The sequence below is a fragment of the Dipodomys merriami genome, unplaced genomic scaffold, assembly GCF_024711535.1.
Source record: "Dipodomys merriami isolate MVZ:Mamm:240054 unplaced genomic scaffold, mDipMer1.0.p SCAF_10, whole genome shotgun sequence".
NCBI lineage: Eukaryota > Metazoa > Chordata > Mammalia > Rodentia > Heteromyidae > Dipodomys > Dipodomys merriami.
The window spans coordinates 36,345,741-36,631,364 of record NW_027202271.1 but is presented as its reverse complement, the minus strand read 5'-3'; the positions used below and the strand labels follow the sequence as shown (position 1 = coordinate 36,631,364).

Sequence of the window (285,624 nt, the reverse complement as noted above, 5' to 3'; positions counted from 1 at the left end):
CATCAATGATTCTGCAAGTTTAGTTCTGTCCCTTGCTCACGCAGGCAGATAGTGGAAGAGGCTTTTCTAAATCTTTTTCCTGCTGTGATATTAAAGGAAAACACAAGGCATAGTTCAGTTAGAGAATTCCAGAACCTTTTCCTTGGTGCATTTACATCTTGATTCTCTTGCCATTTGAAACAGTCCATCTGCTGGGAGGTAATGAGCTGAAATTACAATTGACTTTGGAAAGAATAACAGACATTGCGCCTCCTCAATCATGTAATCAATGGGGAATTCTCTAGTTATGTGAACTACCGCTATCTTTTAAGACAATGCAAAGATCTAAATGCAAAATCTAGCTAGCATCCAGAGGCTTTTTAAGGACTTGAGACTCTGAAGAATCAGGCTAGAGATTTTGATTACTCCAATTTACAAATGCAATTTTCAACGGCGACACCAAACTGAACTTATTTCATTTTACACAGCTGTGCATTGAGGACTCCGAAGATGTGAAATATTTTGTCTACATTACTTTAAAACAAGTTTAGATATTTGTGGATGTGTGCATAATGCCTGAATTTTTCGTCTTTTAGCGTGCTGTAAATAAAACCAGACATCTGAAAGGAGACAGATCAGTGCCCAGAAGTTTCAGGGACACCCATAGAGAGGAAGACCTTACAAAGCACGAGACAGTCCTAGCCATCTTGTCCCCCCAAGATTGCAAACTCCACTAAACAAGGCCCACAGCTACAGCCTTGTTCATTGTCTCTGGCTCCATACAAGCACTTGGTGAATAATTGTTGAGTTGAATGAATTGTTGAAAAGCTGAAAAGACAAATGGACCATCCCTTGCTAATTTCACTTGCACATATCACATTGGTTGGCATTACCATTTCTAAGTGCCATAATTAGAAGCAGAATTGACTGCCACATATATGAATTTGTAATCAAATTGCTTCAAAGGTTTCAAGCATTTAAAGGCCTGAGGCAAGGAACAGTTTTGAGATTACAGTTTATGAAACCTAGCATTTCTAGTTCAGAATGAGAGCTCCTGGAAATATTTGGCATGGGTTGTCCAAATATGGACCTCTATTTCTTAATTTGGTAAAAGAGTAAATGTTTCCAGGTGCTGGTGGCTCAGGCCTGTAATCCTAGCTACTCAGGAGGCTGAGATCTGAGAATCGAGGTTCAAAGCCAGCCCAGGCAAGGAAAGTCGGTGAGACTCTTATCTCCAATAAACCACTCAGAAAACCCCAAGTGTCACTGTGGCTCAAGTGGTAGAGCACTCACTTTGAGTTGAAGAGCTAAGGGACAGCCCAGGGTTCAAGCCCCACAACCACAACAACAACAACAAAAAGTCACATCATCTAGCATTATTACTATCCTCTTCAAGCTTTAGGGCCATTGACAATACCATTGCTAAACCTTCTCCTCATTCAAAAAGTTTCTTCTTTATATTTGCTTCCCAGATGCAGTGGAGCTGAAAATCTCATGCCTACTCAAATTTCTTTGAGTTTATGCATTTAGCAAATACTCATTGTGTACCTAATGCATGTTCTAGACACACAATGAGAAACAAGACAGACATAATAACATTGTGCAACTTACAGCAAAAAAAAGTCTCAATATGTATTCCTTTTGTTACTAGAGTTGGCCAGATCCTGGATCTCCTTCCCACATGCTAGAAGAAATAAATTCACTAATCCCATGGAAACCATGAAATTCTCCTTGCAAAGGACCATGTGAACTTGTTTCTAAACATACCCCTCAAAAAGTATACTCGTAAACCACCATTATAACTTGTTTGAGTTAGGTATGCAATGATTTATTCATAGCATATCTTCATCTCTTGCTATGCTGTAGCTACTGTGCTCAAAACTCCCATGAGCTATCCTGTTGAATCCTTTCAGTAGCCCTATAGAGTAGCTTCTGTATTATATGCAAGAAAATCAAAGCACAGATGATATGATTTGTCCAAGGTCACACAGCTAGCAAGTAGAAAGTGGGATTTGAACCCATGGCAATCTGACACAGAGCTCATGTGCATGGTCATCACCTATGGGGTGAGGGGACATCCGTACATGAAATGAGTGGGTCATTTAATGTGTCATTGTATATAAAAGTATTTGAACATGTGAAGTATTACACAAAAGATTACAGAACAGTATTACTCATTGCTCAGATCATATCAGTGACATAAACTGGGTTAGAACTCCATCATGTTATAAAACTTACTCTCATGAAGAATAGGTTACTTCAAGCCAGGGACTTGGATAAAAGTACAGATCCAGAACATTTCTGATGTGATAAATATTTCAATGTCTTCTCGGAATTATTTATTGTCAACCACTGTGTCTATTTGGTGCTACACAAACTGAAAGAAACAAAACCCGTGATCTAAGGGCTTAAAATAAATACACAGTGTAGAGATAAAGATGTTGCATTTATGGGGATGAACTGGGCAATTGTATATTTTCCCCACCATGGCATGTGCATCTTGTCTTTCCAATTGTTTTCATTACTTTTTTCTGAAAGAGCTGCAAAATTGTGCAGTGGTTCATCCAGACCAAAGTGGTATTATGCTGCTGGGAAGTAAAAATATTAGACACCAGACTGGAAGTGTTGTTTTTATTCTCAATGTATAGAGGAATTTTTTTAAGGAGTTGAAGTCACACTTCTTTGGATCTCCATGGGGAGATCATTCTCTCAAGTTCTGAAGAGGAAAAGGGGGGAAATGGTTTAACCTTTATACTCTGAGCCAACACAAAACACTTCTGTGACTGGATTTGGATGGGTTTGAGTGCAAATAAACTTCCCAAGTGGTGGATTCCAACTAGCTGTTGTATAAATTTTATAACTCAACTCTCTCCCGATGTTCCGCCTCACACCATTGCAATTTTCCCCATAAATGCTGCTAGATAACTTCTCCCAGAATCCTCCAAGGGGTTTCCCATCTGCAGTCAAGTCAATCACAAGCTTCACGTTCTTAGTCAAGACTCAGCCATAACATTAGTAATAACATCACAGTAGGAGAACAGTGGTACCTTCCAAACGTGAGTACAAAATACGATAGGGCATGAAATACAATGAGGTTGAAATTTAAGTGGAAATAGAGAAGTTGTGGAGTTCCATGTCTTTGAAAAACATAATTTTTTGATGAATTTAACCTAAGTTTATACTCCATGATACAGGCATGTACAAGACTGCATCAGATTTTGACTCATCAGTTTCCAAGTATTGTTTGCAATGGTGGTGGGAGTGGCACTCAGCTACGGGCTGAATGAGATCATTTGAACCCTGTTCTTTGTCCTATATTTCATTGCTTTTTTTTTGTCGTCTTGTTTCATAAGTTGACCACTACCTATTTGCAAACATTATTCCAAATATTCCTCTTAGTTTTTAAAATATTATTTCTGATAATTATTCTGATAATCTTCTCCCCCCAAAATATCAATCTGTAAGCTCTACTTCAAATGATATATTCCAAACTTTTTTCTTATTCTCCCAAACTTTATGTTATCCACATCATTAACCCCCCCCCCATCGTGATGTGAGTAACCCTAGTTAATTTTTCTCAAGTTGTAATAGACCCAGTGTGTGTCTATAGGCTTATTTTCTTCTTTAATTAGGTACATCTTATTGGTTAAAATATCTACAATGGAACTGCCTTTCACTTGTGTGTACAAATGGCTTTTGAATTAGTTTGGGCCTAAACTTGGTGCTCTGAATCACATTTACAGAGTTCATCTGAATTTAGAACATTGCTCCAGGCAATTTTAGAAGATAAAAGAGCCTTAGTAGTACTTAAAGATCTTTTTTTTTTAATTGAAAATAAATTTTTGAGAAAAGGAACACAAAAGTGATGACACTACCATTCACTCAGTTTTTCTAACTAAATTTTCATCCCCAGAATGAGTGTAGAGTTTGATGTATTTATAACGACAGCCACCAAGACTTTCCACCGGTATCCCTCTATACACAGGAGCTTAATGCAGTTATCCTTACTCCAAGAAGAGATTCTAAAGGATAAAAGTGGGTTTCAAATCAGCAACTGAATAAGGATAGTTACATCAACAACAGCATACTACTGTGAAACTCATTACTACTATCATAATGTTATAACACAGGAAGATTCAAGTTACTAATTCTAAGTCTTTATTCAGCCTTAATTTATCTGTTATACTTCTATAACTTGAAACTTAGGTACCTCTAGAAAGACTACATGTGAAAGGCTTAGCAGGGTGCTAAAGAGAGATGGTGGAGCCCTAGATGCTAGTGGCATTCTTTAAGTCTAGCTTCTAGAAGTGAGTACTAAGACCCCAGACTCTACCCCTCCTCCCCCTCCTCCTCCTCCATCTCCTCCTCCTCCCCTACCCCTCCTCCTCCTCCTCCTCCTCCTCTTCCTCCTCCTCCTCTCCCTCCTCCTCCTCTTCCTCCTCCTCCTCCTCCTCCTCCTGTTTCTGTTTCTGCTTCTTCTTTCTCCTGCTTCTGCTTCTGCTTCTTCTGCTTCTTCTTTCTTCTTCTTCTTTTCTCTCTCCCTCTAAAGAGGTGAGTGGTTTTGTCCCTTCACATGCTCCTCCCATGATGTCCTGCTTCACTACAACTTCAGTCCAATTCTGGACTGAAAAGCACAAATTGTGAGCTAAAGCTAACCTTGTCTATCCATTGACTTATCTCAGACATTTGTTACACTTGTTATTTGATAGAAAGCTAACCAGTGTACACACCAAGCATTTGACATCTAGCTTATACAGGCATTAATTTGGTTCTTTGGTTCACCTCAAGGATTGACAATATTCTGAAGGAGAATGACCACACATGGACTACCACTGACACTGTTTTTCAATACTTAAAAATGATTGCAAATAGAAATATCTCTACACAAATACAAAATAGTTTAAAGAGGTTTAATTGCTACTTTTTCAATAAGTCTTTATTCCTGTTGGCTTTTGTTTATTAACTTCATTGGTGTATTGAAAAGAATCTATGAGTAAGGCCACCTGGGCACCATAGAGAAGAGGCCTAGAGGGCTGCCCTGTGTGCTTTCTATAACCATGGCCCAGCACCTACTCTTCTTCACAGATTCAGAGCCATTCATTTTCTCTGAGAAACACAGGTAGATAGTCTCATTTAACAGGGTTTTCTTTTTTGTTGTTGTTGATATACAGTGCCCTTTTTAACCCTTCAAAGTAGCACAATTCAGACAATATGATCACAGAAGTTCAGGTATACGATCAACCAGCCAGAAATGATATGGCAGAGGTGAGAAATAATACTTCAGATGAACCTTTCTCAATTCTTAGATGAGCCAAAGTTTTCTTTTTTTTTTCTTCATTTCTGTTTTTCAAGTAACCAAAATTAACCTCCAAAGAAAGCCAGATCCATCTCTAAGGAATTGACAATTATTACTTCTTTTCATTTACTCCTACTGTTTAAGTCATTTTCTCTCACACATCTGACTTCCTCCTCTTCCTCCTCTTCTTCCTCATTGCAGCACCCAATGTATATTTTTGTAGCTCTTAAGAGAAAGAAACCACATGCTCACCTTCCAGTGTCTGAATAATCACCTTGGTGATGATTATCCTGCTTGGGTCTGATGCTCATTTCTTAAGAAAAATCCCTATAGAAACAAATACAGAGAACCAGGCATGATAGCTCACATCTTATTGGGACGGTTGCATTTCAAAGGCGTCCATGCAAAAGTGAGAGATCTATCTGAAAATGTCCTAAGCAAAAAGGGGCTGGAGGCATGGCTCAAGTGGTAGAGTTTTTGCCTAACAAGCAAAGTTCTTAGTTCCAAACTCCGGTACCACTAACCAAAAAGCCCCACAAGCACAGTTGTTGAGTATCCATGTCATAAAAGTAGAGAAACCTAGAGTGAGATGTTAGTAGCATCATTACAGAGCAAGTTAAGAAAACTGCACTGTTTACAAGAAAAAGAAAAAAAAAGAAAACACTGGAAATGAATATCCAACTGGAGGTTCAATTATAGTGAGATAAGGCATATAAGCCTACACATACTTCTGGGTAAGAGAAACTTTGTAAAAAGGATTTGCAGTTTTAAATAGAATTCCAGTAAGCATAAGTAACCAGAAAACTAAAGAATCTGCCCAGTATATTGTCTAAAGAGATTTCAAGGAGATTTTTTTTTTAATCACTACTGTCAGTTATTCCAGCTACTTGGGAGGTGAAGAGTTGGAAGACCAAGGTTCAAGAGTAACCCAGTCAAAAGCTTATATAGAGACCTCATCTCAACCAACAATCTACGTGGTGGCATGTACCTGTGACCTTATTTTCAGGGAAGGAAATGGGACCAATTCAGTCCAGGCCAGCCAAGAACAAAAACCACAAGACTATCAGAAAAATAACTAAAAAAAAAAAAAAAAAATCCAGCTGAAATCCTGGGTCAAATAGAGAACATCTGTCTAACAAGCTCAATGCCCTGAGTTCAAATCACAGTACTACTTTAAAAAGAAAAAAAATACTGAAAATAAAGCAACAAAAGGCTTATGTTGTTTATATCCCAGGGTATAGAGATGCTTTCAGAAATCTATTACTGACATAATTCTAATGCATCCCATTTTATTTTACCTTTTGCAGTTCCATTATTTTTGAACAAAGTCCAATCTCAGCAACAGACCTCTCCCCTTAAACATTTAACCAATTTTAGTAACAAGCTCAATTATGTGCTTTGGCATATGCACAGTAGAATATCAGAAAAACTTTTTCCCTACAAGATATAGCCAGTTTTTCTATTAGCAGATTTACTAACCTTTCTTACATAATATTATTCAAAAGGCTATTTAATAGAATTTAGACCCTGTTAAAAATTTACCTGAGAAAAGCCATAGACAGGAAAAAGGCGATTTGAAAGATCATAATACAATGATCCTTGTAAATAAAAAAGGAAAGCTCTCTGGAACTGGTGTTTTGAGGAATAGGAAAAGCTAGGCTAGGACACAGAAAAAAAAAAAAAAAACAGGGTGGGGTGGGGCGGGTCTCTGAAAGAATACAATGGGGGAAGGGGAGGGAAGAGCAGTTTAAATTCTGAACTTTCTTCTTCCAACCCTTAACTATCCCTAAGGACTGACTCTTAATGCAAATATCTGCCAAACGGCTCAGGCCCCAGGGCAGGTATCCACTGGAGGAAAATTCCAGTTCTGCTGGAGCCCAGCCCAGTTCTCAGCCTAGCCTGAGGCACTTGCATCTCCACTCTTTCCCAACATGCCCCCAGGACTTCTCTATTAGCATGGCCAGTAGCCACTTTCTCCTAATGCTAACTCTCTCTGGAAGTCAAAGGTAAATTCTAGGTGGGAAGACTCCAATGGGAGTAATTATGCTAGTGCCTGGGGCAAGAGCCCCATTTTCCCTCTTCCTAGATACCTTGGGATCTAACTTAAAATACAATGGTCATTGTGAATTTAATGACTTAACCTACTTAAAGCAGAAAAATAATGTATAATGAAGATACCCTGAGACCTTCAGAAAAGCAGAAGCTCCTCTCTACCTTCTGTGGCTCACCTCCATTCTTCCCTGAATTTCTATTTCACTTATACCTTTGCTTGGACTGGCTGTGCTTTGTATCAAGAATCCCCACACTGCAGCTCCTCTAAGGATGATTGAGTAACTAAAACTGCCTTAGCTTCCTTTGTCCAGCCGGTGCCCCGGATGACAGTTCGGTGCTCTACCTTACCGCTGCTGGTGTGGGAAGCGATGGTCAGAGAGATCGGATAGCAGCCTGCAGAGATTTATTGACAGCCTTATGGACACACCCCTCAGCGAAGTCCAATATTTCCTTCAGAGTTTAGCAAACTAGTGAATACTCCAGGACCAATTCAATTGTATGTTTTGCAGATTGTATCCTCTATAAATAACACCTTGAGTGGAGCTAGTTTCTCACCCAAAACTAAGCTGGCCTGGGGCCATTTATCAGTTTAAAAGGGTGGTCTGTGCTGTAGGGGTTTGGGGGGTTTGTTTTTTGCAATTTGTTTATCCAATGAGGGTGTCTTTTGTCATTCACCTGCTCAGGTTTTGTTGTTGATGTTATTGTTCAATTTTCTAATTTAAAAATTTGCAACTTCTCTGTGAATAAATGAATATGTAGTCTTAAAATAGTAAGAGCTCTGAATAGCAGTGATACTCTATGACATATTTGGAAATAGAGAAAGTCTTAATCTCTGAATTTCTCCAGTCTACTTGGAGAATATCACCAACTCTACTATCTCCTTCCACTTAGCTGTATTCACGATGTCATTTGTTGGTACTGAGCCTAATTTATGTGGGCCTACATGCATTCAAGAATGCTGACTACATAGAGAACTCAAGATAATTTTTTTTTGCATTTTACATAGGATTCTTAGTGAATCATTAACAAAGTCTCAATACATAGAGCAATTGTATGATTTAAGACAAATCACTTAAGCTTCCTAGTTAGGAAAATGGGGAAAGACCAAAGATTGAGCCCACATGATGTGTGATAAATCACCAGGGCCTGGGTGCTATAATTAAGGTGGATAAGCATAAGAATCTGAATGCTTCCTCATTTAGACATTGCCACCAGTCTGGAAACTGAAGAAGATGGAGACAAAAGATTGAATAGAAAATCCAGATTTTTTCTAACACATTTATAAGATTATTTCTTTGTTGCTTTGTATGTCCCTCCCCCATGGTATAACCCTTGCTTTCATTGTATTTGATGTTGGTATAATTTGTGGAAGGGAAGGGCAAAAACAAATCGTTTAACTAGGGATACAGGTGGACCCATTGCAACAATGAGATGTACAAGTCGTTATGTCGAAGGTGGGGGGTGGCGAATGGGAAAGCATGGGAAGGGTAAACAAAGGAGGAGGCTATAATGATTGATAAGAAATGTACACAATATCTTGCCCATGTAATTGTAACCCCTCTATAGAGTATTTTCACAAAAAAAAAGTTAAAAAAAATCCAGATCTCAAAGAAGTGCTGGTTCTGAAGCATCTTGCAGGTCCTGAAGTGTCTCAAGCAGTTCTTGTAGCATCCCTCCTCACCACCTTTGTTATAAACCATTCTTTTATATTCTGTAGATAAACATCAGCTCATGCCTTAAAAATCCTATGGAGGACTTGGGGATTTAGCTCAGTGAGATCTGGTAAGTGCAAGCTCCTGAGTCTGTCTGTCTGTCTGTCTGTCTATCTGTCTGTCTGTCTGTCTGTCTGTCTGTCTGTCTCTCTCTCTCTCTCTCTCTCTCTCTCACACACACACACACACACACACACACACACACACACACACACACACACCTCTAAGAGAAATGTTCACTTCTTTCTCTACTAATGAAAACAGCACAGTGGATCAAGGGCACATATCAAGTGAAATTTATTGTCACAAGTTTTGCATTTACTGTTCTTATTTCAGATATACTTTTAGAGCAGGATCACATTTGATTTAGCATTATCAAAATTTTCTCTCCTTGGGTAGAAATAAACTAGAGCACAAAGATATCATGACCATGAATCCTCCAATTATTGAGCAAAGAAATTATTTTTGGAAATTTAATAAAGATTTATTTTAGTAAAATGAAAAGAAATGGGAAGAGAAAGTAAAACACCTCCTGCTCCACACAAAAGAGACGAGAAGAGAGAAGACTGTGAGTAAAAGAATATTATTGAGCAAAGCAAACATGAGACATGTTCCTTTCTGCACAAAACTGCCAACAGTTATACAGAAGTTAGGCATCAGTGGAGATATATCTCTATCTATCTATATGTATGTATGTCCATCTGTCTACCTATCTAACTATTGCTAATGCCCTTAGTTCTGACAACACAACATTTAAAAAAACATAAATACATTTTGAACTCTGTTTCCAGTCACAGGAAACATGGGGACATTTACTTACAGAATACTGAGGAAGGGATCACAAATAAACGTGAAGATCTAGTGTTGTTTTGAATTTTGTTTTGTCACAAGGACGATGATGAGTTCAAAAGTGTAAGCAGCTCTATACTGGAGCATAGCAACGAATTTATCCTAGTGATATGACCTGTTACTCAAGTGCAGGTAAAGCCATTATCTAGGCTTGATTCTCAGTTACCTCTGTGTGTGTGTTTGAGGAAGGGGTGTCCAGAAGAAACCCTTGGTCTTTATCAATTTACCTTCATAGTTCCAGAAATAATTATTAATCTTGCTGCTCCACTTCTTTGTTTCTTACCAATGGCCTTCTCAGGTTATAATTCTACAATCTAAAACTTAAGCAAACAGGAATTCCACTGAATATGTTACAATAGGGAGAACATTTGGAGAATCTAGAAATTAAACAAACAAACCTGTTACTTAATGTAATACCTACCTATTGATCAAACATGAAGGCCTAGACTGCTGAATACAAACATAAAGTATACCGTACAGAGGAGTTACAATTACATGGGCAAGATAACGAGTACATTTCTTATCAAGCATTGTTGCCTCCTCTTTGTTTCCCCTTCCCATCCTTTCCCATACTCCCTCCCTCCCTCCCCCATCCGATCCCCCCCCAAAGTTGTAAAGTTCGTTTTCGACACAACGACTTGTACATCTCATTGGGTCCACCTGTATCCCTAGTATATTTTTTTCAATAGTTGAATGTTTATGGTTCAGATGTAATTTTCTTTCTGACCACCAGGGAGCAGACAAATGCCTTAAAAGAAAGGGTCTTCAATCAGAAAAGATCATGTCAAAACTCCTAATAGGAACGTAATAGTATTGATCACTTAAGTTTTTAAATTAGAAATAAAGAATTCCAGAGGAATATATTACAATTCAACGTCTCAGCCATTTGTCATCTGCATTTATTGTAACATTTGATAATCTTTCCTTGGAGGAGACAATCTCTGAAGGTGAGCAAGTACTAATTAAAGTGAAATGTTCATGCATATGCAGTCTGTTCCCTAGAATTGCAAAATGAGTGCAGGGAATTAAACACTGTGAATGTCACACAGCTGTTCTATGGATACAGACTATCCTAGGTGATAAAAGCAGTTAGCTAGAAAGAACAAGTAGGGGAATCCATTTAACCTAGTATATAAATGACCCAAAACTCAGTTTATTCATTGGAAAATTTGAAATTTTTAAACTCCGTAGCTAAAATTATAAAAATTAAATAAAATGGTAGCAAGTTTGAATAAATTATTTTTAAATATTCGTGATCAACATTTTCCTTTAAAATAAATAATGATATTTAAATTAAAGCATTCTATACATTCCATATCAACCTTACAAATATATAAACTAAATATATTTTCTATTGTACTATATATTAAAATACACATACTTATTTACCTTCAAGTATTCATCAGAGCCTTAGGTAGAGCTATGTTGGAGAATGAGGGCTTCTGAAATCTGCAATTATCTCTCATCCCAGTTCTTTGGCTCTGATAGCCCATCTCCATTTTCCCTCAGAACCAAACCTATTCCCACCTACTTCTCACTCACTTCCTCAGTATTCTCACAATTGTCTTAAAAGATATCATGAAAAGCTTTTGAAGTGATCCACCCAACCATTTATTTCATGTTTGTAGGGCTTTAATGGTTAAGCAAGAAGGAAATGGTTTTGTGTTAAACATTAGGCTCAGACATATACTAGTTATTGCAAATAAGGGAAACCATGGGACCTATGTTTCTTTGGGCCTGGCTTACTTCACTGAATCAAGCAGAAAAGGTCAGATAAGTTGATGTTAGGCTAAATGAAGCCCAAGATATGGACTCAAATGGTTTTTCTTTCTTTCATGCAATTGTTTCTAACATATGTATAAGATGATTTCTATGTTGCTTTGTATGTCCCTCCCCCCGCAGTATAACCCCTGCTTTCACTGTATTTGATATTGGTATAATTTGTGGAGGGGAAGGGCAAAAACAAATTGTTTAACTAGGGATACAGGTGGACCCATTGCAACAATGAGATGTACAAGTCTTTATGTCGAAAACGAAATTTACAACTTTGGTGGGGGGGGGATCGGGTGGGGGTAGGTAGGGGAAGTATGGGAAGGGATGGCAACAATGCTTGATAAGAAATGTACTGTTATCTTGCCCATGTAATTGTATCTCCTCTGTACGGTATTTTCACAATTAAAAAAAAAATTAGGCTCAGAAGCCAGAATGTGAGATTTAAGGCCTAGGTTTCTCATTGACCAGCAATTAATTAGCCTTCTTGGCATCTTTTGTGAATTAAGGAAAATGCTTACAAGGCTGTTGTGAAAACGATTGTCTGGCATGATGAGAACCCAAAATGAATGTGAATTGTATGTACTCATTGCAGGAAAGGTTTTTGAACTGACCGGTAATAATTGTACGTATTTATTTGGTAAAGTGTGATGGTTTTCATTAGGCATCTACACATGTACACATGGTATAACTATCAAATCAGGTTAACTACTTAATTGTTTCAACTTCTTGAACATGTGGCTAATGGGTAATCTTTTTTTTCCTACTTCTTCAAAAAAGTATACAATAAATTGTGAACTAGAGTCACACTACCATACTACAGAATATTACATTTTACTGCTTTTAGGTAACGATATTTTGTTGTTTTTTTTCAAACTTTCCATTCTTTCCTTCATTTCATCTTTTCTATTTTCTATCCATAGCTACTCTATTTGTTATTTTATTAAATCTATTTCATTAACTTTTACTTTGTGTATTTTAATGTGTGTATGTATATATTTGTGGATTTCAGACAGGTGTTAAGCTCCAGTTTGCAAAGTTTATTCAAAATGCAGTTAAGCATATTTATAATTTTAACAACTCCCGAGAAAAACATGTTTTATAAGCAAAGAAACAATTTTCTTATAAAGGAAATTGTTTTAACTACCTTTTAGGCACAGCAAAACAAATATTTATTCATTATTATTAAAACATATAATGTGAATTATAAATTTGGAATATATTCAAATGAATCGTGTATTTGACCACACCAGCATTATTATTATTGTTGTTGGTGGTGGTGGTGGTTGTGGGGCTTGAACTCTGGGCCGGGGAGCTGTCCCTCAGCTCTTCAACTCAAGGCTAGAGCTCTACCACTTAAGCCACAGTGCCCTTCTGGTTTTCTGTTGGTTTATTGAAGATAAGAGTCTCAAGGACTTTCCTGCCTGGGCTGTCTTTGAATCACGATCCTCAGATCTCAGCCTCCAGAGTAGCTAGGATTATAGGCGTGAGCCACCGGTGCCTGGATTACACACAGCAGCATTCTTTGACTTCTTCATGAACATCCAGTTGATTTCAAGATAAAAAGAATCTAAGTACCTAAAGTGGCCCCTTGACCCTCAAAATCTGGGCCTCAGCCCACTTTTCCAGTTCATTGCAGATCAACCCTCCATCCTCTACATTGAGCTCTTTTATTGAACCTTGTGCAGGATTCAGGTTCAGTTCTGCATTCTGGAAATTCCTCCAGGCCTACCCTCCAGCTACTTCTTAAACAATCATCTGCCTTCATTCTCAGATTATTCCTTTCTTTTTTTTTAATTGTGAAAATACCATACAGAGGGGTTACAATTACATGGGCAAGGTAATGAGTGCATTTTTTATCAAGCATTGTTGCTTCCTCCTTTGTTTCCCCTTCCCATCCCTTTCCATCTCCCCCCACCTTTTTCTTAGTGAAACCTTCAGACCACACCAGGGCCATGATTGAATGTTGGTAAAAATTCAAAAACACAAACCAAAAAAAACCACTTGTAACCAGTATAATATTCGTAATTTTATTTCTATTTTGTTATTTTGTTGATACCTTCCTCATTAGAGACTAAATTCCATTGTATCCAGGCAACTTATACAATGCCTTATTACAATGTAGGCTTTCGTTAAGTATTTGCTGAGAGAACTAATAAATAAGAAGTGTTTGTCTTTATTACTGAGACTTAGGGGAACGAGGTAGCTTTCGGAAAGTTCTTATTTGTTTACTTTAGAAGATCCAAGTTAGAAGCAACAAGCCAGATTCAGAGATTCTGAAAATAATGCAGGAATCTTAAATTTACCATGAAACTGTATTGTTTTGTGCTTAGTGATACAGAAGCTAGACTAATGGATATTATAAGTCAGGCTCAGTGATGTTTTAGACAACAAATGTGATTTGTTATTAGTCTGAGTAACTAGAGGCTATGCATTATAACTAGAAGTGCACAGCTTATTAAGTAGTACATATGATTGAACTCGACTCATTAAGCATCCATCATCATAATGAATTTGGAATAAAATTTGGAACTAATAATCATCCACCACAAATTACTCTGTAATATTTTCTCTCCTTGTTAGATACAATGCTAAAAAAACATTCATGTCTAAACATACTATAGTTTAAAACATCCACCATGCTTTATTGAGTACTGGTCATAAAATGCTTGAATTCAATATGCTCATTTTTAACCCAAAAAGAATTTTAACAACTCTCTTGCCAAAATTTAAAATTACAATATTTATTCTAAACTGACTACCATTCAGTCGTTTTATCATTATTTAAAAAGGTCTACAGGAGAACTCGAGGACTGACATTCATGGACAGTGTGACCAAAGATTTATTGTGTGTCTATTTTAAAAGTTCAGTGAAAGCCAGTTGTTCAAGGAGCAAAACAGTTTTGTCTCTCAGCAAACCAAGCACAAATTTATCCTTTTTACTTTAAACCCAAGCAACATATAACATTTTATTTTTATTTATTTGAATAGTCCATTGATCATTTGCCAGGGAGACAAAATAAAAAGATGTTGATTGTTCGTGAAGAGATTTAAAGATTATTTTGGGGTCAGAGCTTAATTTTAGGCCTAAATAAGCCTTGTTAGGTAAAGAGTAAGAAATTCAAGGTAAGGAGAAGAAATAGTGGAAAAACAGGAAGGGAAGAGCAGAGGTAGGTGATAAGAAAGATTCATGTTTTCAGATGGAGTGAATTTGACCAAGGAACATTATATGTATACTATTAATATCACAAAAGTCTCTTTGTATAATTAATTTATAGTAGTAACAGGAACTTACCCAACTAGAGTGAAATATATTTTAAATGATAGCTTCCAATAAGTAGAAGGCTTAAGAGTTGACTTACAGCTATTGATAAAATTATAATTTGGTTATGATAATCCCTGGAAAAGCTTTAGGTATTTTTGCTCTTACATAGTCTTGCATATAATACTATTTTATTTTTATTATAGTACTAATTGCTAGCTAATCATCCTGTATTATAATGTATGTAGGTTGGTATATATTCATTTACACTCTCCCTGGTCCTCATAAACTCTGAGATCAGAGACTTTGATGGAGTGTCCTGGATTGTAGTCCTACTACCTAGAAAAGCCATGATTAGGATGCTCAAGAACTCTTTGCTAAATACATTAAAAATGTTCAAAATTACAGGAAATACTTCTTCCTTCTAAATCTTGTAGAAGAATTAAGTGGTGACCTCCATTCTCCATTCTGGATTATATTTCATGTATTCATCCATTCATCATCCATGCAAATATCTATCCACTCATTGGTCCAGCTACTTGGTCACTCAATTATTCATCCATTCATTTATGCAGTGAGTTTGTGTAGTATGCTAAGCACTGTGAAAGTCATAGAGCCATAAGATTCAATGAATTTTTTTCATATTACAGTTTAGATAAGAAAGCATAAAGTTCAAGACAATTACAGAGATGTACAAAGGATTTCATGAGAATTCATAGAAAGAGCCTTAATCTATTCATTGAAGGTCCAGTGGGACTTCAGAGAGATAGAACCATGTAAGTTGAGATCTGAAGTATGAGTAGGAATGAAATCACATTTTGCAAAAAAAGAAACTGCATCTCCAAAGTTGCAAAGCTTACCAAAGAATGGTATATATCAAGAACCTCTTTATTCATCTGGAAGGTCCTCGGCAGTAGATAATAGTAATTACCTGCACATAGTATGTACTCAATAAGCATTTGACTCAGTCGTTGTCTGGCTTTTCCCTTCATAGATATAAGAACTAACTCTGTGATTTTTATATGACTATAGTTTTTCTTCTCTTTTGTTACATCAATATATAGCTAAAATCGCATTAATTCCTGAACATATGGTATTTAAATTATTGTTGCAATACAACACTTAACACTTTAGTGATTGTAAGAAGTCTTTCTGTGGGTGAGAAAGGCCCAAGTACCAGCCATTTCCCCATGTCTGAAAGGAAATCATCTATCTCTCTCTTAAGAGAAAGAGAGCAGGTGCTTAAAGCCTATCAAAAAACTTTCCCTACTCTTTGAAGTAAACAGTAAACTCCATTATCCTTTCAGTATTTTGGGTCTTTCAGCTTATTCTATGCTAGTTAATGCAGAATAACTTTGGGGATTTCTTGGCAATCGTAATTCATGGCTGATTTCTCTCTGTTCTCTGTGATTTCCAGCCAGCTCCCATCTGTTGTGTAGGCTGCATGCAAGCCTGTCACAAAAGAGATTCACTGCCCATCTAAGGTTCAAAGGAGTAGCACGAAAGCTGCAGAAATGGTTCACATCTCAATCTGTAAAGCAAATGCAAACAGTAATACTCACTGTACACGGGAAACCTATTAAAAGCAGAAAATGTGCCAGTTGTTGAATAGTACAAAGACATACAAAGGAGATAGCTCATCAATTAACTTCATGCTGAAACAAAAGTACTCAGTGTGTCATATCATAAGAGGATTGTTGAGAGAAGACCAATCATAACCCTACACTATGTTCAGTGCCCCAAAACATTTCATCATCATTGTAGCCTACCCATTTTCTTTCTTCTCTTCATTGTGTCACCTTTTCTTCACCACACACATGCAAAATTAAAAAGTTAAAAATATTATTACTTTATGTAAAAGGGAGGAAAAAGAGCCTGATTGCTTAATTGACAGTGCATATATTCTGGAGTCCCTTGGGTGTTCCAACTTTCACTATTGCTGCTTCTTTAGCTGTCCACGTGGACAGTATAGTTTCTATAAAAGATTGTTTTCTTTCTCTGAGTTTCTCCTGTAATGTTATTACTTCCTGTTTATTTTTCTAAGTATCATAGTGCATGAGCTCTAGAAAAGTCCTCTGCTTCTGAAGACCAATGGAATAGAACCTAAGAACCAGAAATGAACCCATCTAATCTTCAATAAGAGAGCCAAAAAAAAAAAAAAAAAAGAATGGAAGAAAGACAGTCTGTTCAGTAAATGATGGTGGAAAAATTGGTTAAACACCTTTAGAAAACTAAAATTAGATCCTTATATATCACCCTGCACCAGAATCAACTCCAAATGGATCAATGACCTCAGAGTTAAAACACACACTCTGAAAACATTACAGGATGGAATAGAAGAAATCTTAGCTCTCCTTAGCACAGGCCGAAATTTTCTTAATAGAGACCCAGAAACACAACAAATCAAAGAAAGGTTGGACAAATGGGATTGCATGAAACTGCAGAGTTTGGGATTGCATGAAACTGCAGAGTTTCTGCATTTCAAAGGACATAGTTAGTAAGATCAATAGAAAGCCCACACATTGAGAGAAGATCTTTACTAGCCATACAACAGGCAAGAGCCTCGTATCTAAAATATATTAGAACTCAAAAAATTAAATCCCCAAAAAACAAATCCTCAAAGAAATAACTGCCTGACTATTAAGTGGGCTAAAGACTTAAAGAGAGACTTCTCTGAAGAGGAAAGAAGGATGGCCAATAGACACATGAAGAAATGCTCAACCTCTCTAGCCATAAAAGAAATGGAAATCAAAACAACATTGAAATTCCACCTCACCCTAGTTAGAATGACTATAATCAAGAACTCTAATAACAACAGATGCTGGAGGGGATGTGGACAGAAGGGAACCTTACTGCATTGTTGGTGGGAGTGTAAACTTGTTCAACCACTCTGGAAATCAGTATGGAAGTTCCTCAAAAGACTATACATAGAGCTCTCCTATGACTCAGCAATCCTACTTTTGGGCATTTACCCAAACTATCACAAACAAGGGTATACTAAAGCTACCAGCACAACTATGTTTATCCTAGCATTATTCACAATAGCTAAGATGTGAAACCAACCAGATGCCCCTCAGTAGATGAGTGGATCAAGAAAATGTAATATGTGTGTGTGTGTGTGTGTGTGTGTGTGTGTGTGTGTGTGTGTGTGTGTGTGTGTGTGTGTGTGTGTGTGTGTATAAGAATGACACTGCCCCATTTGTTAAGAAATGGAAAGACCTGGAAAAAAATCATATTAAGTGAAGTAACCCAGTCCCAAAGAAATTTAGAACCCATGATTTCCCTTATTTGCAATAATTAGTATACAGATAGGATAATTTTGTCAGATTAGCTAAAAAGCTCAAAAGCCATGTACATATAACCATATAAGATGATGCTAAGTGAAATGAGCCCCAAGATATGGACACAAGAGTTCTGTCTTTATTGTTACTGTTTTAAATGTGCCATGTAATTTTGTTTGTTGTTTTTGTTGTTTCCTTTGTATGTTCTTTCCCCCATGGCATATCGCCTGTTGTCACTATACTTGATTTTGGTACCCTGCATCTTGTATATACATATATCCAATCTGGGGAGGGGAAGGGGAATAACAAAATGCTGAAACAAGGACACAGGATGACCCATTGCAACAAGGATACCCACAGGACAGTATATGGCAAATGAACTTTACAACTTCAGGTGGGGGGGGCAGGCAGGAAGGAGTGGGGAGGGAAGGGATAGTGGGACAACAATAAGGGAAGGGGTAATAATAATCGACAAGTAATATACTCATTGGCTTACTCACGCAACTGTAACCCCTCTGTACAGCATCTTTACAATAAAAATTTTTAAATGTCCTCTGCTTCAATTTTTAATTTCTAAAGAGCCTATAAGTGATGATCAATAAAATTGGATGGAAGTCTAGTGCAAGAAATAAAACAAATTGCAGAGAAATGATTTTCTACAAGGAGCAATGAGACTTTGGGTAAACTATTCTTCCATTTGGGGGAAAGGTTTCAATATCTATAATTCTAGTATGCCGAATTATAGACTGTTTTTCTTTTATTCTAGAACTTTATGATTCTAGAGGTCATTGAACTGGATTTTTCTCAATTTCTGTAACTTTGTGATCTGGGTCACAAAACTCTCACCCTCTTCTCCACTGGGTGGGAGTGGGAAGTCATTCTTGTTGTAATTTTGCAGAGAAAGGCAAGAGAATATGTCAAGGAAAATAATACTTGTACAAGGTAAATGAGATTTTAAGCCAAATATTTTTAGATTGTTCTTTCTGTGATGTGCATTCTCTAAATCCAGCTCACAGGGCTCCTCTTGCAGATGCAATTTAAAGTTAATAATATAGTAAAAGTCAAGGGGCTCCATCTTCACCTTATGCTACACAAGGAGGAGAAAAGAGGCACCAGAGACCTCCTGGTGAAGAATTTGCATAGTCTTGCGTTCCTTTATATTCTGCAGAGCAGTGAGAAATCTACTGCCTTGTGAAAGATAAATAATAATAATAGTAATAACTTAATCATTGTAATAAATGCAACTGGGGCTGTCAGAATTTAAAAAGTACATTCCTTTTAATAGTCACATCTGAGAATGCATGCTCCCTGCTGCCCCTGGCAGGCTCAGAATCATCTTGTAAGATACATTTTATTCTTCTTTACTTGGGTGGAAGTCTTAAGTAAAGGAAATCAATTTTCTTCATAAAATGTATTACTATAAGAAACATTTTTTAAGGCTGGGAAGGTGGCTCAGTGGTAGAGTGCTTGCCTTGCATGCATAAGGCCTTTATGTGGTTTGATTCCTCAGCACCATATAAGCAGAAAAAGCTGGAAGTGGCGCTGTGGATCAAGTGGTATAGCGCTTGCCTTGAGCTGAAATGCTTAGGAACAGAGCCCAGACCCAGAGTTCAGGCCCCACAACCAACAAAAAAAAAAAAAAAGAGAAACATTTAAAAAAATATTAACATATAAATAGATACATAAAAAGAAACGTTAGAATTAACGTCCTCTAAAATGTTGCCGATGCATAAGTAGTCTTTTTTGTGTGTGTGTGAAAATTCTGTACAGAGGGGTTAAAATTACATGGGCAAGATAATGAGTACATTTCTTATCAAGCATTGTAGCCTCCTCCTTTGTTTCTCCTTCCCATCCTCCTCCGTCCCCCGCCCAGTCCTCTCCCGCCCCCCCACCAAAGTTGTAAAGTTCGTTTTCAACATAAGGACTTGTATTGTTCCAATGGGTCCACCTGTATCCCTATTTAAACGATTTGTTTTTCCCCTTCCCCTCCACAAATTATACAGACATCAAATACAGCGAAAGCAGGGGTGATGTTAGGGAAATGAACCCTAAGATATGTATTCAAATGTTTTTTTTTTCTTTCATGCGATTGTTTCTAACACATTTATAAGATTATTTCTATGTTGCTTTGTATGCCCCTCCCCCACAGCATAAGTAGTCTTAATTCTGCACAATACAGATAGAGTTTCCAGGAGAGCATTTGACAGGTTGTTGTGTGATATCGTACCCATTTCTCTGAGCACTCTAATATCTGTATGATCTCTCACCTTCCAAAATGACCTGCAATTTTGGTGAGCTGGTCAAGCTAGAGGTAAGGGAGAATGGGATTTTCTTGCACTTCCATTTCTAAGCAGTACCACGTTTCAGGCACAGCACTATTGAACATTGAGCCTGGTGATGCTTTCTTGCAGTAGCTCACTGCCCTGTGCACCGCAGCATTCCTGTCTTTTGCCCACTAGATGCCAGTAACACTCCTTCAATGTTAACAACCCCATTTTTTTCAAGCTGTTACCCAGTATATTATACTGGTATGTATGGGGGGAGGGGTGGGAGAAGGAAACAATGCTACACAAGTATTGCTACAACAAAATTCCAATTGGTATGCTTTACCATCTGACATACCAAAGGAGTCAGGAACTGAGCATGAATGGCTCAGCTATGGGATTCCTTTTGGGATCTGCTTGTCTCCAGAGAATAGTGTGTGTGTGTGTGTGTGTGTGTGTGTGTGTGTGTGTGTGTGTGTGTGTGTGTGTGTGTGTGTGTGTGTGTGTGTGTGTGTGTGCTCACTCATGGGTTTCTGGGGATCTATATACTGGCACTTGAAGGTTTGGTGATGGTTTATTTAGCCAACTGTTCTTTCCTTAAGACTACATAATAACAATTATTATCTGTGACAAAGAATATGTATTTGATTTTAACACAGTATGATTGACATGAATGTCTTTGGGATTTGGAAATTTGTTGAGTGGGAAGCTATTAAATCTGAGGATGCTGGCACATGTCTATTATCCAGGAACTCAGGAGGCTGAGAAAGGAGTCTCAAACGTTCAAGATCAGCATTGGGTACATCATGAGCTACAGGCTAGTCTCTACACAGCAAAGCAGACCCTGTCTCAAAAGAATTACAACAAGACAACAAACAAGCAAAAAAAAAAAAAAAAACCACGTACATGGGATGATTTGGGCATGTCACCATGGTCGAGACTAATTGATTCAATTTCAGCAAAAGCAGCCCATAGTGGTCTTGGCAGATGTCAGATGCGTGGGCTCTAGAATGCAAGCTGCATCTGGCTTGGCACTGCAAATGAAACAAAACAAATAATTTCATTCTTTCAGAACATTGAGAGGCAGAAAAATATTTGGTGCTTGCATTATGTTTATCAGCCAGGCTTTTAGACGAGGCTTTTTGAACTGCACTGTCTGGTGAGTTCCAGGTGGACTTTACTAATAAACTAATTGCAATCTTAAATTATTAGTGCCAGCCCAAAGTAGAAAGTACTAGATAGATGCCTAAAATGCCACCCACATTTTGTTGCCTTGAAGAACTACCTTCCTGGGAAAGTCAGAGCCTGTCCCATGTAAGGGCCTAGTGTGTCCTCACTACCACCATTAGCACCTGGTCTCATATGTTATGGCTTTGTTTACTGCCCAAGTTTTGGCTCGAAATTTAGAGGTAACAACTATGATTTTGTTCAGAAGGTTGTGTTAAATGTGAAACAATTCTGTAGTGCTTTAGTATAAAGAAGTTCCACTTTCTTGGTTCGAACTAGAAAGCAACTCAAAAAGTGTCAGCAAACCTAAAGATCATCTGATTAATTAAAGAGGACTGGTACTGGGATGATATATTTCTTGAAATCATAGTTCCAAAGGAACCACAAAAGGCTTTGAAAAAAAAATACTTTGCAGCCATTGATTCAGAAAGGAGATACAAAAGAATAAAAACAAATAGAAGACAACTAATTATACTAAAACAAGAGAAAGAATTCTTTAACATTAACAACACTGAAGATAATTCTAGGAAGATCTGAAAGGAAAAATAACACCTGATCTTCAGGGCCATAATGAAAGGATTATATGAAAAGCAAAAACAAAATTGCTATCAAGTCTCCTTCACTGTAAAGAGAATACCCAAAAATAGAGGGATCACATCAGTTTTCTCAAAAAATAACTAGGGTTCAATACTTAGAATGGACAGACAGACAAAACCTTAAATGTAGGTTAGAATGATTCTTCCACAAATAGCAGAATTTGGGACATTTTGGACTTTGAACCACACTATTACAACAAGCACAATTTGAACAGAGTGGAACTTCATAGGAAAATCTCTTGAAGAATAGTGCAGCTATGACAAAGCTTTCAATATAGAAATTTGGATCTGATTGAGAAAGGGAAAAACAGGACAATCAGTAAAGAAACTTGAGAATCAGCTGATAAACTTTTAAGCCTTTCAGAGCTCACCTGTGTCTGAAAGACTAGATTCCAGGAAATATTGACAATATTAATCCATGGGAAGACATAGACCAATGGTATGAACTAAGGGAAGTTGGCAGAAAAATCAGAGTCTTGCCCAATCTGAACATTTATTTGGGAGAAGTGTGTGGTTTTGTTGTTGTTGTTGTTTTTATGGGATTAACTACTTGGAGAAATAGAAGTGGAAAAATTTGTTTGATTAGTGCCAGCCTTTCACAGTTCCCCAAACCTCATATTTCTGTTTATAACAGCCACAGAAAGTATAAAATCTAGAAGGATATGCAATAAAAGTAAAGTTGGAGTACATTTAAGCTTGACTTTCAACTTGGCTAGGTTGAGAGACACAGAGAGATCAGTGAACAATACTCCTGGGTGTGTCTGTGAGGGGTTTCCAGAGAGCACTGGCGTGGAGGACAGCAACTGAGGATCAAAGACCCATCCTGAATATGGACAGCACTGTCCAGAAGGCTGGAGGCCCGGATGTCATAAAGTTGAAAGGAAGAAACCAACCACTGTGTGCAAACTCCACTCTTGCTGGCAAGTCCATCTAAGGGTGCTGCCATGGCCCACAGACACAAGACCCTAGTCTCAGCCTTTCAATGTGGACTCATACCAACTACTCCCCAGGGAGCTTCCACACTTCCCCGCTAAGAAAGGAGGTTGCATCATTAGACCTCCTGGCTCTAAGGCCTTCCGCTTCTTTGACTGTTAAGCACAGTCTTTTGGATTTTCAGCATAGAGATGATTGTTGTTGAATTACTCAGCTCAGTCTGTAATCATCAAAGCCAATCTAATACATCCCTTTTATAATTATATAATATATTATACATGCATTTCATAAGCTTAAAAAAGCTTGCAAACACTATGTACACACACACACACACACACACACACACACACACACACACACACACACACACACACACACACACACACACACACAAACAGTTGATTAATACAGCCAGCAAAGAAAAGAAATAAGACACACAAATCACATAAATCTTTCTAGTTCTGTATGAACAAGCAAGGAAATGGAGAAATCTAGACTAAATTTTAGGAAGGGAAAATAAAATGAAGAAGATAACCATTAGAAAGCAAGAATGATCTAGAAGATTTTAAACTTTTTTGAGAAAACAATGCTCCAGGGAGCACTGGGAAGAGGTACTGGTCATCAGGTGGATCCTGAAACACTATCTTCAAATTTTTAATAGCAGCCTCACTTCTGTAGGAGGAGATTGTACTGCAAAGCAGAGGTGGATCCTCACACAATAACCACCAAAAAGCAGTGATGGCAGCCCTGGCACTGCCACCCAGGACAAAAAGAAGACTGTCTGTCAGAGCAAAAACTAGAGCAAGAAGCAAATTTCAGAGGAAGATGGAGTTTTGAATCTGAAGAATTTGAATTTGAAGAGTTTTGAATATACAGAATAATAAATAATACTTCATCACTGGGGAAAGATCCAGCAATATTCCATTGTCTGTAAGTAAGCAAATGAGAGGCAGTTAAAGAAAGAAGATTGCTCCAGAGAGGGGAAATAGTATCTTCAAGACAAAGAGGTGTAACAATGAGACGTACAAGACACTATGTTGAAAATGAACTTTACAACTTGGGGTGGGGAGGGAGGGAGGAGTTGGGGAGAGGGGAGGAAAGGGACCGTAGGAGAAAAACAAAGAAGGAGATAACAATGCTTGATAGGAAATGTACTCATTACCTTACTCATGTAACTGTAACCCCTCTGTACATTATTTTTATAATAAAAATATATTTTAAAAAAGACAGAGGCATGGGAAAACTATCACAATTGGAGGATGGTAATAAAGGAAAATGGGATAATGGTCAGAGATAAAGCTGAAGATCATACCTTATATATAAAGAGCTTAACCCATAATAGAAAGTATATGTTACAAGAGCATATGTTCATGTGTTATGAAAACAAGCAAGCAGGAAAGAAAAAGAAACTTAGGGATGGATATACTTAAAGCCTCTTGAGAAAAGCAGGAGCTAGTAATATTTGTGGCAAAAATGATAAAAGTAGGCAAGGAAGAAGGGGGTACTAATATACTGTATTGATTATTTATCTCTGCATGATCTGTGCCTTCAACTTTGGTAGCGTAATACAACAATTTATCTGTCACAATTTCTGGGATGGCTGGGAAGTTTTCTACTGGACTTTCTACAGGTTTCTTGGCTAATTGCATTCAGCCAGACTGCAGGTTGGTTCAGCTGGGGTGGGTAGGTCCTTCTATGTGTAGTCTCTTATCCTCAAGAGATGAGGTTGAACTTCTTCCTGGCAAGACTTAGTTGTTAAATGTTTCCTAGGGTCAGCAACCTGCACAGTATCTCTTAAACCACATTTTATTTGTTAAAGCAAACTCCAGTAATAACATCACCAGGTGTCTTTCCAGTGTATCGAACAGAGCAAGGATAGATCTCAAATATCTGAACCCAAATTCACCAGCCTTGGTATCGTGCCAGACTTTCTGCCAGTTTGTTCGTAGTAGTTAAGTTTCGATAAATGAGACTTCGAGGCTCATGGAGTGTGTCAATAGTGGCACAACTTCTCCTTCCTGTAGAATTAAAACAACTTCTTCTTCCTGTACCATCAATTCATGTTTTGTTTTGTTTGTGGCATTAATTTTTCGGTTCATTTGTCATTAATGCATCCCCTAAGTCTTCCATGTTTGGTCTTCTCTTCCTATAGTTTGAAACAGAATGTCCTCTACGGTCTTACTTTCCTGAGGTGGTATTTTGTGGGAAATTCTGTCATGCTTTAATTCTGTCCACCAGCTGCCATCTTTTGGAAATCTCCCTTTATCCCTTTCTTGACATTGATTTCCGGTACCATGGATCTTGAGTCTTGTTCTTTGTGGCATTTCATTAGAAATAGGCACATCTTCTACTTCCTTTCTGGAAGAATGTACAGAAGGTAAATTTTCTAAAGCCCGGTGCCTATACAACATACACTCTATGCTACCTTTACAGTTTAATTGGAAAAAGTCTAAATGAAAATAATTTTCACTTACAAGTGTGAACACATTGCTTAGCCATCTTCTGTCTTTCATTATTGCTCTTGAGATGGCCTTTGCCATTCTGAGCTCGATCGCATGGACAAATCTGTGTTCTCTTAGACTGTTTTGGAAATTGCAGAATGATGTTACTTCATTTGCACCAATACTCACTCACTGCATAGTTATTTACACAAGTGATTTGATGTTTAAAATTCTGTTGTTTTTTTAATCTCTTGGATAATTTTGAATTTTTAAATTATCCTATTCCTCTCCTTTCTTGGTGGTCTGTGTCCTATCATTCTGATGCTACACTGCTTTGTCTGGGCCAATACAATTGCTGATATTTCCACTATCTGTTTTCTGTTTTCTATTTTCTCGGAGGTAACTTTAATTTTATATTTCAATTTTTTTTCTACTACTTCAATGAGCATTTTTTAGTGTTTTGTTTTCCAAGCATCCCTTTTCCAAAGATCCTTATCTCACGACAACAAGATCTGAACAGTGCCGGGGCAAAGCTTTTCCTCTGGTCTGCTCATTGCTCAAGCTCCAGTTTCTGGCACATAGTAGGTTCTCAAATATTTCTTGAATGAATGTCTGAGAATATATCAATACATATTTACAGGTTCTCTTTCCTCTGCATGGTCTCTGCTTCCTCCCAAGTTTTATTTTCATTTATTTTGGCTCCTTCCATTGTGCATCTGTTGATTCTTGTCTTTAAAAGCAGATGGAAAGCCCTCAGAGCTTCCCAGCAGAATGTGTTGACAGTGGATTTCTTATTTAGCCTCAGCCAAGTAGAACCGAAAATATTCAGTCTCAGTGTTTAATGAAGATTTAGTTAGATTTAAGTAACAGTGTGTTCTAAATTATGTAGGACATATTCCAAAGTTTAAATTTAACCATTTCTATCACATTTCTTCGTTGTTACTATAATGGTCACCTCATAGCAGAGTTACCTCAAATAATTTATTTCTTAATTTAACCTTCTGAATTGATTCATGTTAAGTATCCATAGGTCTGCACCCAAGGGTATTTATTGATGATTCATTATGAATAACTTCTGTGTTCCTCACTGTGATAGCTGAGAACAAAAGATGTCATCCTAGCATGGGATACCGAACTGACCTTAGGCAGTAAGAAGGAGTTCTACATGAAGCTTAATGTGGAATGAAGTCTGAATTTTGTTCTGAGCTAAGTTCGGAACATAAGGTATGGTGTCTTACTCCTACAAAAATTGAGTAAGCATAAAGGCAATTTCTCCCTTTCCTACAAATAAAGCTTGAGTTGTTAGGAAGGGAAAACTATCTCTGCCTTGTTTGGTTAATTTATTCCAGGCATTAACAAAAATCATGACAGATAAATTATTCTTACGTCTTCCTTTTCTAACTTCAAAACAAAATTTAAGTAAACTGTTTATATATTACTATATTTCAGGTACTCTTTTTATATACAGGCACACTTTAGGTTCAAAATATATACCTTAATTCTCACAGTGAAACCTATAATCAATACTATTATCTTTATTTCTTAGCTCAATGACCTTAGGTAAATTGGTTGTTTGCCAATGTTGGATGAATTAATTAACTCTACAATTGCTATGAAAAGTGCCAATTTATGTCAGAGATTTATGCCTCCATGTTATTTTTATCCTGCCAAGAACCTTGTTCCCCAGCAAACATCACATTAAAGTTATTTCAAACTTAGGCAGTCTCTGAAAAGATGTGACAAAGGCCCTACCAACTAATTCCTGAAATAAATTTCACTTATTATTTCTTTCCTGCCTCATCAATGTGGATCACCTACCATGCTACAAACTTTGCTGTCACTCCACATGATTTCTATATGTTCTGGGCACATTGATGATTCAATAAATGCATTCCTCATAGGTTCTGCACACGTTGATGATTCAATAAGCACGTGACCAGTGGTTATAATTTAAGTCTAGCTAGTCCAAATAGAAGCATAAGCAGATGAATGCTGACTAAATTTAGGCTTCTGAAAAAGGAGCATTTGAACACTGCATTTGCGCAAAAGCCTTCATGACCACTTTTCTCTAAGAAAGAGCACAGGAAAAACCCTGAAGCCAATTGCATATCAGAAATGCAATCCATTAATCTCTTTGCCAAGCAGCATAAAATAAAGAGGACGTTGAAAGGAGCTGCCCTTAAGAATGGAGTCATGGCTTAATGTGTTTTGTTGGGAGCACCTTCCTTTGTGGAACCAGCACCTGCAGAAAATTGACAGCCATTGCTTCTGGGAGCAGAGTGGATAATGATACCGATGACATTTATGGTTCAACGTTTCAAGAATTAATTTACAATGGAGATAGTTCTTTGTGCAGTGAATACATCATTGTAGTGAAAGATGGTCTCCTAGTTTATCAGCCATAAACTATGCAGGCCAGCTTAATTCTTTTAGAAGGCAAGTGCCATAGGCATTACCACAATCATTTGGAGTTCAGTAATTCACTGGGAAGATATTTGAAATATGACAGTAGATGCCACAATATTTTTTTAAAATTAAAAAAAAAAGCAAGAGTAAAAACCTCAAAGAGATTTTGAGGGAGAGAGAAGCAAGTGTCCATGGGTCTCTTTTCCTCCTCTGGTTGGAATTTTTTTTTTAGGAAGCCACAATATCTCATGTCTAACACTCAATATTCTATTTCAGCAGTAGAATTTTATTATTTTCTCACTGAGCTGCACTTCTGTATCACAGTATGGACTTGCTGGCCTTCAACGCTAGTATTTTCCTAGAACTTTTAGAATGTCTTCTAAATGGTTCAAATTTAGGATGAAGATGATTTTGTCTACCAAAACAAAACAAAAAAACCACAACTATTTAGGTATGTACTGGTAATAAATGCAAATATAAATGTTGATTACATATAAATATTTAGGAAATATGTGAGGCTTTTAGTTGCAAAAATTAATGGAAAGGGGATTACAATAAACTACTATACTGCAGAAAGCAAAAACTAGGGATTTCATTAGAAGAATCTTTAGTAAAAAGCAGGGAGGTTGAGGGTTGGTAGTTCATGCCTGCAAACCACACTACTCAGGAGGTTGAGATTTGAAGATTGTAGTTCAAAGCAGACTGGACAGAAAAGTCCATGAAACTCTTACCTCCAGTAAACCACTCAGAAAAATCCAGTAGTGGTGACATGGCTCAAATGGTAGAACACTAGTCTTGAGTAAAAGAAGCTCAGGGACAGCACTCAGGCCCTGAATTCAAGCAACAGGACTGGCACTAATTAGAAAAAAAAAAAAAAAAAGCAGAGAAATATGTGTACTGATTTTGTTTTATGTAAACTGCTTTGATGTGAACTTACCATCTATAAATTAATCAAATTATTTCCATTTCTGTACTTTATCTTACTCAGTTATGACACTAAGTTCTTTTTTTTGGGGGGGGGAGTCCGGTCGTGGGGCCTGAACTCTGGGCCTGGGTGCTGTCCCTCAGCTCTTCAGCTCAAGGCTAGCGCTCTACCACTTGAGCTACAGCGCCACTTCCGGCTTTTTTTTTCCTTTTCCTTATGTGGTGCTGAGGAATCGAACCCAGGGCCTCGAGCAATGCAAGGCAAGCGCTCTACCACTGAGCCACCTTCCCAGCCCATGACACTAAGTTCTTAGTACTTATCTCCATACACTCTTTTTTTGGGGGGGGGAGGGGTCCGGTCCTGGGGCCTGAACTCTGGGCCTGGGCGCTGTCCCTCAGCTCTTCAGCTCAAGGCTAGCGCTCTACCACTTGAGCCACAGCGCCACTTCCGGCTTTTTTCTTTTTGCTTATGGGTGCTGAGGAATCGAACCCAGGGCCTCATGCATGCAAGGCAAGCGCTCCACCACTGAACCACCTTCCCAGCCCCTCCATACACTCTTTTAGGAATATATATACGTATATATATACAGAAATATATGTATATGTACATTGTAGCTTTGAATTCAATTCTTTGTACATACAGGGAAATAAATTAATGGCCAGTAAAACTCATAAAATTCTCAAGGATAGGGTTTATAGAAACACTTTCAAATGTACCTAGTAATTCTATTTGTTTTCTTTTTTTTTTTTTTTTTTTTTGCTTTTTGCTTGTGTGGTGCTGAAGAAATCGAGCCCAAGGCCTCAGGCATACAAGACAAGTACTCTACCACTGAACCACCTTCCCAGCCCTACCTAGTAATTCTTAACCTAGAAATCTGACAACATATTGGCTCAAGAGTAGTCCAGTTTAATTTAAGACTTCTAACAATAAAAAAATGCTATAACTAGAAGTCACATTTAGTGGAACTAGAAAGAATATATGCTTGTTAATTTCTATGGTTTCAAATTGCTTTATAAGCTGTATGCTTTTCAATCACATATCATATTTATAGCAGAAGTTACAGAATAGTCGATTACAAAGTTATTAAAACCAATTATGTAAAAATCATCATTTCCTTTATTTTGGCTAGAAAATGTTTATACAACCAAAACTTAAATATGAAATATTAATAAATATATAAAAGCGTGCAACATAAAGAACTACAGAAACTGTTTTCTAATAGTTCTTATAGAATCCCTGAGTTACAATATGAAATCTTCTACTAGTATTTGTTATAACTATTCTGTAATAATATTACAATCATAGTACTTTTTTTTTTTTGTCTTTTCTTTTTTGGTACTGGGGATCGAACCCAGGATGTTGCACTTGCTAGGCAAGCGCTTTGCCACTGAGCTACATCCCAGCCCTACAATCATAGTACTTTTTAATCTCTCTGGGTTCATATAAGTATTCCAGCAAAGGTGAGAAAAATCCTTTTAAATTTTTACTAGAATGTGGTAAGTGAAGTCATCTTTATTAAAGTCTTTTTATAATAACAGAAGACTGTTCAGAGCTTGCTGAAGCTCAAGTACCTACAATTCCAGTAGTTAATCAATTCTTCTCCAGAAGTTAATTCTTCAAATTGTGGCGAGTGAATTGCAGGTGTCATATTTACTGTGGTACTTGGAAACACTGACAAAGAGTTGATTATCTCTGGTATGTCCATTCCAGCTTTACTCACTGAGTCAAGTTACTTGCTGGTAAGTTACATGAAACACTTTTATATTCATAGGTGGTATTCTTGCACGTACTTCATGAATTTTTCCCAGTACAGATTCAATCAAATGTAATGCCATATATCTAGTATATGCATGAGTCAAGCGGAAAAGGTCAGATAATGTGATGTCAGGAAAATGAACCCTTAGATATGTATTTTAATGTTTTTTTTCTTTCATGCATGTGTTTCTAACGCATTTATAACATTATCTCTTTGTTGCTTTGTATGTCCCCCCCCACAGTATAACCCCTGCTTTCACTATATTTGATGTCAGTATAACTTGAGGAGGAGATGGGGAAAAACCAGTTGTTTAAGGATACAGGTGGACCTGTTGCAACAATGAGAAGTACAAGTTGTCACGTCCAAAACGAGCTTTACAACGTCAGTGTGGGGGGGGGGGATGGGGGGGAAGGAGAAGGATTGGGATTGGGGGGGAGGGGGGATTCTGGGAAGGGACGTGAAGGGTAAACAAAAGGAGGAGGCTGCAATGTTTGGTAAGAAATGTACGCATTATACTGCCCATGTAATTGTAACCCCTCTGTACAGTATGTTCACAAATAAAATAAAATTTAAAAAAATGTAATGCCATTATTCCTACCTATTAACATGATGTATTTGGAAAAGTGTACTTGGACAAGGAAATATAGATGTTGTTGCCCCAATACTTTTTTACATTTTGGGGTTTGTCTCACACCTAAGTTTTCCAGGTGAACATTTAAATAATAACCAAGCCAGGTATGGTAGTTCACACTTGTAATCACTTCACTTAGGAGGCTGAGGGAGGCAGATCATGAGTTTGTGGTTAATCTTGGCTACAATGAGAGATCCTGCTCAAGCTAACCTCAATAATATTAAAACTAATAATAAACAATAATGTGAACAATGTGAACAATGCCATACAAGAACGTTTATCAACATTTGTTATTTAAATATTTTTCAGAGTTTCATTTGTCAATTTTTAAGGAGATCTATCTAATATTTGTTGTACATAGACACATCAAATGTCATCAGATTTACCATAAAGGATGAAGAATGGGTTAGGTACCAGTGCTGTTATCCTAGCAGTTATCCTAGCTACTAAGGAAGTTGAGATTTGGACAACCTGGGAAGGAAAATGCATGAGACTCCATCTTCAATTAATCAGTAACATGACTGGGTGGAAGTGTGGCTCCAGGAGTAGAGTGCCAGGCTCTAAGAGGGCAAGCAATCAGGCTGAGAAACCATCAGGCTCCTGATTTCAAGTGCTGGCCCTTGCAGGGAGACATAAGAATGAATGAGAGTTGAGAGAGAAGGAAGATGTGTATAAGAGTGGTCACTAAGACCTAGTGGTTCAACCAACTTTATTTTCGCTTCAAACATGCTACTAACTTAACATGTCAAGAAAATAACATCTTTATATTATTGCTTCACTTTCTTCATATTGGATCAGAATACTACAAAAGCTCACATTGTGATATTTTAAAAGAATTTTGAGTGGTCAGATCTAATTTGATTGAAAAACTAACATGAACTTTAACTATTATCAAGGCTAGCACATTTAATATTTCAATCCTAGCCAAAAATCTAGTTTGAACAATTTTCCTTTGATGCTCTATTTGTGAATAGTTAAGCCATCCATCCTGTTTGATATTGTTGTGTGGTGTTGCTATGCTTACTCTAACCAGCTGTCACATTCCAGTCCAGAGGTGGGAGAACTTATTCTTGTTTATATAATTCTTAGACAGCATTTTAATGTTTTTAGTTGGCCCCCATGTCACTGAAAAACACATAGCCAGGCTGAGTTTCAAAATTCTTTATGCAACTATAAAAACAACTTTCCACCATTCAAATGCTGGCAGATTATTTTTATTATTTATTATATTCTAGCTCTATAGTAAGTTTGTGATTGTAAAGAGGTATCCCTGTGGAGGATATTCCTCTTTTGTTGTTGAATTGATTCTAAATTTATATAAGACTATTCATATCATATATCCTGTCATTCTGAAAGAGAATTTAACATTTAAACCGGATAGCTTCTTGATCTATAATTAGACAGGAATAAATTTGATTCCTCCAATAGATGGCCTACTCATGTATACACACTGTAAGGAGAAAATAGAAATACATCAAATGAGCAATTATTTTTATAACTTTATGTGCCTGCTGGAAGACTTAGTGATAGAGATTCAGAGAATAGTTCCAAATTTAGGGAATACAACCAATAGTTCAGTAGCATATCAATCTCTTTATCATTCTGCAAACAAGATTACTTAGTTTTCTCAATTTTTCACTTCTCAACAAGTCAGATTAGCATCTGCATATAAGACTAGCTAAATTAAAAATAGTTGTTTTCACTCCAAGTTATATTTATTTTAATCAAGGTATAATTCTAAGGGTATTTATTTTATACTACTACTTATACTACTTAATTATAACACTATGATTTTCTCAAAACTATAATTCTTAAAATATGTTATTATGAGTTGCTTATTTACAATGAGTTGCATATTAAAGTATTTTGTTTTTATGCTACATTTTAACTGAGCCCACACATTGCTCACAGAAGGAAAGTGTTAAAATTAATTGTCTGTGAAATATTTTCAGAGTTCGCTTTGATGTGCAAAGAATAATAGTTACTCAGAGAACTGTAATGCTGTAAGCTTGAGACACCAAATCCAATGAAAATTCTTTGAATTAAAAAGAAGAAAAACCACAATAAATAGTGTTTAAAGCATATTTCCAACAATAGGAAACACTCTCTTTCTCCATGACTTACTGGTTCTCATTTCTTTTTGTATGCACCTGTCCATTATACCACTATATTTTTAAATTTTAATTTACTTTTTAGTGATTCATCAACAACCTGATGAGTTGAACTGTCAAACTGATGAACCATTGCCCAGCAAGGAATTATAAGTGTTATATGCTCAAGCTGAGTTCACTCAATGCTATTCATCTGGATGGAAAGTAAAAAGGGGCGGTGGCGGACAGTTAAAAGTTCCTTTTATTTTGCTTTTATAGTTACATATCATATAACCATAACATCTGGATGTTAGAGTTTTACTTTCCCTATCCAGATGTTGGACATCACAAGGACACATCTCAGAGGCTTAATCCGTCAGCACATTTCATTGAGAAGTGCTAGGCCACTCAGGGAGAGCTGAAAGACGCTACCACCTCAAACACAGGCTTATTAAACAATCTTTGTAATTAGTCTGACTCCAAATTTTTCCTATTCAACTATCAGAATACTAAATATCCATTTTCAAAATCCTAGTTATTTGCTCAAAATATTGGCATTGCCCAAGGTTTTAAAATTTCATTCAACTCTGATTGCTACACAGGACTCTAATAGGAGAGTTTACAAGACCCTGCTTGTAAATTAAAGGTATCACACACATGCTATTTGTAAGTTCTTTCTCAGCAAGGAGCTGGAGATGGTGGTAACAAATTTCTTGTACTGTTTCTAAGCTTAGGTGCATATAATGTATATCAGAATCCATGTAGTTTCTGGTATGTAATAGTCACTAGTAACTGTTACTATGTAATATTACTGAAGTAGTATAATGTTTTTAGTTAGAAATATTTAACAAATCCTTTGAATTTTTCCTAGTATTTCTACCATGTTTCCGTTATTATAAAGTCCCATTGATTATATGGCCAATTTGGAAAACTACTCTCTAGTTGAACAGGAATCCTACTCAATTACATGTAGGAAAACACTACAAATCTCAGACTGATTTCATTAGTGATGCTTACTGATAAAAGGCATTATTCTATTGCTAGAAATAATATTATTAATGTAGTTCTATCTTTCTCATATTCCAACCAAACAATTGTCTTGGAAAGAGAAGAACCAAAACTGACTTTGATAATGCATAAAATTCAACAAAATGGAAATTTTTTAGATGTATTCAACTCTGACCATGTTGGGATGAACATCAGAGGGAAAATATTTTATTGGCCATTAAAAATATCTACAGCTCACAGAAGAAAAACTTCCAGATTTGCAGATGGAAGATGTTTAATTCATTTAGTTGCAGATCTGCTCAAGCTCAGTTCGCATACAGGATTCATGATGAGTTATAAGAGGAGTAATTACTGAAGCCCCTGTGTATTAATGCTGAAGGATGTTTCAGGAATCATTATGATTTCAAAGATACCCACAACAGGAAGCTGTCAGTTGTCATTCTAAAAGTTCTAGTCATTATCTTTTTGAAAAATAAATGATCATTTGATGAAAATGTTTTATATTTAGCATTTAATGGGCCATACCTCATACAATTCTAGCAATTCTGCTGTCTTCATTTATAAGAAACAGCATATGAGAATTTAAGTAATTTACCTACCAGGCTCGTTAATGATTACACAGGCACTGGACCTCAGTTCTTCTTCAGGGCCTTGCTCTACTACAGATAATAGGCACGTGATGGTATGTGCAATCTGCATATAGCTCTACTCTCCAGTGACTTCTTCTATATCTCAAGCTACTAGCCTGTGAATGACCATCACCATCTCTCTCGCCCCATCCAAATAATTACTTTTGAAGTTACTTCCTATTACTAACTAGGGATTTATTGTTCTGTCACAGGTCTGAATTATTGTAAAAGAAAGCTATTTATCTCAATATATATCGCAAATATTTGAACTGAGCTTTACTGTTTGTAAGTATTGGCCAATCAATGGATTGGCTGCCCTCGGGTCAGCTGTCCATCGCTTACTGTTTAGTAGAAATATCAGACAGACCAATCTCAGGCCTATATGAAGAAGCATCGCTTCAAAGATGGTATGAATGTGGCTATCTCTGCTGTAGAAAACAGGTGGAAGTTTAAAAAAAGTCCCCAGTAAATAGAAAAAGAGACTTTAGCACAAGAGTCTTAAAAAATAAATATATAAAGGCTGCCTAGAATAAGACAACATAGTGCAATAAACAAAAAAAAAAACAAATTAAAGAGATCCAATAAATTAGAAAATAATGTTAAGAAATTCGGTGGTAGAGTTTGAAAAACAAGAGTCCATTCCAAAAAAGACAAATTCTTCAGCTATGTTAGTCTATTCATTACATACATACACACACATCATACATACATACATACATACATACATACATACATACATACATAAAGGCTTCATTGTACTGCATCCATATATACAAGAATATGTGCATGTAACCTCTCTGTACATCACCTTTACAATAAAATAAAAATGGGCATATGTAAACAAAATGAGTATATGGACATAGACATGAATGCATACATAATGATATATATATGCAATATATATTGAAGTACAGAAATAACAAGTTCCATTTCTCTAGTATTTTCATAATATAAAACACGTCTGCAAGCTTAGATGTGGCAGTAGAATTGTGGGGGGTAGGAAATCCCCCTCATACACCTTTGTCAGTAGGTACCACCAGAGTGTCCTCTAATTCAATGTGCTTATGACCCTATCTACCTGGAGATTTATTTCTGTCAGATTCCATAGGTTGAGCACTCAGCCACACAGAACTGCTCCCTACTTTTATGACCAATCAAAAGTTTCAGTTTGCTTTACCTGTGCTTCTGCGAGACCACCTAAAAATCAGCCTTCCCATAACGCCATCAATGAATTTGCTAGAGTGATTCACAGAACTCTGGGAAACATGTTACTTACAACAACTAATTCACTATGAAGGACAGTGCAAAGGGAACAAGGACCCCTCCTTGCCTGGGGCCAGACATATGAGAAGGGTGGAGAGCTGCCACTCCCTCTCCAGAAGCACTACCCTCTACTTCCGCATGATCAGCTATGTAGAAACTTTCAAACCCAGTGTTTTGAGGATGGTTTTATGGAAACTTCATTTAATGATAAGTCCTTGGCTGGTGTTGGCCACCTCAATATTTACTCCCTTTCTCTTTCAGGAGTGCAAGGTATGTGCCTGACCTGTCCCAAGGCTTCTAATTATGATCTGGTCTTCTAGTGACCAGTTCTCATCCTGAAGCTATCAGGAGATGACTAGACACCTATCAGCATATCGGCCTATGATATGCTTTAAAGACAGCAATGATTTTGCATGTGCATACTATACAAGCCAGCGATGAAATATATATTTTATGATATCACAATATTTGGCCCCCTGTTGTTCAGGGGTCACACAGCTGCTAAAAATACATCCTTGTGGCTGTCATAGTAGAGACAAAAAAAACTTAATAGTGACAAAAACTGATACATGATTTTAATTATTAGACATGCCACAAAGAAACAGTATACATTGAGTTCATAGAACAAGAAGACTTACAGACTGCTAAGTATTCAGGAAAATAAAGTTTATATTTGATACCTCACAATGATCCTCATTCTCTCTACAGTTCCTGTCCATTCACTGAAAAACCTAGGTTCCATGTATTCAGCAACAGCACCTGCCTTCAGTCCTGGTTATTCTTGTTGCGGCAGGAAAATCATTTGAGTTCAGGACCTCTAGGCCATAAAGAACCTACATTATATTTGTAATCAATAAAGTTTCCTCCAATGAATACCACCAAGTTGTCTGAAGGCTGCAGTAGCATAAATCAGAAATACAGAAGGTCAGACTGAGGCCTGAGCTGAGATCTAAGAGTGGGAATTGATTAGGTGAAGTAGAAGAGAAAAGACCATCAAGGAACAAGAGCATATATAAGGCATCTTTGGCAAGAAGGATTGTGATGACTGACAAAGGCTCTTCTTTATGATAATGTAGTGAAAATAGGGACTTGACCAAAACTCAGTGTACAAAGTCTTTTGAGTCATGTTAGCAAGTCTGTTCTGTTGCTGTCTTCTGGGTTGAAAAATGATTCAACATGATCAGATAAATATTCTTAGACTATTGCTCCATGATATGAAGAATATATCAAAGAATGTTATTGTGCAAGACTATTTCTGTTACAGAGAGATTAGAGTTTTCAATCTCATTGGTTGAAGGATAAAAGTCATTTGTTGGCACCCAAATTATTAGCTATGATAATTCAGACATTTTAGGATCCAGTTGCTCAGTGTTTTAGGAATATATTTTGGCTACATGGCTCTTTTATTTTTAATTTAATTTTATTGTCAAGGTGATGTACAGAGGGGTTACATACATATATATAAGGTAATGAGTACATTTCTTGTCAAACATTGTTACCCCTCCCTCTTTTTTCTCCCCCCTTCCCGACTCCTCCCCTCCAAGATGTGAAGATCATTTCCAACATAGTGTTTTGTAAGTATGCTGTTGCATTGGTTCACCCTTTGTGCTTTGTCTCACCATTTTGTTGTTCCCCTACCCATCCCCAAATCAGAAGAACATATATACAAGACACAGGTACCAAAATAAAAAATGATGGCAATGGAGTATAAACAAGGAAAAAATTAAAAGGAAATAATTTCACATAGTACATTAAAAACAACAACAACAAAGAAAAACCTCTTGTTTCCATATCTTGGATTAGCATCATTTTATTTGGTCACATGTACCTAGCTATTGAGCTATTGTGATCCTCTGCTAGGACTGTCCTAGACAATGAGGGAACTATGGAGCTTATGTTTCTTTGGGTCTGGCTTACTTCACTTAATATGGTTTTTTCCAAGTCTTTCCATTACCTTATGAATGGGGTGATGCTATTCTTTCTGATGGAAGCATAGAATTCCCCTGTGTATATATACACATGGCTTTGCTTTCTAATGTATGGATTTTATTTCTAGGTAGAATATAATCTTCTGGAATGGGTTGTGCATCCATAAGAAGACAGTTATCAACTGAGAGACAAAAATTTCCTATGTTTTCATCCCAGTAGAAAGGGTCTTATTCTCTCCATAGTTCCAGTTGTTCACTTACTGAAAAAGCTGGGTTCCATCTATTCAGTAGTTAGGATGGCCACCAAAGAGGAAGTACTTAGATTAGAGCTCTACAACTTCCTCATTCCCAAAGTCAACTGAGACTTCATTCCCACCTATACGACAGGACTTGACAGAGAGAGAAAAATGGAGAGATTCTGGGTGAAAGGTAATCATTGTTTGGACTAAATGGTAGAGATTTGGAAAATATTAGAATAACTTTGTAGAATTTTGAAATGGATTACACAAGTGTATTAAAGAGAAGGGGAAAGAAATAAGAGAGGAAAATGTTCTTAATTTTATGTTTCCATAACTATGTCATTCACTAAGAGACAATGCAAGATGATGTTTAATTTGGGATATGTTCACTTGGAGATCTCACTGTGACCCACCCCTTCGCCCTCTCCCCCCTATCCCCCTCCCACACAAGGGCGATATCCCTAAGCTTCTTTTGCTCAAGGCTAGCACTCTACCACTGGAGCTACAGGACTACTTCTGGCTTTTTCTGTGATCAGTTGGAAGGAAGAGTCTCACCAACTTTTCTGTTTCATCTGGTTTAGAATCATGATCCTCAGATCTCAGCTTCCTGAGCAGCTAGGACTTTAGGCGTTTACCACTGGCACCCAGCTTCATTGTGACTTTTTTTTTTTTAATTGTACAGGTGATATACATAGGGATTACAGTTATATAGGTCAGGTAATGAGTACATTTCTTTTTGAACAACATCACCTCTTTCCTTGTTTTCTCCCAGTTTTTCCCTCCCAACCTCCTCCCCTACAAGTGCCTAGTAAATATCACTGCTGCATTTGTTCACCCTTTGTCCCACCATTTCTGCCCCTTCCCCTTCCCCAAACAGATAAACTTGCATGAAATACAAAGTACAGAAATAACAGTGACAAAAGGGAAAAGCGAACAAACCAAAAAATCCCACAAAAAGTAAAATTAAAAAAAGCGCTCTTGTTTCCATTTCTTGGAGTTCATTTTGCTCAACAACATTTTACATTTTATGTGATCATGTGCTATTGATTATAGTTATTGATCCTTTTTAAGGAGACTTCTGAATATATAGTACTAAAAATAAGGGAAAACCTCTAGCATAAAGTATAAATTTGCTCAGGAATTAAATCATCCACTGATTGGAATGTCATCGGAGACTAGATAGAATCAGAAGTCAGTAGAATAAGCAAAAGATAAGGAAATGGAGACAATATACGCTATTCATTGTGGTAGATCAAATATGCTACAGATTCACTATTAACTAAGAGTGGTGTTTAATTTGCTTCTTTGGGTTCTAAAGTCGCTTTAGTAACTTTCTGAATCAAAACAATGTGGCAGAGATAATGTCTGGTAATTCCAATGAAGTCATAAAATGCCTCTAAACTTCTTCCAGAGTCTTTTAGAACAGGTGTTGTGAAGAAATTCTGTTCACTAGCTGTGTGTTCTTGGGCATTTATTAAACCCCTTAAGCCTCAAAGTTTTCTACTTTGCATAATGATAAGCATTCAGGAATTGCAAATTGCTCCTTTATTATTCACTGCCTAATCTGTACTGAAGTGAATTAATTGGCATAGGGATAATAATGGTCATGCATTTTTTACCTCTACAAATGATATTTGCATAAAATATTAAGACTATAATAGTGTTAGTGGCCACCATTTATAGTCTTAACATAGAGGAGTCACTAGTTACCTAAAATCCCTACAATCAGAGTGATTAAAGGAAACAAATTTGTTTTGACCTTTATGGGACAACGTGGGTACAATCAGAAGTGGTATTTTCAGGGGAGCTTGGCTATTCAAGCAGGTTTTTCTGAAGTTACAAATAGCTGTACACTAATACCATTCCCAGAAATACCACCTCAACAACTCAGAGAATTAAATTACCACATTAGTAACTCATAAATCCAAAGGGAGAATTTCAGGAAATGCCACTCTCAGATTAAGTGTTAGAATGTAATTTTAAAGAGGGAACCATGGGAAATATATAGCTACTAATTTTGTCTGGCTTGCATCTTTCAAATAAAAGGAAAGTAGAGTCAGTTAGGACACCTAGAATACCTTGTTTTCAAATACCATTTACTGATTTCCATAATCCCCGATGGAGATTTACCAATTTTCATGTGACTCAGGAAGCTTGCATTTCCCAGGCATCCAGAGAAAAGAAATTATCTTGAATTTCCTGGGAACCTCCTTCCCATTAGGAAGAGAATGTTGCCTTCAATTGCTTCAAGAAACTTGATTGTAGGCTGGTTACATATTTTATACTAGGTTGTATTCAAACTCAAAGGCAGCCTCAACTATTCATTCTAGAAAATTTAGAGGGCAAAATCCTTTTCTTATTTGAATATTTTCTTCCCACTTTTTCTTCTCTATTCCCCTACCAGTGAAGAAGGCCTTTCTGCCTCTGAACTACTGGAGAACTAACTTCCAAAGACTTCTTATTCAGAACAGTTGACTGTAAACAATGAGTTGTGCAAAACATTCACTAAGCAAAGCTCAGCTTTCAATGGTAGTGCATTGGAAATGGGATTGTCAACAATTTGACACGTCACATATTGATCATCATTTGTTATGAAATTCAGATCAATGAAAAGTCTAAGTAGTTGTGAATCATTGCAGTATTATTCATGGAGCATATCAAATGTACTTGCAAAATTATAAAAAAAAATTCTGATTTGGTAAGCAAAATATTTTCTTCACTTGGGTAATAGGAGAAGTAATAATGATGAGGGGAACAATATGATTAAAGTACTTTATAAGCATGTATGAAACACCAAAGTGAAACCCCTTTGAACAATTAGCACACACTAAACACTGATGAGAATGTTTGGGGTGTGGAAAGAGGAGAAGAGAAAATGGAGGGGATGAAGAAGGGAAATATGCTTCCTTTATTTTATGTACATATGTAAAAGTAAAACAATGATGCTTGTTAAGTCAAATTGGTTTGAAAAGGAAGAGAGATGGTGAGTTGGATCGAGGTACATTGTATGAATGGATTAAAAAGGACTTCTCCGTGTGCTAAAAATTTCATTCCACAGGATTCCATGTTAATAGCATGAGAGTGACCATGACTATTTTTTTTTGAAATTCAGTCCTTCTCCCCATTTATGGAATGATTTGGATTATTTTCAGCCTGATGAGTGGATAAATAGAAGAAAATCAATCATGATAAGAAACCTTCCTAAAGAGAACAGTATTGCCAGCCCCTGAGAGAAGACTATAAGGTTTGTTTAATTTGTATGTAACCAGAAACACTTAGTAAATTTAAACTAAAGTAAAAAAAAATAAATAAAAGGGTGAAACAATCTTATATATTCTCTGTTAGCAGCTATTTTGTATACGTCCGGATATTTTTCTTTTTATCTCTCTCAACAATAAATTTTGGAAAATTGTTCCAATGATTGTCTCAAGATTTTCTACTTACTGGTTGTATTTCCATCTCATTTATCTTTCAGCAAAAGCTTTAAAGGTGGTAAATAATAAAATACATATGCCCACTTCACAAATTCATAGGGATGGAATGATTAATGAAGTTTTAAAGGCTGTACAAATGAGAAAAACAACTGCAAATACACTTCAGTTTAAGTTTTCTTATGTTGAAATGTTAGCAATACAAAAAGTCAGCCCAATTACTTTAAAATACTTTATTGACAATATTACCATTGATGTATAAAAATATTTTGAGGCATTTAGTAAAGGTAAGACCTTCTAAGATTCCTAAGATATTGCAGCTATTAAAATAATGTGATATTGCACACTTTCTGCTTAAATCTATATTCTTGCTCTGAACAGATTCTACTTTCCTATCCATACACGACTTTACACTATATAAAACAGTTCCAAAATAAAGGAAAAATTTCACTTAGGCACTTCCTTGAATTACACTTAAAATAGAAATATGATATTATTATTATTTGTGGCTCCAACAGGTTATAGTTTAGGCCCATTAGATAGTAAATACTTAAATGTATATACAATATATACAAAGCCAGCTACTGAATTACCTTCAGCCTTGCCTTCAAGCTTCTATGTCAGTGATTGTTAATTCAATTAGAGATGTTCTTTAAAAAGTCAGAAACTAAAATATTTCAGGTAGTAAACAATTTTATTTATGGTGGAACTTCCAAAACTTTCTTTTATCTTGAAATTATCCACAATGTGTTATTTAGTGCTTACATTGAAAAGACGCATTTCTTATAAGAAAAGATCAAAATCTATTTCATCAGGCAATATACTTAATACAATAAAAACCAAAAGATTAAAAGGAAAAGCAAAAGTTAAATAGACTCAAAATTCCCTGTAACTGATTCTCAATTGTTAAAATACTTTGAAGGAAGCACAGAGATAATATTTTGATGAGCCATATTAGATTTATAAAATATATTTATATATAAATTAACTATTGTATCAAACTAGCTTAAATGAATTGCGTCCTATAAGAAATAATATTACTGAAACTATGTATATAAAGCAAGAAGAAGGGGCAGGGGAAGAGCAAAGACAAGGAGAAAAGAAAGAGGAAGAGAGGGAGGAAATATGAATTGCAATATGACTTTCAGTTAAATACACTTTTTTATAAAGTGACAAGGTAATGCTTATAAATTTACAACAGAAAAGAAATCATTATGTACAAGTTGGCTTTGTTCTGGACATGGCTTACTTCCTTCTGGATACTAAGCCCTTCTGTCATAACTGATCTAGAATGCATTTTTTTAGTTCATAGCACATGATAGATGAGCCTGGAACTAGAGGCTCCTGGAGTTGCAGGCTGTGAATCGGTGCTGGCAACAGGGGAGAGCAATGTCGGTTCCTGGAGAGACAACCCAGGTTGTTCTGTGCAAGTGATCCGGTCCACTATGCTGGACAAACAATCCAAGCTGGATAAGGAGCTTTTATCTGTGGCATATACTAACAATAAAAGAGAAAAACAAAACAATGTTTAAGAATTTTCCCCAGATAGACAGATTTGCTTATGTTGCCCCCTAAATGGTAGGTCAGCTCTTTTGACACCAGAGGTCAGATGATCTCCAAAAACCTAATACAGAAATCTGAAGCAAATATCAGGCAATTCCCAAGGGTAGAGGTGTGGAGTGAGATAGTGACTTGGTAATCTTTCAAGAAAAAGTATGTGTGTGTGTGTGTGTGTGTGTGTGTGTGTGTGTGTGTGTGAGAGAGAGAGAGAGAGAGAGAGAGAGACAGACAGACAGACAGACAGACAGACAGACAGACAGACAGACAGAGACAGAGAGACAGAGAGACAGAGAGACAGAGACAGAGAGAGACAGAGACAGGCAGAGACAGAAACACAGACAGACACAGAGAGACAGAGACAGACACAGAGAGATTGGGAACAGAAGATGTGTGTTCATTCTTTCTCACCAAAGCCTCCCCAAAGAATCACTTTCCTTCCCTCTTTCCTTTTCCTATACTGCCGGGAAGATCAGTCTCTGCTTTGAAAAGACTGAATTCTGAGAAGAAATTGGTCTTCACGTCAGTTCTTACCATTTGATACATCAGGGCAGTAGATGCTGTCAAAACTGCTGCTCTTTCTGGACCAGATAGGACTGTTACATTCAGGCTGTAATACACGAAACAAAGAATTTCATTTTCAGGTGTGGGCAAAAAAGGTTCTGACCTAGGATAAGGTCAGGTTACTTCCAACAAATTGGTGAACTGGTCACTCTCAATAACCTCCCTTGCCTTGATTTAGGAGGCGCTGGCCCTCCCCCGCACCCACCACCCCCAGATCACCAGGGCACCAAGGTCAAGCTCTGTGCTTGCAGAAGAGGAGAGCAGAGGCAAAGGGAAGGGAGGGCTGTGTGTGTGGAATTCAGCAGCAATGTGCATTGGGTTAACCATGCAAAATGGATTGGAGTAGAAGGAAGCCACACTAATTCTGGGAGAGAACACTTTCCCAGAGCAAAAACACATTAAAACCTGGCAGCGTTGAAGCAAATGCCCTCTGAAAAGAATGCATCCACATCTCCTTTCAGCCTGATGTCAGCAGAGCAGGGACAGGGGCCATGCTGGTATTCTTTTCTAATTATTCTTGGCGTGGTAAACTATGGGGCAGTGGGGAGCTTCAGCTAATTGCCTTAAGATGTTAATGTATTGCCGGATCCATTAAGTGGTGTATTTGCAAAAGAAACTGAATAATGGAAATAACATTGGATCATTTACAGCCACCTACAGAATGTGCCAACCTTCTACTATAACGTATCTGCGAGGAAGTCAAACCCAAATCCTGTTCAACAGTACTTTTCTTGGCATCCTTCTGAATGAGGACACCTCTTTTCCCTTAAAGCAACCAACCACCTGCATGCATTCTACTCCATTCTATTACACTTGCTTTCAACATGGCATAAGGACTTGGAGAAAATATTGGGGTACCAAGAGTGGGTACCAGAGCCGTGGCTTACCATGCCATCAGAGCAGTTGGAAGTGGGGCTGTTGGGCTCCGAGCAGCTCTGTTCAGGCAAGCTGTAGTAATTCTCCACCTGCTCCCTCAGCAAGTCCTGCAGGTTCTCGATGTAGCGAATGGCATTTCTGAGGATCTCCACCTTGGGTAACCTCTGATTGGGGTTGGTTGTGGTACACCTCTTGAGCGTCTCGAAAGCCTGGTTGACCTTCTTCAGGCGTCTCCGCTCGCGCATGGTGGCGGCCTTCCTCCGATCCATGCTGGTGGACTTCCTCTTGCAAGCTTTGCAGGCCCACATGAGGCAGTGACCAGCCTGGTGGTGGCCGGTGGGCACTCGTACGTGTTCTTCCTCATCTGAGCCCCGCAAGTCTGCTTTGTGGGTCCCAAAGGCGGCCATACGAGCCTCGAACTCATCTCCAAACTCGCCCTCGGGAGACGGGATACAGGAGCCATCGTAAAAGTATTCAGATGGGGAGAACTGGCAGCCATCCATCATGTCCATGCTGCGGAGAGCCAAGCACGCTACCTGGAAGGCAGTAAGAGAGAGAAAGGAGAAAGGCGAGCCTCTGGCCGGTGCAGGCCGCCGAATCCCAGGCAGAGCTCGAGGTGGGTTTCTTTGGTAATTAACAAGGGCTGATGCCTGTCGACCTGAGTCTGCAGACTGGCGTTGGGGATCTTTATATATTCTTGAGGGGTGGGGTAGGGAGGCTGGCCCAAGAGGCTGGCAGGGCCACTATTAGCATATCCCACTGCAAGCCCCGCTGGGCAAACCTCCGTCTGTCCTCTAGAGACAATTTGCTGCTTACTCGCCCCGTTGATGCTGATTGTTTTAGTGCATCTCTGTTGGAGTGGGAAAGGCTCCCCAACCTACTCACTTGCATTCTACACACCTATAGCAGCGGATCACTCAGGGTGTAACAAAAAGGACCCCAGGATGGGCAGCTTTTTGCAATTGATCGTGCAGTGAAATAATGATAATTTTCAGCTGACACCTTTAATCCTGGACATGACCTTGTTCTTAGAGCTCTCTCTCTCTCTCTCTCTCTCTCTCTCTCTCTCTCTCTCTCTCTCTCTCTCTCTCCTCTCCCTCTCCCTCTCCCTCTCTCTATTTTTTCAGGAGATTGTACTAGAGCTCTCTCTCTCTCTCTCTCTCTCTATATATATATATATATATTTTTTTTTTTTTTCAGGAGATTGTACTCAGTGCACTGGATAATAGTTCTCACAGCTTGAAATGGATGCTTTCAATTCTGGAATGGACCTCACTTGAGCTTTGTGAAATCTATTTTGAATTACACATTGGAGGAGGCAAATTCTAATCAGCTAGTCATTTCTTAGGCTCCTCATTACTAGGGATAGACGAGAAGTGTTCTTTTCCTAAGATAGGGCTTACTGGGAATTCTTCCTATGCTTCTGCTCAGCTGAAGGGATGCGGGGTCAGAAAGGCCAGGTGGCTGAACTTTCAACACCTCCTCCTTTACACCCAGCCCTCTGTAGAACCTGAGCAAGCCAGAGATCACACCAAAAGCATCTTAAGAGGGGCAGTAGACGAAGCCCACTTTTAGACCTCAAACTCCTCTTCCAGAAGTAAGTCTCCTTTCTTGCTCTTTTTCTGCTTTTCCCTATCATGTCTACAGACTAAACAGTCAAGCTGGGCTTTGCGTTGCTAATTTTCTGCTTACAGGCAAACTAGCACCGTTACAGATGAGGTACAGCTGCCAGCCTTCCCTGCAACCAGTGTAAGATTTCCAACTCCTCCAACCAGAGTGACTTCACACAGTTCAGTGACAAAAGCTTCCCAGAAAAAAACAGTCGCAGCAGGGACTTTTAAACTTTGGTTGGTAAAAAGGTAAGCAAGGAGAAAGGCCAGGCCATTCGTGTCTAGAAATCAGCTTTACTCATTCTTTTCCCCTTCAACCCATATTCAGATCACTAGTGAAGGAGGTGGTGTTTATATTTAGGAAAGCAGTTCTTTATTTCAGGTCAACACAAGAGGTCTGGAATTTGGGGTCAGGGTTGGTGGTCTCATTGAAGGAAAAGGGAGTATTCCCAATCCCATGTAGGTTCACCCAGTTCATTAAGTGCTGTGGCTCTGGTGGTATTTGGGTAGCAAGTTGTCCTTTATGTTTTTTGTTCCCAATCCTATTTGGCTGATTTAGCATCGGTTGGAACAAGAGTAATTCCAACTCTTTTTTTTGAGGGGGGGCGTGAAATTTCTAGAAAGTGAAGGCTCTGAAAACCAAGGGGTTCACTACCTATGCCTGGAGCTGTTTTCTCTCTTCTGTCCCAGTCTCTTCTCTCCTGTCCTAAGACAAAGTTTTCCTTTGAAAATCAGGCTTTCTCTCTCACACCAATGGGCTACTGAATCATCTGGCCTATTTACAAGTGTATGTTTTTGAAAAGAATATAGTGCCCAGGGCTATACGAAGTAGGAGTCAAATTCTTAAAGAAAGGGGTTTCTTCGATCTGAGTAGAAGCATTTCAATGGACAGCACACTGAACCTGTGAAATACTATGGAATATTCTCACTTAGGGACTCTTAGCCACGTCCCACAGACTCAGGTCCATACTCGTACAACCTACTGTCACTTCACCATCTTCGTCATCATCATCATCACCACCATCCTCTGCCTGATACCTGCTGTAATCATATGTAGAACAGCTGAAGCAGATAGAAATGTGATTTGATCCTCAATGTGGAAGTGATTATTATTCTGCTTACCTTTTAGCTGATTTCTGAAAACATTCGATGTATTTTGTCCTCAGTCCCTTAGTGAAGGATAAACCTAGTTAACAATTATTGAGACTCTCAAATTTTCTAAGTACTGCCCATAACTGTTCCCATAAGCAAGTATATGCCAGCTCATTTTTAAAATGAAGGCAAATCAAATCCGAGAGCAAGGCAATTTGCCTCAGGCCTAGTGGAAACTATAAACGAAATTCCTAAAGACGATTTTGACTGTTTTCTCCCATCACCAGGACTCAGTTCATTGCCTGAATGTGAGAAAGCTGGCTGGACATCTTTGAGCAGCTTTGCCTGGAAGACGCTGCCCTCAGGAGTCTCTGTCAGTAACTGTCATGCTCTGAGATTAGGCCTGCCTTTGGTAAGGTGATCTCAAAACAAATTGACCAGAGTTCAGCAGGCAAGTGGAACGAAAGAAGCCGAAAAACACCACAGTCTGACTAATGAGAACTGGGGAGGGGGGGGCGGGTAAAGCAGGAGGAGAGGGGGGCACAGGGTCTGGGTTGAAGGCCGCTGGGACTCAAGTGCTGAAAATAGGATCTCAGAGTCTCAAAGTAAAAAAATAAAAAACAAAACAAAGCAAAACAAAAACCCAAGATGAAGCCTTGAAACCCGGCAGGGCAAGAGAAGAAAGAAGTAAAACAAAACTAAACAAAACCAGAAGGCGGTATACAAAAAGAAAGGACACTAGAGTATCAAAGATGACAATGGTCTCTCAGTTCAGGAGAGGTTCCACTATTCACAGGAGACAGCAAGAGAGGGAAAAAATACAGGATTTGGTCTAGTCATTTGGAAAATAAATAGACAGAAAATAAGTAAAATTGAGCAGAAAAATTGAATCAGGAAGCAGGGGAAAAGTAAAGATTTGCTTTTATAAAAGATGAACTCATTTTCAACCGGTGCCCTCTTCTACTCAGAATCACATTAGATTGGATTTTGTCTCTCACAGGAAGAATGAAAATGCAATCTGCTTTTCCATTGTTTCTTCAGAGAAGTGACTTTCTTATATGCAGAGAAAACTCCCATTTATTGAACACTGAAGTAGGTGGCAGGGCTAGAAAGGGTGCCTGACTGCTCAGAAAGCCTCTCTAACTGATGACAGAAGGAAAAGTCAGCCACACCCAGAGTTGTAAAGGAATGCTCACCAAACGTCTGATGAGGTAGAAGGATTATTTGTTTATTTACAATTAGAATGTTTACATTCTGAGCAAGAACAAATGCATGTTTGATTTTCTAACAATTCAGACTTATAAACACGTTTTAACTGTACTGACCTTTAAATCATCAACAACTGTTTCTCCCGTCTTTTTTTTTTTTTTTTTTTTAGCAGAACTTGTGTTAGTTTAACCATTATGACAAAAAAAGAAAAAAAAAACAACCTAGTGTTGATGGACAGACCACACCAGACAAATGCTATTCATTTACTTTTCCTAGTAAAAATTAGCTCATCATAGGAATGTACCCTTCTAAGCCTTATGGAAAAGTCTCCATGCTTCTCTTAGAGAGAAAAATAATAATAAAAAATATATAAAAAGACATCCATTCCTATTCACTTCTTCCCCTACCTGAAAAAAAAAAAAATCCTTATCAACTCTGAGACAAAGGTAGTTGTTCTTAAGGTTTTTTAGACTATTACTATAGATGACTTCACAATGTGCTAAACAATTTCAAACTACTATTAGCTCTGGGGACAAAGCACACCTAAGTAAACACATTAGTACCTGCCAGAGCTGCTGGAAGAATTTGTGAAGACAGCTGAGGAAGACATTGGCCTCTGCTTGAATTCGAAGACTTCCAGGAGAGATCAAAGGACTAAGTAAGGACATTGAGAGTGGAGAAAGTAGCCAGTTCTTAAAGCATTATCTTTGTTCCAGCACATGGCATAGCCATTCCCTCTCTCAGCCTGACTCTGAAATAGGTTTGTAAGAAATAAAATACTCTTTGTGGACTGAATTCACCCAGGCCAATGATCTATGTATTTCATGACTTTGAAAGAACAACTGGACAGGTCCAGGAGAAATACCATGCTGTTGCTAATTTGCTAATGCAATAAATTGGGCAATGAGATCATCAAAGTTTAATGTACAACATTAAAAACAAATTTAGGAATGATGAGGTAGAGGTGGTGTTTCAAAATGGAATAAAAAGGAATAAAATATGACTAACAGAAAAATGTACAGGTGGTAAATTCTTCACTTAAGTGAAGACAATCCTAATGAGGATAAAGGTTGCTTTTAATGTCCTGAATTTTGTCAGTCTCAAGTAGTTGAGAATACTGAATTTCTGCATTTTGTGTTCTTTTTAAAAAAATTTAAGGGTGATGTACAGAGGGGTTACAATGATCTAAGTCAGGTATTGCATACATTTCTTTTTGAACAGTGTCAACCCCCTTCCCACATTTTCCTCCTAGTTTTTTTTTTCCCTCCTGACCCCTCTCCACCTCTCAAGTTGTATAGTTCATTTTCAACATAGTGTCTAATGAGTATCACTGCTAATGAATTAGTTCACCCTTTGTCCCACCGTTTCTGTGTTTTCCCATTCCCCTTCTCAAATCAGATAAACTTACATACAAGACAAAAGATACAGAAATCAAAAACAGTGACAAAGGGGGAAGACAGGAGGAAAAAAGAACCACAAAAAGCAAAATAAAAACCCTCTTGTTTCCATTTCTTGGAGTTCATTTTGATAAGTGTTATTGCAGACAAAAATCTATGACCATTTGGAAGATCATTTGACATAAGTAGATTTCCAGTGTCCATACAGAGACTTCAGTAATTTGAGTATGGTGATTTAAGTTATTTTAACAAAGCTGGCCTTTGATGTACAAAGAATTATTTCTATAATAATATAACCAAACCATTCATTATTTTATACATGGGAACTTTTATGAGATCTCTGGAAAGAGGCTCAGATGCAATCTTAAATTGCTTATCTTACTGATTTTCTGCTTCCAGACCTCTGTTTGTTTGGACTTTGGCCTTGGTAAAGAATATCATCGTAAATATCAAACAGAAACATCTTAATTGCAAACACACCAAGGATTTCTTTGGAAAGCCTAACGTGTCAGTTACAGTGTTGGAGGTCACATGAAGCCTTTGGGAAATATGTGCACTATTTAATGAAGAGACTTCTATAGGCAAACTTATTCCAAACAATGTCTCAAGTTACCTAGCTAAGAAAGATAGGATTTGGTCTGCAAAGACGGAATAAAATCCATCAGTAAGTAAAATCCACAAATTGATGTAGGTGTTCTCTGTTTCTGAGTAGTTTTTAACACAAATGAGAATATATGTACAATTACTAAGAATATATGTACAATTATGAAATCAAAGACCTCATCTGCTCACCTGGCATAGTTTATTTCAGTCATGTCATGAAGTTGCTTTTTATTTTATTTGTTTATTTTTTTTTTGTTGGTTGTGGGGCTTGAACTCTGGGCCTGGACGCTGTCCTTCAGCTTTTCAGCTGAAGGCTAGCGCTCTACCACTTGAGCCACAGCACCAATTCTGGCTTTTTCTGTTCATGTGTTGCTGAGGAACCAAACCCAGGGCCTCATGCATGCAAGGCAATCACTCTACCACTGAGCCACCTTCCCAGCCCAAAGTTGCTTTTTAAAATATAGATGTATATAAAATATATCATTGATAGAAATATACACCTCCTCACACATACTAAATTGTGTAATTTCATTGGTAAATGATTTTTATCATATTTTAAAAATGCAATTGCTGCTTCAATTTGGAGTTCACTAGCTATCTACTATTGAGAAGAAGCTTATAAAACAAAACCTGTCAAAGAGAAACATGTCATTCTGAAGGCTATATAAAATGTTGCTGGTTAATTTTCCAAAGCTTTTCTTTCCAGAGTTCATGGTGCTTGAGGACAAAAGTCTGTAGTCATTGATAATGGTTGGCTCTCAATCTTGGCTTTATAATTCAGCAGATGGCAGAACCCATCTATTGCAAGAGGACCTCTTCTCTGACATAGAAGGAACAGTAGTACCTCTCCCACTGGATATCCCAGGATAATATGAACGCAGAAGTTGCTAAGAATGGCTCATTCATGTCGAGCATTGTAATAAATGCCTCACTCAGCAAGAGCCAGAAAAGTCTAAAGGAACTATGGTCTTTGATTGACTAATAACAAATAAAGAGAACTGAGAACTGATATTTACTTCATGCCCTATTTTAGCTTAGCAGTTCACATGTGTTTTTTGTTTTTTGGGGTTGTTTTTGGAGGAGGTTCAGAACCCCAGAAGTCAGGTACCCATCAGAAGTCCCCCCACCCATCATTTATAAATGAAGAAACTGAGAAGGAGCAGGGTCTAGCTCAGAGTCTCACAGTAGCATCCTGGATTCCACCTAGGTAACAGGCCCCACAGACACACACAGGCTCCGCAGTTACCACCACTGAACGCCCAGCTGCTCCTCTCAAATCTTTAAAAGGGATTATATGTCAACAGTTTTCTCTAGGAAGTTTTCTGCATTCAAAAGGTATTTCAGAAACTTAAACTATTCATAGCTAAAAAAAAAAACCCAACAAATATAAACAACAACAACAAAAATGATTGAGTATACTAAATCCCAAATCCCAATTCAGAAATGTTCCAAAATCCAAACTTTTCAATTTCCTCTGTTCTATATTCTGGAGTATTTTCCATCTGGGAGGTTGTCTTGTTTTTTGTTTGGATTAGGGTTAGTCAACCATAAATTCTATGCAAAAACTTCAAAAATATAGCAACCTCCCAAATCGAAAACCTTTCAAATCTAAAACATTTCTAGTTCTGGGCTGGGAAGGTGGCTCAGTGGTGGAGTGCTTGCCTTGCATGCCTGAGGCCCTGGGTTCAATTCCTCAGCACCACATAAACAGAAAAAGCCGGGAGTGGTGTTGTAGCTCAAGCAGTAAAGTGCTAGCCTTGAGCTGAAGAGCTGAGGGACAGTGCCCAGGCCCAGAGTTCAGGCCCCACGTCCTACCAAAACCAAAACCAAAACCCACTTCCACGTCCAAGAACAAGCTATAGCAGGCATAGCTTCGTGCCTGTAGAGGGCGCTGTCTGTGGCGCTCTCTTAAACAGTCCTTGGGGAGTTAGAAACAAAGCTGGACCTAGAAATACTGAATTGGGGTGGACTTTTACATATGCAAGGTAAAGACTAGCTGTGGGAGCAGAGGAGGAGAGAAGAGGTTTAGGGAAGGAGTGATAGTACCGTTTACAGAACTAAGAGAAGTAACAATTCAACAGGAATGAATCACTTCTCTCCTCTTCTTCACTTCCAACTGTGATTCTTGGTGGTCGCTTCTTCCTGAGGTTACAGGATAAACAAACCTGGCACACGTTGTAAAACCCTCATGATGAGGAACTCCTGGGGCTTTCAGCCTCTCTAGGGCTTTGCTGTTTGGCCCAGCTAAGAGGTTTCATGTGTGTTGTTGTTGCTTTTTCCTCTCAACCATTTAACCCTTCAATCTCTTGAAGCAGCCTTCCCTTCAAAGAAACCCACTTCAAGAGACGGATTGCTCCTTCTTTTATCTTTGTATTTGAAAAACATGCACAAGCCAAAGAGGCCTTGAGCATAGTCCAGTGGGCTAGAAATCAGTCTAGTTCAACAAAACTGAGATGACCAGTAAAATGTCTGGGCACTCCAGATTCATGCTGGTAACTGCCTGGAATACCAACTAAGAGTTAAATTAGTTGAATATCTTTTAGGGGTTAAGAAAAAGCAACTTTTTTGTTTTGCTTTTTCTAAAGCAAGGTTTTAGTGTATTGGAAATTCAATGGTAAACCTGGGGGAAGGAAATCTCACCCAGATCACCAAGTCTAGAACTGTAGGAGGAAGAAAGAAATCTTGAAGAAAATTCAGCTTATTCCTAGATACTCTTCCCTTTCAATCACAAATGTGCGATCTCTGTGAAATGTTAAAGTGTTCAGTTTAAGCCAAAAGAAAGTAACTATTTTCCCGCTTTAAATCAACCTGAAAGAAAACACCCCACTATGGGCTTAGATGGTGCTTAAATTAAAATATGGCTTTTCTTTATTTTTTTTGTACATGTCCTCAAAACATTTTTTTCTAGTTGAGTCAAATTAAAGCCAAGTTCATCTATATAGAAACTCATTCTTCATATTACAAAGCCGGGTTCCTCACGCATTTTATATACAATACATCATCCCACATTTAAAATATATTCCTTAGGTTTTACATAAAAAATAAAAGTACTAAGACTATTTACAAAAATATATTAAATACCACTAAAATGAAACGTTCTCACTTGGCTTCAGACAGGAATGGACTTCTTTTGCATAGGGCACAAAAGGATCTGCTTAATAAATTACAAAACCACAACAGACCAAATCTGGCTGCTCTTCCCACAGCACTCAGTTCTAAAAAGAAATAATTAAAAAAAAAAAAAAAAAAGCTCGAAAGCCCGAAGGCCTTGTTCATTGGAGTTTGCACAACAGTTTCTTTGTGAATTATGCTTCCTTTTTCAAAAGCTCCAGGGTCTGGGTTTCCTAAATTTGAATACAATATGACCTAATCAAAATAATTAGGTCGAGAAGAGGTGGGGGTGGGGGCGGGGAGGGAGTCTTCCTGGTGCGTGGAGTTACTTTTCTACCACCTCCTCGGCGCTGGGCAGCTTGCGTTCCTCGGAAGAAATGCTGTCCACGATGGAAGAGAGGCACCGAAGGCTGCTGGAGGCCGACGCATCGAGGCTCGCTGCTCCTGAGCACAGGAGAGAGAGAGAGACAGAGAGACAGGGACAGAGACAGAGCGAGACGAGAGACAGAGGCAGAGAGAGACAGAGAAGAGTCCAAAGACATAAGAAACCCGTAGCTCTCAAGAGAACAAGGGGACAGCGCGCAGGGCCTTGTGTTCTAAAGGCGCCCTTCCTGCAAAGAGCTCCCGCGAGCTCCTCTGCGTCCCACCCTCCCGGGATGCTCTACTTGGGTAGCCTGGGGGCCCTTTGTGTTCATTTACCTTCCTTCGCTGTGATCAGGAGCCCCCTGGAATGATCCGAAACACTTGGCCACTGGGAGCTGCAGGTGCGCAGGAAATCCGCACCCTCAAGCTGGAGTGGGGGGTGGGGGGGGGAGAAACGGAATCCAACAGATTAGGAAAGAAACAAATTGCCCGGGAGAAGGGGTGGGCAGGGGGTTCCTAGGAGTGGCTCCCCTACTTCCTTGGGCCTGGTACGTATTTCCTGCCTATGGCAGGGACTTAAGTTTTTCTTGGGTCACTGGGGGTTCAGGAAAGAGGGAGCCCCAAGGGGCGGGCGAGAAATGGAGGTGGGGGGGAATGGGAAGAGACCCGCAGCTGGCGGTGAAGGCCGCGTCTAATCTCTCTGCCTCTGCATTTCCCTGGCTCGGAGGCCATCTGGGCTTACAATTTCTTGCTTGGGTCTGTAGCTGAAGGGGTCCACCCCTAGCTCCTGCATTTTCTCCTGCTGATCCAGCCGCTGCAGCAGGTCCTGCAGCCTCTCAATGTAGTTGATGGCGCTCCTCAGAATCTCCACCTTGGGCAGCCTCTGGTTGGGGTTGGGCACAGTCCTCCGCTTCAGTGCCTCGAAGGCCTCGTTAATTTTCTTTAACCGCCTCCTCTCGCGCAGAGTGGCAGCTTTCCGCCGGTCGGTGGGGGCAGATTTTCTCTTGCAGGTCTTACAAGCCCAGATCAGACACTGGCCGGGGCAGTGGGGAGCCTGCAGGCCTGGGGGTGCCAGTACGTGTTCCTCTCCGCTGCTGTCGCTCCCCGCTTCAGGGGGCAATTGGTCCTGGCAGGGGGAAAGGGTACCCTCACTCCCTGGGTACAGAGGAGAGCCCTCTGCCACTTCTAAGGGCTGCAGAGTAATGTTTTCTCCATCTAAATAGAAGAAATAGGAACCCGTTTCAAAAAGGTCCATCATCATGTTCTTCTCCTTGGCCTCTGACTCGATCTGAACAGGGTGATGGACGCACGGACCCAGAGGAACCACCCAGATGGCATTTAATTAGTGCGGTGACATAAGTCGACCCGGCTTTATATATAGTAGCTCCTGAAACTCAATCCAACTTTTAGCTGTCATGAGCATCAGTCTCCCAACCCGATTACAACCAGCGCTCTCTAGAACACGGAGCTTGAAAGAGAACTGAGAGCTGTCACCTCCCAGACTGAGGTGACGGTCTCTACGAAGAACAGGTTAAAACAAAATACCTGCAGAGAATCGTGTAATTTAACGCTTCCATTTTGGCCAGTTTAGAGCTAACCTGCTTACAGGACAACTTCAAAACAACCGGGGATTAACATTGCCCCGCTCCCCTCTCCCCCCCCCCCCCCAGGCTCATCTGAGTTCTAAGTATAGAATCATGATGAAAGATGTCAAAGGCCATAGCCCTTGCTCCAAAATAGCCTGCTTCATATTTGCAGACTGGTTCAGCTCTTTTCTCTATCCTGCTTATCCAAAAGATGTTAGTCTTCTGATTAAAACCATTACAGTTCTTCAAAGGTTAGACATGACTTTCAGGCATCAGCCTCAATAGAAGCAGGTAATTCTCTTTCCTCTTTTTTACTATGACTGTAAGATGATTTGGGGATTGGAAGGGGTGGCCCACGGGTGCTCACATCTCATGTGACTGTATGAACCTACTTTCTAGATTCTTCTATAAAAAAAAACCCAACAACAACGGTCTTACCTTCCTTGACTTTCTTCCACAGTGGAGTGCATATGAAGTCAGGAGTGAGATGGATGATGGGACACAATTCATGTACTACTAACTCTTCTTTAAAACTAGTTTAATAAGAACAAGACACAGGACAGCCACACAGGGATGCGCCTTCCGCTCCTGCCAGGCACTTGCTTCCCTTCTGCATTTGGGTGGGCACACTTTCCATTTTCATTCTCACTAGCACTGACTCCAAATAATTTGGTTAATAGGATTCAGGAGAGCAAGGTAGTAACCAAGACACAAACCGGAAGTTGATTCATGTATTTCAGCTCGTCTGTGGCCCACAGTACAGAACCAAGGGCCTAAATTCCGAAGAATGCTCTTCGAGGTTTGTTAGGCTGATTTCTGTTTGTATGTTCCTGAGAAGTACTAAGTCTTGCCTTCAAGATAATAGTGGTTGCTTCACTGAGTGTTGGTAAGGATTTAATCGATATCCATGTGATATAACTCATATAGCGTATATAGCTTTTGTAAGGATTTAATCGATATCCATGTGATATAACTCATATAGCGTATATAGCTTCTTGACGAAGATTAGTTATTTATAGCATGAAACTATGCCAAGTTAAGACCCATAGTCATAAAGGAAATAAAGCACAGCTGTTGGAGAAGCTCATCTCCTCCCTCCACCTGCTTGGTCGTTTCTCTCTTCCTCCATCTCTTCCTCCCCCTTTATTTGATTTTTTCTCCATTGCAACTCTGGAAGAATGCCCTTTCCTGACCACTTGCGGTGACTGTCAGCTTGGTTTTTTTGCCTTTATAGTTCCTACCTACGAAATTAGATAAATGGAAAACATAAAGTTTTATTATTCTACCTCTAATACAGATGATTTTAGGCTATGTTACCTATGTTTTTTTAAAAAAATATAAACATGTATATAAACATATGCAGTGTATGTGTGTGCATATATAGAGGGTGAAGAAAATACAATGATCAATTGTCAGATAATTTAAAAGCTAGTTAAATATTTAACTCAAGTTTACTCCAGAAGGTGATTGTTCAAAATATCCATTGAGCTATAGGCATTAAGTTTGGAAATTATTGACTGGCTGTTAAGTTTTGGATATTGTGTGCCATATAAATCAAGTCTTAGGTTTGGGAATGTCAGGAAGCATAGGAAGGTTTAATGAGGAGCCAACAGTATTTGTGAGTGGGTGCTTGGGTGTATGTTGTGTATGGGTGCATGGGTGTATGTGTGTGTGATTTTCTTCCACTTTCACCACTCTCCTGGTGTTAAAATCAGCAATGAAGACAGCAGACAGAAAGCTCTAGTTGAATATAACAACATTGCTATACAAAATTGAGTTTGTGCTGATAGCCATAGTTTATTTTTCTTTTACAGATATGAGACCATTTGAAAACTTATTTTTTAGCCAATAGAAATATTTAGCCCTATTGATCAAATAGGACAATAATAGCTAACTTTTACTCATTTGATATTTGTTACCTAGTAGGTGTCAGAGAATGTCCTAGGTGCTAAAGATAAAGCAGTACAATACTAATTTTTAATTAGTATTTTAATGGAATTAGAAGCTAGAGGGATGAATGAAATTGATAAAGGGATAAAAAAAAAATCGGAGAAATTGCCCTTGAATTGGGATATGGGAGGGTAAGAAGATAACTGGTTTTTAGTCTGTGATAACTAAGCCAACCCTAGTATCTCAAATCCTATACTTCCATCCATAAAATTGGTATTATGAAAAATCCTGTCCATAATTTCAAGGTTTATCATGAAGATGAACATTGAAAAAATGTGAAATCACTTAAAATATAACACATTTTGGGAAGCAGATAAGTTGTAGCTAGATAGGAGGAAGTTCTGCTATGATATTGCACAGCAGATGACTACAGATAACAGTAATGCAATGTACTTGTCTAAAAGTTACAAGTAAGGAATTTAAGTGTTTAAAGAGTTATGCTGAATTTGATTTAAACATTATACATAGTATAGATGTATCAAAATACCACATGGTGAAGCTAGGAATGTGGCCTAGTGGTAGTATGCTTGGCTAACTAGCATGAAGCCCCGGGTTCACTTCCTTAGTACCACATAAACAGAAAAAGCCAGAATGGCACAGTGGCTCAAGTGGTAGAGAGCTAGCCTTGAGCAAAAGAAGCTCAGGGAGAGTGTGCAGGCCCTGAGTTCAAGCCCCAGGATGTATGTATGTATGTATGTATGTATGTATGTATGTATGTATGTATGTATGTGTGTATGTGTGTATGTGTGTATATGTATATATATCACATGATTATGGACATACTATATAATATGGGCCATGTTTGGTTTGTGTATTAGTTAAAGTAAATTCAAATATTTGAGAACTAAATAGATTCAAAAGATCTGAGAATGTAGCCTAGTGGCTAAGCTCTTCCCTTGCTTATGCAAGGCCCTAAATCAAATCTCTAGCAAACAAAACAAAAAGAAAACAAAGTTTAATATAAAATTTGTAGCACACCGTATAATATGCTTTTATTACTGAAATTATTTGGTACAAATTAAAATTAGGTTAAAATAAAGAATTCTGAAGTTAGTTAAATATTTGAGGCACTAATATTCTTTGATTTCCTGCTGATTTCAGAAGATATGAGCTGAGTTACATTCAGCCAGTTTGCACCTTGAGACCCGGATATATAATGTGAAAGTTCTCCCTTTCCAAGTTATTTCCTTTATTAATATGTCACTATGAGCAAATCAACCAGCATAGAAATATAGAAAAAGAAAATTCTAAAGAAGATTCTAAAATGGAAATAAAAAAGCTTTAGGGACCAGATAAGAGTTGTCACTTAGGTGATGGCAGATTTTTGTGGTATAAAGTCAACTTTCACTTATTATTCCTTATTAAATTACAAATCCTCTTTCTCAGTATGTTCTAGGATTCAAGCCAGAAAAATTGATATTAGCATTCGGCCCTTCCCTTTCTTCCCTTTGTTGTTGTTGTTGTTGTTTTGGAGGTTGAGGGCAGAAAGTTGAAGATAACAAGAAAATGCCAGATTGCCAGATAACCATCCTTTCTTAGATCAGATCAATGGGGAAAAACAAACAAAAAACACAGAAAACAACAACAACAAATACTGTGGTTCCAAACAACAAGCTAGAGAACTCTTGGAACTCAAGCTGCTTACAAAATATGAGATGTCTGTAATTGCAGTTGCGTTATTTCTCAGCAGAACTGGAGAGACACAAATCTTGACAAGTGGTCAAGACAGTCTGATGTAATATTTCAAATTTCCCAAGTTATAGATAGCTAAAACACGCTTTGAAAAGCTACAGGTCAGACTGGGAATGTGGTCTAGTGGTAGAGTGCTTGTCTAGAATGCATGAAACTCTGAGTTCAATTCCTCAGTACCACATAAAGAGAAAAAGCCGGAAGTGGTTCTGTGGCTCAAATGGTAGACTTCTAACCTTGAGCAAAAGAAGCTCAGGGACAGTGCCCAGGCCTTGAGTTTGAGCCCCAAGACTGGCACAAAAAAAAAAAATACAGGAAAGGCAAATAATTGTAGTCTAATCAATAAAACCAATACTAGGACCTAGAAAATCTGAAAGCCAGTTATAGAACTGAATGTTTTTAAATTGTTTATCACCATATTATTCTTAATTGTATTTTTGTATCATTAAGTAGTTGTACAAAGGGCAAGCATGCCAGTTTCTAATTACAATTAAGTTTCAGCCATTCTTCACTATGTGCTCCAAGTCTCAGTTTTATAAGGGATGAAATGGAATAAGCAATACATATACCATAGGCTTCTTGTTAGCATGAAATGAAATAATATTTGAGTCCACAATACGAAATACTCAACAAGTATTGATGCCTTTGTCAACTCAGAAGCCTCATAGTGAACCCGTTGTAAACCTTAATTTTCCACAAGGAGTTTAAAATAAATGTGAATATTTATTTGTGTTGATATCAAAATGAAAATATGGAAGCTAATGACTTTACTAATAGTGTTTCACATCCGATGCCTTTGTTAATGTTTTGGTTTACTGGGGTGGGGGGGGGGGAGGGACATCAGCTAAGGGTCACAAGAGTGCTTACAAGTTAGGGAACTTAAAGGAAATGAGTACCATTTTCTCAAAGATTTTAGCAATTAAAAGTTTCTGCTGAATGGAAATTCTGCAGGAAAGAGGGACAGAAGTTAATGAGATATTGAGTTCTATTTCTGAGGAGCAAAGTTGTAGTTTCTGGAAAAACATGTATGTTGAGATAGTGTTGAAGTAGGAGAAAGCTCAAAGAGTAAATAAATGTAGAAACAAAGATGAAGGTTTCTTAGCAACTGTTGAAGAGATTCGTGGATTATTTCTAGGGGATCTGACTATATTGTTAAATAGTTGGATCCAAAGAAAGTGATTCCATTCATTAGCTGAGATGCAGAACTGAGGGCCAGACTGAAAATGATTGCATTTTTCCCAGATATGAAAAGAGAGAGAAAATAAAGAAAAGGAGGTAGGGAAAGGAGGAAGGAAGGGAAAGGAAGAACAATAGGATGAAAGGAAGAAAGACAGACAGGAAGGAAGGAAGGAAGAAGGAAGGAAAGGAAGGAAAGAAGAGTGAAGAAAGAAAGAAAAAGAAAGAAAGAAGGAAGGAAGGAAAGAAGGAAGGAGAAGAGTGAATGAAGAAAGAAAGAAAAAGAAAGAAAGAAAGAAAGGGGGGTAGAGTTGGAAGAAAGTGATGGTAGGGGAAAAATAAAGGAGGGTGTAACAATGCTACATAGAAAATGTACCCATTACCTTGCTCATGTAACTCTAACCCCTCTGTACAGGATCTTTACAATAAAAATATCTATTATAAATAAATACAGATGTAAAAAAACATGCATTACTGTGCACAATTTTTTGTGGTAAGAATACTTAAAATCTAAAAAAATAAGAAAAGAAAAAGAGAGGGAGGGAGGGATAGAGGGAGAGAAAGAGAGAGGAGGAAGAAAAGGAAGGAGGAAAGGAAAGAAAAAGAAAGGAAAGGAAAGACACTAGAACTCAGACTAGCTTCTGAAGAGCTGCTCAACTAGTAAGGGTGGTAAGTGGCCCTAAAAGTTCTAAGGGGAAGGAACGTCAGCTGAATGAAAAGTAGCATTCAGAAAAGGTCGATTAGTATTTCAAATTTGTGGTTGCTAAGTAAGTAATACAAACCCTGCACCTGTAATTTACCTAATCTACATTGTGCCTGGCGATTTCCAAACACTGTGGTAAAAATCGTTTTTCACTTTGATTGACAGAACATTTGAGTCACTTCAGGGGACAAGGAGAAAAGACCATGAGGAGGAAAAGGAAAGATAGTAAAGTCAAGAGCTCGGCCTGCAGTTTCTAGATGATGGTAGTGAGACTAAATGGGGCTTGGCAGGGACTGGAAAGGTGAAGTCACTTCAATTGAAAAGCTTATGTGTAGTGCAGTCCTAGGAGCCATTTTGTCTTCCCTCTCTCCCTACATTGCCATACAATAGTAACATAAGTTCCACAAAAGCACTTGTGTTCAGTTTATACACTAGCCTCAAAAGGACACATGAAGACTGATGCTGCTAAATTCTTTCGAGACATACGTTCCTGGGAAGGAGTCAGTGAATACTCCTCTAGCTGAGATATCTCATTCCTTGGTGCAAAATAATGTGATGTCTTCTGCATAATTTAGTATCTCCTATATCACTCTCATCCCTATTTCTGCATGATGAGTAAAATCAATGGACGATGAGAAGTTTTCAAGTCACGTGAACAGCTAGCATAGGCATGTTTACGACTGAGTAGGTATCAGGGGTCTGGACCCACCCCCCAGAAAAACATCATAGATACGTGCATGAATTCTCATAAATATGAATAATATGTAGAATACAGAATAAATATGTTTCTTTTCAAGTGGGTAACAAATAGGTTTTATTTTTAAACATACAGCAGACTAAACCCAGCTCTGCCATATGTCAATCATTTGACCTTGAAAATACTTTGTAACCTCATTAAGTTCCATTAACTAGACAAATATAAACCACATCATTTTGTAAGGTTATTTTTAAGGTTAAGATAATTTTATTGAAGCCGTATATGAGGTTGAGAACATGGCAGATATTGAACATAAACCAGTATTGAGTTATTTAACCTGTACTTGAAAGGAAAAAAGCATTCATCTATTTAATCACCCCAATAAATCAAACTCTTCTGATTTATATATGAATAAAATTCAGTTTAGTATTAAAAAATATAAATTTCCTACTATATGCTTTTAATTTAACTCTAACATAAAATGCAGTTCCTTTTTATGTAAAATATTACATAAAATTTATATCATGATATAATGTCGAATACAACTAGTCGAATACAACTAGCATTTAAAAGCTCTAAGATACATGGAATTGTCTCTTGATATTGTTTAAAATCTTTGTAAAATAAAATGAATTAGGATATTAACATGATCCAAGTTATAGAAGTGCCTAGTGTTGTGATCCTGCTAAGCTAAACAGATGTCTCTAGTGTAGAATGGTCAGCCAAATATTTTGTTACTGCCCTCCAACTGGTTGCTTATGACATATTGCCCAAAGTGGTTGGCACTTTAAGACCTTTGTCAGGGTCTACTGTGATAAATAGCCACCACTGTACAAACACATGATTCTACCATGTCTCCACAGCAGCTCAAAAAAGAATAGTTGTCTAACTAGTGATGCATTTATATCTAATTTTTCCCCCAAACCAAGATATCTTAGAATCTGGATAATACATGTTAGTCTTGAGGTAAGTAATAGATTCCAAGGATTATAGTATATTTAAATTGCATATAATCTGGAAGTTTTTAATTACAGGCACCATGTGTTCACATAACAATCACAATTCCACATCTGGGCTAGATGGTGAGATATCAGAAAGGCCTTGTTGTATGATTTCACAATAGAAGTGTCATTTTTATTAAACCACTGAAATTCATTTTTAAAATTTTCATATATTGAACATACAGGTTATCACAGGATGAAAGCATCTTCAATTATAGCAGTAGATGGTATTTAAAAATTGCTACTCTTCAAAGGAGGAGGCTGCAATGCTTGGTAAGAAATGTACGCATTATCCTGCCCATGTAATTGTAACTCCTCTGTACAGTATGTTCACAAATAAAATTAAATTTAAAAAAATTGCTACTCTTAAGTAGACTAGACTAGAAATTAACAATGTATAAATATATTTTTATTTTGAATATTTATACATGTTATTCATCTCTGAAATTAAAACTCAACACAGGCCCAGTAGAGAAATGCTTCCATAAAAGCTCTTCATTGAATCTTCACAGTGTTTTACCAAATAATTTTATTTATTTATTTTTTGCTTGAACTCAGGGCCTGAGTATTGTCCCTGAGCTCTCTTGCTCAAGGCCAGCACTCTACCTCTTTAAGCCACAGCTCCACTTCCAGCTTTCTGGTAGTTTACTGGAAATAGGAGTCTCATGGACTCCTGTGAAAAGCCTGTGTTGGCTTTGCACCACCATCATCAGTTCTCAGCCCTTTGAGTAGCTAGGATTACAGGCATGAGCAGTTGGCACATGGCCAACTTTGTCTATTTTAAAGAAGTAGTAAGTTACATAGATAATTATCATTAGCCAACAATCATGTAATATGAGCTAGCCCCTGGCTTTTATAGCAATGATTTGTATAATCAAAAAAGTTCTTGATTCTTTTGATCATGACAAGAAGAATAATCATCTGGGGTCCACATAGGTTATAAAAGTGTTTATTCAGGAATCTAGTGAGTAAATTAAATTTATTTTCTGTTGGATATCCTAAAGGGTCAGGTTTGATTGTTGAGGGCTAAGATTCAGACTTGTATTCTCTCTTATTAGGGAATAATATTTTGACCTTTGTTTGGCCACTCCTGGGGCTTCAATTCAGGGCCTGGGCACAGTCCCTGAGCTTCTTTTGCTCAAGGCTAGTGCTCTACCACTTGAGCCAGAGCTCCACTTTCAGCTTTTTTTTTTTTTTTTGGTAACTGTGGAGAGAAGAGTCTCACAGATTTTCCTACCCAGATTGGCTTTGAACCATAATCTTCAGATCTCAGCCTCCCGAGTAGCTAGGATTACAGTCCTGAGCCACCAGTGCCTGGCTGTTTTACCTTTCTGTCATTCTTTTATTATTATTTTTTGCTAAGTCTATGTTAATTGTTCTAAGGATTTTCACCATGGTGTTTCACAAATGCATAAACTCACTGATAGCTATTCTATTATTTTAACACATGTAATGAGAAGCAGAAGAGGAAAAGATAGTCTAGTTCAGCACATTTATGGTAGAATAATAGTAGTGTAGAGAGTACATTATCCAAACCCTAAATCACACATTGCTATGTGTCCTATTTTTTGCCCAGTCTGTTCCATATACTGTAGTTACAAGGACAGGATCAAGTTGACAAGGAGCCCATCAAATAGAAGGTATGTGGGATCAAAACGGGATTCTCTGAACCTCTAATGCAATGGTTCAGCCAGGGACCAGTGGCTCATGTCTATAATACTAACTACTCAAGAGGCTCAGATCTGGTGGATCTCAGCTTGAAGTCAGCCTGGGCAGAAAAGAAAAAGTGTGTAAGATTTTATATTTGATAGTTAGCAAAATACAAGTCTGGAGGTATGGTGCTAAAACTAGACCACCAGTTGTGAGTAAGAAAATCAAGTAAGAGCATGAGTTCAACCCTGATATGGATACACAAACATTAATATCTCCTCAGGAGTCTTTTCCAATTAGAATTAGACAGGCATCACACATTTTGAGAATATTATACTCTTGAATTATTGAGATTTCTAAATGTATGTGTGATCAATGATGCTAAAAAGGAAAATAAAACAGAAACAAATACTGATTGAATCTATTTGGATAAAAAAGCGCATGGATAAAAGTATTCTAACTTCTTTTCAAAGACTGATTGTCCTTGAAAAGTTCAAAAGTTGCTTATAACTTAGTGCTGGCTTTGGCAACACATAGACTAAAAATTGAAAAGATCATTGAGAAAATTAGCATGGCCCCTGTGTGAGGATTGCATGCAGGTTTGTGAAGCATTCTGTGTGCTAAAACATTCTCCGTAATTTATATAAGGTGAAATAGGACAAACTTCAGTATAAATGTTTTAATATATTGGCTTATTAATATGACTTAATTCTTAAAGGTTTTACATTAATCATGTTCATTAATGGCTCTTAAAATATGGATGGAATATACTTCAAATTTTTAACCAGTTTTAATTATTCTTTTAGTCAGAGTTAATAATCAGAATAAAAAGAAACAAATTTTACTTTTATTAATATCCATGTAGTAATTGACAGGTTGGAGAGTGTTCATTTCTAATGAGGCTACTACTGAAGAAGTTGAAAAAGTTATTTTATTTCCAATTTTTAAAGTTAATTAGAAACAATTTGGTTTGGACCTAAAAAGAAACACGTTAGCTAAGGGTAGAATTTCTGAATTTGTTCCCAAGAAAAGACAATCATATTCTACTGGAAATTAACAAAGTAAGGGCTTCTCTGCCCATAATAAAGCATTTCTTTCTGCTAAATACTTTAATGGGGACTGTGACAAGCGTGACTCCTAGGGCAGATATTTGTTCAGTATGGTTTTCTTTCCATATAAAGACTGTATTATATTTTCATGGTTCCTAAACTCTACTCCTCACATCCAAAACTTGGGGTTAACACCAACTGTCCATTTTTACACGTGTTCATTAACTTCTTTTCAATAGGAATATTCTCTTTGCTCAGCTGTTATTATGACAATTTAAGATTTTTACAGACTTCTGATATAGCTCTTTCTGTGTTCAGAGGACGACATAACAACTGGGACCTACGATCTCTCGCAGGGTCAGCAGTACAATTTGCCACTTGTTCCTGACACACTCTCAGAAAGTGATACTTTAGCTTGACTTCATAAAAAGTAAAAAAGAAAAAAAAAGCAAAAGGTAAGTAGTTCTCTTCATCAGGCCTTAATGGTCATGGCAGCAGTAAATCCACACTGATGCTTCATTTTCTAACCTGTCTCCTTCCACACACCTGTCCTGGTACATCCAATAGATTCCTGGTTATAGACTGCATATATATTAAAAAGCTCCTTTTTTACAGTTCTCTGGTTGAGAACTGTATGTGTGCAGCTCATCTCATAGCTAACTAACGGATGGCTCGCCAGCAAGAGAGATTAATCATTGTATCTTTTTGTGAAGTATGGTCCACTTCACTAATTTTTATCGCAATCAGGAGAGCCCCTCATTTTAAGGATTAGTAGGCATTAAAATGACTAGCATCAGGAATCTGTACAGAAGTGCGTAATCTTCGTGTTGTAATCATGTGAAGCTGGACCGTGAAGCGGTATAACTTTTCCACAGCACAACAAGTTCTTTTCGCGTGTGTCAGTTTTTGTTTTGGGTTAGGGAGAAACATTACATCACAAAGAAAGAATGTGAGAGTCAAGGACGGATTTGTGCTTTTACCAATCAGTTCTACTGTTCCTGGAAATGTTTGTACTTGAGGGCTACCAAAAGGCAGTAATTATTTTGGGATTCTTATGCTTCAATATTACATATGTATGTTAAATGGTTTGATTGTTTAGGTATTCTTTTAACATTTTTAAGCTCAATTAATGTGACTTAGTCTATTAGAATTTGTATTGTTATAATAGCTCAGAAACTGGTGTTTTGCCTTGTTTTTAAAGAACCACATCCTATTTTTAATCTGACATGTAAGTTTCCAAAACACCTGGACTTTTCTTGTTGCTAAACTTTTTCCTTGATCGATAATTTAGTATTTTAAATAATTTTTTCTAAAGCTCAATAACATTTTTTCTTTACTCTTATCCATTTCAATTAATTAAAAAGCTTGTTTTTTTCTGACTTTGAAGAAAACCCTAAATTCAAAGGAATAAGTTATCTTTTGAAGATTAAAATGATGATTAAAATCAGTTTTGGGGTATACAATAATACCATAACATATTTTCACAGTGGAAGTTACTTAAAGTGTTTTATAAATAAATTTTCTTAACAATACCCTTCACCAGAGGAAGTACAAAGTATGATGTTATAACATTTTGTAAGATTAATGTGAAATTTTGTAAGGTTCAATGATTTAGATCTATCTTCAGAAGTACGCAGCAGGACATTTTTTTGGTGCTCTGGAGCTTTGTCATAGTCTGAGAATAAAGATGAATAATAGTGAAACAGGGTAGGAGGGAGAGAGAAAGAGTGGGAAGAGAGACACAGAGAGAGAAAGAGAGAGACACACACAGAGAAAGAGAGAGAGAGAGAGAGAGAGAGAGAGAGAGAGAGAGAGAGAGAGAGAGAGAGAGAGAGAGAGAGAGAGAGAGAGAGAGAGAGAGACATAGAGAAGAGCCCAGTAAAGTTATAAAATAATTTTGATTTCAAGATTGACCATCAGGCTTCTATCAAATTTGACTCTATAAAAAAATCACAAGATTACGAAAATCAATGCAGAACCAAAAATTATTTAAATGTTTACCGGATTGATGGAAAAGGTTTTAGGGTAAAATACATCTTCCTTTTAATGGCTTACTACTTTGAAAGCAAAATGTGGTAGAGAAGAACACAGGAATGACAGGAACTTTGGGAGCACTTGAAGTTGTCTTCTATCTGCTCACACTTCAAAGTTCATGACTGTAAGGAAATACTCACAGACTATTTGTGGCATACAGACCATCACCTTGGACCAATTTTTCACAACTGCCTTTTTCCACATGCTCAGATTAATTACAGTAGCTGCTTCTGTGATTCTACCTTAGCAGTTATCACATTTCCCTACAATGATTATTTCTTCAAATACCCACTGCATAGCTATGGGGGTGGAATTATAGACCAATGGGTTTCAAGGACAGAAGGCTAAAACAGATGCTATGCAATCTTTAGGCATGAGTGAAGGAACACAATAATTATTAAAACAGTCATTTTCCTTTAAGTATTCATTTTCCCCCATACTATTCCTAGGAAGAGTTCATGTCCCTCCGTTGAGAAATCTACATTCTACATTTAAAGTGAAAGACCAACTGTAAGTATAGTTTATATTGTTACAACAAAATAATGGATGGTGGATAATAAAGAAAAATAATTTCATTTAGCTGACAATTCTGATGGCTGAAAGATCCACACAGTATGATATCAGCATCCTGGCAACCTAGTGGGGTCACAATGTAATACAGTGGGAAGAAACAGACTGTGTACAGAGTGGGCCAACCACATGGGGGCGGAATCACTTCCTAACGTCTCCTCATGACAGCTATTCTACATATGGGGAGACCTAGACACTTCCAGAAGACAGGCATCAGTACCTTTCAAGGGTGGCAGCACATGATCTAATCATTTACAACAAGGCTCTGCTTCTCCCTCCCTCCCTCCCTCCCTCTATCCCTCCCTCCCTCCCTCTCTTCCTTCCTTCCTTCCTTCCTTCCTTCCTTCCTTCCTTCTTTTCTCTCTCTCCTTTCTCTCCTCTTTCTTTCTCTCTCCTCTTTCTTTCTCTCTCCTCTTTCTTTCTTTCTTTCTTTCTTTTTTTCTTTCTTTCATTGCTTTCTTTCTTGCTTGCTTGCTTGCTATTCTTTCTTTCTCTTTCTCCCTTCCTCCCTTCCTCCCTTCTTCCCTTCCTTCCTTCCCTCCTTGCTTGCTTTCTTTTTGGCGCTGGTACTGGAGCTTGAATTCAGGACCTGGGCACTGTCCCAGCAGCTTTACTCAAGGCGACGGCTCTGCCACTTGAGCCACAGTCTCATTTCCAGCATTTTTTGTGGTTAGTTGGAGATAAGAGTCTCATGGACTTTTCCTGCCTGGGGGGGCTTCCAACAATAGACTCACATCGCAGCCTCCTGAATAGACAGGGAGAGGCATGAGCCACCCGTGCCAGGCTATGGCTCTGTCTGTTAAATTTTCTAGTACATCAAAACTTCCACACAAGGACCTTAGCTTCCAGTATAAGAAAGCTCAGAGAGACATATCATCTTCAAACCATTGCTCAAGTATACAGAAAGTGAATCAATTCCCTTAATTTTTGTTATACAAAAATTTCTTATTGGAATTAAAGTTGAATAAAGTTGTCTCCAATTGCATTGTTTCTTTTTGGTTTAGAAGTCTACACAAATGTCATGCTTCTTGGTGGATCATCACTTACATTATTAGATTATGAACACTGAGAGTTAAACTCCAAACTATTTTATATTATCAGTGTCCACCACTAGGTTATGTGGCATATCATTTAAAGGTCAAGTAATGGATTTCTGTTTATCAGAGCTAAATGTATCCAGTATATATAGCCCATTAAAATAGTTATGTAACTTTTTCTTTTAGGATTTGTCTTAGAATATGAGGAAATTGAAAAAAATGTTACATAACTTTTAAAAAATAATGTGACCAACTTCATGGAAAAAATATAAAGTAATGGTCCACCAAGCAGAGCAGGACTTTCCTTTCGACTAATTTAATTCAGCAATTTTGTTAATGAATTCATTTATGAAATACTTTTATAAATTTCACATAATTCTAGTTTAAGTGTGGAAAGCAAAATGATCAGATTTATTTTTGAACAGTGCCAATTATCTTATTAGGTGATTAATTTCTTTCGGTGACAATGGTGAGAAGACTTGTTATAGTTGTCCTTAGGTAATAGAATTTTGAGGAGTGGAACTTAATTTTTCTTGTGGCAGATGCTTGCCATCCATGGATATATATGGTCCCAAGGAGAACAGAATTTACAAACAAAAGAACAAAGGAAAACATGGATGCTCGGGGTACGGATTTTCACATACTCCCGTGGAGTGCTTGACTCATTTTCTCCAAATGCAACCTCATTTCTGCTAAAGACATGATGCCCTTCAACAAGCTAAAAGTTTTGCTTAATCACTTAAGCACCTCTACTTTTACTTTGCTTTGGGGAGGGAGATTTTTTTTAATACAAAATTAAGGGCAAGGAAACAGCAGATCACACAACATTGATAACATGGAATGACTGAGAGTTTCTCCAAGTCAAATCGTGTAATAATACACACAGAATCTTATGTTTGTGTTGTTGATACTTCATTTTTTAACTGTACTTAGTTAAAATTGTGTTTAATAATCTGTGACTCAGCTGGGTTAACTGAACTATTTTTAGTTTTTTTGGTCTGTTACATAAAATTCCTTACATAATATTCTACTTTTATAATAAAAATGAAACATCATTCAAGAATATAAGTGTAAAAAATATAAATATCAGCTTATGTTGAACTAGCATATCTGGTAAATAAAACAGAATCTTAGTTTTAAGGGCCAGGAAGTAAGGTCTGCCCAACTTTTGTAGTAAAGGATCTTAGATACTGACACCAAAAAGTAGAAAAGAAATAGATCTTACATTATAGGCTTAAAAAAATTCTTCCCAGAAATTTGGAGTATGTCTGAACAATAGTTGAATGAGCTTAAATCGCTCCTGGTATACAGAGACAAAGATTATAGGAGCAGGAACTAGGTAGCTTGCTCCAAATAATAAGTATTACTGAATACATTCAGTAATATTAAGAACATCTAGAAAAAGCTAAATCAAGATACAATAAAAATGTTAAATCGGGCTGGGAAGGTGGCTCAGTGGTAGAGCGCTTGCCTTGCATGCCTGAGGCCCTGGGTTCGATTCCTCAGCACCACATAAGCAAAAAAGAAAAAAGCCAGAAGTTGCCCTGTGGCTCAATTGGTAGAGTGCTAGCCTTGAGCTGAAGAGCTGAGGGACAGCGCCCAGGCCCAGAGTTCAGGCCCCACGACCAAAAAAAAAAAAAAAAGAGTTTACCTAAGCAAATGGTAATTATGAATTGGAAAGCATGAAAAAGAAATTGCATTTGAACTCTATTGAAGAAACAGGTTTTATGGAATATATAAGCAAAGACAAAGGAAACTTGATGGGTTACAGTGGCACGGTTGCTATTTAGTCTGCTCCATTGGGAATCTCCTAGTTAGATACGTTTGCTGGAAGAGTGAGATTTGTTGGGCTCAAATTTTGTTGTTTTTTTCAATAGTGGCATTTATAAAACATAGCCAAAGTTTCACCTGTGTTAGCAATGCAAACAAATTTAAGTGTCTTTCAAACCCAACTGATTCTGTCCACTCAGAGATTTTTTTTTACATTTGATGTTCAATTTATTTATTTTATTTCTTTATTCAATTTCTTTATTTATTTTATGTTATTTTAACTTCAAATTGTAATAGACAATATTATAGGCTACTTTTTTTAAATTAAACTTGTAGAGCTGTGGAGTTAAGTTACTAAAAACAATCTAATGTTTTAAACTTCAGGCAGGCTTTGTTTCTGGGACAAGTAATATTTGAACCCTTCTAAATTGTAGAGAAAATACAAATGTCTGGCATTGAGGTCAAATGACCCAATGGACAGTAGAAGCTGTGTAAACTATTGTCCTCAAAAGATAAACGCAGATAGACTAAAGGCATAATACAATCCATTATCTCCAAAATCCATTTTGGTTTCCAGTGAAAATATTAATCTTAAATGATTTTATTTTCTTACTAACAGCCAAATTCCCTACCATCATTCATTTAATTATTTATCCTTTTTTTTTCCCCACTCACTATTAGACTCTAACAACATGGTCTTTTTACTGAGGTATTAGTTGACTTATTTCTATTTTCTTTATTATTGTTTTGATTAGTAGCGATATATTTTGGGTGCCTTATTTTGATGGCTTTTCTGCCTCTAAATCTCCCTAGCATACTAGTTACATAAAAGATTTGTCCATTCACTCATTCCATTGGCATTTAATTAGTGCTCTGGCATTATCTAACATCTAATTATCTGTCATCTACTATCTATTAATTATCTATCTATTTATCATCTATCTATCTCTATGAATCATCTAACTATCCATTGGCTACCACCAACCTGTCTACAGATATACAGATAGAGGAGAGATTTTGACCTTGCTTGTGTCTCTGCCTTTCCTGAGGAAATGAGCCACCACTGGTCTAGCTAGTGAGTAGAAAACTACTTCCCAGTGGTGCACTTCTCTGTGAATTGCTACACTTGGATATACACAGTGTCAGTTCCTGGACTCTCTTTAGCTTTGCTTCACCTGCCTGTTATGTTACCTTTAACCAGCCTGTTCTCAAGTGTCCTGCTAGCCTGGTTTACCACCTGTTTCTTATTACTGTACTCTCTGGACCAGCTAGCAGCTAAGTCCAGACCTCCTTTGCGTCTCTAGCGCCTGCCTCACTCTGAGCAATATCTGGTTCCAGAATATCTTGAAACTTCCTTACCCTATCTTCTGAGTCAAATTACTTTTGATGAGGTATATTTTCCCCAAAAAACACTGAAGACAATCCAATTTCTGTCTCCTTAATAAGTAATCATAATATAGACTAATGTGTTCATTTCTTTATTCACTGTTTAATTTTTAGCATATCTAACAATGTGCTAATATGCTGCAAATTTTAAAATAAAGATTGTAAATGCATTTTAAATCCTGTGTATTCCTCTGATTTCACTGCAACATTTCTCCCTACTTGCCCTGTTCCACTCTTGGAGAAATTATAATTCTTCCTATTCACAATTTTGTATTTTCCCAGTAGAAGATGTATTTGTAATTATTTTTTGCATTAAAAATATTTTATGTACATAGCTTTTGACCTTTTCTATTTGTCTGGTAAGATTATCCTGGACATATACTAGTTATTGCAAATAAGGGAAACCAAGGGACCTATGTTTCTTTGGGTCAAGGTTACTTCAGTTAACATATTTTTTCCCCAAGTCTTTCCATTTCCTATCAAATGGGACAGTGTCATTCTGATGGAGGCATAGAATTCCATTTTCTTGATCCATTCATCTGCTGAGGGGCATCTGGGGTAGTTCCTTATCTTAACTGTGCTGAATAATGCTGCTATAAACATAGTTTTGACCTTATAAAATGGTGCTAAGCAAAATGAACCCCAAGATATGGACACAAGAGGTTTTTTTCTTTGTTGCTGTTGTTTTTAATATTCTATGTGATTTTTTTGTTTCTTTTGTATGTTCTTTCACTATGGTATAACCCCTGTTGTCACTGTATTTGATTCTGGTGCCCTGCATCTTTTATATACATTTTTCTAATTTGGGGAGGGGAAAGGAAATAACAAAATACTGAAAAAAGAATACAGGTTGACCCTTTGTAACAATGAGGCCTACAAGACACTATGTTGAAAACAAACTTTACAACTTTGGGGTTGGGGGGAGGGAGGTGTTGGGGAGGAGAGGAAGGAAGGAATAGTTGGGGAAAACAAAGGATGGGTTAATAATGCTCAATAAGAAGTGTACTCATTACCTTACTCATGTAACTGTAACTCCTCTTTACAGTATCTTTACAATAAAAATATTAAAGAAATAAACAAAACATAAGTAAAGCCATAAATTTTTTTATACATGACATACTATAAATGTTTGGAACTGCTTTTCATCATCCATGGTTTTTAATCATCTTTATTGCATGTTTATACAGTTTATATAAAGTAACATGCACTCATTGTATGCATACAATTTAATTCATTTTACATATTAATATAACTGTGTATGCACATTCTAGCCAAGATAAATAAAATTTTAAGCATTCCCCAAATGTTCCATTATCACCATTTCAACCAGTTCCTCACATACATCCTTCATCCTTTTTATTTAATATCTATCACAATAGATTATAGTGTGGCATATTCCTGAACTTCATGTGGATGAATTCCTGCATTTTCTCTTTCTGGCTGTCATCTTTAACTCTATTTTTGAGAATTTTCCACTACTTGTATCCATAATTCATTTCTATTGCCAAGTTAGATGTCATTGTCCAAATATGCCTCAACTTGTTTACTATTCTTGCAGATGGTCTTCTGGACTCTCTACGCTTTTGGCTGTTATGAACTAAGCTACTAAGCACCTTCATCCAAGTGCTTTTCTGAAAATATGTTTTCATTTCTCTTCAATAAATGTCTAGGAGTGGTAATACAGGAAGTATGTTAATGTAGTCGTATGTTCAACTTTAGAAGAAATTACCAAAATGTTTTCAAAGTACTATTTTATACTCCCATCTCTATTTGCTCTAAATCCTTGTCAGATAATAGAATTCTCAGTGACATTAATTTAAATTATTCTATTGAGTAGTGCTGGTCATAACTTAAATTTGCATTTTCTTCACAATATCATGAAATCAGGCATAGCTCCCTTTTTCTTGATAATAGATAAAAGCCTTGAACATTTCATCACTAAAGTTTGGAAGCCCTCTTTATTTGTTTTGTGTTTGTTTTTGTTTTTTATTTGTGGTTTTTTTTTGGTAATTGCCCTTAGTTTAAGGAAATGAGTTGCCATTTTGATTTCATTTAAGAGGAAATCTTTCCGATTTTAAATTTAGAAGCCCACTGTACTAAAGGTACCAATTAATTTGGAAAGAATTGATAACTTCTATTATAGCCTTGCCCTGGAATATGGTATACTTACCATTTATATAGATGTGTTATATATTTTCTCCAAAACTATTCTTCATGTACATTATCATTTCTGCCTTATTTTCATGGGATTAGCAGGAAGATGATAAATGGCTACTTGGAAATTGGGACATGAAATGATTGTTACTTTTCTTTATAAGGGCCATTTCATAATACTCAAAGAATATCATTTACGAGAATTACAGATTCCCCTTGTTAACAGTGGCGCATGCCTAAAATAAATGAATCATGGTCCAGATGCAAGGTCAGGGAGAAAGTGAGACCTTATTCCAAAACTACCAAAAATAATAAAAGGACTGAAGATATGACTCTGTAGTAGAATGCCTGCCCTGTAGTAAATTCAAGGCCCTGTTCTCAAACCTCACTAATGCCGGGGAAAAAAAGAGAAGTCTGCAATTTGCTAAGGTGATTTCCCATTCCAAGAAGACTTTGTCACTAGAATATAAAAATAATGTTGTCATTAGAAACATATTCATTAACAGAAGACAAGAATGTTTTGTCTTTCATTCTATTAAATTTTCAAAGGATGGTACCATAGACAATGATACAGAATTCAGATTCAAATTCAATAAAATTTTCTTTGTTTTCTCAATCATATTTTCTTTGTACATACTTTTATTGGTATAAATTTCTATATTCAGCTTAATTCAAAAATCCTTTGAGAATGCTCTTCATCATTTATTTAAAAATACATCAGTTGTCTTATTTGGTAGAAGTCAATTATATTCTATATTTATTTCCTTTTTAGTCCTACCATGTGAAAACTACAGACTGATATGGGACAAAGAACCTATACATTTCACAAAGAACCTCTACAAACCTAAAATGAAATATATTATCTTATTGATATATATTGTTCACCGACCAACCTCAGTAAATGACTATTTTAGGTTTGTGAAGTTTACTTTACTTTTTAAAACATTTTTATACACATAATCTAATCTGTTCCTCAGAAGGTCTTCATGACCAGTTGGATATATTAGACCCAATTCTCCATGGAAACCCTATTCAGAAAGTGAAACCATTTACCACAAATGAATACTTGCACTAAGAAGGCAAGTTATTTTGTTAAGATTATGCTTTATCACCTCTTTGCCATCTTTTTAACCTTTTACTATCACTCAGGTAAGAATTTCAGTCCTCATCAAATTTCTACTTTGAGTTTTCTAAAAGCCCGTGAAAATAGATTTTTAGTCATCACAATTGGAACTTAACAGAAGGCACCGCTGATTTTAGTTTTTAAAATCGAGTGTACCAAAGTATGCGCTGCTAATTTTTATGAAGAAGTAAAGTTTAATTCATTTTTAATGAAACATTCATTATACATATAATCAACAAACTAAAAATCCTGCCTGAAAGTGCAGGAGCAAGTCGAGGTGATGTCCACAGCTGCCCGCCTCCCTGGCGCACCATTCTGCCAGGCTCCAGTTTCATCTGGTTTATATGAAACACATGTTGCTCATTTATTGTACATGTGCTTCAGCTAATTTTGACAAATAGGAGCTGAAAAAATGTTACAGGTGTTCCTTGTTATTTTAATTTGCACTTAGTAGCCACCTATTGAGCATGAGTGTACATGGATAGTTTCACAACCTAATAAAGAGAAAATTTAGCTATCATTACTATGTGAGCTTCAGTTACAGTTTCTTGACATAATATAGCTAGTGAGCCAGGCACATGTAACAAGATATGTGTGTGTGTGTGTGTGTGTGTGTGTGTGTGTGTGTACTGAAAATGAAGTCAATATCCAGAATCTCCCCTGGTTGTGGGGATTCAATCTAGGACTGAAAGGCATTTGCATCTTAGGCCAGTGTTATATTACCTATGTGGAGCCAAGTCTTTAAAAAATGTTTCACATAATTTCAGGAAGATGAGTCTGATAAGCATTGTCTTGGAAGAGAAATAATAGTACTATTCTGTTTTATGTAGGCATGTATGCATGCATGTTGGTCAAAAGATAAACACCACTATATATATGTATATATATATATATGTGTGTGTGTGTGTGTGTGTGTGTGTGTGTGTATCTGATTTAGATATCTGTTCTCTTAGTTTTCCCCTCATATATATTGATTTCCATAACTTTATCTAGAGTAAAATTGGTGGGGAGCTCAGTAAATTTTATTTTAACTTCCTTGCTACAAAACACCAGATATGGATTTTACTCTTTCCCAGGGACTGACTTTGAATATTAATAATTTCTTGGATAGTGAATTCTAAGGATAAATCTAGTTTCTCTCTGTGGGTGACTATGTCTTAATTATTTTTTAACATAAAATGTATGTCATTATATTATATTCATATATAAAGCATTACTTTTATATTTATATATGCTCTAACACAATTTTATTTACATATTGATATGTAATACAAAATCAAATTAACACTTAAGTATCTCTAAAATCATGATACAAATAAATCACTAAATTTCAGTTTATTGGCCATGACATTTTCTATATGTGTAACCCAGCAGAAATAAGCATAAGATATAGTTCTTTCATAGTAGAATAATTACTGCTACTTATTTTATGATTTAATAGAAATCTGAGACAAATTTACATAGATGAAGTAGTTTGGTATATTATCATTATTGAATAACATAGAGGCTGCTGAAAATTTTTCTTTCTAAACATCTCTAATGTACTACAACCTGGTTAATTTCTTCCTTTTCAGTTTCAATAAATTCTCCCTCATCATCGTTGGGAAATGAGATAAAGATGATTTCATATAACCTGTTCAGAAGTCTCTGTTGGCACCACAGCAACTATCATTTTATAAACTTACCACACACTACACAGTTTTATTGCTGCTTTTCTCAATTTCTGCTGAGGAAACTTCAAAATAGTTCATATTGGGTTGAACATAAATCTAAAGGGCAAATACTCTAATCATTTACCTACGTCTTTAAATATGCAAAGCACTGTGGCCACCTATGACTGATGATGTATAGATATAAGCAGGTTAGACAGGCTCCATATGTACAATTATACCGTTATTTTTTTAATTCCCCCCAACACTAAAAACCACAGGGCAATTTAAAATTGCCCTACATTTCCCTAAAGAGCTACTGTGTGTTGTCTAGAGGCTGCATAATCCCTGCAGTGTCAGGGGTGACTGTTCAGCTGTTCAGGATCACGAGATATCTCTACACTCATAAAACAGAGCATTCAAAATGCAGGGACACACATAGAAGTACAGATCATGATGACAGCCTTGGAAGTCATCCACAAGAAACGTCATTTCCCTGAAGGCCAAAATGACCCTACTGAATCAACATTTACAGCTTTGGTTCAAAATCCAATTCAACATGTTGAGAAAAAAATCCATATTGAAATAAAATGCCAATGGAATAATTTTATATTTGGCTTATTCTGATAAATGAAATACAGAGGATCTAAAAGAACCCATAGGATGTCTTTTTAAAAACATTTTTACTGGGTAATATTTATTCTGCATAAGATAAGTACCTACCCTAAAATAGTAATTTTCTAGAACTGTCCATACAATGGTAAATCCGTTTAGTAAGGCAACAGCCAGGGAAGCGTGAAGAATTCCACAAGATTGTATGTTTCAATTCAGAAGCATAAAGGGGTAATTTTGGCCCCTGGGATTTGAAAGTATCTTCCGGCTGTAATCTTTGGTCTGATTTACATGGTGGTTTCTTCCCATTCAAGCTCAACATCACCTAAAACATAAAGTGAGATGTTGTCAGAGATTATTAAAGGTAACTGCTCAAAGGACTGAAATAGTCAATGGAAAAACGTATAATCCAGATAAAACTATAATTAATAAAGGAGAAATGAACTTTTTTGACATGTGCACAGACCTATCTACACATTTTAATGTTGTGGTTGTTTTTAAATTTTAATATCCCTATGATAGGTGGGAAGCTAGTTAATCGGGTGCACCTTGTGCCAGCCTACCTTCCATGGCATCCAAAGAGTCCATCTTCTGAAGTGCAGAGTAGTTGACAAAGCAGATGGTCTGGTTACTTCCTTTATTGGATAAGAGATCCAGAATGCACTGGTGCAAGAAAATATATTGTGCCTAGATATCAAAGGAAGAGTAGTTAAACAAATACCACAGTGGAAAACGTTAATGAATTCAACAATGTGAAATAACTAAGTTAGAAACAGAGTTGACCACAGCACATAAAAGGTTTTATGGCATTTCAAACGTAAAGTTCACTGAATTCCTGTGGTTTCCTGTTGCTTTTGTAGAATATCAAGTGTTAATGTATTTTTTCCTGCTGTGATTATTCAAAAGTAGCAACTCTTGCTAAATTTGTTCATAAGTCTCCATTTTCCTAATAAATGTAACTGAGTATTTTCTCTTATAAATACTTTTCTTGCTATCATACAGACAACATGCTTACTTTTGAAATCAGTGAAGGGAGCATCTTTATATACTATTGACAATTTTTAAATATATTATAGCAACTCTTCTAATTATCTGGACATCTAATCCACTTAATGTCAACTGTCTGTATCCAATTTGTCAATACTAGGCAAGGCAGTTAACTAGTGAAAATCCAAGCATCCAGGTGCTAGTCCAGTACTTTTAATTTTTCACCTGAATGTTTGTGTTAAATAGAGTACCATCTGGATTTTTTATGTTTATTCAATATATTTCAATAGCTCATTAGCATTTCTGAATTTGGATTTTCTGAGAAGTAGTGAAGACTAGAAGCAACTGTGTGCTTTAAATCAGGCTTATTTGTACACATTAAACAAACCTGAATGACATATGCAAATCTGACAATTGATTTAAGTCAAACATCCTCAAAAGCAATATTTTTGGCAGGTTATCTTCCTATTTATTGTGACAATAACTGAAAAGCATTTTGTCTATTTGAATGGTGTTTAGAAATCACTGATTATTATTAGTAATATTTATTTCCTCATGGATAACAAATCATCTCCAAGACCATCTCATCATTATAGTGTCCATTCTATGAGAGAGCTGCATTTATAGTCAGTGTTACTTACCTATTACGTGTTAATAGTGCCCAGCACAGAGTAGTTGTATAATAGTGCTCAGCACAGAGTAGTTGTATAATACATATTTGCTGCCTTAGTCTCATTTCATTCTCAGAGCTACCCAAATTTTACCATTTAGGAATAGATTGAATTTGGATGGAAAGCCTGCAGAAGTCACTGGGGGGGGGCCAAGTTTTGCAAGTAAGATGATCAATTTACAAATAAAGGATCAAGTTCCACAATTCAGTTTGGAGAACAAAATGTAATGTTGTCTTAGTACAGTGATAGTAATCATTTTGAAATTGTAAGTTACTTTTTTACAGTAACTCCAAATGAGTATTTTCATCACAACATGAAAGACATTCTTCAAGTTATTTATATTTGTAGATTCCTGTGCTTTTTTAAAAAAAATGTTCAGTTAAATTCGAAGTCACATTTGATATATGAAGCATGTGACTCTTCAGATCTCATCCTCTCCATTGGAAAGAATGATGGGTCTGATCTCTGCCAACAGAGTAAGCTGAGCTCCACAGCCAGTCCTGTGGGTTCCAAGGTCTCCCTGCCCTCTGTCTGTATTACTGCTGCCAAGAAGAGTATCTCGTGTCATGTAAAGCCCAATTTCTACTGTGGATTAGCAATCCAAACGCTACCTTAAACTTTTTAAATATGTTACCTGAAACTTTTCTGATGCTCAATCTCCTCACCTGGGGGTCAAAAGACCTATACTCTGAGATCTAGAGGACAATATAAAATGTGTGACAATAAATTAGACATCCACAAGAGGATAACTAGTATTTTCTTTCACTGCATGAACTGACATCAATAAGTTTCCAGAAGAATCTAGAGCAGCCACAGGAATCACCGAGATCCATCCAGGCACTACTAGCATTTCAAATATTATGTGAGTGCAGAGCTGCAAGTCCTCTCAAACCTCCTTAACAAAGCTCTCTGCTGAGTGGAGGCCACAGCCCTCTGGCGTCTTTGAGTGGCAGTATATTACAGAGACTGGCTGCCTCCCAGCCCTCACTGTGGCTTCTGTTGTATGTGTTGAGACATGATCATTTTTCATGGAAACGGGAATCACTCCCCAATGCAACTGAAGAAAATAAGAAACCATCCTGTGCAAGGCGATGCTAGCTTTATAAAGGCCAGAGCCAAGACACGGTTATTTTCCTGTTTTCCATCATGGGAAAAAGATCGTAAGAGTGTAACTTCAGGAAACCAAAACAAATGGAAGAGAGCTCCCGAATACCCAGCTTTCGTTGGGAAGGAATCCAGGAAACTCTTGTGAGACATTTAACTACACATTGGGGCCTATGCTTTCTCTTGTGGAACACAACAAACTTCTGAAAATAGTAACATATCACAAGAAGAAATAGCTCAAAGAGGTTGAATTCTCACATTGAAAATCAGCAGAACTAGATTCTGAACTCAGTTTTCTGACTGAAACTTTCCCATTCTTCAATCCAACCTGAAATACACTGCTCTGTGACTAGTTAGAAAAGTAGAACATACGAAGTTTGCACCATATACATTGGGTGAAATAATTAATACATATTCTTCCTGAACACACACTTCACAAAGTTCAATTCCTCAGTTTTAAGGAATGTCAAATTTATTTCAAGTTACATTATTTGACTCTAGACTCTAGAAGGAAACAATCTACCCCAGCTTTTGTCCTATACCAGACAGATAACTATTAATTTTGCCAAGAGAAATTTTTAACCAAAAATAAGCAAATGATTTTAAAGATAGTCAATAGTTGGTTTGGTACTGGAGACTAAGACCCTTGAAGGTCCAGCTACATGATTTCCGGCTGCCACAGCAAAAAGAAATTGCAATATCCATCTCCCAAAAATTACTAAGGCGGTGAAACAAACATTAAATCAAATGAGGTAAAAGTAGCTGCAATGTAATCAGATATTGAAGAAAGCCTAGATTGTCTTTTTAAAAGTTACAAATAACTTGAAATGATATGTTTTAAATTATTATCAAAATGGAAGAATCTTTCCCCTTCATATATTTTCCTTTTTGAAAATACAAAGCCTTGGCAATGAGTGTTTTTGCTCTGAGGTACTAGGGTTTGAGCTCACACTTATGCTTTTACTACTGAGCCACATCCTCAGTTCTAGTTTGATATTTCTGGTTACTTTTTGGATAGGGCCTCACTTCTTGACTGTACATGTTCATAGGCCACCTCATCTAGCAATTCCTGAGGAGTCTTGTGGACATTTTATCTGGGCTGTCCTGTGACCATAATCCCAACAAGGTAAGCTTCCCAAGTAGCTAGTATTACAGGCATGAGCCACCAGAACTCAGCTACTTAACAAGGTTTCTTAAGTACTAGATTTCTATCTTATTCTCACAATCTTTCATTCCATATTTTGCTTATATTTCATAATTTACATAATTATACAATCTATGCTTTAAAAATACATATTTCTCATGAGAGCTAAGTACTCAAGCACTGTTCCTGAGAAGTCTGATTGGCCTATGGCAACACCTTTCCAAGAGCACTTATGTCCTATGACATATGGGTACAGGCCTGGAGTTCAAAATGGTAAAAGGTTCCATGAAGAAGGAACTTTGGGAAATGATCTAATGGCACTGTATGTATTATCCATACACATTAGCCCAAGAGCTTTAAGTAACTGTTTTAGAAGCAGTTTGCTTTTATTTATTTTAGACCAGAACCCTGTTTCTTCTCCCTATCAGTAATAAGTTCAATGCCACTTACTCTTTTAGAACATACTGTTGAAAGATGCTGTGACAACAGATCTATGTGTTTGCTACAATACACCCTCTGGATTTGCACAGCATTCAAAATCCACTCAAAAGATACAGATACCATTTTGGCTCTGTCACTTGAATAAAATTACCTTCAATATCACTTACTTTCTTCAAGCATATCTTCCCTACATATAAAGTTCTCGTAAAGTACAAGCAGTAATACCTAGGTTGTTGTTTAGTTTTTATTGGCTCTGCTTTACAAATAACCAATTAAACCAGGATTAAATAAGATGAAACACATAGAGGATCTAATATAGCTCTTAGAGCTGACTAAACAATAGAGGGTTTCTAGATTCACTGCCAATAAACTGTATGCTTTTCTTAATGAAAAATATATCTACTTTATGAATGCTTTTGTCTCCATACCAAAATAATAAAGACTTTCCACTCTGTTAATATGCAGTAATAATCATTACTACTAATACACAATAGAAATAAATATAGACAAATAAAATCCATAGAAACATTGAACAAACATTTTAAAGGTTGGTTTCCCCCAATTATACCTTTTAGACTACTTATAAATGAAATTGTCATGTAATTATTTTCTAGGTTTCCCAATGTAGCTACGTGATAAACAACAATTAGTTTAAGAAATTACTTTCTTCACACATATCAGTAGACATGGTCACTAACAGGACTTCCCAATGACTTCAGTACTGCCGTAATCTCTACCAGGTGCCCTCCCCAACAGGTTTACAATGCAGGAAAAAGCATTCCTGCTATGCAAATCCAGCTTCAAAACCCACTTCCAAGCAAGTGGCTGCTCAAAGATCCTCCCACATGGAAAGTTTAGAGCTACACAGAGCAGAGGAGTGAGCGTAGGCTGGGGAGCTTACCAGGTTCTGCACCATGCACATTCTCTCACTTCTCAGTTCAGCCACTAGTCCATATATATCCACAAAATCATGGTCATTTATATGCTGTGTCAGGTGATCCAGAGCAATAAAAACCCCAGTTCTTCCAACTCCTGCGCTGTAAGAAGGATGAGGTTCCATGACAATGATTCAGTAAAGATTTGTTCATGTTGATGGTGATGAGGAAAATGAGCAAAATTTATTTTGAACCAATTTTTTGTTTATCTGGACTTAGATTTTCTTTGAGTTTGTAAATTTTTTGATGGCACTAAGACTGTGATTTAGACAAAGCAATATGATGCTGAAATGAGTATTAGTAATCTATAAGAAAATACAACTCGGTATCATGGTAACATTAAGACCTTATTGATAACAGTGGGTCAACCTGTATCCTTATTTCAGCATTTTGTTCCCTCCCCGAATTAGAAAAATGTATATACAAGATGCAGGGCACCAGAATCAAATACAGTGAAAACAGGGGTTATACCATGGGGAAAACAAAGGAGGGGGTAACAATGCTTGACAGGAAATGTACTCATTATCTTACTCATGTAACTGTAAGCCCTCTGTACAGTATCTTTACTATATATATATATATATATATATATATATATATATATATATTTAAATTTAAAAGACCTTATTGAGTTTCAGGTTCATTTCTATCCTGTCTTTCTTACCTGCAATGAACGATCATTGGTGTGGTATCATGTGCTCTGCTTGCTCTAACCAGCTTCACAAAGTGAATTAGAGGGGTACTATTTTCAGGAACTCCATGCTCAGGCCAACCAGTGAAGTTACACTGCCGAACAGTCATGAAGTCCCCATGCTAAACAAAGTGAGATTAATTCATAATAAAGTTATTTAAGAACTTCTATGAAGACCAATGCTGTTCTAGCCCTAGATTTGTGATAGGAAAATGACCATTTGCCTAATAGAACAAATTTTGTTTTCTTATTTTTATAAGATTTTTATTATTAGAGTAAAATGAATTTATTTCCCTTATGAGTGATAGCAAAAAAACTTTGCAAATAGATCTTCAAATAGAGTATTAACATTCATATAACATTATATAACAGAATAGTTGATTTTGAAATGATGTGGACCTAAAACTTAAATTAATAAAATATAAAATATTAGGTTTTAAGTGTCTAATATATCAAAAAGATTCTTAGACTGTTTTCTCTGAGACATTTATATAAATGTGTCTCTTCTATTCTATCTCTGAAATAAAAAGAACATCAAAAATTTAAAACTCAGAGATGAGTGACTTGGAAATAAAATAATCCAGTTTCTTCATTAAACAAAACACACCTAAGTCATACAGTTTACTGTTCTTTTTTTTCTTTTCCTGCTTTTTTTTTCAATCTAAGAGTTTGATGCTGATATGTAAGTTATGTGATTTAGAATTAAACAGTGACAAAGACAGTCAATTAAAAATGTTCAGAATACAACTGCTGAATATATGGGTATACTTGCAAGGGATAGTCATAGAAATTAATTTTACTTTGGATACTTAGATCATTCACATTACATATCATTTCCTTTTTCCTATTTCTTTTTTATACCCTTTCAATTTTCAAATCCCTGATGGTCCAGTCTATCTGGATATCTTCCATGAGTTTTGTGATTACTATATCACCAAAGACAGTAACAGGTTTGTTGTCCTCCGGCCAGTACTGATGGCATCTGATCTGTATTTGGAGAAAAATCACATCATGCATTATTGTTGTATTGATTTTCATGACAATTATTGCTACAAACTTAAAACAGCTTTATGGATAGCTATTTTATAGACATTACTGAGGGCTTGTAATATGAGCTGAAATATATATTAGATGTTATATGCATGTATGTTGAAATATATTATATATTAATATAATTATAAAGTCATATTTTGTGAAAGGATTTTCATATCACTTACCCGTCCTTTTTCAAAACACTGTGTTAACATTACTAATGTTTTTGCTCTGGTTTCCCACACCATTCTCCAAAAATCTCCAACTGTTCCTGGCAATGGGCCTTGAGTGGCGATAAATTCATTTGGACATAGGTAGCCCTAGAAGGATATAATTACATGTACAGCATTAGTAGATTATATTGATATACAGTGTGTGTGTGTGTGTGTGTGTGTGTGTGTGTGTGTGTGTGTGTGTGTGTGTGTGTGTGTGTGTGTGTGTGTGTGTGTGTGTGTGTGTGTTAGCTAGTCCTGGGGTTTGAATTCAGGGCTTGGGCAGTGTCCTTGAGATTTTGTGTTCCAGGCTAGTATTCTACTACTTGAGCCTCAGATCCATTTCTGGCTTTTTGCTGGTTAATTGGAGATGAAAGTCTCACAGACATTCTTTCCCAGGATGGCTTCAAACTGCTATATTCAGATCTCTGACTCCTGAGTAACTAGAATTACAGGTATGAGCCACCAATGTTCAATAGAGATAGTATTTTTATGGTTTTGATCAATACCTAAAAATACTCTAGTTGTAAAATGATCTTATATTTTAAAATATATTTTATGTTAAATAATAGATACTCAAATTTCCAAAATGTATCATTAGCCTTAAGTCTAAAGTATGATAAAGACTTTTTTGAGAGTAGGTATCAGAAGATGTATAAACAGATGAACTCAGTCATGATTTCAAAGGAAGATGAGGAAGTCTTTAAGATAATCATATTGTAAGGAAAATCAGGAATTTATATGAAACAAATTTATGCTGAGATTATATCATATTGAAACCACTAATAGAGATGCAAGTGGAAATGCCATGAAGACAATTAGACATGCCTGTTTGGAATGTAGGAAGAAGTTCAAAGTTCAGAAATTGAAAGCAAATCAGCATACTGATCTTACTTAATGTCATTAGAATAGATGAGATCTCCAAGAAATCCAGTGAAGAAAGATACAGTAAGTTCAAGAATTGATCTTCAGATAATTGTAAGCTACGCAGGAAGGTAAAACCCCATTTTAAAAAATAATGAAAGCAAAAAAGGCTGGTGGCATGGCTCCGATTTTAGAGCAATTGTCTAGCAAAACAAGACCCTGAGTTCAAATCCCAGTATGGCCAAGGAAAATAAATAAGTAGAAAACTTAAAAATAGTAACTTACAGAAACATAGCTGGCATTAATGTAATCTGATCCTGGAATACTTGCATCAGCTATAAGCTTCACGCGGTTATTATTGTCTAAGAAAAAAAACAAAGAATCCACACTAACTGGTCTTTTAAACTTCTAAACCTTTATACTATAAAAATAATATGAGTTTGTATTACATTCCAAGTTTATATATGAGTATAAAATTAAAGAAATTATCTTTTCTCATATTTCTGCTACCCAGAGATAAATGTAGATATATATCCAGAATTTTTGTACACTTTCTTTAGAAAACTAACTACAAATATCTTTCTAATCTTCACAAATAGGCATAATTTTCCTAGCTCATTATTTTAAAAAGACGAACATTATTTTCATTAAGTATAGCATGCTTATTTAACTCTTTATCATGATTTAAATTAATCTTGTTTGTTATTATAAAATGCTGAACAAACCTACTTGAACTTTTTCATGTAAGTAGAAGTTCATTTGTGGAATATGTCACTGGGAGTAAACAACAACATATGCACCTTTCAAATCTTGAAAGATACTGCCAAGTTCCTAGTTTTGTCAGCTCCTACTCTGAGTGAGAGTTTAAGCAATTCTGTTTTGCTACTTTCACTAACCTAAGTATAACAGTTGGGTTTATGTTGAGTTAATTAATACAAAATTATATCTCATGACATTTATTTAATTTCCTTCAATGGGGGGAATTGAGCTTCTTTGCCTATGTCTACTGGTCATTTCAGATACCTATTCTATTAAATCATTTTGTATTTGCTCATTTTTCTGTTTTTAAAAATAGAAATATATCCTTATGCTGAACAACTATGCAGCCTTTTGTCATAGGTATCATTTTTATACTTTATAATCTGTCTTTAACGTTATCCTTTCATAAAATTTATGTTGTGCTATAATTAAAATTTTCATTATTTTATTTTATCATGGTTTTTTGGATTGTAAATAATTCATAAAAGTTGTTCATATCAAATATTTCACTTTTAACAAATTCATTCATCACTTCTACTGAAATGGGTTAAGTAATCGAATCTTTCATCTATTATGATTTTTTTTTGGGGGGTGCACGGTCGTGGGGCCTGAACTCTGGGCCTGGGCGCTGTCCCTCAGCTCTTCAGCTCAAGGCTAGCGCTCTACCACTTGAGCCACAGCACCACTTCTGGCTTTTTTTTCTGCTTATGTGGTACTGAGGAATCGAACCCAGGGCCTCATGCATGCAAGGCAAGCACTCTATCACTGAGCCACCCTCCCAGCCCATATTATGATTTATATTTTTAAGGAACAGGGTACAAATATATATTTTATTATTTGAAACAATTATTATTTATTTGAAACAATAGTCTTGATATTTTTAACTTTCCATCCTTCTTCCTCTTATTCAAAATACCACTTTCATCATACCTTAGATTTCTCTGGTATTGTAGTGTATTTTTAGACCAGTTTACTTTCCCATTTACTTATCTGTCTATCACACAACACAGAATTTGTACTAACTATTATTCAGAAAATTCTAGGAAATTAAAAAATTTAATAACCGGTACTTACTAATTTTTATCAAAGAATATATCAGAATTATTTTTTCCTGAGAATTTCTACCAAGTTGATATCATAATTAGAATATTTAATGTCAATTTTAACTAAATATAGAAATGGCATAAAGTATCAACTGCTAAATTATCTTGAAGGTTTTTGCTGTTCTTGTGTTCTTGGAAGAAAAGTAGATAAAGGACAAAGGCTTTAAGTTTCATGTGCTCTATCTATCACACACGTGGCTCTATTAAACCACTAGGCCTTTGATCTTTAGGTAGCTCAACTATTCCAGCAGTTACAATATATATTTTCTATAATCCTCATGAAGAAATCTTACTTGAAAAGTTATAGAATGTCTTCAAATACTATTCTCATGTTCTCAAAGTTTAAGCATATATTATATGTCAACATGATTTAACCATATATATATTTTTAAAACTTACATTTCCCTATCCAATGTGTTTAAATTTAAAGCTGATGTTTCTGCTATTGAATTTTGTCTGATTTAATCACTTTCTGACATTGTAGCTATTTCTGTAACTTAGGAAGGGAAGGCATCAGGATCCTATTTACATGATATTTTCAATTCTACTTTCAATATTACTCAGAGATGACTAAGCACTTCAGATAGCTGTCTCTAGCTAAAATCCAGATTCCATTAAAATATATTCACTCCCCAGAGGGAAATAAATGTTTTGTTTTCAACTTCATGGGTTATAACTTCAGGGATAATGGGGGAAATATGGGTAGTCCAAATAATATTTTAGGGATGTGAATATGTGTATTTGGGTGAGTGTGCACTCTGAGGTGTCTTGCTTATAGTGGTGGCTACGACTTTACCGCTTGGATTTTATCCTAGGCTAGGAAACAAATTTGTTGTCTCATAACTACTGACTCTAAGGAACTAATGCTTAGTCATATGCACCCAGAAAGTTAGCAGCTTTTAAAAGGAAGTGATATATTGATTAATCATCATCTTAAGAACTAATATTTACAGACTTCTTATCTTCCCATACTGGGAAAAGTAACTTATGTGATTACATAATCTAATACTCACAATGACCTTATGAGGGAAAGGTCAATGAGTACTATACTCGTAAATATGGAGATGGGGCTAGGGATGTAGCTCTGTAGCACATGCTTGCTAAGCACACCTACTGGGTTTAATCCCCAGCACTGAGAAAAGAAGAGAAAAGAAAAATATCACTGTGGTAGTAGATAATAGTACCTTTCAAAATCCAGCTTCAGATAGGAAGAATCGGTGAAGTCATACTCCTCGGTCCTTTTTAATGTGTTAAGGCTGCTTATTTAGCTCTATCAACTACATTTTGTCACTTTCTATACTATTAGCAATAAGTTAGAGGTGGCTTAGCAAAAACTAATTGCATGGAGATTGTGATGATAAAAAATGGAAATGTCATACTTAACAAAATATAAGATCTGAAGTTTTACACATTTTAGATCCTCCTTTTAAATGGACATATTTGGTAAAGATACTATATTACATGGCTTGATATAATAAACATAATATCAACCACATTTTGTCACTTTCTATACTATAAGCAATAAGTTAGAATTGGCTTAGTAAAAACGAATTGCATGGAGATTATGATGATAAAAATATTAATGTCATACTTAACAATGGTTTCCTTTATTTGTAATAACTAGTATATGTCTGAGACAAGCAGAAATGGTCAGATAAGTTGATGTTAGGCAAAATTAACCCCAAGATAAGGACTCAAATGGTTTTTCTTTCTTACTATTGTTTCTAACATATTTATAAGATGATTTCTTTGTTGCTTTGTATGTCACTCCCACATGGTATAACCCCTGTATTTGATGTTGGTATAATTTGTGCAGGGGAAGGTAAAAAACAAATTGTTTAAATAGGGATACAGGTGTACCCATTGCAACAATGAGATATACAAGACATTATGTTGAAAAACGAACTTTAAAACTGTGCATGGGGGAGGGAGGGGAAGGCGGGGGCGGGGGGAGAAGGGAAGGGATGGGAAGGGGAAACAAAGGAGGAGGCAACAATGCTTGATAAGAAATGAACTCATTGTCTTGCCCATGTAATTGTAACTCCTCTGTGCGGTATTTTCACAATAAATAAATAAGTGGATTAATATAAAAAAAGAAATGTGCTCATTACCTTGCTCATGTAATTGTAACCCCTTTGTACAGTATTTTCACAATAAAAAAAGAAAGAGAGAAAAAAATCTAAAATCTAAAGTTTTACACATTTTAGATCCCCCATTCCTTCTATATGTTGACATATTAGTAATTAATTCAGGCACAATTAGAAACAATACAATTTAGTCCATGGTAACTGCCCTTCAGTCAGATTGTAGAATGTATTTTCACAGAATGTTGCTGAGTAATGATGATGCAAATAGCCTAGAAGAAATTTTAGTGAGAGAACATAATAAAAATAGGGATTCCTATTTGAACTGATGCATCTAAAACAAGTGCATTTTCTGAAAGGGAGAACAAAAGGGTATGTTGAAAAAGGTTTTGATATATTACTAATAATCTATTTATTATTTCTATATTTCTATGTAGAAATTTCTATAGCAAAATTTTGTCACCATGTTCATTAAGTCATTTGCTTGTGTTTCATTTTGTCATCAAGAAGATATTAGGTACTGAAAGCCATTCCTGTTTTCAGCCCCTTAGCATTCAAAGGCATTCACAGGTTGCATTAGATTGCAACCTCCTAAGTCACATGTCTCTAAATTTGGTTTTTGTAGTAATTTATCCTCTAGTTTTAGAATATCCTTCTACCTAAATCATTAATAATTTTATAAATTGTGATCATATCTTTTTCCATGTCTATGTCTTTCTAGAGAGAAAAGTTCAATTTTCAAGAAGTATAGAAATTACTCAAGTATACTTCTGAAAATGTTTGGAAAAATGTGTATGCTAATTTAAAAATTAAGAATAGTCAAAAACTATGAAGTCTGAAATAGGGTTTCAGAACATCAAAATATCATTTTTATTTCTTAATATTAAATATATTGAGAGCGATAATTGAATGCAATAGAAAAAGCTGTTCAAAAACAAAATATCAAAAATGTTACTGGCAGGAATATCACAATTTCTCCTTCATACCCTCACTAATTCTTAAAGCAATTCATACTCTTTCTTTTTTAAAAAATGAAATTGTACTATGATATGGTCGTGACTGCTTTGTAAAATCAATTCTGGTAAGCACACATTAGCTCTGACCTTCAACTAGCATTTTACACTGCATTTTTTATGTTCCATAAGAGTTCATGGTCTTGAGGGAAACTAATGCATAAAGTTAAATGTCAATTTTCTCTTTTAATTTGAGAGTAGGCTTGTAGGAAGATGTTAAACAGGCTCCTTACATGGGTTAAAATTACAAAGCTAAGAAACCATTAAACCTTGCACTGAATGAGAATCTTGTGTGAACAAGCTAACATGCATGTAAATAAACTTTAATAAATAGCGACAATTCACATGAAATGCAGTTTCAAAGTCATTAATGAAATGTATTGTTATAATTTAATTAACATGCCATGAAACATTTTTTTAATTAAGTTTTTTATTGTGAAAATACTGTACAGAGGGGTTACAGTTACATGAGCAAGGTAATGAGTACATTTCTTATCCAGCATTGTTGCCTCCTCCTTTGTTTTACCCCTACCATCCCTTCCCTCCTGCCTCCTCAGCTACAAAACCCCCCACCCCCACCCCCGCCTAAATTGTAAAGTTCATTTTTCCACATAGCATCTTGTACATCTCATCTCAATCTTTATCCCTATTTATTTCCAACTCAGGCCATGAAACATTTTAAGAAAACAAAAAAAGATAAAATGGTGGATATGTAAAACACTTCATAGTTTAACTATGAATAGCAAGTATACATACATGGTTTTATGTTTGGAAAGCGGTTTTTTGCTCTATTCCAAGGGAGATCAGCATCAGTGGAAGAAAGGTCCTGAAGGAATTTTGGTAATTCCTGGGAAATAAAGTCATCACAGTTTATCAACATTAGAAATAAATTTTAAAATTTTTAAAACATTTGTAAATATTTAAAAAAATCTTTTAAAAATTAAAAAAATTATATTGTAAAGGTGATATACTGAGGGGTAACCGTTACATAACTCAGTTAATGAGTACTCAAATTTTTATGACTTGTCATTTTATGCTTTTGATGCTGGGGATTGAGCACAGGAGCTTGTGCATAGCAGCCAAAGTGCTCGAACTCTGTGTTCTGTTCTCTTACCCACATCCCTTTTGGGTTTTAGCTAAAAGCACTTATCATAACTGTGAGTAAAATATCAAATAAATGGTAATAAATTTGTCTAGATGTCTACCCTTAATATTTCAAATGATGTTGGCCTGTTGTGCTATTGTCTTCTATAGTATAATTTCTTTGTCCTTCAGGAAGTTCTAAGATGTGGTATTCATGCTCATGACCCTGGTCATATTTTTTCCACTCGGTCTCACCAGGTATGCACTGCCTATTATTTAATATTTTATTGTCTACTTAGTGGGAAGAAAGTTCAGTGATTTATTTTTTGTTTTTCCTCCTTGGGCAGTGTGATTTCATGCCTGTTAATTGGTGCAACATTGGTCAGTTCAAGAAGATGCAAAGGTCAATTCCTGTACTCGGTAGGCCTCTTGAAATTGATTGTGGAATGCCAAGGTGCAATTAAGAACAATCAAACATAGAAGGGAAGAGAAGACCTATTATTGACATTGGGAGAAAAAAATCATGACATTATCACTCTACCTTGTTCCTTGTAAGCATCTTTAAGAAAGCTGGTGCCAGAAAACGTGTTTACTATTTTGTTGAGATGATGACTTACTTTCATGAGATTTATAGTTTTCCATTTTAGAAGTCTAAAATTGCCAAATTTCTTTAAAAATGTTAACATGTGCTTATCTAACAGAGTGTGTGTGTGTGTGTGTGTGTGTGTGTGTGTGTGTGTGTGTGTGTGTGTGTGTGTGTACTGAATTCAGAGCCTGGGTGCTGTCCCTGATCTTTTTCGCTTGAAGCTAGAGCTCTGCCACTTGAACAACAGCTCCACTTCCAGCTTTTTGGTGGTTAATTAAAGCTGAGTCTCACTAACTTTCCTGCCCAGGCTGGGTCTGAAGCAGAATTCTCAGATCTCAGCTTCCTGAAAAGCTAGGATTACAGTCATGAGATACTAGCACCAAGACCTTTCTAAACTTTTTTGACATTGTTCTAAGTTATCTCTTTAATTCAATATCCTTCCCATCTCATTTTTCTTCAAAGGGAAAATGTAGACAGTTGTTTGCCTACAAGTATGTGTTAGGAGAAAGGGAGAGCGTAGGCATCTGATTTCTAAGTGTTGCCATCCATCAAAATCATAGAAAATAATTTATTACCCAACTGAGGAGAAGTTTGTGAAACGGCTTTCAGAGTAAAGAATGCAAAAGGAAATGTCTTGGAAATCCACTGAAAAAGTACTAACATTTTGTAATCATTTTTCATAGATTTTTCCATTTATAGATTTTAGTGAGTCTGGTATTGATAGACAATACTCAATCACCAGGCTGGCTGGATAGCAATGTTATACTGGTCTCATTCTCATTAGGGCACATAGCTCTTCTTCATGCTTTAATTTCCTTCACTGGTCTCACAGATGTGGTAACTGCATTGCTTTTATGCTCTTGCATTAATTTCCTCTCTCAATTGTCCTTAATTTTCCTTAATTTCTTCCCAAGCTACAATTCCTCTAAAACTTAATCATGTATATGAAGTCCTGACTGATGTTCAGAGGTGTTCCACACTTTCTTTATGCATACCACGATCATGAACAGTGTATTTGTCATCTTAAAATACATGTCTGCTTCTCTGACTATACTGTGGGTTTCTTTGTAGTAGGAACAATCCATTATACTAGCTAATACTTGTGTTAGTGATTGTTTGTAGTACAGTGAATGTTCAATCATTTTAGTATTCACAGTTCACTGAATATTGCCATATTACAAAAAAGGAAGTAACTGGGTTTAAGTAATTTGTCCAATCCACTTAACTGGTAAGCGCTAAACCAACATACACCAATGTGCCAAACAGAATGCCTATTATATAGTAGGAGTGTATAAATATTTAATGGAAATAAATATGACCTTAGTTAAAATGTTTATCAAAATATGCATCTGATTTCCATTTTCTTATTATACCATAAAAATCTGATTTAAAACAATAAAGCATTAGGATAAACATAATTTTCTAAATAAAACATCTAGTTTCTAAAAGGTTAAGTATGAAACTTTCTCAACATGTGAAAATATTATTGCTAATAAAACTTTTCATCTACTCAGTCATATATAATGTAATTATACTCGCTCTTATTCTGGTGAAGTTACACTTTTTGCTCCTGAAAAATTGAAAGTTCTCTCTGTATAAACCCTAAGAAAAATTTTATGGTTCCATTGATTTTGCTAAGTCCAGACCAATGTTACTTAAGAAGCATATCCAAAAAGCTGCAGGAAATGCCATTAATCTCATACTTTTGTTATTATTCTCTGAGAGACTGAAATATTATAATCCTGAATTATTCAAACCAATTGATTCTTTGTTTCATTCTTTAATTCACATACTAAGAAGTTCATGAAAAAAATAGGAAAAAAGATCCTGGTCCCATTTGGAAATATTTTTATATTATAATTTTTTATACTATAATAATCTAATTTGGGAAAGATACTTAACAAGTCTCAGAATAGCTTGTAAATCTAATATCTATCTACCTAGTGTATTTAAATAGCCTTAATTTTATAGATGTGTAGTGAGCATGTTAAAAAATAAAATTATTCCAGCTTTTTAAATAATTTTGAGGTTACAAATTCTGCTGTATATATTTCTACAATGTAATTAAACCTTTACTTCATAATAAGTTACAAATAGGCCTTATATAAAGAGTTGTTACTCATCTTTAAAAAATCATAGTGCTAGAAATAACATATTTATAATTTGGAGAAACATCTACATTTGTTCTCACAATCTTTTGTGCTATTGGAGTACACAAAGAATTATTCATTATGTTGACTGTATCATTATATAAGTTGTTCTTATAGTGAAATAGAAAATAAAATCACTTCGTGTCTAAGTGTAACATGACCATATAAATATAAAGCTACCTTGGTAGCATGACCTAACACTTGCATACAGATAAAAACAAACACATCAGTCTAGACAGCATTGTTTCAGATGAGAGAGTGGAGCGCACAGGGGCTGGCCTGCCATTGCTGGGAGGTCTGAAGAAGAGCACCTTTCTCTGACACAGTAGGTGAATAATTCTGATCAGGTTGCACTGGAGGCCTCCAAGTGTAACATTACTATCCAAACAATAAACCTGGTAATTGGGTATTGATTATCAAGGCCGGAGTCCTTCATGGCCTTGCCTGCTTAAAATGGACATGAAATGTGACACATGAAAGGACTGGAGGTCTTGCAATGTTGTGACAACTGCTGGCAACATACCGAAAATTCTTCTTGAAACTTTAGGTTGTTGTTTGTGCACAGCTCTTCGACATGTTGCAGGAAGGACTTCTTGCTTATTGGTCTCCAAGTAAAGGAAGGTATAAAATAAAGCCATGTTAGATTCAACTCTTTCGCTTGAGACTGAGCACTGGCTCCACTAACATTTAAAAAACAAGAGACATTTCAAAATCTAACCATATGATTTTTTTAAAAAAAGTTATTGTCTCATGCTGACCAAGTTCACTTTTTCTCTCTAAGTTTCTTTGTGTTCATGGTACCAAATTCCTCGAGTTTTTTTTTAATTGAGTTTAAATTAAGGATCTAGCATTATAATGAAAAAAGCTTTTCAAGTAAACTTAAAGGCATAAAGTTATCACTGAATCCTAAAGCACATAATACCTCTTTGTCATCCAGAAAACATTTTATACAGTACAAGGTTTTAAAGATATAAAATATTGCAGTGACCTCATTCTCATAATGACATGGTTTTTAAACCCCACGGAGTTTAAATATCCCCATATTACTTCCCAAGCTAAAATACAGACATGCAGGCTTCACCCCAGAGAGAGAGAAAGCATTTCTCTAGTTACCATGCAATTAGTCATGCTTTTATGATTTATATCCAGCTTAGAGGTTTTTCCAACAAACACACACACACACACACACACACACACAAAAGGGAACCACACATTAAGAATCACCGAGTCAGTGAAGCTATAGTTGATATTCAAAAAAGAAAAAAAATAGTTCACAAACTTACTTGATGGATTTTCTATAACTAAGCAACCTGCAACAGAGATTGTGTTAAATGCATTGTGAGTTGGAAATACAGCTCATTCTGAAACTAGATTAAAATCAGAAAATTATAATGAATCAGTAATACATAACATATTATATTCCTTTAACTAGCATAATGCTTACTATTTTAGGTTTTATTTTGTATTTTTTGAAATTACATTGTACCTCTTTCTTCAGTTAGAAGAGTCACTAATATGTTGTTAAACACCTGAGACTGAATTTAAGTCAGGTCACTTTTTTAATATAGTCCCAGAAAGGCTGGCTTAAAAGAACTAATGTTGACTTAAAAACATTTTACCTAAAGAACATGGTAAACATGAGAGAATCAGTCTGTGAAAAACAGCATTCTATGACCAAAGTAGTATTTAATTAGTTGGCCCAATCTGTAAACATGACAAATCATAATCACTTCAGTTATTTGTGTGTGTGTGTGTGTGTGTGTGTGTGTGTGTTTATGCCAATACTGGAACTTGAACTCAGGGCCTTGGTGCTATGCCTAAGCTGCTTTGCTCAAAGCTAGCATTCTACCTCTTGAGCCACAGCACCACCTCCAGCTTTTCCTTGTATTTAATTAGAAATGTAAGAGTTTCATGGAATTTCTTGCACTGGTTGGCTTCAAACCATCATCCTCAGATCTCAGCCTTCTAAGTAGCTAGGATTACAGGCATGAGCCATCATCACCTCGCTTAGACATATTTTTGTGACAGTGATTGACCAAATTATTTCTACTGTAAAGAAAGAGATAATTGAACAGTTACAAAGATTGTGCAACACACACAAACTTAGAGATGAACAGCCTGCTAATAAAACATCATGCACAACAAATTAACACGGCAAAAAGTACAAGACATAAAACAATGAAATGTGATAAAGAAAACAGCCTTTTCAAAGTTTTACATTTAAAATATCATTAGGGAATGTTTTCCTATATTTTTAAGTGAAAAGTATTTTCAGGAAGATGTTCTTTTGGATGAATGCAAGAAAATCATTGGATTGAACAATGTGGCATAATGTATATGTGAAAATGACCACACAGAGGCAAGTTCAATGAAGAAAACATGATTTAAAAGTAAGTATACTTCATGATAAAAGAGAAACTCCTGTGTGTGTGTGTGTGTGTGTGTGTGTGTGTGTGTGTGTGTGTGTGTGTGTGGTGATGATTGTAATGATGCTTAAGCAGGCATTACCTTGACAAGTGAATTGAATGATAGGATTTTTAGTGTTCGATGGGTGTGTCCAAGCAAGAGTTGTTTCCTAGTCTCTCAGGGTGCCAGCTCAGAAAGAATACCAACAGAGATGAAGTTGCAGAGACTAAATAGAGTTTGGTGGATGAACTTAAGAGTGTCCCACGATATCCTATGGTGATTCTAAAAGGGCAGCAAAGAATCTGATTCTAGCTGGATAGCTGTAGAAATGGAGGGATGGACAATTCAATAAGAATACTTGAACTAAGGAAAGGAAAATAGTCCCTGTTGTATCTTTCCTCATCAGAGGTTCCACATAAAGGAGTGCTAATCCAAGTTTACTAGTGCTCAGTGCAAAGTCCCAGAGAAACTGCAATGACTATAATCATCCAGTTTTTATATAATCCTATGGAACTTTTCAAGCCAAACCAAGCGTCCAACTCCACCTTGGCTCTCACACCATATTTCTGTTTCACATAGTCTATTGTCTCCTTCCCCCTCACTGTGGTACCAAACCAAATTCTACTTCTTTCTTACTGTCTGATTCAAACGCTAACTCCCCGTGGACTTTATTGTACAACTTAATTTATTTTCTTTCTGTGCAATCAAAAATTTTGAAAGACAAATCACCTAATCCCTTGTGCTATGGCTACTTCGGCACATGTACTAGCGTGCAGACATTCCGGCTCCTATGCACTCGACAGCTGGAGCGGGATTAACACTCTGCTTCTTTCATGTGCCTCCTTTCCCTTATTCAGAGTGGCACACAACCAATCAATTTTACATGTAAGAATGCCCGTCAGTGCAGACCAAGGAACACAGAAACAAATCTATCAGTCCTCTAGTCATTGTGAGATAGTATCAAAATAGAATGAAATTTTTTTTTTCCAATTAAGGGCCATCATTTTCACAAGGTCTAAATTCAAATCATTAAATAGCCACTTTAAGAATCTAAATAAAGCCCTTGTTGTCCCACCTAATATAAGAAGGTAACAAGTGCCAAGCACTTTAGTAAAAAGTTAAAGGTGTGAGCAATTAAATTGTTCTTACCTATTATTAATAAAAAATAATAAGTAAATATCACACCAACCAGAAGGGGTGACACAGCACTGTGTGGTAAATACAGCACTCTGGAGGCCAAGGCAGGAGGCTCCTGTATTTGAGGCCAGCATTGGCTTCAGAGTGAAACCCTATCTCACAAAAGCCAAAACAACAAAGAAGTGGGCTTTGTTTGAGCTTTATGTGCTTTTCTGTGCTTTATGTAATCTGTTCTTCATATTTCTGTGTATGTAACATTAGAAACAATTAGTAATAGCCTAAAATATAATTTTTGTATAATATTCAGTGTCTGCTCATGCTACAGCTATGTATAAATTGAAATCTTGAAATACTTATCTAGGCAACTCATCTGGAGAAGATATTTTGGCATACGTTGATTAAACTGTTTATTTAATTCTTCCCTCTCATTGTCGCGTTTAGTGTCCACTTCATTCTGATTCTTAGCTTCCTGTTGTATTCATATACTTGCCCTTTAAGCATCTTCCATATCTTCAGTTTTGTTTTTCTTTATCATTTTAAACTCATTTTTAATGGAAAACAGTATTAATTTAGAAATTTTGTAGTTAGAAAAGATGGGACATATTATGAGAACAGTATATTGATTTATCACTGATGAGATAATTAAATTTCTTGTTGGAAAGTTTAGTTTGATATGCATATAGTTTCTTAAGCTTCTAATCCTAGCTACTCCAGAGCATAATTGAGGTTGGGAGCATCACAGTTCTAGACCAGCCTAGGGACAAGTAAAAAAGTTCAGATCTGCCATCTGAACAGGATAAAAACTTGTCATAATAGTACCAACTTGTCAATGCAGCTACAAGAGAAACAAAAAAGGGAAGATCATAGTGCAGGCCACCCTAGACAAAAAGTTGAGAAAAATAACAACAGCTAAAACATCTGGGGGTGTGCCTTAAGTGGTAAAGTGGCTGCCTTAGCAAGTGCAAAGTCCTAAGTTCAAAGCCTAGTCGTAGCAAAAGAAAGAGAAAAGTGGGAAAGTTTCATTTGACAAGAAAAAAAACTCACAGAAATATATTCCAGGGAGATTATTATTTTCAAACAAGTGGTCTGAAGAGTCACTCAAACTCAGGACATTTCTTTTCCTTAATATTTTAAAAACTTTTTTAAAAAGTTATTAAATGGAAAACATTTCCAGACTGAGACAGCATTCTTTTCACTTATGGTAGGAGGGTTACTGTTCAATTGCACTCAGTTCTTTAGTGGATAAAGCAATTTGGAACATATCCAGATTTTAGTAAGATTACACACCACTTCCCAATATAAAGGGTAAACGTTTTTATTACATCAATCTTAGCTGTCTTAAATCTTATACTTTTTTGTTGGAAAGGATATTATTTTACATCTCAGCTCATTTCTTTAAAGTCTATCAAAAACTTAAATTTCACTCAGATTACTCTAGATGGATCCGGAGTGAAACAATTTATTTATGTTGGCAGTGCTGATTGAAGACCATATTGTCACAGAGACTCAGCTTTCCCCCAGGTCAATTAGTTGGAATCTATAGGGAATTAAACTATATTCCTAATAGAAACCCATAGATGATAAGCTATAGATGAGCAGCTTAAATCAGCTTTGCCAAGGGCATAGGACACTATATTAAGAACTTTATTTTTTAATTTCATGAGTTGAGTCAAAAATAAAGAACCTAAAATGTATTGTTTTGTTATAAAAATGTTTAACACCATGTATACTGATCAAATATATTATTAATATTAATATAGTAATAGTATTTTTATGTTTTGCAAAATTTTTAATTCATGTTTTTAGTTTATCCCATCCAGTCACTACTCAGGAGGTATACATCTGCTACTAACATGGTATTTTATTTATCAAAAGCATCTACTCTGATATTTTTAGAGAAAATTTTTATTATTAAATAATGTCTTTTCAGGTCCTTCCTCATTCTTTTGCCAATTCACCAGTAATTTTTCTGTAGCCCTTAATATAAATAAAAAATATCCTAAACAATAGATGATCATATACAGCTGACTAAAACATGGTTCATAAGAGAAACATACCAATTGAATCACTGAGTAATTCATTATTTGATGAGAAAGACAATCATTTAGTAAATGATACCAAGTGTTTTTTTTTTTTCTTTTTTTGTCAGTTGTGGGGCTTGAACTCAGGACCGGGGAACTGTCCCTGAGCTCTTTTTGCTCAAGACTAGTGCTCTACCACTTTGAGCCACAGCTCTACTTCTGATATTTTGGTGGTTAATTGGAAGTTAGAGTCCCATAGACTTTCCTGCCCAGTCTGGCTTTGAACCACAATCCTCAGATCTCAGCCTCCTGAGTAACTAGATTACAGCAGGGATCCATCAGCATCTAACTTTAGAGCTTTTTCAATGTTTTCTCATATCTGTATCATCAGGTTTTTAAAGGAGCATCAGCAGTTTCAAAGAGCAGCTCTTTGGAGTCAATGTTCCTTCCTTTTCCCTATCAGTATTTTCAATGTTTAGAAGAGTGTCTGGCATTGATAAATAGCCAGTTGGGATTGCTTTTATTTGAACAGGTAAAATAGCCTTTAGCTGCTGATAGAAATTCAGCATTCTGCTGATGTGAACAGGCTGAGGTGAAGTTCCCAATTGGGTACAGGCTGAGTTTTCCTTATTACAGAACTTCAGCATGGTAGCAGGTATGAGAACATACCTTATTCACCAACCATGTATTCTAAGTTAAAATCAGGGACATAACTATTTTAAGGGCAATGAGGAAAAGCAATGGATAGAGATAAAAGATTGCTAACCTCTAGGAGAAGAGGTGGACAAGGATTTCCATGCAAGACTTAATGAGAAGACAGAAAGTGCCACACATAAATACGTTCCAGCACTAGCCAGGGTAGACCATGGAGTTTCTCTGAAAGATCTCAGAAGGCAACCTCTGAAAATTAAACTAGGAAGATGATCGGAATCATATTAACTAATGGGGATGTGTTTTAAAAGGCTCTGATTAACCTACACTACTAAGTTCAGCTCTGTCAAGGTAGGAGCTCTTAGTGAGAAATAAACTACTTATTTTGACAAATTTTGAGCCCTAGCTCAAACATCTGAAGAAAAGATGTTTTCACATATCTGCATTACTTCTGACGGTAAATCAGAAGTGGTATAATTCCAGAAGGCTAAGTGTGCTTAGAATAGAAATAGGGCTGGATTTCTCTTTTTCTAATCACACTGAGTACTATTCATGGTAAAGTAGAACATTAGCAGTATTGGTCCTGCCTGGTCTTATGGCTTATGGAGACTGACTTTAGTAGATTTGTAATTCTGAAATCAAATGAATTTTTATTCTCTGTCTCCATTCATATCCTTTTCACAAAGAATTTTATTATGTCTGGGGCAATAAATCTGGTATTTCCTGAAGGCATGCATAATTAGCTACTCATCGATCAAGACAGAAACAGAAGTTCTGTAAAATATGCCACTCTATAGCAACCAGAGAGTCAGAGAACAGAAAACATTAAATATCAATGTCTTGGTTTTTGCAGTATATTATCTACAGTAGTTCAGTTTTTATATCATAATAATAAGAAGTCTGGAAGGAAATATAGGCAAACTTAATTTATGTTAAAGCTACCACAACATGAAAACACAGCACATCTCAGAACATGCACATCATGAGTCAATGTGCATTTTTATTAACTTTACCATTTCAACAGCATGCAGCCTTATAGAGTCATATAAGTAGAAAGCATTTATTTTTCAGTAGAAAGCATTTTAGGGGGGCTTGTAAAAATAGCATATTGAGCAATGAAATACTCAATGTCGTGTATTTTAAACTGCAGAGCACACCACCTGATAAGATTAAAATAGTCACAGCAGAAGTCTTCATTACCACATAACTTACTGGATGACAAAAATCTCCTTGCGTCTAAAGAAAAATGAAGAGTATCTGAAAGTAAAGATTCATTATTTGTTGAGTACACAAACACACTGCATTATTTTTGATCATTAAACATCTTAAACTTCATTCTACTCACAAGTATTTCTTCTATTTTAGATCACGTATATTATGTTTACCATTGTTTGTTTAGATAGCTTATGTTTAGGACAGAGTAATGACCAAAATTTGTCGAGTGGTAACAATTTAAAGGCAAACAGTTTTTAAAGGTAATGAACTCTTGCTGAAGCCCAAGCAAGAATGAACTACTGTTTTCCAGTTTATGCAAGTTCATCCTACACTAAAATGCCATCTCTTTTACTCCCCAAACCATGACACACTAAAAATTAATTCGATCTTTTAGAATCTTTCTCAGTATAGAAATGCAGCTTGAGAATTTCCCAGGAATCTTTGTCTATTTAAAACAATTTACAATGATCTCCTTTTCTATTGTGCTGCAGGGTTAAACATAAACATGAAAATACAAGTTCATCTTGATATATCAAATAACACACACATGGGCTAGCAATAATACCTGGGACAGTTATTTAAATTATTTAGACATTTTTGTTTTTTGTTTTCCATTTGTAAAGGGAGGATATGAGAATCCAGCAAAAAAAAGGAAGAATTGAGGTCATTCCATGAAGTGTTTAAAACTCAGTCATTGCTCATAAACAAAAAATTAATATCTGAGCAAGTTCTATATATGTAAGCAGATAGGGGTCTTTTTTACAAATATAAATGACAATAATAGAAATGTCAAATATATTTTTGTTTATAAGAACATTCATATGATTATTTTAAATAATAAGCTTCCTGAAGATATAATGATATATTAAATAAAAAAATACACACTTCCCAAGACATTGAAAAAGGAGCCTTTATTGGAGAAAGAAAGGATCTACTTTAAACTATTAATTGCTACCAATCATTTGTTTTGTTTTGCTGAGAATTGTATTTTATTCATGATTGTTGGCCTGGGACTTGAAAGTTTAATGCATGATCATATCACTCAACTAAGCAGGCCAAATTTTTAGTGTGAAGTGGTGTATAAAATTTTGAGAGAGAAAATTTGACAATCAAATTTGATACAAAATGTGAATTTTGGTTCAATAAACCAATTAATGTTGCCTTACCATTTCTTTTCTGATTTAGTTACTAAAATCTGTTCTAAGTAAAAAAATGAAAATATGCAAAAATAAGCATTTTAGGAAATGAATATTTAATTCGTGGAAATTCTCTTGGTATTTAATTTTCACTATTATAACCAACCATTTTGGGAGGTAGTCTGTGTTAAATGCAGTTTGTTTTAATGTAATCCACAGGGTCGGTCAGTCTTGTGAGCTTATAGGTTTAGGTCTGTGTCTTTCTTGGGTAGCATATCTGCTGATCTAGCCACCAAGTTCTAGAAATCCTTCTTATCTCAGTTTACTAAGAGCCTGTGAGGTGCAGTGGCTATGTTGTGGCTCCTGTTGTATTGTTTATCAGATAATAAATCCCAAGGGTCATGTTTTTAATTTGGTGAGCGTGGGAATTCTCCAAATATTAAATATCCTTTCTAAACAATGCAACTCATGTTGCCTACACTTGTGTATAAACTATGTACAGTTGTTGCAAAAGATAATTATCATTCCAACTAAAACTATAACATTATCTTGGCGTATCCCTGAATGTTCTTATGGAATTAAGAAGTACTAAAGAGGTATTTCATTTCTTTTATACTTTGGAAGAAAAAGAACATGGGAGAGAATGTACTTTTAAACTCTTCATAAAACATGGTAGACTATAGCTAACGCATGAGACTTTACAAATACAAAGTTTCAAGGCAGTCTTAAAAATAAAATATGCAGGTCAAATCAAACAGTAAAATAACTCCTTAAATATAAAGCCTCAATTCTTAAAGGAATTTAGTTCTAAGCAATATGTCTTTATTTATGCCAACTAAATAATTCTTTACATAATTCTTTAATAATTTAATCAGAGGCTAAATATTCTTTCCATAGCATTTCTCTTTTGGATATGTGAACACAATCAAAACTGAGGAAAATCAAATGCTTACTTTAACATGAAAAATCTGCCATGTTGGAAGAAACACTACATGCCTATGATTCAAATAGAAAACATATCCATTAGTTGAGTAGTCTTAAGCCTTAACTAAGGCTTAAAGTTCACTAGGGTTAAGTTAAGGCTTAACTAAGCCATTTCCTGCAGATAATAAATACATATGGTAAATTACCCCAAAATGTAAAGAGTTAATTTGATTTCTTCAATTCTTTACTTGTAGAGTCTACTCTTGATCTCTGGTTTTGAATGGATGTAGATATTCAAGTACAGCATAAACTATAATAAAAGTAGACATCCACTGGACAGATCCCCAAATGTACATGGAGCTGATTATTTTGTTATTTTATTTTTAGTCTTGCCTAATCTATTAGTGACTTTACCCACATGGGAGTTAAGATGCCTGTATTATTATTTTAAGTGCCTTTTTTATTATTAATTCAATGAATTTTTGCATTCAATCCAGTAAAGTATGTAAGTATTGTCATTGGTATTATAAGCAGTATGTTTCACATTCGTGACTTCTAGAATATAGAAAAGAATAAATATTTTGTTTTGTTATTAGAAGTAATATATACTAATTTTTATTTTACAAAAATAAAAGTTTCAAAATGGCATTTTACTTCTATAGCTTGTTTTTTACAATGTGATAACTAAATATAGAAGTAGGAAATAAACAGTGAGTCAAAGTCAAAAAAGGCAGCCTTGGATTACATGCACAATAATATGTCAGCTATATACTCCTTGCCCATGAAACTCAATGTAAAATATAAATACTAAAGGGAAATCTACTCATAAGAGCTATGTTCAATGTTCAAAAATGGTGAGTGGGGCAAGCTATGGAAACACAAGCTTCGCATAGTTTCTACTACCTAACAGTAACTTTGATAATAAACACTTTCCCTCCCATGTTGACTGTTATGTTCATTTTATCATGTTTCATTTATCTTTCTAAAGATCAGCTTACTAAGGATGGACTTGAGGGGCTTAACATAGATTAAAAAAAAACATGAAAATGCTCTAAAATGTAATGGACTGCCTGAAATTCATATCGATGTGTCAGTATGGACAGATTTCAATGAATTGTTCCAACAGCTCAAAATAATTGTACTAAGACACTTGAAGCTATCTATTGTACACTGTCAGGTGAACAAGAAAGGGCCTGGTGTCCTGATCTCTGGAGGGTGTTACAAAAATTGGAAGGAAACCACTGAAATTTGGTTGATATAGGGAAAAAGAAAACATTTCCTTTTATTATCAGAAAGACCCTTGGAATAGCGGGCACATATAATGTTCTGTTACTATGAGATGGTTTAGCTTTGGTTGGTCATGCTAAAAATCCATTAGTCTCTTTTACATTTCTTATGTAGAAAACTATGTCCTAGATAATACACAGTCCTATGTATAAGTTTTCAATACACAATCCATTTGTGTTGGGAACATATGATTACAATATAAATAAATATCAACCTCTAAATGTTAAAAAATTAAGTTTTCATACCCCACAAACCAAATTCTCTTGCAATTTAGTGATACATTGAACCACCATTTTGTAGCATCTAGAAGACTTTGCTTACAAGATATACTTCCATGTACAGTAAAACGTTAGGGATTATTATATGTGAGGAAAATACACTTGCAAACTCTTAAGTAATAACTAACTTTGATAAATGACATCTACAAATGATTGATTCATTTTAATGTTCAAAACTTTTAATGTTATGTTTTTAAAAGTAATAACTTGTAAAATGTCACAAGATACATGGAAGTACTTTATAATAATCATGAACACGTAAGTATCAAATATTTTGGATAGAAGTGTAAAGCTAAGAGAGACAGTTTGATGACAGCTTTCTTAAGAAATTGATAAATTATCTTTTAAAAGGTACCAATACCTTGAATAGTGTGGAATGCTTTAAAAAAGTTGCTAAATTGGTTTTAAAATTAAACGTTACAAAAAAAATAAATTAAACGTTACTAATTCCAATACATACTGATGATATCTATTCAGTGACATATCTATATGTCTGAGGATAAATTTTAGTTTGGATTAGGTTTTTAAATTCTGCACCATATCTAAAATGAAAATGCTATAGACAGGTTAGGTAATTTTTATGTAATTGTAGCTGAAAATAATGAGCTATAGGTAAAGCTCACACAAAATGATATAAATAATAACAATAGTAAGTATAACTAAATGAAGCTTATGGTGAACATGTGAATACACATACAAAACTTGATTTTAAAAATATATCGTACAAAGTGAATGATTAAACAAAATATTAAAGGTTGAGTGTACAAAGTATTTGTCTCAGAAAAAAGTCTTGGGTGGAAACTATAATCCGAGGTTCATATTGAACTCAAAATATGAGGAAGATTAAGTGATTCTTTGTACATCACTGAGAAGTGTGTAGAAGACGGAGGTCACCCTTTGAAAGAAGATCTCTGTGACCTGTGTAAATTGGAGCCCCACAAACACTTCCAACAAGCATAGGTCAGGACAGGGTCATGGTTCCAGGCCCTCTGACCACTGTTCACCCTGAGGAGTGTGCTCACCGCGTTAATCTCTCGTCCTTCAGTTCCAGGTCTGCCACAGTGATGAGCTGGTCCAGCTTGAATTTTGTGTCAATAATTTCTGCATCCCTAGGAGAGTATGTACCACCTTCTTTCTGCTTCTGTCGAATTCTGAAGTGAGTGCAATTAAGTCCCAAAAGAAAACACAAAAGATAGATTAGATTGTTATTTTTTTTTTAAATTAAGGACATTTTGTCAAGTAAATTCTCTATTGGGATCACTTCTCTGAGCGTCGGACAATTTATAACCATTCAACTTCTGTTTTAATTATATGCAATCCAATCTATTATTGTTTTCTTCTTCTAACAAATTGGCTGACATTGCTAATCTAATGGGACTTACTTGATCAAGGCCTATATAATGATCACATTTAAAATGCAGAGCCAGTACAAGACTGAAGCTCTGACCAGGTTTTCCTCTCATTAGCCATCCCACTGATTTGTCACCAAAAGAACATATGTCAAAGTAAAAATAACACAGTGCTGTCAGTATCAATCTTAAACTCCATGGTCCATTGTTTCTGAGTATGAAAAATTTTGAACGCCTGCAAAGATACCACAATGTCTTTTGAATTATTAAATTTTTATGATAGATTAATATATGATATATTACTATATAAATTCATTATAATCAGAAAACAAGTCCAAAAATTAAAATTAATTATGAATATGAGCATTTAATAAAAATATTTTCATTTTAAGCCCTTTAGATATATATTTCTCCATGGCATATGTATCAAAAATACTTAACCTTTATTATGACTTAGATGTTGATGCTATATGCAACATAAAATAGGTTCCTAATCATCAATAATACTACCATTTTAGTTGAGAGGGTTACTCTAAATATACAAAAAGAAAAAGAAGAAAAGAGTAATAAAATTACAACTCCTCAGACATTATCTGGTTAGCTATAGAATGCTATGTAATTACCATTGTTCGTGTTTCACAGAAATAAAGTAGAATTCTTTAGCTTTCATGTTCCAATAAGAAGCAGAAAAAAAGTACATTTCCAGCTGACTGAACAAAAACAGAGTTGTGTGAAAGCCTAAGAAATGTTCAGGTGAGAATAGACCCTATAGCTGAAATGGATAGGGTGGATTTGGGGGGCAGGGAGGGTGGATGGAATCTATTTACAGGCCACATAATGAGTTGGTCTGCGAGGAAATGAGAAGACAAGGTTTATTTCATAGTGAGGAAGAAAAATCAATATGGTGAATGCACATAAACAGGTCCATATCTTACACCTTATATCTCTCAAAGAGACCAGAATACTAACTCTTACTCATCACCTTTTAGTTCAATCTGGGAAAAATATATGATATAAAGAAAGGTCTTTATCAAGAAACTTTAAAATTATCCATTAAAATGGCAAATTAAGAGTTTCAAAATGAGTTATACTGTGGGGGAGGGACATACAAAGCAACAAAGAGATAATCTTATAAATGCGTTAGAAACACATGCATGAAAGAAAAAAACATTAAAATACATATCTAAGGGTTCATTTTCCTGACCTCACATTATCTGACCTTTTCCGCTTGACTCATACATATACTAGATATTGCCAGATGGCTCATGCTTGTTTGTAATCCTAACATGTCAAAAGGCTGAGACTTAGAAGATCTTGATTCAAAACCAGCCCAGGCAGAAAAGTGTGTGACTCCATTTACAATGAACCAGCACAAATATTGGCCTGGAAGCCAGGGTAAAGCACTAGCTCTGAGCAAGAAAGCCAAGGAAGACCATGAGGTCCTGAATTGATGCCCAGGGACTGGCACATGCACATGCACATGCACACGCATGTATGCTTGTAGACCTGCACACATGCATGTGTGGAGAAACCCTGGGAGTTTCCACTTTTGTGTTATTATTCTAGAGTCACTCAACTTCAACTCCATCATTAATGTTGTTGCTTTATGGTAAAGGTGCAAAATTTCTCTAACATTTCTCCTTTGCCAGATGGCGGAATGTTAAGGTCAATGTTGGGTAACTAAATGACTCGGCTCTGTGTTATTCCGTGCTATCATTCCTAGTGGGAGCCCAGCAGCCCACCTGGCTGAGCTCATAGTACCTCAGGTGCAGATTCTCCCAACTCCATTTATGAATTCCACCTTCAGACTTACGGTACCGCTCAACAAGAATGTGATACTTCTACCACCAATTCTTGCCTTCAATAATGACAGTACCTTTTATATAGCCCTCCTCCCTTCCTCAGTCATATTTCTTTGCCCACTTCTGGGGGATGGGCTACATGTACTTACAGTAGTCATTCTGGACAACCTCGGGGAAAGCATTTTGCAGTTCTTAATTCCCCATTGTCCTCTCTCCACTTTCTAAAAAGAATTGCTGCTTTGTCGCAATTGTTACTTCAGGACCTCTTAGAGTTCTCTTTTACCTCCATTAAGTAATTAACTGTTTATTCTAGTTAATAATTTTGTATATTGAATGTTTACATTCAAATGGCAGCATTCCTGTTTTAGGACTAGATTACCTCATTTTACAAGTGCACATAAAAAACATACTGTTCAAGATAAATACATCATTTTTTTCAGATTAAGGCAAATAAAAGTAATTGCTTTCTATTTAAGCTACTGTTGTTGATTCTTACTTTTGAGTGTAGATTGTACTGCAGCTGATACAATGTCCCTAAAGCATTCTTGGAGTGTGTACACAATAAATCTTACCTTGCAAACTTACCTTGCAAATGCAAAAATAGCTGTTCCAAGAAGGATTATTGAAAGGATGCACAAAGTGACTGAAAGAATGATCTCAACAGTTCTTTCTGAAAGCCCTTCACCTGGAAAAGGTAACATATCACTAAACTTGATCTCAAAGTACTATCCTGAGTCTCAAACCACAAATATATTTGTAAGCACATTGTTCAAGAATGCTGTTAGCAAATACAAACTTGTTTGTTCTTTTGCTTGTAGATGTTATAATTTTGTAGCTCAGTCTTCAGGATTTTCTTTATTCTATATAAGTAGCTCCCTTTGTGACTGTATCTAGACTCCTGGTTGAAAATTTCTTATTTGATAATAATTACTTAATTTTTTTACTGACCAAACTACACATCTATATCCAATTACCTACCTACTAGATAGCTGGATTTAGAAACAAAATCAAAATTTTAAAATTATATCCAAACTGAGCTCACAGTATTTTTCATTTCAATGGCATTCTTCCGTCTATAGATAGAAACTTGATTATTCTAATTTCTCAGGCCAAAAAATTAATCATACCTGACTCTTTTTCATAGAATAATTCGAACATTTGTTAAGAAAATCTGTTGGCTTTTTCTTCAAAGTATATGTAAATATACTTCTGACTGAATGAAACCAGATACTTTTGAAATATGGTAATTCCAATGTGGGGATAAGGGATACAGGGAATTATAAAACAAATATAGTGCCAGAAAACTAGGATGCTTAGAAAGACTAATGGTACAAAAAGAATAAAATATCATCTCAAAGAAGCTCCTATTGATAGAAGATGGAATCCAGTTATGCATTTTAATGAAATTGAATATATAAAAACCCATGAGCCCTACTGATATTCAATAAAAGGGAAAAATGCTGATTTGTTATTGCTAGAGCAGTTCCTTACTCTAGATATTTGTTAGTAAGTTATAGTTAAAATTTGCAATTTTCTAGCTGACATGAGTTATATTTTGTGGATTTTGTTTTTAGCTAGCCTTAGTTAAGGAAGTAAAGGTCTTTTAGTATTTCTGTATGAAATTTGCACCCAGGGTTCTTGCTAATAAAGCACTCTTAAGATTTCCAAGTGTATTTGCTTGCATTTGTTTTAGAGATACAGTCTCCCTAACTTTTCCCAGGCTCCTGTTCCCTTCTCCTGAATAGCTGAGATTATAGGTGTCTATCTTCACATCCAGGAGATAATTCTGTTTTAAAATACAGATGGAATAAAATTAAAATAAACAATTTATTTCTAGTGAAATAATTCAGGAAAGAAAAACACAAATGTATTTTAAATTATTAGGAAAAAGGCTGATAGAAAATTAGATATTAATAGGATGCTACCTTAGATTATTTGATGACTGTAAAGATGAAAAGTAACTTCCCAGTTTTAGTATCTACTGTAACAACCAGATAGTATACATTTTCTAAGGGAAGTATTTTGTCTACAAAGTATACTGTAAAATGTTGCTCATGAGTATACAAACACTTAGCTTTCCCTCATTTATAGGAAAATATTATAAAGAATAAATTAAATAATATGAAAAAATCATAAAGAGCCAGGACATGGGACCTCTTACAAGATGACTGTTCTCCATGTTTCAATAATTTCATAGTATAAGGGATTTAAAAAAGTAACAAGAAATCTGAGGCAAAGGACAAAGGGTGAACCAATGCATAGCAATATAAGACCATATATTGAAAATGAATTTTACAACTTGGTGGGAGCATCTGGAAGGAGGAAAAGTGGGAGAAAAATAAGGGAGGGGGTAACAATGTTTGATAAGAAGTGAATTCACTTCCTTAGGTATGTAACTGTAACCCCTCTGTATATCACCTTGACAATAAAAATAAATTTAAATTAAAAATTTATTATTCAATGTTAACTTTTATTTGTATCCTGCTTGAAATAAAATTTAAAGTTAAAAAGGTTAATTAAAAACATCAAGGTTAATTAACTTGTGACAATATAATAAAATATGCTTATTAAAGAATCACACTAAAGTATTTAATGGTGGCATAATACTCTGTGACTTACTACTAAATACACAAATATAACTGAATAAATATAAAAATGAACCAAACGAAAATACAATAGTTATAAAATCTACTTGGCAGCCATCTGAGGGTTCATGCTTCTATTCTTCATACATTGAGTTATGTCCCACTCTCTTCTCATGTTCTCTTGTTCCTAGCTTTTAGATGCAGGACATCACATTGTCTTCCATGAATTATTCTGTGAACATCTAACAAGTTTCCCTATGCCCACTGTAGTCTTTCTACCATCTATTTCTAACAAAGCAGAAATAGTCATCTTTAAACATTATTTGCTGAATTTATACGATATTACAACTGTATTTACAATTGTATCTATTTGTGCAATACAAAGTAATGCTGCAATATGCTGTAATATGTGAAGTAAGGTAATATGATATAGATAACGTGAAACAATTGATTCAAGCTAATTAATATAGCCATCACTTCTATTTATATTCATTACATTATGAAATTAAATACATTTTTGTAAATTTTTTGTGCAATGCTTGATTACAGACTGTAATGCCCTGGGCATAAGTTTCAGTAAAGTGCCACCAGGATAGGATAAAACATACTCCAATTGCCAAGTACTGCTGTCCAGGGACCCACAGAGCTTCACTAGCACAGAATGAGATCACTGTTCCAAATGTTTTCATATAAAGTGGACTTCTTTAACTCTATAATATGCAGAAGCTATTTCCTCAATCTATTTAATATTCTCTGAGAGATCAATTCATTTTATATTTGCTCAATAAGTTCACTACTGCAATTTAGCACATCATAATTACAGAACAGTATTTTTCCTAAATATTATCTTCTGGCTGAAATGAACGTTTTTGAATTTCAGCATTGGGATCCAAGTGTTTTTATTTTTTTAAGTAGTTTTCCAAAGACATTTCAATTCAAGACTACAAGGCAATCTTTTTTTCATTTTGGAGGGCATTTAGAAATGTTTTTCAAATTATATTTAGGTAGTTGTATGGAGGGATTGTACTTCAGCATCCTCGTGTAAGGGTACAAGTCACCACTTCTATCATTTTTCCTGTCATCTATCCAAACCCCATCCATCTTCTTGTTCCCTGGTTCCATTTTCACATAAGTACAATGAGCATTATCACTATATTCACCCAGCATTCTTCTGATTATTTTTCTTTCCCCTTTCCCTAAGCTACCCCTCCCCTAAGGCAGAACCTTTCAGCTTCCTAATAATCATTTGGTTAAATTGTCAATTGTTCAAGGAGTTACATCATGGGAAAACACCCTTTTTTATACCACACAGAACAAGTCTTTAAGCATTTTAGAATATTTTATAAGAAGAACCTTGAATTAAAAGAAAACATGAAACTTATACCATGAAACTTATACCATCATGTATTTTTCTTCATAAAGGGGCATACTACAGTAGAAGATACTCTGTTGTTTATATTATTATTATTGTTATTACTTTAAAGTTCTTAAAACAATACTAGTTGAGAGGTTTTTTTCTGTTCTTTTAGTCCAGTGCAAGATATCTAAAATGTTCAAATATTTCATAAAGAATTTACTAAATATTGCTCAATTTTATGCTTCAAGCAATTTTATGTTTCAACAATATAGTTGGGTTGTAGGAGTACATGACACACATCTGAGGTGATGGAAATGTTAGTTAACTTGACTCAATCATTCCACATTGAGGCATCTCTTCGTACTTCCCAAAACATTCAATTATAATATTAAATAAGAATCCTAAAAATAAATATAAATCAAAGTATTCTGTAGGGCTTTCGTTTTCACCCATGTAAACTAGCAATTTTTTAAAGAGTAGTAAATAAACAATGATTGCAAGATGTATAAAAAGTCACCTTATTCATTATTAGAAATATTGAATATTATTCCCACATCTTTATGCAACAAAACCCAACCACGCTCACTTCCAAACATTTTACCTCAAAAGGAAAGAAGGTAAGACGAGAAAGAAGGTAGAACTAACTCAAAATACTGAGAGTAGAGAGTGGTGATGAGGCTAAGGAAGCCCCTAGGAGCAGACAGGGGATGCTACTTGGGCTTCCATTGGTTTCCATGCACACGGGACAACCAAGGGACAACCAAGGACAAGCGCAGCACTGTCTGGAGTCATGTTGCCTGAGGTCGAAGGTGGGTAATGCTGTCACCAGTTTAGCCATAGTTAAAACCTATGGGGAAATTGCTTAGAAAAACCAGTGCTTGAGGCTGGAAAGGTGGCTCAGTGATAGAGTGCTTGCCTTGCATGCCTGAGGCCCTGAGTTTGATTCTTCAGCACTACATAAGCAAAAAGAAAAAAGCTGGAAGTGGCGCTGTGGCTCAAGTGGTAGAGCGCTAGCTTTGAGCTGAAGAGCTCAGGGACAGTGCCCAGGTCCAGAGTTCAGGCCCCATGACCGGACCCAAAATTTTAAAAAAACAAAACAGTACTTCCAATAGCTTGCTTATGAATTGGAATCACTTCAAATAGCCATGCCATAGTTAAGGTAAAGAATACATGTGTTTATATGTAAAACTACTAAACACACTCAGACAATGACTAGTACCTTATGAAGTGGACATCTTGTGTTTATGCAAGCAGCCACACATCTGTATTTGTCTCTCAGCTTAAGAGGTAGATATTAGTATTCTCATTTTAGAAATATGGCAACCGATGGAGAGAAGAACTAAAGTATTCGAAAATCCACTGATATGTGTGTGTTAGGTGTTATTAGCAGGAGATGGCGGGCTAACAGGAGGAAAGAGGATGGATATGCCAAAACAGTTACTGCAACTATGAACATAGAACGATGGAACGTTTTGAGATTGTGTTGCGATGATGACGGGAAAGAGGGACAGAGTGAAGGAGGGGTGAGATTGATGAGAACATATTATAAACATGTATGACCATGTAACAATGCTTTGTATAGTTAATGTAAGCTAAAAAAAAGTGAAAAAGAAATAAGAAAAAAATAATTTCAGGAGGTAAATCATTTATGAAGTATCTAACCCAAGGTCATATAATCAAACCTGAACCCAAACTGCCTGAAACATGACTGTCTGACTGTGGGGTAAGTGAGCTTCACATCACCTTACTACTGCCTTATTATTGGAATAAAAGTTTCCCCTGCTCCTCTGGTGCCTTGGGAGAAGTGATCCGTTGGCTGCAAATGGCACAGTAACTCCCTCTTTCTGCGTCTCGGTATATTGGAACCTTGCATTGTTAGCACAGTAATTAAACGAGACGTGTTAGGACAAAAGAAAACAATCACTGAGTGCCTTTGCCTGGGGTTTAAGTTTCATCTTGTTCAGCTTTAATGAGAGCCTTGTAAGGTGCAGACAGAGGTGTCTGGTTTTCAAATCACACGAATCCTAGATAATTAAACCTTGTAATCAAAACATTGCCTACAAGCAGTTTCCATAACCTGATGTGCCTTCAGAGGAGTTTTAAAGAGAGCTAGAGAGAGTTTATGGGAATTAAGTTAATAAAAATGCTAATAATGATCATCTTGAGTGGAAACAAAATATTCTTTCAGTTTTTTTTACAATTAATATAATTCATTTGTCATTTTCTTTATTCCTCCAAGTCAAAAGGATTTTCTTAAGTGTCAGGCCCTCTTCTCTATGCCCCTCTCACTTGTACATAAGTGACTTTCACTATGTTTTCATGTTTTAGTTGATCAGTCCGTAGTGATTCTTTTCTTCCAAATCTTAATTACATCTAATATCTCTTAAAAGCCCAACTAGCAAAATAATCTGGACAGATGGAGCCTTTGTCAACTCTTTTAAATGTTTTGTCTGTTATTTTTTGGTGCCCACAGTAGGAGTTTCTTGCTCTCGTTTGGCTTTTTTACTCAAGGCTGATACTCTGCCACTTAAGCTATACCTCCATGTTTGTTTTTTTTTTTTCTGGTTAATTGGAAATAAGGGTCTTTTCAAACCATGATTCTCACATCTCAGTCTCCTAAATAGGATGACAAATAGGAGCCCCTGTTACCTAGCTAAATCTAGAAGTTTCAATAGATAGTCATGCTCACTTGGAACTCACTGCTGTGGTATGCAAACACAAATGAGTAAATGTTGATCCATTGTGGGTTTGATGACCCACAATGGATTTTTTTCACTGAAGTCTCGTATTACCTGCACACACACATCTACAGTAGGCTTGCAGGAATGCTGGGATCCCCCAGCCCACAGTAAATATCATCAACCCTAACATGTGACACATTTGAGAGGAAAAAGGCATCAATCACCCGTTGTCATCTTTTGATGATTCTAACAGCATTATGCATATTCCTTTCTCTTTGCCTTCCCCCAATCTAGCATACCTTCCTGTCACAGACCATTGTCCATTGTAGAAATGGTAGACATCATTTCCTTTTGAGTCTTTTTACTTGTACCTTCTCGGCAATGTTCTTCTGCCAGGAACTATTCTGACTCCATGACCTTCTATTAATGTTCACCTCTCCCAGCTATTACAGTATTTTACTAGCTATATAATCATCACATGGCAAATCCAATGACAAAACTATTTCTGTCAGGAGAATTCCTCTGAGGACCACTCTGAGAAATCTGATAGCAGATTTCTGAGGTCCTTCTTCATTAGTATTTCTTACCTGTCCAATGGCTTTCTAAATACTCTGTGCAGTTTATATTATCCCCATCCTTCTTCTCCTGGCCTCTGTCCTTTATTCCACATCTTCCAAAAACTCTAGACTCTCTTCCTTATGGGGGGTTCATAAACCTTAGTACTTGGATGACTGGCATGGTGGTAGTTATGGTTCCAAAGAAGGAACAAATAACTGACTGTGAATTGGCTGTTTTATTCCACTACCCTTGCTGTATGTGGAGGAAAGAAAGAAGGACATCACTGACAAGTGCCCTGAGAATATCTATAGTTTGAATGAAGCCCATCCCTGGCGAGAAGAAAGTGACTGAAAGAATCTAAGGAATCCTACCCCTGTATCCCAGGATTCAAAATGCTTGGCTTTACCCTTTACTATGGTTCATCCATTCCCATCAAGCTGTGTGTCTCATTTTTATTTCTTAGGTATGTAACTGGACATTTCCTCCCATTGATGAATTCCATCAAACCAACAATCATCTGAGAGACATAGAAAGCATAGCTTCTTACAGCTCTGTTTCCATAAAATAGTATCTCCTTATGACCATACAAGTTACCCATCTTACCTGTGTCTTTTATCTTCCATCAGTAAATGTACCACAATCACCACTGAGCTAGTGGTTTCTAATGTTGTAATCTACAGGAAGTTTTGTTGCTGACCACATAACATTTACTCTGTGACAGTGGCATCAGAGTGTGCAAAATTCACTTATCACATGCAGAAGTATTTGACATAATTTCAAGGGCACAAGTCAATCCAGCCACCTTTGAAATGACTAACTTTTTGGGTGAAGTTAACCAAGCTAGTGAGTTCATGGCACTGAAGAGTTTCATCAAATAAGTTTATTATTCCTCTATAAGCATCTATTTGGCAATTTGTGTATTACATACAGTCTTACATTTTAATATCTTTTCATATGTTGGTTTATTTAAACCCTTCACTGACCCTCACATAAAGGTAAAGATCATACCTATTACCCTTTTTCAAGCAAGGAAATTAAGACATATAGAAATTAAATTAGTGTTTCAAGGGACAGAGCCAAGATCACAAGCTGTGTGTATACATTTATTTGTATTGTAGTAGTTAATGTAATCTTGAATCGTGGCTCAGACATTTAATTACTTAGTTTCCACATATGTAAAAGAAAGAAAACTAACACAACTCAGGGTTTCTCATGCCCACCCTAATTAATATCCTGGGCTTCCCTGTCTATTGTAGTAATTCTAGATATTACTAGATGCCAGTAACATCCACCAATACCACCAATACTACCATCATCACAACACCACAAACAACATCACTACAATCACTTCTACTACTACTACCACTACCATCACCATCACCATCACTACTATAACCACTACCTCATCACTACCACCATTACCAACACCATCGTCATTATCACCATCACCAGTCTTTTATGACAAGAAAATATTTTCAAATAACTAATCTATAAAATCACACTGGTAGAGAAACACTGGCCCAACTTATAGTTGTAAAAAGTTTGTCAGTAAGTATATAAAAAGAGCCTGAAAATGTGTCTAGCACAAAATATTTAATATTAGATATAACTCTTATGAAGGTCATGAAGGTAAAAGAATAAAGATGATATGTGCATGCATCCTACTAAAATATGTTTGTGTTTTATTTAGGAATGATTCAGGAAAGAGCAGAAAGTAAAGAAAATTACTATATAAAGAGCCCAAAAGTTTCTAGGTTTTAGAAGTAGGCAAAGAAAAGTTCCATACAGATTATTTCTTTTTCATTAGGTAACAAAATTTAATATAAGATTGTACATTTAAAGAGCTAAGTAGTGATTTATCTGAGATAATGCTAGCCGATGTCAGCAAAGAATCAATACCTTAACTAGACCTGTATCTAGATTTGAATGGAAGTAGCATCCATCTTTTAAAGGAATATTGTAAACACCATTTTTCCTAGTCATGTTATTTAACTTTGAAATGAGCTTTAGTGAAGAATACCCAGTCAAGCTTAAGATGCTCACTGAATACTTAATAAATGTTCCAACTATATAAACATGTTAAAATTAGATTAAATTACAAAATATGTCTTACCTAAAGTCTTAACAGGCTCAGAGTAATCAGAGTCAGTAAATTGTCCCATGATATTTGTGGCTCTGAATTTAAATCTATAAAATAAAACAATTAAAAGACAATAATGTGAGTGCAACATTACTTTTTCCATGAATAATTTAACCAGTTATTATGGATTACCAACATTTTTAATTAAAGATGAATTTATAAGATCAAAAGTTGGCATTAAATCACCATCAGGGCAAATTTATAATGTATCTAGACAAGATGAATAATTATCCCATTCATTGGCCTGTTGGATTTTGATGAGTAGCTACTAAAAATTTAGTTAAAATCATGAGCAATCAGTGACTGATAAAAACTGATATATAATAATAGTAACTAATAATATTGTCTCATTCAAATGTAAACAAATTGAGAACAATTTCTTTGTTTCGGCATGTGCTTAATTTACTTAAACACTTGTATGACTTTATTTTTTTATTAAATAAGTTCTTTGTTGTGAAAATACTGTACAGAGGGGTTATAATCACATGAGCAAGATAACGAGTACATTTCTTATAAAGCATTGCTGCCTCCTCCTTTGTTTTTCCCCTACCATCCCTGCCCTCCCATCTCTACAACTACATTCCCCGCCCCCACCCCCCAGAAAAAAGCACAGAATAAAATGAAGCTTAAAAATTACTGGTAAGGGGCTGGGAAGGTGGCTCAGTGGTAGAGCGCTTGCCTTGCATGCCTGAGGCCCTGGGTTCGATTCCTCAGCACCACATAAGCAAAAAGAAAAAACCCGGAAGTGGTGCTGTGGCTCAAGTGGTAGAGCTCTAGCCTTGTGCTGAAGAGCTGAGGGACAGCGCCCAAGCCCAGAGTTCAGGCCCCACGACCGGACCCCCCCAAAAAAAAATTACTGGTAAGTCAGGATCCTCAGAGAAAATTTAAATTTGTCTTATTTTAAAACTAAACAAAGGCATTTAATAATATGAAACCAATAAATTAAAGCACATTATTTATTCTCTCCCATTATCTAATTATTATAATCTTGTTTGTTTGCCCAATAAACATACAGGAGAACAAATACCCAATTTTAGGTACACCATTTTCAAAACTATCATGTTTGATTCAAATAGTTCAGAATTTGAACCAAAGTAACTACATTTAATGAGAAATAATTGAGGATGAGGATGATGATGATGATGATGATGATGATGATGATGATGATGAGTGTGATGATGATGATCTTGTGGCCAGCCCTGGTGCTTGTATTCAGGACTTTGGTGCTGTCACTGAGCTTCTTTTGCTCAAGACTCGTGTTCTACCACTTCTGGCTTATCTTGGTAGTTTAATGGAGATAAGAATCTCATAGACTTCACTGCCCAGGTTGGCTGTGAACTACAATCCTCAGATCCCAGTCTCCTAAGTAGCTAGGATTATAGGCTAGACCATTACTTGTAATTGCATTATTTTACTCATTTTTCTAATGCTAGTGGTATAGGCTGTTTATAAAGAATTTAACAATGCATTAACAATCAGGAAAAAAATGAAAATGCCCACATTTTAAAATTAGTAATAACATATATTTTGAAAATTAAATAAATTTAAGATTATTTTAATTGTGGTCTTATGATATAAAATATTATAATCAATTTAATAACCATGAAATTAACCAGCTTAATAAGGTTATTAATAAATCAAAATGACAATATTGATTTTTTTTTGTCGGTCATGGGGCCTGAACTCTGGGCCTGGGCACTGTCCCTCAGCTCTTCAGCTCAAGGCTAGCGCTCTACCACTTGAGCCACACCAACACTTTTGGCTTTTTCTGCTTATGTGGTGCTGAGGAATCAATCCCTGGGATTCATGCTTGCAAGGTAAGCACTCTACCACTGAGCCACCTTCCCAGCCAGACAATATTGCTTTTTAACATATTAAGTTAGTATGGATTATAAACTTCTAAAATATTCATCTGAGTAGTAAAGATTTCTGTAAGTCATCCAGATGTTTGATGGAATGAAAAGCAGTGATATTTTTGTGAACAGCTTAAAAAGAAACATAATTAAGATCCCATGGTTTTCCTCATTTGTAACAATTAGTGTATGTCTAGGATAATCATAGCAGATGGGCAGGATAGCTTAATAGCTATGTCCATATGATCATATAAGATGATGCGAAGTGAAATGAACTCCACAACAGGGATACAAGAGGTTTTTCTTTGCTGTTGTTGTTTTTAATGCACCATGTGATTTCTTGTTTCTTTTGTATTTCCCCCCTATTGTTTATCCCCTGTTGCCACTGTATTGATGTTTGTATCTTGAGTATTATAGATACATGTATCTGAATTAGGGAAGGGAAGGAGAACAAAAAAAATGTTGAGACAAAGGACAAAGGGGGAACCAATGCAACAGCGATACTCACAAAACAATATATTAGAAATGATCTGTACAACTTAGGGGAGATTGGGGGAGGGGGAAAGTAAGAGCAAAATGAGGGAGGCGGTATCAAGTTCAACAACAAATGTACTCACTATTTTACATATATAACTGTAATACCACCGTACATCACCTTGATAATTAAAAAAAAGAAACATAAAAGGAGGAGGCAACCGTGATTGATAAGAAATGTACTCATTATCTTGCCCATGTAATTGTAACCCTCTGTATGGTATTTTCACAATGAAAAAAAAGGAGAAAAAAAAAAAGCATGATAGTTTTTCTGAAAACCTATAAATAAAATTTTTTGGCAAAATAATGAGAGAAAAACAGTATTTATATTGTTCTCTACAGAAGGAATTAAATCTACCTGCCTATACTTGTTCTTTACAAGCATATATACTATGCATATATAATTAGATATATGTATTATATACATAACATAATTTTTTATCATTATTTTGGCTGGTACTGTGGCTTAAACTCAAGGCCTTGACATTGTCTCAGCATTTTTACTTAAAGCTAGTGCTCTACCATGTGAGTCACAACTCTATGTCCAGCTTTTTGTTAGTTAATTAGAGATCAGACTCTCATCAATTTGTTTGCTTGAACTGGCTTTGAACTGTAATCCCTAAATCTCACCTTTCTAAGTAGCAAGGATTACAGGTGTGAGCCACCAGTGCCCACCAGCGCCTGGTTCAACAACTGCCTTTCTCGCTTTTAAAAAAATATTTATTATTATTATTTTTTGTTTATATGGTACTGAGGAATCAAAACCAGGGCTTCATGCATGCAAGGCAAGCAGTCTACCACTAAGCCACATTCCCAGCTCATTTTTCAGTTTTGCAACTTACATTGTCAAAACTTTTTTTCCCCTGCTACCATACTCTTTGTCTATAGAACATCTAACTTTCCATAATAAGTCCATAATACATGGTGGATGTTCAGTGCTTACTGGGATGGTGAAAAAAATGGATAGATATCCAACATTAACAAACTTGCTAACATGATGCAGAGATGATATAAACTATACTTACAAATACTGCTTTTTTGGCTTCAGAGGTCCATTGCAAATTTTCTCTTCATTGCCAGGAATCATGCAAGCATTATCAGCACCTATCACATAGATTTCTTCATTGCCACTGTACTTGGTCTTTCCTTCTATACATGGAGGGTTAGGGAAGCCTTCATTTGTAAAATATGGCCTTGCTTTGTTAAAATATGCATCATACCACTTTGTTACATTTCCATCATGCTGAGCTATTTTCAGAGGAAAAAAAGAGAGAGTATTGATCATAAGTAACATTTGGAAATATTTTAACATTTACAGAAAGCTTTTGTAATTGGGTTAGGGGATTCTAGAGGCAACAGCAGTCACTCTGAATCAGCACCATCATTTAGCTTGTCTACTTGGCTAAGCAGGTAACCCTGTCCTTCTCCACTGTAAATGAATCTAAGCCACTGCTGTGGTGGTGGAGTTCTCTGGAAGAAAAAGGAACAATTTCAGTGAAGGTCACACTTATTCGTAAGTCCAAAGATGTTATCTAGATCCACCTTGCAAAAATCAAAACAGTCCTACTAGCATAGAAAATAAGCCACAGACTTTAACTATAACGTTTATCATGTGGGTAAAACACTTTCAGCATAAATGGTATATAACTGGTGATAATACTGACAATCTAGCCTGGTGCCCGAGGCTCAGGCCTATAATCTTAGCTACTGAGGAGGCTATCTGAGGATAGCAGTTGGAAGCCAGCCTGGGCAGGATAGTCTATGAGACTCGTATCTCAAATTAATCACAAGAAACGCTGGAAGTGGTGCTAATGCCTCAAATGGTAGAGTGATAGCCCTGAGCAAAAAGAGCCCAGGGACAGTGCCCAGGCCCAGAGATCAAGCTCCAAGATTGGCAAAAAGAATAAAAATCAATAAAAATAGACAATCTACACATGAGTGTGTGATAGCGATAAATCAACATTATGTCTTCATTTTTGTTTGTTTCTTTGTTTTAGAGTCAGGTTCTCATTACTTAGCCCAAGTAGGCCTGGAATTCACAATCTTCAAGATCCACAGCATTAGAATTAAAGGTTTATGCCATCATGCCCAGCTCACTTCTTTTGAACTGTGATTTATTTTATAAACTTAGAAATTCATTTTCCACAACTCAACAAGAAAACTGAATATCGGTTGGTACCTCCTGTTTCTGCCACAAGCACTTGCACGTTTTTGATTGGTCCATGATCATCATTGTAGTAACATATTGGCATTCTGATTGTAATCGTTGTTGAGGTCACAAGCAGTTTTCCTGTGGCATCATATATAGGGGTTGGTTTGGTTTTGGGCCGGGCTGGAGCTATAAATAGAAAAGAAATATCACTATTTTGCTTCTAACCAGAGGGGTGTAAATCAAATTCTCATTTCAGGCAGCTAACTTATAGATAAAATGGTTGCAGAAACAAATAACAAATTAAGGACTGTGTTTGGATAAAACATCTATTTACCAATTATTATCTCATGACAGTGTAGCTATGCATTTGAGACTTGCCTGAGATAATTGGGCCCAGGTGTGATTTCCAGGCATCTGACTCATTTTCACATGTTAAAACATTCAATTTATGCATGCTCTTGCTCATAATGTAATTTTCATAAATGCACAAAACATTTACATCTTGCTAATATTTTAGTGTAATTTTCTTTTTATTCCCTTTAGCTGCTGTTCTAGAACTGATTGCAGCAGCCTTCTTATAGTTGGCTTATCTTAGACACCCAGAGGATGGTCTCCTATACTTTTCCTCTTGTTTCCATAATCATATAAATCACAAAAAGAGACTTTTCTCAATTTTTTTCTAATATGGCTATATTGGAAATTATCATTGCTCTATATATTGGTTTCCTCACTTCAGTGTGACTTGTATAAGTCTTTCTGATACTTCAGCTACAATGCTAACTCATACTTCTTAGTGATGGTAGCATATACTGTGGCAGTTTCATATTGATCCAGCCATCTGCCAAGCAAGGGGAACTCAACCATCTACCTAGAAATGGGACTTTTATTACAGTTATTGAGCATTTAATATAATAACTAGCCTTGCATAGTTGCTTTAATTTGGTAATCCTTTTATTTCTATGGATAGATTCCCAACAGTGGAATTTCTGTTACCAAGGGTATTTTTAACCTTAATAGATATTGCCAGAATAGTATCTGAAAGTGTCATGATATTCACATTTTTCCATCATCCAATATAAACATCTCTGAAATATTTAATTCTAGGGGCTCTTCTTGTTTTGTTTCATCATATACAGACATATATATCATATATACATCATATATAATATATAACATATACATATATACCTCTATATCATATGTATACATATATAGACTAGTCATGATTCTTTCCTTAGAAAAGAGTGAAAGCAAGAACCATTTTGACATGGGGATGCAAAAACATAGGAGATGGTACTTTGCTAATGTGTAAAATTGTATGTCTATTGCTATCTATATACTGGCATGTCTGCCAGTGCATACCAAAAAAATTAGGAAGGCATAATTCTTATTCTTCTTGTACTTCGTGAAGTCATTTTTACAAATAACTGATAGTTTCAAATGCTTTATGTATTTGTACATTCCAAAATACAGTATTTGCCAACTGAAATCAAAGATTAATGTTAACAAGCTGGTCACCAGTGGCTCACACCCATAATTTTAGCTACTCAGGAGCTGAGACCTGAGGAAGTGGTTCAAAGCCATCCAGAGCAGGAAAGTCTGTGAGACATAACCATTAAGCCTATCAACGCAGGAAGTGGAGTTGTGGCTCAAATAGTAGAGTACTCCCTTTGAGCAAAAACGCTCAGAGAGCACCCAGGTCCTGAGTTCAAGCCCCAGGACAGGCACAAAAAGGGGAATTAATATTATCAAGAAATATTATAGCTGTATTGATAATTCACTGATTAAAAAATTTTTAAAAATAGTTTAAATGAAGTTGACTATTTCTTATTCTTCATAGTAAAGGTTTCCAGATCCTTTCTTAAAAGGGTTTTTCAAAATGATCACTTTTAAACCACATACCAATCCGTTTGCAGGCTTATAAAGAAACATCTTCAAAATTAAATGGATATCAAGAGGTCAATCCAGGATTCACTCTCAAACATTTGATACTAAAGCTCTCCTAATCTCACACTTGTAATCAGTTGCTGTGTTGTGCCTGCCACAGACTAAGTTACTTCTTGCTTTAAAAAGAGAAGTATTAGATGGAATTCCACATAGGTCCAGGTATTTCGGGAGATTTGTTACATTTTATTCTCTCTAAATGTTTTATTACATTTGTTTATGTGTACTCCAGAGAGAACAAGCTGAACAAATTTGCTGTTCACCAATCCAGTAAAAAAAACTGGATTTTGTGGATCTTGTTTGTGTGTGTGTGTGTGTGTGTGAGTGTGTGTGTGTGTGTGTGTGTGTGTGTGTGTGTGAGAGAGAGAGAGAGAGAGAGAGAGAGAGAGAGAGAGAGAGAGAGAGAGAGAGAGAGAATTTTAGATATATCTTCTATAAAAACATACATGTTGACAGGTGCTAGTGGATCACACTATCTATTCAGGAGGCTGAACTCTGAGGATTGTCATTCTAAGCCAGCCTGGGCAGGAAAGACCCCATGAAACTCTTATCTCCAATTAACCACCAGAAAACCAGAAGTGGTGCTGAAGTTGTAGAGCACTGGCCTTGAGCTGAAGAGTACCTAAACCCAGAGTTCAAGCCCCACGACCAACCAAAAACAAACAAACAAAAAAAACATGTATGCCAGAACAATGAAGTGATATACCTACATTCTAGTAAAAAATCATGAAATTGACGATAGGTAGTTGGGTAAATACTGAGTCCAAATGGAAAGGATCTGACTTCTGAGATAGAAGTCAGTCAAATAAATCAATTACATCTACTCAAAAATCCAGGCATAGGTAATTTAAAAAACTTTCTTAAAAAACAAGATTTAAACTATAGAATTTTCTTTGAGAAATTAAGCCTAAGAAATAAAATTACTTGAGGATAATAAAAACAAGCTATAAAAATGGGTAGTCACTTTATTGGTAAGTATCATTAGACATTTTAACTATACCTTTCTTAAGCACACATTAGTTAATATATACATCTGCATCATTAAAAGGCTCGCCTATATCTTTCACTCTAATTGGAACTCAAATTACAATCACTCTTTGATGAAGGAAGCAGTAGTTTACAGGCAGGCAGGCAGGTCACGTCTATACCTTTAATATCCATGGTTATTCTCATCTGAACTTTGGGCCCTGCGCCAGCACTGTTGATTGCATAAACCTGCAACAAAGTAGAAGCTAATCACTATTTCAAGATCTTGCTACATGTATATATAACTGAACATGATTATGTATAATTTTATAAAAAACACAACTGAATCTAGTCTATTTATGAACTATGATTTCTTAAATTAGGTCCAAAGAATTTTTTTAAATGAAGCATTTTTAAAAATTGATATTGGTAGTAAGTCCTAATAGCAAAGGCTGAGTGACCTAAACAAGTCCAATCACGGACAGCAGGAAGAATGGTGGTTTCTCTGTGAACCTGTAGGAGGAACAGATCAGGAAGGCCACTGTGTCTACACTGTAATCTTCTCTAACATCTGTTCCTTCTCTCTGAAGCTAGAAAACTCTTGACTCCTTTAAATCCATATTCAAGATCCTCTTCTGCTTCTGAAATGAAATCCTATTCCTTCAGCCTCCCCGTTTTCCTGTATTAAATCATCCCTCTGAAAGTTGGCCTTCATGCCCTTCTTCACCCCTGCCCCAAAGTATCTGATGGTATAACCTGCATAATGCAGCATACACACATAAAACATTTCTGTTTGTATACACAGAGGGTGATTTACACAAATGGGAATCATTTCAATTAACTCTGTGCTTAAGAAGTAAAGACACAAAGTCTTCTTGCATTATTTCATCTTGGTAATGAAATAAGGACTACATTCTTATCAAATTTTGCTGTAATTTTAAACACAGTTCAGATTACAATGTTTACTAGAATCAGCTCATTCATTTGTGAATGGCTTTGTTAAATTAAACTTGTAATGGTATATTATGATGTAATAGATATGGTAAATAAGCCAAGCCCATAAGAAATAGTTTAAAAGGGCACATTTATTTATACATTATAAAGGAACTATTGAAAATAAAGTATTGCAATGACATAGGAATAATAATTATTTTTATTTCTTGAGGTCATAACAACATTTAAGTGAGATAATAAATGAAAACTGTGGCAGAGTTTCTCAAATACACATGTGTAACACCTACAAATCTCATAAAACAGAAACATTCAGGCATGAGTCAGGCCAGCACTGGAGATGACATCCACTTCTAACAAACTTCCATAGCTGACGGATGCTTTATAGTGCACTTTGCAAAGAGTTGCAGGACTTTGAAAGTGTTTCTTTACATTATAAGCTAGCTATATTTTATTTTCCATTTTTCTCTTTTATTCATAATGGCTCAAATTAAAATAGCACTGTAAATATATGCTAACTGTGAATGTTTAATCCTTACAAAAACCTATTCCTCTGACCACGTTTTCACAGAAGAAACTATAGACAGAAAGGTGATGAAACTGCTCAGGCACAGAACTTGTATTAAAGACTCAGGTCAGCTAATTCTCTTCATCACCCTCCGCCCCTTCCTCAGTAGATATTTATTTCACAGTGGTAGTCTATTTAATGGAAAATGAAGCAAGAATATCAATAAGCAGATTATAAGGTTACAGAGTTAAAGTCAAGAATATATGTATATGTGTATACAACACTATATTCATCTGTAAACACATATATTAGTCACAATGCTTTGTGGATCACCACAAAGCATTGGTAGGACAATCAGCTATTGAAGGCTTAGGATGAATTATATGCTGCTAATAGGATGACTTTTCTGAAGCAAATATTTCCATTTGTAAACTCCAAGGCATGATACAAAAATAGGCAAAGGATGAAACAGACTCCATATTTATATGCATGTGTGTATATGTGAATTTATACACAGGATAAACAGAAACAGTTATTGCAGGCTGCTGCCTTTGAAATCTGCTTTTACAACTTTCATGATTTCTTTCGATTTTATTTGTAAATGTCAAACGGGCAAAGTTCTTAGTAATCTACACATTTCAATAGTACTCACTATATTACCATATGTATTTATTACACTATATTATAATATATTACTATATATTTATTTCTCAAAGCCTATGTTCTGTTTGCGTTTTAAAAATAAAACCACAAATGATGCAAAAATTTAATGACATACAAATTACAGATGTACAAATTACAATGGTGATTTTTTTATGAATGTATTCTGTAACTTGATTCAATAATAGAAAGCAATGGACACTTACACTGATGTTATAGGTGTGTCCACCTTTTAATCCTTCTAACATAGCAATGACAGAAGTGTCTGTTGTCTGGATGATGCTCAGGTTGTGAATCTGGACAGCAGTGGGATCATCTTCTCGATACACTAACGCTTGGTATGCTCTGATATTTCCATTTGGTTGAGAAGGAGGAAGAAATGTTAACTGAAATTTTGTCACTTCATCTGGAATCTTCTGAAATGTCATGTTGTTAGGTGGATCCTTGGGGGCTACAAAGAAATATTTAATATTATAATTTTTTTAAGTTGTGTTGTAATGGATTCAGTGTAATCTTTATTTGCTGCAAGTTTCTGTTCGTAGTGTGAAATAGCATATCTTATTTAAACCATGTAAGTTATGGAAACTACCCATAACTGCTAGTTTCATTGTTATAGTTCACAGAAACTAAAATGGGAGGTGCAGTTTGTTTATTATCTTCGCCTTTTATATACATTCATTTATTTAGATGCTTTAATCAAATCCAGGTCCCTACCCATGCTAAACAAAGTGTTCTATCACTGACTTACACCCTAGACCATATTTATACTTTTGTGCAGAATGTGTTCCTATGGCTTTTCAAACTTATTTTATTAAAACTATATACATTAACAGGAAGTAGCAACTCAAAATAGCAACTCAATCCTATGTAACCTTCTCCCAGGTTTCCCAATGGTGACATCATATATTGCTGTAGTTCAATATCAAACCACAGAATTTACAACTATACAATATTTTTTAGCCAGCTTACATATTTTATTCTGATTTCATCGATATTTTTGTGTATGTGTATAGAATACATACAGTTTTATCTGATGTAGAGATACTATAATGACCACAAAAAAACATAAAAAATGTTCCATTACTCTAAACTCCCTCCCACAATACTGGTATTTGCACTTAGATACATTTGAGCCACATTAATTGTTCTCCATTGCTACTGTTCATCATTTTGAGAATGATATCAGGCTTATGATCTTGAGGAACATCCATGTTGCTAAGTGAACCAATAGTTTATTCTAATTTATTATATATATATATATAATTAGTGTTCCATTTTCTGAATATACTAGATTGCTTATAACACAGAAGGATATTTACATTATTTCTAGTTAAAAACTAGAATATTAATATTAGTAATATTAATAAAACCCACATTGACATTCATGCACAGATGTCCAAGTGAGCATAAATTTTTGATTCTCTGTAATCAATGCCTAAGATTATGATTGTTGTGCCACGTGGCAAGTACCTTTTTAGTTTTATAAGATACTGCCCAACTATTTTCCTATGTGACTTTCACATTTACAATAGCAGGATTCAGAGGTTCGGTCTCTGTATCTTTGCCAGTATTTGCTATCATGACTGCTTTTTAAGTTACAGTGTTTTCTGCTCCAAGTGATAGACAGTTATATCTGACTGTGCTTTCAATCTGTATTTCCCTTATGGATGATACTGAAATTCTATCTTATGTGTTTACTTGCCAGCTGAATCTTCTGAGTAATGGAATTTCTGCTCACATCTTTTATCAGTTTTCTAATTCCTTAAATAATCTACGTATTCAAGCTTATTTTAGACAAATATAAATTAGCTTAAACCAGGCACTGGTGGCTCATGACTGTAATCCTAGCTTCTCAGGAGTCTGAGATCTGAGGATTGTGGTTCAAAGTCAGCCCAGGAAGGTAAGGCTATAGTGGCGCTGTAGCTCAATTGGTAGAGCACTGGCCTTGAGCTGAAGAACAGGGCCCAGGCCCAGAGTTCAAGCCCCACCACCAACCAGAAAAAAACAAAAAGGCTATCAGGAAGGTAAGGCTATGAGACCCTTATCTCCAATAAACTACTCAGAAAAAGCTGAAAGTAATAGTGTGGCTCAAGTGTCAGAACACGAGCCTTACACAAAAGCAGCTCAGGGACAGCAAACACGAGTTCAAGCTGCAGGACCCCACAACAAAGAAAAAAATATTAGTTTAATAAACATGAAAATAAATTATATAAAATAAAATACATATGAAGTTATTTTATAAATATAGGAGCATGAACTCTCAGCACTTTATAATTAAGGTTGTTTATAGTAATACCAGATTTATTGAATACATCTATTTTGATCATCATAAAATGACTATATTCTTTTATACTTAGTCAAGTATTGCTACAGAAAGCCCAAACCTGGTGGGACATGACTACAATTTTAGCTTTTTAAAAACTGGAGGTTCACAGTTTGAGGCCACCCAGGACTGAAAATCTAGCTAGACATCTCCAAAATAACTAACAAAAAGCAGATTGGAGGGTCAGCGCAAGTGGTAAAGTGTCAGCCCTGAGTTCATATGCAAGTACTGCCAAGAAAAGAAAGAAAGACAGAAATAATTCCTATGAAAAAGACCTAATATTTGGCTCTCAGTATTCCAGATTTTCAAGCTTTGCTATCTTGCAAATTTTGCAGACAGTGCCCTGTGACAAGCCAAGAAAAGTAAATAAATATGAGTAAAAAGAGAGAACCAGATAAGCATGTTATTTTACCAAGTATCATGTTGTAACTAGAAAAATACATAGCTAAAACACTGGGTAGTATAGTTCATATTTTCATTTTGTTTTTCTTACCTTCTCAAGATACTTAAGCAAAATAATGGTGGGGGTAATAATTTCAACAAAAAATGTACTCACTACTTTACTTATGTAACTGTAACCCCTCTGTATATAACCTTGACAATAAAAATTTAAAAATATAAAAATTAAATAAGATACCTAAGAAATACATTTTCAGGTTAAAGGTGGCTTTTTCTAAATTTAGGATGAGGTTTATAGCTAGATAAGCAAGATAATTCTCTGAATACTAGATTTTCCTCTTCCAAATTACATTTTGTTTCCATATAAGTGTACTCTTAGAGAATCAGCAAAAAATTTAAGTTACTATCTCCTTAAGAAAGATCAAACAGGGCTGGGAAGGTGGCTCAGTGGTAGAGCGCTTGCCTTGCATGTATGAGGCCCTGGGTTCGATTCCTCAGCACCACATAAACAAAAAGAAAAAAAGCCAGAAGTGGCACTGTGGCTCAAGTGGTAGAGCGCTAGCCTTGAGCTGAACAGCTGAGGGACAGCGCCCAGGTCCAGAGTTCAGGCCCCATGACCGGACACCAAAAAAAAGAAAGAAAGAAAGAAAGGAAAGAAAGAAAGAAAGGAAGAAAGAAAGATCAAACATTGAGATCTGACAATCAGCACTTCATGGTATGTGCACTCATCAGCGATTTTTCTCCCACTCACAGAGAAGTACAATGAGGGTCAAATGCAAAAAGCATAATTAATACATAGATATCAATTAAAGAGCAGCAAAATGGAAATAAATAGAGCTGAGGATACTGGAGATAAAATTTACCTCACTATTTAGGAACATAAATCTATAAAAAATGAATAAAAATGTAACATAAGGAAAAGTCACACTGAAAAATATTTTTATCTCCTATACATATCTCACCAATTAAATAATTAAATGATAGCAACACATTCCTTCCTCTGCTCTTTCCAATGATATATCTGTTGTCAAAGAACATTAGGAATCTGAAAGTCTGGGAGATTCAATTCCTCCATTGATGTCCATTGGTTACAGTCAGAGGATTCACTCAGGCCCTATCCTAGGAATTTGAGAAACTGTATATAGATCCTGACATATTCCAAATAGTTATATCATAAAACATGCTAGTTGATGATGGGAGGAAAACAACCATGCTAATGTGATCTGGGATGTAAATATAAATCCCACATTACTTAATAGTGAGGGTATTAATTTAATCAGCATTCAAATAAATAACCAAAATGGAATTTTAGTTGTAGCATTATGGGTGGTAGACATTTGACAAAATAATCTGTTAGGTAAGGTCAAGTTTATTTTTTGAGGACTTAGCAGATTTGGTAAGCTCATAAAAGTACAGGTGAGTACCATTCATTTGTTTCTATATTTACAAGCACTGAATAGTCTCCATAATTCTATTGTGTCTCAAAGGTGTCAATTGCAGTGTCATTAAGCTTTTTGAATTTTCTTTAGAAATTTATTCATAACAATATGGCATAAGGTAGGGTGAGGAACAGTAAGAAAGACAGATGATCTGTATAACTTGGAGGGGTGCTGGAGTGAGGGAAAGTAGGAGAAAATTGAGGGAAGGGGTAACAAGGTTGACAAGAAATGTACTCATCACCTTCCTTATATAACTGAAACCCTTCTATACATCACCATGACAATAAAAAAGTAAAAATTAAAAAATTTGGTCCTTGAAAATTGCTGACAGTCCCCCTTCTTCTACACTTTTCCTTTTCCCCTATGGAAGGGCTCCAGAATTTTAAACTACTATGCTATTGAAAATGTGATAAAAATAAAGGAAAACTATTCTGACCAAACTTCAGTCATAAAACAGAAAAAAAAGAAAAACAGACAGTTGTCTAGACTACCATTCAACAATGACCAAAGCCCCCCTCACCTGACTCTAAAGTAGTAACGATGACCTTAGCACTTGACTCTCCATCCACGTATGCAGTGCTGACATTGCCAGTAAATGCAGTGACCACCACAGAATACCGTGTGAATATTTGTAAGTCGTTAATTTCTATGGTTTTATTTTCTTCATTTGATTTCATGAAGGAAACATTAAAGTCATCATTATCTACCTATGAGAAAAAAATAGTTAACAAGTAAGGACACATTATTCTAAAACAATGAAGGCAACAACAATGTTTATATCAAGATGTTGGTATGTACAATAGAGTAAGATAATGCATATAAAGAAGCAACATACTTATCAGCAGTTAAAATATTAATTACTTTCCCATCTTTCTCTCTTTTATTCCCCATGCTCATTTTTAAGATCTGTGTTTATAATGAGATTACAGTCATTTAAAAATATTTTGGCTTTCCTTTAAGTACAACCAAATTGTAAGAGAGAACTATTTTCTATAATAAAGTGACTCTCATTTGATACAGCACAGCTTCACCATTTTGTAATCTGCTTTTAATGCTTAACTCAGAGATAGTGGCAGTTTAATAATGCACTAAAATATTCACAGATATGCTCTAAAAGAAAGGACCGGAATTAGAGAATGAATGGGAACTCAGACTTTGCCTTTAGACAAAACGCATAGGTAACCCATTAAATTTTCTTTGAATGAACACAGACTGTTTGAGACAAATGAATCTCCATTTAGAGAAGAGCATAATGGCATAATAAAATAAAACAAGAGAGAAAGGCAAGGAAAGGAAGGAAAGAAGAAAAGGAATGTCCTGAAATTGCTTAATTTAATGCATCAGATGACCTAAAAGAGAATGGTCATTGGGCCCAGAAAATCCCCAACAAGTGTCTAGGCACTTGTCCATTATTTTACCAGCGAACAACCTTCATTACAGACACAGAATTTGGTTTGCAAGCTGGATGCTAGTGGCCCATACCTGGAATCCTAGCTACTCAGGAGGCTGAGATCTGAGGATTGTGGTTCAAAGTTAGCCCAGGCAGGAAAATCTGTGAGACTTGTGTTTCCAATAAACCACCAGAAAATCAAAAGTGGCACTGTGACTGAAAGTGGTAGAGCACTAGCTTTCAGAGAAAGAACTCAGGGACAGTGCCCAGGCCCTGAGTTCAAGCCCCATGAGGAATGAAAAGAGATGGTGAAAAAAAGAATTTGGTTTTCATGCTCAGGTTTCCCGAACTCCAAATCCAGATGTAATACTGCTTTAATAACGAGATCTTCATGTGGAAGGTGCCAAAGCTTTCCAGGCTCAATGCCTGGCACCACATTCATTCTTCCTTCCACAGATATAGGCCTCCTCATGAATTTCAGTCATCTATCTGACAATCATCCTTCATCTGTTCCTCATCACCACAGATGGACAGACATTTGCCAAATCTTACAGATTTAAATTAGTTTTCATTCCATTCTCTTACTATATTTCCTTTCTGCTAGCTTTTTTCATCTATTTACTCAGATAGTTTCCTGTTTCCCTAATATATCATGCCAGACACAGCACAGAAACTATCCAGAGCAACCATTCTGTAAAATAGATTTTATATACCTTCATTGCTTTAATTCTTTAATTGAGGCCCTTAATATAAACCTGAAGTCTGCAACATGTTACATTATTGCTCTCTTTCTTTTGAATGTTATCCAGTGAGATGGCTGCACTGCTTTCTTTTGTTTGTAGTAATGAGGTATGGAACTCAGGGTTTCACCCTTACTAGACAAGTGCTTTCTCCTGAGAGTCATGTCCCCAAAAACATACTATAAGATTCCTATCTGAGAGATGTTTCCTCCCAGGTCTTCTGCATCTCATGCTATTCTGTGTCCCTTTCCACTATATTTTAAGTCAAAATTAACCACTTATTTCCATACATCATCTGTGATCTGAGAATAAGTGTAATAGTTAAATGACTAAAACTGTACAAGCATTGAACACTAGTTATGTGTCAAAATGTTCTAAGTTCTTTATGCAGAAATCCTCAGAATCTCCAGATGGATAGATAGGTAGATAGGTAGGTAGGTAGATACATACATATATAGATGGGTAGACAGACAGGCAGGCATGCAGGCAGGCAGGCATGCAGGCAAACAGACAGACAGACAGGCAGGCAGACAGACAGACAGATAGAAGTAGGTGGATATGGGTATGTGTGTGTGTGTGTGTGTGTGTGTGTGTGTGTGTGTGTGTGTGTGTGTGTGTGTGTGTGTGTGTGTACCTATACAATTTAATATAGGTATTAACAAAGAAGTTAAACATATTTCCTAATTGGTAACAGAAACAAGCCTCAGATTCAAATAGTCTAACTCCCAAACTTGTAAACATGTTCTCTAACCATCTATTAGTGAAGGCAAGTCATGCCTTACCGACTTGACATCAATCAGGTAGAATGTTGGTCCAGTAATGACAGCAGGTTCACTCCAGTTGATGTGGATGCTAAAAGGTGATGTTGCTACTACATGCACATTTTCAGGAGGACCATCTGGAGCTGTGTCAAGAGAAAAATCAATTATCTGTTACAGAAAAAAGTAATTTCTGCAATATAATAATAGAAAAAACCCTGAAAAATGAACAGTTTTTTATATTAACTTACAACATGTTAAAGGCATTAGCAAATTAAAAGACCCAATTCTTTAAAACTTATTACAACAGAACAAGAACTTTTCATAGGAGAAATTAATTAAAATCATGAACACATGATTTTTAAATTTGAAAGAATATTTGGAAAAGGAAGTACAAAATTGCTAAAATAAATCTTTTTAAATAGATAATTATTTTATTTCAAAACAGATAAATTACCAGTCATGGTTTAAAAAAGAAAAAGGGGTGGAGTTGGAAACAGAAACTAGTATAAAGGAATTAGAATTATCCAAAGATACATAGGTCCTATGATTTCCCTTATTTGCAAGAACTAGTATATGTCTAGGAGAATCTTACCACACATGCAGAAAGTGTCAAAAGCTATGTACATATGACCATATAAGTTGATGCTAAGCAAAATGAACCCCAAGATATGGACATAAGACTTTTTTTCTTTGTTGCTGTTGTTTGTAATATATTATGTGATTTTTTGTTTCTTTTCTATGTTCTTCCCCCATGGTATAACCCCTGTTGTCACTGTATTTAATTCTGGTGCCCTGCATCTTGTAAATACATTTTTCTAATTTGGGGAACAGAAATGAAATAAAAAGCTGAAACAAGGATACAGGATGGCCCATTGTAACAATGAGACATACAAGACACTATGATGAAAACGAACTTTACAACTTGGGGCAAGAGGAGTTGAGAAGGTTAGGAGGGAAAGGATAGTAGGGGAAAAACAAAGGAGGGGGTAACAATGCTCAATAGGAAATGTACTCATTACCTTACTCATGTAATTTTAACCCCTCTGTATAGTATCTTTACAATTAAAAAATAGTCTTGGTTATGAAAAGAGGAAGGGTTGAGGGGAGAATGTAGTAATAATATTCAATGCATATCATATGAAACTAGGAACATTGAGGGAATGAGGGGTTGAGAGGGATGGGAGAGAACGATGAAAGGGATGATACTGATCAAGATGAATTATACTCAAATTGACATGTTGAATGATAACCTCTGTACAACAAATGTATTATTAGACAGCCTCAACTCTATCCTACAGTCATCAAGATTCCAAACAAATTCTTTACATTACTGTAAAAAAGCTATGTACATATGACCAGATAAGATGATGTTAAGTAAAATGAATCCCAAGATAGGGACACAAGTGTTTTTTTTTCTTTCTTGCTATTGTTCCTAAAGTATTTATAATATACTGCATGATTTTTTTTGTTTCTTTGTATGTTCCTCCCCCATGGTATAACCCCTGTTTTCACTATATTTGATGTCCAGGCCATCCATCTTGTATATACACTTCTCTAACTTGGGGAGGGGAAGGGAAAAAAATGCTTAAATAGGGATACAGGCTGACCCATTGTAACAATGAGATGTACAAGACACTATGTTGAAAAACAAACTTTATAATTGTTGTTGTTTTTAATATACTAAGAGGTTTTTTTGTTTCTTTTGTATGTTCTGCCCCCTGTGGTATATCCCCTGTTGTCACTGTATTTGATTTTGTTACCCTGGTATTGTATATACATTTATTTGAATTAGGAAAGGGAAGGGGAACAACAGAATGGTGAGACAAAGGACAAGGGGGAACCAATGCAACAGCGATATACACAAGACAATATGTTTGAAATGATCTGTACAACTTGGGGTGGCGGTAGGGGGAGGGAGAGCAAAAGGAGAGAAGGGGTAACAAGTTTGACAAGAAATATACTTATTACCTATGTAACTGTAACCCCTCTGTATATCACCTTGAAAATACAAAAGGGAAAAAAGAGTAAAGATAAGAACTAACTAAAAATAGTGTACTGAGAGGGCAAAGATCTATCAGGTCAATGAAGGAACCAAGACTCAATTTAAGCTACTCAGAGAAGCCAGGACTAGGGTAGGCTCTGGAGGTGAAGAAGATTCTAGAAATCAGAAGTGTGTAGTTAGGAACACCTCTGTGCTAAGTCACAAACACAAATGACAGCATCCACAGAGAGAATTTTACTCATGTCTACGCGTGAGCCAGTGCTAGAGCTTGAACTTATGGCCTTGGCATTCCTCCTTAGCTTTTTCGCTCAAGGCTGGTACTGTACACTTAAACCATATCTCCACTTCCAGCTCTTTGGTAGTTCATTGGAAATAAGATTCATATGGATTTTTCTGCTGGAATTATGTTGTGCTGTGATGTCATGAGAAAGTGGATGCACTTAATGGGTACAATGGCCCAGGTCAGTCATTTTAGCTACTTGGGAAGCAGAGATCTGGAAGATCCTAGTTCTAGGTAGCCGCAGTCAGAAATGAAAAACTCAATCTGAAAAGTAACTTTTAAAAAAGAGTTAGGGGAATTGCTCAAATGCTGAAGTGCTTGCCTAGCAAGCACCAGGCTCTGGATTCAAATACGGTATCATCAAAAAAGAAAAAAAAAAGGTGAAACCTTAGACCTTTGGTCTTTTCCTCTTATGAATGGGACTGAGGCCCTTATCATACAGGCTCCTCAGAATATTGAGCTAGCTTGCCTATTTTCTTTCTCCCAGTTGAGGACACAGAATTTCTCATTTCTCACCCACCCTTCCAGAAGAACTATTCCCGTAAGGAACCAAACATACTGGTGCCTCAATCTTGGATTAATTAGCCTCTGGAAGTGTGAATAAGATTCTGTTTTATAAATTATTCTATCTCTGATATAGTACACAGAACCAATTAAAAAAGGAGTTAATAGCAATGACAGTCTTCATCACTGTATTCCTGATCATTACAAAAGATTTCCCAAGAGATGTAATATATGTGGAATTTAGAGAGGAAATGAGGGACAGATTGTATAGGGTCCTTAAGATTACTGCTAAAGTCTTTTTAAGAAGGTACCATAGACAAAAAGACAAATGTCATCATTAATTATTATGAACTAGAACAGGCCACCATAGATTGATTGATTGTGCTTCTTTTTTTTTTTTTTTTTTTTTTGTGGTACCAAGGCTTGAACTTAGTCACTTGCATGCTTGCATGGCTGATGCTCTACCACCTAGACACCTAGATATATCTCCAGTCTGGTACTTACTGGAAATAAGAGTTTCTTAGTCTTTTCTTTGGGTGCTGTATTCAAACCTTAATCCTATAGGTTCCAGGAGTCTGAGTAGCTAGGATTACAGGTATGAGCCCTTGATATCCAACTAGACTGAATTCTTGATATCAAACTTATACTGTGAAGATTACTCCAAATTAATAGGACCAAAAGAGGAAAGACCATCTCCAGAGACAAGCTGATTCATGGACCTCTATCGGGTCAACTCAATACTGTTAGGACTATACTTTTAAACTCAATTTTTTTCTAACAGACCAATGGGAAATCACCTGCCTGCTGCCCAGATATGATTATGAAAATTTTGCTGAAAACTTTCCTTGGAAAGTTCATGAATTTTCATTATAATAGAGATGGTATGGTAGCTTTTATTTTAAAATCTTTTCAGAGGATTATGTCCACAAGTATGTTCCACAGTATGTGCCTTTGGAATATCACTAAGTACAGACGCCAAACTATTTCCCAAAACCTGAACTTGCAAATAGGTGTGTAGAGCAGCCAAAAATCAGCATCATGCCTTATTTGAGCTTCTTGCCTTCCACAGTAAAATGTCAAGCCTGCAATCATTCCTGTCATTGTTGCAATCAAACTCTGCTACCCCACGCAGAGCTGAGAGGAAAATGCCACTCACAACCCATCTAAGCATTCTACTAAATATTTTATGTGCCATACACTGATAAATCATGTTTAGCACCTTGCTGAGCTGTGCTTAAATGTCATTTTAGGGAAATTTTTCAAAGTTGTTGTTTCTGTTCCTTCTTCTTATGCTCACATGTTCAGTAAACTTAATAATAAGATTGCCTGTTTTGTTATACAAGTGTTTCTCCTAGAATGTATTTTCTCTTAGCATGTGTTCTATTAGCCTCAGTCCTTGAAAGATGAGAACTTTGAAGTCCAAATGAACTACAAACAATTAAACATAACACTATGTATATGTAACAATAAATAATGCTATGCTTCTGACTGAAATATGAGAGATAATTATTTGATTAATTCATATGTGATCTAAAAGAAAAATTTAGAACACCCAATAACAATCTATTCTGAAAACAACATTTAAATACTCCAACTGTATTTATAAACTCATTGAATTTGTAATTGTTTTAGGTCAATCTCTCTGGGAATTTTTCAAAATTCCAAAAATGCATGGCCATATATATTATCATTGTTTACTCTTTGGCCATAATATATAGTAAGCTATTACTAGAGTCACATAAAGAGAAAATGCAAAAGTACAATTATGAATGTCCACTGCCAAATAAAGGAAGCTGAGGGGGATAAAGTGATAGGAGAGTGGCTGGGAATCCGCCAGTTTGAGAGCTTCGTAACTCATAAGCATCCTAGGGAAGCTTTGTTTGTCTCCCCATAAACTGTCACATTCTGATTTAAGATTGTTTGTGAAATGAATCTGGTCAGTAATGGGCCAAGATATCACTATACCCTTTTTCTTATAAATCACAGCAATTTACTCAGTAGGAATGATCTATCCTTATTCTCTCATTCTCCATAATCCAATCACTTCCTCTCATAAGCACTTTTCCCCTGGTTTTCACAATAATGCATTTTCTGTAACTAACAACCATCATTTCCTGATTATCATGCTTCTATCCTTGCGCAGGAATGTGGGTCTTATGTGGGTCAGGGTCATCTTTCCCATCCATCTGTGTCTCCCTGCTAAGTGTATTAGTTGAAAGGTGAGTCTGGATAGACCATCATTTTGCCTAGCCCATGTAAAAAGTTTGAATGTCCTCCAGTCTGGGTCACTTCATTAAGTACCAATGAATTTTGATGTATCTAACACTCTAATTTGAGAATAGGCACATTTAAAGACTTGTTACCAACTTTGCCTTCTGTAAATCTCTTTAAATCTAATTTAATGCTAGAAATCATTATAGAACATACTGTGTGATTTTTAATTTACCATCCAATGGTGAGTTTCCTAGAGAATGGACATAAAATAATTAAAATATTTAACAGTCACTCATAAGAGAGAAAATCTTAAGCTCTGTACATTTAGTTTGCCTATTTGCATATAAATTCATTTTAAAGTTTATTTAAAAGGCATACCATTCTGACTGTTCGTTTCAGAACCTATAAGAACACAATATTCCTACAGACTATCACCACAAAGTAAAGAGCTCTGTTGCTACTCAGTTACACAGTACTAACAACTTTGAGAATTGTGGGTTGATAATTTAAGCTTTGAGTTTTAGACGTCTCTAGAGATCAGAGAAAATATAATTAGCTGGGTGAATTCCTTGGGTTTTAAAGAATTCAGGGCATCATGGGCACAAAAGAAGCTCAACAATTACATTTTCATATTACTGCACTCCAAGAACATCTCTAGACCTACCTCTTCAGTGGTATGGCTCTGTGATAATTGGCTCATCTACACTAATGCTGGATGTTTCCCTAGATAGCAGTAGCTTCAGGGCCAACCATGGAATACCACTGTTAAAAGGGTATTTCAATAGAAATATATAAAGAGAATATGTGAAATATTTCTTACAATTCTACAATAGTTTAAGTTTGATTTACACTTAGATTTTCTGTAAGCTTAAGAATTTATCAGATTAGACTGCTTCATGAGGATGGAGAATGATTCATGGAAGTTCACACTGATTTATTAAATAATCATCTCATTGGATTCTTAACACAGTTGCTATGTGACTCATTTTGCATTGGATTATGTTGAAAATAATGTTAAAACCTCAAACAATACACTAAAAAAAAGAAAAACAAAACTTACTAGCTATGTTACTATTGATTTAGGAGAACACATCTTTTCCTAGAATTGCATCATATTTTTGAAACCACTTTGTACCACAGTGGTTTCCAAAATATGGTCTCCAGGCCAGTGGCATTGGCATCACTGAGGATGACATAAGAAAGCAAATTCTCCAGCCATACCTTACATTGCAAATCTTACCCGGAGCATGAGATTAAGCAAATAGCATCCACTCCAGTTGAGAGTCAACATTGTAGTTCAAGTTTAAGAACAAATTAAGAACCAATACTAACATGCTCTAGGAAGAAGTAGTGATACAGCTTTTCAGATTAATGACCAATGATTACAACTCTTAGTAAGAGTGGCTTCTGTGAGGTCTGTGGAGAAACTCAGGAGCAGGCAGTCAATATGGCTACAGGTACATCAAGCTACACCAATTCCACAGATTAGTCTACTTCTTTTTCATTCTATTTTTTTTCTGGATAAACTATGAAGTAAGATTGCTCCTACTATCTGACAAACTTGTTTAACTATTTTAACAAACCATTTAGATATTTTAAATGCTTTAATTCATTTTAAAATAGACATGTATTGATTTAATTCACTGTTTAAATCCTGCTAGATATATTATGTGCATGTGTCTTTTCTCTGTGAAGTAATTCACATTTCTTATATTAATAAAAAGAAAACTGAAAATTAAGTCCCAGTCTAATTCTCAGTCTAAAATAGACTGATTTGGTGAACTAAAACAGCTGAGTATATCATATATGAATAGTAACTGAGCAGGAGAATACTCATTTTTTGACAGTAACCAGGCAAATGTTTGAAAGATAAAGGGACTAGGTGGAACCAACCCAGATGCCCCTCAGTAGATGAATGGATCAAGAAAATGTGATACATACATACACACATACATACATACATATATATACATATACATATATATGTATATGTATATATATATATATATATATATATATATATATATATATATATATATACAAATTCTATGATTCCATCAGAAAGAATGACATTGCCCCATTTGTTAGGAAATGGAAAGACTTGGAAAAATTATATTAAGTGAAGTAAGCCAGGCCCAAAGAAACATAAGTCCCATGGTTTCCTTTATTTGCAATAACTAGTAAATGTCTGAGACAAGCAGAAAAGGCCAAATGCTATGTACATATGACCAGAGAAGATGTTGTTAAGCGAAATGAAACCCAAGATAGGGACACAAATATCTTTTTTTCTTTCTTGTTATTGTTTCTAACGTATTTATAAGGTACCATGTGATTTTTTTTGTTGCTTTGTATTCCTCCCCCATGGTATAAGCCCTGTTTTCACAGTATTTGATGTTGGTGCCCTGCATCTTGAATATACACTTCTCTAATTTGGAGAGGGGAAGGAAAAAAAACACAATATGCTCAAATAAGGATACAGGTTGACCCATTGTAACAATTAGAAATACAAAACACTATGTTGAAAATGAACTTTACAACTTCAGTGGGGAGGGGCAGGTGTGGAGGTGGTAGGGAAGGGATGGTAGGGGAAAAACAAAGGAGGAGGCAACAATGCTTGATAAGAAATGTGCTCATTACCTTGCTCATGTCACTGTAACCCCTCTGTACAGTATTTTCACAATAAAAAACATGCAAAAAATAAAAGAAAATTCATATGAGCTATTTGCAAATTGGAGATTTTTACATTGAAATACTTCTCAAAAGACAAATGCCTTCCTTCCATACTCATAAAAAGTCTCTTTTCTTTTCACAGTGGAAGATTTCAAGCCCCTGACCTCTTACATGCAAACCAAGTGCTCTGTCACTGAGCCATGTCCTAGCCCTCACCCCATACTTAAATAATAGGTATGCAGGCAGAGTTGAAACATTTGTAAGGCATGATAGCAGACCATTTTTCTCATCAACTCAGAATCCTACAAAAATAAGTGATAAATAATTATAATACGATATGTTTTATAGTTTAGAAGCTAGTTTGGGGAAGTGGGAATAGAATAGGAGATTTATTTAAGGCTTGCCAAAGGATATAAGTAATATAAAGCAAAAACAAAAGGAACAGTAGCTGGTTTCCAAAATAGGAGTATGAGAAGAACAATATGAAAGCAAAGCAAAGATTCTAGAACATGAAGGATGCAGATGTAATGGTTTTTCTTTCTTGCTATTGTTTTTAACATATTTATAAGATATTTCTTTGTTGCTTTGTATGTCCCTCCCCCACGGTATAACCCCTGTTTTCACTGTATTTGATGTTGGTATAATTTGTGGAGGGGAAGGGCAAAAACAAAACGTTTAAATAGGGATACAGGTGGACCCATTGCAACAAGGAGATGTACAAGTCGGTACGCTGAAAACGAACTTTACAACTTTGTTGGGGGTGGGAGGATCGGGTAGGGGGAGCGAGGAAGGGTATGGGAAGGGAAGGGAAAGGGAAACAAAGAGGAGGCAACAATGCTTGATAAGAAATGTACTCGTAAAAAAAAAAAAGAAAAAAGTGTACTCGTTATCTTGCCCATGTAATTGTAACTCCTCTGTACGGTATTCTGACAATTAAAAAAAAAGATCACTCACTATTCAAGCACTACACAGTATAAAATGGTGTGTAGAAACCAGAATGCAAGGAAAACTGTTCTCAGAAGTCTCTGCTCTAACAAAGGAGGAGGCAACAATGCTTGATAAGAAATGTACCCATTACCTTGCTCATGTAATTGTAACCCTCTGTACAGTATTTTCACAATTAAAAAAATTAATAAAAAAAGAATATAACCCCAAAAATGAATATCCTAATGTTTGTCAAAGAAACATTTTTTTTTACATATGGAGAGAAAATGATAAAATATTTTCAGCAGAGGAATGACGTGGTCATTGAAAATGGTATTCAAAAGCTGAGTTCGGGGCTGGGAAGGTGGCTCAGTGGTAGAGCGCTTGCCTTGCATGCCTGAGGCCCTGAGTTCGATTCCTCAGCACCACATAAGCAAAAAGAAAAAAGCCAGAAGTGGCGCTGTGGCTCAAGTAGTAGAGTGCTAGCCTTGAGCTGAAGAGCTGAGGGACAGCGCCCAGGCCCAGAGTTCAGGCCCCACGACTGGACCCAAAAAAAAAAAAAAAAAAAAAAAAAAAAAAAAAAAAAAAAAAGCTGAGTTCGAAGATAGAAAATAGGAACTGACAGATCATTTAGCTTCTTTTTACAGTAATCTAGGAAATAAATGCTAAGAGATGCCTATTACCTTGCTCATGTCACTGTAACTCCTATGTATAGCATTTTTACAATTAAAAATGTACAAAAAAAGAAAATAAGTACAAATACAAAAGGAATATAGAAGGTAAATTCAACTTGGTCTCAGGTATTGAATTGTGGTGGGTGAAAACAAATAAGAATCACTTCTAGAATCATAAAAGTCTAAAACACTGGCAGTGGCTTGGGCTCAGTGGTAATAGGGAGAGTGACTGAAAATCTACAGTGATCAGATCAATAACTTCAATATTCCTGCCCCACAGAAGGTAGATGTTTTGAATCACACATTTGGTAGCTTTAGTTGATGATTTAGAAGACTTTCAGCAGCTTCTAACTAATTTTATGGAAGTATAACCGTCATTCAGAGAATAAATTGTGCTGATTTTCTCTGGTAATAGACAGAGAATCATTCTACAAATGCACTGTCACTCACAGACTTTGCTGTCTTGAAATATGTTTCTTATTTATGTCTAACATGGTTTCTTTCATTAAATAATGGTTTTTTCATAGAAAAGAGAAGTTATATCTATGTTGCTGTAGTAATTCATTGTAGGTGCATTATACAGTTTAACATAAATTAAGAAAATTGAATATATCTCAATATATTCAATATGTTATCAGCATTTTCTTATTTTAAATAATGTAAGGGGTATTCTGTCCTTTGGCTTTTCTTCTTCTGAGATGATAAAGTTACATTCCTTAGAAACTTCTTTGATGAGGCATGTTTTGTTGAATTTTTTTTTAACTCAACAGATGTTTGAGTAGTTAAAATTCCTCATGAGTATGGTATCCTGTGGTTTTCACAACCTAAGTGTTACCTCAGGAATTTTTCCTCTCTTGCAATCTTCCAGTCCTGGTGGTCTACAGGAGATGCGCATCACAGAGTCTCATCATTCCATACTAATTTCATAGCCACACTTCTTTAAAGTTGTACAGTTCCTCAATGCTGACATTATGTGTACCACACAAATTTTTAACAGCTTTCTATTTTACATCCCAACTCTTGCCCAAGAGAAACTGATTTTGAGTATAGGAATGATCAGAAAAATGAGAAAGGAGGAAAATACGGGCAAGATTTTAATATTTCAAGTTAAATGTTTTTTTTTTAACTTTTGTAATTTTACTTTGTATCTCCATATACACAGCATGAAGAAGGGTTATTATTATGCAAATAACTCAAGGAGAAATACAATTTGGCTTCCATTACACAGATCAGAGTATATGGAGGAAGGGAATGTTAGCCCGAGTTTGCCAAATATTGTCTCCTTTATTCACTCTAGTGTACCTCTGTAGATTCAGATTCAGAGACTAACTCAATTTAATTCTCATTATATTCTCACTTTGCTCCTTGGATTCCTAGTTTTGTTCCTCTCTTCATGAGCTCAGAGAAGTTTAAAAATAATGTATTTCTTATACTACAAGGCATTTTACAGGCTTTTATACTTATCTTCAGACTTTTAAAAAAATATTAGGTTGTATCATAAAATAAAAGCCAATTTCAGAAATAAATGAATAATACATCGTTCACTAAGGTTCTTTATCCAAACGAATTTTTGCTTGTAAAATGTCCAAATGTTAATATTTGATATGCACAATAACTATGTAAACATTATTTGACTACTAAAAATAATACTACTGCTGAAGCTGGGTGCCAATAGCTTATTCCTATAATCCTAGTTACTCAGGAGACTGAGATCTGAAGATTGTAGTTTGAAGCCAGCCCATTCAGGAAAGTCTGTGAGAGTCTTACCTTGAATTAATCACAGAAAAAGCCAGATAAGGCACTATGTCTCAAGTGACAGAGCAATATCTTTGAGCACAAGATGCTCAGGGACAGAGCCCAGGCCCAGAGTTCGAGCCTCAGGATTGGAGGAAAAGAAAAACTACTACAGCTCTTTATGATTTATACTACTTGGCTTCTCTAATTTAGTAATGTTATTTTACAACAGATTATATATGCAGTGTATGTACACACACACGTTATATATGTATGTATTAATATGCGTAATACACATAAGTTTTTGTTTTTTATATCAATGCAATCTCAGATGATCTCTCCTTGACATTGTATAATAAATATAAATTTTCCTTTACCATATAATCAGGAGATTTAGAAATTCAAGCATATATTTTTAAATTTTTATTGTAACTATACTGTACAGAGGAGTTACAGTTACATGAGTAAAGTAATGGATATATTTCCTATAGAGCATTGTTACTCCCTCCTTTATTTTTCCCCTACCATCCCTTCCCTCCTCACCTCCCCAACTCCTCCCCACCCTGAAGTTGTAAAGTTCCTTTTCAACATAGTGTCTTGTATGCCTCATTGTTACAATGGGTCAGCCTGTGTATTTATCATTAGTTGCCTCTTCAACTATAGGCAAAAAGCAAAAAATCTCTTCATTCCTTAGGTCAAAGGACTCAATTCATTGACATAATTTCAAAAGTTGAAATATTTGTTAGTTTCAGCACTGCCTTTTTAGATGTTGTTGTGTGCTAGTTAAACATTTTTGTAATTACTTAAAGAGTGCTTATAAGAGCTGGTACATTGGAATGACTACTTTATTAGGCAGGACCAGGTACTCCCTGAATGACATGCTTATGGGAAGCAGGCAGAATCTCTCCTATCACAAGTTGCATAGATATATTTTAACATCAGGTATCCACTGGCTAGATCTGGCATGTTTAGATAAAGCAGCTACAACTTTTTAACTTTTAAAAAATTAGTTGCAAAGAAGAAATGGGATATTTTCACACAAAAGTGCCTAATCTTCCAGTTTCCCTGGAAACGTCAGAAGATTTAAAAGCATGGGCTGTCCATAGGATAATAACTAGCTAGCAATAATGTGGTCCCTTTATAGAGGACACATGCTCTATTAACTTGCCAAGGGTTCATCACTCCCAATCATCTACCAGTAGCCAACTTCATTCAAAATGGTATTTGTCTGACTCCAAATTACTTCAGTTCCTGTGATTTCCACATTTATTATTCAATGTCCCACTTTTCTATCACATCTGCCTTTGTAATTTTACCTATGGCTACCAGCTAAGGGAACTATAACCCTTAGCTTTAGTGATGTTTTAATCTCAAGAATCCTTTTCATTTCATTTCTTTTAAAATCAGTAGGTCCGTAATTGTGACTCTTATTAACTGATTCCAGAATGAACCAGTTCTCATATTTCTCTCTTCTTTTCATGGCACTGTCATTATTACTATCACCTGTATGTAGCTTATTCTATTACCTACTGTAGTTTATTCCAACAAATTTCACTCATTTGAGAAATACCTAGATTATCTACTAGTACCAGGCATGACTCAAGGTGATAGGAAATGGCAGTGATCAAGGTATTCTCTAAAATCAAATGAAGAAAAATGAAAAAGATAAGGTAATTGTTAACTGTTGGTTACAACATGATGTTATATAAAATTGCTACCTAGATATTTTCAGATTGAATGGTCAGGGAAATTTATTCTGAGCAAGAATTATTAGAATTAAATAGAAATCTATACATATCTTCTATACATATCTTCTGCTCATGTGAAGAGAGATGTGGAGGAACATTCCACCCAAATAAAAAATGTTGGGCAAAGACATAGGGGCTAAAGTTTACTTTCCATTTTTAGGTAGCAAATACAGTGTAATGTGAGTAGTAGGTTAAAAAAGGGGGGAAAGTGGTAATAAATAAAGGTAAAGTATTAGGTAGAAAGCAATCATGCAGGACTTTGCTAAACTTGCTAAAGAATTTATATTTTATCATTTAAGCTATGGGAACTCATTGGCAGCTTAAACACGAAAGTGACTCATCTGTTAGGTTTTCTAATACAAATGTAACAGTTTAGGTGATCAGCCTGGTTCACACAGTGCTAGCAAGCAAGGAAGGGTTGGAGTCATACAATAGGAATGCATATGAAGACCAGACCTATTTAGATGGTGTTGTCAAAATGAGGCACTGGCAGAGAGAAGATGATTTTCATTTTCTGCAAGCAGACAAATAATAATAGTATCTGCTATGAAGACAAAAGAAATTCAAGGATGAGAAGGTCCAATAATATGCATGTCTAGTAGTATCAATTTATTAAATAAAGAAATTGAGCTAGAGTTCTAGATTAAGCTTCAGGACTTCACATAGAGACTGGAGAATAATCAGCTTAGAAGTAGACTCTAAAGCCATAGGTCACAAAGACACTTACAGAAAGGTAAAAGCTCTTCAGCATGTGTGCTGATAAGAATAGAAAATAATAGGTCTAGATCTCCTAAAACTAAAAAAAAAAAAAAAAAAAAGAAAATATTAGTATAAGGTCCAGTCATCAAAGGAGGAAAAGCTAGCAAGGGAGAACGGAGAAAAAAGTAAAAAGGTCCATCTTCCAGAAACCAAAAGCCAAAGCACTAGAACAGAAAGTAGTAGAAAATTGTTAAAGTCTGATTTATCAATAATCTACCTCAAATGTTGGAGTACATTAACAAAGATTTGCTAAGCATTCACTCCCACAAACAGGAGTGCTCTGGGGAATAGTTAAAAAGGGGCATATTTAGTAGTTTTAATAAATGTTCTGGATTAAAGTATATTTCATGGTCTAACATAGGATTCACTTGTCACTGAGAATCTATTATGTATGTGTGTGAGGTATGCTACTATAAGAATAATTCCCAATATTTTTTAAGAAAATATAATTTGCATTTGAAAGGAATCATTGAGTAAGAGCCTTGGTAATCAAAGAAAGACCCATATTTGAAGGGCATGGATAGATGGTATTGGGAAGGGTAGTAAAATTTGTAGTGGCTTTAAATTTGTACTGGCTTGCAAGACACTGCAGGTAATTTATCAGTACTGCATGGAAGTCAACACAATTGTTTATAGAGAGAATTCAGAATAAGAATTAGAAATTTACTGATACAAATATAATTTATGAAAATGTCCTTTAAAAACCAGGATGACCAGTTAAAGTTTTAAAATACAAACTTTTAAGTTTTACAATATGAACTTAGGTGCTGGTGGCTCACTCCTGACTTTCAGAAGGCTGAGATTTGAGGATTGGGTTTAAAAATCAACCTGAGCAGGAACATCAATAAAATTCTTTTTTTGATGTTTTATTATAGTGAAAATACTGTACAGAGGGGTTACAGTTACATGAGCAAGGTAATGAGTACATTTCTTATCAAGCATTGTAGGAGGCAACAATAAAACTTTTTTTTTGGGGGGGGGTCTGGTCGTGGGGCATGAACTCTAGGCCTGGGTGCTGTCCCTTAGCTCTTCAGCTCAAGGCTAGCACTCTACCACTTGAGCCACAGTGCCACTTCTGGCTTTTTTTTTCTTTTTCTGCTTATGTGGTGCTGAGGAATTGAACCCAGGGCCTCATGAATGCAAGGCAAGCGCTCTACAGCTGAGCCACCTTCCCAGCCTCAACAACAAAATTCTTATGTTCAATTAACCACCAAAAAGCCAGAAATGGAGCTGAGCCTAAAGTGGTAGAGTGCCAGCTTTGAGTAAAAAAGCTAAGGGAAAGCCCAGGCACCGAATTCAAGCCTCAATACTAACTCTCTTTCTCTGTCTCTCTATATTTATGTTTGTAACATACATATATATGTATATGTGTACATGTGCACACATATATACATGCTTGTATATATATATATATATATATATATATATATATATATATATATGTTGTAAGAGCAATCTTATCTACACTTTAGAAGTTTCTATACAAAGGCATCTAAGGAGATTTCCTGGAGGTAAAAGTTGCAAAAGAAATGCAGGTGACAATATACTGCTGAGATACATATTTTTGTATTTTTTGTTCCCTCAATCTAACATTTTTAAAAGAGTATAGAGACCAATCAGGGGCACTGGGTAGCAGTTAACATGGCCTAAATGATACACCACAATGGAGCCTTTCTATAATGCTTTGTTGCAGTATGCGACTTGTCAAAATTCTGGAAACTTAAGAAAATCATTGATAATAAGCACAAATGATTTTTCTACTGGATTTAGTTGAATGAAAACATGTTATTGCTTAAGCTAGCCTTCCTGTATAATAACTTAATTTTATATTCAGTGACTTTCTGCACAGTTGGATTAAGGCGAAATCTTTAGAATATTGACACAAAGCAGAACAAAATTCAGGATGTCCCTAGCAGGGCACTACTCACGTCCAGGCAGGGTTTGTGTAGAAATCCAGTTGGAAGCATTGCCATAGCCAGCATTGGTACTGGCAGCCACTTGGAATCTATACCATCTAAACTTCTTCAGTCCATACACTGTCTCTTCAGTGAGGTCAGCATCATAAAGGTATTGAATGTTTTGGTTCTCAACACAGTCTTCAAATTCCCATTCACTGCATTTCTGAGCACGAAGCTGAGTGGTTATCTTGTAATTTTGGAAGTAGCCAAGGATGGTATCAGGTCTCATCCATGTCAGTGTTGCACTAGTCGACTGAACATTGGACAAAGTGATGTTTGTGGGTGCACTGGGAACTAAATATTAAAAGGAAAACAAACAGAAATAACCAGAATTATCAATCATTTGTAAACAGAAGAAATGAGACGCAAAAATATTCTGTGATGATGCAGCCAGTGGAAATCAATCAAATACTACAGCACTTACATTAAACGTCAAATAACAAAATAGCAAAATAACAAAAAGGTCATGATTTTTAAGTCTGTGATTTCTGCCAAGTCCATGCAAACTTGGGTTCAGATAGAAAGAAAACTTTTGCTGGTAGAAAAGAAAATCATGTGCTCATATCATCCTAAGTAATTCCCTAGGTATATTCTGTATTTTTAGTGTTTGGTTCCCAAGAAAAATCATTTTCATATTTAGGGGTCTCTATAGACATAAACATATTTCACATGATGTTTATTATTTGTGCATATTTAAGCTTACCAGAACCTTTTATAGAGCACCCTCAAGTACATTGATGTTAAAACATAGACTAAGGCACTGGAATTCTAACTACAATCACATGATCTCCAGAAGAGAATTATTAAGGGCCTAAGATAATCATGATTTCTGAACTTGAAGAATAATCAGGAGGTCAGAATGACTGATAGTAGCCCAGCCAATATCTGATAAGAAAGACTGAAGGACAGATTGTCTACTTCATTATAGGACATTGCTTTGGCTTTCATTTGAGCCAAGAAGTGTCTATGTAAGAGCAGGAGGCTCTCTCTAACATACGCTTTCATAGAATCACACTAACCACCAAGCTGAGAATAGATTGAAGGCGGAAAAGGATGAAAATGAAGATACTAGTTAGCAGGTATTCAATGTCAGGGTTGATACAAGAGCTCTTGTAGGCCTGTACTAAGATGGTATCAGCAGCAGTGAAAAAAGTATTTAGCTCATAAATAGGTCTTACAAGAGAACAGACCAGATATTCTGATGTGTGGTATGTGCAGTGTGAGAGATTGGCAGGAGTAAAGGAAAACGCTAAGGTTTTCAGTTGGCCAAAGTGAAGGATGATGTCACTACTATCACAAAGGGAAACTAGAAGGGGGAAGCTTTGAGGATAAAATTCAAGCTTTTATATGAGCATGTTGACTCAGGAAAGCCCTTAAAACTTCCAAAAGAAGATATAAAATATAGATAAATGCTTGAGTCTAGAGCTCTATGTGAACAGTCTAAGATTTAGTTAAAAGATTGAATTTCTTCTTAAAAATTTTCTCAATTCTATATAGATATTTTACACCTACCCACAGAAGTGGAAGAAAACAGATCTAAATTAATGGAGAACAATCATTATATTCTTGACATGATTTTATTTATTATTTTATTACACAATCAACTTCAGTTACTCAGTTTACAACTCCTAACATTTATTACTAAATCTTATTTCATTTAATTAGCATTACCTTAAAAGTAACCCTAAAAATAAAATACTTCACATGCTACTTCTAGTACAGTCTACCTAATCTTTATTTATCATACAGAGAATGGAGATAATTCCTAATAAAGAATTCAAGTCATTTCTAGGAGATGAGAGCAGCCCTTGCACAAAAGACAGTCAGGTAAAGAAACAGGTAAGATGGTGGGGCTGGGAAGGTGGCTCAGTGGTAGAGCGCTTGCCTTGCATGCCTGAGGCCCTGGGTTCGATTCCTCAGCACCACATAAAGAAAAAAGCCGGAAGTGGCACTGTGGCTCAAGTGGAAGAGCGTTAGCCTTGAGCTGAAGAGCTGAGGGACAGCGCTCAGGCCCAGAGTTCAGGCCCCATGACCGGACCCAAAAAAAAAAAAAAAAAAAAAAAAAAAAAAAGAAACAGGTAAGATGGAACAGGGGAAGGAACTGGGAAAAGATGTACCACAAATGAACATATCTGTAGAACAATTCATAGGTTGTTTTTGGCAGGATAACTTCACAAGTATTCATAACTGACCAGCAGTAACCCTCATTATATTCACTATCTTCTCTTCTGGTGAACTGTGTTTTGAACTAGACTATTTCAAGGCAACTGCCCTATTAAATTACAAATACAAAAAGGATTACACCATTTTAGCATGGAGAATCAGATTTCCATTCTTTAAGAATGACTAAAAACCTCAGATTTTTTTCTATCCACAGATGGTACTAATTTGAACACATCATTCCATGCTTCCTGGAGTAATCACACAGCTTGCTTAAATTTTCTAAACATGACTGAACTGTGATGAAGCGATCAACATTAACTGCCAAGGTATTCCGTAAATTACATTTTATTCATAAATTATTTGTTCTGCTAAAATATTCCATCACAGTTAAAATGAGTGTGTGTAGAACTATATGAGTAGGACTTGTTACAGATTTTAGTGTATGCCAGTTGACTTCACTTAGAAGATGAAAATATGTATGAAGTGTAATCATTCTATTAATTTCTGCATGGCAATTATTAGAAGTTGCTACCATCTCATGGTAGAAGTCTGGTTAAGTACACTTATGCAAAAGAACATGTTTTAGCACTTTTTTATGACTATACATGTTAATCATCAAGCATAGAATACTCTCTCTTAAGCAAAGCACCTATCTGAAAATTTATATTTATGAATTATATTTATAAAACATGCAAGTATCAATATAATCTTTCCTAATTTGCAAAAAGTATTTTGGCTCTAGGAATGCTATATAATTTACAACACTTGTAAAACGAGTTAGAGATATAAGCTCCTTCTAATATCTGTATATGTGTGTGTTTGTGTGTGTAGGTAGTATGAAATATAGTTTAGTCAGTGGAGACACCAGGAATAGGTAATAACAACAGGAAAGGCTTTATAGAAACTGCTCAGATACTGTATATATGCAATAAAATGCATATTATAATGCTAAGGATTGAGAATGCAGAGGAAAATTAGAAGAATGTAATGATGTGATGTAGAAAGAAAACAAATTCAACAAACTGTGTGACTGTGTAGGTATTACATCAGTAGGCAAATGAAATGTTTCAGAAGTAGGTTATGAATTTAGCACTGAGAATTACAGCAAGTAATACAGAAGAACAATCAAGACTTTAAATATTGATCATAAAGACAAATTGAAGAAACACAAATGCAACAATGTCTGATACTGAAATCAAAGATATTTTTTCTGGGAAAATAATAAAGTATTATGTAATGCATATGTACTAAATTCATGTAATTTAAATAAATTAGCAATACCATCTTTATATAATACATAGTAAGTTTGCTTACTCAACTTTTTACTACCATGTCTTTTAATATGGGTAGATAAAATATTTTCAGTCACTTTTGGTAAAAATTATTTCATCTCTCTGCTGGTTGGATTAATTCAGAGGGGTTAAAACAGCCTCAAAGCACTACCAAAGGCAGCTGCACAAATATGTTTTCAGATCTTACGAAACTAAGAATGAGAACGCTCACATTTATGTTTCAAGTGAAATTTTGTAACAATTTATTAGACTTAGGTGAAAAACAACTGAAAAAAAATCCATGCTGGAACTGAGGCTTACTACTCTCTCTTTCAATGCTGTTCAAATGGACAACTAGGGTGCTAAATGATATTTTAGCTATGATATTTCAGCCTTTAAATAAAGTATTATTGAACATATACTTCTTTCAAGCATTTCAGTAATCCTTCTAGAAAGATAAGCCTTTTTCTAGAAAACACTATGAGTAATATGGATTTTAAATTTGTTCTGATTGAAAAGCAAATGGATTTACTTGAGATATAGGCTCATTAGGTTGGAAAGCCCTATATGGCAAGGTATGAAATATCTAACCCTAAATGGCAATTTAAATTTAAATTAGTTTATTTGAAAAAGTTCTTGGGGGAGTAATTGGACATTGCACTCATTGTTTTTAAGACCACTTCTGTCACATCTGGAGACCAATTGAACCACTAGCAATGATGGTAAAATTAGAAAGACATATTGACTTGTAAGTATTCACTTGAGGTTGAGTTTGTAAGTAAAATATTAGCTCTGTGTCTTGTTAACAGAGATAAAAATTGCCTTAAAAGTGAGCTTTATATTAACATAAGATGCCAGGTAAAGTGACCTGTGAGGCAACTGTATACATAAACAACTTGAAGCTCTGGTAGTGAATGAATGAGATGAGTACTTCGAATATCAGAACAGCAGATGAGGAAGAATTAAGGTCTGGTCAACTCAAAAGTCAACAAATAGTTGAAAAAATAGGAAAATTGTTAGAAAACTTACAGACAAGCATATATTACCTGAGATAGATAAATACCGAATAAATAGCATAAAAATAAGTGCATGTGTGAATGGAGAGATGAAACTCAAAAAGACAGCTACCAATGCTGTTTATAACTGAATAATACCTAAAACAGTATCTCTCTTTTAAGAGCTAAAGCTCTAAACAAAGATTAAAATATAGAAAGAAGTCCTTCATCTAGACTTTAAGAGGGAAATCATCATAAATACTTTGAGTTGGTCAGGACTACCATGAGAGGGAGTGAGAAACTGGGAAAGAGAATGGGCGGGAAGAATAAAAAAAGACAGTAGAGGTGGAAGAGAAACATCTAAGAGAAAGTTTAAAAGATGGTGTGAAATTGGCCCTCTGTGGACCAAAGAAAGCCAGTTAAAAATACCTGGTTATTAATATATTTTAAAGAACTGAATATTTAACCATCAATTTATTGTTATTGCAGTACAAATCCCTATTCTGTGAACCCATCACCAAAAATTTATTAAGCTATTTTACATAAAAGATTTTCTGTGACTAAAATTTTCATCCAAACCATGAAGGGAGCTCATTCACATATAATTTAAGAAAAATAAAAGAGATTTTTCAAAAGTAACAAAAAATATTTCAGTCCCCAAACATAGTAAGCTTAGGGGATCCAACGTGATGATGATTAGGATCAACCTTTCCCAGATATGAAGTATGAACTCAAGGATCAGAAAAATAAAACAGTTCTTGGCCTGAGGTATCAGCGAATGGCCTATGAGGGTGCTTGAGTAGTTCAAAAAGAAGAGAGAGCCACAGATAGGTTCAACATAAATTTTGATTTAAATCTGTTGTGATCCCTGTCAAATTTCTTAATTTTACATGCAGGATAGAAAATTCAGGGGGCATAATAGAAAATAACTGCTGAAAAACAGATAACTTTTAGCTTCTCCTGACTACATGAACTTCAGAGGAGGGATAGCTTGTTGTTCAAATCCCACATAATTAAGAGATCTGCAAACAGCTCAGGCCTCTTTAAAAAAATCATAAGTTTCAGCCATACTCTTTTGTTTTTATCTCTGTCCTCAGATAAAGAAATTCACTTTATAACTAAGAGTGAGACCAAACAAAGCTTTAAATCACATACTCATAAAGTAAACATCAGCAATTGAATAGCTCATTAGAACAACAGCCAACACTCCAGAATTTCTACAACACATTGCCAAAATATTTGGTATAAGCTCTAAAGTCACTAGGAGAGATAGGAAAATTACCAGTGTCAAGGAGTGTACTTTACAGACAGAAGAAAATAAAAAATATGGTCAATAGAAAGATGACAGAATAAAAGGGTATGCAAATTAACAGAAAGCAACTTCAAAGAAGCTATTATAAATATTTTGTTTGACCCAATAGAAAATATGAGAAATTGATTCTCATAGTTAGACAACAAATAGATAACCTCATCAACACAGAAATGGAAATGATAAAACTAAATGAAAAGTATACAAACTAGCATTTCAATATTTTAAATAAAACCCCACTGAATGGTTTTCAACAGAATAAAGAAGGCAGGATACAAAGTCTGTGAATCTGATGACAGATCAGTAGAAATATTTTAGTTTTAACCATGAAGTATCAAATCAGGGCTATCTAAAGGAATATCAAAAGAATAGAAATAAAGCAGAAAAGTGTTTGAAAAAAATAACTCACCATTTTAGAAAAAGAATATGTATCCAAGTATGTCAATAAACCAAGAGCAAATAACTGCAACAAAACCCACACTAGCCATATCATTTTCTATTTTTAAACTTATTCATTTTTATTTATTAATTTGCTTTTAGCCTGCTCAGCTTTCTTGCTCATGGCCAGTGCTCTACCACTTGAGTCATGCCCAGCTTTTTGCTGGTTAATGGAGATGGGAGTCTTAGGAACTTTTCAAAATATGATCCTCTAACAAATGGGGCAATGACATTCTTTCTGATGGAAGCATAGAATTCCATTGTGTATATATACCACATTTTCTTGATCCATACTAGGAAATGGAAAGACTTGGAAAAAATTGTATTAAGTGAAGTAAGCCAGGCCGAAAGAAACATAGGTCCCATGGTTTCTCTTATTTGCAATAATTAGTATATGTCTGAGACAAGCAGAAGCAGTCAGAAAAGTTGATGTTAGGCGAAATGAACCCCAAGATAAGGACTCAAATGGTTTTTCTTTCTTGCTATTGTTTCTAACATATTTAAAAGATGATTTCTTTGTTGCTTTGTATGTCCCTCCCCCATGGTATAACCCCTGTTTTCACTGTATTTGATGTTGGTATAATTTGTGGAGGGGAAGGGCAAAAAACAAATGATTTACATAGGGATACAGGTGGACCCATTGCAACAATGAGATGTACAAGACGTTATGTTGAAAAATGAACTTTACAACTTTGGCTGGGAGCAGGCAGGGGGAGGGGAGATGGGAGGGCAGGGATGGGAAGGGGAAACAAAGGAGGAAGCAACAATGTTTGATAAGAAATGTACTCATTATCTTGCTAATTTAATTGGAATCCCTCTGTATGGCATTTTCACAATAAAATAACTTATTAAAAAATATGATCCTCTAAGTTTCAGCTTTATGAGCAGCTAGGATTTTAAGTGTGAACCAATGGCATGTGGCATCACTGTCTAATATTTAAAAATAAAGACAAACAGATTTTGGCACAACATGTTGGCAAATGCTGTCATTAGCTAAGGGAAACAGAGGTAGCAGAACCATGGTCTGAAGTCAGCCCTGGGCAAAACTTGTAGGGGGATGAGTCAGAATGTTGAACAGTGACCAAGGTATATTGCATTCATAAACTGCTTTGTTAAACGCCAACTCCTTTGTACAACTTCTTTGCACAGCTGTTTACATAATAAAAATAAAATGACCTAAAAATATCCTAGAACACAAAAAAAGGATGAAGCTATGTCTCAAGTAGTTGAGTGCTTGAGTATGGCCTGGGATTCAATCCCCACTACTACCCCCCCTTTTTTTTCTTCTTAAGAATGGTGGAAGAAAGAGGATGGAACAAAATCTGAGATTACAAACAACAATGCAGTTCATATACACACAAAAACCTACAGATGCTGGTTGCTGTTTCATCAGGAATACAGGGTATTAGAAGAGAAAAGGACGGCATCATAAAAATGCAAAGTAGGGGATACTACAATGCAACATTCTGTATCCAGAGGAACTATCCTCTAAAAGTGAAGGGATGAACTTATGTTTTTATATATATAGTATTTAGGAGCACTTGAACCAGCATACCTATACTTCAAGTTCCTTACCTGAAAAGTAAGTGATATTAGCTCTCACTTATTATTAAAGAAATAAAGAGCAATAAAGTGATAAACATATGTGTTCTTTACTGAATTTACTACTCATTTTGTAAGTAAAAGTAATATAATAAATTATGGAATTTGCAATATAGTCTAATGTAAAATACATAAGAGAGTTGTAAAATATATCATAGCAGAAGGAGATAAGATTAGAGAAAAAAAGAAACTATACTTTTACAAAACTCAGACATTTTATGTAAAGTCACATAATACTGAGTAGATATAACAAGCTAAGGAATCATACTGTACTTCCTTTATCAGCCACAAAAATGCAAAGAAAAGATAGTTAAAGTCAATTAGGAACATTAAAATATAATGTTAAAAATACTAATTCCCCAGAAAATTAGTGCCAAAGAGGATAAGAATGAATGAACAGAGGAACTAAATGAAATAGAAAAAAAGAAAAGAAAAAGAACAGCAAATAATTAAGATCCAAACTCAAATAAATGAAAATGATTTTAACTAATGGATCAAGAAAATGTGGTACATATGCACAATGGAATTCTATGCCTCCATCAGAAAGAATGGCATTGCCCCATTTGTTAGGAAATGGAAAGACTTGGAAAAAATTATATTAAGTGAAGTAAGCCAGGCCCAAAGAAACATAGGTCCCATACTTTCCCTTATTTGTAATAAGTAGTATATGTCTGGGACAAGCAGAAAAGGTCAGATAAACGAAATGAACCCCAAGACAGGGACACAACTGGTTTTTTCTTCCTTGCTATTGTTTCTAACATATTTATAAGGTACCATATGATTTTTTTGTTGCTTTGTATATCCCTCCCCCACGGTATAACCCCTGTTTTCACTGTATTTGATGGGTATAATTTGGGGAGGGGAAGGGAAAAACAAATTGTTTAAATAGGGATATAGACTGACCCATTGCAACAATGAGATGTACAAGATGCTATGTCGAAAAACAAACTTCACAATTAGGCAGGGGGGTGGTGGGGGTGTGGCTGATAAGAAATATACTACTCATTACTTTGCTCATGTAACTGTAACCACTTTGTACAGTATTTTCACAATAAAAAACTTAATTAAAAAAAGGTTTAGATTGTTAGATGAGATAAAAAAAGAAGGCCTAATTATGTGCTGCCCTTAAGACTCACACTTACTATTCACTAGTGATGCATTCAAAGATGACAATAATTTAAGAGTAAAAGAGGGGAAAGATATAATGAAATGCTAGCATCAGGTTTTGTTGAAGACTTTTTAAAAAATAAAAGGAACAATTTATATTTATTAGAGGATCAGGCTGTAAAATGTAATAATTATAAGTATGAACCTTTTTAGTTATAATCATTAAAATGCATGAAGCAAACAGAGCTAGTTGAAAAAGTAGATAAATGGAAAAGATGCTTGGATATTTGATTCAAAGTAACTGTTAGATTTGTGATATGTTTTTCAAAAAAATACATACCATATTGAAATAATATATAATACAATGTGGCCAACAACTGGAATATATACATTATTTTCTAGTGTGTACATATGGTAATTCAGTAAGATAAATCATATACTGAGAGTAAGGAAACACCAACATTTTCATTGTTTCACAAAATTGTTCTCTGACAATGGCATAAATTAAAAATGGTAGACCTAGAAAAGTCTAAAATATTTGGAAATTAAATAATTTTAGATAACTATGCCTGAAAAAGATACTTCAATGGAAATTAGAAAATTCTAGGCTAGTTTTTTTTTTTCAATTGGGTGAGTCCATGAAACAATTTAGAATAAAATAATAATAGTAATAATAATAATAATTGTAAAAGGAAAGGAATGAAGTATAATTTCCAACTTCTTGTATTAGTCCAATGCAACTCATATATAAACACCAAAAATGATATTAAAATAAAAGGAAATTTCAAACTAATGTGTATCCTGGACAAATATACAACTTCACAATATAAAACTCATATCCAGCCATATGTAACAGGTAATGCATGGAATGCTTTGGTCTCTCCTAGGAATGCAAATTCCATTGAACATTCAAAACAAAGGCCTGTGTGGGTGGGGTGGCAAATGCCTGTGTGAACACTCAACCGGCCAAGGTAGAAGGATGACATTTGAAGCCTTCCTGGCTTACACAGCAAGAACCTGTCTTTAAAAGCAAACAACAGCAACAAGACTAACTAACTAACCAACCAGAAAACAAAACAAGGAGGGGAAATGTAGATAGAGTTCGTGTTAAGTAACAGAATTTAAAAGAAAAAAAGTTACGTCAATAAATTTAGAAAGTGACAAAATTCAAAATTCATTCAAAAAACAAACACTAAAGTTCCTCAGTTTGACAAAATTTTATTTAAAAAATAATAATTGCCGGGTGCCAGTGGCTCACACCTGTAATCCTAGAAACTCAGGAGGCTGAGATATGAGAATCACGGTTCAAAGCCAGCCCAGGCAGGAAAGTCTGAGACATTCTTATTACTGATTAACCACCAGAAAACTGGAAGTGACTCTGTGGCTCAAGTGGTAGGACACTAGCCTTGAGCTGAAGAGCTGAGGGACAGCACCTAAGCCCAGAGTTCAAGCCCATGACCGACTAAATAAATAAATAAACAAATAAATAGATTGAAGACTAATCCTCATGGTGGAACATCAAAACAACTTCAGCTTTACCACTTCCATTTAACCAGTGTTTAAATCTATTCAGTATAATGACATTTAAAAAAAAAGTCACAGAGTTAAAAAACAAAGATTTAAAGGCTTTTAGTTGTACAAGACATACTTTTAAGATAGAAAATTCTAAGGGAAGAGATCTTTAAAACCTTGTGGTGCGGGGAGGGGGAAGGAGGAGTTGGGGAGGAAAGGGAGGGTACAGGAAATATAAAGGAGGGTATAACAATGCTCAATAAGAGATGGAATCATTATCTTATTCATGTAACTGTAACTTCTCTGTACAGTATCTTTACAAGAAAAAACATGTATTAAAAAAACTTGTATACCTGAGATATGAATTTATCAATTTTGGAGTATATTAATATAAAAATCAATTCTTTCTAAATTCTACAACAAACTGATAACAAAATTCTACTTTGAATAAATAAGCATAACTTAAATAAGACTCTTGCAAAACTCCTTCAGTGAAACCTAAAAACTCTGCTGAAAATCTGAAAACATTCACTGATAATTCAGTACTGATGTCAGTTCTCTCCAAATTCATGTACATGCTAAATTTTCATTAAATTCATTGGAAATTCAAAGAACTAACAGTAGCCACATGTTTGAAAAGGAATACATTTGTACATTGACACTACCTGATTTCAAAACGTACCTACAATTACAATAATCAGTGATATGATCAAAAGTATACAAATAAACCAGTGAATAAAAATATGTTCCAAAAATAGATTGAAGTGATAGGGTCAATACATTTTAATAAAACTTCCAAGGAAATTAAAAAGGGGCAGGAAATTATTTGAACAAATATTTTCTGGATATTTTTGATAAGTTTGGTAAATGTATAAAAATGAAATTTGAATCATATCTTTTATATAAAACACACACAATTTGAGATGAATCACAGAAATAAATAAATAAATGGATGCAATTTCTATAATGAAATACAGGATTATATCTTAATACCTCAAGTAATCCATGACTTTCTAGGTACAATACAAAAATGTACTCACATGAGATTAAAATTTGTAATTTAGATTTCATTAAAATTAAAATCATCTTCTCATCCCAGGTACCAATAAGTAAACAGAAAGACAAGCTATTAATTACTAAATTATATATAATATATGTATATAATATACACATGTAATATATACATATCTCATTATATATAATAAATACACACATATATTAAAAATACATTTTTGATCTGAAATGTCACCAATAGTCTCCATGTTAAGACATAGTCGATAGCCTGTGGCATTAGTTGTATTCACTAGGACTAGAACTTAAAGGAAGTTAGGTATAAGGGTAAGCCCCTTTACTTTGTCTCCATGTGACCACAAGTGAAAAGCTTAGCAGATGATGCATGCTGTTCTATTTCAAAATAGTCCTAAAATCAATGGAGCCAAGTAATCATGGATTTAAATCTCTCAAAACATGGGCAAAATAAATCTTTTCTCATTTAAGTTGTCTCTCTCAGATATTTATTACAGTGATAGAAAACTAACACAAAGGACTTCAAGCCAAAGTGTATAAGAATTCTTATAGCTCAATGATTAAATGGTAATTAATTATAGCAAGAATGTGCTAAAGATTTGAACAGAAACTTACCCAAATAAGATAATCCTTACCAATGCACTTGAATTTTGGTTAGTATGGTCTAATTAAATGACACCTGTCTTCCCATACAGGATTCAAATTTGTTGCAATGACAAGTTAACTATGAATTCTTTTTTTAAATAAACAATCTACTGTTTGCACTTCCATTCATATAATTAGTACTTCAGTCATAGCTGAGTATTAAAATCATTAACCAATCATTTTTTCCTTTCTGTCTATGATGGTTGATGACTGTACATTTCTTAGGTGTATAGTTATGTTGCTTCCTGTTGTCACTCAGTACCCTGATTGAGGTGAGGTGAAATATTGATCAACAAAGATGGGAGCAAAGTAGCCAACAAGAAAATGCTAGGACTAATGGCTGGCCAAGGAATGTTGACACTGTTGCTATTCAAGAAGAGAAAGTGAAAACAAGCTACAGGTACAAATGAGGAAAGTGGATGTGAGAAAGCAAATGAAGAAAGGTCCTACAGGAAGTAGTACCTACAAAATCACAGGAGGAACTCTAGCACATTAAAAGCACAAGAGGATAAAACATTGGCTGCTGGTCCATACTTGAAAGTCCGTCCCCCACGGTATAACCCCTGCTTTCACTGTATTTGATGTTGGTATGATTTGTGGAGGGGAAGGGAAAAAACAAATCGTTTAAATAGGGATAGAGGTGGACCCATTGCAACAATGAGATGTACAAGTCATTATGTCGAAAAAAGAACTTTACAACTTTGGTGGGGGGGTGGGGGGAGGAGGATCGGGTGGGGGGAGTGGAGGAGTATGGGAAGGGATGGAAAGGGGAAACAAAGAGGAGGCAACAATGCTTGATAAGAAATGTACTCATTATCTTGCCCATGTAATTGTAACCCCTCTGTACAGTATGTTCACAAAAAATAAAAATTAAAATTAAAAAAAAAAGAAATGTACTCATTATCTTGCCCATGTAATTGTAACTTCTCTGTACGGTATTCTCACAATATAAAAAAAATATATAAACAAGGAAAAAAAAAGTGTAACAATTCAGTAAAGCAAATAAAAGGTTCAGTTTCCATGTCTAAATCTAAGCAATGAGAATAGAAAATCAAGCACTTTAATTTTTAAAGAGAAATATTAAACATAATTTTTGTGTGTATGGTGACTCATTCCTGTAATCCTAGCACTAAAAAGCTAAAATAAAACTTGTGCACTAAAATGCTCAGATAAAACTTGTGAATTCCAGGACAACCTGGGCTACACAGGAAGACTGTCTCAGAAAAACTAAGAAATAAATGTTTTAAATTACAGTGTATGAAATAAGTATTAGTTTTTTATTTTTAATTTTCCTGCACATTTATAACTGACAAGACTTTTCAATGTTGTAAAGAAAATTTGAAGATGAAAGGTCAATTACAATTTTCCCCATTGCTTATGAAAATTTCTGTGCACAAATTCAGCGTATAGTCATTTTTATGATAATACACTACTTTCTAAGGCCTTCCTATATATGAATCCAGTAATCACATGATTACCACTAACCATGAGGAGATTAATGATATCATTGTTGATCATTAGAGAATGAAAACTGATAAATTATGCTGAAAATGAGCTACACTGCTGTTTGGCATATACTTAAAATAGCATAACCAACTATAGAAATAATTTTTTGAAGCGTTAAATACATATATAGTTTATGACCTAGTAGTAATTACACACATGCGTGCACACAACACATAAAGATTTGTACAAAAATGTTTTTAATTTTTTTATAATTCTTAGTATAAAACAACCTATATATTCATTAAAACAAATAGATACAAATGTTCATATGATGGAAAATGATTTAATAAAAGAACAATTTATTGATAACTAGCAATATGACTTTGACAATTGAAAGAAACAGACTAGACATATAAGTCTCTATACAGCTTAATAACTATAGAAAGAGATTTGCTTTGATTGGACGCAGAAGATAGTTGCCTCAAGGAGTATGCCTGAGAAGGATTTCTTTTCTTTCTTTTTTTCTTTCTTTTTTTTGTCAGTCGTGGGGCTTGAACTCTGGGCCTGAGTGCTGTCCCTTAGCTCTTCAGCCCAAGGCTAGCACTCTACCACTTGAGCTACAGCGCTACTTGAGGTTTTCTGGTGGTTTATTGGAGATAAGAGTTTTACTGCCTGGGCTGGCTTTGAACCGTGATCCTCAGATCTCAGCCTCCTGAGTAGCTAGGATTACAGGTGTGAGCCACAGGCGCCCGGCTTGCCATAGAAATTTCTATAGAATATAAAAACAGTCTACCTGTTGATTGGAGAATGCTTACCTGTATATATGAATCTTTCAGAACTTTACTGTGCATTTCTCTCTCTATAAATTTAAGTGAAGTAAGCCAGACCGAAAGAAACATAGGTCCCAAGGTTTCCCTTATTTGCAATATCTAGTATATGTCTGAGTCAAGCAGAAACAGTCAGATAAGTTGATGTTAGGCAAAATGAACCCCAAGATAAGGACTCAAATGTTTTTTTCTTTCACGTGATTGTTTCAAACATATTTATAACATGATATCTTTGTTGCTTTGTATATCCCTCCCCCACGGTATAATCCCTGCTTTTACTGCATTTGATGTTGGTATAATTTGTGGAGGGGAAGGGAAAAAACAAATCATTTAAATAAGGATACAGGTGGACCCATTGCAACAATGAGATGTACAAGTCATTATGTCGAAAAAAGAACTTTACAACTTTGGTGGGGGGTGGGGGGAGGAGGATCGGGTGGGGGGAGGGGAGGAGTATGGGGAGGGGTGGGAAGGGGAAACAAAGAGGAGGCAACAATGCTTGATAAGAAATGTACTCGTTATCTTGCCCATGTAATTGTAACCCCTGTGTACGGTATTTTCACAACTTAAAAAAGAAAAAGAAAAAGAAAAACGAACTTTACAATTTTGGCCGGAGAGTGGGGATGGAGGGGTGGGAAGGGGAAAGGGGGGGAGATGGGAAGAGATGGTAGGGGAAACAAGGGAGGAGGCAACACACTTGATAAGAAATGTAATCATTATCTTGCCCATGTCATTGTAACCCCTCTGTACGGTATTTTCACAATAAAATAAAAAGAAAAAAAAGAAGAAAAAAAAGACAAATAAATAAGTTTTATAGCTGGGCACCGGTAGCTCAGGCCTATAATCCTAGCTACCCAGGATGCTGAGTTCTGAGGATCACAGTCCAAAGGCAGCCTGGGAAAAAAGTGCTGAGACTCCTAACTCCAATTAACCACCAGGAAACTGGAAGTGGTGTTGTGGCTCGAGTGGTAGAGCACTAGCCTTGAGCTAAAGAGCTCAGTGACAGCGCCCAGGCCCAGACTTTAAGACCCATGATGGACCTATATATACATAGATATGTCTATATATACACATATATAACTATTAAATATAAAAATATGCAAAGTGAAAGACTTTCCTATAAAATGAAGCAACAATATTCAAGGTAAGTCACAGTTATTCATTTATATATGAACTGAAACTAATAGGCAGTGATTTACATCCTATGAATCTATTCTTTTAGTAGAAAAGAATCATGAGCTTTACTATATTTCTCATACATTTATACTATAAAGGAAACCTGAGATTCTGTGAACAACTGTTTTATATCATTTGGTAGCTGTTATTTTACAGACAAAATTTCTAGATTTTTCTGACAATAGCTTCCTATACAGGTTTAAAAAAACCACATCTTACACATTTAACCATAAACATCCTAGCTTCCTAAATGCAAAGTCAGTCTTAAATTTAAGTCTAACTTTAAAAATGTTTGCATATCTTATAAATAGCAAATGTCATTAAAGTTATAAAATGGGATATTGTTTTTGTGTACCAATATAAAACAGGGCTAATATATTAACAACCCTCTGGAAATTGGAGTCTTGATTTTTTAGTGCATCTTTTAATTGGTTTATAGTTGATCATAATGATCCATATGAAATAACATTTAATTTTTTTCCTAAACTGTAACTTACTTTTAAGTTAGAAATTCCTCATGAATATATATTTAGGCATAGAACCAATGGTTTGACTTATTAAAGGTATACTAAGTAGGTGGTAATATTTAAATTTGAATAATAACTCACTAATATCTTAAGAAATACTACTTTTTAAATTAAAATTTTAAAAATAACTTACTCTAACAGTGAGTGCTACTTACAAGTATTTTTATTTTAAAAAACAGCTTCTTCTTCAATAGTACATTTGGCAAGCAATGAAACAAACGTTCATTTACTAAGCTATGAAAAGGAAAAAAATAGCATATTCTATCTGTTCAAATCCTGCATATTTTCACTTAATTGATTTAAATATGGTATAAATTAATTTGGTATTACTTAAGAAATGATGCTTCCATTAGCATTAATCTATTTTGCATATCAGAATGATTATTCTATCAGTAAATGTCTTCCATGAAGTTTATAATTTTATGCAAACAAAAGGCACATTCCTGAAGATTTCAAATAGTATAGAGCCAGAAAGCAAGATGATTTTTCATGCAAACATATATACTTAAAAGGGGATGTAAAACAAAACAAGAAAAAATAAGGGAGGAGGTTGATATGTAAAGGCTGTTGTGAAAAGTATCAGCTACAGCTGCATTGGACAGGAATGGAAAATAGGGTAATAAGATATGCTTCGGTCCTAAATAAGTTAATAAAATCACTGCTTGAAGAACAGCTGGCTTTAGCTGGAGTCGGATGAGGTAGAGTGGCTGCCTGGGGTGCACTTAATGAGAGGTCTTAGAACACCAGTGCAGTCAAGGAGAATTGTGCAGAGCAACTCAAATTCATTTTTAAAGGACATTGAATTTTAAAAGAATTTTAAATTTATAATTCAAAATTTGGTGTCTGAGATTATTTTGACTTCTCAAATCATACACTTTTTGAACTGGTCTAAGAGAACAAAAATATGTGGTATGTGTATAGGAACTTTAAACATTGCCCAGAATGGCGTCAGAATCTAAATATCAATGTTATTATACTAAGTCAAGTTATTTCCATTTTTATAGATTAATCATAGCTTTGAAACTAGAAATTGGCTTTCCTAGCTTTTAAATCTATATGGTTTAATTAATATTAATAATCATTAAATATTTATAAAAAAATTATTATGATGAAATAACTTTCTTATTCCATCATGCTCTTGTACTGTGATAACAAAGGAAATTACTATGATCTGAATTCTGTGTGTGTGTGTGCCAGTACTGGGGCTTGAACTCAAAGCCTGGGCACTCTCAACTTTTTTTTGCCAAGGATGTACCCTTGTAAGAGGGCTATCTCTCTCAGACTTGTCTTCCCAGGCAGGCTTAAGAACCTCAATCCACAGATCTTAGCCTCCTGGGTAGCTAGGAATAGAGGTGTGAGCCACCAGCAACCAGCTAAGATCTGAATTTTTGCATTCCCCCAAACTCTGTGCATTGAAAAGTAATCACCAGTGTGATTCTATCAGGAGCTGGAGCCTTTGCGAGTAGATTAGATCATGAGGGTAGAATCTTCACGAAGGGATTAGTGCCTTATGAAAGGCCTTAGAGATCTTCCTTCACACTCATCGTGTATGAGAACCCAGTAAAAAAAGAAATTAGCCTTCACCAATACTGACTCAGCTGTTACCTTGATTATAGTATTCCTAACTTGTAGGACTGTGATGAACAAATCTCTAAAATTGTCTAACAAAGTTCTGTGAATGGAAGTTTCTACTTAATGAACCTAATGTATGCATATTGGGTATTTGCTGTCTGCATATCACTTTTCTAGGCCATGCATGGACCAATTGATTTATTCATTCATAATTTATTTATGAATGTACTCCTAGCACTTTCCTTGGCATGTAAAAGAAAATTCCATCTTTATCTATTCTCTTTGTAGATAGGCAAGCTCCACATACACTACTACAATAATATGACAGCATAGAAAAGCAGGAAAGGAGAAGAGAAAAAAATCTATTAGGAAGTTCAATTGCAAATAAGTCTTTTTTAAAGAAGTTGTGTCAATGATTCTCCTTTTAAGAAGTTTGTCAATGATTCTTAAAATACAGAGAAACGGTGAATATAAATTCCTTTTCCCTACCATCTCTTGTCCCACCCAGTAGCAACATTTTGGAAAGCAACTAAATTTTGCAGCACACTTAGGAGGTGTTGGATGATGATGAATTAAATATTAATAATTAGTGTTATGAAAGTTACTCATTCCCAATAAAAACAATGTAGCATCTCAATCCTGATACAATTCATTGTGCTCTCATTTTATGGATTTATTCAGACAGCTATGTCATTTGTTTTTCTTTTCCTTTTCTCTCTTTCCTCTCTTGCTTTTTTAGGTTAATCAGGCTTACATTGTAAGCTCTGATGTTTAGGAACAAATGAAATAGAAGATCCTGTGTGTCATAGAGGATACATCTCTTAATAAACAAAATACAGCATCTTGGGCAGGGGGAGTGGCATCTAAGAATAAACATCAAGAAATTAAAGGCAAGAACAAATAAATAACTACAGATGAAAACTGGGTAGAGACAGACAGACCTTATGTGCCAAAAAAATGACAGATGTGATGTTTGAAGGTCCACTCAGGAAATTAATGAACATATTCCCAATCTAAAAATTGCTTCAGCATTTACAGAATTTCCCCTCACATCACTGTTCTTTAAGTCACTTACATTGTTTCCCACTCTAGATTTAGAAAAGTAATCAACTTTCTATTCTGTCATATTCATATGTTTGTGACAATCCTATAAAACTAAAAGTAGAGTGCGGTCCCACTTGGTTATTCAAAGCTCCTACATTTTGTTTCCTATTGCATTCCCTTCTGTGTGTTATCTTTTGCTCTATCTTGGGATTCTTGCTAATTGGCCTATATTCGTATCACTATACTCCTGAATATTGAGAGTGCTTTCGCCCATCCATAATCTCTTCTGATCCCCTAATTTCACCCCAAGATGCTTGACATAAAAAGTATATTCTTTGAGTCCTACAAGTCCATAGCATTCTGATGATTTGCGGAAAAAAGTATACCCTTGATTTTTGTTATTGCTCTTTATATCAGATGATGTAAATAAACTTTAATATATCTGCCCATGAGATTTAAGGTTCAAGTATCTCTCTCGTCCAAGTAGGCTATGGTTTGTTTCTAAGTCTCTCTTTGAAATATTTCTTTTTTTTTTGGGGGGGGGGTCTGGTCGTGGGGCCTGAACTCTGGGCCTGGGCGCTGTCCCTCAGCTCTTCAGCTCAAGGCTAACACTCTACCACTTGAGCCACAGCACCACTTCCGGCTTTTTTCCCCCCTGCTTATGTGGTGCTGAGGAATCAAACCCAAGGCCTCATGTATGCAAGGCAAGCGCTCTACCACTGAGCCACCTTCCCAGCCCCCTCTCTTTGAAATATTTCTGAATTAGCTACCATTAAATAATATTCATTCTTATTGTACTTTATTCATGCTGTCAATAAAAACCATTTCTCCTCAAATACAGATAACTTGATCTTAAGCCACAAAAATGAACAAAATCCTATGCAGTTTTGTATGTAATTTTCTATCTATCTATCTATCTATCTATCTATCTATCTATCTATCTATCTATCTATCTATCTATCTATCTATCTATCTGTGAATGATATACCTCTAGTGATAAGATTAGACATATATCTGGCCCAATGACATCCAGTGCTCAAACTAAGGTCTGAACCTCAAACTCCAAGTCTGAATCTAGCAAGAAACAAGAAAAGGTCAGGAGCAGTTTAAGGACAGAGAAAGCTGAGTGTGGTAATGCCCATCGCAGCTATAGCAGGAGCGTAACCAGAAGGATCTCAGTCTAGGCTGGCCCAAGTATAAATTGAGACTCTATCTCAATAGTAGCCAGAGCAAAAAGGGCTGAGTAGTGTGGTTCATGCTTTCAGCAACTGCCTGGAATCTCAACACAAGTTTCAGCAGAAAAAAAAAAGTATATTCTATGGCCATGGTGATCAAGGCTAGATATATGCTGTTATACAGTAAGGGATAGTTAAGAAAGGAAGAGTAGGAAAGGAGAGAAGTTGAACACATTCTCAGTCAGTTATACTTACAATCCATGTATTGCAAGCTCAGTGGGTTTCCAGGCCTCCCTGCCTATGTGTGACAATCCTCACTGAACAAAAAGGAAATAAAGAAATCACTGCTGAAAAGAATGCTCCTGAAAAAGCAAAGCTGTGTATTTTACTTCCCCTCAATCAAGTTGTTGTCATTTGGTGACTATAGTTTATTTTTCTGTTTTAATTTTAAATTGTGGAATAAATTATCTTTCATGAAACATCAACATTTTCTATCTCAATAGTAAACCAGCACATTTACTAGATTTGATAGCAATGTGGGGTAAGTGCATGCATTTTATGTCAGTTCAGGGCTGTAAGAGTTAAGTCTTGTACGCACACAGACTTGCCACTTTGTTATCAAATATAATTACATACATATTTTGACATAGAATGCTGTTAAAAGTACAAACTTTGATGCCCTTCATCTTTACTGCCCTATTCCAATATGGAACCAGTTTAAACACCAAACACTAATCTCCCTATAAATTCAGTCATGTTGCATGTTTAGCTCTGCCCACATTTGACCAATTTTACCCTGAAAAACACACCCAATAATCCCTGAAAGGAATGTTAAGGTCAAACAGCAGGCAGTGCACGAGTGAGCCAAATCTGACTTCCCTTTATGTCAGAAATAAGTACAGAGTCAGTGACTCAGAAGGCTATACACTGTGACTAATCTTAGGCCTCCATAAATTAATGTTTGCAACAGCCTTGAAACTGCTTCCATTCTGAACAATGAATCCTCTCATCAACAGAATTTCATGTAAAAAAAGTAAATTATGCATCTACTAAGTAACATATTCACAAATATATTTTTTCTGTATTTAAAACAATTTTAAAGATGAAAAATTTTAAAACAGAAATCAATACTTAATGTTTCTTATGAATGACTCTCCTTAATAAAAGAATTTTTACATTGGCCTGTGAGAAAATATTTTTCATTTTGCCTGATAGAAATGTGAAAATGATATGTAGTAATTGAAGAGCAACTTTATGAAAAATAATGAAGGCAATAATTCATTTCTTTCTTCTAAAAACATTCACCTCTCTCTAAATGTCTCATGCTTTCTGGGAGAAATAGTGGACAAAGCAAAAGCAAGACATGGTCACAACAGGAAAAGAATCACAGCTGATTCAGTGGCTCCCAAAATTTTCAGCTTAGTTACCGTTACCTACATGTACTGTTGAAGCTCCCCAATTCCTATTTCAGAAACGTGGATTATGGCCTTGAGTTTCTAAAGTAGGACATCAGAAGCCCAACTATAAGAAACAACCGAAATTCACAGTAGCCCCATATGTATGTGCATAGGACCATATAAAATGATACTAATAGAAATGATCTCCATGATGTAAAAACAAGAGGGTTTTTTCCTTGTAGTTGTTTTGTTTTTGTTTCTCTTTTTTAAAAAAATTTTGTAGAGTACCGTTTGTAGTTATTTCTTTTGTCTTTTTTTTCTCCTTTGGTTTATTCCCCTTGGTTACGGTTTCTGATTTCAGAACAGGTACCCCTTGTCTTATGTATGTTTATCTAATTTGGGGAAGGGAAAGAAAATCACAGAAAGGGTGGGATAAAGGATGTGCTAATGCAACAACGTTATCCACTAGACACTAAGTTGGAAATGGAACTTTGCAACTTGGGGTGTGGGCAGTTGAGGGAGGGAAAGTGGCAGAAAACGAAGAAGGGGGTCACAGTGTTTGAAAAGAAATGTACTCATTACCTTTCTTATGTTACTGTGACCATTCCATATATCACCTTTACAATACTTTAAAGAAAAAAGGAACAAAGGTCTTCAGTAGAAATGGAGAACACAATGTACAAAATGTCTAATAACTGACTTATTTTTAGATATAGTATCCCTTCAAATTCTATATAGGTAGACTTTTAATTTTGAAGTAAGTTTCAATTCAAACTTGAAATTTAATAAATTATATATGTATACACACACACACATATATCAGAACCATAAATTCAAATAGCTCTCTACATCCATAAATACGTGTCTTGGTCCTGGTGAGAAACTGCTTTGTTCCTTGGATTGAGCTTTCTATTCTGAATACCAGTGTGTTCAGTAATAAGCCTTCTGCCTGGTTTTAGAGGTCTGAACACCTCACGTTCTTCAGAATTATTATCCTGTCTTTTTTTGGTCAGACCTCTGAAACTCAAGACTCTTTGTGGTTCCATGAAAACCAAGTTCCCTGGCGCTGGACTACCTTGGTGCAGGGTCCATACCTGGATTTTAATGTATTTTTCTTCTCTCTGACTCCATGTATCAATGATCTGCTGCCCTCTTACTGCTAAAACACCTGTCATCCCTTGGTAAGCCTGTCTGATATTATTTGCCAGTCCTCAGTGTATCTGGGTGACCTTCCTCAGTATTCCCCAAACATATAGAGTTATCAGAGACACCTAAAGACATACTTAGACACATGAGTCAGGGACCTTATTACTCAAGGTTAGGACTCAGAAAGCCTAGAATGAAGTCTAAGAATCTCTGTTAAAGCGTAGAATGCCACTGAAGGCTTTAATTAAGGCCTCGCATTGGAGGGCTTTGAAGAATGAATAAAATTTTCTGTGACACAGAAGGGGAGAAGAATACAATTAAAAGAGGCAAAGCAATTTAGTGGTGAAAATGTGCTAGGTAAATTTAAGGACAAGAATCTAGTCAATGTCTATTCAATAATGGGTGTTTAATGTTTTCTAAGATGAAAAATGAAATCACTGGATAAATTTTAACTAGTGATAAATTCTAGAATATATGTTGTGGACAATGAGACTAAGTAAAACACAAGGAAAACTGTAGGTGGCCTTGTACATATTCTGCTTTTCATGATCACTTTTGAGTTTCAGATATTAGTTTCAGCTAATAGAGTTCAACAGTACTATAAATTATATGTTGTAATCAATGCAGTTGGTTGGTGAGCCGGTGGAAAGATGAGACTGATAGGCAGGCTGGATTATTAAGCATACAGAATATAGGAACACTGAAGACTTTACCATGGGAGATAACAAGAATCTAACAGGGGATGGTAGCAGTCAAGATTACAAAGGAGGGCCAAACCAAGAGCCATAACAAGAAGTGAATTGATAAGGTCTGATTCATGTAGGAGAGATAGGGAAAAACCTCAAGAAAACAGGTTCCCAGCTTAAGTTTTCCAACTGTGCATACATGTGAAAGAGACCGAGAAATTGAAAGAGAATACAATGCAAGAGACAGAATATTTGGACTGAGTATTGTTCTAGAAGAGATATGTAATTGAATTAAAATGAAAGTCACATCCTTAAAAGACAAAAAACAATGACATTCTGAGAGGGGGATATATCTAGGGTGTATGAAAAAGATAAGGAAAAATTTGATGGTAAGGCAGACAAATCAACATATTTGCTGTTATTAGTAACCTTAAGTATGGATGAGAGAGAAGGCAGACTGTCTTCAGAAGGGGAGCAAATTATTTTTTTCCACGGAAGATGGGCAACACTTTAACAAGAGCTGCATAAAAGGTGATAAGTAGCTGGCACAGATACAAAAGATGAGTTTATAGCTAAATGAGATAGAGCTGTTTCTGGTGTTTTGTCCTAACAATATTGAGCAGGCAGCAGACTCCTCGGAATCCTCCTGAGTGATGACACAGTTTGAGAGACCCAACAAGCAGGAGGTGATGCAGAAATGCTGTCCGTCGTTCCTGCAGGCTGCAAAGAACACTGCATTGGAAAGACAGAAGAAGAGAGGGAAGGCCTCTTGAGCTAGATCTGAAACCAGAGAAAGGGCAAGGTGTGCTTGAAAGGTCTAGATTTGCAATCCAGAAAAACCAACAAACAAAAACCAATAACAGGAGGAAAATTAGGAGAAGCAGATTTCTGAAGACTGAGGTAGGTTGGGGCAGTATGGGGATAGCCAGGTAAGGTTAAAATATGTTTCCAAGATAAAGGCTTTGGATATGCCAGGAGCAAATAATCATCCAGTGGCCTGTTTTTGGTTTGTGTTTTGCTTTTTGTGCTGGTCATGGGATTTGAACTCTGGGCCCTGTTCTTAAGCTTTATTGCTCAAAGTAGTACTCTACCACTTGAGATTCTCTTGTGGCTTTTTCAGTGTGTAATTGGAAATAAGAGTGTCCTGGACTTTCCTACCCAGACTGGCTTTGAAGCACAGTCCTCAGATCTCAGCTTCCTGAGGAACTAGGAGGTACAGGTATGAGCCAACCATGCCTACTCTAGTAGCATGTTTTATATTGGAGTTCTTTGGAATAAGCTTAGAGACTTCTTTTAGAGGTCACTGAATATTATTCATTAACATCTAAATCAGCTGATCAGAAGTGACTGCTAGTTTACTTCCTATTAGATCCAACAACCATAGATGTATGTTTATCAGGAAACAATCAAGTTTTAGTGTTCATGAGCTGGCAAAATATAGGAGAAAGTAGGAGGCTTCTAACAAGCACTGTTAGGGAGAACAGAAGCTCTTTTTGTAATTTAGAACTTGGTGGCTTGTTAGTTTTACTCAAATAATTTGAAAGAAATGGGGAGTACAAGAAAAGAAAATAGATTTGAATAAATCTGACACTACAGCCAAAAAACCCAGGGAAGCATTGGAAATACCATGAAAATAAGCAAGAAAAAGAGTTTTATACTGCAAAGCTTATTTGTACTTTCCTTCCTTTCAACTGTGATAAAATATAAATGATAATTCAGATTTTGTAGAAACACATTAAAACATATTTCTCCTTTTTTCCCTTGCAACCCCCCAAAATTATGCACTATACAGCTAGTAGTCATGGACAGCTGAGGACTGAAGAAGCATCTACTGTGCATTTTAATACACATTTTCCATCTTTTAATAAATGTCCAACATATGCCCATGGCTCATCCCTGTAATCCCAGCTAAGGCTGGGATCTGAGTATCATGGTTCAAAGACAGCAGGGGCACAAAAGTCTGTGACACTCTTATCTCCAGTAAACCATCCAGAGAAAGCTGATGTGGTGCTGTGCTCAAGAGGCAGAGTCTAGCCTTGAACACAAAGAGGTTCAGGGACAGCACCCAGGCACAGAGTTCAAGTCCCAGGACTGGCAAAAAAAAAAGGATGGATGGATAGATAGATAGATAGATAGATAGATAGATAGATAGATACATACATACATACATACATACATACATACATACATACATACATACATAAGTAGGTAGGTAGACAGATAGATAGATAGATAGATAGATAGATAGATAGATAGATAGATAGATAGATAGATAGATAGATAAGAGAGAAAGAAAGAGAAAGAGATATAAAACAAGAAGGTTATAAATAGCTTGCATTGACAGTTTATGACCCAGGTTACAAAGCATTAAACATTTCATGCTAGTTAGAAATTTGGCACAGGTTAGCTGTCCCCCTTAGTTACCTGTTTCAGGTAGTGTGCTGACGTTGCATGCACTCTCATTACCTTCACCAGCTGAGGTTGAAGCTCTTACTTTGAAGACATATGAGGTATTAGCCAGAAGTTTTAAGAAAGTATGCATGTGATCTTGGGGAGAGACCTTTGTAGCATTCCTTTCAAGAGTTATTGTATAGTGTGTGATTATTCCATTGGCTTTTTTGGGTGGATCCCACTTCACTAAAATTGATTGCCAGTTACTTGCCGTACACTGAACATGCTGCACCACATCTGGAACTTAAAAGACACATAATGCCCAATGTTAAAATCTGTACACATGTACACATTAAATTATTGGATATGTGCTTGCTAGGTAAAATTAGAGTTAAGAATAGAGATAGAATAAAACCTTAACATATCAACTTTTCCTTGTGTTGTCAGGTAGTTTTTTTTGTTTTGTTTTGTTTTTTCATTTGCTGGTCATGAGGCTTGAACTCTGGGCCTGGGTGCTGACCCTCAGCTCTTCAGCTCAAGAGTAGCTCTCTTACCACAGTGCCACTTCTGGTTTTCTGGTGGTTAATTGGAGATAAGAGTCTCACGAACTTTCCTACCCAGGCTGTCTTTGAACCATGATCCTCATATCTCAGCCTCCTAAGTAGCTAGGTTTATAGGCTTGAGCCACTGGCACCAGGCATCAGGTAGTTTTTAAGTGGATCAAATGGTTTTGGCATGTTGCTATACTCTTTTGTTAAAGCTTGCAGTACTGAATCAATTACTGAATTTATTTTTGGGGGTGCAACCCGCAATCACATTGTTAAATCCTTAGAAACAGTTGGGTTGCCTGGAGCCCTAGCACTGGTTGGTGCCTGTCCTCTTAATCAAAAAGAAACAAGCTTTAGCAATATTTTGTCATGGGACCTTTTGGTAGATGTTGTATTATCTTAGTGTAGCACATCAAGGCTCAAAAGGCCTGGGGAAATGAATGACTGATTTAGGGATTCTGTTTTAATAACATAGTTCTTCTTAAGAAGAAGTTTGAGAATCACTTTTAGAAGCCATTGAATATGATTCACCAAAAAACCCTAAATCTGTTAGATCTGACTGATAGTATATTTTTCCCCCTTGTGTCTGCTATCTCAGTTAATCCTATGCTTTAGGTAATTTTCATAGTTGTTCTAGAAGCTTACTTTCTCATAAAACTAGGCTTCTGTTTAAGTTTCTCATTTCAAGAAGAAAATTGGGAAGTATCAGTAAATATATATTTATAAACACACATGGATGATTTCAGTCAAGACTCAGCTTAAAGAACTGAAAATTGAATGGAGAACTAAATAGTGATGCTTTGTTAGGGAGAGGAAAGAGAAAGAGAATTAAGTATTACACATTCAGTATCGACCATTTCTAACCTGATTCTTGGGTTGTAAATTTTACTACATTACTAAATTGATTCCCATTTCCAACTTTAGTAAATGCAGACACGCTGACAGAGTAGGTGCTGACTGGTTCAAGTCCAACAAGTTTGGTTTGAGTTTGAAAACCTGAAATATTCTGAAAAAATACAAAAATCCATTCTTAGTAATCAACACACATTTGTTTGTAACTAGAAGAAAGGTAAACCATACATGGGATTATGCATAAACACATATACATAACATGTTATTAAATGTGGGACTGTAGATTGATGTTGAACTTAGGTTACTAAATAATAGGAAATAAAAGGAAGGTGAGAGTAAGTGAGCAAGTCAGTCTGATCAAATTTGTATATGAGTATGAAATACCACATGAGTCTTCTTTGAACAATTAGTATATATTAACACATGATCAGAATATAAAACAGTGGAGGTGGACACCAGTGGGAAAGATAAATAGAGAGGGCAATGGAGCATGAGAATAAACAAAATACTTTATGTACAAATGTGAGAATGAAACAATGAAGCTGGTGGAGACTTTGGGAAAAGGAGAAGGAGGGTGACAGAGGGTGACAGTGGATGCCTGTGATCAGGATGTAATGTATGCATGCGTGGACATGTATGGACATGTGTCAGAATGACCCTCACTAATTAATTAAAAACATAATCAATTAAAACCTTATTAATTGATACTAAAATATGGAAAACTATTTTAATACAAAGAAGTTATTCCTTCTATATGTATTGTATGGTTCAATAGATATTGTAAGTGCTTAAAATAAATCCCTCACAGGGTGTACTTAGGATGAACTGGGCTTCCTCTTTGCCTAGAGTAATCACTTACTTGACATTAAAAAAAAAAAAACTAGTGTAGTTTTTAGTTTCAGCTTATTTATTTGGCTTTTACATGAATTTATTCATTCATTCCTTTCCCTTGCATTTGCTAAAATTAAAGCTCCAAATTTAAAATCCAATTTTTTGTTTGTTACTGAAGTTTGAGTTTCTCTAAATTCACCTAAATTCCTTTTTAATATCTACTAGCATGATTAAATAAGTAAATATATTTGTTAACTACTGCAGCTTAGGTATTGGAAACAAAATAATGACTAAAGAAGGAGTTCTTCTCTGTAGAATCCCAAATGAATCTTATTTTCATAGAATTTTTTTTTTTGTAAAAAGAGAAAGGAAAAAAAGTTATTACATTTGACCAAAGAAGAATATAAAAGAGAATAGTTAATGTTCAAAAATTGTTCTTATGGGAAGAGAGTATGTTTGCCCATATGGTATAAGATTAAGAATCTTATATATGACAAAATAGAAACCATATTGATTGTTAATTAAATATTACAGATTCTACAATGATTTTTAACTCTTGCACTTACAATTAGAGATACTTAAAAATAATCTCTAGAAAGCCAGGATCAATTTAGGGGATATATTATATCACCCATTTTCTCCCATTCTTTCACACTATTTATAATAAAGGACTTGGAGGTTGTAAATATCTATAAGATATGATATTGTGTATATATATATATATATATATAATATGCATTTTTTTGTTGTTGTGCTTGAACTCAAGGCCTTCGCGCTGTCCCTGAGCCTCTTTGTGCTCAAGGCTAGTGCAATCCTCAGATTCTTGGATACTTAGATACTCAGAACCTCTTCCTTATAGCTAGGATTACATGCATGAGCCACCAGTGCCAAGCAAGGAAAGTATATTTTAACAGTCTATAAACAATTGCTTATTGAGAAGAAAGCAAACATTAAACAAGTACATTTTCATTTTGGTTAGGAAGGGTAAGACCAGAGAAATCATGGAATACAGGAGTGCAGCTGAACGCAACAGTACCTATGCCTGTTATCCTAGCAACTATGGGAAGCTTAAAATAGGTTGAACCTGGCCCAGAAAGACAGTATTTTGGGTACCAGTAAAATATTAGTAGCAACTTTTTTTTTGATACAGAGTCTCACTGCCTGGCCCAGGCTAGCCTGGAATTTATAGCCTTCAGCCTCAGCTTTCTAAATGCTGGGATTACAGGTATGTTCCACCCCAACTAGTTCAATGGTAGCATGTCTATTGAAAAAAAAAACAACAGAATATTTACAAATGCTAGAATCTATCCAAGTATAATGTCCTGTCATTTTATTCTTAGAGCTACTTTGACACTTTATAAGTTTTTAGTTTTTGTTATTCTATGCATAACCACAGCAATAATACATATTCCATACAGACAAAGCAAATAAAAATGGAGAAATGTGGAGACAGATAACAGAGCTCTGGATGCATTGTGTCATTAACATATCTTATGGGAAGCAGCTTCCATATTGTGATTACAATGCAAATTCTATTCAGCTTATCAGATTTTAAAATGACCAACTGGCTTTGAGTAAGAAAGCCATTGTTCCAAGTTATATAAACTTAAACGCTGCTTTTGGATTTTACTATTTGCTTTTTAGCTATACAGGGCATAAAATAATTTACCTATTAATAAACTATTATGTCCTTATTGGACAAATTGTCCACTGACTATTCTATCTCTTTCTTGCTGTAATGCAATAAGAATATTTCAGATCTCCATTTGCCTTTGGGAAAAAAAATAAGAAAACTGCCTTAAAGAAATATTAGTTAATTATAACTTATTTTTCCAACAAATGATAGTAACCACACATACATATATTACAGACACTTTGTTAAGATCGGTTATTGGCTGTTTATCACTGATTCTGGAACCTGAAAATGGAAGACAAAAGGAATATTTCAAGTTACAAATGAGTTACCATTGAAAGTAAAAGAATACAGATTCATCTTAAAAGATCAATTATCTAGACACAGAGGTTCACACCTATAAGCCCAGGTATTGAAGGACTAGGTAAGAGAATCACAGTCCAGGCTGTCCCTAAGATAAAAACAGAAGACCTGTCCCCCAAATATCAAAAACAAAATCGACTGCGGATATGGTTAAAGTGGAAGAGCCCATGCCTAGCAATTGCAAGGCTGTATTCAAACCTAAGAAGCAACCAAAAAAAAAAAAAACCACACAAATAAAACAAAACCCAAACAAACAAGACTTAGTAGGTAAACATATGCTGCTGCAGTGAACCTACCTTATAAAATATAGTATCAGTTTCGTGGTCATGAATTTTAAAACTATATACTTTAACAATACCGCCTGGAAGAGGGCTTGGGCTCCATTTTAGCCACACCAAATCTGAAGTATAGTTGATCAAGGTCAAATTTTGAGGAGGTGCTAAGGGCACTGTTGGGAAACATATTAGAAAATTTGTCTTCATAAAACTTTGAGCATTGTGACTAAGAGGATATATAAAATAATTATACTTTTTGTTTCAAAAGCAAATATCAGAAGCTGTTATGTTTTGGCACATGTAACTCAGTAACTCCAAAGTAGCTTTTTATAGGAAAAATGATCGTGAAGCTTCAAATAATAAAAAAAAAAATTCAAGAAGCAGATGAATAATGGCAAGTAAGCTATGAATGGGCAATCATAGTCCTTATTTTTCCATGCTGTTGCTTAGAAAGAGAGAGAGCAGGCACTGGAACACTTCAAGCATGAGAAGCAGCGTGGGTCCAGCTTACCTGACTCATCTGTGTAAAAGAAAAGAGAGCTGGAGGGACCAAGTCCTTTCACAGTTCTTGCAGCAGCAGAAAAGCTATATAATGTAAATGGTGAAAGCTCTTCCAGTATTATATAGTCATCAGCAGTAATAAAGGAATACTTTCCATGTGGTCCTTGTAATGTCAAATTGTAACTTATTATTATACCATTTGGCTTGAGTGGGGGATCCCAGGACAAGAGAATTGAGGAAGAGGACAGATTTTTAAAAGTATTGATGACTGGTGAAGTTTCTGGGACTGTAAAGGAAGAAGACAATATTAAATGAAACAAAAGAAAAAAAAAAAAAAGAAGTCCTAACTGGAGCTAATTTCAATAAGATACTATGTCAAACTGAAGAAAGGTAGAATTTATGCTATATATGTTGAAAGGCTAATTACTTGAGAACCAACAAAATCTAGGTAAGAATAATAGTTCCAGAAGAAAGCAATACAAATGAAGACAGCAATAATTATCTGTTTAATAAGCAATAAGGTAGTCCAGCCTACCATCTTCTTCAGTTTTGATGTGTAGCTGGGCAGTGTAGTTATCAGAGAATCCTTTTTCTGTTGATGGAGTGATTTTAAATATATAATCACTGTATTTTTCCAGATTACCAAAATACATGCTGTTTTCATATGTAACTAGTGTTCCCACATGGCCAGGCGTCTGCTGCAAATGCAGTGAAACATAGTAGAAGACTAGCCCGTTTGGCAGAGGTGGTGGGGACCAGCTTACATTTATTGCAGTTGATGAAATTGACTCATAAGTCAGGTTTCTCACAAGTCCTTCAGGTACTATGATAGGTGATGAACAAAGCATGAAAAATAATCAGTTATTTGAACTACAATTCACATTCACAAACAGGATACTCATCAAAACGGCATCTGTTACATTATCAGCTCTTACATTATTTAAATGCAGATGTGGTGAACACATATGTTAAATACCCTCTAATAATGTAAAATGTCAAAAGATGGTTTTCTTTCATGTGTATGAGAATTGCTTCATGAATATTTTTTTCTGGATTTTTCTTTTTCTTTAACATGGAGATGGTGTACCTGGGTCTATGGGTGCATGACTATTCATATAATTAAGAACTTTTGGAATTAAAAAACAGTTTTACTTTCTTGTAAAGATTATCTTATTAGTTCTATGAAGACAAGTACTCAGAGAAAATGTCAACTTGCTCAAGGTTATACTGGTAGTAAGAACATTTAATACTATTAACAATTTCTGGTTATCAATAACAGAATCTTATCAATAACAGAATCTCTCTATCAGAGTACCAACCCACATTGGCATTTCAAGAAATTACTTCCCAGAACTCAGGAGGCAGAGATCAGAAGATCATGGTTTGAGGACAGTGAAGGTAGGAAAATCGTGGTTCCAGACTAGCTCAGACAAAATTGGTGGGAGACCAGATGTAAATAAATTTAAAAGGCTCTTGGTATGGCTCAAATGGTAGAGAACTTGTTTAGCAAGTAAATGCTCAAGGCCATTTTGTAGACCCATGAGCTCTACAAAAACAAAAACGAAAGAAGTTGTTCTACTTACAAAAGTTCTTATTCTCAGATATTAGCTGTCCTTTGAAATTGTATTCAATTAACATAAATTTGAAATACCACATGAAGCAGAACTATTATAATTAATAAAATATCTTTTTGGAGATATCTGCTTTTAAAGAATGACTGAAGGCCCTTGAAGGATTAATGTATTCTAATGTTAAAAAAAAAGGGAAAAGAAAATGAAATGTTATTGGCCATGTGCTATCCTACAGTATTTTTGTTAAAAACTCCAAAAATTCATATTTCTCATATTTCTTATATTCTGTGTATGCTTTTGTAAATGACTTTTCCAACAATAAGGAAAGCATTGATTTCCTCTATATGTCATAGGTTAGTTTATGATTTTTCAAATAATAAAACTATAATTCTATTCTCCGTAGGTGTTTAGGCCAATACCATTTCTCAAAACAGCACTAATCTTTTTATTTTTTGGCCTGTTGTAGAGCCTGAACTCTGGGCCTGCTGTCCCTCAGCTCTTCAGCTCAAGGCTAGCATGCCACTTCCAGCTTTTTCTGCTTATGTAGTGCTGAGGAATTGAACCCAGGTGCTTCATGCATGCAAGGCAAGCACTCTATCACTGAGCCACCTTCCCAGCCCAGGTTCTAAACTTTTTAAAACCAAAAGGACAACAGGAACAACTGCAAGGAAAATGGGCAAGGATCCACTTGCCACTGTAGTCTCAAAACTGAAACTTAGAAAACTCCAAGAGCTCCAATCCTTCTACTTTTCTAACACCAGCACAAACAGGATTCTGCACAAACTGCATGCAAGAAATGTCTTAAATTAAGACAAGATAGTTTGAGATGTTAGTCACAAATGCAATAAGCCAAAAAATGCTGAATGAAATGCTATGTAAACTCAAAGTCTGAAAAGGAAACAAACTAGCTGCAGTAACTTTAAAAGAGGAGTTCCTAAAGCAAATAGACAAATATATTAATATTTAGAAAACCCATCCACATTAACATAAGTATTTTTCATGCCCTTAACTGCGTAGATGGTTGTGACATCCTTCAAAACAATAAAAACAAGAGAATTTTTGTGCATAAAAGGTAGCAGCTTTCATGGAGAAAAGACTGTTATTATAATATTTTATATAATATGATAATAGTTAATAATATAATTGCTAATATTATAATATATAATAATATATTATAATAGTTTTCAAGCTAGATCAAATACATTGTAAACTCCTGTAGTAAATGAGCAGGTTTATAGATTTTGCATAGAAAGTTCTTGAAATCATTATTTAAAATTTCAATTAATCCAAGTTGAGATTGATAAATATTTACAATTACATACTGTCTTGATCTGTGTATACTTGAATTATATCACTGCTTTTATTCCCATTTCCAACCGAAGTACTTGCTGTTAACCAAAAAGTATAGTGGCTGAATATTGCCAGTTTATCTATTATTGCAGATGAGGTCATATTGCCAAATTCATTGGTTACTTCATGGAGTGTAAAATTCTGAAAAATAAATGTATTTTTAACACTTCAGAATGCATTTTAGATGCATTAATGTTTCAAAATAGCTATTATTCAGAAATTGTCTTCTATTAGTTTAATGTACTAATTGTTAAGAAGATCAGCACCGAATTGTTTGTGTGTGCCAGTCCTGAGGCTTGAGTTCAGGGCCTGGCCCTGGCCCTGAAGGTGTTCACTCAAGGTTTCACTAAGTTACTTTAGCCACGCTTCTGCTTCTGACTTTTTAGTGGTTCATTGAAGATAAGAGTCTCCCTGGCAGGTTTCAACCACAATCCTCAAATCTCAGCCTCCTGAGCAGTTAGAATTACAGGCATGAGCCATTAATGTACACTGACCTTTTTTTTTTTTTTTTTGTCGGTCATGGGGCTTGAACTCTGGGCCTGGGCGCTGTCCCTCAGCTCTTCAGCTCAAGGCGAGTGCTCTACCACTTGAGCTACAGCGCCACTTCTACACTGACCATTTTTAAAGCAGCAATTACAGTGAAAATATGCTTATAGGAAAAGAAAAATAGATGGTAGCAGTTTTATTGCCAAATCACAATATAAACTAGCAAGGAGCCAAAGTTGAAATATTGAGCTGATGACAAAGGTCAGATGGCCAAGGGAGAGCTCTTCCCACTGTGCTGAGGGCTATCAGTTTTCATTATGAAACACTAGTATTTTTCAAAGCATTGGTTTTCTTCTTGACATTTTGGGAATATTACAAAACTCAAAATGTTTTCCTCCCATCAATGATGGGGAAAGTATGGAAGTGTCTATTTCTTTCTATTAACTCAAAGAATTCACTGGTAGTTGTCCTTAGTAACTTCTCCTTTTGGCTACAATTTGCAGGGAGCGAAGAGACAGAAGTTAAAGGTACTGCTCTATACCAAGCAAGAAAAATGTCTAAGTTCTCCTGCTAGACTCCAATTATATTTACTACTAAATGTATTTTAATATTTGAAGTATTCATTTCTGACCAAATTTTAAAGACAAAACACATTTCCAAACAAGATTAATTCCAAAATTAAAAAAAATAGCTTTTGAAAGCATGTACATAGTCAGGTTTGGTGGTATATGGCATTACACAGGGAGACCTTGATATATATAAATGTGTAATCTGTATGAGTAATTGTACAGTAATGACTATTTCTGATGAGCAATCTGAGTCATACCAATCTATGTAAAGCCTTTTGGGTTTTATAGGTCTAGATTCAAGTCCTGACAGAGTAGCCCAGCATAAATGATCTAATCTCAAAGGTTCTCTTCCCTCAGCTATAAAAAGAGAATAATGGTTTTCACTTCACAGAGAGCTTTAAAATCAGATCACAAAGACACACATAGAGCAACCAGTGCCATGCCTTGCACTCAGTAAAAACAGTTTATGTGTTCTTTTCACTTGTCAATCATAAACATCAGTCGATCTGACTTAAGTTTATAGTTAAGATAGTTCTGAAATTTGTCACGTTAAATATTTGAGGGGAAAAAGAATGAACACAATAAAGAACTACCTTGATTTTGTGGTGGTTTTTTTATGGAAATAGACACTTTAAAATCTCACACAAAATAGGCTGTATGAATTCCATTGCCTTCAGTACATCTACTTTAGGCATGGAGTAACTGGTGTATATAAAGCACTACTTACAGTATGAATTACTTAAGGATTTTTGAATAAATTGCAATTATTCTTCACCTAGGACTTATTCTAATTACTATGTCCTTGATTAGGGAGTAATGAATGATATTTTAATCACCCAGAAATCTTTCCTTCTGGATGTGTGACTTAACATACAAACACACATAACAAATTTATAAATTGGTTCAGTTAAGAAGAAGATTATCTCATTCATCTACTTAATTCATTTTGTTTGCTCAGCCATAATTTTTGGCTCAAATTATCTAAATGAGGCTTATTGTCTTTATGACTGGAAATCCAGTCATAAAGTATTTAGTAAAATCTTATATATTGTTCTAATCTATTAAAGTTCATTTAATATTTTCTTAATATTCAACATTATGTCAGGCACACTGAAGAAATAAGAAGTAAGTTAGTAGAAATTAAAATATAGAAAAGTTAGTACCTTATAGCAAACCTAATGTGAAACAAGGAAGAAGATGGATGGCTAAGTAGTAGAATGATTACATTCCCCAAGGAAAGATTACTTTACTTCATCCTGAAATGTTATAAAATTATAGCTAAGTAATGAAAATGTAAGCCTATTATATTGTAAATCTATTGGGCATTAAGCCTATGTATGACACTAGGCCAGAATACATCAGGGAAAGGAAAGATAAGTGTCATATGTCAATTTTCTTAAAATGCCAGATCTGGCAAAAGGAGTTAAAACAAGTAATAAATATATATGAAACAGAAGGTATGAAGTATGCTATAAATTACTATGGAAACGGAAAAAAGAAAAAACACAGCTTTCATTTCTGAGAATTTCTTCTATTCCAACAATCTAAAATAGAAAAGCAAGGTAGTGAACATATTGGTTTTTTTAAATTGTATATTCTTTTTTTAATTAATAAGTTTTTTTATTGTGAAAATACCGTACCGAGGGGTTACAATTACATGAGCAAGGTAATGGGTACATTTCTTATCAAGCATTGTTGCCTCCTCCCTTGTTTCCCCTTCCCATCCCTGCACGCCCATCTTCCTGTCCCCCCCCACCCCCCCCCGCCCCTGCCAAAGTTGTAAAGTTCGTTTTTCGACATAACATCTTGTACATCTCATTGTTGCAATGGTTTTTCTTTCTTGCTATTGTTTCTAACTTATTTATAAGATGATTTCTTTGTTGCTTTGTATGTCCGTCCCCCACAGTATAACCCCTGTTTTCACTGTATTTGATGTTGGCATAATTTGGGGAGGGGAAGGGAAAAAACCAAATTGTTTAAATAGGGATACAGGTGGACCCATTGAACATATTGTTTTTAACATTAACTTTAGGAATACAGTAACCATGACTGAATATCAAGGAATACGAGGCTAGAACTCTGAAATATTTTAACATCCTTAGCCTGTGCCTTCTTGCAGCTGTCCCACTTAAAAGCATTCTTAAGATAACTTAATCAAAGTTAAGACTTGTTCTAAAACAGATAAATTCCAAATTGGATCATATTATGTACCCAAGTTTGAATAGCAGTTTTGGAAGATCATGCTGAAACCATAGTCAGACATTCATACTTGAGTATTAAATGTGGACAAATAGTCAAAATAATTGTGATAAGCTTTAAATATATGGCACAAAGGCTTTAAATAGATTGCACAGAGGTAAAAGCATTCCTAGGATCTAGAATTATAAGATCCATTTCTCACTGCCTTTTTTTTTTTCAATGTAGAAAAGCATCCTTGCCTTTAGTTTAAGCCCCAGTAATGGCACAAGGCAAAGAAGGTGGGAGAGGGGGATATATGAGAATTTCAAAGTCATCATCAACATACATTTGCTAATTCTTACTTGTGAAGTACACACTCTGTAAGTGTCCCCTAAGGTAGCATTTAACAGATTATATTCTACTTCTCTCTATGTTTGATTCAATCGCAGTGACTCTAACTTTGCTCTTTCTGTATAGAAGAATATTGTGAATATTTAATTTGCAAAAACGCTATAATTCTTTGAAAAATTAAAATTCAGTCATTTTACTCAATGTACACTAGATTAAAATATGAATTATGTAACTGTGGGTAAGATAAGCAAGTGAAAATAAGGGAGAATGCCCTGTGGTATAACCTCTGTTTACACTGTATATGATTCTGGTGCCCTGCATCTTGTATACACATTTTTCTAATTTGGGAAGAGGAAGGGAAATAACAAAATGCTGAAACAAGGATACAATTGACCCATTGTAGCAATGAGATGTACAAGATACTATGTTGAAAACAAACTTTACAGCTTCTGGGTGGGGGAGGGAGGAGTTGGGGAGATGGGGAGGGAAGGGTGGTACGGGAAAAACAAAAGAAGGGGTAACAATGCTCAATAGGAAATGGACCCATTACCTTACGCATGTAACTATAACCCCTCTGTACAGTATCTTTACAATAAACAAAAAACATTTAAAAAAGAAAATAAGAGAGAATAAAGGAAAGGGAGACATTAATCAAGAAGGATTATACTCATAACCTGACTTAGGAAATTATAACCCCTATGTACAACTCCTTAATAGTCACAATAAAAATGCAAAAACTTCTCTTAATTAAATTCATTTTTGTTATTTCTTTTTTTTTTTTTTTTTTTTTGTCGGTCGTGGTGCTTGAACTCTGGGCCTGGGCGTTGTCCCTCAGCTCTTCAGCTCAAGGCGAGCGCTCTACCACTTGAGCTACAGCACCACTTCCGGTTTTCTGGTGATTTTTTGGAGATAGGAGTCTCACGGTCTTTCTTGCCTGGGCTGGCTTTGAACCGCGATTCTCAGATCTCAGCCTCCTGAGTAGCTAGGATTACAGGCGTGAGCCACCAATGCCCGGCCATTTTTGTTATTTCTATAACCATTATATTCACATCCAGAAAGTGCTCATGTGCAAACTGTGCAAGCTGAGGACCTTAGATACTGCAGATAAAATAACCACAGTCCTATGACTTTAACCAATGACACAAAATACATTAATTTTAAAAAACAAATATATTCAAACCAAAACTGTATATTTGATAAAATACAAAAGCATCTTTTTAGCTAAGAAATAAACCTGAGAATAAATGGAAACTAACACACTTTAGAGAACAGTTTTTAGAAAAAGTAGAATTGAGGACTTTCTTCCCATGCAGAATTAAACTAAAGATAGCATCATTACTGTTAAAAAGCACAAATGATGTAGAGAGGAGGATCAGAAGGGGAAAACTGGGAGAAAACAAGGGAAGAGGTGACACTGTTCAAAAAGAATTGTACTCATTACCTGACTTATGTAAGTATAAATAACCATTTTAAATAACCATTTTAAAAAGCATAGCAAAGCATATATGCACATATGTGTATATTTGTGTATGTGTGGAGAGAGAGAGAAAGAGTCTGACTTTTCTCTACTAATTTTCTTTATGTCAGTGTGAAGTGTATAATATCTTTGCACAATTGTCAACATGAGATACATAATTGCTTTGAAAATGTCAAGGCTATATTTCCAACAAGTTTAAAGGATGTAAAAATTGCATTAGGAGAAAACTCAGGTCTTACCTGCATAAAAGTTCCTGAATTATTTCTATAGTAAACAGAATAATACTGTATAATTCCATTTGGTTTTGAAGGAGGTGTCCAAAAGAGAATTATTGATGAGGAACTGAGATTTACATAATGAACATCTTTGGGAGGATCACTGGGTGCTGAAGAACAAACAGAAGAATGAAGAACTAGACTTGTAGCCACTAGTTATGTCCAAGGGATCTAAATTTTACCTACAACTTTGATAAAGTGGTGATAATTGATTTTCAAAACAACTCATATTAGAAATATCTATTTACATGGCAGAAATGAAAATGAAATCCCTAACACTTGTGTCCTCCCACTTACATTCTGTAATAGAAAAATCAGAGAGAAGACACAGATTCCTTATGATAAAATACTCTGGCTTTAAGACACATCCTCTGCTCTGGGTTTATAAACATTATAACAAGTTTCCAATGTAACATATGTGACAGCAAATCCTAATGTAGCTTAAACTATCAAAACAGAATACTAAAAAGCAAAGGCAAATCAAGAGCTGACTTTGTACATTTTATTTTCCTTCATTTAACCCACACATAAAATGCTTACTATAGGTCAAGTAAACACTGAGCAGAGTACATTTGCAAACACAAATTAATTCAATCCTCACAATGATCTTGTGAAGTAGATTTTGTATGGTTTCTGCACCATGGATGGAAAATTGGAGCACAGAATGATTTCCTACCTTTATCAACATTACATTGCTGGGAAACAGGAAAGATTTTGCATCTAATTAGGGTAAAAATACCTTTTGATATTGATTATTTATTTCTGATCATAATATTCGTGGGATTGGATTCCATCAGCAAGAACTCACCTCCCTCTGGTGTTCTGAAGGTAATGATACTGCTCCTTGTTCCCCCATCACCAAATCTGGTGCTACCTGTTACATAGGCACTGTAGTCAACATTATAGTCCAAATCTGAAAACTCTAATGATGTTTCAGTTACATTAATAGTTTTTAATGATGATTTATCCCTGACAGAGAGAGAAACAAATGCTGTCAGTATAATGTCTTTTAAATGAAAATACCACCATGTACTTTTTTGAGTCCTAGTAAGTAAATTGGAAGTAAGCAACATTCACAACCACAAATTTAATCATCTAGATTAAATGATAAAGATGCCACTTTTCCTAAAATAATGAAAATGGTGAATTTTAGAATACTTCAGTTAATTCACTTCATTTACTTTCAAGGACATTCAATAATTCAGTCAAGCATTAGCTAGGTGTTTTTGTTTTTGTTTTTGTTTTTTTTACAGTTTCTTTTACAGGTCTTTTGGTATTTAATCTTGTCGACTTGATCAGATTAAGAAGCATTCAAGAATTAGTGACACACCTCTAGACCTACCTGTGAGGATTAACCTTGAGGGAAGATTAACTAGGAGAGGAGACCCATTATCCCCTAACAGAGAGAAGAAATAGGCAGCACGAGTCTCTCTCTGCTCCAAGCTGCACTGAGGTGAGCAACTCTGCCGTACCTTCTCCAGGATGATACACTGAAAGCTCTGCAACTATGAGCCAAAAATAAATCTTTTTTCCCTCAAGTTTGGCCAGGTATTTTGTCACAGAAAAATTTTGACTCATACATAAGGCACAATAGTGAGATGCAAATTCTTCTTATATATTTATGATCATTTGTGGTCAATTTTTAAAAGCAAGTCTTTCATACATTTTTTTATATGTCTGAATTCCAGATGCTGGTTCTTTAAATATGGCTCCAAAGATACATGTTTCCCTATTCTGTTTAAACTTGCAGATGATATCATGTTACTAACTCGATATCTTCTTTGTATTAACGTTATATTATATTAGGCTTCAATGTGAGTAAGATGATAATATCATTGTGATAAATAATGAAATTAGTTATGACCAAAGTTCAGAAAAGAAGAAAAAGGCAGAGCCCCAAAGACACAGGAAATTCTTCCCTGGAAAACTAGTCCGTAGAGTTTAAAAACAGCGTGAAATTGGGAGTTCAGTGGAAGAGAATGGAGGGGAGAAGCCCCCCCGGCAAACTTGGTCTAACTCTTACGTGTTCAAAGTCATAAAATGTGTGAAAATGGAAGGCACTCAAATTTACACAGAATTTTAGTTCTACAACTGGCACATTTTTAACACTGACCAATTTTAAAACTGAGAATAAAACTTAAGGGCCTTCCTCAATGCAGTCATTTTACTGACTTAATTCTAAGCCTAATAGGATATTGTTAAAGCTTATTTGAATTTTGGAAATCAAGAGTTTGAATTACTTTGAAATTATTTTGACTAAATATCCAATGGGATTTTTCTGTCTCACTCATGGTATTACCAATAAAAGGTCTTGGGTTGGTTCATTTAAGATAGAGTGAAAGGTCTTTGGAGAAAATTATGTGTTAGTTAATTTACATAGCTTTTTTTTTTAACCAAAAGGTAGACTATATGTTGACATCTAAATCATAAAGAAAATTCCACAGCTTACACAGCTTAAGAGCAGTGCTTATTTCTCTTTTGTGCTTTTTTTTGTTTCACCAGTGTTTTGTTCATAAGTTGTTTTATATTTTAGAACACCATCAAATTCATTATAAGCAGCAATTGCCTATAGAGATTTTTTGTTCACTTGTATCAGGGCTTGAACTTAGGGCTGGGATACTTTTCCTTAGCATGTTCACTCAAGGACAGTGCTCTACCATTTGAGCCACAGCTCCACTTCAGGAATTTTAGCTGTTAATTGGAGATAAGACTCTCATCGATATTGCTGCTCAGGCTGCCTTCAAACAGTGATCCTCAAATCTCAGGATTAGGTATGAGCTTCCACTGCTCCGCAGGAATTTTAAATACCAAACCCATACAGAAAGACATATGATTTCTGCATTTCTCTAAGTCTGAACATGCATGCTTTCTCAGACAACATCTGAGGCTTTTAGAAAGGTCACAGTCCTAGCTCTCATTTTTGTCATTTGATATTTTATTCTAACTTGATAGTTTGATACAGGTATCCCTGTTTTTTCCATGAATTTGTTTCCAAACCAGCAATCTAATAAATATTCTAAATAATCCAGATTAATCATTTTATTTACTGAATACCAACCATTCAAATAAAGAATGTTAACATTCATCTAGTTGGTCCTTTATCATTTATTTTCTTCCTATAGACTAAGATTGTTCACTAATTTTCCTGTACTTGATAGTATAGTATGTATGTGGTAGTAATGATGCAGTAAATAACCTCAGACTAGTAAGGCTTAAAAGGGTGCACATTAACAATGCTGTTCTAGAATCTCAGAGACACTCAAGAGTCATATGATATTCACTTGTTATTATTTTCATGTTATAAGTTATCAGGTTAATATAATCAGGCTATGTTGTTCATATACTCCCTCTAAAAAGCATGCATTGAGCCAGGTGGCTCACACTTGTAATCCTAGATACTCAGGAGGCTGAGGTCTAGGATTCGAGTTCAAAGCCAGCCCAGGCAGGAAAGCCCATGAAACTCTTATATCCAATTAACCACCAGAAAATAAAAGTAAAGCTGTGGTTCAAAGTGGTAGAGCACATATACAAATTCAATGCAATATCCATCAATATCCCAATTCTTTCTTTAATGAAATAGAAGAAGCAATCCAAAAATTCATGTGGAACAACAAAAGGCCCCAAATAGCAAAAACAATCCTTAGCAGGAAGAACAATGCTGGAGGAATTTCAATACCGAACCTCAAACTCTGTTACAAAGCCATAGTATTCCAAACAGCTTGGGACTGGCACAAGAACAGGCCTGAGGACCAATGGAATAGATTCGAAGACCCAGAAATGAATCCACAGACCCATGGCCACCTAATTTTTGACAAAAAAAAAATAGGACGGAAGAAAGACAGCCTCTTCAATAAATAGTGCTGGGAAAACTGGCTAAACATGTATAGAAAACTAAAGTTAGAGCCTATATATCTTTGATCCAAGTGGATCAAAGATCACAAAGTAAAAGCAGCTACCTTGAAAATATTACAAGAAGGAATAGAAGAAACACTAGGGCTCCTTGGAATAGGTCAAAACTTCCTTAATAAAGACCTAGAAACATACCAAATTAAAGAAAGACTGGATAAATGGGATTGCATTAAACTGCAGAGCTAGTGCACGGCAAAGGACATAGCTAGCAAAATATATTGGAACTCCACCGACTGTGAGAAGATCTTCACTAGCCATACAACAGACAAGGGTCTTATATGTAAAATATACCAACAGCTCAAGAAATTAAATTCCCCCAAATCAAACCCCCAAAGAAACAACCATCTATTAAAAAGTGGGGTAAAGACTTAAAGAGAGACTTCTCTGAAGAGAAAATACGAATGGCCAAAAGACACATGAAGAATTGCTCAACTCTCTGGCTATAAAAGAAATACAAATCAAAACAATATTGAAATTCTACCTTACACCAGTTAGAATGTCCATAACCAAGAAATCTAACAACAACAGATGCTAGCGAGGATGTGGCTAAAGGGGCATGCAACTACACTTTTGGTGGGAGTGCAAACTTGTTCAACCACACTGGAAAACAGTGTGGAGATTCCTCAAAAGACTATACATAGAGCTCTCCTATGACCAGCAATCCCACTTCTGGGAATTTACCCAAATGACCAAAAAAAAAAAAAAAAAAAGGCCACTTTAAAGCCACCATTATGATGATGTTCATCACAGCATTATTTACCATATCCAAGATAGGGAACCAACCCAAATGCCCCTCCGTAGATGAATGGATCAAGAAAATGTGGTATATATACACAATGGAATTCTATGCTTCCATCAGAAAGAATAACATTCATAAGGAAATGGGAAGACTTGGAAAAAATTATATTAAGTAAGCCAGACCCAAAGAAAAGTAGATTGTATGATCTCCCTCATTTAAAGAGGGAGAACATGTATATGATATCCTTAACAGAGGTTCTCAATAACCCAACTGCTTAGTTCATAGGACTATATATAATAAACCATATCAACATGAACCCTGACTTATGGGAACAAGAGGTTCTCATTAGACCCTTATGTAGCTCGGTCTTTTTCTTTCATCATTTCTCTTAGTTTTTTTGTAAATCGTGTTTTGCATATTCGACAATACAATGTGTGGAAGAGAAAGGGAATCATGGAAACAGCAGGACAAGGGATGAACAACAGCAACATTGATACTCACTTGACACTATGTTGAATATGAACAATACAACTTGGGCGGGGAATAAGGAGGAGTCAGTGGGGGATAATGAGGGATGGGGTAACAATGATTAAAAACAATTGCCTTATTTATGTAACTGTAACCCCCCATGCTCATCTCCTTTTCAAAACAAACAAAAAAAAAGTGGTATAGCCCTAGCCTTCCATGAAAAAGCTCACAACAGTGCTTAGGCCCTGAGTTCAAGCCCCAGGACTACTACACATTGAAAAAATTAGAGGAAACACTAAAGAGAATGACAGAAAAGTTGATGATGCATATACTTATAAACCATGGTGTAGGAGCAGAACCAAAGAACTAGGATCCAGAAGACAGAAAGAAGCAGGGTTATACTTGATCTAGAGAAAGATTTTCACACATTGACAATTGTTACAAAGGATACAAATGCAAATAATCCCATAATTGCTAGAAGCAGAAAGCTGAGATAACCATGTGAGTGTTCAGTAGATGAGGTGAGGGAAATTTAACGGGGATTTGAGGACAGAGAAGACTGCTGGAGATCATTTAAGGGTCCAGAAGTGAAAACTGATCAAAAAGTAATACAACTACCTGGTACAAAGTTCAGTGAAATGGGGTAAATCGAGATTTGAATGTACAATAAATTCTTTTTTAATTACTTCATCAAATACTTAGCAAAAGTCTAAAATATGACTGTGCTGTCATAGCAAATATAAAGGTGAAAAACACACAGCTTAGGTTTCAAAGAATTTACTGTCATCAAATTAAAGATTTCTTCCAGAAATTAAAAAAATGAGTAACAATCTTCCTTCAAACAATATGAATAAATCTAAGATAAACAGAGAGAAATCACAGGAAAACTATCACTGGAGTGGCAATGTAGCTCTGCTTTTAAATTATTCATTAGCATTATTTTCACCTGTTGTTTTAATATAAATTTCAAAATTTAACTTTCATATGGAATTTACATTATTTGTAATTATATGCATTAATTATTTGCAATGACTATAATGAGTACATAATCAGTATTGTTTTCTTCCATATGTGTTAGATTTTCCACTTTTACACAAATGGAAACCAAACATAATAACTGAAACATATTAACTGATACTCCGAAGCATTATGCATTAAATACTGGAGTACAATTTTGACTAGGAAGAAGATGCATATTTAGTCAACAAAAATGATGGAGTATAAGAATGAATCAATAATTTTGGTAGAATTTTCAAAACTTTATTAGAAAACTAGGAAGCTTATAGATTCAATAAGTATAATCATCAAATTAATCTTAGGAGTGAAAGCATTGTTTTACATCTTTAACCAAGAAGTAGAAAAGATAACTTCTCCTTCCTAAATTTCACAAGTGTACCCGAGATAAAAGTAAATGTTCTCTAAAAAGGCATAGGTGATTCACAGTGCTTAATGCTCAGCAAACCTGAGTATGCAATCAGGGGTCGATTGTCAATTCACAAGAGATTTGGAGTTATGATTAAAAATATAGAAAATGTAAGAAAATACTGAAATCAAAAGTTTTTCATGAAATTCTGCACCCTCTGAATCTTATTTTAAACTTTTTATTTCATCCTTTCTTCAGGAGTTCAAAATGACTAATCACCACACTCATTTCTTACAAGGACTTCAAAGAACGTATCTGTAATTTCATTTCTCAAAGACAGTGCTACTGAATACTCAGTGCTATAACCAAATGATACAACCTTAGTTCCTTCCTAAAAAAAAAAAATCAATCTTACTTAATCTGACATTTAGAATGGTGCTATTTTTAGATCTCACTACACAGCACAAGCTATCTGCATTTCAACTACTATTTTAAAAAACTCTTTGAAGTGTTATTTATGAAATGTTGGAGAGTTCTAGATTTGCTTATAATTTTAGATTTTGGCAAGGCAGATACTCTAAAAGGTCATATGTACAATGCCTTCAATCTTCATGCTGTGAAAGCACCTGTACTTAACTGTATCCCTTGGAAAAATTCGTGTGGGATTTGTTTTTCCAATGCTGTTCCTACACAGAGCACAAACTGATAATCCTTGGACTAATATTGTCAGTTCAAATATTACAAAATGTTTGGAATTTCAACATATGCTACTTGTTCTTAAAGCTAGTTTTCCCATGATTACTAATTCTGAAAACATACCACTTCCCAGAAAAGTCACAACTCTGGGTTCTATTTCATAAGCTCTCACTATAGATATTAATTCTCACATGGAGATCCCTATACCAGAGAGAGCATAATATGAGATATATAATCCTGGAAATCCAAAGCGTTAAAAAGGCTAAATTAAAGTAGCTGTAAAATAATATATATATATATATACACACCATAATACTATGATATGATTATTTTCCCTCCAGATTGTTCATCCTTCATTTAAAAATTATACTAAATAGTACTGCATGCCTATAATGCCAGCTACTCAAGAAACAGAGATGAAATCTCAAGTTCAGACTAAATTACCTTATCTCAAAAACAAAATAGAAAACTAAAGGACTTGGGGATGTGGCTCATGGTAGAATTCTTTGTATAGCATACATGAGGCCCTAGATTCAATCCCCAGTACATATATACATGCTAGTAAATAAACATACATATAAAATAATAATAAAATATAAAATAAAACTTGTATTGAGTACAGCTATATTACAAGTATTGAGTCATTAAATATAATCCTACTCTCCTACTCTCCTACATATTACCATATACTAAAAAAGTTCTTATTAAACAGTAATTCAACAGTATATATTCATTGTTTTCATAGTAATCGCATTATTTAGAAAGGAAGTAATGGAGCTAATTGAGTAACAAATTGACTTCTTACTACTTAAAAGCAGTTACAAAATTCTCTCTCTCTCTCTCTCTCTCTCTCTCTCACACACACACACACACACACACACACACACACACACACACACACACACACACACAGGACAGAGAGAATTAAATGGGATTCAAAATTTTTAGTTGAATCTTACACCCAAAGACCATATCCCTGGAGAAAACACTGCAGGGACTTTCCACTATATTTTCGGTAAAACCCAAACTCCATTCTGTAATCAAAACTCCTATATTGGGCCTTGCTACCTCTCTGGCTTTGTCTTTCCCAACTTTTCTCCTGTGCTATTCATTATTTTCACCACACAGGGCCATCTCATTGCTGAATTCACAAAGCTTTTGGCTATCAACTATGCTTAAAAAAATTGAGTTCTCACATCCAGCTAGTAGACCTTGCCCATTTTAACTGGATAGGACAATAAATGCCCATTTGCAGTCAATTGAGAAGTCCAGTACTCAAAACTGAAAATTCTTTCTAGTTATTATATGGTCCCTGTCTCATTGTTTGAATAGTTCCTCAAATGCCTTGATCTTTTGCATTTCTATCATAATCTCTCCTTCCTTAGACTCTACTCTGCCATATACTATTGACTGTAATGACTCATAGTAATGCAACTGGATTGATGAACCAATATCAACCTAGTTTTTATGTTTGAGGCTTTTTATTGTTTTTTGTTTTGTTTTTGTAGAAATATTCTACATGAAAGGCCAACCACATGTATAACCCCAGCTACTTAGAAGGCAAAAGTCAAATTGTGGTCCAACTCCAACAAAGTCAAAATAGGTGGAGACCATCTCTTACAGTAGCAGAAGGATGGCTAAAGTGGTGAACTATAATAGGCCCTGATCAGTACAATGCCCAGTACTGCAAACATAAAAACAAAAACAAAAACAAAAACAAAAGTCCCAATTATTCTATATGACAACGTAATCAGTGTAATTATCTTATCTTTACCTTTTTAAAACATATGCAATTATCACACTAAGATTTCTGTAATCCAAAATTTAATAGCTTAGTGTTTAGAAAAAGTGCCAGTTATTTTCTACACTCAGAGTAATGTGGGAAAAGCATTATTGGAAGTAAAACAGAGGTTGGGTAGGAATTCTGACTCCATTGGCTTCAGCTGTGTAAACTTCAGCAAATCCTTAATTACATGAAAATTCTATTCCTTCAATTACAAAATGGAGATAATATGGAGATACTATTCTCTTTGTGGTATTTTTTGCAAATATAAGAACAAAGGAAATATATGAGAGAAATACTTGCTCCAGAATAGTAAGTGCTACAGTGGCTTCTGGACCATTTCACTCCCCATCCCTGCAAATAAACCAATCACACCCAGGTTTGTGCACTTTAAGAATACATAACAGAGGGGGTAGGGAGGATTGGGTGGGGGGCAGGGGGGAGGATGGGAAGGGATGGGAAGGGGTAACAAAGGAGGAGACTACAATGCTTGATAAGAAATGTACTCATTACCTTGCCCATGTAATTATAACTCCTCTGTACAGTATTTTCACTATATATATATGTATATATATGTATATACATATATATATATAAAGAATATGTAACAGAATCAGTAAATTAATGTCAAAATCACAAGATTCAAACATGAGCAGTGGGACCCAGGGAAAAACACAGACCACATGTTCTATCTAAAAAAATAGTCACCCTTCTATCCCAGCAAATTTTCATCATGGGGTATAGGACAAAGTATTCTGATATTTGTAAGCAACAAAAAGTCATTTGAAATGCTGACAACTGATTCAGGATTAGTGAACTATATGCAGTTCCAGCAAAGTGTGGGGGGCCCAAGGTGCCACCCCAGCCTCAGAGTGAGACATAGATAATAAGGCAGAGCTAAGAGAGAGCTTTGCTCATCCCAGCAGTAAGCTCTTGCTTGAGAAGCACCTTTATGCACGTACTCCATCTTCCTCCTAACCTAGTGCCAATATTCCATTCTGTAGTATGACCATTCAACCCCTTAAAAGTGATGCTTCCTTCAGTCTTCCTGTACTGTGGTCAATGATATGCTCTCAAAATGGCTCACTGATCTCATCTTTATACCTGCATTCCAAATAGGAGGCAATGTAGGAAATCTGAAATAGGCCCCTTCGCATCTTGACTATTGGTTTGTATTATATTCTCTAACCCTGGGGACTTTTTTGTCAGTCATGGGGCTTGAACTCAGGGTCTGGGTGCTGTCCCTGAGCTCTTTTGTTCAAGGCTAGTGCTCTACCACTTTGAGCCACAGCACCACTTCCATTTTTTTGAGTAGTTAATTGGAGATGAGTCTCCTGCCAACTTTCTGCCTGGGGCTGACTTGGAACTGGGATTCTCAGATCTCAGCCTCCTGAGTAGTTAGATTTACAGGCATGAGCCACTGTGTGGAAATCTTTTAGAAAGCTGGAAGAATCAGGATGAAGCAGACTTTCTAACATATGGAAGGCTATTTTCTAGGGCAATCTTTTATGTTCCAGGGAAGATTTGGACTAGTGACATTTAACAAAGATCTACATTGGAATTGTTTCGACTTCCTGACAGATTGTAAAAGTGCTGATAATTCTTTCCTACATACCTATTTGATCAATAATAAATCTATAATTACTTTAAAGTTCTAAATATTTTGTAGCTCCTCACAGAAGTTAATAAATACTTAATAACTTTTGTGATTCAGAATAACTTCTTATATACATTAAGAAATCTGAGAAACACTTTTGATGCATGATCAGACATAAGTTAGGATAGCCACCCAGCAATTCCACTCCCACACATTTACCCAAACAATTTAAAACCAATACACAGTAAAGGCACCAGCACAACCATGTTTATTGTGGCACTATTCACCATAGCCAAAGTATGGAATCATTCCAGATGAATAAATCAAGAAAACATGTTATATATACATAATAGAATTTTATTCATCCATTAGAAAGAATGATATTGTATCATTTGTAAAGAAATGGAAAAGACTGGGGAAACATTATGCTAAGTGAAGTAGGTCAGGTCTAGAGAGACAACAGATGTTTGTGTTCCTTTGTATATGGAAGCTAGATTTAGCTTATGAACTTGTAAGTAAATACATTGGGTGGTATGCAAGTATATACAGATGTATTAACTGAAATATGGTAAATTCAAGGGAGAACTTAAATAGTGTAATTCCTTAGAAATACAAAGTCAAAATTCCACAAAATAAAAAAACAGGAAGCAGGTACTAGAAAAGGATGGAGTGGGGTCAAGGGGAAACAGGTAGGCAAATGAAGAGAAGAGAGGAAGAATGAAGAATACAATGATTATCCTACAAAATTATAGAGTGATGGAAGTGGAGAGCAGAGGAGAGATGGTTAGGAATATTATATTTCTAATCGTCTTTGTTAAGTGACAACTACTTGTACAACTACTTAAAGATTTCTACATCATATATATAATATACATTTATTGAATTCAAGTATCTAATAAGTGAATTTCTTTTATATGACATTACTAGACCATCAAATCACAATTGAAATTTTATTACGTAAATAAACACACAATGTCCTAATGAAAATCAAATTTCCTTAAGGTAGTTGCCCTCATATTGTAAGAACTGTGTATCATTTAGTGTCATAAGATTTCTCATTATAACTGAGGGGAAAATGGTACCATACCATCTTGATGGATTAAAAAAGTTACTTCAGAAGGAAAATTTATTTTAAAGTACAGTGGCTTAAAATGAATTTCTTAACACATCATCTACAACTCAAATGTGGCTAACTCAGCAGTAAAAATAAAATGAATACACATTTATCCTCGTGAACTATTCTGTAGAGAAATATTCATGACAAAGAGAAATGTCACCCAGTATAAAACAGAACAACCTGGAAAATACACTAGAAAGAATACATACATCCAGAGCATGCGTTATAGAATGCTGTATTATTGAAGTAACTAAAATAATGGAAACAGAGTTTTGAGTAGAATAAAGACCCCCAAACAGAAATCTTGCTAATAACAGCCACCATTTATTCACTAATCTTAGGGAAAAGCACACATAATGGGATGGCAAAGTCAGTATTCAATCCTATTTCTCATCAATTTTAAACCCATGGTTTTCTTTTTATCTGTATCAAACTCCACATCGTGATACCATCCCATGTCCTCAACTAGAGCAAGAAAACTATATGAAAGCAAACTTCACAAATCCTACCCACTAACAAAATAGAGCTGAGGAAACAACTTGAAGTATCAATCTATGAATGCCAAGATACATGAAAGCGCCAAGGAACTAGAATATAAATCTTATGATTAGATCAAGAATATAGAGAAGAAAAAAAATTAAAGCCTTAAATCCAGGAACTGTTACTGCAAATCAGAGACAGAATTTATTTTTTTTTTTAAGCCAGGTTAGAGAACCACAATTACCTCATACTTGATACTCTACAATCTCACTTTGAGATGCTTTCCTTGTACCTAAAATCTATCATTAAAGAAAAAGGAAAGGTGTCTCTCAGATAATGAGAGAAAATAAAAATAGGAGCTGAGCACTAGTGGCTCATAGCTATAGCACTAACTAATCACAAGGCTCAGATCCATAGGACCTTAAATTCAAAAGTCAGCCATGGCAAAAATGTCCATGAGATTCCATCTCCAAAGTAACTAGCAAAAAACCATGCTAGAGAAATGGCCAAGTGGTAGAGCATAAGCCGAGCAAGCATCAGATCCTCAGTTCAAACTTGAATGCCCAGGGGAGTGGAATTTTGAATTAATTGAATACATTGAACTAAACTCAGAGATATGAGACAAAAATGAGTTACTTAAATATCTTCACAATACAACCATTGTTATAAGAAAAAACACAAAGAAACAAGTTATTGAAATTAAGTCATGTCCTGCACAGCATCAAATTGTAGTATGTAAAGTATCAGCCTGGCTGTAATCTTAAGTAATACAATATAGCTGAGTGTCACTGATTATTTTCAAGAAGTCCTGCTACTTTGATCAATTTGAGATTTAAAAATAATTAGAATCCTAGTGCTAACTACCTAAAACAAGTAGCTTCTATAAACAATCATACTTCAAAGAATGAAAAAAAACAGATGAGCTATATCTAGATCCACTCTAGATATATGTGTGCCAAACATTATGCTAAGAATGCCTAAGGCTCTGGGAAGAGAATCACTATATAAAAGAACAAGGTTGATTGCCTGATATGGGGCTTGAAACCCAGCCAGAAAAATATTATGAAATTTAAATAGAATAAGTTCATGGTTTTCACTTAACATTAACCTGTTTCACTTAGACTATTTTCTAGCTTTGTCATTAAAATTAAAGAATTTATCCACTTTAATTCAAACATCAAAAAGTCATCTTTAATTCAAAGTACTTAAGATGCTACTGCAATTTGCATTTTAGTTAAAATGAAAATCAAATTTTCACCAGCACTAGACCCTTGCATTTTGCCTTCTGCCCCAATATTGCTCTCCTTTTGTACTCTGAATGAGAAGCTGTGTTTCCACACAGAACTAATGTAAACTGGATGCAGTTAGTTTCTCCCTGCAAGTCACAGGTGACTAGAGACTAATTTTTTAATGTTTTTTTTTATTGTAAAAATACTGTACAAAGGGGTTGCAGTTACATGAGAAAGGTAATGAGTACATTTCCTATTGAGCATTGTTGCCTCCTCCTTTGTTTTCCCCCTGCCATCCCTTCCCTCCCACCTCCACAACTACACTCCTTCCCTCCCCCCCCGCTTAAATTGTAAAGTTCATTTTTCAACATAGTTCTTGTACATCTCATTGTTACAATGGGTCAAACTGTATCCCTATTTAAGCATTTTGTTTTTTCTCTTCCTCTCCCCAAATTAGAGAAGTGTATATACAAGCTGCAGGGCACTGACATCAAATACAGCGAAAACAGGGATTGTACCGTGGGGGAGGAACATACAAAGAAACAAAAAAAATTACATGATACACTATAAATATGTTAGAAACAATAGTAAGAAAGAAAAAACCACTTGTGTCCCTATCTTGGGGTTCATTTCGCTTGACATCATCTTATCTGGTCATATGTACATAGCTTTTGACCTTTTTATGATTGCATGCGAACCCAAGGTAACTTCTGTCAAAGACTCTGTTCCTAATTATTCCATCATTTTTCTCTTTAGGTATCATAAAAACACCAATATAGTAGAATTTTCTTTTTAGAAGTTAAGCAAGCTCCTAAGAGCATCTTATCTGTATCACATTCAGAGGCATAAAGGTGCTCTAACAATATTGCTGAGTGGATAGATGGGTTGATGAAAGCAAAAAGAAGGAAAGCAAGAAAAGAAAAAGAAAGGAGGGAAGGAAGGAAGGAAGGAAGGAAGGAAGGGAGGGAGGGAGGGAGGGAGGGAGGGATAAATAAGTCAATGGACACTTTATTTCCATTAACTTCTCTCATAGGACTTCTAATTTCATTAACTAGGCAACATTATTAGTAATTAGGCAAAAAGGGACAAAATGAATAGCTCTAAAAGTCAGGCACTAGAGAAAGAAAAAAATATTTTGCAAAGAAAAGAAGAGGAAAAAAACCCACTTCTCCAAATATCATAGCTTCACACTCAAGGCTGGTCTTTCCAAGTCAGAAATATAAAAACATATAACTCTTTCATAAAATTTTGTATAAATTGCATTTTAGTTGAAATATTTAAAATCTACTAGGAAATGTGTTAAATAATTGGTGAATCCTCTTCCCAAGACTTAATGCCAGATCAAAGTAAGGTTTTAATGAAATGAATTTTCATGAAGCAATACAGCCAATAATGAGTCACTCTATAAGATTTCATCTTTCACAATTGAAGGATAAATAACTAATTAGGGGAAAACTGGTTAGGAAACACTAAATACATATTCTAACAAAGTGGAAAATTTGCCTTAAGATAATCTTGAAGAAATACTTCTTTGTTAACTTTAAAGTGAATTATTTTGCTTAAGGAGACTTAAAAGAGTGGCAAAGGGTATGTAAATCATCAGAAGAGTTTAAAATTATATGCTTGCAAATCAAATAAGTTGATCAGTCAGACATTTAAGAGTGCAAACTATATATAATAATTGCTTCTTAGTTTTAATAGTAAATATTATATTACTAGTGCTACAAAACATGAAGTATATTTGCTGCTTAATCAAGTATTTTAAGTAGCCTATTAATAATCAGGTTCCTAAGTGGCATCGGATTCTGAAATAAAAACCTACATTCCTATTATGTTACAGATTAATATTTGTTCTCAGAACTACTTCCAAAAAAATTCTTACCAGACATAAACTGTGTAATAGAGGATAATTCCATTTGGCTCCATGGGCGGTTGCCATGACAACTTCACAGTGACACCAGACAACTGTTTCACAGAGAAGTTTTGAGGAGGAGAAGCAGGGGCTGAAAAATTATAGAATAGAACAATGCATTTCATAAAATACATAGGAGAAAATGTTAAAATGCAAATGCACAGATTTTAAATGATAAACTTTCTGCTCAATGAGTCCTGACTGCTTTTTGCCACAGACCCCAGAATATGTTTACTTTCAAATGTGATGATAAAAGAAGATTTTGCATGGTGGGGTTAGAACATCTGTTTCTGTGATTCAATGGAAAAGATTATTTCATGAGAAAATACAAGAAGGAGTATGTCACAGTGACTCACCTACTGTTCAAGTGTATCTTAGTAAATTATTATCCTCTAACAAGAACAAACACTTGATTAGAGTGAATAAATGTACTATAGAATAAAACTGCACTCGAGACAGTAAAAAAAAGTTGGAAGGAAAAAGAATCACACATCTAAGAAGTGGGAAATTGATAGCATAACACTGGAAGAGCAGTTACCATGACTGACCTCACCAATGATAACTACGTTCCTCAGTCTCAATGGTGTTATTAAACTGTAAAGTAATATCAACATCTGCTCACTGACTACAAATTGAATGTTTTACAAAGGAAAAACCAATGTAGCACAAAAACAAGAAGACAGTTCTGGAACTAGTAATTCTGTTAAAAAGAATATAAATAATTTTGCATTTTTATATAAGAATATTATAGAATGGTAATTCCTTTGCACAAATATTTAAATAAAAGATAACAATAATTTATTATATATTATATTTATAAGAATATGTAATAATATATTATACAATATAATATATATGAGAATATTCTTATATAAGAATAGAAATAATTTTAGTAATCTGTACTGGAATAAGCAATAAAAACTTCACTGCAAACCAGTAGGAGAAGTTTATATTTCAACTTATCTGAAATATTTATAATGTAATTCTCAACTGCTATAGAGAATTAAAATATTATTGTTGTATATAAAAAGTATACTCTACAAAAATTTGGTTCATTATTTTAGTAACAGAAAATGAACTTTTATGTAGTTTATACAGATTCTGAGAATTGGTTTGAACCTTTAAACTATAGCTCCTATATAGGTCATTATTTCTAGTAATTAAAAAATGCTACTAGAATTGTATCAAGTTTTTAGAACCCAAATAAGTTCAGCGACAGCTATGTGCACATTTCTATTACTTTACTAACAATAAGTTTATTAAACAAAGATTTGTGAGATGAGTATATCCCCAATGGAACTGAAATAAAAATGCTATGAAATACTGATTTTGATATAACTTCTGTTATTTAAAATTTTCTATTTTCCAGACAATGAGAACTCTCATTCATCAAGGCAATAATCTGTTCATATTATGTTTTTGTTTGCAAAATATGACCTCATTTTATTTTTGGCAAAATATCACCTTTCCTGCTTTTTCCATCCTTCAAGTCACACCTTAGATACAACTTCCACAATAATTATGGTCCCCCTTAAGATTCACTGAATAATTTTTGGAAATACTTAAACAAGTAACTAACATAAAAATAATTTGCCTATGCTTTTGTTGTTTAGTTCTCTTCTTCAAAACCTCAGTCTCCTTGAGGATCAGTAAAGAAAACTTCTTCAACCCATTCTCAGTGTGCTGTAACTTCTCAAGAGAGGAATAGAGTCTTTCTTGTTCTTTACCTTGTTTCTCAAAAATCACAAAATGAGGCTTAGTACTCGGATGGACATTTACCTTGGTAATCCACACTTTTTAAATCATTACCTTTTCAGCAGTTGTACAAAGGGGTTTCAATTCTACTTGTCAGTTTATGAGTAAAACACATCTTGATCAGTGTCACCCCTTTCATTATTTTCCCCTATCTCTCCAAATCCCCTCAATTTCCTTATGTTCACTGAATATTATGATTGCAATCTCCCAACTGGGAATCCACATTTTTAACAGCCTGAGTGATTTGATGCCTAATACAATTTGGAAGGATTTATGTGAGTGGTAAAATCTCTGCCTGTTTAAAATACATGTTCATTACCTGCCTGCTTCCTCCAGATTCTCACCATTAGGACTATTTGATTAGATCACATATTTAAATCTGGCACTATTTCCAGAAAGATATTGCTAAAATGATTTAATACATCTAAGACAGAAGAAAGCGAAAGCTTCTTCCCTACCCTTTTACTATTGATCTACTGGGAAGGATTCATTCATTAAGTTCTTTTTTCACTTTGAGAGCAAGGAGAATGTACCTATAGAAAAATAAAAATTCAGAGAGAAGTTTTAGTGGAGAGGAGCAAAAGTACTGAATAGAGGAATTGCACTTAGAAACTTAAGCATCTCTGAGCATACTACCAGGAGACTTGCTAGAAATGAAGTGAAAATGGAGAGGCTTTCAAAGAGAGAAGAGGATTAAAAACAAAAACTGTACTATTTTGTGTAGAATGAGCAGTGCAATGCAATGTGTTTCTCTTTTCCAGAAGGGTCTAATGATCAATGTGCTCTGATGAGTTATTCTAAACTCACAGAGCATAAATTAACTCAGGATGGAGGTCTTCTTGAAAGAAAGAAACAAGGGAAATAAATACTCCACAAACACTTATAACTTACGCTGGCCAACTCTCATAACTACAGGAAATCCAGTCACATAAAAAAACCAAATGTTTCAAACACGCAATGTATAAAATATAATATGTAAATCATAGTCCCAAATTCATCCCATAAAAGTCATTTTCTTAGCATGATACAACACTATAACCTGGTGAGGTACTAATGTAAAGTGGTCTTGGTAGTAAGGTTGATTTTACTCAGTTTAAGAAAAAGTATATTTAAATATTCATTGTTAAGGCTATTAACATTCAAAGAGATTGCATCTTGGTCAATTATGAAGAGAACCTTGTAGATCCTAAATTTATTAACAAGAAAATATTTTAAATGTCTTGTTAACTAATTTTGATTTTAAGACTATAACAAAAATATGACATTATTGTAACAGAAAAATAGTTTTGGAGTAACAATGTCATATACACATATATATGTGTATTACCCAATTAAAAATAAAGATACATTGTTTCTATTGTCATGAGAAGGGAAAATAATTTTTTTAATTTAATTTTATTTTATTTGTGAACATACTGTACAGAGGGGTTACAATTACATGGGCAGGATAATGCGTACATTTCTTACCAAGCATTGCAGCCTCCTCCTTTGGTTTACCCTTCACATCCCTTCCCAGCCTCCCCCCTCCCCCCCAATCCCAATCCTTCTCCTTCTCTCCCCTTCCCCCTCCCCCTCCTTTAAGACATGATTTTTAAACATTTTGGGACCAATGCCAGAAAATGATAAAAGTTGATATTTGAAAAAATCCACCGTAGAACTTATCCAAAGATTTATTCTTATGAATGCAAAAGTTGTAAAACATATTTGTAAATTATAGCTTGATGTTCAAACTTTTGAAAGAAATAGTCATAAAATTCCAATAAAATCATTTATTTTACACAAAACTATTTCAAAAGCAAAAAATTCATTTTATAACTGATTTTATTTAATGTAAATCTGATTTAGCTAGCTTTTTTTTTACATCATGACACTAAAATTTCTGTATGGTGCTGGTGGACAGACAAGGCCTGGAGAATTTTTACACTAGGGTTCAATCTATATGTATGTTTCTTAAGATGTTATGGAATCAAAACATATCAATCAGTGCTACTATATTTACCATCTTCTTCAGTCAATATGCTTACTGGCACACTTCGAACTCCTTCACCTTTGAGTGTACTAGCAGATACCTCAATCAGATATTGGGTATATTTCTTCAGTCCTAAATAGAAATCAAATAGATAAATTAACATTAGAAAAATCCTGGGCATCTACCATGAACATCCTGAGCCAGGATATGATAAGGACACCTGCACATCCATGTTCATTGCTGTACTATTCACAACAGTCAAAATACCAAAACAGCCCAGATGCCTCATAGTAGATGAGTAGATCCCAAAAATGTGGTTCCTATATACTATGGAATTTTACCCAGCCATTAGAAAGAAAAAAATAATGCCATTTGCAAGGAAATGGGTGGAACTATAACAAATCATGTTAAGTGAGGTAAGCCAAGTTCAGAGACACAATGGGCACGTTCTCTCTGATATGCAGAATTTAGGTCTAAAATGCACTGGTACATGATAAATTATACAAGATTCTAGATACTCACACACAGTGAGACCAAAAGAGGATACTCTTAGGAGACAAACACAAAGTCATAATGCCTAAGTGCCTCTTCATATTTTTATAAAACAACATACATACTAAAATAAACACCAAGATATCGAAACAAGACACTTCCTTTTTTCCGGTTTTAGTTTTGGATGGTTCTGACTTCTTTGCATTATGTATGGAATATTCAAGTATACATCTTTGGAAGGGCTGGGGAAGGGTACAGACCTCCAGAGAAAAAGGGTGAAAAGTTCAACAGTAGGGCTCACTGGAAATTGATGAAAGTGAACTACACACTTGAGATGGAGACGGGAGGGAGGGACTGGGAGAGAATGAGAGAACAGATGACACTGTACCAAAGGTAATATATTCATTATCTGACTCATGTCATTGTAATCCCTTTATATATCACCTCTATCATAACAAAAAGAAATTAATTTTAAAAGAGTCCTTTAAATTGAGTATGGTAGTTGGAAGGCAGAGCCTGACATACATAGCAAAGACCTGTCTTAAAGGAAAAGAGAAAGAGACTGTGAGGGACAGAAAGGAAAGAAAAGAAAAGAAAAATCAAAGACAGAGGAAGGAAGGAAGGAAGGAAACAAGGAAGCAAGGAAGGAAGGAAGGATCAAATACCTCGTCATGATGAATGAAAGGTGAACTCTTGAAAGGTTCTCAATTCAATAATCTTCCCAAAGTTAAAACTACAATATTATTTAGCAATAATTCTTTCTATTATGAAGACAAAGCTTTGGATAATGTGGAAGGAGATTGACCTAGAATATTCTTTCACATGACCTGCAATAAACTTTTAGCTCATTTCACCAAAAAGATTGTCCATGCCCTATGTAGAAACAATCACATTGAAATTGTTTAAATAAATTATTAGGCTAATGTTTTGTGGTCACAATGTCAACATAAATGCAAATATCCACTGTTAGATTTGTTCTCTCACCTTTAATGTTCTGGGTCAAAGAGGTTGTATTTATTGTTCTTTCCTCATTTCCATTACTTCTCTTGAGATAAATTGTATATTTTTGTATGACACCATTGGGACTGCTTGGGGGAAGGTATGATATCTCAATCTCTCCAGAAGAAATGTTCTTGTAAGTAATATTTTCTGGTGCACTATCAGGCACTGTGAAATAAATTAAAATATATTAGCATGAACAAGTTCCTTCTAAAAATCTACTCTGCTTCCATTTTCATGTAAGTGTGTTAGATTATACACAAACTTTAACCACAATGTGAACATAACATATATCCTACAGGACATAAGCTATAGATAAAATGTAGCACTTATAAGTGTGCAATAAGTTTGATCTCAAATGAAAAATAATAATAATATAGTTCTGCATAGCAACACTGGATAATATGTTTCAGAAAAGACTTAAAACACTAATTACAGGGTTGGGAATGTGACTTAGTGGTAGAGTGCTTGCCTTCATAGTATTGTCTGAAGCCATGGTTTCTATTCCTCAGTACCACATAAACAGAAAAAGCCAGAAATGGTACTGTGGCTAAAGTGGTAGAGTGCTAGCCTTGATCAAAATAAGCTGGGGGACAGTACTCCTTGAGTTCTCTAGCCCAAGGACTGGCAAAAACAACAACAACAAAACGCTACCTGTTAATTACAAGGTATTTTGTCCTAATAAACAATCAGATGCTAAATAGAAAGTTAGAAAGTATTTAAATTTGATTGTACTATTCACTAATAATTCTTTTCATAAAACTTAGCAGGTACTTTGGGCTCAAAGTGAGAACTAAGGTAGTCAAAAAAAATCTGTGTTAGAATTGAGATTATATCATATGACCGGATAACAAAACATCTCCTATAAAAGCAGGGTATCAGTAATAATGAATTGGCTCACTGCATTTGATAGTATTTCTGTTGTATTAAATGTAATTTTATAAACTTGCTTGTTTTTATTGTCAGTCCTGGGGCCTGAACTCTGGGCTTGGGCACTGTCCCTCAGCTCTTCAGCTTAAGGCTAGCACTCTACCACTTGAGTCACAGCTCAAGCCACTTCCAGCTTTTGCTGCTTATGTGGTACTGAGGAATTGAACCCAGGGCCTCATGCATGCAAGGCAAGCACTCTACCACTGAGCCACCTTCCCAGCCCAACATAAACTTGTTATCTATGCATATTCAATAGTAAAAATCAAATACTGAGTTTTTATTTCTGGCAAAAAAATTGAAAAAGATACTGAATAAATATTTGACTTAAAATAACCAAAACTCTGTAGAACATTAAAATATTTTCCTTTAAGAATTGTAAAGGTGACAACAAAATTAGAAATCATTGGGGGACAAAAGGAGAATAAACATAAGTATCAAACAAAATATAAAGGCACATTGTAGCCAGGTGCTGGTGGCTCACACCTGTAATCCTAGCTACTCAGGAGGTTGAGATCTGAGGATTGAGGTTCAAAGCCAGCCTGTACAGAAAAGTCCCCATGAAACTCTTATCTCCAATTGGCCACTAAAAACAAAACAAAACAAAACCCAGAAGGGCAAAGAGGCTTAGGGACAGTAACCAGGCCCTGAGTTCAAGCCCCATAACACTCTCTCTCTCTCTCTCTCTCTCTCTCTCTCTCTCTCTCTCTCTCTCTCTCTCTCTCTCACACACACACACACACACACACACACACACACCATTGTAAAATAAAGTCTAAGGTTGGAATCTAGTTCTGCAGTTAACTTTGCCTTAAAGAGTACTGATGTAGGTTCTTCAAAAGACTCCACATAGAGCTCCCCTATGACCCAGCAATCCCACTTTTGGGCATTTACCCAAATGATCACAAACAAGGCCATAATAAAGCTACCAGCACAATTATGTTTATTGCAGCATTATTCACCATAGCTAAGATGCCAACCCAGATGCCCCTCAGTAGATGATTAGATCAAGAAAATGTAGTGTATATATGTATATATTATATATAAATTATATAAATTTATATACAATTATATATAAATTATATATATATCTCCTATGCCTCCATCAGAAAAGGCACCATTCTATTTGTTAGGTAATGGAAAGACTTGGAAAACATTCTATTAAGTGAAGTAAGCCAGACCCAAAGAAACACAGGTCCCATGGTTTCCCTTATTTGTAATACGTCTAGGATACGTCTAGGATAATCTTACTAGACAAGGAGAAAAGGTCAAAAGCTATATACGTATGACCATATAAGATGATGCTAAGGGGCTGGGAAGGTGGCTCAGAGGTAGAGTGCTTACATGAGGCCCTGGGTTTGATTCTTCAGCACCACATAGCAAAAAAAAAAAAGCCAGATGTGGCACTGTGGCTCAAGTGGTAGAGTGCTAGCCTTGAGCTGAAGAGCTGAGGGACAACATCCAGTCCCAGAGTTCAGGGCCCACAACCACCACCACAACAACAAAAAGATGATGCTAAGCGAAATGAACCCCAAGATAGGGACACAAGAGGTTTCACCTTTGTTGCTGTTGTTTGTAATCTACTATGTGATTTTTTTTGTTTTTCTTGTATGTTCTTCCCCCATGGTATAACCCATTTTCACTGTATTTGATGTTGGTGCCCTGCATCTTGTATATACATTTTTCTAATTTGGGGAGGGGAAGGGAAATAACAAAATGCTGAAACAATATAGGTTGACCATTATAACAATGAGATGTACAAGACACTATTTTGAAAATGAACTTGTCAGAGGAGGGAGGAGTTGGAGAGATGGTGGGGGGAAGGGATGGTATGGGAAAAACAAAGAAAGAGGTTAACAATTCTCAATAGGAAACGTACTCATTACCTTACTCAGGTAACTGTAACCCCTCTCTACAGTATCTTTACAATAATAATTACATATATACATATATATATACATATATATATATATATATGAGTACTGATGAACTCTGGTAGCCATGCATTTGTTTATTAACAGAAATGTGCAGTGCCCACAGAGTGTCACATTAGGTCATAGAGCTGAAAATCAAGAGGATGGGCACTGAACTCAACACTCCATCAGTAGGCTTCTGGCATCTGAAAGTCAAGTGTCAAGATAGTCTACTATTGTCCACTCAAATGGGTGGGCTAGAAAGTTTTGGGATAAGCTGCTTGTCGCTCTCTATTTTTCCTACTAACCTTATTAAACAAGCCTTGTCATTGGACTCAACCATCTATCCCCATCAGTTCTTTTCCTTTACTATAATTTATGAGTCACTTTACTTAAATAGTCTTGTTTCCTTGCTTATAAAAAGTTCAGCTGTGGGTGCCTCATGCCTAGCTACTCAGGAGGCTGAGATCTGAAAGTTGTAGTTTGAAGTCATCCTAAGCAGGAAAATCCATAAGACTTCTATCCTTAATGAATTGCCCAAAAATTGGAGCTGTGGATCAAGTGGTAGAGCACCAGCCTTGAGCAAAAAAGCTCAGGGATAAAGCTTAGGCCTTGAGTTTCATCCCAGGACTGGCATACACACACACGCACACATACATACATACACACACACACACACACACACACACACACACACACACACACAAGTTCTAGATGTTTTGTAAGATATTTTCCAGAACTGTATTTTATTATATATAATTATTATATATAATTTTAAATTATATTTCAAATTAAATTCATATATTCACTTAAGTTCATTATCCTTGCTTTCTAATTAAGCTCATACAGATAAAATAGAAATTAAATTTATTGTCTGGTATTAAGAGAATATATACATGTAATAATCAGAAAACAAAAATGTTTTATAATTGATAATTAAAATATCCTTGATTGGTGATCCCTTAAATAGTAAAACAGTTGATAAACATTCATAAATATGGGCACTTTTAATATCACATAGGATGCTATTATGTTATTTATTTATGCTATAAAAAACCCAAACAGAAAAATATCTCTACAGCAATGAATAGAAAGACTTAAAACATATCCTATAACTTTTCACCTTTATTGATGGCTCTGAAAAAGAAATGAGCAGTATAGTCAGATGAGATTAGAATTAACACCAGCTTCATTGCTTATCATTTGGATGACCTAAAGGTCATCAATTGCTTAAGCAATTAAACACTAACTGAAATAAGGAGGTCAGGTCTGGCTGGCACCATATTGACCACATGTGGATGGTAGTGTCTGGCATCTTGTCTGGTGGAAGGAAACACCCCCTCCCTCCCTCCTAAGTGATGGGTGTGCCCAGATCCCTGGAGGTGGGCACTTAGCTGATAGATTACTGAATCTATCAGTCCAGTGGCTGGGCCTGGGAATTTTCTGTGGACCTGCCCCCTGGCTGACCCTATTTAGGCCTAGACCTGGACAGGTGCCATAACACCATGCCACGGGTCTCTGTCCTGTGTCCTGTGTCCTGTCTGCTGTGTCTTATGTCCTATCTGCTGGCTCATCTCTGGTCATCATGGCGTCCCAATTCAGCTTTCCATCAGAGCTGAATTGGTTTGTTGGTATTGTTTTTGTTCTTTCTTTCCTCTCTGGCCTGTTTCCTAACCATGTTATATGTATTTGGGGGCTGCAGGCCTTTGTCAAACCTGCTAACTATATAATAAAGACTCCAATATTCCATCTTCCAAAATGTGACTTCCCTGAGAATTCACCTTACAACATAAGTAAACTTTAAGAGGGCAAGAAATCATGTCCTTCTACACTGCTAAATATTCAGTGGAGCCTGGCATAGTACAAATATCTGTTGAAAGAAAGAACTACTCAGATCATCAGTTTTTCACAAGACAGTGAAGATCACAATTTAGTGTTTTACTTTAGAAGTACAAAGACAATTTGTGTGAAAGCTACTTGCAAGAGCCTATGGTATTCCAGAGGCATTCAAAATTTGGTCATTTCTTTCCTTAACCTAGTGTAAAAGAAAAAGCATGTCACTGAAGAGCATATATTTTCTCTAAAATATTGACTTAGGTACAATGTCTACAAAAGCAAGATGCATGTCCATAGATGATTCAATTTTAATTAAGTATGCCTAAAAAGGATATATCAGGCGTTAGTGATGCAAATGCTCCCTTCTTCTTTTTCTTATTACTGCAACGATAATTGTCATTGCCTATGAACACTTTTGTGCTATTTCATTGTATTAATTTCTATGCAGTCTCAAGAGAATGCTTTTACCCAAACGTAAGCTTTCTTATATTTCTAGAATTTCGATGTAAAAGACAAAACTTCATGGATATTATCTGGCCAATTCATATGGAATTACTGATATTTGACCATTTATAATCTATGAAAATGAAAGTTTGATAATGTTTAACAATAGCTAATTAATAAATATTTATTCTTTTAAATGTACATTTTTTTCTTTGAAATTTTACGTCTTAAAATTTGGTTAACTATTTTAAAATAAGACCGTTCTCTATATTTAGTTCTAAACCCTCAGCATGCATTATGGAATTGCCCTAGTAATAAATCTTCCAGATGTCCTTGAATGAACAGACACAAGGATCAAGAAAATATAGTATATATATATATATATATGAAATGGATTTTTACTCATCCACTAGAAAGTATAATATTTCACCATTTGTAAAGAAAATGGAAAGACCTGGAAAAGATTAAGTGAAGTAAGTCAGACCTAGAGAGAGACAAAGGATGAATGTTTTCCCTTACATGTGGAAGCTAGACTCAGCTTACAAGTAAATATGTTGGGTGGTATGCTAGTGTGTACAATTGTATTAGTGGAAATATGCCCTTCTGTGCTTCTGCCATCCACACATAGACCTCATTAGAGTATAGCAATCTATCCGTGTGAATATATGTCTGAAGCTAGTAGTTAATCAACACCAGATTTATAGGTACATTGTCTTTTACTTGAAAAATTCACTTGCTCTGTTATCAAAAATCCCCTTAGGTATGTGTCCTTTCCCACACTTTTTGCCAGAAAAAGCAAAGAAATTTCTTGGCTATACACACACACACACACAAAATAGTAATGAATTTCTCAGGTTACTAAACCATAAACAGCATGCAATTGTGAGCTATATTTACTACATTGTTATGCATTATTAAATATCAACAACAAAAGAAAGGTAAAACTTACCTGTCTCCGAAGTCCTTACAGAGAGTAATGACGATGAGTGATTGCCATGACCAACTTTGGTATAAGACCTGACAGAAATGTTATAGAGGGTGTAGGGTTTTAAGTCCTGTAAAAGTATGTTTGTTGTTGAGGTATTCTTTGTAAACAAAGAGTCTATATTTTCATAAAGTACTTCATAAGCAATAATAATCCCATTGGGCTTCTTAGGTGGTGACCATTGTAATTTCATTTCACTTGGGGAAACTTCAATTACTTGAACATCCTCAGGTGATGATTCTGGCTCTGGGAGAAGAAAACAAAACCTAAAATACCCGCATTTTTCTCATTTATATTGTTTCAAGACTAAAAGAAGCATAAATAGAAGCAATAGGCATATGAAGCCAATTTTCATTCCTTTCTTTTCCCTTCCTTTCTTTCTTCCTACCTACCTTGTTTCCCTCCCTCCTTCCTTCCTTCCTTCTCCCCTCCCTCCCTCTCTTTCTTTTCCTTCCTTTCCTTTCTCCTCCCTTTTTCCATTCCTTTCTCCCTTTCTCCCTCTTTCTCTACCTTCCTTTCTTTCCTTCTTCCCTTCTTTCCTTCCTTTCCTCCTTCCTTACTTCTCATTCATTAATACTGCATCTGCTATTCTTACCATCCTCTGGAGTTTTGATAAAGATGTCATTCTCTTCAGACAAAGGACTTTCTCCAACATGAGTTGAGGCAGACACTCTCATTTTGTAACTTGTGTATTTTTTTAAACCTACAAGGACAACAAAACATGTTTTAAAATCATTAAGTGTGTGTGTGTGTGTGTGCACGCGCACGTGTGTGTGTCTACCCAAATTCCTTCTTTTTGAAGAGCTTTCCTTAGAGATGATGTCAGATTTTCTGCCAATAAAATATTAAGTAGATCATCTAAAGGTGAAAAAGTAATTTTTGGCACTGTAAGAGAAATTGGCACAGATACCCTGTCAGATGAATTGATTTAGCTGATTTTCACATTCATTCATTTAATTTTTCAATAATGAGGTATTTTGAAGAATCAGATATAGTATTTCTTCAGTCAAGTAAATTTCTGTGAAATTTATCATCTAATGAGTTTTAATCCTCTTTGAACAAATATAGGTAATGAAAAATATGGTTAGTAAAGTGGTTTCAGTGTTTTTAAATATATCCATAAAAACACAGAACAATGAAATCTAACCTTCTAGAGTATGTGTCTTGTAGTGTTAAAAGTAGAAGAGGTGTGTATTTTCCATCAAAATAAAGCTTAAAAAAAGAACAATATTGTTTGTTCTACCTGTTATGAGAAAGCTGTTATCTATAGTCGTCATCTGGAATGCTCTGTGAGTATCCAGTTCCATAGCATAAATTGTGTAATGAGTTATTTTTCCATTGGGATATTCTGGAGGATCCCAATATAACAAAATAGATGAAGAACTAATATTTTTATAGTTTATAATTTGAATGGAGCTTGGCACTTGAAAAGAAGAATAGAAAATTAGTGAATTAAAAGGAAATTGATGATAGCACCCAAGATCAACATTCTCATGTAATTGCTCTTAAAGAAACACATTCTTACCTTGCTCACGTGTCCTAACATTGAGAACCGTTGGTGGTCCCTCTCCCATGATGGTGAAAGCAGATACACTAATCATGTGCTCTGTGAAAGGTACAAGTTGCCTGATAACGTAAGACAGCTGTTCAGCAGCAATGTCAGTGATGTACAGATTCCTGGCTGTTACTATTTGAAATCAAGAAGAAAAAAAAGAAGAGGGAGTTGGCTTGATAGTCAAAATTATTTTTACTCAGTGAAACCTGATAGCACTTTGTATAGTAAACTCTTCAAACATGTCTGTGTATAACAGGTGAGTATAATTGACAATAAACATGATATCCATGATTTTTATAGCATATTGGATACTATTATGACTTATAAACATTCCCCATACAATTTCTAAACATGTATTTCATAACATAGATTTCCTATTTTTCTGGAAAAACACAGCTTTCCATGGACAATTGATTAAGGATCATTTCTAGAAATAAACCCAAAGAAAGACTATAAAATGAAAATAATATAAATCAAGACTGATCAATACCAGAAATTTTTTAAGTAAGAGTTTTTATTTAGAGTCAGAAGTCACCTTACATTTGCTAGATAATTTTTTAAAGCAAGCATTCATAGATAACTGACACAATAGGTGCCTGCACAGGATTTTATTTATTCAGTTTTCACTTAGAACTTGTGCTTCCAAAACTAATTAGCAATTAAGCCAAACTTGAGGTATTTAAGGAAACAGCTATATCAGAAATTATGGTCTTCTTAATTTTAATGTTTTATCCAATCTGTTCTGAAGAAGAAAGATGGATCAATAAATGGTATAAACATATACTGAACAAAATGTGATTATTTTGCTAATTCTGCCACAAATGGAATAATATAGTGCTTTCCGTTTGAAACAGAACAAACACGAAATCAGAAGCAAGGCAACAAAATAAAATATTCTCACTTAATATTTTATAAAACCTAGAGCTAATATACCTCTAGTCATCTAACCAAGGAGTTTTAATTTGCCACATAAGACACTGTCCTTTTAGAAACAAGAAGATTCATTGACTCTGAAGAACAAGTGTATACACTAATGACATCACCACATCATTGGGGTCATCTACACCTGTTTATCATCCCATGGGCTAGAGTTGTAACTTTCTGACCTATTTACCTTTAGTGACATTTGAAAACCTATTAGTCAAAAGCTGCAGAGAGTGTGAGGCCTGTAAATGATTTGAAGATATGTTAATCCCTCCCCATCACACCTGCTTTGGCAACTGTAATAACTGATTGTCTATGCAGCTTGGCTGGAGACTCTAGGGTGTTACTTTCTCTAGGAAGAAGGTCAAATGGGTGAGTGGGGGCAGCTCCTGTCTGTGTGGCATTTCCATTTGTTGCATGAGGTTATTCAGCAGTCAAAAAAAATCTCACTCCAACTCATGGACCATTAATAATAGGATTGAACTCTAAGCCAGGGTTCACATATCTGCTAGCTGGTACTAGTGGTTTGAATTCACTTTACTAAGAATTAAATTTTTACTTACCAATGGGTAAACTGTAGTCTTGAGCTCTATTCCTCACAGGAATGTTGTGTGGATGATTGTTATACATAAAAGAAGCGAGGGAATGCAGGTCAGAAGACATCTCTGCTGAGCCCTCATAAAATCCGATCATTGGCTCTACTATGCTCATCATCTCTGGAGACATGGGGTCATTTATGTGCTGCAATTGAAAGTAGATGTTTACAAAGACTGAAAACTCATGGTTATACTTGATGATTTCAAAACTTTTTACATTGATGTCACATTTTCTTAATGGCATTTTCTATGCATTCCAAGATTTCTCTCTCAAACTACTAAAAACCTGCATCATCATACCTAGTGAAGACCATCCTATTATTTATTAAACCAGTGCTGTATTTTGGAAAGAAGCAGGTATTTGTTTCTGACTTGAGTTAGTTTTTTTTTATGTTAAGATTACACATTTTCAAGGATGGATGCATAATTTCAATACCTTAACTTAAGGTCTATCCTCCAGATAGTAGGCACTCTAGGAATACTCTTATAATTGGTTTTGTTTTCCTATCCCAACATTTTTATTTGTATAACAAATGTAAGAGGACTGAGTGCCTGCTTGTAATCAACTATAGTAATCTATTTATAAAGAACTGAAATTACTGGTAAGAATAAAACTGCACAGTTACAGTTGTCAAATACTGTTTATAACACACTCATCCAGGGTTCAGCACTTCAGGAATAGTCTTTAAATACTCTTAAATATTCATATTTTAAGTATATTAAATATTCTTTAAAATATTAAGAAAGAAAGAGAAAGGCAGAAAGGAAGGAATCAAAATAAAAAAGAGAGAAAGAAGAAAGAAAAAGAAAGAGAGAGAGAGAAAGTTCATCAAAGTGGTAGATATTGAAGTGAAAATATCAGGTGCAGATTAGGGACATATATATATATACTATATACTCTACTATATACTCTACTATATATATATATATATATATATATATATATATATATATATATATATATATAGTAGAGATTTTTCTGTAGGGATAGCAGGATTCCTCTGTTCCTTCTCCATCCCAACCCAGCATAACAGATTGAAATAGAATAGAAAAAGATGTTTTAGCCAAATAATCATAGGTGTCTGGTAGAATGGCAACATTAATCATCAAAAGAGGTTAATATTATGATATAATTATATAATAACCAATTCAAAGAGATTAATATACTACAATATTATATGATTATAGGTATAATCATATAATATACTAATAACCAATACATTGCTTGGATTCTAATTTGAATATGCCTACCAACATAGGATTCATAGAGATTATCAAGAAAACTTTAATATAATCTAGGTATTAGATGATGTAAGTTAATGTCACTAATTTTGTCAGTGGTAGTCATGGTATTATTAAATGTATGAAAATGACCAAGTAATCATGCTAGTTAGGCACATAGAAGCAAAATCGATGTGATGTCTGGCATCTATTTTAAAACACATCTGCAGCGGAAGCACAATGGAAGCCAGCTGGAGGAAGACCGGCAGAATGTTGTTAATTATTGAATCCAGGTGGTAATATATAAGGAGGCATACTGTAGGCTTTTTTCCACCTTCACACCTGCTTGAAATTTCACAAAATAAATCGTTTTGAAAACAAAGGTGACAAAACTATACCTTTATCAACTCTCAAGTTCTACATCAAAACACACCTCCTAAACCCTATTTTAAAGAATATTCCATCATCACTTATATGCTGTTGTTTCATCCATCAACATTTGTAATTAATTTATAATATAGGTTCTGGGTGTTTATAAGCATTGATAGCCCTCTCAATTTCCTTACATGTTTCTGGGTTGTCTTTATTTCTTGGTATTTTCAATAAATAAATATGAAAAAAGAGATGCTAAGGAAAAATAATCTCAAGAATGCAAGAATTTTAGTTTCAATACCTAAAATACATACGATTTTAAACCTTGACTTTTCGGAAAGATAAAAAAGGGGCAAAATGATTCAAGAAAATATCCAAATGAGATCTATAAAATCAGCTCTCCTGAATCCTGTTTTATTCTTGCCAACAAAAGTATCTTGGGAAAAAGTAATGTGTAACCATGAGATATATTCATGTTATAATAGAGAATCCTGGAGAGGGAAGTTCAGATTGGACAAGCAAAGACTTTCTATCTACCAGTGTCTTCCAGCATCTCATTTGTACTCTGTCTCCACCTGCAAATTAGGGAGGGCTGGAATCATAAGCACATAATTCAGAGATGTTCTGGTCTTCCAGTCAATAATCTAGGCCTGAACCAGACAGCTGTTTCCTCTATCAATCAGTCATCCTTGGATAATTTATTATGTATAAAGCACTATTGATGGGACAGTGAGGGGGTACAAAGAATTTCCCCTTGAACTAGGATTTTACATTAAGTCTCTCAATATTTTCTACTGCGTGTCAAATAAATTATCAAGAAACAGCTCATACACAGCATTCCATCAATAACTAAGCTAAGCATTTCAGTTAACAAACTGCCATTTTAAAGGAAGAGAGTTGTTTGAATACTCTTGACTCTGGGAATATCTCAAATTTTTGTTTTCCTTGCAAACAGTCTATAATCAGGGAAGTGACCTGGACATCGGTTTCAAAACAACTCAAAATTTAATCATTAATTGTTTCATGTCGTGAATATTTCTTACTTTGCCTCTTTCTTAAAGACATTAGATTAGATGTTATGTTTCCCAAAAGAGGAAAAAAGGTGTGTTAATGTCAAGAGCAAACCTTATTGAAAACGATTAGAATTGAAGAGAATAACAAGAAGGGACAGAGAGAAATGGGTGAAAAGGAAAATAGAAGTTTAAACAAAAAAATGTCTACTGTAATATTTAAAAGTTTGGACTCAATGAGTATGAAGGAGAACCTAAGCACTACTGGCATTCTGTATGAGATAATTTTGTATGGGTCCTAGATGATCTTGTGCACTTTAAGATGCCTACCTACATCCCAGGTTCCTATCATCCAAAGCATTCTCCCAGTTAAGACAATGAAGATATCTCCAGAGATTACCACATGTCTCTTGGAGAGCAAAATTGTCCCTGGTTAAGAGACTTTGACTTAGGATGTGAATGTCACAATTCATCAACATGAAAGGGCTTGCATACACTAGCCAAGAATCCTTGGAATTTATGTGGAAGAATTAGAAGTCTTCAGAGTTAAATTCCTAATCCACCTGAATAAACCAACTTAATTTTGCATGTAATTATCTTCATTGTAAGTGTAATATTGTTTGTGGGAAAAAAAACTGACCTCTATCAATTTAGGCTCACTGGAATTCTGCTGAATTGAATTAATGAAATGTTTGACATATTTTTAAAGTAGTTTTTCAAAGAAGTTTCAGTTCAGCAAATGAGATTATGAGTACAATGTATCCAATCAACATCACCCCTTTCATCATTGGTTTATTTTTTTATTGTTATCTTTAAGTAGTTGTACAAAGGAGTTGCCACTTAACAAAACAATTTACAAACAAAGCAATTCACAAATACATCTTGATCAATGTTACTCCTTTCAACATTCTCACCCATCCTCCCCATCCATCCCTTCCCTTAATTTTCTTAATTTTGCATTAACCTCATCCATTAGAAAAAAAATATTGTATCATTTATAAAGAAATGGAAAGACATGAAAAAATTATATTAAGTAAAGTAAGTCAGGCCCAGAGAAACAAAGGATTCCTGTGTTCCCTTACATGTGGAAGCTAGATTTAGCTTATAAACGTATTAGTAAACACATCGGGTGCTATGCAAGTATTTACAAATGCATTAACTGAATATGGTAGATTCAAGGGGAAACTCAAATGGTGTAATTTCTTAGAAAGGCAAAGTCAAAGCCCAACAAACTAAGCACCAGGAAATGAGTACTTTCAAGGTTTGGGGTGGCCAAGGGGAGAGGGGTAGATGAATGAAAAGAAGGGAAAGAGAATGCACACAAGATTTATTCTTAAGAAATACTTTTATTTTAGTATAGGTATAATTTATGCTGTTATCAGTAGAGCATGAGTAAGAAAAGTTAACAATTAGGACACTATATAATCCTAGACAGATGTGAGTGACAAATACTTCAGGCTTATTTAATGACATTTATGTCCCATTTGTGCTCAATAAACTAAATTAATCTCAAGGCATTCCTAAACTGTACTTAGCCTACTCTGTCATTAGCCTTATTTTCTCCTGTCCTTAGCCCCATTTTGTTCCATTTGGCCAGAAATACCTTAGATGAAAGATACATCGATATTAATCTCAGATGTTTATAATATTAGGCATCAAGATAATGACTATTAGGAAAAAGTCTCAGACTTATAAGAGCATGCATAAAACCAGGTGTATGTGTAAAATTAATCCAAAAATCCATCTCTGAAGGAGTGATTTTAAGGGTTTTCAGAATTCAATCTCAATGGAATGAGACTGTCAAATAAATTAATTTTAATCTTTGTTCTGATGAGAGTAAGTTTGTATCAAAAAAGAAAATATTTTTTCTCAGGCTGTTTCTAGTTGAATTTTATACATTCACTTTAAACTTTAAACACTACATTTAAACACGTCAGTTTAAACACTTTAAACACTACATTCACTGTAGACAGAGATTAATTAACCAACTACGACATACACACAAGAGAGTAATCCATGATAAGGACCTAGAAGCCATAAGTAATGAAACACTTTTAGTATAATGAAAGGATAAACTTTACAGAATCTGTGCCCATTGTTTTTAATTACTAAGTCATTGTGTATTGTAGTTATTTATACAAAGATTAACATTCTAAGCTGCTGTCTTAGGGTGTCCAATGAATTCTGAACATGTTTGCCCATGTGACCACAACTCAGGCACTACAGAGTTTTTGGCTCCATTCTAGTTATTTGTTGAAATTCTCACAACCTGGGGACACAGGAAGGACTGGAAGACATTTTGCTGGTTCCATATCTCATCCTCACAGTGCTATTGTCTATGGTGTTGGTCTAAAGAGGAGAGTTAGACCAACTGTTTAAACTATGGGGCAGTGGTTGCTTTTTATTCATTTCTATTTCTCCTGGGCTTTACAGAATACCAAGAATTTCATTCATAGTTAATAAATAAATGATGTAGGAACATATAGAAATCATGTTTTACACATGACAGAAGTGATACCTCCGGAGTGATCAAGAATTTATAATCCAAATAACAATCCTCCATCCACACCTCTTGGAGCCTTACTCCCTCAAAGCATCACTTGAACCATTTTTGTTTTCTATTCTTATGGATTTTACTCCTAAAGTCACTAAATAATATGCTTCCCTTTCTGTTAGTGCTCATTTATTTGACTTTCTGCTATAAATAGTGAGAAGCCACATTACTTAAATACATGAATACATGTAAAATCATACCCATTCCTTAATTTTTTAGGTAACCTTTATAGTATAAATGATATACTAAAACCTATTAGAATAGGTATGAGAAACATAAAGCAGTGGGCTGGGAGACTGTGGCAGATGGTCTCTCAGGTGGTCCCATTGTCCCTTCCTTTGAGCAATGTAGCACCTGTTACTTGCCTCTCATCCATAGAATAGACAAAAGTGATAGGATATTGCTCTCATGAACACACTGCCTGTATAGATATCTCTGCTGGTTTGAGGAATTTCTGAACTGATTAAGAAAGACCATAAAGCAAGACATTAAGGAGGGCTTCTCGAAGGAAAGAATAAAGTAACCAACTAAGAGCCTGCAAGAAACCAAGGCCCAGGTGGTTCTACAGATCAAGGGAAAAACCTCTAGATGAGATCAGATACCACCTCACCCAGACCCTTGCTATAGCCTGATGGAAAGCTAAGAGAAGGCTTCTGATCTCTGTTTGAACTCATAACTCACAGAACCTATAAGATAACAAGTGTGAATTGTACAAAGCTGCTAAATTTGTAACAAAAGTAATACCATGAGATAACAACAAAATTGCAGGTAAGAGAATATGCAATTTTGGGTCAGGATTGGGACATACGGGAAACAGATAGAAGTGCATGAAACTCATAGTCTGGAGGAAGAAATAAATGCTACTAAGTCAGGCATAACTCCAAGATTTCAAATGTTCATGGGAGTAGAACAATGGTGCAAATATCCAAATACCTAAGGATGCCATAAAGTTTCACCCTCAAAGTCTTGTGAATCACTATTACTTAAATATGATCTTCAGGTTAGCTAAGGGATTAGGGAAATCTAGGTCTATTACTTAGTACCAAGGCTTTAAGACAGCTCTCTTCAGACCCTGTTACTAGGCCTATTGAAAAGATTAATTGCCAGGACAACTTTCTTCTGTGTGACCTATGAAACCTTCAGAGGTTACTTCCATTTGAGACCCCAATCTCTCTCTCAAGTATCTTTGCCCCTTGCCAAACTCACTTCCTTTCCTCCTTCCACTACTATCACTCTCTTACCCCTAAGAAGACTTTTGTTCTGGTTTGTTTTGGTTTACTGGGAAATGAGTTGAGGTAGTTTAGATACGATGAGCCCTAGCAAAACTTCTGATAGACAGGAGCAATTAGGAATTCATAGTGTCAGAAAGAAAGATGAGATTAGAAACTAGGGGAAAAAAGAGTCATATCTATCAGAAGCAGTGATTGAAACTGTGAGACTGTAAGAAGAAAGTGTTATGAGATGATTGGAAACAGAACTCTCTGGAAAACCCTTTCTAAAGGTGTTAGAAAATAGAAAAGAGTGTTAGCTTTTCTATCTTCTTCATTTGTACTTGTTTAAAGCTAGCCCGAGTATTGTAAAGACTCAGCATATAAAACTGAAATGCACTTAGCAACAAATGGTCTAAAAAGCTGGAGAGTGAGGGTGGATTCCACAAAAGCAAAGAAAATATAATCCTTTCAGAAAAGAATTATTCACCTAAGGGTATCTTGTAACTATAAGAATAGTTAAATAATTAATTACTGTATTTGTTATTGAGGTTACTGGTGAATTCTAACAACACTTCAAAGCATTAAAGAGATTTTGAGACAGGGAGTGTCAATTAATTTATAGTAAGTGGAAGGAGAGTCCTTTATCTGAGGGAGGTCCCAAAATAAAAAAATAATAAATGAACTCACCAAACCAAGAGTTTACTTCTTTGTCATTTTCCCACCTATCTAAACCAAATAGTGAACTATAGTATAAAAATGTAAGTAAGAGCTTTCTGAAAGTTGACTTGTCTTAGATCATAGAACTACAAAATGGAAGAGAAGCCAATGACCTTAAGCCATTTCGATTTAGAACTTGTGCTATATTTCCCCGCATCATCCTTCTGAAAGTTGAACTCCAATACCAATCACAAGGGAAACAGAAGTGTCAGAAACAAGTCTGATATAACAACTACAAAAAATAAAGTGTAATGTCTCTTACTGAGAGAGGATTCAGAAATAAACACTGAGTATCAACTAGGATAAATGATCAATGTCAAAATGAATTATCACAGCCGGCCATTGGTGGCTCAAGCCTGTAATCCTAGCTATTCAGGAGGCTAAGATGTGAGGATTCAGGTTCAAAGCCAGCCCAGGAAGAAAAGAGATTCTTATCTTCAATAAACCACTAGAAAACTGGAAGTGGTGTTGTGGCTCAAGTGGTAGAGCACTCGCCTTGAGCTGAAGAGCTGAAGGACAACACCCAGGCGGAGTTCAAGCCCCACAACTGAAAAAATAAATTACAACAGATCACAAATAATAGCAAAAGTTCTATTATATGCCAGGTACAGAATAAGTCCCTTATACATATTAGCTCATTAAGCCTTCATTGTTATAGGGACTTCTATAATCATCTCCTTGAAAAAGAATCTGAAGTGCAGAAAGGTCAAGCTAAATGTCCTGGATTAAAGTGTCAGCTATGACAGAAGCAAGGTTTAAACCCAAGCATTCTGCCTGAACCAAGCAGAAAGTGCTCATCAAAATGGGAAACGAATACCTCATCTTTTTCTGTGAGCAAAGTGTTTTCCAAGATTACTCCTGTCTCTAAGTCCAACACTGTCACTCGGTATTGGTTAATGATTCCATTTGGCTGTCGTGGTTTTCTCCAAGTAATTCTTATTTCTGTGGCTTCTACCTCTGCTAGTTGTAAATCAAATACTGCTCCTGGAACTAAAAGAAAAAAAAAGAAAAGTATAAGGGTAGGAAATTACACTTTCAGATATAAAAATATTCCCTAAGTTTTTAGGTTATGATTTAAAGTATATAAACAACTATACTAGAAAATTGACAAATTTGATAAAAATAAAATATGGTATATGATTCCTTAGAGTCACGGATTTTCAATTAAATTTCTGAGCATTGCTTTCAAAACATAAATAAGGAATAGAATAACATGAAATAATCTTCTATAATCAAAATCTTATCAGTTTTGATCAAAACAACTGGATATCAAGAAGGCCTAGCTACTCCAGAGGTAGTAGAAAGAGAATGTTTACTTCAAGGCAACCAAAAGGTCTAGAAGTATGGAGCCCTTGCCTAACAAATGAAAGATTCTGAATTCAATTCCTAGAATAAAATAAAAAGATCAGAAATTATCAATAAAAATAATTTCCCTGAAAAGCTATCTTTGAGTGAGATAGAACATTGAAGATTTCATAAAAGTTATAATAACATAGCAAAACAATATTTCTTTGAATGGAATAAAATGTTGTTAATAAATGTAATTAGACTAACTTTTAATTTATTATATGAAAATGTATGGAGTTGATTGGTATTTTTTCTGCTGAGTTTTCAGGTTAATCATGTGAGCCTCAAATGATAGGGAGCTCTCAGTGAAGAAAAACTGGGACAAATTGGTTAAGATAACAATTGGTTAAGATAATAATTGGTTAAGATAAAGCACCAAGGACTTAAAGCAGCCTCCTTATAAAATCACCAATGCCTCTGTTACATCTAGTAAACCCTCCCGTTCCTCAAAATAATGGATGAGGACTTTAACCAGTTATATTCATAGCTCACTGTATAATTAAGAAGTGTCTTCCAACCCTCACCTTCTTCAACTATAACATGGGTAACAATTTTATTTTTCCTATAACTACACAAGGTTTCTGTAAGGAATAAATATTTGAAGAGAATTTCTAAAGTATAGGCTTTATAATGAAAAACATGACATAAAACATTGTCGTTTATGATCAATATAAACACACACATTAAATTCATTTCAACTCTTTTGCAGTGGTACAGATGTAGTAACTTTGTTTCGAAGATATACACATTTCTTAAAGGAAAGCAAAAAGAATGGCCTGCTTCCTTTTAAGACAATGGAAAAATACTGAGAATAATATTATAACTTCTATATTAGTCATTCCAATACTCAAGATTCTGGTGTACAGCATGCAAATCACAAAAGCAGGAGATGAAATCAATATGGATATGTCTACCATTGGCTAATCCAGTGAATCTCCCATTTATTTAATTAAATTATTGCACATCGACCTTATGCTTGTATCATTGGATTTAACAAAGTACCTTTTTCAATGGTGGAACAACTTTCTAATTAGCCATGAAAATAACAATAGTATTAAAATAGTGGAGCTCTCGTTCTACTTTTAACACTTTATTTGGAGTTTTGATGTAGGAAAAGCTTTCATCAGTATTATATAATATAAATCATAGAAAAGATCAGACATTTACCAGTTTAATGTGAGTTCATGTAGAATCTTAATGAATAAAAAGTTTAATGACTAAATGAGAACTCTATTAAAAATAAGCAAAATGGTCTGTTCGACATGACATAACATATGAACATGGTGGGAAGATATCAAATATACCTAGCATAACAGGATGTAAGTATATTTTACTATACGTATATATTTATTCTCTCTTTGTAAGCCAAATTTATGAGTAGTACCTGATATTATCAAACTTTTTTAATATCTACTTTGCAATAAACTTTCAGTAGTGCCATATCACACCTAAAATTTCAATTCACATAAAAATCAAGTGGTTCAATATTTTCCCTTTAGTGGAAATGAAGCTTAGAAAATAAAATAAATAAAGTAGACAGGACTGTATCTTATCTATGAAAAGATACTTGATCTGCTGTACCACAGATTTTTAAGGAGAAACCACACAACTGTAGATTAGCTCTAACTCTTTTAATGCAAACTAAGAAAATCATTATGCAACAACATTATTCATGATTTATCATAAATTCTGAAAGGATTGCCCATTAAGTGTTGGCATAGGTAAAATGACTACCAACGAGTCATTTGCAAATAAAAATTCATCTTTTAACCTTACTAACAAATGAGAAGCAATAAAAACACATCTGTAAATCTTACTAACAAATGAGAAACAAAGTAGGCATATAACTGGTTAAAAAGATTACAAATGATTTCAAGGTTTTAAGTGAAAAGCTATTAGGGAAAATGGGGACAGGCAACATTATAACAAAGAAAACATCAAAATAATGTTTCCATTATTTAGCAAGTTCAACTTCCATTAGAAATGCATTTTGGACAAAAACTGAAATTAAAGGCCATTGGCAATCCTGAAAAAAAAAACATTAATTTTGGTTTTGCAACAGAGATTATACAACTGTTCATAGAAAATAAGTTGAAGTTACTGAGGATAAAAGACTTCACTCCCATGGCTTATTTATAGAAGAATTAGTAAAAAATTTCAATAATTTATTTTCTTTTAAGAAACTGTGATGTTGAATTGTCTTATACTAGTGATAGGAAACAGTTATTAGGAGGAAATAGAGCCGTAAAATTTGCTTTGGCTTTACCATACACTTAAGAATATGTTGTCCGAATTAAATTCATCAGCATGGTCAGATTTTGGAATAGGCAATGTCAATTATTTAAAAGCTACCACTAAAAAAAAAGCAATTTTTATTTTTTGTTTACTCTTTTTAATTTCTCTTAACATGTATAAATTGTAGAAAATAATGGGTTTGACTAGGACATTATATAAATAATATGAAAGTAAATATGTAAATTGTGTATTTTCCTCGTATTCACCCTTCATTGCCCTCAGTTATTCACACACACACACACACACACACACACACACACACACACACACACACACACATGCACACTAGTTCCACTAATAGTTTCTCTTCAACTTCCTCTAAATCTGTTTCCTCTTCTTCTTCTTCTTCCTCTTCTTCTTCCTTCTTCTTCTTCTTCTTCTTCTTCTTCTTCTTCTTCTTCTTCTTCTTCTTCTTCTTCTTCTTCTTCTTCTTCTTCTTCTTCTTCTTCTTCTTCCTTCTTCTTCTTCTTCTTCTCCTTCTCCTTCTCCTCCTCCTCCTCCTTCTCCTCCTCCTCCTCCTCCTCCTCCTCCTCCTCCTCCTCCTCCTCCTCCTCCTCCTCCTCCTCCCTTCTCCTTCTTCTCCCTTCTCCTTCTTCCTTCTCTTTCTTCTCCTTCCTCCTCCTCCCTCCTCCTCCTCCTCCTCCTCCTCCTCCTCCTCCTCCTCCTCCTCCTCCTCCTCCTCCTCCTCCTCCACCTCCTCCTCCTCCTCCTTCAATTCCACATATGAAAATAAACGTAAAATACTTGACTTTTGAAACAGGGTCTCTCCGCATAGCCAAGGTGGACTAGAATCCATGATCCTTTGCCTTAACCTCCCAAGACTAGAATAATAGTTGTGCTAACAGATCTATTTCTAAGTAGATTATAAAAGAATTTTATAATCTTTTTAGAATAATTTTCATTTGAATACAAAGAACCATATTGTAACAAGAAATGAAAACTCATGTAATATTGAGCTACCAATTTTTAACTGAATGTAGATAGTTCTAATGACTTTTGAGATGTTTCTCATATAGTTTAGATTCCTTTGTTAACAAATTATAGTTACTGGAACCAGGATTAATTAGGATTGTCAGAAGCAGAAAAAAATAACTTAATAATTTGTCAGCATTTTGCTGAAGCACTTTGTGAGCTGAATAATCCCCATGAGGAGATGACACATGACTTTCCAGTCTTCAGTGGAGCGCATGGTTTCCCCCTCCCACTCCCTGGAGAGTCACCAGGTAAAATGGTTTGCTTAGGAACATAGGACGAAATAGGGACAAAATGTAAATCAAGGCATATATTCCAGATTATTGGATATGAAAAATTATCCCACTAGAAATATGCTTTTAAAATTGTACTTACTTGATGAATAAAAAAGAAATAAAACTTAAGTGATGTTCAAAACACAATATAGCATTTTATGAGAATTTTTGTCATATACTATAGGCCAGGAATGGTGATAACATTTTCTGCTTGTTTCAGCATTGGGGATTGAACTGAGAGTTGTCCTTGAAAGCAAACAAAGGTTTGGGACTTATTTGAAGGTATAATATAAGGACCGAAATTAGTGGGTCAGATAGTTGGCAGAGAAAATGCTATTAAGACCAAAGGCAAGGGTGCTTGTTTATTTAATAGTCATGCATGAATCTATCTAGTTTCTGAAGAGCTGTAGTAGATGGAGATGGTATATACTTGGAAGTCTAAAAAAATCTTCCAAAAGAAACAAAATGGTAAAATTTGAAAGTGAACAATTAATGACATTTCCTATATGAGTGTGTTTTCCAGTGTTAATCTATGTGTTGAAACTAGATATATTAGGACTATCATTTAAATAGACAAAACAATATTTTTCATTCTTTCAACAATTAGATACTGTCAGGTTTGTATTTAGTGAAGAGATGTGTAAAATTTCCTAATACTTGCTGCCCTCTAGTGATCAAATGTTTGAATGATTACCTGACCAACACAAGCCCAATCTAGCTGTGTGAATTCATACATGGATATATTTAACTGAACAGATTTGTTTGTATGTTAACTGCCTCACAAATGAAACTAGAAACCATTTCAAATGTTAATCTATTGTACAAGAAGGTACAAAGTGTGGGGAAAATAAGAGATTCCTCCAAAATCTAGTTTTCTGAGAAAAAAAGTGCACCCTAAACCAAACATTTAAATGTCATTAATTGCATTCCACTTATGAGTTCTTGGGGTCTTGCTAAAATTATTGTGAATCTTTTAAGAGGTTGATATGCTGATTATTTCTCAATCTTGTTTGATCTTGATCCTTTTATTGTGAAGCATGCTCTGAGCTAAATATCTAGAATGAATTAGGTAGTAACTTGGATTTTTAAAAATATAAACTAATTCGGGCAACAGTGGCCCAAATTAGTAATGCTAACAACTTAGGGGGCTAAAATTTGGAGAATTTCAATTTGAGGATACTCCAGACAGAGAAGTTAACTGGATCCCATCTCTAAAATAACAAGCAAAACACTGGACTGGAGGTTTTGCTCAAATGGTAGAGCACCAGATGGACAAATAAGCAAATAAATAAGTAAGTGTGAGTCCCTGAGTTCAAAATCCTGGTACTAGCAAAGGAAGGAAGGAAGGAAGGAAGGAAGGAAGGAAGGAAGGAAGGAAGGAAGGAAGGAAGGAAGGAAGGAAGGAAGGAAGGCAGGCAGGCAGGCTGGTTTTAAAACTGTGTTTTAGTGATTCACCAAAATTCACAACAAAATATGTCATTAACTCTCTAAAGGAAACATTCTTACCATCTGGAGGAGTAAATACAGAAAGATTTGACTTGGGTCCAATTCCTGCACTGGTTTCTGCCCCAACATAAACATCATACATTGTAAATGGTGTTAGGTTGGTGAATGCAAATTTAAGATCTTTTGTGCTATTATCCAAAATCTGACCTACAAAATAAAAAGAAGATATCTTCAGATAATTTTTTTACAATGACCAGTTAGGCTATGTACTAAAATTAATTATGAGTGAATTATTTAGGGTATTTCATTCAATAATAACTGATACCAATTTAATTAAAACAATATAAAATCTTTTAGCGTTTAATATTTCTTTTATTGAATCATACAGTCCTGTTGAATTACCATATTATTTTGATGGAAAGGAAAACACCAGATTTTACCAATATAAAAGTAGGAACTGTCTGGTGCCCGTGGCTCATGCCTGTAATCTTAGCTACTCAGGAGTCTGAGATCTGAGGATCAAGGTTCAAAGCCAACCCAGGCAGGAAAGTCTGGGAAACTTTTATCTCCAATTAACCACCATAAAATGAGAGGTGGCACTGTGGCTCAAAGTGGTAGAGTAATATCTTGAGCTGAAGAGCTCAGTAACAGCATCCAGGACCAGAACTCAAGCCCCACAATTGACAAAGAAAGAAATAGTAACAGTATCTTATCTCAAATTTATTCTACCAAAATGCTAAATGTTCTCATTTTCTGTAAGAAAATGTACTTAGAAAATATTTCTAATTTAGCTTCTGAACGCAATTCTTCAAGTAAGCTACTAACAAAATCCTTTTAATCCACAATTTTGGCACAGATATTTCCTTCACCTTGGAGCTTTAATTGAATCCTGGCTCTCTTCTAGGAACACAGCCACCACAAGCAGCTGGCAAGTTATGCAGCCTTCCAGCACTAGGAGGATTCCCCTTGCTCCTCCTGCCCCAGCCTGGACAATTTTCCATGCCTCCTCACCAAGCCTGCAGCTTTAAATCCTAGAACACCAACTAGCCCTCCAGGTCACCGCCACCACATTCTGGACAGCTCAGCTCTGGAGTCAATGCTACCATTTTCTTTAAATAATCTCCTTCTCTGCCTTATTTCAGACACTCCTTCCTATATCATAAATCACTATTACTAATAACTACAAACCATCTATATTTTCAAGTTCTCATACTTGTATAATGCCTCTTTTCCTTAACTGTACTTCAATTGCTCCAGAACTGAAAACAATCTTTCCAGTCTACTGGAAATTCCAATTCATTCATCTTACTATTTTATTTTTACCTTATTTTCTTTGACCTCTTACTACTTGCTGTTTACTATGTACACAATTTCAATGTCATTGTCAGTAATTAGCTGCTTGGTTAAGCCTTCAATTCCCCCTGAACTTCTATAGAAGGGAGCTATAGAAAAGTACTGTGCACCCAATTGACATGACTTTAAGCAAAATTACATGCTCATCCTATTATTTTTCTCTTTTCCTCATTCATTTCACCAAACATAAATAAAATTTCACCAAAAATAAACCTTTGGCTCTCCTACTTAACCCCATACTTAGTCCACCCCCTTTCAGGTTGTGTGTGTGTGTGTGTGTGTGTGTGTGTGTGTGTGTGTGTGTGTGTTTCAGCCAAATTCAAGGGTTGTTTATATCCAATCTTCCAGTTTTCCCCCCTAAGTTTCCCTTATACCATGCCAATAATGATTACCATACATCTATATCCCATTGTAAACCATCTCCTTCCAAGTTAAGTCATGATTTCAGGTTGTTAAGTACAGTGGTAACTAAATGTGTCTTAATTTGATCAAACACTATGACAAAAGAAAATTTACCTCAAAGAAGTCTTGAAAATAATAATCAGATAGAAAAGCAGTATCTATGTATCCCTGTCTGTTTTTGTGTAGGGGGTGGGGTGGGTGGCTAGAGAGGATCATCATTTTTAGGGACTGCACATATTTCAGAATTTGAGGAACATGAGCTATTCATGAATAATGATTACCTGTGTGTGATTCATAGCATAGAAATTACAAAATAGAATGTCTTAGAATTTCAAATCTTTTTCAATTTTTCAACTAAATGACAATGTGTTTATGCTATTTCATCATTGTTTGAATTAAACTTCTTTCACAGAACCACAAAATTTCAGATCAAAAGAGAACTCTACAGCTGACTTAATTTGCTTCCTATAATACTTGAAGCTCTTAAATAATCTGACAAGTGAATGCTCCAGTTATCCTTTAAAAAGAAAGAATTTGTCACTTTATAAAGCTGCCTATCTTGTTATTTTAATAGGGTTTATTTTCAGAATAGTTTTATGTTCACAGTAAAATTGTACAGAAGATCCAGAAATTTTCTTTTTTATTTCCCAGAGAGGTCTGATGTTCAAAATGAACTCTGTTCTAAATAGACATTCGATGTAGACTAATCTAAACCCATTGTTCTGTAAGCCAAGGTCTTCTGGTTCAAATACTTGAAGGTGCATATCACTTTTCAGTTTTCATGAGGATTTCTAAACATGAATAGTTTTCTTATTCATTTATGGTTTCAAACAAATGATCCAAATGACCTCATCTTCCTAATTACTTCCTTTAATTTACCCAAATTTTAGAATCCTTACCAAAAAAAAAAAGAGTGTGATGCTTTCAAGATTTGAAAATAGTAAGAAGAAATTCTTGTTCCAAAAGGTGAATGCAAAAGACTTACCTGACGGTCCATATAATTCCACTCTATAACTGAACTTGCCCGTCACTATATTTGGTGGGTCCCATGAAATTGTAAAGGATTTTCCTGTGACATTGCCTGTTATACAATTTTGTGGTGGGCCTTCTGGAACTAAAATGATTTCACAGAAAATTTAATATAGGATATTTATTTAAAATAAGGAATATAAAGTTAAAGAGAAAATACCACTCTGAAACCAAAGGTTTATAAGAATCACATAAAAGTAACACTGTAAGAGTGTTGAAGTATGAAAATAAATCTAGGTGGGATGTTTGTTTAAAAAAAGAAAACAGTTGCTGAGAGGTAAAGAGGATTAATAAAATAATCTATAAAGATGAAATGAAAGAGTTTATATAAATAATTTACATCCTCATTTATAACAAAAATGCAATCTTACCTGATTCTGGTGTTCTGACAATAGTACTATCAATATAGCCTGCTTCCGTGGTAACAGCCGAAACTTCAAAAAGATACGTGGTGTAAGGTCTCAAATGTGTTACTACAAAACTTATAGGCTCTTTCCACACAGAGCTGATCTTACTCCGTGCCAGTGTGTTTGGGGAGTATGTGGTTCTCAGTGGAGGCGTAACTCTAGCAAGTGTTGGAGAAGGACTGGTGGTACTCCATAGAAATGATTCACTGTTCTCCTAGTGAATGAAACGAACATCAGCGGAAAAACAACGTGCTATCTTTTGATAAAACAAGAAATGTAACTCATTTCTTTTTCTTTATGCTATAAGGAAATAATTGTTGCTATAAGAAAAAAGAAATGCTATTACTCTTCCATGTGTGTTTGTGTGTATGTGTGTACATGCTAATTAATAAGATTTCAAAAGACTATGCTATAAATAAATTTGTCACATTGTAATTATATCTACTTATGACCATACTTTTCTCAAAGAGTACATGAACAGCATATTTTACATTTTAATCTTCCCTATAGACACAATTTAAAGTGATTTCTAGTGAAGATAAAACCACTGCAAAATTGTTAATAAGAAAGGCTTTAATGAGTTTAAAGAGTTTTTTTTTAATTTAAAGGCTTAGATGATTTTAATCATAGGCAATTTTCTGTTGCACTTTTTTTAATCTTAAGTACTGAAAAGATAATATCACAGTCTTGAGGCATGGCTCAGTGATCCCATGTTTGTCAGTATGCATGAGGTCCTGATTCAATTTCCAGCACCATTAAAAGAAAAAGATAATGCTGCTAGCACGTCATTAGATATGGGAATATGTGCATATGAATTTGAATATAGTCAAAACATATACTCCTTGAGAAAAGATGATGCCACTGTCATTGTTATAATCCTTTCCAAGGCTTCTCATCCATGACTAGAGTGACAACAAATTCTCTACAACTTCGTATTTGACTACTTACTCCCCACGTGTGCCCTCTCCTCCTGTCTCACAGAAATATAGCCTTTCCTCCAGGAAGATCTTACATATTTTTCCATCTCAAGGTTTTATAAAGTGTTCTATATCTGGAACACAAATGCTTTCATCATGAAATCTTCATCTATCCTTCCTCTGGGGCTGATCCAAGGCCTACCCATTGTGAGAGGTCTTTCTATAACTCCATAAAGGATAATCCCCAGCACTACAAGTCATATGCCCTAAATATACCCCCTTGTGTAGAGTACGATACTAAGGCCTGATAGTAGAAGTGATAAGGTAACTAATAACCACATTGGGTAAAACATGCAATGTAGAGGGGCTAATAATTTGCCTAACATTTCTGAGACATGGCAAGTGGTCCAGGGCACTTACATTACATTCTGGCAACTTCCCAGTCAAAATGTCCTCCACTCTGATTGAGACATCTTTCACTACTATTCCACTTCTGGCATGTTTGACACTAATCTTGAAGCTGGTAATTTTGCCATTTGGTTGCCGAGGTAAATACCAAATCAAGTTGACTGCTGAATAGTTAAAAGCCTCAACTGTGAGATTGACTACTTTTCCTGGAGCTGGGGAAATGAAAGATTGACAGAAAAAATAAACAAGTTATGAAACCAAGAATGGTATTTATATACTGTTGGGAAATCCAATTGCCATGTTATAGGACACTAAACATAGCAAATATTGTGGATAAAATCTATCTCAATGTAACTTCTAAAAATAAACTGAAATGGAAGCAAAAAATCAAATACTGAAAGATTATAGGACAAAGATGAGCATTAATGAAGATTTCAAATAGTTATAAAGCCAGGCATCATGGGACACACCCATAATTCTTGCATATGGGAAGCTAAAGCAAAAAAAAATTGAATTCTAGGTCAGATTGGACTACATAGTAAATCCCTGTCTCAAAAAACATCAGTTGATAGTTCACGAACAAGTTAGGACAAATTTATTACCTCCTTAAATACTTAAAATTGTGTAAACTCCCTAGATACTGCATAAATGTAAAATGATTATCCAAAAATTTACACCAAAAACATGCATTTCTAGAAATTTTGTACCTAATGTAAAGCAGATACTCAGGCAATCACCAGATTGTGAATACTGTATTTTGATATTTATAGCTTTCTTCAGAATTTCATTCTTTTCTATCAATTATTTATTATCTATAATAATAATGATAATAATACCCTGAATGCTATATGAGTTGGAATGAGAGCAATATGAAGCCACATGAAGAAAAATTAATGTCATTATCTTATGGTAATACAAAACTAATATAGGAAGATACTCTAGAATTTAGAAAATGACAAGTCAATTTGAAGTTTTGTTTGCTTCTTTTTGTACTTTTGGTTTGCTTTGAGACAGAATCTCCCCCTACCTCCAACTGGCCTTTACTTCATAAGATAGCACAGGTTAGCCTCAAGCTTGAAATCCTTCTGTCTCTTCCACTGACAAGTCATTTTGGAAAACAATCAGAAGATAAAATATTTTAGGCAAAGTAATATATGATGATCAGAGTGACCAGTATTAAGATGCCAAATGTCTGGAGTTTACATTATATTTAAAAATGCCAATTTGATTTGTGAAGAAAATCCACATAAATTATGAGAAATTAGACACTGGGAAGGGGCTCTATGTGAATGATATATGTTAGATAGAAGTAACTCAGAAATTTTAAGCCTGAAACATTTTAATGGAAAAAATTGAAATTCAATTATTACTGGGAATGATTACAAATGGATGAAATAGTGGGTGGAAATTTTCTCCATGGGAATTGGTAAAATGGAATTAAAGATTAAGAAATATAATTACAATACAGTAATTCTATGATACAAAAGATTTAGCTCTCAATTTCTTTAGAGTAGATAAAATGGAATAAAACAAATGGAAAATGTTAAGCATATAATACTGTGGAATGATAAAATTAAAACTTTTATCGTGAATATTAATCATCTTTTAAATTTTCTTATTTATATAGTCCATGTATATTTTAAGTACTCTGGAAGTATTTATACATCAAAAATATATACCATACTAGCCATATTTCCAATGGAAGTTAGCAATCCTAAAGGGCTAATCAAATGCAGAGAAATGTGGGATTTATAGGTCACATTTTTAGTGGATTATGAAGCAAAATTTCTAAAGGAATAAATCATAAATATTATCATTTAAATTTGCTAAGCAACATTACTTAAGGAAGATTATTTGTACTATCTTGTTTTCTTTTTGTATATCTTCTTTTTTTGTGATCCCATAGAACTTGACATCTGACTTTGGCTCTTCTCTGTGCAGTGTTAAATAATCCATTTTCTATTTCTTGATTTTATGCACCAGAATGTCATTAGTTTTTGATATTTCCTGGAGTGTACTTATCCATCTTGATTCAATTAGAATCATTAATGAGCTAGACACAGTTTGCTTGTTGCCTGTAATCCTAGCTACTCAGGAGGCTGAGATCCAGAGAATAGCGGTTTGAAGCCAGCCTGAGCAAAAATGTCCATGAGACTCTGTCTCAAAAATAGCTAGGGAAAGCCAGGCAAGAATCATAGCTCAAGCCGGGCGCCGGTGGCTCACACCTGTAATCCTAGCTATTCAGGAGGCTAAGATCCAAAGTTTTCGGTTCAAAGCCAGCCTGGGCAGGAAAGTCTGTGAGACTCTTATCTCCAATAAACCACTAGAAAACCGGAAGTGGCACTGTGGCTCAGGCGGTAGAGCACTCGCTGTGAGCTGAAGAGCACAGGGACAGTGCCCAAGTCCAGAGTTCAAGCCCCACGACTGACCAAAAAAAAAAAAAAAAATCATGGCTCAAGTAGTAGAGAGCCAGTCTAGCAAATAAAGAAAGTGAGCACAATGCCCTCAGTTCAAGCACCAATTATGTGGTGTTTAAAAAAAAAAAGAGCAAAAATACATTTAATAATGGAGTACCAAAAATTCTGTTTTTAACCATTCATATGAATATCTTTACACATATTTGGAGAATATGTATAAATAGAGACATGTACAAATACATAAGCATATAAAAATACAGACAAGCTTATATCAGAACAAATGTATCACTGTTGATATAATAATACAAGCACACATTTTCAAGCCATTAAGAAATTTACAAATCTAAAACAAAGACTATCAGAGGCTTGTTTCTGTGTGTGTGTGTGTGTGTGTGTGTGTGTGTGTGTGTGTGTGTGTGTGTGTGTGTGTGTGTGTGTGTGTGTGTGTGTTAGACTATACACATTCTCAAGCCAGTCTGGAACTCATTAGGTAACCCAATGTGGCCTCAAACTTTAGATCCTCCTGCCTCTGCCTCTGCCAAATCACTCTGGAAAGAAATCACGACAAAATAAAATGTCTGAGGTAAAACAATACGCGACTAAAGGTGACGAGTGTTAACAGACCAAAGAGTTAGACTTTATATTTTTTGTATTCATGTTACACCATTTTTAATGTTTTACAATCTAAAATAAATTGTATATTTACCTGAAATATGTTGCCTGGGACATTAAGCACTGAGCTTTGTGTATGTGTGGATAGAATAACAGTAATTCAGTATATTAGCCCTGATTTTGTGTACATTTTTCAGGAGTATTTACATTCATACAAATTACTTCCAATTAAACAATTATTAATGAAGTTTATTACATAGGAATCTTCCGTAAGTTTGGGTTTAAAGAACAAAAGTAATAAAATATATACTTGGGAGAAAATATTAGAGATCACTAAACTAATTGAACTTATTCATATTTATATTTTATATTTATATTATTTATATTTGTATATCCAATTAGTTCAAAGTATAGCAAGTCAGACACAGACACTCCCCTCTGTACTGTCAGCACTAATTCTGGAGTTTCTCTCTGTCCGATTAACTCAAGAGAGTTAATGATGAAAGTTAGTATCTCTAGAAATTAGATCACTTGGTGGAAATTCAAAGCTCTGTCACATTGAACTCATGATCTGTATATATCATCTTTTGTCACAAGGCAATATTAAGAAAAAATTAAAACTATGAATGGGCTAACATTTACAATAAAACTTAAGCAAATGAACATGTAACAAGTCAAATTGGTCCAATGAAGAAAAAAAAAACTTTTTGAACATAGTAATGGGAAGGAAGAAGTAGACACTATGACTTACTTCTCTTTTATAGGGAAAGTAGGCTACAGGCAGGCAAGCTTTTGGTCTTCAAGCATGAAATGCAAAGGGGTTGAACAGGGTGAAAGGGGTAGGGGTGGGATTCAGGACAAATTCTGATCATCATACCGGTAAGGGTTTCTGATGGCATAGAGGTAAACTGTAAGAGGAGTCATGGAAAACTTCAAGACTTTCTCTCCTAGTCACCAAAAGACAGGCCATGCTTACACTGGTGGTCATAACTGCATAGAGTGGAATGATAGGATAACCATAAAGATCTCTGTTTTTCAAAACTCTAACTTCACAAAATGCTCACAATGTGATGTCAAAAACTTCAAGGCAGGATACAGACTCAATAGACATGAGCTAAATTTGTTTTCATTAATGAAGTCAATAGATTCATCCCCAGAGGGAAAGCGACTAGCTGCCAAAAGAATGCACCAAAACAGTAATAGAGGTGTTTTACATGATAAACCTGGATAATTTTAACTGTATGGTTTTTAGTCTTAATTTTCAAAGTTTTCTAATTTTTAACAACTTTTGGAATCAGAGAGAATAGTATTCATTTTAATTAACTATCTGAAGAGTAAAAGGAACAGGGTAGCCATGCTCAGAAGAATTTTATTCATCTTAGAGTTGGTGTTCTTTGGATTCCTTTTTTTTTTTTTTTTTGTCGGTCGTGGGGCTTGAACTACTGGGCCTGGTCACTGTCTCTCAGCTCTTCAGCTCAAGGCGAGCACTCTACCACTTGAGCTACAGCGCCACTTCCAGTTTTCTGGTGGTTTATTGGATAGGAGTCTCACGGTCTCTCCTGCCCGGGCTGGCTTTGAACCGCGATCCTCAGATCTCAGCCCCCTGAGTAGCTAGGATTACAGGTGTGAGCCACCAGCGCCAGGCTGTTCTTTGGATTCCATTCCTATTTATTTTAAATAACAAAAACTCACAACTATGTTAACTTAGCATAAACAGTGTAGGGAAATTACCACTTTCTGCAGTTTGGAAAAGAAATGGGTCACTGAAAACTCCAATGCCAGCGCTGTTTTCAGCAGCAACCTAAAAGAGAACAAAAACATTAAATTTTTTGCTCCTGAAATTGAAATAATAACTTTGATATGTCCATATAATATATACTAAAATGCTTTTTCCTCTAAAATTTTAACAACACTCCTAAGGTAGATAGCAATAATAACATTATCCACAAAACAAAATAGGAGATAATCTGCTTAACAATTTGTAGATAAGTAACTTGATTAGAAGAGTCAAAAATATTTGCCTCCAGTCACATGCAAATCATGGTAAAACATGAATTCAGTTGAAGTACTTGTTCCAAAGCTCAACCTTTTCCCTTATATCCACTCATAGAAGAAATTATTATTGTTTTCCTAACAAATATAGGACTTGATATTATGGTTTGGGGTTTAGAATTGATATTCTAAGGGTAAATAAATATTCAGAAGAATGAATTGTAAAAAGTAACTAGACTTGATTAATAATTCAGACTACATAGTCTACATTTAAAGCCATGTAGATTATTTTTGGACCTGAACAATATAGTGAAATAATCTGTACTAGGCAGAGAAAATGCCATAAAGAGAATAAGACCCTCAAGCATTAACAAAATACCATGAATGAAAATTAAACCAATGTTGGTTTAATTGTAATTCTACCAAGTTTCAAGTAACTTACTTGTGCCTACTTAACTCTTCTAAAACACATTTTCATTTTCTTTCAATGGGAATACTGATATACCTATGCAAGAGATTGCTCTGAGGCTAAATGAAATAACATATGTAAAATACTTAGCAGGATCTCCTTGCAGGGCTACTTATATTGAAGATATCATATATACCATACCAAATACCTTTTGTAATTCTGCAATCACTAACATTTATTTGAACACAATAATGATTGATAAAGTGTGAGATAAATCAGATAATAAAAGCTTCCAATATGCCTGAAATAAGAGAATTCAAAGGAAGAAAATTCCAAAGTCCATAAAAATAGATCTAAGCAGAAATATAGTGTTTAAAATTCCCTTCCGTTTAGCATTATATCACATTAAAATGTACTTCTTATTTATTATACCCAGTAATAATTACACCTGTATATGTTCATGTTCATGGAAAATATCTATATTAGGTAATTTTCACATTTAAAAAGGGGTTGTCTTATTTTAGTTGTTGTTTTGGGGTTTTTGTTTGTTTGTTTTTTGGTTTCAGGGCTCTGTTCCTGACCTTTTTGCTCAAGTCTAGTGGTCCACCACTTTGAGCCACAATGCCACTTCTGGTTTTCTAGTTGTTAATTGGAGATAAGTGTCTGACAGACTTTCCTGCTTGCACTGGCTTAAAACCATGATCCTCAGATCTCAGCATCCTGAGTAGCTAGGATTACAGGTGTGAGATACATGTACACATCTAATTTTTAACTTACATTTGTGTATGAAGTAACTATCATACATTTCTTTTGTTTCAACTTCCCCCCAAAAATGTACTTTCTTTTGGGAGAACCCTAATGTTGGTGTATGCTATCCAGTGCTTATTTTTTTCCTTTAAGTCCACAAACAGTTACTTCCAGGAAGGAAAACTGCTGGTCACATCTGTAGACAACTTTCACAGGTTTTCTCTATAGTCAAGTAACTCCAAGGCTTATAGAAAATAGCAAGGAGCCAGAAGATAATCTCTACTATGCCTTGGAAATGTTATGTTTATTCTTTAAGTGTAAATATTCTCATAGATTCATATAAGCTCTTTTTTAGTAATGAAAAAAGAACAATGTTGACAATTGCATATTGAACATTGTAAATGTCTAAGCAATTCTTTGTTTTTAAAATCACATTGAGTCATATTTGTAGTCCACTTTGAGCCATGCCTCTAGCCATTTTTGCTCTGGTTATTTTTTTAAATTAAGTTTTTTATTGTGAAAATATTGTACAAAGGGGTTACAGTTACATGAGCAAGGTAATGAGTGCATTTCTTATCCAGTATTGTTGTCTCTTCCTTTGTTTTCCCCCTACCATCCCTTCCCTTCCACCTCCTCAGCTACACCCCACCACCCCACACTCCCCGGCCCCAGCTAAATTGTAAAGTTCATTTTTCAACATAGCGTCTTGTACATCACATTGTTGTAATGAGTCAATCTGTATCCCTAGTTAAACAATTATTTCCCTTCCACTCCCCAAATTATATCAACATCAAATACAGTGAAAGCAGGGGTTATACCGTGGGGGAGGGACATACAAAGCAACAAAAAAATCACATGGTACCTTATAAATACTAGAAACAATAGCAAGGAAGAAAAAACCATTTGTGTCCCTATCTTGGGGTTCATTTCACTTAACATCATCTTATCTGATCTTTTTTGCTTGTCCCAGAGATAAACTAGTTATTGCAAATAAGGGAAACCATGGGACCTATGTTTCTTTCGGCCTGGCTTACTTCACTGAATATAATTTTTTCCAAGTCTTTTCATTTCCTAACAAATGGGGCAATATCATTCTTTCTGATGGAGACATAGAATTCCATTGTGTATATGCTCTGATTATTTTTAAAATATGGTTTTCCTAATCTTTTGAGGTTCTACTGCCATGATCCTTCTATATACGCTTTCTAACATAGATGGTATGACAGACGTGTACAATTTCACCAGCTTTTTCATTTGAGACAAAGTCTCACAAATTGTTTTGCCTAGGCTGGTTTGGAACTGAGATCCTCTCAATCTCAGTCTTCCACATAGCTATGATGATACACGTGAACCACCATGTCTAGCTTCTGGAATAATTTTTATAAATATTAAAGGCAATAAACAAATACTTGTTTAATTGAACTGAATGGAATTTATTATTCTCAGTAAAATTGGCTCTTCAGAAGTTTTAAAACCATATAATATTTTAATAGTATGCAAATACAACAGGGTTAAGGAAACAAGTAACAAAGCTAACTTTAATTTTAACCAAAAAGTAGAATGTTTAGCATAGGCTATGGCTCAGTGGTGGAGAACTTGCCTAGCATATAGAAGTCAGTGGATTCAATTATTAAGACTTCCAAAATATGGCAGAATTTTCATTCAAAAACTTGTGTTATTTAATTCAAGCTTAATTTATTCTCTGTAAACCACACCAAGGGAAATAGTGCATACATGTTCATATAAATTGAAATGAAGAGAGGCTGAAACATTTCACCCACTTTGAAAATGCCAGGTAGGTGCAAGATAGTGACTCAATCTATCCATCTTCCACTACAGACTGAATTTAGTTTCAAGTTTTGACCCCTCCCTCAATTTGAAAATAGATTAAATACTTTAGTAGGAAGTAGTTGCATCACAATTACCTTAATTTCATAGGTGGTTCCAGGATTAAGATTGGTGAGAAGAACTTCCAGACTGTCTGGTTTTGCTCTCACTTGTGTGTATATTGTCTGCAACCATGGACATACTTCCTTATATTTAACAATGTAAGACAGAATCCTTCCATTCGGGTTTGGCGGTGTGTTCCAAGAAAGAAGAATCCCAGCAGATCCAACTCTTTCTCCTGCTAGGAAGACTGGAGGCCCTGGCTCTATTTTGTAAAATAAAATAATAATTTTTCTTTTTTTGTTAAAAGATCAAATAATTCTTGTATTCCCAAAAAGATCTGAGAAACATATTTACAAAGGCAAATTTTCAAAATTCCTAAAGATGAATGTAAGTTGGTACTCCCCAGTGCTCTGTTACAAAATAAATGAATAAATGAACAAAAAAGGTAGCTTGTAGAATACCAAAAACATTCTTTTATAAGAGTATAAAAAATGGAATGCTGCTAAGTATACATGCCAAATATATTTTGAATGCCAAACCATGTTTTAAAGAAACTTAGTAAAAGCCTTACACATAGGAATTAAGTAAACAAGAAATAGCTTCACAAAGTGGATAATCTTTTCTGAGCAAGTAAACAGTTGAGTTTTTTCTTGGCTTGATATTATTTAAATCTTACAATTAACAGTCTCTCTGAACCCTTTTACAAAAAAAATTAAGAGCAGTTACCTTTGTGCTTTAAAAGCCAGGAAGCTAAAGAACAAGTAGAAAGCAGGGTCCAAAGGGATCACTTTCTTAAGTTTCCATGTGGCTTTAATTATTCTAAACTGTTTTCATACACATTGCCAATACAAGTATTTCTGTTCAATGACAACTAACTCCAAATACTTAATGAAAAGTAATTTAAGTCATATACTTACTTGTTATATTTGTTGCCACTGTCCTAACAGGTGAGCTATATGTTGTAGCAGAAATTGGAGAGATAGTTACCTCATACCGTGTCCCAGGAATAGCATTGGAAACATCAACCTAGAATATCAAGAACAAACAATTACATTAAAACTATTCCTAAAAGACGAACTACAATCATACTTCTATCATTATATAAAAGATGGACATATCACTCCATAATTGCAGTTTAAAATATTATCAAACAAAATTTTTACAAAACATAGTCTTGTTATATAATGGTTTACCAAAGAATTGATAAAATAAAAATAACAACTCACTAAATATTCTATACTATTCAAACCTAAATCAGTAAGTCTGTCTATCCCAGTTCTTTGTTACAAACAACAATTACTTAAGACTTTAAAACATCTCCTACAGCCTGGGCTTAGCCATTGTTTTTTTTAAGAGTACATGTAAAATACCTGTGTCTCTGAAGTTCCAATAAAAGATAAAAGAAAAATAATAAGAAAATCCATCATTATTACATTTTTCAGGCAGTAGAATCACATTGATGGCTCTAAAGAGAAATGTTGCCTGCATTAATGATTTAAAGACAGATCCTCCTGGCAAGTACACAATTAATGAGCCAGGATTACTCAATAGCTCTGCCCTTTCTTTGTTAAACTATTCATGAACTCTTGGATGGCTGGCTGCAGGTTCAGGGTAGAGTTAAAAACAAAAAAAGCATAGGCATTGCTAAGGCAACAGTCCACCAATGTTGAAACTTATACTCATCACTTCAACATCAATGCTTTTGTCTTCATTTTATGCTTTAAAGAGAAATCCCTTCCAGGAGTTCTCATAGCACATAAGTTTCACAAGAACTTTCCTTCTAGGACTTAATAGAAACACAGCAGGCTGGCAAAGTACAATGATGAAAACTATACCTGATATTCTCCACCTCCAAGATCTTTGATAGTAACAAAGCCAGTGTCATGAACAAGATCCACATGATACCCATCCACATGGCCAGAGGGCAGGCTCCAGTGCAAAGAAAAGGAATGTGAAGAAATACTGACGCCTTTAAGCCTCTTCGCTCTTTCCAGTTCTGATATTGAAAAAATTAAGGTTGAAAATAGTTATTCTCTGAAGGTTCAAAAAACAGAAATAAAAATCAACAGTTCTAATACTCAGAGTTCAAAATGATCAAATTGCTAGAAAGCAGTGAGTCCTAAAAATGATCTCTGATTATAAATGGGTATTAAGCAAATACATCTCTAATAATACCTACTTTAGAAATATGATTATAGAAATAATATATCAATTTATGCATTTACTTCAGAGATAGTTCTTACTTCCTAAAATACGTTGGTTTACTAGATGATTTTTGAAAATCTATGCTCTAATTGAAAATATGAATACTTTTAAAGCAAAATAAACTATCCAATTAAATGAATGATTTACCAAAGAAGATAATTGGGAAAACATGACCAAACTCCACCAATTTTGTTCTGTTATTATTATCTTTAAGTAGAGGTTGCCATTTAACAAAGCAGTTTATGAATACATCTTGAACAATGACATCCTTTTCAACATTCTCACCCACCCTTTCCTTACACAACCCTTCCCTTACTCTTCTTAATTCTGTAGGATATACATTGGATTCTTAACTGCCCCTCTTCACCTCTTCATTTGTCCACTCCTATCTTCTTGACCCCAACCCACCTCTTTCCAGTACCCACTTCCTGGTGTTTTATTTTTATTAACTTTGACTTTGCCTTTTAAGGAATTATGCTATTTGAGCTCTTCCTTGAATCTACTATATTTTAGTCAATACATTTTTATACACTTACATACCGCACAACTTATTTTCTTATAAGTTTCTAAGCTAAATCTAGCTTCCACATATAAAGGAAATTATGCATCCTTTGTCACTCTGGTCCTGACTTACTTCATTTAACATAATTTTTTCCAGATCTTTCCACCAAAAATTTTTAAAGGGTGAAAGTTTCTGATGAATATATGGTTGAGGGTGTTCCTTTTTTTTTCTTTAAAAAGATTGGAAAGAAATAAGATTGTTTTGAAATGCAAATACCAATACCATGATCATTTTTATTCTTTTTTTTTCCACCTCTGTTTCTCCTGTTTCCCAACATTCTGTTTATAGTGCCTGTACCTCCTTAAAGGGAGTTTGCCCACATAAAGTTTCTCTGATTGAATGCCAGAAAGTCAGGTTTGCACTTCTGCCTTATCTTTAGTCTGAAGTCCTGACAATATAGGGAGGAAAGAGGTAGATTATAAATCAAAGCCTGAGAAAAATACCTAATGCAAACCCAATTCAACACCAAAAGGAAGGTGACTAGAATTAATCATGATCTTCACTTATCACTTTAAAACTCACCTACCCAAGATAATCATGCTATAATAAATAAAATACACATTTTATAAAAAGCTGATAATGCATATTGCTTATAATAATAATGTATTCAGTCACTTTCTTAGAATTACAGAGGGGGTATTTTGTCTTCTCCCCAATACCAGGATATAAATTGTCTGTTTTTCACTTTGACATTGTTAAAGATACAGACATTTTCTTTATACCCCAGTTTATCCATGTAGTAAGCACAGCAGGTTTTTTCTAAAGTAACTCTTCAGGAATATTACAAACTGCAAATAGAGGTCAAGAAAATAGCCAGTTTGTGTTGTCTCTGAACAATTCCTTGTGTTTTTTGTACACCATCTATGTATGGGCCTAGGTCCTTTATGTTCTCAGTCTTAAGACACAAGAGCTTACTTTTGGTCACAAAGCCCATAAAAAAGTAGACAAAAGTCCACGTAGACTGACAAAGAGAACCAGCTTCTGCTTCCAACTACTAGTTTGCATAAGACCCAATAGGTATTTTCAAGCATCTCAGAAAGTAACAAACATCTATGAAGCCTTAATCAAGAGTCTAAAAAAATATCTAGGATGAGACTGGGGAGAAAAAGGAAGATGTGAGAAGAGAAGGGGCAGTGAATGGGGAATGGAGTGGATACTGGATATACTTTCCTAGACTTTCCTAGACTGTGGTTTAGGGTTGCATACTGCAGGACTCTTGACTGGGAATCAAGCCCTAACAGGAGACGGAAGAAAATGTTTGTCTGGAAACCTGCCAATCAGATTGTGAGTAAAGGCATGGAATTTCTGGGGAAATTAAGTAAAGCCTTTTCCAGTCACATAGATGGACATGTTAAAACTGAAAAGATGGGATAACTAAGGAAGCCAGACTGAATTTTTGGAATCAAGTCAGGAATGAAAACAGAATAATGATGTTGTTGGAGATTCTACATTTTTTTCCTACATGCAATGGGAAAACATATTTGGGCATATGAATGATAAAAAACACTATTATTCTAGTCACTGCCCAAACATTATTAAACTAATTGGTGATGAATTTACAAATCTCATATAAGAAAAAATAAAAGTTCTCTGCTTCATGGACCACTAGATCAGTAGAAATTATCCATATCATTTTGCCCTAATACATTCATACATGTTCCATGTGTGCAAAATATATAATATTTAAATAAAAACATTTGTGTGTAGTTTGGGTTTCAGATTATTTTTTAAAAACTCTGTAGAGTTCCTAATCCATTTAATATACAAATACAATTAACATCATTTGAGTTCTCTTGACTATTATGATCATCCTTAATTGTCAGGCTTTATATTTTAAAATAAAATTTTAACTACCCTGCGCTAAAATACTTTTGGATATTATAAATCCCTAAATAGAAGATTTTATAGCAGATTGTTGGTGACTCATGCCTGTGATCCTACATTTTCAAGAGGCTGAGATCTGAGGACCAAGGTTTGAAACCAGGTCAGAGAAAAAAGTCCATGAGACTCATCTCCAATAAACTACTCAGAAAAAAACTGAAAATGACATTGTTGCTCAAGTAAGTAGAATACTAGCCTTGAGACAAAAACAACTCAGGGACAGTGCCCAGTCCCTGAGTTCAACCCCCAAGACTAGCACACACACATCACACACACATAAGAAAACCAGAATATTTTATGACATTTCCTTACCTATACTGTCTTTCTTCATTACAAATGCATTGCAATATTTGTCTCTAAGTGTCAGCATTTGAAACACATAGTCTACACCAGGAATCAGATTTTCTAGTTTGACTGTGTTCTCATAAACAATTACTTCAGAGAGTTTGTTCTTTCTAGAGGTCATGCAATAGGATATCTAGATAAACAAAGAAATAGCTTGGTCATATCATAGTTTAAAAAGATTACTACAGCACAAATTCTGTATTATACATAAATTGGCATTACAAGGTAGGAGTTGTGATCTGTTCTATTCTCACCAATGAGTAACCAGGCTAGTGAAGTTCACTTGGCAGTAGCTGTGCTAAAAGACCAATAGTTTAAAATTGTTTTAAAGCATATGTGTGTGAGAGAAAGAGAGAAAGAGATAGGTATGAAATGTATATGTATGTGTGTTCATATTTCTCTCTGTATATATAGGGCTGACATTATTATGACATTCTATATCTACACATATATCCTATGTCTATGATATACATATTGGTGTACTGTTGACATTACATATGTTATAAACATACTGATTTATATGTGCATATGTATAGATACGCTGCATAATGAATGAAACTACTTCTTATGGTCATCTAAAATTTTTAAATATTACATATATTTTTGAGATAGCTAATTCTTAAGGATGATACCTTTCACTCACTTTTCCAAGTCTATGCAAGCAAAGAAGGAAATGGGAATCAGTGTAGTTTCATGGAGAATGCCATACTATTGCCCAGAGGGTGAGAAATTGGTGCTTTAGCACTCACCCTGCACTCCAAAAATAAATGAAGAGGCTCATATGTATCATTATTATAAATCAGAGTGCATGCTAACGAATTTAACATGCCCCAATTGGACACAGAGTTAAGGCAACAGACTTCTTTCTCAACCCCTGTGCCTGCTGAAATTGATTTTTTTAAAAAAAGGAAAATAAATAGAGGAAGGAAAACAAAGAAATCTATCTGTAGAATACTTTGTATATCTATCTTTGTTCTGACAATGAATCTAGTCTCCTGTGAGTCAAGTACAACCAAAAGAGTGGTCATATTTGAATATATGACAAACACTAGCCTCTATGCCAGGAGACCTCAGAAGCAAAAGGCAGTAGGATATACCACAAGAAAGAGGTGATAGGATTTTAAGAAGGTCAAGTCAAGGAAGCAAGCATTGGAAATACTCCCCAGGACCCTCCAGAGGATCCAATCATGCACTTCAGGAGAGAGCTGGTGTTTACAGGACTCTTAAACATGTCATTGAAAGTCAGCCAGTGTTAGTCAGAGGCACACTAAAATTCTACAAATATGGATGCCTGGAAGGGATGAGTCACTTCAAACTTGCGTTAAATGTATTAATTAATGTTTGCATAATGTCACATATCATGCTAATTCATTTTTACATAAACCCAGCAAGGTCATCCAATTATCCATTAAGGCTTTGAGCTCATCCTTGCTTTTTAATTCAATAAAAGCTACTTATACCAATTTTTATATTCTTCTTCATTCTATATTTTGTGTTTGTAGAATAGAAAAAATGTGTTTACATGGAAAAATCATACTAATTACATCATTTTATAAGTCATTTAATCTTTACCACACTTTTAAAAACACCGTCATATAGTAAGATTCAAATTTCTTAGGGAGACATGTTTGTCACTGTAAAATAGGAAGAGTACTTTATTAATGACAGAAGATAATCATAAGGTCTAAACCATTTCATTGCTCAGAAAGTCATAAGGTGTAATTAACAATAACCTTGCTCATCTGACATATGGATAAACAGGAAGAGTTATTAGAATGATGAAACTTGTGTAAAAAAGGATAGTAGGGTAAAGTCTGACACATTCACAGAAGAACATGATTTCAATATAGAGCTAAATTAAGAAACAGTGAGGTCATGTTACATCATTAACAAAGATAGAAGAAATATAATATCTCCTGTGATTTAATCATAAAATGATGTAACTACATCTTAATATAAGTCCGCTAATACAAAGCATGCAAAGTACACATCCCTAAGAGAAACCAATTGAAGGAAATGTAATTTGCATTTTATTTCTATGTTCAAAGGATACTTTGGAGACCTGGGATGATTAATTTTAAATGAAGAGAGAAATGATCCCAATTATGCAAGTGCACTTCACTGAGCAACCAGGATACTATTGCCCAGTTCATTAAAATTTAACAAATAATCTCATTGGTTGAGATTCAGATAACCATTAGAGACATAATGTTGTCCATAACAATAATGAGTCCTAAAGATTAATATACTTCCTTAAAATCAGTTTCACTTGATAAAAGATATATAATTCCCAGTCTCTGGAAAACAAATATTCTTATAATAAAAAATCATTGTGTAGTTTTATTTTTGACAACAATTTATTTTATGGCCTCACACTCATGGAAATATCATTCCATTTGAAATTTGACTTGAAATGTTAGAATTAGCACAGATGAATGTAAGAAATGAAGATCTTTTACATGCAGCATTAAAAGTCTCAGATTTTTCTCTATAGAATGCTTATATTGAATATAGGAAATAAACTGTTCTTGAAAGGATAGAATTTTTCACGAATGATTCATTATTCAGGCTGCCTCTGTCTTGAATGACATTTACAAATGACAAATACCAACAAATAGCTCTGACTTTGTGACCTTGCTAGCATATAGTATCCGCTCCTCTTTTCCATGAGTCTGTATTCTACCTGGTATTAAAAGTTCACCTCAGGTTCAATTCTTTCCTAGTAATGAAATTCAGACTTAATATCCTCCTTCCCTATAGCCACCCCTTCATGCTGAGTATGAAGGATTTTATTTACTAATCAAATATTTATTGCCCAAACATTATTTTAAAAACTATGGATGTTGTGGTAAAGATAGAAAAAGCTCAGGTTATAAAAAAAATTACACTTCAGAGTTGGCACCTGATAGCAAGCAACTAAGTAAGTAAATGACACAATGAAAAGTGAATCTGCTTGGCATGTGGTAGATATGTGCTTGGCATGTTTGAAGAACTCAGAAAAGTATGGTTGCACTATAGTGATTTACTGAGTTGGATAGTTAAAGATATCTTCACACGATGTCTTAGAGAGTACAGAAAATATTTTATTTCAAGACCAACGGAAATCCAATATGAAACCTGTATTACATGAACTATTAGAAAGTCTAAAATGGAGACAGAGCCAACAGAGTAAGACGCTGTGATTTGTCAGCTCAGTTGCTGGGTTTGATTGAAAGGACAAGAGGGGTATAGTAGAGATGAGATGTGGACAGATTTAGGGTATGTTTTAATCATGGCCATAATACTAATGAAGCAGCATACAACAAAAGTAGTTGAAAAGGCAATTTAAAAGAGTAGTCTTGTCTATTCCTGAGATAACAGATAATAGAAGAGGGGTAGGGATGTAAGATCAGGTATGACCTTAGAAGCCATGTTAAAGAATCTTTTAGGCACATGAAAATTATTAGTTTATTTTTAAGAAAGAGAACCCTTGTATTTGTGTGGAAAAGAGTAAGAAGTAATTCAAAATAAAATTAAACTTCAACTACAAACTGTAGTTGAAATTTGTATTTACACTCGTTTTGTTATCCTGAGAGTTGACGTGAGGGCTTTACACTTGTTTAGGCGAGTGCTCTATCACTTTAACTACACATCTAGCCCTAGAACTATTTATTAACCATTGATATGCCCTCAACACTCAGTATCATCAGAACACAATGTGGACAGCATGTGAAATATCTGCTCTGATAGAATTTACATGGTACCTTTAATTTTCAACAAAAAAACATTATCTCTCAGCAACTCTTTTGAAAATAATAATAGATTAGAAACAAGGACTTAAATTAGGGTCTGAGATAACACAGTAAGGATGAAATTAGATTTTAAAGAAAAGAATTTGGAGAACATGATCCTTTCATAACCTCATCTCTAAAATTATAAAATTATAGATACTCTTAACATATATATATGTATATGTATATCAGAGTTTCATAACCTAACATAGTTTCACAGCTGGCCCCTGAGGAAAGAGGAAGCTGTAAACCGCAAAAGACGCAATGCTTTATCCAGTTTGCAATAACTTTGAAATCTGCCCCTGTGCAGAACTAAAATGTTGCTCAAGGAAATGGCTCATGGGTTATGGCTTTATATACTGATAATAACAACAAAAGAAGTATAACAAAAGTTCAAAGGAGCTTTCATGAACACTCAGCAAGAAAATATCTTCTACTGCTTCTGTGTCCTAAGAAGCTTCTAGGAAGAAGTAGGGTTTGAGGTGAGTATTCATGGGACAATTTTGGCCATTCCTGAATTTTATCATTAAATACAGATAACAAACGTCATTGACGGCGACCCTTCTGTCCAATATCATAGTCACTTGTGGCACACGGCTGTAAAGTACTGCAATATGTCCAGTCTGAACTGAGATGTGTTTTAAGAATAAGATGGATGCAATGATGAGATGTACAAGTCATTATGTCGAAAAACGAACTTTACCACTTTGGCTGGGGGGTGGGGTAGGAGGGAGATGGAAAGGGATGGGAAGGGGAAACAAAGGAGGAGGCACAATGCTTGATAAGAAATGTACTCCTTACCTTGCCCATGTAATTGTAACCCCTCTGTATGGTATTTTCACAATAAACAAATAAGAAAACAAAAATAAAATATCTCAATTTTATATTGATTACATAGTAGAGTTTTAAAACAATTATGGTAAATTTGAAATAATTATGAGAAGTTAATTTTTGTTATTGCATTTTACTTTTTAATGTTTCTACTAAAAACTAAAATTACTTGTGTCTCATTTTTGATTCATTTTATCATTTGGTTGGAGAGTGTTGGCCTAATATATAAATTTACTCAGTGTTCATAATAACTAGCAATAAGTTGTAAGAAAGTGAATAGCAAATCCTATCAATAATCTCTGTCAATGCTTATTTCAAAGTTCATACTAAACTCTTTTAGATCTTCAACATACAAGGCCATATTTCTTTTCCACTTTACCACTTGGAGTGGTATTTGGAGTAGATTACACCTCCTATTCACTTATGGTTCTGAGAGTCTTCTAAAAGATATAAATCTTACTGCACTCTCAGTGCTTATGAAAACAAAGCCAGGAATTGAATGGTTTCAGAGAATTACCGAGTAGGACAAACATTTTGTTTAAATGATTTTCAGTTTTTACATACCAATCGATGCTCCTTATCTTCTGAACTCTCAGAGTGCTTGGGAAAACAAAATAAGCATTGTTATTTAGTTTTTAAAAAACCTAGAAAATTGGTTATCAGGATTACATGACTATATTACTAAGAGGTTAATTTTTCTAAAAAAGTAATAATAGAGTTGATAGAAGTCAGTAGCTATTAATCTAGAGAAAACATTAGACCTTTATGCTCTGGCACTCTCCAACAGAGATTCCAAGGGAGCTATATGGCATACAGGCCCCATTATATCATAGTCATGGATAACTTTTGGCTGGTTTGGTGTTCTGAGCATCCTGAAGAACCAAGTGAAATTTATATTGAAGAGGGTTGCTGACAGTGCTTGTTGAAGGAAGATTTTGTTTGAGTCCCTCATAAAATCTGTCTTGATGAATCAACTAGATTATGAACATGCAGCACTGTCCTTCTTTGTTATTCTTAGAGGAAAGGAGTTATCTCCTCTTTCAGTGTTTTGGAGTTATTGTTTGAGTAAATACCCTTTAATGTCTGCAGTTCTGGCAGAAGGAACCACTAGGACATGAGACATGTTACTGAAGGAAGAAGTTTGGTGATATATGTTGAATCTATTGAATGAATAGGATTGTTGCTGTCCCCTTAATGATTTAACTCAGTCTGAAAAAAAAATCTCCATTTTTGCCATTCTCTAACCTTAAACTCTATGTACTTAAAGCAGTGTAAAAAATAGAGGCAAAGCTGGGAACAGGTGGCTCACATCTATAATACTAGCTACTCAGAAGGCTGAGATCTGATGATCATGGTTCAAAGCTGGGCAGGAAAGTCCATGAGACCTGACTCTAATAAACCACCAGAAAACCGGAAGTGACGCTGTAGCTCAAGTGGTAGAGCACTAGTCTTGAGTTGAAGAGCTGAGGGACAGTGTCTAGGCCCAGAGTTCAAGCCCTAAGACCGACCAAAAAAAAGCCAGAAGTAATGCTGTGGCTCAAGTGGTAGAGCACTCAACTTTAGCAAAAGAAGCTCAAGGACAGCACCCAAGTCCAGAGTTTAAGCACTAGGACTGGCAAAAATAAAAATAAAAAAAAGGAAACAAGTGCCACATTTTATTTGACTAGATCTGGAATGCATGTCTATTCCAATCTGGAATACATTCCCTCCCTTGAGAATTTAGGGAGAAATTTCTTTTCTCTATGTCTGCTGATACACCACGATGTACCACCACATGTGCTTGGAAGCTCTGTATGACATTCTTTTTGTTAAAATACCATTCAGAGGGGTTACAATTACATGGGCAAGGTAATGAGTGCATTTCTTATCAAGCATTGTTGCCTCCTCCTTTGTTTCCCCTTCCCATCCCTTCCCATCTCTCCTCCTGTTGCCCTCCCCACCCCCGCCAAAGTTTTAAAGTTCATTTTCGACACAGCATCTTGTACATCTCATTGCTGCAATGGGTCCACCTGTATCCCTATTTAAACAATTTGTTTCTTCTCTTCCCCTCCACAAATTATACCAACATTAAATACAGTGAAAACAGGGTTATATCAAAACCACATTGAGATACTACCTCACCCCAGTTAGAATGGCTATAATCAAGAACTCTAATAACAACAGATGCTGGAGGGGATGTGGAAAGAAGGGAACCCTACTGCATTATTGTTGTGAGTGTAAACTTGTTCAACCACTTTTGAAAGCAGTATGGAGGTTCCTCAGATCACTCCACATTGAGCTCCCCCAAGACCCAGCAATCCCACTTTGGGGCATTTACCCAAACGATCACAAACAAGACCATGCTAAAGCTACCAGCACAACTATGTTTATTGCAGCATTATTCACCATAGCTAAGATAGGGAACCCAGATGTCCCTCAGTAGATGAATGGATCAAGAAAATGTGGTATGTATACACAATGGAATTCTATGCCTCCATCAGAAAGAATGACACTGCCCCATTTGTTAGGAAATGGAAAGACTTGGAAAAAATTATATGAAGTTAAGTAAGTCAGGCCCAAAGAAACATAGGTCCCATGGTTTCCCTTATTTGCAATAACTAATACATGTCTGAGACAAGCAGAAATGGTCAGATAAGTTGATGTTAAGCAAAACGAACCCCAAGATAAGGACTCAAATGTTTTTTTCTTTCTTGCTATTGTCTCTAACATATTTATAAGATATTTCTTTGTTTCTTTGTATGACATTCTTCTACTCATAGTTTGGATTGTTCAGTAGAGGAGGTTGGTCTTTAAGAAAAAACTTTTGTAAATGAGCAGGAGACAAAAGAAGAGGGACAAAAGGAAAATTTGCTCGTATAGGCTTTTAAATAGCTCTATGTCTGGTTCTAGCTTAAAACCTAGTACCAGCAATAAAGAAGACAAAATGCTCAACAAGAGTGTCCAAAAAAAGCACTTAATTTGATGCACGCAACGTAACAGTAACAACCACCATGAAAATGATCGTGATGGTGACTGGTGACGAGGAGAATAATATGGTACAAGTCTTAAGTAAGTAGCAACTAGTGTTTCACTAATACAAAATCACAAGGAACACATTAGAAATGAAACCATTCCTTAAATAATTCTGATATTTCCTTGGATAGATTTAATGAGAGATAATAAAATATCACATCAAGTTTAGAATCGGCTATTCAGGGTAAAAGTTTGCCTTTAGTGAGTTATTAACAGCACTAAGCACTACCTTGGATTTGGGTAAGCTGTGGAAATGAAAAATTCCGAGATTTTCTCCTGTCATGACGTAGAGACGCTGGCCTTTGAACACCCTTCCAAAGGACTGTATGTGGCAAAAGTAAAAGGCCTCTTTCACAATTGCACATTTTCAAAGTGGGTAAGCATGTAAGTGGTATTCATAAGATCAGATAATAAAATGAAATAATAACACAACAAAGTGCCCTGGATTTGGGCACATTCCAAGGCATTTTGTTTCCTAAGACATTTGTAGATATAGTCAATGTATTAGAAGAATGTTAGGATTTCATAACAATAACACCTCAGGATTTTAGAGGACTTGACATACTCATGAAGAGTTTTATATGTGATTTTTATAACAGGATTCCTTTACTGAGGCAAGAATAATTATTCTCATCTTCGGGTAAAAACTTAATTGTTTTGCCCAAGGTCACATAACTAATAAGTGACAGGCAGGAAGATTGCTCAGACTTTCCCCATGTAAATGAGTGCCACTTCTCCTCAAGCAGGTCTTTAACCTTTTCATAGTCACTCATTCTTAATTAGATATTGGTTTTAAACACAACTATTTCCCTTCTTTCTTATCCAGAAAATTTAATTAAATGTAAAATTAGCTCAACTTCTAACCACGAGGACAGTCAAATGGCTTCTTTTCAGTGTCTTGGTCATCACAATTCTAATTAAAGTTAGTCCCCAGAGACAGGCTATTAAAAATGAATGCCTACATGTTCATATGTTATAGAAAAGTAATATACTAAAAGTTTTGATTTAATTTTTTTAATCCATCCAGGTGTCAGTGGCTCATGTCTAAACTACACAGCTATCTACACAGGAGGCTGAGATCTAAGGATCCCAGTTATATGCCAGCCTGGACAGGAAAGGCCATGAGACTTTTATGTTCAACACACTACCCAAAAACCAGAAGTGGAGCATTAGTAGAGTACTAACCTTGAGCAAAACAACTCATACACAGTGCTGAGGTCCTGAGTTCTAGCCCCAGGATTAGCATACACAAACACACATGAAAACCAACCAACCAACAAACAAAAACCTCATTTGCTATGTGTAAGTATAGTCAGTAACAATAATTCCTTATACAGAGAAATTCTGTGTAACTGAAAACTATATATGACACATATAAACACAGAAATATTCTGAATTATTTATTTGCAGAAATAATCTGATACTTAAAATCAGATTCAGCTATCTTGATTTCATTATAGTCTAAAAACTTAAAAGTACTTTCTAAAATTTGCTTATATTGATACACTAACAAGGTTCTCTAAATACATACATACATACATATATAATATATAGGTTAGTATTATATAAATACTAATATAATATTAATCTACACAATACTACTATTAGTATTATATATGATTGATACAAATATTGTATACCATGTAACTTGATAAAAGTCTCTTTTCAACATTGCAATATCTTTTAGTGGAAGGCAAGATTACTTCTTTCATTAAACTGTCATTGGACACTTTCAATAGACAATGATGTATCCATTCAAAAGACTCTTATCTGAAAGTAGCTGTTGCTGAATTTGAGTTTCTACTATGTTTCATAAACTCAACTTCACTTGAGGCTATATTGTTAAAAAACAAACAATAAAATCCCATTTTCTACAGCATAAAGCCCCTACTTTAAAACATCCCAGAAACACTCAAGCTATGGTTTAGTCTCTTCAAACTCAGAAAGCAACTAAGGCATCCTTTGTCAGCCCCATAGATAAGAGAAATTAGGGCTGGGAAGTCGGCTCAGTGGTAGAGCGCTTGCCTTGCATGCCTGAGGCCCTGGGTTCAATTCCTCAGCACCACATAAGCAAAAAGACAGAAGTGGCGCTGTGGCTCAAGTGGTAGAGCGCTAGCCTTGAGCTGAAGAGCTGAGGGACAGCGCCCAGGCCCAGAGTTCAGGCCCCACAACCGGACCAAAAAAAAAAAAAAAAAGATAAGAGAAATTAAAGGTAAGAATAGACAGTGCAGCAAAAATCACTCTAAACTTTAAAATAAAGATAACATATATCCCAGCAATGTTGTACTCAGGTTTTTCCCTTACATATAAAATACAGAGAGCAGACTATGTCTTGGTTTTATACAAATACTAACCTCAGAAATAATTATTGTTAGCACCAATTCTATATAAATATCTAATATTCACAAAGTCAATCAGCAGCAGAAAAATTAACTGTTTACCTATAAGTGTCTTCCTTCTTTCCTAAGGGAAAAATGAGCATATAATATATATTTTGTTTCCTCATTAATATTCTTCCATTCATAAGGAAGGAAGAAAAAGCCCACTATATTCTCCCTCAACTTCTTTCTTTGAATACAGTACCAGCCATCACCCAGTTCTAAATAACATAATTCAGTGTTTCCCCAGCATGTGTCAAGACCAAGTAAAATAATTATTTTAGGGCTGTGAAGGTAGCTTAGTGGTGGAATGCCTGTCTTGCATGCATGAGGCCCTGGGTTCTATTCCTCAGCACCACATAAGCAAAAAAGCCAGAAGTGGCACTGTGGCTCAAGTGGTAGAGCGCTAGCCTTTAGTTGAAGAGATGAGGAACAGCGCCCAGGCCCAGAGTTCAGGCCCCATGACCAGCAAAAAAAAAAAAAAAAAAAAAAAAAAAAGAATTATTTTAGCATAATAGCTGACAATTTTATTTCATTCACAATATGATAACTTCTAGATTCAATGTGCATCTTTCTCAATCATCCTTTATTGCATGTGACTATCATGAAATGACTTACCATCTGCCTTAGGTGTGCACTGTCTACACTGGGAGAGTGGTACTTCACTGTCTGCTTACTAAACAATGTGGAGATAAGGCACAGATGGAGAATCCAGCAGAGGCAGAAAGTAGCTCTTCCATCTGACAATATACACCTGAAAGACCTGAAAATTAATGGAACCAGTAAAGGGTATAAAAGACACTGCCCAGAAAGAGTAAACACTATACTTAATCTTTCTAAGTAAATATTTTAATATTGAAATGGCTAAAGTGCCTAACTACACTCACTTGACCTGTCTGTATTTCTCTTATGCTATTGAGATTGTATCTTAACCCTTATTTGCCAGTCTTGAATAGAAAAGGTGTATACCATGGCAGGATACACATCAGAGACTGTCACTATCTGCCTCCACTCTCTGGTCCTATTAATCCTAGGAGATAAATCATACAGTGTTTGTTTTAGAAAAGCTTCCCAATCTAACATGAGCAAACAGGCTTGAGGTCATTTAGTTTCACTATTATCAAATGGAAGAATGGAGTAGTACTGGCTTCAGGATGAAGTACACAAGCTTCATTCCTCCAAGAGCCCCTTTTGACAAGCCATGAGATGAGATCAGCAGCCCAGCTCATGAATGTGATTTCATGATAGTCAAAATGGCCATCAGCTTGATTCCAGAGATTTTTCTACAGAAGAGTCCATAACTTTGCCCTCATGTGTATTTGATGGTGCTTCTAAAACTATCCAAAGATACAACACACTATGTGTGTATATGTGAGAGAAGTGAACAGGAACAATAAAAGCCAGATCTGTTAAATAGGGATATAGGTGGATCCATTGCAACAATGAGATGTACAAGTCGTTATGTGGAAAAACGAACTTTACAACTTTGGTGGGGGGTGGGGAGGAGTGGGTGGAGGGCTAAGGGAGGATGGCAAGGGATGGGAAGAGGAAACAAAGGAAAAGGCTACAATGTTTGATAAGAAATGTACTCATTATCTTGCCCATATAATTGTAACCCCTCTGTACAGTATTTTCACAATTAAAATTAAAATTAAAAAAGCCAGATATGAGGCAGAATGCAGTCTGAGAGAGGCTTTGCCTGCCAGCTTGGGAGGCATACTTGTGAGTATCAGGAATTTGGACTAAGCATGCCAGTTCATTTTTACAAACACAGTTCTGGCAACACTTTAGAGAAAGGATTCATTTATATCTTCTACTCTCCCTGACCTCTGTAAAAGAGCTTCATAGTACCTCAGTCCTCTAGAGAAGATTTGAAATTGTGGATTTCTATTCACATTTGTTTTTCCTCTGTTCAATTTTAATTTCAATTCTATTTGTGGATTACTGGGGTATCATCCAGAATTTCTTTTAAGACTGCTTTCTTCCAAGTAAATATCTCCTTCTACAATACACATTCTGGGGGAAAGTATTTTTCCCTCCAGAGAATAATTAAGCAGCCTTTTCTTTTTAGCTTTATTTGGGACATCTGGTTTGAGGCAATGGAACTTGTTTTAAGTTACTATAAAATAGTTGATAATATCATTCTGCCACTTTACCCAGAGCCAGGCCTATGTGAAAGCAATTTCCACACACGCCTGCAATTAGCATTCTAGCACATAAAATGAGTGTGATACTCCCACAGGTTCATTCAGCTGTAACTTGCTACCTTCGTGATTTTCCATTCTGGGTGGTGATGGGGAAATGTTCAATAAACTAACCATAACAGATCCCATATGGTTACACTACTGGATTTCAAGGCACTTTTGCCATGGTTTTTCTTTTCCAATTATATTACCTTTTCTTTTCTCTCACAACTAGCATTTCTGTGGTTTTTCTCTTTAAATTTCACTTAGCTACTTCAGTTACAAAGGTTTTACAGTAACTATGGATTTTTCAAGGCTAGGGAGAGACCCCAGAAGCATCCAATCCATCAGAATCTTTGGGAAATGATCTGTGCAAACTTCCAAGTGTGTCTTGAGCAGGAATTAAAAGATCCAGGGATGGGAGATGAGTGGCTAAGTGCAGTCTTGGAACCAATACGCCAAGAACCATGCTTTTCCATCCACTTGAATGCTAAAATGGGTTGGAAAAGTAGATAACTATGTGAGCTCTTATGCTGGAAAATGGCACAAATACTAATAATGCTAAACCAAGACTGCAAATATTGTGAAATGAGACAAAGTTCTTCCTTGTCTCCCAAATACCTGGATACTCACATGGAAAAAGATTTCATTACTTTAAAAAAATGAATATGGAAATATTTTGAGGACTGTTGGCAGTTTTCTACCTTGGTGGCTGTGACCTCTTTCCTGTGTGTTTTTCTGTAAAAGCTGTATCTGAAGCAGCAGCCACAGGAAGTTTTGTAGGTTTTCAAGATAAGATGAACAGGACTGGGACAGAGCCAACGGCTTTTGTTTTAATCAAGTAGAATGAAGTTTCAGGAATATGCAAGCCATCCAAAAATTTATTCTATATTGAGAGGGAAAAATCCTAGCTTAGTCCTTACGTAGCTCTTGTGCCCTCAAGAAAACAGGCATGCCAGTGTCTAGCAGCTTACTCCTGTAATCCTAGCTACCCAGAAGGCTGAAATCTGAGGATCATGGTTCAAAGCCAGCCAAGACAGAAAGTCAGTGAGAGTCTTATCTCCAATTAACCACCAGAACACCAGAAGTGACACTGTAGCTCAAAGTGGTAAAGAGGTAGCCTTGAGCACAAAAGCTCAAGGACAGCACCTAGGCCCATAGTTCAAGCCCCAGGATTGGAACAGAAAAAGAAAAAGAAAACATAGGCATAGTTCATACCTCAGAAAAAGAGAGACTACACTAGCAGTTGCAACTGGGTCTACTTCTCACTAGGTAAGACTATAAATCTCCAGTGTCACCATTCATTCCTGTTAACAAAAATCGCAAAACACACTCAATAGTGCCTATGATAACAAGTAAAATCTAAATTCTTAAATTTAATTGGTTACATAAAATAGGTAAGATTGTGATTCCCATTTCAGAGAGAAGGAAACTGAGGACCAAAGAGGTTGAGTGAATTTGCAGACTGTAAGCTGATAAGCTATGGGGCAGGAATTCTAACCCTAGCAATCATTTTCCAAGGTCTATGCTAATAAACACTTTCTTCTTTCAAGGACACATTTTATGGCTCAGGTGCAAAAATCATAGCTGGAGATCAAGTTCAGCTAGTTAGTTTCAAGACAAATTAGAGAGTGGGAGACAGATAAGTTTCAAAGGGGAAAGAAAACTAAGTGTACATGTAAACTATATTTTCCTTTGCATGCTTATATACCAATCATAAAAAGATAAATGTTATTCCAAGCCTGACTTCTTCAAAGTGTGGGAGAGGCATATATGTGGCAAATGATACACGCTGTTGAATGATTGCAAGGCAAAGGTTTACCCTGGACCTATGCACCTTGGGACAGATTAATATGTGCTTTAGGCCTTTGAGACAAGGAAACATGACACTAATAAAATATCTACTGATGCTGAGTTGATGGTCAGATCTAAGCATGGAACAGTCAATAGCAGTATGAGATATAGCAGAAAGTTCGAAGGAAACAGAACAGATAAGACGGATACCAGAGATAGCCAATGTATGTCTCTAGATATTTAATGGTCATTCTGGTGAATCAGGGAGTAACCTTGTTCTGTAATGCTCTGGTTAGCAGTCTCTCATTTATGATTGGGCAGGGGAATTTGGAAATGAATTACAGAAGTCCCAATAGATCAGATATTACTTAGATGAGTGCATTCACAAAATCTCTGTTCTAGCTTCCAACACCCAAATGTTCTTTTTCATAGCCAACCTAAGCAGAAAAAAAGGTCACCAATGAACCAGAAAAAAAAGTGAGAGTTTGATGCCATTAGTTAAGCCCCAGTACCCAGTCCTTCCCCGCACATCACAAGGTTGATTATATTGCTCACTGTTATTTATGGAGTGGACCCAGATTCATAATCCTGGAGCATTTTCAAGAAAAACAGCAATTGCTCCAGGTTCTGTTAAACAGAATGCACCAAAACTCTATTTGAAAAGGTACAATGTGCTACCGGGGGAGTATATCAGAGAATGTTGTACAGTGTGCTCCAACCAATGCATCATGCAAGAATGGAAGGCATTTGATTCTTACTGAGTTTGTTAAGTAGTTACCAGCTCACTCACACACATCCTGCTCATCAATGCTGCCACTCTAAGAATTATGCCATATATTACACTCCAGTTATGAATTGACCAACATCTTTAGTAATTTTTTTAAGACTTTATGTTGTCTTTAGAACTTGACACAAACTAGGCTTGAATACAGACTTCATGACCATCATGTGAGGGCTCCCATATCTTCAGGTCCAGCATAAACTTTCTCATGCATGTTAATATCTTAAAGAAACAAATAACTATACGTGTGTTGGCATTACTCATCTTTAGTATTATTCATGCTGTTGAGTAAAAAACAACTCAGTTTTATATTAGTTAAGTTCTAAGGTACACTTATCAAATCTGTATGTCACTGTCCTGAAATTATTCAGTTTTATTACTTGTAATATTTATGAAAATGACCAAACATAGACATCATAATTCAAGGGAAAAGAAAATCATAATCTTCAAGTGTCTGCAAATTCATCAGTTTTGTATGAGTTCCACAAAAATATTCTTGCCCTTATTGAAATGAATCATTTTTTTTATCAAATATATGAGTGCACTTTCTTCAGACCAGGCAGAGCGAATTGATAAAAAAAGAAAAATCCCTGTCCTCATGGCATTTATATTCTAATGGATGGAAATATGTAATAATAAACAATACATATAATAAGTGCATGCATTATATAGTTCTTTAGAGGTGATATGTAGAAAGCAAAAAGCAAATCAGCTTGAGAAAGATCAAGAGTATGGTCTTGGGGAAGGAAGTTAATGCTATTATTTGGGAATCCCACGGCAGTTGTCTCTGAAAAAAATGGGATTTTCAGCAAAGTTAAAGGAAGTGAAGCAGTCAGACATTCAAATATATGGAAGAAGATAATTGAAGGTAAAGACAAAGCTAAGTAAAGACACTAAAGTGGAGATTATCTAGACTATTCAGAGACAAAAAAAGCCAGAGTGAACCGAGAGAGTGTTAGAAGGAGGTTAGGGTTGAGTAGAAAGCTAAGCCAAGGAACGCTCATAGCTTTTACTTCCAATCAAATGGTATCAACCACTAACTTACATTCAAAGACGGCTGTTCTTGAGATTTAAGAATGGATTGCTCTACTGTGTAAAAACACACTGTAGTGAGTGCTAATTGTGAAAATAGGGAACAAGCCCAGTAATCTAGGTGTGATTGAAGGTTGCCTGAATAAAAATAGTACCTAGGAAGTTAGAGAGATACGGTATGAATCTGGATTTATTTTGTAACTAGGCTGAACATTTCCTGAACAACTGGGTATGGGTTGTGTGAGCAAGAGAGTCAAGATAACTTTAAAGTTTTGTGTATCTAAACTAGATGAATGCAATTACCACAAATTTAGATGAGGAGAGCTGTGGGAAGGCATCTGGAGTTTAGGATATGTTAAATTGGAGATAACCCTAAATTCCTAAGTGAGATAGTTGATAATTTAATGTTTGAAGCTGTAATTCAGGACAAAGATCCAGACTAGCGGTATAACTTTAGAACTCTTTGACATAAGATTTTTTTTAATTTCTAGAACTGGCATTTATTATCCAGAATTTCAGTTTTGTTTTTGTTTTTGTCAGTCATGGGGCTTGAACTCTGGGCCTGCGGGCTGACCCTGCGCTCTTCAGCTTGGGCCACAGTAACACTTCCGGTTTTCTAGTGCTTTTCTGGAGATGAGTCTCACAGACTTTCCTGCCTGGGCTGGCTTTGAACCACGTTCCTCACATCTCAGCCTTCTGAGTAGCTAAGATTACAGACATGAACCACTGGCACCCAGCCAGAATTTCAGTTTATTTCACTGATTGCTGAAAAGCATTCTGGGTTTAAAAATAGGAAACTTCTGCCTCTCTTGCACCACCTGCTGACCACTGCCTATGTTTTTTCTCCTTCCTAATCCAGCCTGTCAGTAGTAGACTATTCCTGAATCCTGAGTCGGGATTTAATCTCTCTCTATACCACCATAGTACCCACAGCATAGTCACAATCATATGTAACATTATTTATTGATGTTGGAAAAAGCACTTGTCTCATTTAATTTTATATACATATCATTGCAACCAGCTTTTTCCTGATACTGACAAGTAATTTATTCATTGAAAATTAATTGAAAAAACTTAAAGTAAAAAGAGTATGCACTGGGTTTCCTCAGTTCTGAACTTGTTCTAGTGTGTCATCTTCTGGTCAATGTACAGAGCCAATGACCTTCAAAATAAATATGAAGAGCCACATTCTCCTATCCCACTATTAACAAGAATATACCATGTCAAGTTTAGCTGACTTTAGACTTAATAGATATGTAAGAAATCTTCACCTGCAAGATAAGAAAGAAAAATAACTTCCCAGAGTGTAAAAACAAAACAAAACAAAACAAAAACACCCTGTAAAGGATTTGCTAATTGAAGGATGCTTTGTCTGATTCCTGGGAAGAAAAAAAAATCTGCGGGCTGGGAAGGTTGCTTAGTGGTAGAGTGCTTGCCTTGCATGCATAAGGCTCTTGGTTCAATTCCTCAGCACCACATAAGCAGAAAAAGCCACAAGTGGGGCTGAGGCTCATGTGGTAGAGCCCTAGTCTACAGCTGAAGAGCTGAGGGACAGTGCCCAGTTCCAGAGTTCAGGCCTCACAACCAACAAAAACAACAACAAAAATCTGCCACCTAAATCCATTTGGAAAATATTCTCATTAGGATTTGCCACAGCAAATATTTATTTTTTTATTTTTTTAAATTTAATTTAATTTTATTTGTGAACACACTGTACAGAGGAGTTACAATTACGTGGGCAGGATAATGCGTACATTTCTTACCAAGCATTGCAGCCTCCTCCTTTGTTTACCCTTCACATCCCTTCCCAGCCTCCCCCCTCCCCCCAATCCCAATCCTTCTCCTTCCCCCCCTCCCCACACCCCCCCCCCCCCGCACCGACGTTGTAAAGCTAGTTTTGGACATGACAATTTGTACTTCTCATTGTTGCAACAGGTCCACCTGTATCCTTAAACAACTGGTTTTTCCCCATCTCCTCCACAAGTTATACTGACATCAAATATAGTGAAAGCAGGGGTTATACTGTGGGGGAGGGATATACAAAGCAACAAAGAGATAATCTTATAAATGCGTTAGAAACACATGCATGAAAGAAAAAACATTAAAATACACATCTAAGGGTTCATTTTCCTGACATCACATTATCTGACCTTTCCCCCTTGACTCATACATATACTAGATATTACAAATAAGGGCAACCATGGGACCTATGTTTCTTTGGGCCTGGCTTACTTCACTTAATATAATTTTTTCCAAGTTTTTCCATTTCCTAACAAATGGGGCAATGTCATTCTTTCTGATGGAGGCATAGAATTCCATTGTGTATATATACCACATTTTCTTGATCCATTCATCTACTGAGGGGCATCTGGGTTGGTTCCATATCTTAGCTATGGTAAATAATGCTGCAATAAACATAGTTGTGCTGGTAGCTTTAGTGTGGTCTTGTTTGTAAACATTTGGGTAAATGCCCAAAAGTGGGATTGCTGGGTCATAGGGGAATTCTATGTGGAGTCTTTTGAGGAACCTCCATACTGCTTTCCAAAGTGGTTGAACAAGTTTACATTCCCACCAACAATGAAGTAAGGTTCCTTTCTGTCCACATCCCCTCCGCTTTCCAAAGTGGTTGAACAAGTTTACATTCCCACCAACAATGAAGTAAGGTTCCTTTCTGTCCACATCCCCTCCAGCATCTGTTATTGTTAGAGTTCTTGATTTTTGCCGTTCTAACTGGAGTGAGGTGATATCTCAATGTTGTTTTGATTTGCATTTATTTTATGGCTAGGGATGTTGAACATTTCTTTATGTGTCTATTGGCCATCCTTCTTTCTTCTTCAGAGAAGTTTCTCTTTAAGTCTTTCGCCCACTTATTTATTGGGCAGTTGTTTCTTTGAGGATTTGTTGTTGGGGGGTTTAATTTTTTGAGTTCCAAGTATATTTTAGATATGAGACCCTTGTCCGTTGTATGGCTAGTAAATATCTTCTCCCAATCCGTGGGCTTTCTATTGGTCTTGCTAGCTATGTCATTTGCCCTGCAGAAGCTCTGCAACTTTGTGCAATCCCATTTGTCCAACCTTTCTTTGATTTGTTGTGTTTCCGGGTCTCTATTCAGAAAGTTTCGGCCTGAGCCAAGGAGACCTAGGGTTTCTCCTATTCCATCCTGTAATGTTTTCAGAGTGTCTGCTTTGAGTTCAAGGTCTTGATCCATTTGGAGTAGATTCTGGTGCAGGGTGATATATAAGGATCTAACTTAAGTTTTCTACATGTAGTTAACCAATTTTGCCAGCACCATTTACTGAAGAGGTTGTCTTTCTTCCATTCTATTGTTTTAGCTCCCTTATCGAAGATTAGATGGCTATAGGTCTGTAGGTTCATTTCTGGGTTTTCAATTCTATTCCATTGGTCCTGAGGTCTGTTCTTATGCCAATACCAAGCTGTTTTGATTACTATGGCTTTATAGTAGAGTTTGAAGTTTGGTATTGATATTCCTCCAGCATTGTTCTTTCCATTGAGGAGTGTTTTTGCTATTCGGGGTCTTTTATTGTTCCATATGAATTTTTGGATTGCCTCTTCTATTTCCTTGAAGAATGAGGTTGGAATTTTGATAGGTATTGCGTTGAATTTGTAGATAGCCTTGGGAAGTATTGCCATTTTCACTATGTTAATCTTTCCAATCCAGGAGCATGGGAGGTTTTGCCATTTTTTAAGTTCTGTGTTGATTTCCTTTTTTAAGATTTTAAAGTTTTCATCATAGAGGTCCTTCACTTCTTTAGTTAAGTTAATTCCTAGGTATTTTATTTTTTGTGGGGCTATTACAAATGGAGTTGCTTTCCTAATTTCAGCCACACTTTTCTCATTGTTGGCATACAGAAAAGCCATTGATTTTGGGGGGTTAATTTTATAACCTGCTACTTCACAGCAAATATTTATATGTTAAACATTTGTCTTTACTAAGTGATAAATTGTGGTTTTTTCAAACAATTTCACTTATACACAATGAATTGCACTTTGGCTATGGGTATGCAAGACTTCCATTCATTTTACCCTACTGAGCTCTGGAGTGTTTATATTTCAGCTGATGAAATTCTAGTCAGATAATTCTTCCTATAGCATGCTAAATAGGCTCACAAATGCTCCCTGCAGTCAGGGATATAGAGCCAAAACGTGCTTCCTTATGTATCTCTTCCATAAATATCTTTTAAAAACATTGCCTTTACTCAAGAGGATAACTACAATTACTAATTAAGTGATAACTTAATAATTTTTCTCCATGCAAGATTTTAAAACTGTCATGTGATGCTTAAATGTATTTGCCAAAAATGTATTTGCCAAAATTCCTAGAATGAGGCTGCCCTCTGGAGGTCAGCTCAACAAACTGAGAAAACAACACAGTGAAATGTATAAAACCCTTCGTTAGTTCTATTGTTTAAAAACAAAACAAAAATTGAACCATCATTCTCCTTTCCATCTCTTCTTTCCCCAACTAGTCACATTGTTTCCCACTTCTTTTTATGCATGTATATATTGATCATTTTGACTGTCCATCCAAAAATCTAAGGAAATTTGCTTAGATACTAGGAATTTGGATAATTACTAGGAATAAAATGCAGATTGCAGTAATGTTTAAAGAGTTTAAGTCACCTGAATTAAGTATTTAGAATGCAAGCTTAAAATGATGATTAAAAAAAACTCGAATACATGTTCAGGTATTAGAGTTTGTACTCAAAGAAATCAACATAAACTTCAAAAATTAGTATTTTGAAATATGATTTTTATTTTTAATTAAAATTTGGCATGAACCCACCTGTGCTGACTTGCAACTTTTGAAATAGATTTCTGAAAGTAAACTAAAGTTACTTATTCTGCTACACTGAACAGATGCATTCAATAATGACGAAAAGATTCCAGATCTCCAATTATCATTGTTACATTTTTTTCAACAAACACCTGTTTTGCTGCTTTCATCATCCAAAGAGTAATAGGAAATGGTAGAAAGATACAGCATCTGGAGGCTCAGTGTAGAAATATATCATGTTTGCAACTCTAAAATTTTGGACAGGTGATAATCATGACAGATTATCCAAAACATATTGCATTTATGATATGAGTTCATCACATAAATTTTCATTTAGCATTTCTGACCATCCTGGTTTGAAGAAAGTATATTTGGGTTTGAGTCTTGGTTCTTGCAAACTGTAGTTCAATTTCCATTATTCACCTTCATACTACTTCACTTCATGCATAGTGCTGCACTTTAAAAATGAAACAGCAAGAATGGTCAACAAAACAAACAGGGAATGAGAATGTAGGGAAAGGGAGGAGGGAACCTAGAACATCGTTGGTGGGTGGAATGTAAATTAGTGCAAACACTGTGGAAGGCAATGTGGTGATTATTCAGAAAACTAAAAACCTAAATATCATGATCCAGTGAGACTACTCTTGGGCATTTATCTGGAAGGCTGCTAGACAGGATGCAACCAAGACACATCCACACCCATTTGTATTGAAGCGCTAATCAATACACTTGATTCCTTAAATAAGAAGGCAGTGGGTCTATGTAAAAGGGAAAGATGGACAGTCATAATGCTCAATATATACATGCATGAAAGGAAGTGGAAAACAACGTGATTAGTTGGGGAAAGAATAGGTGGAAAGGAGAATGATAGAAGGAGTAATATTGATCAAGATACACTATGCACTTAAATGGTATGTCAAATTGTACTATCAAATGAATGTAAAAAGAAAAAGAAAACTGCCTAGAGAGAAATAACATCTCACAATTACACTTCAGAACTTGCATCGAAGTTAATCATGAATTCCAAGACTACTAAATATGCACTTTATCCAGACTTCTCTCAAGCAAATAAAAAAGTTAAAGCACTTACTAAACTAGTAACTGAATTACTACCAATTAAAATAGTTTTAAAGTAGTTGTGAAAATTACTTGTGTGGATTTATTGTGCAATTATAACTTCATTAGGACCTAACACATGTTTCTCTTTCTAAGGAAATCTAATTTTAGCTTGCCTTTCTTTCCTTTTATACCGAGAATTTTTAATATATTTCAACTTAGTTAAATTTTATACTACTAGACACAATTTTGCTCAGAATTCTGCTTTAATTCTTGTAAACTTTATAATTTTTTTACTTGTAAAGAAAATTCTAGAGCAGCTATTTTGCTTTATCATCTAACATATGCACCAAAGAAAGACAGGAGAAAACAGCATATTCAAGCACATCAACTTATGCCTCCACCTCATGAGCATTTAACCTTACCATATTAGGAATATATAGAGCACCTTTGGAGGAAACTCGTATTTCTTTTCCATCAGGGAAGACCAGTGTGAGATAATGCTTTAACTACCTTACTCTCTTTTCATTATTCTGTTATGTAGGCAATATCAACAGTATGTTTTATTAATAATGCAATACCCTGTGAGTGAGAAAATCCACCAAGGCATGGTTAAAGATGTCAAAGGAGTTGTATTAGTTGGTCTGCAACCCTGTCCTAGATTACCTCAGAACTAGGAGCAATGGCAATCTCCAAGGGCGAAATTTTTTTTCCTTTTTCCTCCTTCCCGTAAGCCTTGCCTCTCAGCTCTCCCAAGGCCTCTCCACCTCTCTGCGGGCCTCTCTGCCGGCCTCTCAGCTCTCCAGCTCTCTGTGTTCACCCCAGGGCCTACCGGCCAGCCCGAGCTTCTCTTTCTGCCCGAGTCTCTCCTTAAGCTGGCCTGGGCTTTCTTGTGCGTGGCCTGCCCGCCCTCCCCCAGCGGCCTAGCTTGTGGCATGCATGGTGGTGACATCAGCATGGGGCAGGACTTCCTGCCCCCCAGGTTCTCACAATAACTCTTGGCATGAATACTAAGTGGAACTTTTCAGTCATCACAGAGATAGTATTGACCTCAGCCTTCTATGATTATTCTCTAATTCCTGTTCTGACCATTTAAGAGAGGGATATGAAACTAGAAGAAAAAAAAGCAAAACTTAACACTCTCCATCTTCCCTGCAGTTCTCCAAACTTTTCTCAAGTCTAGTCACATAAAAGTAATGGGAGAGCTTCACACTGGATGAAAGAGCAGAGCTTAATGGACATTTCAACAGCAGAAAGTGAGATGGTTAATTTATACTTTAAAAGTCATCAAAAAAACTGGGGTATCATGAAACTTTGGCAAAGTAGCAGTGTATAAAATTAACCCCCAAAATCAATGGCTTTCCTGTATGTCAATAATGAGAAGAGTGCAGCTGAAATAGGGAAAGCAACTCCTTTTGTAATAGCCCCACAATAAATAAATAAATAAATAAATAAATACATACATAAATAAATACATAAATAAATACATAAATAAATAAATACCTAGGAGTTAACTAAAGAAGTGGAGGACATCTATGATGAAAACTTTAAAAACCTGAAAAAGGAAATTAAAGCAGAACTAAGGAAGTGGCAAAACCTCCCATGCTCCTGGATTGGGAGGATTAACATTGTGAAAATGACAATACTGCCAAAGGCTATCTACAAATTCAATGCAATACCCATCAATATCTCTACCTCATTCTTCAATGAAATAGAAGAAGCAATCCAGAAATTCATATGAGACATATAGCAGAAACAATCCTTAGTAGAAAGACCAGTGCTGGAGGAATATCAATACCAGACTTCAAACTCTACTTCAAAACCATAGTAATCAAAACAGCTTGGTACTGGGACAAGAACAGACCTGAGGACCAGGGGAATAGAACTGAAGATCCAAAATGAATCTGCAGATAAGGGAGCCAAAAAAATAGAATGGAAGAAAGATAGCCTCTTCAGTAAATGGTGCTGGCAAAATTGGTTAAACACCTGTAGAAAACTAAAGCTAGACCCCCATATATCACTCTGCACCAGAATCAATTTCAAATGGATCAAAGACTTTGAAGTAAAAGCACCATGAAAACATTACTGGAAGGAATAGGAGAAACTCTCGGGCTTCTTGGCACATGCCAAAATTTTCTTAATAGAGACCCAGAAACACAACTAATTAAAGAAAGGTTGGACAAATGGGATTGCATGAAATTGCAGAGCTTCTGAATAGGTAGTAAGATCAATAGCAAGCCACAGACTAGAAGAACATCTTCACTAGCTACACAACAGACAAGGGCCTCATATCTAAAATATATTTAGAACTCAAAAAACTAACTCCTCCAAAAACAAATCCTCAAAGAAACAACTGAACCATTAATAAGTGGTCTAAAGACTTAGAGACTTCTCTAAAGAAGAAATAAGAATTGTCAGTAGACACAAAGAAATGCTCAACTTCTCTGGCCATAAAAGAGATGCAAATCAAAACAACATTGAGATTCCACCTCACCCCTGTTAAAATGGCTATAATCAAGAAAGCTAATAACAACAGATGCTAGAGGGGATATGGTCAAAAGGAAACCCTACTCCAATGTTGGTGGGAGTGTAAACTTGTTCAACCACTCTGGAAAGCAGTATGGAGGTTCCTCAAAAGACTCCACATAGAGGTCCCCTATGACCCAGCAATCCCACTTCTGGGAATTTACCCAAATAATCACAAACAAGGCCATATTAAGCTACCATCACAACTATGTTTATCACAGCATTATTCACCATAGCTAAGATATGGAACCAACCCAGATGCTCCTCAGTAGATATATGGATCAAGAAAATGTGGTTTATATATACAATGGAATTCTATGCTTCTATTAGAAAGAATGATACCACCCCATTTGTTGGGAAATGGAACAACTTGGAAAAACTCATATTAAGTGACGTAAGCCAGAACCAAAGAAATATAGGTCCCATGGTTTCCCTGATTTGAAGTAATTAGTATATGTCTAGGATAATTTTATCAGATGAGCAGAAAAACTCCAAAGCTTTATACATATGACCATATAAGATGATGCTAAGTGAAATGAACCCCAAGATATGGACTCTAGGGGGTCTTTCTTTGTTGTTGTTGGTTTTAATATACTATGTTATGTTTTTGTTTCCTTTGTATGTTCTTCCTCCTATCATATACCCCCTATTGTCATTGTACTTGACTTTGGTACCCTGCATATTGTATGTACATTTGTCTAATTTGGGGAGGGGAATAACAAAATGCTGAAACAAGGACACAGGATGACCCATTGCAACAATGATTCCCACAAGACACTATATTGGAATGAACTTTAAAAGAACTGGTGTGGGGGAGGTGGGGGAGTTAAGGGCTAGTGGGAGAACAACAAGGGAAGAGGTAAACAATGCTGGACAAGAAATGTACTCATTGCCTCACTCATGTAACTTTAATTTCTCTGCACAGCATCTTAACAATAAAAATTTTTGGTTCTTCTAGAAGAAAACAAATCTGGGGAATCAAAGGAAACATTGGTTGGGCTAAAATGAAATCACACTTCACTTTGTTTGCACTTTTTCTTCATGGATGAAGATACTGAACACTTCTTCAGGTATTTGTTGGTTATTGATACTTTGAGAGAAATGTCTGATTAACTCATTTTCCTAGTTTTAATTGCATTGCTTATTGTTTTGCTGTTTAACTTTTAGAGCTCTTTATGGATTCTGAATATCAGTCGTTTAGCCAATTAATATCTAATAAATATTTCCTCCCATTCTGTTGGTTATCTCTTTATTCTGGTGATTATTTCCTGTGATTTACAGACATAGTTTTTAATTCAACGAAATCTCTGTTGTCAAATATTACTCTTATTTCCCAAGCATATATTTATTGTTAATTAATATATAAAGAACCAAAAATTATTCATATTAATGGGGTACAATGTGATGTTTTAATTCTTGTGTACATTACATAATCAGGTTAAATATATCTACCTATTCAAACACATTGCTTCCTTAAGTTGAAACTATTCAAAATATGTGTTAATAATTTTTTGTGATATATAGTGCACAACAGCTATGTATTCTTACTCAATTAGGCAAAAGAACAATAAAACTTCTAATTGCAACTCATTTTCCATCGATTAAACCCATTTTTCTCTTCACCCTATTCTATTCCCCTCAGCCATAGGTAAACACTATTTTGTTCTCAACCTTGATTAGATCAAGTTTTAATTCTATATATGCATAAAATCATGGGGTATTTATCTTTCTGAGCCTGGCTTATTTCACTTAACACAATGACCTCCAGCTCCTCCCATGGAAGGGTCTCTGACATGCTGATTTCATTTCATTTGGAATATATACTTGTAGTGAGATTGCTGAATCATATCACAATTCTAATTTTACTTTTTGGCAACACTGGAGATTAAACTCAGGACCTCAGACTAACTTGGCTTCACTGGCATTGATTGGCACTCTATTACTTAACCACAGTCTAGCTTTTTTGCTTGGTTAATTTAAAATAGAGTCTCTTGCACTTTTCTGCCATAGCTGGCATCAAACCAAGATCCTTAGATCTCAGCTTCTTGAGTTGCTTGAGTTGAGTGAGTTGCTATGAGGCAACTATTACACTCACTATTTTTACCTACTTAAGAAAGCTTCATTCTGTTTTTTATAGTGAAGGTACTAATTTATATTCCCACCAACCGTGGGCTAGTGTTCCTTTTTCTCGATATCTTCAACAGTACTTTTTAACCTTTTGTCTTTGGGGACAATAATTATTTATAGTAGGGTAAGGTGATATCTCATTGTGGTTTTGATTTTCATATCTCTGATGCTTAGTGATTTTGAACAGTTTTTCATATAACTCTTTGCCATTGATGTGACTTCTTTTAAGAAATGGCTGTTTAACGCTATTTCTTAGTTTTGCTATAGTTATTTAGTTTTTGATAGTTCTATTTAGAGACCTTTACACAATCTGCATATTGACTCCTTGTAAGATTTTTAATTTGCAAATATTTTTTTCATTCTGTAGAAATATGTCAAATTATATTTTTAAAACATTTGCACAAATACCAGTTTCTAAATGCAAATAAAATAATATACATTGGTTACTCATAAATATAATTTTGAAAGTGACTGAAACAAATAAAAATAAGAAATAGTAAATCTAAGATGTTAGTAAATCACACTAGGAACATGTTTTCTTAAGTTCAGGAGAAAGAAGAGACTAAAATCACCTAAATAAGTAAATAAATACCCAACACATGCTTCTTGGTGTCTTTTATGACTTTGGTGATAATGTAACAAAACTGAATTTTGCAGACATTTCTGACTATATGGATTATATATGTATACACACTTGCACACACATATGTGTTTTGCAGACATTTCTGACTATTTGTATTATATATGTATACACACATGCACATACAAAAAATATTTCAAAGTGTTTTGTTTTAAGTTGTTTTATCTTTTTAGTTATTTGTCCCTAAGCAATATTATAACATTTACATTGTATTCTGTATTAGTAGTGATCTAAAGACTATATAAAGTATAGCAGAGTGGGTGCATAGGTTACATTTCAACACAAAGTCCTCTTTAATGACTTGTGCATTAACAGATTTTACCATCCTCTGTTTCTGAAATCTCTTTCCCACAGATAGCGAGGGAGGATTGTATTGGAAATCCTAAAAAAAAATTACTTTAGGATGCCTCATTACAAAATGTCTTTTAACAAATTTAGATCTCTTCCTTGCTGCTTACCACATCTTCTTCCAATTTGTAAGAACACATGTATTCCATATGCACATAAAAATGCAAAGCCTAAAGAAGAAAAAAATGTTCTCATGTACTAAACTTGATAAAGTTATTTCTCCACAATACTCCATTTTCCAAAATAATAGAATCAAAGCAATTGAATTATGCTCACTAATTATTCTAAAATGGAAAACATCTTACCTTAACCACATACTGTAACCAGAGTAGAAGACTAATTGATTTCTCCATCTGGAAAGTAAAATGTATTCATTTCAAGTAAATGCACAATTTAAGCTTCAAAACTAAACTATCAGACATGCTTTATGTCATGTATGTGTGTGCACATATCACTTCAATATATTTAGGCTGTTCATCCTACATTAATGCACATTAAAGAATTTACTATCTGCTGCAGACCATTCACTAAATAAAACTGGAAATGTCAGTACCTTCTAGCATATAAGAAGACAATTTGCTTCTAAAAACTACTTTAATTGAGTATAAAGTGTTAAAAATAAAATGAATTAGCAGGTAATTACACACAGTGGTATCACATTATGTAAAACTATTTAACCTCAATTGGTAGAAATTTGGAACACCTACACATATCTCCTTGGAAGTAATTCCTCACATGTTAAACTAAACCTTCATTAGGAAAAATATTTCACAAATGTTCATAAGATTGAAATTTAAATAGTAAAACATTCAAGAGTTGCTCTAACTCCATTTTGAAATACATGATCTAAAATGCTTTTGCAACATTCTTTAAGAGTATAGATAATCCAGACTTGCATGTCCCACATCAAAGAAAAAGTGAACATCCCAGCACTTCACAGGTATTTTCTAAAAAAGGGAAAATTCCATTTTAGTAACAAATGGGTTTTCAGGATTCATTCTAATCTCTATAAGGCTAGTTTTTCCCTACAAAATCCTCTTTAGTTCTTATTTAAGCAGGTGTTCACCTTAGATAAAATACAACTCGATTAAAAAGAAATATCCAATCGTGCAATCCACAAAACCACACCGACTTTAGCCTTGTTCATTTGTTCAAGCAATTGGGTGTAAGTATTCTATCCCAGTGTCATGGTACTAATCCTGCTCCTCTCCACAAATCAAAGAGTAATGTGGCATCTCAAAAGCTTGATGTTACAAGTGGAAAGATTGCTCCTGGCTGCTGTTCTTCAAGTCCAAACCTCTGCTGCAACTCAATTCTGTGTCACGTTTGCACCCAAGGTGGAAAAAGACAGGGCCGCTGTCCTGAGGTACAAGGTTTTAGAAAATCACAACACAGTCAACTAAGACGGGAGTATAAAGTAAATCACCGCTTTTCATGAGACTGATGGGCCAAAGGACAAAAGAACAGAAATCTGGAATGAAACCCAAGCCTGAGCCACGCACACCTGAACATCCTGCAGGTGCCCGCACTCTGTCCTAACCTCACCCGGACGCAGCCCGAAAGTTCAGAGATGACCAGGGAAGCAGCTGAGTCCTTCATCCCAAGGCCCCTGGTCACAGCCCACCTTGCCATCAGTTTCTTCTTCCTTCTTCGCTCTCTGCTCTAAGCTCTTCCCGCACTGCTGCTCCAGTGGGTTTCATTCTGGCCGGCTATGTCTTTTCCCTGGGTTGGTTAATTAAGTGAAAGGTCTCCATGGAAATGGGGAAGCAAAAAAAGGAAGAGGAGTGGGAGAGTCCAGAATCGCTGATGTGTGGAGAATGGCTTTCCACATAGGAGAAGGGAGGAAAGGAAGGGCAATGAAGGAGAACTGGAGTGGGAAAGTACCAACTCCTGAACAAGAAACCGAAATTGACTATGTGGCTGTACAAAAAAAAAAAAAAAAAAAAAAAGCGGGGCGGGGGGGGGGGAGGGGGAGGAGAAAAAACTAGCAGAGATTAATGCATTTGAATCCTGGTAATATTTCACTCTTTTCCTGCCTGCTCAAAAGTTTGTTAATGGGAAATACATCTTACACACTTCAATGGACATTTCTTGAAGTGACACTCATGTCTCATTGCGTAAATTATTAAGTAATAATACCTTGAGTTGATTATTCATTAGCACCATTGAGATTTGAATTTAAGTCTATCTGGATCCAAAATCTTGCTCTCTTTTCCATTGAAGTGATATGGAATTTCCTTACTCAGTGATTAAATAATGTAGACTAGTTATTGCTAGAACAAGAAGGAAAAGGAATATAATTGCAACTAAAAGTATGTAGATATTATTTCATCGAATAGTTGAAAATTTTTATAGCCAATGTATTAAGGCCAAGGCATCATCTTTTTTTTTTTTTTTTTTGGTTGGTTGTGGGGTTTGAACTCTGGGCTTGGGCACTGTCTCTCAGCTCTTCAGCTCAAGGCGAGAGCTCTACCACTTGAGCCACAGCACCACTTCCGGTTTTCTGAGTGGTTTATTGGAATAAGAGTCTCACAGACTTTCCTTCCCAGGCTGGCTTTGAACCGTGATCCTCAGATCTCAGCCTCCTGAGTAGCTAGGATTAAAGGCATGAGCCACCAGTTCCTAGCGCATCTTCTAAATGCTGATTTCAATATACTATTCTAACACTGAAGAACCCTCACACATTTTGTTAAATATTGTCCTCATAGTATATTGGGCTGCTTTCCCTGAGATCCTTTCAAAGCTATGGACCTTTAAAAACAATAATATGGGCATTTGAGTCTCAGAAATGCAATGTTCCAAATTAAAGTGAGTTAAAAAGCTTAGAGTGAAAAGAAAATACTATATATTGTTAGAATATGTAGCTCTTCTAATGAAAATAGAGTTAAAAATGTAAAGAAAAGGAACAAACATCTATTTCAACCATGCATGCCACATAAGCATAAAACATATTCTATTATAGATAAAATTAAGCTACCAAATATGGTAATTTGACAGTGATAGAAATAAACAACATCCCTTTCAATATATCTAACTGTTAGGAAAGAGAAGCAATTTTAAATTTGGAAACATTTTTAAAGTGGTACTTCCTTTTTAAATACAAACATTACTGTCTTTTAATATGACTCACAATGCAATCTCCTTTGATTAATCTATGTCTTCTACACAGTGTTACAACGCTTGCTCATTGTATATATTGTTCTAAATAATCCTAGAGAATGAGTAGAATTTTTGTGTATAGCTTATATATACAAGTTTATTCTTTTAATTTTGGTCTTTTAATACTTTACCAGAATTATCATCTTCCAAACATTTGCCTTAGAAAATAGAAGCAATTAATTTTTACCAGTCTGACAGGACAGAAGTTAGTTATATTTCAGTGCAGAATAAATGGGTAGCACTTGCTCAGTTCACTAGTAGTATTTTTCTTTCTTTTTTGGGGGGGCGGGGGGTCCAGTCATGGGCCTGGGCGCTATCCCTCAGCTCTTCAGCTCAAGGCTAGCGCTCTACCACTTGAGCCACAGCGCCACTTCTGGCTTTTGTCTTTTTGCTTATGTGGTGCTAAGGAATCAAACCCAGGGACTCAAGCATGCAAGGCAAGCACTCTACCACTGAACCACCTTCCCAGCCCAGTAGTATTTTTCTTTGAATTGTAAAGATTTGGCCCATTTTTTGTCAATTACTTACTTTTGTCAATTACTTACTTTTCAGGAGACTTTGTCAGTGACATTGTAAATACTGAATCTTTGTTTCTATAGTTTGTTTGAATTTTTGCCATGGCAAATTTGCTTTTTTGCAGTAGCTTTGATAAATGTATCAGTCTTTTCAGTTGGACTTCTACCTATTGAGTTGGAATTACCTTAAGATAATAATAAGTTTCTTCCCTGTTTTCTTTTGGACATCCTATCTTGTTCATTTCATATTGATGTAGAGTTTTTCCTACTTATAAATGAGTGGATAAATCCAAATATCTGTCCAAATGACTATCTGGTTGTCCCACACCATACATTTGTAGTCTGTTTACACATTTCTGATGATGTGAGGGCTATCCTTCTCTTATACTAGATTCCAATTTGGGATCTCCATTTCCATCTGGAGATCCCAAACACAGAAGGAATTTGTTATTTTGGTGGGTATTTCTTGGTTCTAGGAAAAATGTTTCCTTTTGTTTCATAAATAGGTTTAAGATTATGTTATACTTTTAATTTCATAACAAATTGCTTACAGAGTGGAAATAAAAATAAATGATAGAAGCCGGGCGCTAGTGGCTCACGCCTGTAATCCTAGCTACTCAGGAGGCTGAGATCTGAGGATCGCGGTTCAAAGCCAGCCCGGGCAGGAGAGACCGTGAGACTCCTATCTCCAATAAACCACCAGAAAACCGGAAGTGGTGCTGTAGCTCAAGTGGTAGAGTGCTCGCCTTGAGCTGAAGAGCTGAGGGACAGCGCGCAGGCCCAGAGTTCAAGCCCCATGACCGACAAAAAAATAAAAAATAAAATAAAAAATAAATAATAGACAATATACAACATTACATACTTCTAAGCTACATATCTTTTTCCCTTTAGCAAAATGTCAATATTTTAAACAAAATATTCAGTGTATATGTTAATAATAATCAAAGATATTGAAATGTTTACATCTAAAAGAAACAGATTAAACACAAAATGCATCACTTTTCATATACAGTAGACACTGGAACTTACAGGTGCAATGTTTATTCTTTCATTCATTTCTATTTTATCTCAAGATACAAATATTAACTATATTTTCTATGCTTCTAGGATACATGATTTTAAAAGAAAACATTAATATCTGAAAGAAAGTTACCTAACTCAAGACTGAGCCAAGCTCATTAGGCCCCAAACAGTTGCTTTTTCAATGCAGTTTTATCCTTTTCTTATTCATGATGGACTTCCTTTGGTACAAGGCATTTTATATTTACTGAGGAAGAAATACAGGTACATATATATTCTAAGAAGAAAGTAATTGCAATTTGAAAAGATATAAGGACACATTGTTTTCAAATGTCAATACTGTACTTTCAATGTGTAGCATCCTATTGTAAAATTATTGATATATTTGGATAATTTTATTTCACTATTGACAATGCAGCAGCATTATCAGCACAATGACATTCAGCTTTGATAGTACACAAATAAATCTTAAAAATCATATGTCAATGAGACAGCAAATAACTATTAAATAATATTAACACATTTAATAGCAGTTTAATGACTTAAAAAGCCCAAGATCCTCCTCTGTTTAGCAACTGATATCACATTTCCTTGCTCCTTACTGTTGAAATAATAGTATATGTGTGTGTGATTTTCAAAAGCAAATTGAACTTGATTTTTTAAATCCAATCCAAAGCAAACTTAAAGATTATGTGATAGTCATCTTATGCTAATACTCAAGATAAAAGAACAGGGGGTAGGAAAGAAAAACCTAGAGTTTAATCAGGCTGTCAACATAAATTCATCATATTGTCACACAGAATTAATTTTTATAAGTTGCATTACACCTGCAAAATAAGAACAATTTGTAATAACATCTCTAATATTCATTTGATTTTTAAATAATCTAAAATCCTAGAGTTGTAATTTCTGCCTCTCAACATAAAACTCTTTGTGGCTATCATTTTAACTGATGACATTAATCAGATTAAGCAGTAAAAGATTAAAAGTACAGCTAGGGAAGACTTTGCAAACTAAAACTAAAAATACTGGTGAGTGAAATTGAGAAGGATGTCTACACCAAAGCCTTCTACCTGCTAGGGATATTCCAGGTTTGTGCCATGTTGCAATTATAGACATAACAGCTTTTCAACCAAACAAACTCAAAATTATTTGATTCCACTGAAGTTGTGTACTATTTTTTCATATCCCAACAGTCTTAAAAATGCACTTATTAAGCAGTTGAAGTCTTCCAAATGCCTAAAGAATAATGATAAAAATTGACTCAACTTGATATTATAGTGTAATTTGTTGAGGAGAATGTTTCTCTTGGTGTTCTTGGAATCCAAGAGTTTAGTTCCACTGGCATGTGCAGTCAATAGGCTCTTGGAGTGTGTACATAATTTCAGTGCCATTTCCTGAGCAATGCAAAGGCACAGTCAAGTTTCGTATTCCATTTTCACGACAACACTTGCAGAATCGTAAGTGGCTTTCAACATTGACATTATATATAGTAGCTGATGGGCATTTCCCATCACAAGAGGCAACATTAATCTGTAAGGAGAGATAATGTGGAAAAAAATCTTCAAATAATGGAAGCACTAAATGGTTATAATTTGATTCCACTAAGGAGTCAATGAAAGTGAGGCTTTTGTCTTCAATCCTCACTCTTCTATATGTTAGAAGATTTAGAAAATACTACATTACTACATAACTCAAATAAACATCAAAGTCATATTATTGGTGATGTTAATATAATTCAAAGCATGAAATGTACAAGAATAACTAAGACAGTATATGAAATAAACTCTCCACTCTAATTACTCTGTTGACCCCATGTTATATCATGGGGTACAGAGAATAGAATTAAACAGATTGTATTAAAGGAGACAAGGGCATAGCTAGGATTATGTTACTTGAATAAAATTAATATAGTTAAAAGGAAAAATATAGTCAAAAATTTTTAGATTACATTTCTATTTTCCTGTATTGCAATTATCATTGAGAACAGTTGGTTATTTATGCTAAGAATAACTCATAACTCTTCACAGACAGAATACTTTAATAATAGGATGTAGGAACACTCTCAAAGTTCAGTATTATATGTTGGCATTTTGTTGGCATATGAGTTAGTCAGTGCTTTGTGCTCATGACGTATGTACTTCTGGAAAGATATGTGCTCTTTATATAACAAATGATATTTTTCCACTTACAGAGCTTTGGCTCACACAGTCTTGTCTCCTTATGATTGACTTAATAATCACTTTCTGGCATATTCTTTCTTCTCTCTTGCCTGATAAAATACAAAAGCTATTTATCCATCCAAAAGCTCATGAAAATTACTTTCTCAATTTAAACTGTGACTATATTTAAATGTGAAAATTGATATATTTATATGCAATATATTCCAGTGTCAAAAAGTTATTAAACTTCACTGTTATCTATTTTGTGTAATATTTATTTTTGTCTTCTAAATAAATTACCTTATACTTTCTAAGTTCATACTTACATTTTTCCATTTTCATCTTAGAATAATTATCAGTACAAATAAAAACGTATTCCACATATGTGGTAATGATAATATCAACCTATATGTGGTATATATGTGGCTATAAAATAATTTGTTGAATAAACAGCTAAATACGTAATAATATGTAATTGGGTATATATATATATACATAGATTTTAAATAAATATTTAGAGACAAAATATATTATCATAGTACAAATTAATATAAAATAATACAATAGAACACTTTAAAATCATATTAAAAGTATGGATGGGTCATTCTTGGTCTAATGATTTTTAATGATTACAATTCTAATCCCAATCCCAATGTGTATGAGAGATTACTACTTGATAGTGTACTCCAAAATACATTTTTAATAGTAGATGACAGTAGATGCAACTCCAGAATCGGGATGCACAAGACCAAAATTGTTACCTTACTCTATTACTAACTGGCCTTTTTTCCCTTTAGGAAAGTCATTAAGTCATTCTATTGAGAATACTTTTGTTCAGAATTGTAGAATTACATCACCAGTTTTCAAATGAATTTCGTCAGTAAATTCTATTTTAATTAATGCTTATATATGAAACCTCAACATGTAAATAAATTAGAGGTTTAGCTATACTGATTGAAGCAGCATTGTATACCTGACATTGCATGAAATTAAATTCCTTGACAAGATTACTCATTCCTCCCAAATATTGTATAAAAGACTTAAGTTCTTGATTTAGTAACATGCTCAAGCGTATATAATTACGTTCCATAATTATTTTAATACCTCTAAATATCTATTCAATAGTATTGTATAGCTCTAGATTACCACTCTGACATATTTATGTGATTCACCCTCCATCAAGTTCAGAAATCTAATTAGAGAAGCATGGCAATTTGTATCTAAGCATCTAGTACTATGTTATTACTAACCTCAACTATGTTGTGTCCTTTCCCCCAAAAGCCTTTCTAAATTATTTTCTCTAAATTATTTTTACTATGCCAATTATCCAAAAAATTCCTGTATGCTATTGACAAAAATTCATACTTTTCAAAAAAGAAAAAAAAGCCATTGCATGAATAGGCCTCTACTCTATTTCAGAACTTAATTTTTAAACTA

At 35.3% G+C, this 285,624-nt stretch overlaps 4 protein-coding genes and 1 non-coding gene across 5 annotated transcripts in view; 1 reads left to right on the top strand and 4 right to left on the bottom strand.

Annotated features, from left to right (window-relative positions):
- Positions 1-43,274: 43,274 nt before the first annotated feature.
- On the bottom strand, positions 43,275-45,477 carry Myf5 (myogenic factor 5). Its single transcript, XM_070036866.1, has 3 exons — positions 44,977-45,477; positions 44,060-44,135; positions 43,275-43,465 (listed from the first exon to the last, which is right to left on the bottom strand). Exons 1-3 carry the CDS (start codon positions 45,475-45,477, stop codon positions 43,275-43,277), a joined length of 768 nt encoding a protein of 255 aa, XP_069892967.1.
- Positions 45,478-53,794: 8,317 nt separating this feature from the next.
- Positions 53,795-55,611, bottom strand: Myf6 (myogenic factor 6). Its single transcript, XM_070036853.1, has 3 exons — positions 55,093-55,611; positions 54,687-54,777; positions 53,795-54,431 (listed from the first exon to the last, which is right to left on the bottom strand). The coding sequence occupies exons 1-3, from the start codon at positions 55,609-55,611 to the stop codon at positions 54,313-54,315; spliced, it is 729 nt and encodes a 242-aa protein (XP_069892954.1). The 3' UTR covers positions 53,795-54,312.
- Positions 55,612-65,316: 9,705 nt separating this feature from the next.
- Positions 65,317-65,425, top strand: LOC138806664 (U6 spliceosomal RNA). The gene has a single exon (XR_011365950.1). It is a non-coding gene; the product is annotated as a U6 spliceosomal RNA (small nuclear RNA).
- A 9,761-nt stretch (positions 65,426-75,186) lies between these two features.
- On the bottom strand, positions 75,187-246,492 carry Ptprq (protein tyrosine phosphatase receptor type Q). The gene is made up of 46 exons (XM_069989182.1): positions 246,436-246,492; positions 245,983-246,091; positions 245,101-245,327; positions 241,759-241,828; positions 237,011-237,210; positions 235,638-235,887; positions 235,223-235,351; positions 232,543-232,689; positions 226,965-227,137; positions 219,030-219,207; positions 217,513-217,674; positions 217,231-217,410; positions 216,583-216,690; positions 215,952-216,233; positions 209,868-210,050; positions 208,422-208,523; positions 204,638-204,758; positions 190,183-190,343; positions 189,339-189,484; positions 184,011-184,179; positions 181,653-181,940; positions 181,128-181,403; positions 180,638-180,789; positions 177,527-177,668; positions 176,148-176,417; positions 150,630-150,953; positions 135,214-135,335; positions 132,822-133,008; positions 128,347-128,591; positions 126,204-126,270; positions 123,139-123,297; positions 121,985-122,207; positions 118,546-118,619; positions 109,837-109,936; positions 107,123-107,251; positions 96,329-96,355; positions 95,569-95,650; positions 91,983-92,073; positions 86,553-86,629; positions 85,377-85,511; positions 85,021-85,146; positions 84,133-84,281; positions 83,435-83,570; positions 78,750-78,873; positions 78,298-78,511; positions 75,187-75,261 (listed from the first exon to the last, which is right to left on the bottom strand). The coding sequence occupies exons 1-45, from the start codon at positions 246,490-246,492 to the stop codon at positions 78,474-78,476; spliced, it is 6,897 nt and encodes a 2,298-aa protein (XP_069845283.1). The 3' UTR covers positions 75,187-75,261; positions 78,298-78,473.
- Positions 246,493-283,270: 36,778 nt separating this feature from the next.
- Positions 283,271-285,624, bottom strand: part of Otogl (otogelin like) — an 88,765-nt gene continuing 86,411 nt past the window's right edge. The window contains exons 38-39 of the mRNA XM_070037862.1: positions 284,218-284,297; positions 283,271-283,558 (exon numbers count right to left, since the gene is read on the bottom strand). Coding sequence (XP_069893963.1) covers positions 283,358-283,558; positions 284,218-284,297 — 281 coding nt within the window. The 3' untranslated portion in view covers positions 283,271-283,357. The remainder of the gene's footprint in view (positions 283,559-284,217; positions 284,298-285,624) is intronic.

What these genes read in the sequence shown, in the direction of transcription:
- Ptprq (XM_069989182.1), bottom strand. Translation starts at nt 246,492, where the DNA reads ATGATGGATTTTCTTATTATTTTTCTTTTATCTTTTATTGGAACTTCA. An exon ending in AGTATACACAGATCAAGACA is followed by an intron (nt 181,941 to 184,010) that starts GTATGTAATTGT and finishes CACCTATCATAG; the next exon opens with TACCTGAAGGACTTGTGAGA. An exon ending in TGTGCATGGTGCAGAACCTG is followed by an intron (nt 78,874 to 83,434) that starts GTAAGCTCCCCA and finishes TTTGATATCTAG; the next exon opens with GCACAATATATTTTCTTGCA.
- Myf5 (XM_070036866.1), bottom strand. Translation starts at nt 45,477, where the DNA reads ATGGACATGATGGATGGCTGCCAGTTCTCCCCATCTGAATACTTTTAC. An exon ending in CCAACTGCTCTGATGGCATG is followed by an intron (nt 44,136 to 44,976) that starts GTAAGCCACGGC and finishes CGTGTATTACAG; the next exon opens with CCTGAATGTAACAGTCCTAT. An exon ending in CTGCCCTGATGTATCAAATG is followed by an intron (nt 43,466 to 44,059) that starts GTAAGAACTGAC and finishes TTTTATTGTTAG; the next exon opens with TATATGCCACAGATAAAAGC.
- Myf6 (XM_070036853.1), bottom strand. Translation starts at nt 55,611, where the DNA reads ATGATGATGGACCTTTTTGAAACGGGTTCCTATTTCTTCTATTTAGAT. An exon ending in ACAGACCCAAGCAAGAAATT is followed by an intron (nt 54,778 to 55,092) that starts GTAAGCCCAGAT and finishes CCCCCACTCCAG; the next exon opens with CTTGAGGGTGCGGATTTCCT. An exon ending in CCTGATCACAGCGAAGGAAG is followed by an intron (nt 54,432 to 54,686) that starts GTAAATGAACAC and finishes TCCTGTGCTCAG; the next exon opens with GAGCAGCGAGCCTCGATGCG.